This window comes from Perognathus longimembris, chromosome 1 (assembly GCF_023159225.1).
Source record: "Perognathus longimembris pacificus isolate PPM17 chromosome 1, ASM2315922v1, whole genome shotgun sequence".
Classification (NCBI taxonomy): Eukaryota; Metazoa; Chordata; class Mammalia; order Rodentia; family Heteromyidae; genus Perognathus; species Perognathus longimembris.
Genome location: NC_063161.1, coordinates 131,741,291 through 132,018,604, shown reverse-complemented (window position 1 = coordinate 132,018,604; position 277,314 = coordinate 131,741,291). Strand labels below are relative to the sequence as shown.

The following is a 277,314-nucleotide window of genomic DNA, read 5'->3' as shown; positions in this document are numbered from 1 at the left end:
GGGGTTGGTTTTTTTTTTTTTTTTGCCAGTCTTGGGCCTTGAACTCATGGCCTGAGCACTGTCCCTAAGCTTCTTTTACTCAAGACTAGCACTCTACCATTTGAGCCACAGCACCACTTCCGGCTTTTTCTGTTTGTGGTACTGAAGAATTGAAACCAGGGTTTCATACATGCTAGGTGAGTACTTTACCACTAAGCCACATTCCCAGCCCTTTAGGACTTGTCTTTTTACTTCTGTCCTGTTGTGGGGCCCATGTATGGACAGGCTATGAGACACTCAGATTAGAAAAAAAAGATTTTATTGAGTGAGAAAATACTGGTGAGCCAGGAATGCAGGTGGGGAATCTCAAGATGCAGTCCCGGGGGGCTGGGAATATGGCCTAGTGGCAAGAGCGCTTGCCTCCTATACATAAAGCCCTGGGTCCGATTCCCCAGCACCACATATATAGAAAATGGCCAGAAGTGACGCTGTGGCTCAAGTGGCAGAGCACTAGCCTTGAGCAAAAAGAAGCCAGGGACAGTGCTCAGGCCCTGAGTCCAAGCCCCAAGACTGGCAAAAAAAAAAAAAAAAGATGCAGTCCCTGGGCCAGGCCATCGCAGAAGGCTGCTAATAAACACAAAACTGCAGGAATTTTCCCTTTAGCTTAACCATAGCGGCTTGTTACTTCCAAGAGGTGTCAGTCACAACAGGTCAGGGCATCTTGATCTTCACTGGAGACCACCTAACAACCAGGTGGCAAAACAGCATGCAACTGGGGGGGGGGGGGGTGCAACTGTACAGGTGTGATAAATACAGAGCAAAACAAGTTCAAAGCAAGTTGGGTAAATACAACTATATAACTTTACAGCAAGGCCCAGCTTCAGGAAAGTTTTACATTGAACACTACAGAACAGTAAAAGAAAAGTTTTATATATTTTCCAAGCCCCAGGACTGCCCCCCAAAAAAAGAAAAGTTTTATATTGAACACTACAGAACAGTATTAGCAATACTTTGTTGTTGAAAGCTATCATAACAACAGATTATCTTCATCACTTCAGTCTGTTTTAGTGGCTTTCTGTGTTTTGAATCTTTATTACTAGGGGTATTGAAGGACTAACACACATCCTATTACCTCAGACACCTGGCAGAACCTCAATATGTGAACTTGCTTTGATATGCACCTAGGCCCAGTGTAAACTACCCTTTGTGGACCAAAAGGAAAAGCCACCAACTTCCTAGACCTAGTAGCACTTTCAATAACCTCTGCTTCCTTGTTCAGACTCAGACCCCTTATAAGCCTGGTCCCAAATTCACCCCCTGGCACAACCTCCAATCCCATGGGAAGGTCTGTTCCCTTTTCTGTTCCTCAACAGTTCTCGCCTGTTGATTATCCGAGTCCAGCTGGTCTCCTCCATTTTCCTTAACAGGTATGCTCTCATTTAGGCACATTATTTCTTCTTGATGAATTAACCTTTTGAGCATTATAAATGTCTGCCTTTACTTTTTTGTTTCTTCAGTATTGAGGTTTCAACTCAAGGGTTTGCTTTTGCTATGTCAGCAATCTCCCACTTGAACCAAGCCCCTACTCATTCTTCTTTCCCACTTCTAATATGACTTGTCCTGATGCCCATTTACAAATTATTTTAACTTTTTCCACTTTGTAATTGAGATATTTATATTACAGAATTATTATAAGGATCACATGTGCGACAGAATTATCTCATAGTGCCTGGTTAATGATCAGCATTCTATAATGTTTATTTCACTGCTCAATCTCTTGTGTAAACTCCATGCACAAGGGTTATAAAATAACATTGCATGTTAAGTTCTGAAGACATGGGGAGTTCCATTTTTAAAGACTCTGTTCCCCTGATCGACTCCCCGTTCCACCCAGACTGTCTTCCAGCCTAGCTCCGGGACCGCTCCCGCATTAGGGGCCTCTATGTGCTTTCCTGCCTCCTCTTCCGAGTGTTAGGAAACTGGAGAGGAACGGAAAAGTAGGTCTGACTCGAACCACAACAGGCAAGGACTGTTTATTGGGGAACAGCGAGGGGAACAGACCTTCCCCGCCCCCCGACCCCCCATTGGAGGTTGTGTCACGGGGTGAATTTGGGACCAGGCTTATATGGGGTCTGAGCAAGGAGGTAGAAGTTAATGAAGGAGCCACTAGGTCTAGGAAGTTGGGCTTTTCTGTCTGGCCCACAAAGGATTGTTTACAGCTGGGCCTAGGTGAAATGCCCTGCCTGCATATCGAAGCCGGTTCCCTTACTGGGGTTTTGCCTGGTGTCCTTATGGGCCTGAGGCAACAGGGTGGAGGTCAGTCCTTCACTGAGGAAGTTGAGATTCTTCCCAACCAGTATCAGCGGTCCTCCATCAAAGAGGAGGCTCTTCATCGCAGCTCTGGAGCTTCTCCTGTCCGTCCTGGGCCCACAGAAGTAAGACCCCAGTAAGCCTGTGTGCTTGCTGCGATGCTTTGCTTTTCCTTGGATGGCCAGTGATCATAAACTTGGGGTTCTGAAGACTACAAGCTTCCAGGACCTGCGGCACGGACTACAGGGCCTAGTTCTACTTTGGGTTCGAGACCTGTCCGGCCAGGATACCAGGGGGGTCTGGGTGGCGAGGGAGCTGGGGGGGGGCAGGAGGGGGGAGAGGGTGTCGACGTTTCTATTATAGCTACATGCCACTCCGACTGGACGTGGGAGGGGTCCCACCTCATCGTGTCGTTTTGATTCCTAATTTTAAGCCTGGATTTTGACTTCGACATGAGCAGTGTCTTGGAATTTCATTTCTATCTCTTCCACCGTTTAGAAGTTGAATGCAACTTCCGACACGGAGAAGGCAAGGGCTCCGTGATGGTCATTCAGTTCCAAGAGGGAGCTCAGCTCACCACCGGGCCCACGCCGCCGGGCGGGTAGGGAAATCCTTCTCTAACAGCCAATGGCCGGACCAGACTACCGGGTCAGTACAGATTGTGATTGACCCAACTAGGCGGAAAGCCCGCTGGCTTCAAGCCCATTAGGCTTTAATTGGCTGTGGCTCGCAATTACTTTTCAGAGTTGGTGATAAACTCCGCCTTCAAAGGCATTTGATAACAGGGTTACGTTTGGCAAGGCAAACGCTGATTGGCCAGAGCGCTCACGGATTGGGTCGGTAGTAAACACAACCAGGCTCCTGAGGCCGTAGATTGGTCAGTTTTTTAGGGGGCCGAGTAAATTCCTCCGGTTCCGTGAGCGGCTGGCTACAATTCAGCTCAGGCCCCGCCCTCCCCTTTGATGATTGGTGAAAATCCGGCTAGAGGGGCGGAGGAATGAAGCGGGTTTAGGTGATCTCGTATTGCGTCACTTCCGCTTACTGAGGGTTGCCGTAGCCTTGTTCACAGAGAGCCTCGACGAACCGGCTGTAGGAGCCGAGTGACTCGGGGAGGGGTGGGCGGGAGGAAGGCGGGCGGAAGGCAGAGGACGTCCCATTCACCGAAACGCCAGTCTGGACGTTCCCGCCTCCTCCGACAGTGTCAGGTCGGCTCCGAGAAGGGTCACCGCCTCCTCCAGTGAGGAGAAAGGGGGCGGAGCCCGACCCAGGTGAGGCGACCCTGTCAGCTCCAGCCCTGGAAGTGCGCGCGGTTGCGCGCGGCGCGCTCACGTGGAATCGGTTGAGTCCCGGGGGCGCGCCCAGGCGTCCGAGAGCGCGCAGGCACGTACTGATGTCCCTCGTCTACCCTTCCTGTCTTTCTGAGAGGGTATTGTTACCTTTCTGATCGGAGGGCCAGGCGGATGGGAGACGGGCTCTTCTGCGCAGGCGTCCCCCGTGTCCCGACGCCAGGCTGTCTGTCTGCGGGGTGGGGCGGGGGCTCGTGTCCCCGCGGATCTGCAGCTGGGGACGGAGCTTCTTCCGCGATGGGGTAGGAAAGGCCTCCGGACCCTACAGCCTTGCGGGATGAATAGAAGGTCTGTTGCCCTGCGGGACGTTGGCGGGTGGCCGTCTTGCCCCCATCCTGGGTCTTCTGGAGCGACAGGATCTCATTTCATCCGATCAAGGCCACAGACTGTCTGGATGCGGGAGCGGGCCGGGGCTCCGGAGGGGTGGAGTCAGTTTCGGAATGTCTCAACTTGTTAGGAGAGACTAAAGTGTTTAATAGGCGTTTATTGGATGCCTACTACTTTGCAATCACCTTGGGCTTCGTGTTAGGAAGCTGTAGGTGGTGCGGTGGTCCGAGCCGGTCATTTTGTTCATCTCCTTCTGTTTGGTGGACAGGTTTGTATCGAACCACCAGTGTAAAGGCAGTGAATGAAAGGGGACTGAAGATTAGGTTTTTCTTTTTGTTTGTTTTTCCTCCTAAAATGCCAGTCTGTGTTTCGGCATAGTGAAGAATACTGTAGAAGCAAATTCCTAAATAGAAGACAAAAAAGCAAAATATTTAACTTGGAGCAAAACATTTTTGGGAAAAAACGGTAAAATCTTGATTACTTATTGTGCTCCAGATCTGGCTAATAGAAGAAAACACTTCAACTGAAACAAAAAAAATTTTTCAAACCACATCCATGTTTGTTTGTGTGTTTTTTTAAGGTGGATAAGTAGAAGATGTCATATTTATTTGAATTTTTTGGAGATTGGAGAAAATACTGTGCTGTAGTCATGATTGATGACTTGTCTTAGGTCATTTGAAAAGATGAGCGGGGTGTTTTCACTTTTTCTGGAGAATTTGCTTTTCCTTTGCTAAAGTCTTGTGATTCTTGATGAAGCTGTTTGGCAGTAGCCAAAAGAGTGGGGAGGGAAGAGACCAGATGGACAGAGGAGAAAGAATTTCAGAGAAAAGCCCTTAAGCCAAAGGAAGGCCTTCCACTATTTGCTTTAACTCTTCTGGACATTTCAGCAACTTGGGAAGACTGACTTGGTCACTGGCACCATTAGTGACCCTGCCAGGTAAGCTTAACTAGTTAAGGACTTACTATGGCCCTGTAAGTTTCACATTAAATAAAGAGACCAGGACTTTTTGAAGAGTTCTGAAGACAATTTTCTTTGTTGTTTTTGAGATTTGCTCTTTTTTTCTCTAAAATTGTTGCAAATACAACTTTTCCAGCTGGAGGTTTGGCTCAAGTGGTAGCTTACTAGCTGAGTAAGATCAAGGCCTAGAATTTAAACCCCTGTACCTCTAAACAACAACAACAACAACCCACAGTGTAACTTTTAGCTAGCTAGGATGTTAGCAGACTGGACTTGATTAATTGATATGTTTCCAGAAAAATTCTACACATGAGATGAAATTAAGATGAAAGCATTTTAGGGTGGGGATGTTTTCCTAAATTTAGACTTTCCATGTGGAAAGGTTTTAAAAAATGACTTGCAGCAAAATGTATGTACATGTTTTATTCTGTTAGAGACTAAAAAATAATTTGTTTTTACTGAGAGTGATAAAACTGGCTGTAGTCCTGACACAGAATCTTGAGTCTACCTCACATTCTTACTGGGAAAGGAGAAAAAATGCCCAAGGTATTGATTCCATGTTAGCTTTCAACTTAAAAAAAATGCAAATTGTAAATTTTCCCCTTTGTTTTGAGTATATGAAGCTATTTTCCTTATAGTAGCTATTTTCCCTGCAGTAGCAGGTGGGAAGGATTGTAACAGTACACTATACCTTTTGTCTAAGTAGGAAGTGAACTTCTCACATGCTAAGTGACCAGCTGTTTGAGTGACCTCTTGCTCTTTACAGTTATTTTAATCATTTTCATCACTGAACAGTGGCTTTTAATCTCAAGATCATTTTCAGAGTGCCTCTCATTTGATCACTTCTTTGTGTATTCACTAAAATATGTGTTGGAGTATTGATTTTATTGTAGTAAGTAGGAATAGATTCTTAGTATTATCTGTAATTTTCCCTTTCATCTTCTAACAAAATTGATAAATTGTTGACTCATGTATTTTCTAAATTCTAAACCATATTTTGTTCATATTTTCCTTTTCTTGAAGACAGAATGGTATAAGTAAGCATTATGTGTCTTACCTGACAGTTTAGCTGGGCTTGGTGGTCCACACCTGAAATCCCAACAGTAGGTAGTCTGAGATGGGAGGATTTGAGGCCAGCCTGGGCTACAAATCCAACCCTATCTCAAACCAAAAAAGTTTTTAAAAAATGGTTCTTCTAGTAATGAAGTTTAAAATCACTGACATTTGAAAGTAATCTAATTAAGAGATATTTGCACTCAGTAAATTTAATATATCAGTGTATTTTCCAAATTTGCCTTTGTGCTCTTGAGAAAGTTTGTGAGTTCCTAGAAAGTATTTTCTATATAAGTGGACATTCCAAATGTTTATTTTATAAACTTAAATGTATGGTAGTAAATAAGCTTTTTGGAAACTGTACTTGCATAATCTGTTACCTTACATACTTGATAACAAAGGTTTATAGATGCTTTGTTTTATTTTAAAGTGATTAGAGTGAATTGTTGCCTTCTTCTTCCTGTACAAGATATTGTTAACATGGTATAATTTATTTTCTAGTACATCTTAGCTATAATTTAAATTCCATTCAACCATTTTCCTCTAAAATTGCAAGCCTTTCACCTTTGTAATCTTTCTCTTTTAATCTCTACTACAAAGAGAATTGAGGAAGGAGGACTGGGAAGGAAAGCCTACTGCTTGAGGGTTCCGTTGTAACGGGAATCCAGAAATGCTACACAAATCTAAACATATCTAGTAATAATGCACTATATGAATGGAAGCCTAGAGTTGAAACAATCCTTTTTTTTTTTCTTTTAAATCTTTACTGGCAAGGCCCTGTTACCAGAGTTTAGAGATAAAGTCCTGGCTCCAAGGGTCCCACTAAACTACTGCAATACACTAATCAAATAAATGAGCACTGAGGAAGGGCAGAGAATGGAGCTTCATTAGTACAATCACATGGGAAAGATCAGACAGAGAGATTCAGGAATCCCAGGCCTGTCAAGAAGTTGATGGGATCTTTGAGATTTAGAAAGGGAAACAAAGGTAGAGGTTGGGGTTTGCATGGTGACAGCAGGTAACCTTGTCACACCAGTGATCTGGTGGATCTTTGTTTCAATTCTGGCTCTGAAAAGCTGTTATCCTTGTCATCACTTGAGATGATCTGCCGGTCATGAGTGCAGCTTCATTTCCTTCCCATCCTAGGGCAGTTACATTTTGGATAATGTATTCTGCTAGGGTTGCCATTACTCAGTTAATTTTAGTTCCTGGTCACAAAGATGTGTACTAATCAGTCCTGTTTGTGGAATCCAGGATAAGCATATAAGAGAATGACTCAGGAAAGGTCTAAAAAAAAAAAAAAAGAAAAAAAGAAAGAAAACGTAAAGAGGCAAAGTAAAGCCAGAGAGTGAGGCCAGACCAGTGACTGGGCCTTTGGCACTATCAATACTTCCAGTGCTTTGGCATGAATTATAATTTTTTTTCATTAAGAAATAAAAGTTTTTGGGCTGGGAATATGGCCTAGTGGCAAGAGTGCTTGCCTCGTATACATGAAGCCCTGGGTTCAATTCCCCAGCACCACATATGTAGAAAATGGCCAAAAATGGCGCTGTGGCTCAAGTGGCAGAGTGCTAGCCTTGAGCAAAAAGAAGCCAGGGACAGTGCTCAGACACTGAGTCCAAGCCCCAGGAATGCCCCCCCCCCCCAAAAAAAGAAAGTTTTTTGCTTGGTGCCAGTGGCTCATGCATGTAATCTTAGCTACTCAGGAGGCTGAGATCTGAGGCTCACAGTTCAAAGCAGCCTAGGCAAGAAAATCCATTAGACTCTTACCTCCAATTAACCACTAAAAAGCTGGAAGTTGAGCTGTAGCTCTAGTGGTAGAGTGATAGCTAGCCTTGAGTACAAAAGTTCAGGGATAGAGCCCAGGCGCTGAGCCCTCAGGACCAGCACACACGTGCATGCACACACACGAAATAAAGTTCTTAGTCTATGATAAAAACCATGAAAATTATTTTCTTAATTGATGAAAAGGTTTTAGGAGAGGCAATTGTGATGGGTAGCAGGTAGCATCTACTAAATAGAGGAAAAGTATATTTAGACTTCTTCTTTTGTTTTTAGGGTTTTTAAAATGTATTTTGTTAGCAGGTATCAGCAGAGGCCATACCCCTCATTTCTTGGATCCATTGGGCAGGATCCCAATACACAAACAGGGTTGTGAAGATGTTACTTTAGAACCTACCCTCAGACCACAAATGAAAGAATGTAGCATTTAATGAACCTTGTTTTGTACTGCTTCAAGCCACCAGGATACAGGCCCTTCCAACACCCATAATCTCTTTAGCTTTTCTACCGAAGAATTTGGACTTCATGATGACAGGCTGCTTAGGGAGCTTTCCCTTCCCCAGAACTCTGTAGTAGCCTGATCAAAACACATCAACCATGGGAACAACTCCAGTTTTTTCACAGCATTTCCTTGTTTGTGTCTGCTTACTGACCAATGTCTACAGTTCATCAAGGTGGACAGTTGGGCAAAAGCTCTTGTTCCTCTTAAGAGGTAATGCCTCATACCAACTTTCCCAAAGTAACCTAGGTGATGATTTGTCATAGTTAATCCATACCACCAGCATTACTGCTTCCTGTGTTTGCCAATGTGGCCTTGGTAGCCATGGCTCAGGTAGCCCTGAAATGCCTGAGTCTTCCTTAGTCTGGATGGCTATATGTGAAAAGGAGTTCAGTAGTAAGGCCATGTTCATGGCAAAAGAGGCTGCTTAGACTTCTTAACTATTAAATAGAAATTAAATATTAAAATAGACATTGTTTCAGTAAGTTTTGACTTTGAATGAAAACAGTACCTCTTTCTTGATGGTACTAGCTAAATCCCCGGGGCAAACTTTGGTTGGACTGGCTGGTGTCATAGAACTCATTTCTGAAGTGGTCATGGTGATGAATGGCAGTGGGTGCTAAGGTGGTCAGACTTCCCTGGACAATCTACCCAGGCCTAATAGAGCCTGGCAGTCTGATCTTTACTGCATGGCTTAAGAAAGGGTAAGAGCCAGGTACTGATGGCTCATGCGTCTAGCTGCCTGGAGGTCTGAGGATTATGGTTTGAAGCCAGCCAGGAAAGTCCAGGAGACTCATATCTCTAATAAACTACCAAAAAGCTGGAAGTAAGGCGGTGGCTCTAGGGGTAGGGCGCTAGCCTTGAGTACAAAAGTTCAGGGACAGTGCCCAAGCCCTGAGTTCAAGCCCTAGGACTGCCCCCTCCTCCAAAACAAAGGGTAAGAAATTTTATTTTATTTGCAAATACCAAAAAGCTTAAAATAGCTGTGTGATTGGTGACTCAGACCCAGTAATCCTAGCTACTTAGGAGGCTGAAATGGAGCAAGCATGCAGACACAAACATTTAGTAGAACTGGTGTGCTCTCTGCTGAAAACAATTTTGTAACATGGTCAAAATATAAAACATTTACATATTTTGACTTGTAGAATTTTGCTACAGATATATAGGGCATGTTCAAGGATAACTGCAGTTTCTTTATCATTACAATAGAGAAATCAGGATGCGTTACCCCTGTGGTAGATAGTCATTACAGGAAGAACAGTCATGCAGATACTCTATTCTTGTCATCTCTAGAAGAGTATCAAGTGGTGCTGAGGTGTGGGGAATGGAAGGACAGGAGGGAAACTACCATTTACATTTGATTCCATCCCAGTAGTTACTCTCCTGGCATAGCTAAATAGCACAGTACTCTCAGTTGCTACAGTTATGTATTTTTTTATTTGAATCTAGAGTTTATCATTTCAGTTATTTCCAAGATCCTGAACAGCGATGGCTTATTCCATCAGAGCAGGGCATCAGAGCAAGTGGTTGTGTCACTGGAGAATGGGTGAGAGCTTTCCTCTGCTTTCAGTTTCCACACAAAAAAATCACAGGTCCTTGAAATCCAATCATGAAAAGCATTTCAGGGTGTCTCACAAAAAGTAGAGTCTCACAATGTGAAAGTTTTAGCAAGGATTTATTTTAGTATAAAAAGTTAAAATAGGGAGATAGGGGATAAAGAAAACTTTCCTGCTTCCCTGGAAGGACATGGGAGTTAAAGACAACAAATAGGCATCTGTTATCTGCTGTCTTTGTTATACTGAGTTTTTGGATTCCAAGCCCAAAGTCCAGGAGAACCAAATAGGTCCAGCTATAGGCCCTCTTATGCCAAATAAAGAGACATTGTGATGGCTGGAGAAAGGAGATTTATTATTTGGCAACCATGAGAAGACAGCACTTCAGTGCATCTTTATCTATCTTCAGGGGTACAGAATATGACTTCAAGTTAAGTGAGGAGAATGGAGGCAGCGGATGAAAAGGATATGCATAGTTTAAAACATCCCAAGTCTCAGGTGTGGCCTGGTTGACCATTAGCTCAGTCGTCGTCTCTAGGAGAGTTATTTTATCATTGGAATGGCTGGCAGGTGGTGTGAATTTTTGGCTGCTTTCTTTAGGATGATAGAAGGCACTGCCTGGTTGAAGGGCAGTTTGCCTCCACATAAGATGCTTATCAGTGAGTTTTCTCTTTCTTGGAGCCCAAGGTGATTGCAAAATAGCAGCAGCAAAAAATAGCTCAGATCAAAGAGCACGGATACAAAATTGGGGACTTTTAGTTAATTCACAGGGTTCAGCAAAAGTGTTTTTTAAGTTGACTCTTAAATGTATCCTTTCTTAGCTGGGAGAACACATTTCCTGTTACAAGCACACTTTCAATAGACTAAAAGGGGTTCTCTAGTGAGAACCACAGCATTAGCCTTTGGATTTTGAGGATATATTGAGATTGCCCATAGGGAATTCGTCTCTAGATCCAGTCTTCAGGGTTGCAGTACCCAGGAGTTGAGAAGTTCAGGTACATTACAGGTTGCATTTGCTTTTCTCCAGTGCTCATGGCTGATACCTATTCATATGTAAGTAGTCAGTTTGTGTAGAAACCCTAATTTACTTGAAGTATAATATATGTTTTACCAGAAATTAAGTTAACTGTGGGTTCTTGCATTTGGCAAGAGAAGAATTTAGCGAGATGTGAATATAATGAAGGACTGAAGTGCTGTCTTTCTGTGAGAGTCCTATGCCAGATGTTCTTTCTCTGTCTCTCTTTCTCCATCTTATTTCATTTCTAATAAACTATAATTATGATTAGAGTGTTTGTTACTCTCCCCTACTCCCCCAAAACCTCTCTGTCCATTTGCATTCATTTCTTGCCCCAAATAAGCATTAACCTCCTGTCTCTGTGGGATTTCCTTCGCTGTGCCCATGATCTGTTTATTAGTGGTACTGGAGTTTGAACTCAGGTCCTTGTGCTTGCTGGGTAGGCACCGTTCTACTACTTGGGCCACTCCAGCCTTGGGTTTTTTTTTTTTTGTGTGTGTGTGTGTTTTCAATTGCAAACTTTCAGCCAAGCTTTATCTTTATCTCACCTGCACTCCACTTTTCCTGACACCTGAACAACCTGCCTGTTCATGAGCCTGAAGAAGAGGTCCATGTCAGTTCAGGTTGTGTTACCCACTGCCAATTTGGAAGTTAGCATTTTAGCTATGCTTCACTCATTACCTGATCCCAGCTTGCAAACTCTCCCCCTCCCCGCCCCCAGCTTATACTTACAAGGTTTTTTGAGGATTTATGCCTTAAAAAATTATTGTGTATCTTTTTAAAGGTGTGTGTGTGTTGGTTGTTCTTCAGAAATGAGAGGGAACAAATGTGTGATCTAGCACCATCTATATAACTGGAACTCTTCAGGCCACTACTGATGTACCCTTCACTTAAGATTGCTAGGACTGTTAGAATTTCTTGGTATTTATTCACTGAGCTCAAGGATTACAAAGCACCAACAAACTTCTGGGTAGATATGCCTTCACTCCCACTGGATCTTTCCTAATACAGATCCTCTGTTCCAAGCGGGCTACATAAAGGCTGAATGGATGCCTGTAAAGGAGCTGACATGTATGAGTTCTAGCAGTGCCAAGGGCTGAATTGGTGTCTGCTTCTTGACAAGTTCTTATATGTGTGCTCATGATCAGAAGCAAAAGAAGCTTTTAAAGTTCTGCCAGGTGCTAGTGGCTCATGCCTATAATTCTAGCTACTCAGGAAGCTGAGATCTGAGGATCACAGTTCAAAGCCAGTCCATTCAGGAAAGTCCATGAGATTCTTATCTCTAATTAACAAGCAAAAAGCCAGGAGTGGAGCTGTGGTTCAAGTGGTAGAACTAGCCTTGGGCAAGAAAGTTTAGGGATATCTTGGAGGCCTTGAGTTCAAGCCCAGGTCCAGCACTGTCTCTCTTAAAAGTTCTGTTTGCCAGCCACTGGTGGCTCATGACTATAACTACTAGAAAATGGGAAGTGACACTGTGGTGCAAAGTGGTGGAGCAACAGTCTTGAGCAAAAAGACCTCAGGGACAGCCTTCGGGCTGTGAGTTCAAGTCCCCCAACTGACAAAAAGAAGCTCTCAGCTTGGCCACACCCATACCTCTATTTTCATCACAATCTTGGCGTTCTGGCTTTAACTTAAGCTTTTCTAAATCTCGCCCCTTTTCTTCATTTTTTCCTATAGGATAATGGATTTTCCAGGTCACTTTGAACAGATCTTCCAGCAACTCAACTACCAGAGACTCCACAGCCAGCTCTGTGACTGCGTCATTGTGGTGGGGAACAGACACTTCAAAGCCCACCGCTCCGTGCTGGCAGCATGCAGCACGCATTTCCGAGCCTTGTTCTCCGTGGCAGAAGGGGACCAGACCATGAACATGATCCAGCTGGATAGCGAGGTGGTGACGGCCGAGGCCTTCGCCGCACTGATTGACATGATGTACACCTCCACGCTCATGCTGGGGGAGAGCAATGTCATGGATGTCTTACTGGCAGCCTCTCACCTGCACTTGAACTCTGTCGTTAAGGCATGTAAACACTACCTGACGACAAGGACGCTGCCCATGTCCCCCCCCAGCGAGCGCGCGCAGGAGCAGAGCGCCCGCATGCAGCGCTCCTTCATGCTGCAGCAGCTGGGGCTGAGCATCGTGAGCTCGGCCCTCAACTCCAGCCAGGGGGTGGAGGAGCCCCCGGCCCCGCTGAGCTCCTCCCTGCGCGCTAACCTGGACCAGCGCACGCCCTTCCCCATGAGGCGCCTTCATAAGCGCAAGCAGTCGGCCGAAGAGCGGGCCCGGCAGCGGCTCCGCCCGGCCATGGACGAGTCTGCCGTCTCGGACGTCACCCCGGAGAGCGGGCCTTCGGGCGTCCATCCTCGGGAGGAGTTCTTTTCTCCAGACTCCCTGAAAATGGTGGACAACCCTAAGCCCGATGGCATGACCGACAACCAGGAGGACGGCGCTATCCTGTTTGACCAGTCTTTCGGCGCCCAAGAAGATGCGCAGGTGCCCAGCCAATCGGACAACAGCGCCGGCAACATGGCCCAGTTGTCCATGGCCTCTCGCGCCACTCAGGTGGAGACGAGTTTTGAGCCGGAGACCGTTGCCGCCGCCGCCGCTGAGAAAAGCGGTTTCCCGTGCGAAAACCCCGAGGTGGGCCTTGGTGAGAAGGACCACATGCGGGTGGTGGTGAAATCCGAGCCGCTGAGCTCCCCCGAGCCGCAGGACGAGGTGAGCGATGTCACCTCGCAGGCGGAAGGCAGCGAGTCCGTGGAGGTGGAAGGAGTCGCCGTCAGTGCCGAGAAGATCGACCTCAGCCCCGAAAGCAGCGACCGCAGCTTTTCCGATCCGCAGTCCAGCACCGACAGGGTGGGCGACATCCACATTTTGGAAGTCACCAACAACCTTGAACATAAGTCCACTTTTAGTATCTCCAACTTTCTCAACAAGAGCAGAGGAAGTAACTTCAGTACAAGTCAGAACAATGACGACAACATCCCGAACACCACTAGTGACTGCAGGCTGGAGGGGGAGGCCCCTTACTTGTTGAGTCCCGAGGCCGGGCCTGCAAGCGGGCCTTCCTCTGCCCCCGGCTCCCACGTGGAGAATCCATTCAGCGAGCCTGCAGACTCCCACTTCGTCAGACCTATGCAGGAGGTGATGGGCCTTCCCTGTGTGCCGACCTCAGGTTACCAAGGAGAACAGTTTGGGATGGATTTTTCCAGGTCTGGCTTGGGCCTCCACTCCTCCTTTTCCAGGGTAATGATGGGGTCCCCAAGAGGAGGAGCAAGTAACTTTCCTTACTACCGACGCATAGCCCCCAAAATGCCCGTGGTAACTTCTGTCAGGAGCTCACAGATCCCTGAAAATTCTGCCAGTTCCCAGCTGATGATGAACGGGGCCACATCCTCATTTGAAAATGGCCATCCTTCCCAGCCTGGCCCTCCACAGCTGACCAGGGCATCTGCCGATGTCCTGTCAAAGTGCAAAAAGGCCTTATCGGAGCACAATGTCTTGGTGGTAGAAGGAGCTCGCAAGTATGCCTGCAAGATCTGCTGCAAAACCTTCCTGACTCTGACAGATTGCAAGAAGCACATCCGTGTTCACACAGGTGAAAAGCCGTACGCCTGCCTCAAGTGTGGCAAGAGGTTCAGTCAGTCCAGCCACCTGTATAAACATTCCAAAACGACCTGCCTGCGCTGGCAGAGCAGCAACCTGCCCAGCACTTTGCTCTAACTCTCCGTCCTCTTGAGACCATGTCTAGGCCAGTTCTGGGACTCTGTGGGCAGGAAGTGCCATGGGTTGAAGGCTTCGGCTGCCAGTTTTGATGACGCGCAAGCGAAGAGCGGTTCCATGTCACATTTGGGCTGCAGCCTCTCTGGGCGAAGTGTGTACCTTGCGAGAGGGATGCGATATCCGGAATGGGCTCCTTCCTTAAGGTTGAGTAATGCAGTCCTATAGTAGTTTGCAACTGATATTGTTAAAAGAGGCATATTTACAAATTAAAAATGAAAGTGAAAAAATAAATTTTAAAGCAATTTTTTGTAATGCTCTGTGAAGCATTTAAATTTCCTATGTATGCCCTCTGGTGAGAACAGTTCATCCCTGTTCCATGATGCAAAATGCACTTATGTGTAACCAGTGGCAACTTGGGTGCCAGTCTTAAAAGGAAAGCCCTTGAGGACACACCTGTCTGCCACAGATGCTTTAAAGTGTATCCTGAGCCAGTCCTAGGTCTTAGCGTACTGTATTTTTTTAAAAAATGTGTTTGTCTGAGTTGCAGTCACAGACACTGCCCTTTGATGGTGCTGACATTGAGTCCAGGCGAGCGTTCTCTTGGATTAACAGCTGTATATACTTTTGAAAATATCTCTGTTGATTAGATATTTTAACTTTTTTTTCTGGCTTAAAAACAAAGTTGTAAATGGAGTATATAGGGGCTGGGGATATGGCCTAGTGGCAAGAGTGCTTGTCTCACACACATGAAGCCCTGGGTTCAATTCCCCAGCACCACATATACAGAAAACGGCCAGAAGTGGCTCTGTGGCTCAAGGGGTAGAGTGCTAGCCTTGAGCAAAAAAATAAAATAAAATAAATAAGTAAATGGAGTATATACTTGTAGGGAGTGACAAGTAGGGTTTTATTTCTGTATGTGCTATTTTAGCAGTATTTTAACTTGTATTACCAATGTTACAGTTCCTGTTTGAATGTCAGCAAAGAGCTAGTGTTTGTCTTTGTTCTGATGGTGTGAAGTCATGTCTTGTGGGGGTTTTCCTGGCACATTTTTCCTCTGCTCCAACCAGCTGTCAGACACATCTCTCCTGAGGACAAGTCATCTGCCTTGTTTTGTTTCTTCACACTCCTACGCCCCATGTGGCATCTCTCCCACTCCTAGATTACTGTTAACAGTTACAAACTAGCCAAAAAGAATGCCACCCTCCACGGTTTTATTATATACTACATTTTAAAAGCATACACACTAAATTTGTATTGTCGTTGTCCTTCCAACCCAATACTGAGTGCTGCAAAATTATGTGAAGTCCATAGGTAGCAGTATTCATAGACGGATATCTTCCAGGCTTAAGATGTTAGGCAGCCCATAGCATAGAAGTCACTCATTAGCTTTCAAGCCTGAGAGGTATTCTGGACAGTAGCCAGGGCTCCTCTAGGCCCTCCAGGCCGACCTCCCCAGTCTTGCCTTGCTGTCCTCCGACATGAGGCTGTCACCTGTGCAGCCATGGGAACGGCACAGGTTCATGCATCTCTAGCTGTCAGGTTAGTTCTTGCATGAACAGGAGTTTGTTTTTTTCATAGCTCTCAAATATCAAACCACTGTGCATAATTCAGTAAATGAATTCAGTTCTTAAGTTTGGAAAGCCAAGTATTTATGTGTACCCTAAAACAAACAAGTGTGTATCTTCTCAGTCTAGTATGTTCAGTTATACCTCTGTGGATAAACCGCAGTGTTCCCAGAGGGCTTGGCATCTCCTGTGAACTGATTCCCTAGGAGGAACCCCCCTGAGTGGAAACCCATGATTCCTCTTGAGCAGTGTGGAGGATGTAGGATGATCTGTGAAATTCAGTTGTGTGTGGTTCATTGTCAAGTGACGTGAGGGGCTCTAATTCTACCCTCACGATGTAGGGACCAGTGTCCTGTGAGATTAATCTCTGGAGTCAGGTAGGTCAGCATGGAGAACAAGAGAGGTCCTGCCTGGGCCTGGGGCAAGGAGCCTGCCCCCTCTACCTGCTTGGCGCAAGTGGACTTGGCTTTGGGGCCCATGCAACACATGTTGGAGCCCTCTCTCCACTGCTGAATGGAACCTGGAATCTCTCATCTACCTCTTGGTCAATCAGTTTCTACGTGCGAGAAGCAAGCTTGGCGGGCCAGCGTCCTCAGACATGCTGTAGCACTTAAAGAATTCAAAGGTTCTCTGGAGAACCATCTCCCAGAGATCCGGCCTGGATTCTAACTGATATTGGGGACCTGAATTTTGATTGATTAGCCTTAATTATAGCCTGGCATAATCTTGTACAATGTATTCTGGTGATCACATCAAGTTCTATCAGGGCACCTATGTCAGTGGTGCTATACTGGTCAGAGTTGACATTTTGAAATAAAAAATTTGTCATATTCATGCCTCTAAATGTTTTCCCCCATTTGCTTAGGTTAAGGTTCTTTCTCTGCTAACCTCACCTTCTTTTGGGGGGGGGGGGAACACTCACTTGCCTTTGGGAGGGGTAGTCTGAGACAGCAACTCAAACTCACTTGACACATTTGCTCATTGGCTGACACTCTACCAACTGATCCACGCCTCCAACCCCATTAGTATTTTTATTTTGGGTCTTTTCTGGTACTTTTTAAAAACAAAGCCTCCATGAGAGTGCTATCAATAACAGTGACAGATGGTTCCCCTCAACTATTCTGGTTTCCTCATACTCGTTCTGAGCTGTGGACGTGCATGAGGTTTCATCGGTACACACATGGAACTCAACCTGGCGCTGCGCCCTGTGCCGCCTCCTGAGTAGAAAGCTCCTTTACCCTAGGTTGGCTAGACGAAGCATTGAAGCTGATTCCTTCAGCACAGAGCAGGGCTTTGCAAATGGCACTACTGTGGCCTGGTCTTGGGAGAGTGAGGTGATTACAGAGAGCATTCATCCTGTTTAAAGGGTGGCCAACAATATGAGCAAAGGGACCAACGCGTAGATGTGGGGGCTTACTGTTTGAATTATTCTTACCAAACCTGTGTTGACCTTCCCTAGTCCTCCTCTATTCCAGTTCTCCTTTGCTATGTGTCTCCTTAATTTTTCTGATGGTCTAGGTATTGTGATCAAGTTAACTAGGTTAACTAGGCTCTGCTTGTCCCACACTTGATAAAGACTGCAGGGATCTGGACAAGGTCTAAATATTGAAACACCTGGGGTGGGCAGCAGAGCCCAGCACATTAACCAAGCAGGTAAGTCTTATTTATTTATTTATTTATTTTTGGCCGGTCCTGGGCCTTGGACTCAGGGCCTGAGCACTGTTCCTGGCTTCTTTTTGCTCAAGGCTAGCACTCTGCCACTTGAGTCACAGCACCACTTCTGGCCATTTTCTGTATACGTGGTGCTGGGGAATCGAACCTAGGGCTTCATGTATGGGAGGCAAGCACTCTTGCCACTAGGCCATATCCCCAGCCCCAGGTAAGTCTTTTTGTAGCTCACCATAGTAATAGGCTCAGACAATCTCAGAAAATTATTTAATAGTAGTTACAGCCTTTGGGTTGAGATGTGTACAGACATAAACTGGGCAAGCATTCTCCCAGCACTGGTCTTCTGCAGACTACTGATCAGGCTTCCCCTTGGTTTCTAAATCCAGCCTGGAGTCTCTAGCAGAACCCCAGGGCTCTAGGTCTCTTAAGCCTTAGTCCCCTGTTTGGCTACAGCTTGAATTCACTGGGCATTGGTTCCCCTCTCAGGCCAGCCAGCAAGTTGTTAGCTGCCAACAAGGACATGGTGTTGCGAGTTTTGTAGGTGGCACTGCCAATGTGGGGCAGGATCACTAGAAAGGAGAGAGAGGCAGGTGAGAGAATAGTTCAAGACCCTAATCTGGGTTCTTCTCTCACGACTGAGTTTGCCAGTAAGGAAGACAATGGAACTTGCTTTGGTCCTCCTCGGTGTGTTTCCCCTCATCCTGTCTCACCACCTCCAGGACTGGGGCTCAGGGTAACAGTAAAAGGACAGCTGGCTACTGAGACCCTCACAAGTAGAACAAGGGTCCTACACCCTAGAAACAGTTTAGGAGCTAGGCACCAACCACTTGTCACACATTGTATCCCTGAAGTGATGATACCTAGGTCTCCAGAAGATGAAGTACTGGATGGCATGCCCTGCAGAGCAGTGGGGTCAAGCAAGCGGGGTCACTGGTCCCTAAAAAAGGCTTGGGAGATGAAGCATTTTTCCCAGTTGCAGGCAACAGCCCTCACATCACAGCCTGCTTGCTCCAGGCAGTCTGGAGTTGGGCAGGGCAGTGGAGTTGCCAAGGCTGCAATAATAGGCACCTTCACTGGGCAGGCAGCAAAGGACTTGTTTGATTTTTCCATGCCAGAATATAAAAGGGAACACATAGCTCTGACCTATGGTGAGTAGAGGCCGAAACCTTAATATGTAAAGAATTATTAGTCAAGCCAGGTGCTGGTGGCTCATGCCTAGCTACTCAGGAAGCTGAGATCTGAGAATCGTAGCTCAGAACCACATCTCTATCACACACATAAACAGCCATGTAGAGAGCTGTTAAGCAGACAGCTGACGAGGCAGAAAGACAAGTGCTGAGACTGGTCCCAGAGCCAGAAAAACCAGTCACCTGGGAGCCTCGTGGGTGCACAGTCTCAGGTCCAGTCCAGATCTGCTAAAGCAGAATCACAAGGGGTTGGGTCCAGTGACCCGTGTAGCTGTGTCCCTCAAGGACTCAAACAGGAAGTATGAGAGCTAGTACACTGAGTGTCACGGATAGCAATGGCTAGAAGCATCTGACACACTCTTAGGGCATAGGAAGAGGATGAGACTGTTATAGCACAGACAAGAATGAGGGCCACCATAGCTCAAATCCTCACCTCTATGGGGTACTGTCTAGCTAGTGAGTCAAATATTGGAAAACCTACACTGGATTCTTCAGCCACATTAGGAAGAACTGCTGCTGCTAGTGTCAGAGGTGCAGCTCCAGACAGGCAGATGAGCAGTCATGCAGGCAAGAGGGACTAGTCTAGTACCCCACACTGATGAAGCCTAGTGGCTAAGAAAAAGTTGAACAGAGGCCCTGCTCCTATCCACAAGACAGAAGAGGGTTTTATTGCTGAGAAAACCTTCAGAAATACTGGTGGAATCATTAATTCTTTTCTCACACTTACACTGCAATTAGGCATTGATAGTAATGAGGTTTTTCCAACAAATAGTCACAAGGGTAGGACAAGTGGCTAGCCTCCTCTTCTATGATCTACTCCTTTGGGAATAAGCACCCAACTGAACATGCTTAGAAAGGTCACTAATAGCCTAAACAATTCATAGACCTCGTGTGTCCATGTTTAGCCCCACTCACACTGGCTCCACACAGCCCAGGACCACCTCTTGACCCCAGTCCACAAGACAGACATCTATTCTGGGAACACACAGCTCTTACCACAGTTCTTGAGAGTCAGCAGGGGGTGGTTTGTGGGCAGTGGTTCTGGGGTAGTCACATCCAGTCCAGCAGCTGCAATCTGGCCACTGGCTAAGGCCTGGTACAGGTCATCCTGGTTTACGACATCTCCCCTGGAAATGACCATGTAATATGGGTGCCCTCTACCCAGGCTTTTTTTTTGTTTCAGACAACAACCCATCTAGCATTTGGCACTGATTTCTAAAGCAGCAAATCTTAGTGTGCTACAGGAAGTCTGGATAGTCCTATACTCAAGAACCCTAGCCTTGACACTTGCTGGCTGCGTGACTCTTGACAAAGGTCTCAAATTCTCTGGACCTCAGTCTCTCCTGTAACACAGGGAAACTCCTACTGACCTCCCAGGAACGCTAGGAGGAATAAAAGTCTCTAGATACTTCCACCCCCAAATGAGAATCACAACATATGATCAGGGACCTGCTTAACAAGGGCAGAGAGACCAGCAAACACCTATCTTAAGTGTCTAGTAACTTTTAGCCAGCTCCTGGTGGCTCATGCCTATAATCCTAGCTACTCAGGAGGCTGAGATCTGAGGATTACAGTTCTAAGTTAAAAACCATCTTGGGCAAAAAAGTCAGTAAGACTCTAATCTCCATTTAACCACCAAAAAAGCTGGAGGTAGAGGTATGGCTCAAGTGGTAGAGGATTAGCACTGAGCAAGAAATCTAAGTGACAGCATCCAAGCTCTGAGTTCAAGCTTGAGGACTGGCACAAAACAAAACACAGAAAAACCCTGATTTTCCAGAGACTTCATATTGTACACCAAATAAAAAACAAATGTGCAGGGCTGGGAATATGGCCTAGTGGCAAGGATGCTTGCCTCGTATACATGAAGCCCTGGGTTCGATTCCCCAGCACCACATATATACAAAAGGCCAGAAGTGGCCTTTGTGGCTCAAGTGGCAGAGTGCTAGCCTTGAGCAAAAAGAAGCCAGGGACAGTGCTCAGGCCCTGAGTCCAAGGCCCAAGACTGGGAAAAAAAAAAAGTGCAATAAAGAACGTTGCAATGCAGGGCCCGAGTAAATGGAAGCCAGGGCTGCCACCAGCATGAGCCCTATGTTCTTGTAATTTTCACCACCCCTACCCTCAGCATTCCGTTGTAGCTAAACATTGGTAATTGTAGGTGCTCTGGGGAGTACATGAGCTCTCAGGGTGACCACATCCAATCCCCAACTCCAAACTGATTTAAAAGGCTCCAGTGGGGCCAGGTGTGGTGGCCACGTATTTGTAACTCCAATAGTTGGAAAGTAGAGGCAAGAGGATCTCAAGTATAAGGCCAGCCTGCGTGACACAGCAAGCTCAAGACTCCCAGCTAGCTCCCAGACTCCATAGCAAGATCCTGTCTCAACAACAACAAAAAATCTTCAAAGGTGCCAACAGGAAGAGGTTCGAGTGGCAGAGAGGGGAGGTCTGCCCCTGGTGCATGCCCAGTGGCCTGAAGGTACTCAGGGTCTTTGTCTCCCAGAGCACCAGGTTCAAACTATCGCTGAACTCATGCCAGGCTCAGTACTGAGGAAGATGGCCTGGGAAGGGCCATCCAGACCAGTAAATCCAGCCCTTCATGGGTGGAGGACAGTACCTGCCCAAGGTTGCCTGGTGACTTGGTGCACGCACCAGGCCCATACTCCCTGAACCTCAGTACTGTGAACCAGGCTCCGAGGGAGGCTGGGGCTACTGCACAAGGCCTCCTTACTGAGTTGTTGATCCATTGTTGGTTAATGGAAATTTAGCTCAGCCTGAGGTCTCATCAACAACCCACTTTTGATCATAGGAGTGGGGACAGTCCCTCAGGGATATTCAGTGGCCCTAAGCTACCTGCTGATGTTGACAAACACAGCTGTCTTCTTCATCTTCTGGAAGAAGTCCTTGTTGCAGAGCCCCTTGGTGGCAGGTGTCAGGGAGCAGGCCACCACAATAAAGTCAGACTCAGCAGCCAGCTGGGGGGCAGACACTGAAGAAAAGGGCTTCATCAGAGACAGCAATATAGGGGAGACTAACAAAATGCTAGTGGCAATCCTGCCCCTCATAACAGAAACTCCCAAGATGCTTTCTAAAGGCCTGGTTTCTACCTGTATAGTTCCAAAGACTGCACAAAGCTGGCAGCCATTTGTGGGATTCTGGTGTCCCCCATCATCTCCCAGCCCCTTGGTTTAGCAGATGGAGAAACTGAGGTGAGAGAGGGGCAGGAGGTTTTCTTCAAGGATCTATGATCTGGACCATCCATACTTTCTGCTCCTTCAGTGCTGGATGGGCTAATGGGGAGGAACGACAAGATCCAGCCTCCCTCTGCCCTCCATCATGCCATGCAGCTCCCAGGGCCTGGATCCTGGATGAAGGCACATACACAGGCTGCACTCCACTCAGTACGTTCCTAAGCAAATGCCTAGACTCCCTAAGCAGACCTGTGTCCAGAGGTGGGAAGATTAGATGACACCTTATGGGGCACAGCAGATCCCAGTCTCTTGGAGCCCCCACATTCCACCTGCAAACACCACCATTTAAGGCAGACTCCCCAAAAGAACACAGATGAAAATCCAGTGGAAATCAAGGTTTTACCTACCAAACTCTGCCTGGAATTCCGCTGCTTCCTCAGTCTTGGGATGACGTCCCATGTACAGAAACCTCTGGACACCAAATGGTTTCAATCGCCGAGCAATGGCCTGGCCTAGAGGCAAGGAGTCAGAATCATGGCTGGTTCTCAGCCTTTAAAAGATGACAGCAGCATTTGACAGCTCCAGGAGAGTGTTCCCTCAATGGCAGCACTGTCCCTATGAGCTAGTCCTGTCTTATCCAAGTGGAGCTGAGTAACCTGCAGTCCTCAGGGATCTAGAGATAATGCCACTTCTCCTCTGTGGCTGGCCTGGCTCATACTGTCTTCACATGGACCCAACCATCTTGAGGCTCAATTGCTAACCTTCTCCATGGACTGGATGTGGCATCCCTACAGATGCCAAGGGGTCCCCTCCTCCTTCAGGACCCTCTGCTTCTGTTAATGCAATCCCAGACCTGATGATGCCATTGTCCAACTTCCAACTTTCTCCAAACCTGCAAGAGCTTTTCACACTTGGGCAATTGGATTTGCAGACTTAGAACAAGACCCAGAGTCACTCAACTCCTGTAAGCAACTCTCTCCAGTTGACAGGTAGACTGTTGCCTGGCCAGACAGGTTATCCATGCTGCCTGTGCACGGCCCTCAGCCTGCACAGGGAGGATGACAAGAGTATCATGGACAGCTGCTTGGCTGAACACAGGCCTTCCTGGCCAGATTTCTCCAGAGCTGGCCACTGGAAGAGGACTAGCTCTGCTGTGTCGGCAGAATGGTAGGCAGACTGCCCACTGGGCCTCTGTCCATATAAATACTTCACAACTCAGTGTCTTCAAGAAGCCTTACCTGTGAAATTATTGGGCTCTCCACAGTGAGCTGCTCTTCAAGGTCCAGCCCAGTGTCTGTAGCCTTGCTGTTCTGTGTGTATGTGTGTGTGTTTGTCAGTCATAAGACTTAAATTCAGAGCTTGGGCACTGTCTCTGAGTTTCTTTTTGCTCAAAGCAAGTTCCCTACCACTTGACCCACAACTCCACTTCTAACTTTTTGGTGGTTAAGTAGAGATAAGTTTTATCAACTTTCCCGCTCAAACTGGTTTTGGGCCTGATCCTCAGATGTCAGCCTCCTGAGCAGCTAGGATTACAGGCATGAGCCTCCAGCACCAGGCTCTTGTTCTGTACTTTAGAGAGCTGATAGCCTAAGGAACCCAGCTCTCAGCAACTTTCTTGTCATTTAGTGAGTTCTTAGGGACTCCTGCTTTTAATTATTTATTCCTTTGCATGTGTGTTTTACAAAGTGGTTCTTCCCAGACAGCCTATCCAAAGGGAATTTAGCATTCCAGCACACATCACCAGGGATTCAAACCGAGCCAGGAGTACTGAGAGGTGTGGGGGAGGGAGAGCTCACCTATGCGCCCCAGCCCCACAATGCCAACAGTGCTCTGCGTGAGTCCATAGCCACACATCCACATGGGCTTCCATGAGGTCCAGCCACCGCTGTGGGGAAGGGGGGGATGGTAAGCAGCTTTAGAAAAGATGAAGAATCACAGGAGGCCTACATAACCAACACCCCTGGTTGTGATCCAAAGTCTAAGCTCCTGGTCAAAGGGGTAGTGGGTTGATGCCTCCCAGCTACTTTGCTCCACCATTACACAGCAGTGATGCCTCCTTTGAAGTTATGTGGGACACAGAAACAGAGGGCTATAAGGATCTCACACTATTTTACAGATGGGGAAATTGAGTCCAGGAAACGTAACCTGCCTGATGTTGCAGAGCTGGGGAACTGGAAGCCATAGGTTGTAAACTTGGAGCGTGGAAATCTGGAACAATTCTTAGTGCTCCAAAGCAACAACAAAAAGCCACAAGGCCTGCCCATTGCCCTAGGTGAACAGCTTGAGGCTCTGTCAAACAAGGTGCCAACCCTCTAGATGGGATGGTGAACAGGGCATTTACCACTGTAGAGTCTACCTTCGCCCCCCTGCAGAGACCTGGACTCTGGGGCACATCTCATGAGGGCTGTATCTGCCATGGCTACCCCCTGCTTCCAGAGTGCCAGCCCCAACTCTGCATCCCTTGGCCAGACCACACAACTCTTTTTTTTAATACTGGCACTGGCTTGAACTCAGGTCCTGGGTACTGGGCACTGTCCTTGAGCTTTTTCATTCAAGGCTGGCACTCTACCACTTGAACCACAGTCCCACTTGTAGCTTTTTGCTGGCTGATTGAAAATAAGAGTCTCATGGACTTTCTTGCCCAGCCTGTCTTTGAACTGTGATCTTCAGATCTCAGCTTCCTGAGTTGCTAGGAGCAACTTTGCTTCTTTAGGAAAGCAGCATGGTGCTGATGGTGCACCCAGTGCAGGTGTGGCTTTCAAAGCAGCCTGTGGCCTTCAGGGCTTGCTGAGTGAGGCATCATGGATGATGGGCTCAGCATCACCTTTGGTACTAAAAAGCATGCTCCCTGCTACTTCTTCTATGAAGCCACCAGCCAGCAAAATGTGTTCATTCCTCCTCATCTCTCATGAGTTCCCTTCCTGCCCTATTACCACACCTCTGCCTTGTGCTTTATTTTAGCTGTGTCCACTCTTCTCGCTGTGACACACACTAGGGACAGAGAACACACCCAGACCAGGCTGACCCTGGTTCTCAGGAACCACCTGTTGAGCAGAGATGGCTTTCCTGGCAGGTGTTACCCACTTCTTCACTTCCTCTATGGCCTCTGGCAACCGGCGGCAGGTGGTGAGTAGCAGGGAGACAGCAAGTTCTGCAGTGGCGTCGGTCAGGACATCTGGGGTGTAGCCCACCCGGATCCCACTGGGAATCAAATACATAGGGGGTTAACATCGGCCCCCTGCACCATTAGCAATGTCTACTGCTGGTGGTCATTTCCATAATGTGACTTTTGCACTGCCAGCCAGGAAGCTTGGAACTATAAATGGACATCAAGGGGTGGCCAGTCCTCATTCCCTTTTCCATTTCCTCCACTGGGGAAGCACATAATGATGGAAGACCGGGGTTCAAAGTTTTGTGCAAGTAATCACTTATTCTTCCAAAATGTCCTCTTGGGAAAGGGCAATAGTAACATTTGCCTTTTCTATTTCCAGGGGGTGTTGTAGGAATAAGAAAAGGGCAATACTAAATAGAGGGTAGCCACTCTTCTGACTTTCTGGGCTTAAATGGCTTTTGCACACATGGACAAGTTTGACCATCAACCACTTTACCGTTTGCACCAAAAGATAAGCAATGAGAACACACTACCAGTTCCTCTGGCTGCTCTCTGGTAGCCACCCGTAACCCAGGCCCTCCTGTCCAGAGCTCCAGTTGCATTTACCGCTTCTTGATTTCATCCAAAGCCAGGTGGTCGACGCCCACAGACAGGGTGCTGATGACTTTGAGGTCAGCTCCTGTTGTACAGAAAATGCATTGTCTTCCCCCGTAGAATTTGAAGCTATGTACTGGAGACTGTTATGCAGACATCTGCTCATTTGTGTTCACAGACCAAGAGGAAAGGCTGGTATCTCTAGTCCTCAGGTAAAACTCTGATCAACCTCTGCCAGCCACAGCCATGGCGGCTTAGGTAGATTAGGTGCCCTGGAGTCACAGTAGAGTCTCCTTAGAGCCTTAGACACCAAGGTTCCTTCACCCATTGGTGGTCTAGGGTCTCCTCTGATCTTATCTGGGGCCTCCCGATGGACATTACCTTCTCACACCTCCTCTTTCCCCAGAAAGCCTCCATACCAAGTTCAGGGGTTGGAGTGGCTCAACACTGACTTATAAACATTTCTCCCGGGTTGGGAATATGGTCTAGTGGCAAGAGTGCTTGCCTCCTATACATGAAGCCCTGGGTTCGATTCCCCAGCACCACATATATAGAAAACAGCCAGAAGTGGCGCTGTGGCTCAAGTGGCAGAGTACTAGCCTTGAGCAAAAAGAAGCCAGGGACAGTGCTCAGGCCTTGAGTCCAAGCCCAGGCCTGGCCAAAAAAAAAAAAAAAAAAAAAAAAAAAAAAAATTTCTCCCATCCCACAGCTCAAAACCAGAACTTTTCTCCAAACTGTCCCAACACAACTCACAGAGTGATGTTCATTCTACTTCAGAGCCAAGAGCTGTGGGTGGGGCCATGCAAACCCACACTGGGTTCCACACACTGGGTGCCTGCTGTTGTGGGCACTGAGCTAGATCCTCTCTCAGGCGGCACAAGGGGCTCAGAAGGGGCAGTGTTTTGCTTAAAGTCACAGAACAAGGCTGTGGCGGGGCAGGAAGGACACCCAAGGGCATCCTCCCTCCCCTTCCCCCACCCCTGGCCCCTCAATCCACACTGAACTCTGCCCTTCCAGAGTCTCCCCCAGGGACTCACAGCACGAAGGGGCAACTTTCACTAACTGAACCTAACTACTGTCCAGTACTTCAGGGTGTGCCTTCCGAGGGTTCCCAAGGCAAGGAAAGCCCTGCAGTCCCACCCAAGGGTTAAGAGCTCCTCAGAGTCCCACCCAGGCTGCCCAGCACACACCTGCAGCATCCAGAAGCTTTTTGTCCACACGGTCAGAGAGAAGGCAGAGCAGGCCATGGGCTCCTGCCACCCCGCGCTCCAGCTCCTTGCTGGGGATGGGCTCATCTGAATCCCACTGCTCCACCTCACAGCTGAAGGGAAGGAAAGCCACTAAGGGGGTGCAGGGAAGCCCTACAGACACTCAGATCTCTCAGAGCCAGCATTGCCTTCTGCTTGCTGTGACCAGGGAGAGTCAGGCATACAGGTGGTCTCTGTGAACTATCCAGAAACAAATCCTGGATGGTGAAAGCTGTCACAGAGCAGAAGCTGAAAAGGGCTGAGGGGTTCCCAGAGCAAAGCCTAAGTGGAAAGGAGGAAAGTCTGGGGGAGCCACTGCAACATAGCACCACAAAGAACTGTCGGAGTCACAGGGGGCCTCCAAGGGGCCAACTGGAGTGAAGGCCAAGTCGGGAAGGGTCTTGCATCCGACAGGACTTGGGCTTCAACAAGTAGCTCCATTTCTCTCTGTCCTGAGTCCATGAAGCACAAAGCTCTCATCTGTAGGCTTTGCCAGAAAAGATAAACTCTAGGCCAATGGACAAAGGAGTTTAGGGAGAACTTGCTCTGCAGTGGTGGGAACCAGATACTCCTCTCAGCCTTTAGAGACGGCTTAAGGTATTACAGCAGTGGAAGCTCCACATCTTTTTTGTAATGCTTTGGCATTGCTCTCCCATTCTTTAGTCCAAAGCAGGTTCCCCACAGAGGCTGCATTGTGCTGGGCAAAACTAAAAACATACTATGTTCTCTTCTAGAATTGGTTTTTCCCTGACAGATACCACAAGTGCATGCCTGGCAAGATGCCAAGGCTAGACAAGGCTGAGTACAAACCCCTGGTCCACCACTTGCACCTGTGAGATCCTAAGAGAAGTACTTACTTCTTACCCTTTTCTGCTCCGCCCCCTCCCCTTTAAAAAAAAATGTTTGTGCCAGTCCTGGAACTTGAACACAGGGCCAGGACACTGTCCCTTAGCTTTTTTGCTCAAGGCTAGCACTCTACCACTTGAACCACAGCTTCACTTCTGACATTCTGGTAGTGAATTTGAGATAAGAGTGTCATAGAGGGCTAGGAGTGTGGCTTAGTGGTAGAGTGCTTGCCTAGCATGCATGAAGCCCTGAGTTTGACTTCTCAGGACCACATAAACAGAAAAGGCTGGAAGTGGCTCTGAGTTCAAGCCCCAGGACTGGCCAAAAAAAAAAAAAAAAAAAGACCCCATGACTGACAGACAAATAAAAATAAATAGAAATAAAAGAGAGAGAGAGAGAGAGAGAGAGAGAGAGAGAGAGAGAGAGAGAGAGAGAGAGAGAGAGAGTGTCTCATAAACTTTCCTGCCCAGGCTGTCTTTGAACTCCAATCCTCTGAGCTCAGCCTCCTGAGTAGCTAGGCATAAGTCACCAGCATTCACTCTGTCTGATTTGTAGTGAATGACTTAGGAAGTACAATACTGACTTCACGGTGTGGCAAGAGCGGAAAGCTGATGTCTAGGGAGCAGCTGGCCAGGATGGGCCACAGGACGAGATTGAGCTGAGAGCCATCAAAAGCTCCGGCCATCCACCGGCCAGGTCAGTGACATCCCTGCTCTCTGACCCCTCCCGCCCATTGTAGCCAACCTCAGAGGGTAAAGAATTAACAGCCTGAACTTTGCCTCATCGGCAGCCTCCCCTCTCCAATAGCTGGCAACCGCCCCGTGCCAGGTGGCCCCATAGCATTTGCCAGGAGCCTGGCGAGAGTTCGTTTGAGAACGTTCTCTAAGCAACCTCAAAATTCCAAGCACGGCCCGGCTGGGCACAGTGAGCAAGTCTGACCAAGACCAAAGCTCTGGACTCCTTCACCCTTCCTTCTTCCCCACACAACTGGGGCCTGGCAAGTTTGCTCCAGCCAGCCCTGGCGCAGCTCCAGGGGCCCCAGAGTTCCAGGCGTCCCCAAAAGCGCGCGTGGAGAACGCTACGTCACCCAGGGCCGCGGTGTCTGAGTTCTGGGGCCGGCACACTCGCCACGGCGGCCGGGGAGCAAGGTGGTCAAAGGGCTCCGCAGCCGCAGCCCGCTCCGCCCGCTCCGACCCGGCCTGACCTGGAGGGGGGGGGACACGGCGCGCACAGCGGCGGGGACACGGGGCGCTTACTCTGCGGCCTGGGCGAGCGCGGCCCTGCCCTCGGGGGGGATTCTGCGGGTGACGAACACCTTCATGAGGCGCGCTAGCTTCATCCAACCTGCAGCCTGGGGGACACCCACGAATCCTGACGGGGCCGGAGCGACGGAAGTGGGGGCGTGGCCACGGCGCGGACTGGCGCGGGGCGGGGCCTCTGGGGTGCAGGGGCGGGGCCTTCTGCAGGGGCCGAGCCTTGGGGCAGCGGGAGATGGGACCCGGGCTAGGCTTGGGGGGCAGCGTCTAGCGAAGGCAGTGGACCGTGCGGGAGCAGGGAGTGGCCGTGACAGGGTGTCTGTGTGGGGTATGAAGGTAGGGCTCTGAGGGTGCCCTGTGCATCATGAGGAGACAGATGGGGACTTGACGTGACGGAACCGGAACCCTGGCAACTCCAGAAGCTCTGGGCCTGCCAGGCGTGTCTAGGGATTGGTTGGAGTGAATGGAGGGGCATCTAGAGCGGAGTCCTGTGAGCGCGTGGGGGGTGTCTGTGTCCATGTGAATAGGTTGTCAGGGTGGGGGGACCCAGAAAGGAGAATGCCCTTGGCCATTCGTGCCACGCCGAGGCTTCCGGTCACACACAGTGGGCTCTGAGCCTGGTGCGATCTGCGTACTCTCAGGGGAGCTGGACAGCAGGGAATGAGTCTGAATCCAGAAATGATGCCTTCAGGACCTAGGGCAATTCCCAATATGAAACCACAGTGTAGCACCGCACAGCTACCCAGGCTCGTTGGAAAGCTGCTGGCACTGGAGGCAGGGCCCAGCATGAGGTCATGGACGGGCACCCAGGGTTACGGTCAGGTGAGTGGGAACCCAAGTTCTGTCACCCGCAAGCTGTCCAGCCTTGGAATCTAACCGTCTGTGTCTAAATCCCAGTTCTGCCATTAATGAAACATTAAACTTCTGCGGGCCTCAGTTTCCTCCTTGGTAAGATGGAGATTGTAATAGTACCTGCCTCCTGGCTTATGGAGAGATGAATCATACACAGTGCTCATAACAGTGCAACACTACAGCTGGAGCTTAACAACTGTTATTAACACATGCAGGGAAAATAGCACCCTGGGGCACCACATTGCAGTTAATGGAGCTGAAACCAGCTCAGGACAAGTGCTGGACCCCAACCCTGTCCTTCAGTTCCACTTGCCTCCCTTTTGCCTGAGAGTTGTTCAGTTACTCGCTCCCAGAGGACAATAGAGTGATCTCTTCTCCACTGATTAAAAAAAAATCAGAATCCATGTATATCCTAAGTGCCAGTATAGAGGACAGATTTGCACAGAGAGGTGATCTCAGCAACTGGGGCCACACAGCAAGTTCCTGGGCCATCTGGGTCCTTGCCAGAGCTTAGCCCTGCTACCCTCTCTCTGAAGTAACACATTAATAAATGTCGTACTCACTGACCTTTATCTTGGCTGCTGGGCCACTGCAGGGAAAAGTTACAAAATACATTCAGCATTGACATAAAGTGGTGTTTTTCTGTCCACAGGACAGGCACCTGGGTACATCTGGGCGTCTGTGCTGTTACTCATTGAGCCCAACTCCTTCTGATCACCAAGGCCCCAGACAAGCCTGGGGTAGGAGAGGACACAACAGGTTAATGGGTTTGCATCCCCTGGCCACCCCCCAAGGCAAAGTGTAAAGCACAAAGCTGGCACTTGGTAAAAAACCACGAGGCAGTGGGAATGGAGCCAGATCACAGAGCCAGGTAAGGGCTGATGATGCACATCTGTGGAAGAGGTCTGCCCCTGTGGGCTTTGTTGGCTGAAAACTACTCATCCTGGTGAGTAGATAACATTGGTAAAGCAATCTCAGAGTCTTGACCAAGGAGAGGAGACATAATCCTATTCTTGATTGGGTTGGAAGGGATGAAGGAGAATGATACAAAGATGATCAAGATGCTCTGTGTATAAACTGATTTGTGGTGGTAACCCTTTTGTACAACTATTTAAAGATAACAAAATACAATTTTAAAAATAAACCTGTTCCCGTGTGTGTGTGTGTGGGGGGGGGGGGTCCTGGGGATTGAACCTAGAGTCTTTAGCATAATAGGCATGGACTCTATCACTGAGTTACACTCCCAACCTGAACACTCCATTTTTTATATTCAGAGTGTCAAAGAATTTGGAATGATGTTTTAAAATTGTCACACTTAACATATGATTATATAAGATGAGGTTAAGCAAAATAAACTCCAAGAGATGGAAACAGGAGGACTTTATTGTTGTCATTGTGTTTAATGTACTAGATGAATTTCCTTTGGTGTACCCCCTGTGGTCACTGTATATGATTTTGGTACACAGGATATTGTATATATGCTTATCTGAACTAGGGAAGGGGAAAGAAAAATGAGGGAGGGTTTAACAGTTAAGACAAGAAATGTACTCACTACCTTATTATGTAACTGTACCCCCTCTGTACATCACCTTGCCAATAAAATTTAATTAAAAAATTGTCACACTTAAAAAAGCCTTTTCCTCAGTGGGCTGTTGTTGTTGTTGCTTAAAAAAATGATTGTTACTCAATTCTAAGCAGAAAGAACAGTGCTGGAGGAATTACAATACCCAACTTCAAGCTGTATTATAAAGCTATAGTAATAAAAACAGCTTGGTATTGGCACTGGAACAGGCCTGAAGACCAATGGAACAGAATTGAAGACCCAGAAATGAACCCACAGAACTACGCCTACTTAATCTTTGATAAAGGAGCTAAAAAAATTGTCTGGAAGCAAGATAGCCTCTTTAACAAATGGTGCTGGCAAAACTGGTTCAACACATGCAACAAACTAAAACTAGATCCTTATATATCACCCTGCACCAAAATCAATTCCAAATGGATCAAAGACCTCGAAATTAAAACACATACCCTGAAAACACTAAAAGAAGGAGTAGGAGAAACACTTGGGATCCTTGGCACAGGACGGAACTTCCTTAACAAAGACCTAGAAATGCTACAAATCAAAGAAAGGATGGACAAATGGGACTGCATCAAACTGCAGCGCTTCTGCAGGGCAAAGGACATAGCTTGCAAGATAAACAGAACGCCCACAGATTGGGAAAAGATCTTTACCGGCCATACAACGGACAAAGGCTTCATATCTAAAATATATACAGAACTAAAAAAATTACATTCCTCCAAAAAAAAATGCAAAGAACCCCCCCCTCAACAATAGCCCCCTCAACAAGTGGGCTAAAGACTTAAAAAGAGACTTCTCTGATGAGGAAATGAGAATGGCCAAGAGACATATGAAAAAGTGCTCTACATCACTGGCCATAAAAGAAATGCCAATCAAAACTACATTGAGATTCCATCTCACCCCAGTAAGAATGTCCTATATCAAGAAAACTAACAATAACAAATGTTGGAGGGGATGTGGCCAAAAGGGAACCCTACTTCATTGTTGGTGGGAATGTAAACTGGTTCAGCCACTCCAGCACCCGGTATGGAGATTCCTCAGAAGGCTAAACATAGAGCTCCCCTATGACCTAACAACCCCACTTTTGGGTATCTATCCAAAAGACCACAAACAAAATCACAGTAATGCCACCAGCACAACAATGTTCATCGCAGCACAATTTGTCATAGCTAGAATATGAAACCAACCCAGATGCCCCTCAGTAGACGAATGGATCAGGAAAATGTGGTACATATACACAATGGAATTCTATGCCTCTATCAGAAATAATGACATTGCCCCATTCGTAAGGAAATGGAAGGACTTGGAAAAATTATACTAAGTGAAGTGAGCCGGACCCAAAGAAACATGGACTCTATGGTCTCTCTCATAGGGAATAATTAGCACAGGTTTAGGCAAGTCACAGCAGAGGATCACAAGAGCCCAATAGCTATACCCTTATGAACACATAAGAAATGCTAAGTGAAATGAACTCCAGGTTATGGAAATGATTGTTATATCACAGTTGTAACTACTTTCAACATCCCATGTGTATCTGTAGCTTCTATTATTGATGATCTTCTTGTATCCCCTTCCTGTGGTTGTACCTGCACTATCTCTGTATCTTATCTGAGTACATTGGAAACCGTGTATACTGGTATTAGAACTAGGAAACTGAAAGGGAATACTAAAATCAAGAGACACAGGGTAAAAAGGACAAATGACTACATAAGCAATACTCGCAAAACTGGTGTAAATGAACTGAACAAGTCTTGCGGGGGTGGGGGGAAAGTAAAAGGGGGAGGGGGAGGGGGGAATGAGGGAGGAGGTAATAAACAGTAAAAGAAATGTATCCAATGCCTAACGTATGAAACTGTAACCTCTCTGTACATCAGTTTGAAAATAAAAATAAATAAGTAAAATGATTGTTATTAAAAAGGTGATATACAGAGGGGTTACAGTCATATAAGTCAAGTAAAGAATACATTTCTTTTTGGACAGTGTTGCCCTTTTCTCCCTCTCTCCCAGTTTTACCCTCCCATTCCCACCCACAAGGCGTAAAGTTCATTTTCAACATAGTGTCTATTGCTGTATTTTAAAAAACGCTTTGTCCCTCTATTTTTGTTTTTTGCCATTCCTGGGGCTTGAACTCGAGGCCTGAGCACTGTCCCTGGACCCTTTCTGCTCAAGGCTAGCACTCTGCCACTTGAGCCACAGCACCACTTCTGGCTTTTTCTATATATGTGGTGCTAAGGAATTGAACCCAAGGCTTCATGTATGCGAGGCAAGCTCTCTACCATTAGGCCATATTCCCAGCTCCTGTCCCTTAGCCTTTTCCACTCAAAGCTGATGCTCTATCACTTGAACCATACCTTCACTTCTACCTTTTCTGTTTGTTTGTTTTGGTGTTTAATTAGGGATAAAAGTCTCATGGACATTTCCTGCTTGGGTTGGATTCAGTCTGCAATCCTCAGATCTTGGGCTCCTAAGTAGCTAGGAGTAATAGCTCACAAACATGTGTTACTGGTGTCTGACTTATATGGTTTAAGTTTTTAATTTTACATTTTTTAATAGTTCTGGGGATGGCCTCCTACATGCCAAGCCAGTGCTCTACTGCTGAGCTACATCTCTGGCCCTAAGTTTTTCTCTTTCAAAATTTTGTTCTATTGGTACTCAATAGGTAGCTGTAGAGTTATGAAATAACCTTTATAGTATATCTAACTAATATCTTCCAAAATTATTTTTCAATCCTCTGTCCTACCTGCCTGCTCTATCATATCCTATCTCTGCTGATTCTTGACAGTTTTATTTTCTGTTGCCGTCTATTTAATCTACTGCCAGTATCATAATTTTTGTCTTAAAATACATTTTTTTGAAACCAGGTTTCATTGTGTAGTACAAGCAGGCCTCAAACTTGTGATCCCTGTGACCCAGACTTCTTCACGCTATGATTACAGGCTTGTATCACAATGCCTGGCTTAAAATACATTATAAAGTGGAACCGATTCCTAAGGATTCCAAACAAGGACTCTTCCCTTCCTTCTTTAACAAGGTAAATTCCATCTACCCTGCAGGATGCAGTTCTAGCCATTGCCCCAGGGACTCCCTTCTGATACACCTGCCCCTGTTGGGTTTGAAGGACCCCCCTCCTCTGGGCTTCTAGTCCCCTAAGATACCTACAGATTGAAGTTTCATGTCTGTCTCCCATCCAGATGCTTGAGATCCTTGAGGTTGGGGCCTTCCCTTAGTTAACCTCCCCAGGATGCAACCTAGTATCAAGTCAGTAGTAGGAACCCCATAAATGTTTGTTCAAGAGTGAACGATGAGAGTGGCAGTGTGAACTGAGAGGACTTCTCTGAATTCCAGGAATTACTCAAGCTAATTGGAGACAAGAGTCTCAAGGACTTTTCTTCCAGGGCTGGCTTCAAACCACGATCCTCAGATCTCAACCTCCTGAGTAGCTAGGATTACAGGTGTGAGCCACCAGCATTTGATTCAGATTTAACATTATTAAAGCAACTTAGAAAAGAACACAGTTATGGATGCAGTCAGAAATTAATGAAGCCACTAAACCCATGGCTACACATTACACGGCAACCATGATGTAAAACAGCCCAGGGCCTGTGAGATACTGTGGTTCATGTTGTTTCTCAAGCTTGGTGAGAACTGGGCAGCTCAGAGGATCCTCCCCGGGGGCATAAACCAGCCAGGTAACAAAGTGATCAGAAAGAATATAGCAGAGAAAGGAGATTATTGTGTGATATGATGTCACGGGAAGACAGAACTTCATCCTCGGGGTACAGACAGGAGCATTGGGTTTAATTAGAGGAAGGATCGGGGACAAGGAGTAGAAGTATGAGTTATTATAATCTGGGTTAAAAGTGTGGTCTGGGGCTGGGAATATGGCCTAGTGGCAAGAGTGCTTGCCTCATATACATGAAGCCCTAGGTTCGATTCCCCAGCACCACATATATAGAAAATGGCCAGAAGTGGTGCTGTGGCTCAAGTGGCAGAGTGCTAGCCTTGAGCAAAAAGAAGCCAGGGACAGTGCTCAGGCCCTGAGTCCAAGGCCCAGGACTGGCCAAAAAAACAAAAACAAAAAGTGTGGTCTGGCTTGACATCTGTTCAGTTCTACTTTCCTAAAGAGGTTATTCCTGTCATCTCATGTAGGCAGCAATCACATCCTTATGAGACTGGTAGGGAGCGGCTGGCCATGAGCAATAGGAAAATGTAAAGACAGTCTAAAATGTAATTAAGTCTCCCAACTCACAGGGAACTGCAGCTCCATAACTGGACCTGTGGATAGGAATTTCTCACAGGTAATCTCAAAAAGTACCCAGACTCCAAAGGCTAATGCTAGAGACAGTCTGCTTTTAGACTATTGGAAGGGCATTTACAACAGGTACTTGAAACTATTTTTGCTGTCATGCGTCAACTAAAAGTAAGAGAAAAATCCGGGATCTCTGCTGGCATTTTGTGTTTGTCATTGGTTTAAGATGTTTTCTTCTTTGCAATAACTTGGGTTCCAAGAGGAATCCTCTCATGGAAATCAGATTGCTCCCTCAAATGACAGAGGTGACAACTTCTCTGGAACCTAACAAACTAAAATTGAGATAATGACCAACCTGGCTATAGTCGTAACTGGGACTCTTAAACTATGATGCCCTGTGTCAGATGCCTTTAATACTTCCTCTACTTAAACTGAATGCTCATGTCTATGCACTAAAGACAGCTACTCATCTACTCATGCCATGCCTATACCACCTCATCTCCTTTTTCTGTCATATTTCCTTCTTAATAAACTTGCCAATTGATTGTGAAATCACTACATTTGAGACCTGAATTCTTTTCCTGTAGGGTGCTAGGATGGAGGTTGATTAGCTATGCTGGATTTCCTGTAACAAGATGATCTCGCTAGCTCCTAGGTGCAACCTGATCATTATTAGTAGTTATCATCACTTTCTGTGTGTGTGTGTGTGTGTGTGTGTGTGTGTGTGTGTGTGTGTTCTGTCCTGTGCAGCTCTATTCTTTAGGGTAGTCTTAGTCCCTTGTCATAAAGATGTTATGGATCAGTCCTTGCTTTTTTTGGAATGATTGCAAAGTACCTGTGGAGAGACAAAATTAAGACAGAGATGCCAGGCTTTTCCCCTTGGTTTTAGTTAATTTGTGGCAGCAACAACAGTTTAAGTATCTGTTACAAATATACTTGCAACAGACAAAGTAGAGTGTTTTAGCCTTTGGGTTTGGGTACTTAGTAAGACAGTCTACAAGAAATTCCTGTCACTAGGTCCAGCCTACAAGTCTGAGATAACCTGTAAGATAAGTTTAATTATTACATATGTGTTTGTGCATGTGTGTACACACACACACATTTTCCCCCTCAGAAACCTTGTGATCTCATCCTCTGTTTTAGCTACTACCTATCAAATCTTCAGCCATCTTTGGGGATACAGACATTTGCCTTAAGTTAAATAGGGGGAATTAGGGTCAGAGTTCCTAATATAACTAGGTACAGAGTTAAGACAGTCTGAAGTCACAGGCATGTTCAGTAGGGCCAATGGTGGTCCATTGTCTCAGGGCTGGTCATGTAAGGCCTTGCCTGGCGGGTGGTCTGACCCTTCCTGGGTTCCAAGAAGGCTGCAAAGTGATTGCAGGAGACAATGGCTCCGAACAAAGGACATGACAGAAAACAGACAAGATGGGATGCCAAGCCTTTATCCTGCTCCTAGCTGATTGATAGATCCAAGTCAGGAGTTTCTGCTTTTCAGCAAAAAGTAGTTTTTAAAAACCCGCCTCTTCCAACTCTGACCACCTTGGCCAGTCTCTAGGTTCAAAGTGTCACGTTGGCTCCAGATCCTGCTCAGCACAGAAGAAATGCGCACTCAGCAGTCTGGCACACGGGCATACATTTCTGTTATGGTCTTCACCTCTGTCCCCTGTCTCTCCCTTTCCCTCCCCTTCATTTCTGTTCTATTTGGTTTTGAGTCTTGCAGCCCAACCTCCACTGACTAGAACATAAGTTCCTTGACAGCTAGGACATTGCTGCTTTGTTGATGTCTAGTGTCCTACGCTTTGGCACCACACAGAAGCTCTGCAAATATTTGTTAAATAAGTGGCTGGTGCAATTGCCATTCGGTGGGCCTCAGGGACTATTCTTCCATGCTGGGACTTTGTTGTTCTATCATCACCTAGTGGGCACTTTTATGTACTGCCGAGTAGGGGAGAAAAATGCTGACTCTTCCAGGCAGCAGGGAAGGCAATTGCAGTGGGCAGAACAGCCCTCCAGGTGCCCCACATCTGTGGTTTGGGCTGCTGGCTCCAAGCTTCTGGAGGATAGATAGCTTTCCTGGAGGAGGTGACAAGAAAGACAATAAAACTTGGGGTGGTGGGGCACAGGGAGGAAGAAAGGTGTCCTTGTAAGAATAAGTAAGAGTCTGGAAGTTTGGGCAGATGACGGAAGGAAACTCCCACCTAAGGAGTGTTTGATCCGTACCAGCTACTTCACATGCAGGACCCAAAGAAGCCAATGAAGTAGACAGCGCCAGTGGCTCATGCCTGTAATCTCAGCTGTTCAGGAGGCTAAGGATTTCAGTTCAAAGCCAGCTGGGGCAGAAAGCCCATGAGACTCTTATCTCCAATTGGCCAGCAAAAAGCTCGAAGTGGAGCTATGTATCAACCAGTAGAGCACTAGCTTTCAGCCCCAAAGATCAGAGACAGTGCCCAGGACCTGAGTTCAAAATTAAAAAGAAAATGAAGTATACTGTAGAAACCCTGTTTCACAATTAAGAAACTGAAGCATAGACTGGTGAAGCGACTTGCTGAACATCACACTTCTGGTAAGGGGCAGCGTCGGTTGGGAACCATTGTCATCCTCCTGGAAGAGGGTACCTGCTGAATTTATGCTTAGAGATGTCAAGACTGAAGTCCAGAGAGAAAACATTCACATCAACACCCACTAGATGGGCCAGCATGTAGCTTTCGTGCTAGCCTGTGTCTGGGCTCCCTTTTCAAGGACCTTGCTCTTGTGCAAGATCCCAGAGCCCAGGCCACCAGGGGAGCTAGGAACCGGGTTGGGACCCTTGGCTGGCTGTACCTATGGGAACTATGTTTGGGTTTCAGTTCCCAATTAGCTGCATCCCTGGGGGTACGGTGAATGTGAACAGATGCAGGTGAGGCAGGAGTGACCTTTCTCCTTTGGGAGGTGGGGAGGCCAGCAAGACCCTCTGGGGCTGTCAGGAAGCTGACCTCTTCAGGATCTGAGGAGGGGCACCAGGGGGCCCTGTTTCCCTAGCTGGGCAGCAGACCTGGGATGTCTGACTTCAGCCCTCCCACTGTCTTGTTTCCTGCACAGGTCCTTAGGCCTTCTGGGAGCTGAGGGACACAAAGAGACGAGGGACCAACCTGTACTCAGACATGATCAGATTTCAGGCCAGAAGGCCTTATTAGAATCCCTACTTCTGAAATGAGAAAACTGAGGTTCAAAGATCCCCAAGTCTTTCTACCTGAAAGACTTCCTAAGGTTGCTGAGTTTAAGCTACACTGCAAATCCAAGTCAAGGAATCCCAAAATATTGACCACAACCTGATGATTGCTCCTGGCCCAAGCTGCCTCTGTTGCTTGGGCCATTTCATCTCTCTCTCTCTCTCTCTCTCTCTCTCTCTCTCTGTCCCTCTTTCCCTGCCCCTCTCCACCCTCCCTCCCTTCCTTCCTTTCCTTTCTCCTTCCCTTCTTCCTTTCTTCCTTCCTTCCTTCCTTCTTTCCTTTTTTTTTTTTTTTTTGCAGGGGGTCTCACTGTCAGTATTATAATAGCCTTGATCCTTCTGCCCCAGCCTCACCTCCAGAGTGCTGGAATTCCAGTTGTGCATGAATATGCCTGGCGTCCTGGGCCATTTCTGCCCTTGCTGATCCCTCCACAGTCTCAGGGCATTGCCCATGGTACTGCTTCTGCTCAGAGACCAGGGGCAGCCCAGGGAGGAGGTGAGGCGGTTCTTTATTAGTGGCAACTCCCTGAAACTTTTCTTTCCCCTGAGGCCCCCACTGAGCCTCTGATTGCCTCCATCCTTTTTTTCCCCTCCAGTCCAATCTCCTGGAGTTGCCAAAGGGTCTTCTTTAGAGAGCAAGTCTTGTGTCTTTTCCTTGCTTAACACCTTTCAGGGCTTTCTAATGCTCTCAGGAGAAAAACAAAGGCCCCAGCACCTTGCCAAGCCCACCACTGTTTCCCAGATGACAAAAAGGCTTAGACCACAGGGGCTGAGAAGAGCCCTGGTTGCTCAGAGCCTGCAGTGCATTGAGGACCACAGACCAGCTATCCAGAGGAACTACCCACCAACCTGCCTCCAGGCCTCTGACTTTGGCTTTGCCTCTATAATTAATTTATGGAAAGCATTTAAAATGGAAATCAACACAGTCTTGTAAATTATTTAATTATTTAATCTCAGCCTCCACCGGAGGGAGCAGTGCCCTGGACATGGAGCTTTTCTTATAGTGATTATGTTTGGTTTTATTTCAAAAGGAAACACTTAGGGTCTTGTTTCCCACAAGCACCGGTGGAATGCACAGGTTCACAGGCTGTGTCTGGGTAGATACAGAGATCTTTGGTGTGTCATAGTCTCAGGAAGAGTCCTTGGGGACATGTGGGTCCAGCTCACCCCCAGATTCTTTTGGGTCTACCTCTGAGCACACATTGGAGCCCATCCCCGCTCCCCTATGGTGCTTGCACCCAGATCCAAGCCCCCATCACCTCTGCAGTCTCTTTGCAGCCCTGTCTGTTCTCACTCTGCTCCAGGGTCTTCCCATGAGTGTGGCCAGTGGCAGGTTCCTACTCCCCCGAGGAAGTGGTCCAAAGGGCTTGTGTTGTGACTGGGGGGTGAGGGGGCTCTTAAAGGTCTACACACCCTTCTGGCATACCTCCCTGCTCCAACTTCCCTGGTGGGCTACTCTGTCCAGCGCTCTGGCCTCTTGCATTTGCTGTTCACAACCTGGAGTCTTCACCCCTGCTCCCTGCACACTAGCTCTGCACCCTCACTACCTGAAAACTTGGCTCCAAAGCTGGCCCTTCACACACTTCCCCTATGGCAGCACCCTAGCACCACAGTCTTTGAAATCCTCACTCCTCGAAGTGCTCACCTCCAGGTTGACAATGCCTATCTCTTTCTTCATTGTCCACCATCCCTGCTCCCTAGCAGGACCGAAGGTTTTTTGCTCTGTTCACGGCAACCCCTCTAGAACAGAAAAATGCCTCGTACTTCATGGCAAGCACTCAACAAATATTCCTAAAATGAAGAAATGAATGTGTGGTGCCTGTCATTTGACAGAGCAGGGGGCCAGGTCCAGTTGCTCTGAGGGTCTCTTCTGGGCAAGCATGGTCTGAAGCTACCTCCATCTGGAAGTCTTCTGTTCAGATTTTTTTTTTCTGCTCCAGGAAACTCTTCCGAGCCCTTCCCTGCTCCAGCAGAAGTATTTCTACCTGATCCTAGCCTAGGACTTTCTCCCTTGTGGTCTGCATTGGGCATCATGTCTGGGTTAAACAGGAGCCATCCCGGTGGGCACTTGAATCATACCCAGAAAGCACCTGGAGCCCCATTTCAGCTTTGCAGAGCCTCCTGGGCTGGCCTCGTCACGCTCTTCTCCCCATTTCAGCCTCACAACAACCCTCTGAGGTAGTCATCCTCATCCCCACTTTACCGATGAGGAAACTGTGGTCAGAGGCCACAGAAGTGATTCCCCCAAGCTCCCTAACAGCTGCTGCCACAGCAGGGAGTAAAGCCTGCCTGCTTGTTTTGGAGGCCAGCCATGGCCCCTGCCCCTACTTAGAGCTCTTGCTCACTGTTTAGAGGATAATTGAAGGAGTGAACCCCCAGTACTTAGGGCTCATTAGAAGCTCCAAAATAAAACCATAGCATATGCCAGTGGATGGATTGGCAACAGCTCACGGCATGCTCTGTTTGGATCTGAGACTATTAGGAAACTGAGTCATGAGGGTGTCAGAATAAAGAAAAAGCAGAAAGCAAACTCAACAGACCAACAGGACTGATTCAGGAGTGAAGCCTGGAAAGGATGACTGAGTCTCCTTCGACATGGCTGAAGAAAAAAATGGCATCCTTCTCCTTTACAACTAAGGCTCTTTAAATATTAGGCAGAAAGAGTGAAGTTGGGGATGGGACAGATGGAAGTGGAGTGAATGAGCAATGTTATTTTGACTGAGGAGTTTCAGGGTCTCAACAGGTCAGCATCAGATATGGCTTAGTCTCAGGCTCTCTTCTCCCAAACCACAGGGTTCTGTTAGTTCAGGGGAAGGGGAGGGGAGATGATTCTGTGGGGTCTGCAGCAAGCACAGTTCTAAGATATGGCTGCTGGTAAGATATGGCTGGTGAGTGCTTTAGGTTAAGTCACTGTCTATCGACCATGCCTCTGTGTCTCTCTCTCCCTTTGCCATGACCTGTGCCACACAATGGTGCTTCTCCTGGGTCAGACAAGGCCCAGAACTGGAAACTGAGGCCAGAGTCCACCCAAGAGCCCTGCCCCCACACACTTAGTATCTTTAATTCTCTTCCTCACCTCTCTTCTAGTGAAGATGTTTATTGCAGTGTTGTTTACAGTAGAGGAAATAGCAAACACAATCTAGAGTTTGCAACAGATAGGGTTCATCAATTGATGCTTGAATCCTGGATGGTTCTTCAGCGAATACAAACCACAGTCCTGAAGACAGTGTAATACCATAGAAGACAATTGTGTTAACAGTTTTTATATCAAAATAAAAAATTAAACATTGCATTAAGAGTCTGGCCTGTACACTTAGGTTTTTCCCCCTTCTCAATTTGATTCTCACAACAATCCTTTGGTGTACACATTGTTCTCTACAAAGGAGAGTAGAGATAGCTTGAGAAATAAAGTAGAAGTTTCCTCAGGGCTGCTGATTCTGGACTGGGCCAGCTTGGAGGTATCAAGCAGAAGCTGTGTTACAGATGCAGCTGTCTCCATCAGAAGTCGTGGCTGGGGGCAGGGGATATGGACTAAGACAAAATCCTCCCCATATCATCCAGAAATGGCCCCCTGCACTGCCCCTCTTCATTTCCCCAAGGGAGATGTGGAAGGGCCCTAGTTCCCAGGCCCCCCCTTGTTCTGAGCCGGCTCTCAGGAAGGCCCTTCTGACCCAAGAGACCTCGTGGGAAAACCCTGGGAAACCCTAACACCTGCTGCAAATGTCTGCCACTTGTGTCGTGCGGACACTGCCAGAAGTACTATGCCAAGCCCTCAGTGGAGGAAGTCAGCCTTCTTACGGAAGAAGCTCTGGCGAGTGCCTTCCTCTTCCCTTTCCCAGCTTTGTCACCGGGGCTACCCAAAGCAGAATAGTGTTTTCCATAAGTAACAAGTAGCATGTGTTGTGTGCGTGCGTGCGTGCGTGCGTGTGTGTGTGTGTGTGTGTGTGTGCTAGTACTGGGATCTGAATTCACAGCCTCTTACTCTTGCTCAGCTTTTTCACTCATGGCTGTCACTCAGTCACTTGACTCATACCTCAGTCCAGATTTTTTGGTGGTTAGTTGGAGATGAGTCTCTTGACTTTTCTCCCCAGGCTGGCTTCAAAGCGATCCTCAGATCTCTGCTTCTTGAATAGCTAGGATTATAGGCTTGAGATACCAGCACCTGGCTAAGCAACATTTTGAATTTTTGTTTTTGGTGGGTTGTGGAGCTTGAACTTAGGGCCTAGGTGCTGTCCCTGAGCTTTTCTGTTGAAGACTAGCTCTCTACCACGTTGAGCCATAGTAGCACTTCTAGTTTTCTGGTGGTTAATTGGAAATAAGAGTCTCATGGACTTTCTGGCCTGGGCTGATTGTGGTCCTCAGATCTTAGCCTCCTCAGTAGTTAGGATTACAGGCATGAGCCACCAGCGCCTGGCTTGAAACTTTTAATAGTGGTTTCATACTCTCTTCTATTCATTCAACAAATTAAGTGAGCATATATTTGAGCAACTACTGTATGTTAAGCATTATACTGAGCCTTAGAGAACAGCAATGACCAAAATAGACAAAATTACTGTTCTCAGGCATGTACATTTGGGATGACAAAGAGTAAGCAAGACTGTTGACATTTAGATAAGTTATATAATATGCTAGAATTTGAGAAGGGCAGAGGTGGAAAATAAAGAAAGTTGAAGTAATTTAAAATAGGATGGCTTCCTTTAAAAAAAATCTCAACATCATTTCTTCTGTTTTTCTTTTTTTTTTTTTTTTGGTATGAGAAGACCAACTTTAGTTACACTTCTGCTGATAAAAGCATTTAGGACTTTTTTTTTTCAGCCATTATAGATAATCTTACCTTAATTTTTTTTTTTTTTTTGGCCAGTCCTGGAGCTTGAACTCTGGGCCTGAGCACTGTCCCTGGCTTCATTTTTGCTCAAGGCTAGCACCCTACCATTTGAGCTCCACCATTTCACTTGTATCTTAGCATGTACAAAACTCTGGGTTCAAACCCCTACAAATGTTCAGCACCACTTCCGGCTTTTTTCTGTATATGTGGTGCTGAGGAATCGAACCCAGGGCTTCATGCATGCTAGGCAAGCACTCTACCACTAGGCCACATTCCCAGCCCTAAAATTTTTTGTGCACATGTGTCAGATATTTTCTAAGGCATGTGTAGAATTGATAAATTCAGGGCATCTTCAGACTGACTTAGCCAGATGGTACAACAGGTTCACCAAAGTGGTTCTAAGGATTCCCTTGGCAGCAAGCTATGAGGATTCCGGTCCCTCTTTCTCTTCTCCAACACTTGCTATTGTCAGATTTTCAAAGATACTTGTTGTTGGATATGTATAAAATGTTAGAGAATGATAGAAAATGTTAGAAAAATGTTAGAGGTGTTTAAATCTGAACCTGCTAGGTAACTACTAAGAGCATATTTTCACTAAGTTTATTTATATTTGATGTTTCTTCTTTGTTTCTTAGGAATCTCACTGATGTTTGTCTACTGTTCTTTTAAGCTTGAACTCAGGGCTTTATGCTCTCACTTGGCTCTTTTGATATCATCTGGCATTCTACCACTTGAGCCATACCTCCAAGTCTCAGCTTTTTGTTGGTAACTGAGATAGAATCTCTTGGATATTTCTCCCCCAGGGCTGGCTTTGAATCTCAGTCCTCAGCTCTCAGTCTCCTGCATAGCTAGGATTTATTCACCAAAGAACAAAAGCCATATTTATTATGTTTCATATGAAGTAACATTTTGTTTATGGTTTTTTACTTTTGAGTTGTAAGGGCTCCTATAAATAGCAAGCCTGCTCCCTTTCTGTCACACATCTTACAAATTTCCTCCAGTGGGTCTGTCTCCTTATAAGGTTCTTTGTTGAGACAAGGGGCTTTTCACTTTTCTTGTAGTTCAGCCTCTCTTATGTGTTTTTGCCTTTGGGCTCATGTCTGGAAAGCCCTAGCTCACTCCTGGGTTTTACATAGGGTGACTTGCAGTCTCAATCTGTTATTCACAGTGTTCAAAGATGTTCACATTTAAAATCTATGAAATGTGGATAGTTCACAGAAAGCATCAGTGACTTGTAAAAATATATGTATATATAGGTATGTGTAGATAGATGGATAGGTAGTGGTGTGTGTGTGTGTGTGTGTGTGTGTGTGTGTGTGTGTGTCTGTGTGTGCATATGTACGGTGCGCCAGCCCTGGGGCTTGAACTCTGGCCTGAGTGCTGTCCCTGAGCTTTTGCTCAAGGATAGTACTCTATCACTTGAGCCACAGCTCCACTTTTGGCTTTTTTTTGGTGATTATTGGGTATTAAGAGTTTCATGGATTGGGCTGGGAATATGGCCTAGTAGCAAGAGTGCTTGCCTCGTATACATGAAGCCCTGGGTTCGAATCCTTAGCACCACACACATAGAAAAAAGCCAGAAGTGGCACTGTGGCTCAAGTGGCAGAGTGCTAGCCTTGAGCAAAAAGAAGCCAGGGACAGTGCTCAGGCCCTGAGTTCAAGCCCCAGGACTGGCAAAAAAAAAAAGTTTCATGGACTTTCTTGCCTGGGCTGACTTTGAATCCCAGTCCTCAGATCTCAGCCTCCTGAGTAGCTAGGATTATAGGCGTGAGCCACTAGCACCCAGCAAAATAGTGTTTTAAGGAGTGTTCATTTCTCCTCCTGGGCACAAAGTGAGATCATTCCCCAGCTGTTATTCCCCAGTCCCAGTTATACATGGGCCTGTGTCTCATCTAGCCATTGGAGTATTTGTGAGAGCCAGTTGTATCTTCCCTGCTAGCCCCTAAGATCTTTCATGTGACCTTCTATTGTCTTTCTTCCTGAGAGGAGCTGACAGAGGTCCTAGGTAATGGCAGAGCCAGAAGATGGAAGGAACTTAGATCTCTGAACAGCCAGACAGAAGGCAGCTGACTAGCCAGAGATCCTTGCTATTCTTCATGTGAGTAAGTGATGTCTTTTTATTTTGTTAGCCACTGAGGTTTTGTGTTAGCATTGCTGATAACTAATGGATATCATTGTAATTAAAGTCCCATTCTAATCTGAATTTCTCTAGACTGAAGTTTAGTATTTTTATTAGTATACTGTTAGGTTTTTATTTCAGAAAGGAGCTGTATTTTCTTTCTTATTTATTGTCAAAGTGATGTACAGAGAGGTTACAGTTTCATACGTTAGGCCTTGGGTACATTTCTTGTACTGTTTGTTACCTCCTCCCTCATTCCTGTATTTTCTTTTTTTTTTTTTTGTGGCCAGTCCTGGGCCTTGAACTCAGGGCCTGAGCACTGTCCCTGGCTTCCTTTTGCTCAAGGTTAGCACTGCCACTTGAGCCACAGAGCCACTTCTGGCCGTTTTCTATATATGTGGTGCTGGGGAATCGAACCCAGGGCTTCATGTATACGAGGCAAGCACTCTTGCCACTAAGCCATATTCCCAGCCCTGTATTTTCTTTTTCAAGTTAACTTTTGGTATAGGCTAAAGTCTGCTCTCTCCAACATCGTGAAATCCTTATAACCAGAATGATTGTCGAGGGGGTCAAAAAGGGGGCTGTTTGCAAGCCAAGGAGAGAGGTCTTTAGAGAAACACTGTAACACCTTGAATTTGACTTCCAGTCTCTAGAATTGTGAAAACACAGTTTTCTGTTGTTGAAACCATCCTGTCTGTGGCATAAAGTTTTGTTCTATATGCTTTCAAATACCACTCATATTCTAGAGGATGAAAATAATTTTCATATGTATTTTTGTCATGGGGCTTGAACTCTAGGCTTGGGCGCTATCCCTGAGCTCTTTTGCTCAAGGCTAGTGCCCTACCACTTGAGCCACAGCACCACTTCCAGTTTTTGGGTGGCTAATTGGAGATAAGAGTTTCACAGACTTTCTTTCCCAGCATGGCTTTGAACCGTGATCCTCAGATCTCAGCCTCCTGAGTAGCTAGAATAACAGGCATGAGCCACTGGCACCCAGCATTCCATATTTTAAAAAATTGTTATTATAAAGGTGCTGAACAGAGGGGTTAGAGTTAGGTAAAGAGTGCTTTCCTTTTCCTTCCTTCCTTCCTTCCTTCGTTTCCTTTTTTTTTTTTTTTTTGCCAGTCCTGGGGCTTGAACTCAGGGCCTAGGCACTGACCCTGAACTTCTTTTGCTCAAGGCTAGTGCTCTACCACATGAGCCACAGCACCACTTCTGGCACTCAAGCACTTCATCACTAAGCCACATTGTCTGCCCAAGGGTACATTTCTTTTTCAACAATGTCACCCCTCCCCTTGCTTTCTTCCAGTTTTTCCTCCCATTCCCACACACAAGTTATAAGTTCCTTTTCAACATAGTGCCCAGTGAGGGTCGTTTTTCATATGTTCCCATTTGCAATCTATTTTGCATCATTAAAATCATAAATATGGGGGCTGGGGATATAGCCTAGTGGCAAGAGTGCCTGCCTCAGATACACGAGGCCCTAGGTTCGATTCCCCAGCACCACATATACAGAAAACGGCCAGAAGCGGCGCTGTGGCTCAAGTGGCAGAGTGCTAGCCTTGAGCGGGAAGAAGCCAGGGACAGTGCTCAGGCCCTGAGTCCAAGGCCCAGAACTGGCCAAAAAAAAAAAAATTCATAAATATGTTCCATGACACTGTATCGATCTCCAGGCTAGGGAATCATAGACAACCACCTAAGAACTGACACATGGAGCCCTGACCTCTGACTCCTGGCTGCTCCCTCTGCCCATGGGCTTCTCTCCAGCCTCCACAGGTCAAATGCCCAGCAAGGCCAAGAAACAGAATGTCCAAGCTCTCACCCAGCTCTGATGAGCTCTGATGACAATTGGAACAGAAGTATGCGGCTTAAAAGAAAAAAGTAGATAGAGAATTAAAAATGCAATCAAAAATCACAGTCACTATTCCATGATTAAAAACACTCTTTAGAAACTGGGCTTATTAGCAGCCATGCTTCCTGGGGCGTGTGGGAAGGAGGGGCCGGGTCAGCGGGGCTCTCAGTAGGGGGCAAGCAGGTGAAATGATTATGAAATATGTCAAATAAATGGTCCTTTTTTTCTCCCTGGCAGATAAGGAAAGGTAATTTGGTCTGTCAGTCGCGCACACAGAAGACGTCATGGTCAACTGCATTAATACTGAATACTTTGTCCGGAGTCACAGAGCTCAAAGAAATTACAGAATCTTCCTCCTGTGAATTCTGGCATGACTCTCAGCAGACCTTCCCCACCTGAATTCACAAGAGAGTTGAATAATGAAGGCGAGGCCTTGCATGGAACCCAGAATGGCTGTCCTCCCACACTTGGGACACCCTTCCCCAGCCACTTGGGGGGCCGGGAGGGCTCCATCTCTGGCCACGCCCTTTTTGAGTTTAGATACAGCCTGACACAATTCTGGTCTTTTCCTGTGACTTCTTGGGACCACCTATACCTCTTTCCCCACACCTCACTTGGGGGCCCTTCCCTCACCTAGTGGCTCCCCCTTGATGCACACCTGTCAAAGCCCATCTCCTTTTACCACCTCTTTTGAGCCTTGGGTGGCCATCTTTCAGTTCTACATCACCTCTCTTGCCTTCAAGGATAATTGAGCCACTGTTGCTGCCCACAGATGCCACCACCACTACCCCCACCACCACCACCTTACTTCCTCCTCCTCCTCCTCTTCCTCCTCCTCTTCTTCCTCCTCCTTTCTCTTTGTGCCAGTACTGGCTTTGAACTTAGGGCTTAGGTGCTGTCCTTTAGCTTTTTCACTCAAGGCTGGTGCTCTACCACTTGAGCCACTGCTCTACGTTGGCTTTTTGTGGTGGTAGAATGAGAGTCTCATAGGCTTTCATGCCTGGGTTGATTTTAAACCACGATCCTCAGATCTCAGCTTCCTGAATTGCTAGGATTACAGGAGTAGCCCACCAGTGCCTGGCACACTTTTGGCACTTTGGTAGTTGACTGGCGATAAGAGTCTCACAGGCTTTCCTGCTCAGCTTGCTTTAAACTGCAATCCTCAGATCTCAGCCTCCTGAATAGCTAGGATTACAGGTGTGAGCCACTGGTGCCCAGTCTCAGCCTGCTAACTTCTTGCAAGTTGCAATGGATATTTTGGGGTCCTGTCTCCTTTCTGCAACATGGGCTTTCCTTCATTAGCTGCCTCCCCCAGGTCCAGACTTCCTCCTGGATGGAATGCATTAAAATGTCTCTACATGGTTCTTCATCAGTACAACAAAACAGGCGTGTGGTGCTCTTTTACTTTGCTCCTTTTTTTTTAAAAAAAAAGGAGTAGGTGCTCTCTAAAACACTGACCATATGACCAGTGTCTGGTTGTTCATCTGGACCAAGAGGCCCACTTCCCCCTTATTCTCCATCCCCACAGGCTGTTGATGGAGCCCCGCTCCCAGCCCTTATTCAGCTGCTGGATAAAAGCTTTCTGTTTCCACTTTAGGGAACTTGCCAGTCTCTGACACAGTTAAACCTCTTGCAACACAGTTATATTCCCTCATACAATAAGTACTGTCTTATTTTTAAGCTGTTTTACCCAGTTAATTTTATTATCAGTTAATTATGCATTAACATTTTAAGAAAATGAATGTTTGCTCAGTTACTTAAACTGAATCATTAACTATGTATTTATTTATTCCTTTAAAAAAATGGTCATTGGTTATCTCCAGCAGATAGAGAAGTGATGTTTGGAGCCATCTGAGGGTCTGACACAGTTCCTGGTACAGAGGTGCCCTCTCAGCTCTCCAGCAGGGAGCCCTGCCACAGTATAGGGCTGGGAGGCAGTTAGAAGTGAGGCTCACAGCATGTGTCTGAGGCTTAGTCTCCACAAGTGGGGTGGGACATTGTACTAAGGAGCAGCTTTGCAGAATCTGGGGAGAGGGGAGATGGGGGAAGATGTGTGTAGAAGGTTCTGCAGGTCCCAGGCAGTATCCAGGAGACTCTGCTCTCAGACATCAATTTCCTCTGGTCCCTTCAGAGCCATCTTGGACAAAACTCCATAGAGGCCAGTCCCTTTAATCACTAAGGGAATCACTAGGAAGGAATAGCACTGAATCAAGCGTTTGGTGTTTACTGAATACGTTATAGCAAAATCCTGCTACAGCATAGAATTGGAATGTTCTATCCAGTGTGTTAAGAAAAGCCCCCTCGGGCTGGGAATGTGGCTTAGTGGTAGAGTGCTTGCTTAGTATTCATGAAGCCCTGGGTTTGATTTCTCCATACTACATAAACAGAAAAAGCCGGGAAGTGGTACTGTGGCTCAGTTGGTAGAATGATAGCCCAGAGATTAAAAAAAAAAAAAAAAAAAGCTTAGGGACAGAGTCCAGGTGCTTAGTTTAAGTCCTAGCCCCAGTATGCATGTGCGTGCACATGTACACACACACACACACACACACACACACACACACACACACACATACACACACGATTTCTTAGCTCTAAGTCATACATAAATAGGCAGCAGGCTGAATTTGGCCCATAGGTCTTAGTGTACTGGCTGTCGGCAGGGTGGTCCCTCAGGGAATGCTGGGAGACAGTTTACATCTGGCCAACTGTGGGGTGGGGCCTGGGGCTAATGCAGTGGTCACCTGGCATAGTACCTCAGCCCATTCTGCCTCACCACATAGACTGGAGACCTGGAGAAGCTCTGGGTTGTCCACAGGTTTCTGTTGTGTGGGGCCAGGAGGGGCTTTGCTGATCACACAGCTCACCCAGGCTGCTGAGGGAGCTGCTTAGATCTGCCACTGGCCACAGTCACACATTTCGGGCTTTTGTCTCTTCCTCCTCATCTTTTGGTTCTGCTGGTCTTCTTCTCCTCATGAATTAGGCCAGTCAGCTGGTCAACCTCCAGCAAGACAATGTGCTCTAAAGGAACCACTTCTCAGAGGACCAGGGATGGAGGGCCGAGCCGCCATGACTGACCACCTCATGATTGTATGGATGGTTCTCCCAAGGTAAGTCACAATCTAAACCCACAGCCACCTCAGAGAGAGGCTCAGAGAGGGAAAGGCCTCTGAAGACAGATCAGGCAGGAAAAGTCTGGAACTTGGACTATTTTCAGGGTTTCTGTAATGCAGGACCAGTGGGTAGCAGGCCCTAAATTCTGTCCATTTCCAGTTTGTGAGGATGCTTGACCTTTGAACCTCATTGGGGTTCTTCTAGGCTGGTGGCACTCTCGGGGTGCTAGAAGACCATTGATTTGATCCCTGGAGTTCTTTTTCTTTTGGTCAGTTGTGGGGCTTGAATTGAAAGCCTTGGATCTGTCCCTGAGTTGTTTTGCTCAAGACTAGCTAGCACTCTATAACTTTGAGTCACAGCTCCACTTCCAGTTTTCTGGTGGTTAATTAGAAATAAGAGTCTCACAGATTTTCCTGCCCAGGCGGTCTTTGAACTGCCATCCTCAGATCTCAGCTTCCTGAGTAGTTAGGATTAGGTGTGAGCCACCAGCGCCCGGCCCCTGGAGTTCTTCTCAGAATACCAAGCTCTCGTGAGCACCCTTTTAAAAACAAACAAACAAACAAAAAAAACCTACTGGGAATTAAATTTGTGTAGTGGGTTTAACAGATGATGAACAGGGAGCAGGGTCACGAGTACATGTTAGGATTACACGACAAGACACGGAGGAGAGCAGCCATCATGCGCAACCTCGTGACGGCTGCCGGGTGCCAGCTGCCCGTGCCTTGATTCACAGCTCTGACATGGGCCTGCACACGCCACCCAGACAACCCTCACACTTCACCCCGGCTCTGTGTGTGACAGACACGGCTCCAAGGTGAGCACGGCAGAGCAGGTGTGCCCATGTTCCTTCATCTATTTAGAAATAACTTCAGACCATCGCTGGCATGGTTTCAGCATTCTAGCTTCCTACTATGCTCTGAGATAAGGCTGCCCTGGTTTTACACATGGGGAAACTGGGGCCCACAGATGAAAAGCAACTCTTGACATTATGCCAACTGCCAGGACTAAGAGCTGGCCTGAGGCACCTAGCTTAACACATGTGTTTGGCTAGGTGAGGAATTTAGCCAGTCTCCAAATATGGAGTGCTGTTTCTTACTTATTTGTTTGTTTATTTATTCATTCAGTATGTATGTATCCTGGAACAAAGCCAATAATAAAGGGAAAATTATACACAGTGAAATTTGTAAATGATCACTTTTCACCTCCCAGTTTATAAGTAAGGACAAGAGTTGGTATATGAAGGCATCTTAGCCCATTTTCCATCACTGTAACTGAATACCGAACAATGAATGATGTATACAGAAAGAGGTTTCATTGACTTACGATCCTGGTGGCTGGGAAACTCAGTATAATGCAGCTCTGATGAGCCCTCCACTCTCTTCCAGCTGTGTCACAACATGGCCAAGACACAGAAAGGGAAAGGGCAAAGTGGGTGAAGTGTATGGGACGGTCTCACATTACAGTAACCTGCTCCTAGAACAAATTCAGTCACTGTGCTATAACCCACTCCTGAGAGATAGCATGAATACATTCATGACAGAAGTCCAGTGACACAATTAACTCCACTAGCCCCCCCCCCCCTTCACGTTTCTACCACCTCAACAAGACCACCCTGGGGATCAAGCTCCTAGCAGTTGAATCCCTGGAAGACAAATTACCTTCAGACCTTAGCAGGTAGCAAAAAGAGAATTTGAATTCACATCTTTACCAAGTACAGTATTTCTCCTAGCAGATGTTGGTCTTTCTAGCCAGGCTAAGGCCTAGGGTTGGATCTGGATGGGTCCAGCTGGCCCAGGGATGAAGGCGAAGGAGACACTCAAGGATGGAGCCTGACATCTTGTCCTATGCTACCATATGGATGAACTTTGAGGACATTGTGCTGGGACCGGCCACTCACAAAGGACATGTGCTGGATAGTTCCACTCACTTGACACATCTGGAGTAATCAGACTCATCGAAACAGGTGGACTGTGGCTTCCTGGGGCTCTCTGCTCAATGGATGGACAGTGTCTATTTAGGAAAAATGTTCTGGAAGTGGTATGGTGGTAACAGTATTTGTAAATTTGTAAATTTGTGTACTCACAGTGACAAGGTCAGCTTTGGCGTTATCTATATACTACTGCAATAGTGACTGTAATAGCAACATGGCTGATGTGGGAGGTGGTGGCCTGTCCATTAGTGTAGTGTTGGGCAAGCCAGGGTGGGTGCCTTGCTGGATTCCAGGAAGGGACAAGGATGGGACAGGAGGTAGTGAGCACCCCCTTGTGATTTGCATCAGGATTGGAAGAGCCATGTATGGATATTTTTGGAACACTTACTGGGGGACCAGGCCCTGAGTGTAATGCTTCGCTCCAGGCTCTCTGTTTGTGGATTCACAGAGGCAGGGTCAACACTATCCCGAGGGACCAACAGGCCACAGTCTCAAAGAGCACCCATCAATCACTGCTGCCTTCAGGGTGCAGTCCTTCCCCTGCAGTGTGCAGGCCTCAGAGGTCCTTCCCAGAAGCCTGGCTATGGCCATATTCAGGATATCTCTGACAGGCCATTTTAACTTCAGGGTGTCCCTCAAGGGGTCAGCTCCACCTGTTGTTCGCTGCTAGTCTGGTCCCTCTGCCTTGCCCAGGTGTGGATCCCATGACTTTTCTCCACAAACATCATGTCCAGGGCTCAGGAAACCCCACCTGCAGCATTTGTCAATGTCACAGCCGGACAATGGTGGAGTGGTGGGCCAGGGACAAGCAGTTGAAAAGCTCGCTAAGCCTTGAGAGGCTGGCCAGCACTTCCTGGTGACCCTGGTCCCCAGCAGGCAAGCAGTGTGAGGTCCCAGCGGTTATCCCCACAGCCTCTCACATAACATCAGGATCACACAAGCTAAATTCTGCCAGCAGCCGCCTGTTAATGGCCTCTTCTACATTTAAATTGGACATGATCCTCTGGGAACAGTAATTTTATTCATGGAGACTGTGCCATCTAATTTGAATACAGAAATCTGTACTTAAAAGATATGGTGGCCTGGGTGGTTTCTTCTTTCCTTTAGCCTGCCTGGCCTGGCTAACGATGCCATGTGCCTGACAAGTGAAAAGGCATGGATGATGTCGGGTTGGAAAGATCTCATGTGTGAAAGTCATACCAGAGGCAGGCGTAGTGATGTACTCTTGTAATCTTAGCTACTTAAAAGGGAGACAGAGATCTCAGAAGGCAGAGATGGGAAGATTGTGGTTTATGGCCAGGCTGGAAAAAAGTTAATGAGACCCTCCTATCTCAATAAACCACACCGAATGTGGTGGTGAAGACTTGTGATCCTAGGTGCTCAGGAGACAGAGGTAGGAGAACTGCAATCTGAGGCCAGTCCAGGGCAAAAGAAGTGGAAGATCCTATCTGAAAAAGAGCAAAAAGGAACTGGGGGCATGGCTCAGTGGAAGAGTGTTTGCCAATCAAGTGTGAGGCCCTGAGTTCATGCGCCAGTACCACCAAGAAAATAAAAACAAAAGAAATACCAGTCCTGAATTACACTCTGTGTGACTTGAGCAAATTACTTAGCTTGTTAGAGCCTCAGTTTTCTCAACTATAAGTAACGAAAGTACTGAGCTCTCCCGGCTCTAGGAGGACCACACACAGCAAATGTATGGAGGGCATGCACACAGGGAGCACTCCTAGCACCATCTCAAGTACCAAGTATTTGAAGTATGGGGCACAATTCACACCAGTTATTTATTCAGACCACCTCAATCCTCAGTGTTTGTCAATAACAATAGGAAGATGAGCAGAAAGGTGGGGTTTTCTCTTAAGATGGGATTATACAAATTATGGGGCTGGAGGTGGAACCCAGGGTATCCTGCATACTAGATAAGCTCTTGACCATGAGCCAAATCCCAACCCTGAAGAGCAACTTTGGTTTTCACTTACAACACATACCATGGACATCTTTCCATGGATATGGATGTTTATAGGTTAAATCACATCAGTTAGTGCATGCACAAGTACTATGCAGTCCTTTGTCCCCTTCCCAGGGCCTCATGAAGGCATCCTTGTCTTTCCAATAGTCCCCTGGCTCTCCCTGGGGACGTCTAAGGAGGGAGCTGAGGGCATCTGCTGTGGTGGCTACCTGCTTCTGAGGGGGAGATTCCTGAGCAGTAGGCTTTCTGTTGGTAAATCTGTTGTATGAGAACAATTGGGAGTCCATGCCCTATTATTATTATTATTTTTTTTTTTTTGCTGGTCCTGGGGCTTGACCTCAGGACCCGGGCACTGTCCCTGGCTTCTTTTTGCTCAAGGCTAGCACTCTACCAACTTGAGCCACAGTGCCACTTCTGGCCTTTTCTATATATGTGGTGCTGAGGAATCGAACCTAGGGCTTCATGTATATGAGTCTAGCACTCTTGCCACCAGGCTTATATTCCCAGCTCTACTTCTAGCTTTTTCTGAGTACTTTATTGGAGAAAATAGTCTCACAGACTTTTTTGCCTAGGCTGACTTCAAACCATGATCCTCAGATCTCAGCCTCTTGAGTAGCTAGGATGACAGGCATGAGCCACTGGCACCCAGCTTGAGTTCATGCAGTTAGTCTTCATACTGCTTCTCTGTACATCTTTCACGGCCTATGGTGTGTGTGTGTGTGTGTGTGTGTGTGTGTGTGTGTGGTTGTGGGGTGTGTGTAAAGGTGGGGGAGGCATGTGGGGGTGAATCTGTGCCTCAGCAGCACACTGGATACCCAGGAAGTGGGCATACCTGCTGGACAGACTCTCCTATCACAACCTCGCTGCAGATCTAGTTAGCTCTGGATGGCCAGGACAGTCACATGCAAGGTGTGACAGGGGATACTGCGGCCACGGGGAGGGGTGGCTTATCCAGGAACCCAGAACTAGCTCATAACTCACAGGGTCCACTTCTGCTCAGGCCAGAGTCCTCTGCAGCCTGGAAACTGGCAAGAAATGCCTTTTCTTCTTCCAAAGTGGAAAGAGCAGCTGCGGGCCAGAGGGCTAAAGACAAGCCAGATACATGGTTCCACCTCACCCTTAAGCCTGAGTCCCTCCCCTCCCCCCAAAAAGGCTCAGCTGGACCCCCCTCCTGAGGTGGGTGTGATCAGCCTTTGCGCCTGCGCCACCAGCCACCAGCATGCTAAATAGGCCACTTTCTATCACTGCCTCATAGTGTGTTGGATGGGATAAACTGTTTGGCCTTTGGACAAGATTATTTTTGCACGAAACAGGATTGTTATCACTTAATTGAAAATAATTATCCAATGCAAATTGAGTTTAACGTGTCTAGCTGGAAATAAAGAAGTGACTATTTTGGGCAGTTTCATTGTTGCAAAGGCAGGTATTTTAAGAATATGAAAGTAACAAGACAGCTCTTTTCACACCGTGTCCTGGGAAATCTGTGAGGTTTGCAAGTTGCCCCCACCCCCACCCCTTCGCCCCCATGGCTAAGAAGCCTGGTACACCCTCTTTTTCCAAAGCAGGAGTTGTCTGTCCTAAGGAGAAGTTTGAGCTGCACAAGGCCTGGTCTCTGGAAACAAGAAGAAAGGGAAAGTCAGAAGGAATAAGAGCATTGCTGGTATAAGTCATCCATGGGGGGAGGTTTCTCTTCCTCCTCCTGTGTTCTCCATTCCAGGTACTGGCTTCCTTAACCTCTCACATCCCCACGTTCTCTAAGGCTGTCCTTCATCCAGCTAACCACCATCTCCACCTATAAGTGTTTCCTGGGCTTTGTTCATGTCTTTCTATCCCCATGGAATCAATTACTCATTGCTAGAGTGATAACCACTGCGTAACAAACAGCCCCAGCCTCTTAGATGACGACAACAGGAGGCATCTTCCTCGTGGTCTGGCAGCTTTATGGACATCAGCTGGGTCGCAGAAGAGTCTGTAAGCTGGCAGGTAGCTTTGCCTCATCTGGTTAATGGGCAGACCCTTCACAGGGTTGATGGCAGATGTGCTAGAAAGCAAGCAGAGATTCATGAGGCCTTATAAGGTCAAGTCTCTATTCTCAGTCCCTTCTTCTGTTCTATTCCACTGACCAAACTAAGTCCCAAGACAAAGTGCAAGGTCTAGGAATTGAAGAGTCAACATCTATGGGGTGGCATAGGGTCAGTGTCAGAGTGTTGATGCAAGGAATGGGAAGATAGGACTGCTACTTTACACCTTCAGCTACTGCTCTAGTCCCGACCTTCCCACCAGAGTTCCTACCTCTCTCCTCTCTTCTGTTCTGTTCTTTATGGAGTAAGTAGTGTGTTCCTTTAAAAATGTACCTAGAATCCAATGTACAAAACTAAGATGAGTGAGAGAACGAGTGGGCAGGGGAGGGATGGGTGAGAATGTTGAAAGGGGTGACATTGATCAGGATATATCATACTCCTAAATTGCTTTGTTAAATGGCAACCCCTTGTACAGCTAAAGATAATAATAAAAAAAGGAAAAAAATGCATATCTGACCATGTCCCCTTTTAGCTTAAAAATCCTTATGATCCTTTTTTCACTTGGAGGTTTTACTCTTCTCTGGAGACAGCCATATATCCTATAGTGATGACTAAGAAATACATTTAGGACAGGTGTGGGTTGCTTATACCTGTAATCTTAGCTACTCAGGAGGCCAAGATCAGAGGATCACAGTTTGAAGCTTATTTTCAAGTAACCAGAAAAATGCTGGAAGTGCAGCTGTGGTTCAAGTGGTAGAGCATCAGCCTTGGGCAAAAAGAGGCCAAGAGACAGTGTAAAGCCTTGAGTTCAAGTCCCAGTACTGGTATTAAAAATGTGGCCAGGGGTTGGTGGCTAAGGCCTGTAATCATAACCAAGCAGAAGGCTAAGATCTGAAGCCAGCTGGGGCATAAAAGTCCACGAGACTTTATCTCCAATAAAACTACTCAGAAAAGCTGGAAGTGGTGCTGTGGCTCACACTAAGAGACTCAGGGACAGTGCCCAGGCCCTGAGTTCAAGCCCCAGGACTGGCAAAAGAACAAAGAAAAAACAGAAACATGTTAGGTGACTTTATCTTTGTGTTAGTACCATAGAAACATACACACACACACACGATGCTATGTCACTAGGCAATGCAATCTTGGGCCACTATTAAATAAGAGCTTCACTTGGACCAAAAAGTCATGATGTGGTGCACGACTGTAACTAACAGAAAGTCAGCTATAAAATCACTAAGGGTGATATATACTAACAGTACAATTATGTGGTGGCCCCTTCATTGAGATGCTCTGGTTTTCCTTATCATAGGGGAATCCCTGGCTGTTCTTGCTCATACATGGAAACATACAGGAGATCTTCACTCTTTGCGTGAGTCAGTGCCCCCTTAGCAAGAACATGAGGAAACTCTCAGAGTGAGTAGTACTTGGCTTGGGATGGAGCATAGCACAGGGCCAGGCTCATGGTGGGGGCTGCTATTCTCTTTCAAATGCAACTACAAATCACCTGGTTGTGTATTTGCCACAGCTGGAAAGCACCAACTGTGCTTGGTTAAGATGAATAGAAAAGTGCTTCTTGAAGGTGACATTGGTACCTTCTGGGTTATACATCCACAAAGGAGCAAAGAGTTTCCTCCAGACACGTGTCCCCTCACTAAGCACACTGCTCAGTGCTGCTGGCTTCTGTGCATAGCAAGATTTTCTCAGTGAAGGAAGAAGGGCACTGATTTACTGATTTGTGGAGCAAATTCTTTATCTTGTGCCCACTAGTAGCAAAGTTTGTGGCCTAGATACTTTGAGACTGCTCATCTTTCCTCTGGGACATGAACCTGAGGTGCCCAAGCATCTCTGAGTGGTAATCCAAACTATGAAGTCATCAGGAAACAAATCATTAGTCATTCAAAAAGATCAACAAATGCTCTAGTAATAAAAGCCACATCTGTATTACAGGGATAACTGGCTAAATAGGTTATACACATCCCTTTAATGGAGCTGACTACAGTTGCCAAAAAAGAACTTGAGGATGAAAATAAAAGGGCTTAGGATGCAACAGGAAGATTCAATGGGGAAAGAGACACAGGACAAGAGATTGTAGAGATAAATAAAGGGGTGGGGAGGTGAGGGCCTCACCTCTGTGGTGCATCCACAGTGCTGGGATCCCTGACTAAGGGCAATCTCTTTCCTTGTCTTCTTTCCTCATGTCCCACAAGGGCCACAACTTGCCCTTCATTTGCCCAGCACCGTAGAACCATGGTACAGCCCCTTTGGGAGAAGACGAGTCGGTTTGCATTGCAAATGGCTATCAGCCTCCCAGGTCATTATGGAAGCACCTGCTGGAGAGTGGTGGTCATGGACACATTTACACAGTGAGGAGGGATTAATCCAGGAGCAGGTAAAAAGCAGGCGAACCAATGCAACAGCAATACTTACAGAACTATATGCTGTAAACCAACTGTACCACTGGGGTTGGGGAAGGAGAAAGGTGGGAGGAAACTGAGAGAGGAGGTAACAAATTTGGTAAGAAATGTACTCACTGCCTTACGTTTGAAACTGTAACCCTTCTGTACATCACTTTAACAATAAATAAATCAATAATAAAAAAAAAGAAAAAAAAAGTAGGGCTGGGGACTTGGCTGGAGGCCAGCAGTGCAGGCCAGCTACACCTCTACTTCCACTCTGACAGCTGCTCTTATAAAAACCAGAGTCTTTATACATGGGAATTTACCTAATGCTAATATGGATAATTAAAAAACCAAACTAAAATACCCCAGTGAAATTCTGAAGGAACTCTTGCCCATCTGGGTCAACTCTGTGACTTACTCCAGAGGTGACTGGTTTGGAGCTGCGTAGCAGTGGGTGGCATGTGGCCAGAGCCCTGACACTGGCAGCTCTGAAGTGAGCCTAGTACATGCTTTGGTCAACCCACACATGCTTGCCACTTGTAAACTTGGCTCCTGTAGATCTAGTCAGCTCCATCCACCTTCCTTTTTCTGGACTTTAGTGTCTCCCTCTCTTAAGTAGGATGAGGTGGGAGCAACAAAAGTCTAAACAAAATAAAGTGAGGAAAGAATCTCTTAAGAATCCTTGCCAATGTGATTTTATTTAAAAAAACAACAACAGAAACAAACAGCTGTCAAGGATTCACACCTGTAATCTTAGTTACTCAGGAGGCTGAGATCTGAGGATCATGGTTTGAAGCTAGCTTGGGCAGGAAAGTCCATGAGACTCTTAGCCCCAGTTAAGCACCAAAAATGCCACAAGTCTGCTTTTTACTTCCCCAATTAAGCCATCATGGTACTTGAGGCTGTCTCTGAGTGGTAGACTGTTGGAGGGATGAAGGATTTCTCCCACTCGGACCCCATTACTATACCAAACACAAATTTCTCAAGGCTTAGCAGAGGATGCTAGAGGAGATGTATTTCGGTGTCAAGCACACTAATAAGATCATTGTTGGGGCTGAGAATGTGGCCTGGTTGCAGGGAACTTGCCTCGTATGCATGAAGCCTTGTGTTTGATTCCTCATCCCCACATATATAGAAAAAGCCAGAAGTGGCTCTCTGGCTCGGGTGGTAGCCTTGAGCAGAAAGAAGCCAGGGACACTGCTCAGGCCCTGAGTTCAAGCCCTAGGTCTGGCAAAAAATAGAGAAAGGTTTAGATAGGATGTCTTCAAAGTAGGTTTCTAGAATCAGTCAGGGTATTATTTTGGAAAGGTTTTACATTACCATTTATACAAATTTTAATACCTTGTATTATCTAATTCAAAACCAGAGATGTGATGGGAATATGGTCTAGTGGCAAGACCCCTTGCCTAGTATACATGAAGCCCTTGGTTCGATTCCTCAGCCCCACATATATTGAAAAGACCAGAAGAAGCGCTGTGGCTCAAGTGGCAGAGTGCTAGGCTTGAGCACAAAGGAGCCAGGGATAGTGCTCAGGCCCTGAGTTCCAAGTGACACGACTGGCAAAAACAAACAAACAAACAAACAAACAAAAAAACCACAAACAGCTTCCATTGTACTTTATTATAATTGTGTGTGTTGTTTATTGCAATAATAACTGGAGCCTAAATGCTCTAAAATTGTCTTTTGTTTTTGCACAAATAAAACTGCAGATCCTGTTCTCTTAAAAAAAAAAAAAAAGCCAGAAGTGGACTTGTAGCTCAAGTGGTGGTAGATCACTAGTCTTGAGCACAAAAAAACCTCAGGAACAGCACCCAGGCCTTGAGTTTAAGCCCCAGAATCAGCACAACCCCCGCCCCCCCCAAACAACAACAACAAAATAACCAAGCAAGCAAGCTTAAGCAGGAGTGCCAGGACCTGAGTTCAAGCCCTGGTACTGGCACAAAACTAAAGCAAAGCAAACAAAATCAAATCAGAACACCAAGGGGGCAACAAATCACTAAGAATCCCTGAGCTGGCCTTGGTTCAAGGACTCAACTCAAGGCCTGTCCTGACATCACCTTACCCCGTCCCAGGAAACTAGGTCTATGTCTTGTGTCTTTGAAGTAGAAGTCACTTGGTACGAACAACCCTGTTTCATGCACAGGTTCTCCGCCTCAGACCACCAGTTTGTGTCTCCTTTACCCATCAGTGTCCTTAAATACAGTGACTTGGGATCTGACCCATACCTGAACTCTATGTAGTTTTCTCCATGGCTTCCTGACCTCCCTCTGAGGTCATTAACACAGGCCACCTTTAGTCAGCCGTGCTGGGACTGTTCCAGGAATCTGCAATCTGGTGGCTCTGTCCACCTCTTATCCCCACCACACCTCACACCGTACACACAGAGTCTCAGCCTCTTCAACCTGTCTTCCACTGGCCTGCCTCTGAGCCTTTGAACAAATGTGGTGAGATGTCTTCTCATCCATGTTTCATCCTTTGTTCTTAGCTTTAGTTCAGGAAAAACCACGCCCTTGCCATCCATTCTTTTGGCTCAAGTCAGAACTGAGCTCCCAGCCCAACACTGCCAGTTCCCTAGATCCTGTGCAGCCTTGGCTAAGTCATCTGTGAAGAGATTCCGTTAACTTCCAGCCCTTCCCATGGCCTTTTAAAAGACTTAAAAAATAGACATCTAACTTACATGCAGTAAAATGACAGTTCAGCCCACCATATACATATTTATTTATTAATGTACAAATTCAGGATACAAATAGGTAGGGCAAGATACAAACCTGGAAGCCAAATACTCAAATACCTTTCCATATGTGTTGAGGAGGTGGTTCTATCTGCAGGTAACTCAAACACTGGGAGCCAAGCACTGTAGACAAATGGCTAGCATTGTGAGGTAGGTCTCAGAATGATGTTCTTGATGTCCAGGTCGAGATCTAGGGTACTTGCAGCACCCCCAGAAAGCTTCTTTATACCCATTTCCAGTCACAATCTTCCCAAGCAAACTGCTCTCCTGACTGCTAGCACTATGGAGGACTTCTATTTTGAATTTTGCCTAAATGTTTTACTTTCTGTTTAAATCTTTTTCTTAGGGCAAAGCTGGCAAGATTATTCCAAGTAGTTGCAAGTAGTACAGTATTATCCCATTTTGCTGTGTACCATTTCATTTTGTGGATACACCACAAACCATCCCTATTTGAAGGCTATTTTCAACGCATTTCTGTGAGAGATTGTGTTAAACAGGCAGCAACTTTTGGGTGTGTTTTTGTGCGTCTATACTGGGGCTTAATATCAGGGCCTGGGTGCCATTCCTGAGCTTCTTTTGCTCAAGGTTAGTGCTCTATTACTTTAGCCACAGCTCCACATCTGTCTTTTTTTGAGTAGTTTATTGAAGATAAGAGTGTCATGGACTTCCCTGCCTGGGTTGGTTTTGAACCATGATCCTCAGATCTAAGCCTCCTGAATAACTAGGATTCCAAGCATGAGCCACTAGCATTGGCCCAAACAGACAACTTCAAAAAATCTAGGTAACTTTGTGCTGAAATGATTGCTACCATTTACTTCTTCATCCTCTCATGGTTGAACACTTTCAATACTTATAGTTACAGAGAGTATTCTATAAATCCTTGATAGGTGGTTCTTAAGGACATCCTGGTTTTCTTTTTTGGAGACCTATCATTCTATTTTCAGACCAGGCCCAGGGTTGGTCTAGCACTTGTGGCCTACTGACTTAGCCTCCAAGTACTGGAATTACAGATGTGTGCCACCATATCCGATCATCCTGGTTGGTCTTCATGGTTGAGTCCTTGAAGTAAAGACCCTGGACCAAAAGAGCAATCCTTGTAGAACTCATTACACAAATAGCCTAGGTGCTGAAATGGAACCTGTACTGGGTTGCTGGGTTGCCATAGCAACACACCCCAGCTTGGGTGGTTTCAGCCACAGAGGCCTAAGATCAAGGTTTCAGTTGGATGGATTCTTCCTAGGTCCGTCTTATTGGTTTGCAGATGGTCAACCTCTTGCTTCCTCTTTGCATAGTCCTCCCTTGGGTCCCCCTGATGTCTTTGTATGTCATATCCCTCTTTTTATAATGGCACTAGCAGATTGAATTAGGGATCTTTCTGCTGACCAAATTTTAACTAAATCACCTCTTCAAAGGCTCTATCTCCAGATACAGTTATGTGAGGTGCTGGGGATTAGAATTTTGATGCACATATCTTAAGGAACATAGTTCAGTCCAAAGCAGAACAATTCCTTAGTGGCTGAGAATGTCTTTTGGTTGCAGCTCTCTTGACTTCTTCTAAGGTTCAGACAGGCTCAGTGTGAAGACCTCTCTGCCTCTCAGCTTCCCTTATTTCTCTTTCCCAGACTTCCATCCCATCACTGTCAAGCAACCTAGAGAGTCTCAATCTCTGATGCACAGTGAAACTGGCCAAGAGCTTGAGAAAGCTTCGTGGTATCTGAGTGCCGATTTGACAGATCACATTGACATGGATGCTGGGTGTGAAGCACATCCAAGCTCCTTGGTGGGTCTAGTATTTGACCAAAGTGAGTAGCTTCAGCCTCCTGTCTCACTATTGATTTTATTTAATTTTTAAGTTGTTGTTATAAAGGTGATGTACAAAGGGGTTACAATTAGGTAAAGTCAGGTACACTTTGTTTTGGACAATGTTACCCCTTCTCTTTCTCTCTCCCAGTTTTTTCCTCCCATCCCCACCCATCTGTTGATTTCTTTTATAAAGCATGAAGCAAGGCACGGGGGCTGTTTAATGACTTACCATCTTCCAAAGTTAATTAGAACTCCATATTCTAAAGACTGTTTTAAACTCCCCTAAACAAGCTCTTTTTAAAGCTTGGTGGTAATTTGGCTCTTTTGTTAAAATTAAGTTCTTAAAGTAAAAAAAAAAATCAAAAGACAAAATGGAAAACCATTGGGCATAGAAAATCCACTGTAGGTTTAATAGAGCCTCTTAAGTCACGGACTGGAGTGAGATGCTCACTGTTCCTTGGGGGCTGGGAGTTTGCTATACATTGTGGCCTTTAGACTTAGGTTCTGTATAAGCTTTCAAAAGAAGAGGATAAAAGCTAATTTTTATGAGAGCCTTGCTTCTGTGGTGGGGTGATTAGGAAACTATTGTGTTAAGTTTGAGCTCTCCAAGTTTAGTACCCCAACTTTTGGTGTTGAAACATAGCTTTAAAATATTCTACCCATGGGAGAAACCTCACAGACACACTAAGCTGAAAAAGCCTCAAACAGAAGAGTACATAATGGCTGATGCTGTTTCTGTGAAACTCAAGAATAGGTGAAACTCTTTTGCAATGCTTACAGTCTAACAATGGTGGTCTACAGTGTGTGTGTGTGTGTGTGTGTGTGTGTGCGTGCGTGCGTGCGTGCGTGTGTGTGTGTGTGTGTCTGTGTTTGGTCGAAGCAGATCTGGAATAAGTATTTTTTTTTTTACTAAGACCTTGATGAAGGAGAGGGGCAGAAGACCCAGTCAAATCTGCGAGGGATGGCTGTGATGGTGGACTCACTTTTAAATGGTGGCTTCATCACTGGCAGATGAAGTCACAGCCCTGGACTCCAGCACTGATACACCCTGCCCTCTGCACCCCTCTCTTGCTGCTCCTCTACTCTGAACCCTACACCCAACACTAATGCTACTTGTACCTTGGCACAAACTATTCCTCCTGCTGATAAGAGACCTTCCCAACCCTGTTCACCTGGGAAATTCTTTTAATACAGAAGCCATTCCCCATCCTCCTGCATGACATCACCACCTTTCATGTATCACTACTTGCTTAGGGGTTTGTTTTTGGCATTAGACGGTGGTGCTCTCTTGGGAGCACTTCTTTGTGTTTGAAATGCCTTGCACAGTGCTCCCACTGAGTAGGGTCTACAAAATGTATGTGTCCCTGAATTAGGTTAGAGCTGTGACAATATAGCCTGATATAGCCATTCGTTTATTGTAGTAATGTTAGAGACAAGATGGACAAATATGTGATTCCAATGAGTCTAGGAAAGACCTAGAATCTTCAAGGATCATATGGCCTGACCCCAGCTCAAATGAGCAGCAGAATGGCTCCACAAAACAGATGGACAGGGATACTGGGATTGGGGATGAGGGCTGGGAGGGAGTGCTAAAGGGGCAGAAGAAAGAGGAAGAAGACAGAGTTGGTGGAAGGAGCTGTAAGGAGAGCAGGGAACTAAGCCCTCATTGACAGTCCTCAAACTCATGAAAGCTTGGTGGAAGCATATTTGTATGATGATGTGCATGTAAATGGTACTCTTCTTATGTACATATCAGCTTGTGTGATGTGAATGCACTGGTGTGTGAGCCTGTGTGCATGTGTATATATGTGTGTATATGAGTCTGTAACTGAGTTTCTGTTTCTGGCTTGGGTTGTCCAGGGAGTGAGCCGAGACAGCAGGAGGGCATCATGGGAAAGTATACTATGGCATCTCTCACATCACAGGCCCTGAGGTTGGAGCCCAATCTATGAAGGCCAAGGAGCCTCTGTATGACACCTAAGCCATATATTTACTGGGCATCCATTGTATTAGGTTTCAGTAGCAGAGCTAAGTGTGGATGACAGGCAGTGCCAACCTGGAATATTGTGCTGAGAAATCTGAGTCCAGGGGAAAGGTGACAGAGACTGATTAGCAATGTCTGCCCTAGGCTTTGACTGGATGCTGGCCAACCCTGGCCTCCAAAGGGGGCCAACAAAGTGTGCTTGTTTTTGCAGATACAATGATGAATCAAATACCTACCTTGAGGAGTGCCCGGTCTACTGTGAGACTCTGCATGTAAACATTTAGAAATGAGTAGCTAAGGGATAGGGACTTCTGGCAGGGTTGAGATGAGTAGGAGAAAGAAAGCATCTCAAACAAGGGCAGTGGGATGAACAGATCCTCACAGGAGAGGAAAAGCAGGCATGTCTGGAGGCAGACAGAATGGCAGGCGGTGAGAAGGGCAGGAAATAGGGAAAGCCTGAGTGCTGGCTCTAGCTGGATAGCTCACAGTTGAGTCACCTTGGCTAGCGCTGGTGGAGGCTGACATCCTACAGGCGCAGCTTGGGTATCTCAGGGCTATCATATTCCATGGAGGCAGACCTTCACTCTATTCCCTAGCTATGGTTGGTGTTGGCAGCCTGGGCACAGTCCTGCATGGGAATCTGAGCCCGTCTGAGCCTTGGTGTGTATGTTGTCAGCTCCTGCAGGTGCAGACAAAATGCCACAATGATTTGCATGGGATGGAGAACACATTTTCAGTTTCCTCCTCCCACAATGGCCAATTTCGCTTTCACAGACTTTCTTTCTCCATCACTACCACACTCAGCTCTCCTCTGTGCTATTTCTGTTTCAACCGCTTCTGGGCCTCCAAAAGCCCAACACCCAGCCAAGGATGTCTCCCATCCTGTGCTCTGCCTCCCTGCCATGTGAAGAGTCCCATATTGAGCATTAGAGTCTGGTCTTGCTTCTCAGCTCAGTATGGAATGCAAGGCTCTTGCTGGGCCTGTTTCCTGTATGTACCCAGAAGAGTTTGGACTTCATAATCTCTGAAATTCCTCTAAGCTGCAGAATGGGGACTTCTGGTTTTGGCTGTTTCTCTGTCCTGGCACCTCACAATGTGTGGAAAATGTTTGCTCTGGGAACTTGGGGTCTTTTAGGCCTTTCTTACTGGTTCCTTATCCTACTACTTTCTCTCCCTTCCTTCCCCACCTCTCTTTCTCAGGTTTGGTTCCTGGACTTGATGTGTGACCATGGGCAAGTCTCAGTTTCCCCATCTGCAAAGTAGAAGGATGAAGCAGGATCCAGACTACTGAGGCCTGGACCATCTTAGGTCCTTTGCTACTGCCATCTATCAGAACACCATGAATCCTGCCTCAGCCTAGAGCCTTTCCACCCTTGCAAGATGGTGTCATTCCCACAGCCTGGCTTGCTGATGGGAAAAGAAGGCTCAAGAAGCAGCAAGGATCCCTGAGGCATTGACAGGAAGGATTCAGAGGCCAGGTTTGTAGTGGGGATTCCAGAGTGACCCAGAAGGCCAGTGTTCATTGAGGCGATAAAACCAGAAAATTCCCCTGAGAAGCCAAGTGCTGGAGGCTTGTCATGCAAATCACTAGGAAGAGATGATTAATTGCGCATAGGCACACACAGAGAGGTGGCTGGTGAGCCATGACTTGTCCAGCATGTTTGTGGATCCCACAGGCTCCTAAGGCGCCACTGAGGGTAGGTGCCTCTGATGAGGCAAGTGTGACAAGCTCCCCTCCTAGAAAGATTAACCAGCCGAGGCCAGTCAAGTGAAGGGGCTGCTGGGAAGAGCAAGAAAGGGCTGCAGATGATCCATTTCAGGGAGATGGTGCTCTGCCCTGAATCTTTGCCAGCTTATGAGAGCAGTGAGGGTGCAGGAGCTGGAACTTTCCTGAGGGTTGGTTAACAGAGAACAACACTTCCAATAGCCAGTTCTCAGCTCCGGAGCTACCTCTTCCTGGCTCCTGGTGTGTCCCTTTAGTTAGCTGACAAACTGCCCAGCTTTCAGTTGTTCATCTTCAGGGACCAAGAGCTCAGTGTGTCCCTGGTGGCTTGTCTGCCCCACTGCAGAAACTCCAGCCATGAAGTCCTTTTCATCAAGCCGAAGTCTCTGTCTGTACTTGTGAGCCTAATCTGACAGAGTCCCTCCTAACTGCCTATTTAGGGTGGTTTGTACCAGCACACAACACATCAATAGCTGTTCAGTGTTGTTAGGTTTTATGAAGGACATTATGTAAAATGTAGGAGAATATAATTACTGTCGATGTACAAAGGTGAAGGGCCAGGGTTTTGATAGAGGTTTACCATCCTTTTAACTCAGTTTCCATATTGGAGATAAAGAACACTAGTGTGGTTAATTTTTGTTGTTGTTTTTGGTGCCAGTCCTGGGGCTTGGACTTAGGGCCTGGCCACTGTCTCTGAGCTTTTTTTTGCTCAAGGCTAGCACTCTATCACTTGAGCCACAGCTCCACTTCTGGCTTTTTTTGGGTGATTAATTGGCAATAAGAGTCTCATGGACTTTCCTGACAGGGCTAAGTTTGAACTGCAATCCTTAGATCTCAGCCTCCTGAGTTGCTAGGATTACAGGTGTGAGCCATTGGCAGCTGGTGGATAGAGTTAATTGTATGTGTCAATTTAGCTGGGCTAGGGTACCCAGTTGTTTGGAAAAACACTAGCCTAAATATTGCTGGGAAGATATGAGCTCTTCTGGAACAGATGTTGACATCCATTTTGGAGATGCAATTAACATCTATAATCAGTTGACTTTAAGTAAAGGAGTTTAGTCTCCATAATGTAGGTGGGCCTCAGTCAGTTGAAGGTCTTAAAAGCCAGGTCTTAAAGAAACCCAGCCTCAAAACTATGAAAGGGAAATCCTGCCAGTTTCCACTCAGCTGGCCTGCCGTCCAGACTTTGGCCTTGCCAGTTGCCCATAATCAAGTGAGTTTGACAAATCTCTGAGTCCTGCTACTCCAGAGAACCCTGACTGATATAATCACCTGCCATGTGTCTGTATAAAGGCAGATAAAGGACACTTCATTCATTGGATGGAAAAGCAATTTGTAATTACTAATATTAGAAAACTGCTAATTTGTGCTGTGCTGTCAATCTCAGACCTCTCTTCAAGCAGTCTTTCATCTCCCTGTTCAAAATCCTTGACGGTGTGCTACTGCCACTTCTGCTGTTATACCAGCTGCCATTTAGGAAATGTTTCTATCACTGTGCAAGTGGTTTGTAATGTCAATAGAGAGAGAGAGAGAGAGAGACAGACAGACAGACAGAGACAGACAGAGAGAGAACATTTTTACTTTGTAGATTAGGAATATGAAGCAGTAAGAAGTAATGTCAGGAGGACCAACTCCTTAGACTGAAATGAGCCTTCAGTGACCTCATTGCCTCAATGACCCTATGTGACCCAGTTAAGGAAAACTGTACTAAGACCTTATTTAAGTGTGCCCTAGACTATCCGATGCCCACACTTAACTTCTTCCTCAAATGCTTTTCTTCTTATGCTGAGCCCATGGAACAGTTCCAGTGTCATTCATGTGACGTTTTCCTGGGTCACCACCATCCGCACTGTTTTGACTTCTTTCTGGGTCCACAATCCCACACCTGGACCTCTTTATGACTTGAGTTACAGCCAGGTTTCCATGTTTCTTTCCCCCATCTGAAAATGCAAGTTCTCCGAGGGCAAGAAAACAAGTCTGACAGATTCTAAAGCAATCAATTTTGATTAGAACAATTAGCTCTATTGAACCTTTTTTTGGTAGTGCTGAAGATGGAACCCAGGGCCTCACATGTGTGAGGAAGGAAAGTGCTACCTCTGAGCTATACCCTGAACCTGGACTTAACTTCCCTAAGGAAGAATAATGGCTTCCTGAAAAGGTCAGGGTTTTTACTCCAGTATTATTGGCAGATCTCTATTTTCCTTGCTCTTTCGTTTGAATGACAAACTTATGCTGACATGTATCCTGTGTTCACTCTTTCAAACCTTTTCTAGGGAACTACAGCAAACCCTCCCATTTTAAGGTATAAACTCCTAGTCCAAATGGCTAAATTGGTTCACTTCAATCATCTCTATTTTGGTATTATCATGTATAATAGGGTTGGAGGCCAGTGGGTTAAGCTGTGTCAGGCCCTTGCTTTATTCCCCCTTAGGAGGAAGGATAAAGCCTTTCTTTATTCTATCAAGATAACTGAGCCCCTTCCCTATACCAAGAATCACATTCTTCAAAGCACTCAATTTGTATAGTGTCTGTCTTCTCCATGAGCTATAGGCCCCGAAAAGTATCACTGGATCTTGAGTTCAGTGTGATGCCTAGCACATATAAAGTATCCTATGTGTCTGTAGAAGTGAATGGGATTTGCATCTCTTTTGCTTCCTAGTGAAAAAGCAATTGAATGGTAGGTTGGACCTGGCTTAATGAGATGTCTAAGAAGTGCTGACTAGCTGGCAGAGTGGTTCAAGTGGTTGGGTGCCTGCTTATCATGTGCAAGGCTGTGTTCAGAGCTCAGCACTGCCAAAAAAAGAAAAAAAAAGTTGACTTGGTTGAATGGCCCTAGGCTTTATGATGCGTAAGCTGTGAGGTGAACTCAGCTTCTCTGTGGATCTGGCCTCTGCAGTAAAAGCTACTGGCTCTTGCTTCTGTATGCAATTCCTTTTCATTACTTGTGACTTAGGGGAATGAACTGTGAATGATGTGGCTTTGCTTTATTATATGAGGTAAGATCACAGCAGCTGCTTTCATTTCCCTTTTGAAGACAAGGACTTGCTATGTACAGCCTGGCCTGGAACTCATGATCTTCCTGTCTCAGCTTCCCAAAGCTTGGATTACAGGTAAGCAAGACATCAGGTTCAGGTAAAAAAGAAAAAAAAGAACAAAAAAATAGATTCAATCTGCCCCTACACTGCATTGTCATCTTGCTTTTAAATGTGAAGCAGAACCAGACAAAAGTTTAGATCTGGGCGAATTTTCCCTCAAATAGGAGGCAAAACTCTCCCGTGTGCTAGTCTGTGCTTGTGAACCGTGAGTTTTTTTTACTCTGATGAGAAAAAAGTGGTTTCCTCACATGTGGCCACTGACCACTACACAGCTGAAGACTTGAGGGAACCTTCTGCTGGGAACCTTCCTTGTTGTGGGAACAGCTTTCTTCTCACTTGGTGATCTCAGTTCCTCTCACTCTGTCAGACTGCAGTTGTTCTTCCTTTCCTTATTATATTTCTTTACTAAATTTTCTTAGGAACATTTCCTATTATTTTTAAAAGCCATTTGTAAATCATTAAGATGCGTTTGAATACTATTCATTGTTTTCTTTGGATAGAGCAATGAAAGGTTTGGTCCAAATCACACTGAGCTAGCTTTATTGTATGGCTATTTGCACGATACGATTAATAAATCATGTCTTCCAACCATTGGTGCATCTTTGGAAAGCTAAGGCCAACTTGAAAACTAGGCTGGACTTGTGTCCTAGTGATGGCTCCTGCAACCTAATAATCATTCCTCACCCCACCCCAGAAACACTACTTGAACTCAGGACCACATGCTTGTTCAGCTGACACTCTACTACTTGTGCCATGCTTCTAGGCCCCTCACCCCCATGACATTCTAATCCATTCCTATCTGCCTACAGCCCCCAACTCTTCCATTTCTCCCTAAGCAGGCTCACTTCACTCCTTGCTGCTCCACAACTCTATATTTACTTACTACAACCTAGCCTGAGGCTGATGTTTAGGTCTCCCTTCTCCCACATTCTCTGGTAATACTATCAGTTCCCCTCAAGTGGCTGGGTCTCCACTGCTCCCCACAAAGTGGTTTGACAGTTCTTGGGATGGCCTTCATGCCATAAAATTTGTGTTATTTCAAGGACTTGTCCAACTAACATCTCAAACACTGGCAATGGGGCTGGGAATGTGGCTTAGTGGTAGAATGCTGCCTAGCGTGCATGAAATCCTGGGTTCTATTCCTCAGTACCACATAAACAAAAAAGCTGGAAGTGGCATGTGGCTCAAGTGGTAGAGTGCTAGCCTTGAGCAAAAGAAGCTCAGGGACAGTGCCCAGGCTCCGAGTTCAAGCCTCAGGACTGCCCTCCCTCCCCCAAACAAAAACAAACAAAAAAACACTGGCAATGTGATGAAATCCTAAGCCTGGTAGACAAGGCTGCATCTTATCAGATGTAGAAGGCAACTGAGCTTACTTCCTAGTGAACAGAGAAACAGATGGGGGTTTCATAGCTGACAGGCTGGGCTTATAGTATTTGTTGGTTGTGGCTATTTTGTACCTAGTGGAGTGGAATATTCACCAACATCCCTGACCTCTTATCACTAGAAAGTAAAAGCAGCCTCCTAGTTGTGCAAGCAAATTATGTATCAACACCACTAGCAGAGTGGTGAAGTGAAAAAGGAACGATGACGTGACATGTTTATATGGGAGTGAGGAAATGGATGCACAAATAACTGGGAAGTTCTGACTTTTTGTTAAAGTTATTTGGCAATGTGACTAAAACCTTCATGAAATATATGCATGCTCTTGGGAGTCAGTTCCATTTTATCGAACGTATAAATGGAGATTTGACATAGGATAAAAATCAGACACAACCAAAACTGTTCAGAGGGGGCTGACTAGTAAATTATGGTGTGCAAACACACGCATACAAGCCTGGAAGGCTGGACACTAAAATTTTTAACTGTACCTTTAAATGGAAGAACCATGAATATTTTTCAAGTTTTCCACTTGAAATGATTATGTAATCCTTGTATAGGGGGAAAGGAAAGCTAACTATAAGCATGACTATAGGTCCATGCAAGTTAGGTTTTCCACCAAGATATCCAGACACTGGCTTCTCTTTGTTCTGAGAACTCCAAACATGAGCAACAGTGGACCTCATGGAAAGGTGCTAGTTGGGCTGATTCTAATCAAAGTGGACTCAGAAGCAAAGAATGCTTTGTGTCTTCCCATTCTTAGCAATTTTATAGATCCTTCATGTTTTGGACATCTACTTTTCTTCTACTTTATCCAATAAAAGTCTATTATAAAAGTTAATTAACTGCTGAACCTTTCATTATCTTAAAGTCACCACTGTTGCACGGCCATTTAAATCTGACCAGGAACAGAAGGAACACTAGTTCCATCAAATCATAGTAAGCCATGCTTGTCTTAGTCCCACTGATGCACAATGCCAATCATCTCAATGCTTACTGCACTCTTATGAAGCTATTTTTCATGGCTGTCACTTCCAGCAGTGCTAAGAGATTCTGGTTGCTTACCTCTGGATCAAAATACCTTCAGCTGATGCTAGAAAGGCATGCATACCACGCAGTAAACAGCTGAAAGCTACACCACAAAAGGGAGAATGTAGACTAAAGACTGTGGACCTACAATTGACATTAAGGTTGTTTGGGAAGGGGAGAATTCTCCTTTTCCCTAAAGGTAGCGGACGGATCTTATCAGATAAACAGCAGTTTACATACTTCCTAAAGGATAAAATACAAATAGTTTATGGTGGCTTACCAATTACAGTCACTTGTTTAATCCATCTATGTCCTCTGGCACTCAATTTCTCACTGTCTTACATAAAGACACATTAATTCACTGTTTCAGACCTTTATTTCTTTTTAATTTGAACATTAGGCTTTTATAAGTACAAAAGGTTCACAAGTACAAAAAATTCCATACAGCTGTGGAGAAGTTAGAAAAATCTAGGAAAAGACAATTTTCAGAGTTGGATAAAAGTTATCTAAGTGATAGTCTTTTTGATGTGTGGCTGTAGAAATGGTAAAAACTGTTTCATAGTTATTGTAGTACATTTTTTGGTGACTCATTTTTACCTGTTACAAGAAATCTGTCTTACACATTAATTTTGGGTAGATTTCTTGCCTGAATTTTGCTAAAGCCTAACTTTCAGCATTTTCAAAGATGATTATTTTTACCATCAGCCTGTAATGTTCTGTCCAAAGGAAGATCTTCACAACAACTCTAGAAGCAAGAAAAATTGAATCTGAATTCATAGTTATTGTTCTTTTCAATGTTAAGAAAAAAATGCTGAAAAAGAATGATGAATTTCTTTTAGTATTAATTTCTTTTTACAAGTTTAATTTTCCCACATACTGCTGATGAATTACATCTGATTAGCTTTTATTTACTTATTTTTTTCAACATATTTACAAGGAATTTTCTTTTTTTTTTTTTGACCAGTCCTGGGCCTTGGACTCAGGGCCCGAGCACCGTCCCTGGCTTCTTCCCGCTCAAGGCTAGTTCTCTGCCACTTGAGCCACAGCGCCGCTTCTGGCCGTTTTCTGTATATGTGGTGCTGGGGAATCGAACCTAGGGCCTCGTGTATCTGAGGCAGGCACTCTTGCCACTAGGCTATATCCCCAGCCCCAGGAATTTTCTTGAAAGACTGTTTTTTCCCTATCTCAAAGACTCTGGATAAAACTGGTATTAGAAGAGAAGTTTGTCTTCTCATTTTCCTACCTAGTAACCTGTTGTAAGAGAACTGAGAGTTCCATAGCCTTTGTTCAGCAATTCTAGGCATGGCTGAAATTGAATAATGATAACCAAAGCTTCCCTTTAATCAAAGGTAATTAAAAATACTGCTAGAATGCTGTGTTCATGGAGATCAAATAAATATGGAAAGCCAGATCCGTAGCTGTCTCACAGCTTAGATTTTTTTCTCCTTTGCTTAATAAGAAATAAATTATCATCACTATCATCTTCCACGTATCTCTCTTTTTTCTTCTGCTTGCTTCGCTGGCTCTCTTTGGAAAGCTTGTCTTCTCTCAGTTTGTGGTAATGTGATGAGTGGTGGGAGGACTTATGTGATTTCTGGGTTTTAACACTGCTGGAAGAAGATTGAGGTTTTGGGCCGCGAGGGAAGTCCTCTTCCACTTCATGATGCCTGCCATCCCTCCTGTGCTTCTCATGTTCTCTTTTCCTGCTCAGTTCTTTCTGGATTGCTTTATCTTCTTGAAGCTGCCTACTGCTTTTCCTTGAGTCATGGCTCTTCCTCCTATCATGGTGGGGTCTCTTATATGCTGCTTCCATATGTGGTCTCTTGAACTGCCTAGGCAAGTTTCCATTTTTCTGCAGTTCTGAAAAATATAAAAGTGTTTTTTGCATATTGGGCAGTTAAATAGTCCATATTGAAGTTGCATAGGTCTGGAAATAACTTAGCAAAAAGGGATTGCTAAAAAGGGAAAGCATCCAAAAATCCAGTAATTATTTCATTCAACATAGTTTAAAGATGTTAAAAAATAGCAGAAATGACTAAGAACAGTCATCTTAGCTTCTTCTTTTTTTTTTTTTTTGCCAGTCCTGGGCCTTGGACTCAGGGCCTGAGCACTGTCCCTGGCTTCTTCCTGCTCAAGGCTAGCACTCTGCCACTTGAGTCACAGCGTCACTTCTGGCCATTTTCTGTATATGTGGTGCTGGGGAATCGAACCCAGGGCTTCATGTATACGAGCCAAGCGCTCTTGCCACTAGGCTATATCTCCAGCCCCCATCTTAGCTTCTGAAGCAAAGTCTTGTCTGACCATCTCAAGGTTCCTCCAGTGACAGTCAGCCCCTGAATTCAGATAAGGCAAAGTGAGATGTGCAAAATGGCCTTTGGATGGTCTCATGTGATGTTTCTAGCATCCTGTGAATACAAAGACTGGCCTATTACTGAGAGGTGCATACTAAATTAGCCAGGAAAATTTCCTTCTCAGAGTTGACTTGGGAATGTGTGTATGTGTGTGTGTGTGTGTGTGTAAAGGATGAAGGTTATAATCCCTAAACCTTGAAAGAGTATAGCCAATAAGAGTATGGCCAATAAAAACTTTTAGCATACTTTCAGCATAAATTAACAGTTTCAGTGAATCATAGTGAACCTTGTGTTGGAGTTGAGAAAACTCTTTAAAAAAGAAAAAGGTTAATATTTTTCTCAGATTATCAAAGAGCAGCTAGGTATGGTGATTCCTGCTTGTAATTCTAATGACTTGGGAGGCAGAGATCAGACTGATCAAAGTTGAAAGCCAGCTTGGACAAAAAGTTTGAAAGATCCCACCTCAATTAGTAAAAGCTGAGTGTGTTAGCATGTATCTGCTGTCCCAGCTATACAGAGAACATAGGAAGTCTGTGGCCTAGAGGCTGGTTTGGGTATTGATAAGAGACTATTCAAAAAAATTAAAGCAAAAAAGGCTGGTAACATAGCTTGTGTGGTAGTTAGCAAGGATAAGGTCCTGATTTCAAACTCTAGTATGTCCCCCTTCCCTCAAAAAAAAGTTATACTCACTATAAAAATTTAGAAAAAAATGAAAAATAAGAGAAAGCAGTCATAATCCTTTAATTCAGAGATGACATTTTCATACATTTCTTTTATATCTCTTTCTAGTTTGGTTGCCTAGTTACTATCTTCACGTGCTATAATTTCTCTACAACTGAGATAAATTTTATATGAGATCTAACACATAAGCTATGCAGGAGCTTTAGGCAATTTTTCTGCTTTCCTAAGAATTAGTATCTTAATTTTGATAGGACTCAGAGTCTAAAAAAAAGATAACTTCAAAAGGGCAAAAGAGCTAGGCACCAGTGACTCACACCCGTTATCATAGCTGCTCAGGGCACTGAGATCCCAGAGGACTGCAGTTCAAAGCTTGTCCATGCAGAAATGTTTGGGACACTTCATTTCCAAAATAGCCAGCAAAACACCAGGCTGGAGGTGTGGCTAAAGTGGAAGAGTGTCAGCCAAGCATGCAAGCAAACTGAGCAAGCAGGAGGCTCCGAGTTCAAGCCCCAGTTAAAAAGAAACAACAAAAACAACTTTCTGTTAACAAGTCCACAGAATGCACTGAGGTCAGGCTGTGGGCCTGGAGCTCTGCTTGCTAAGAGCAGCAAAACCAAAGGAACGAACTTGGAAGGAAGTTCCATCCATTACCTACCAGGAAAGCCTTTCTTTGCAAGAAAAGTATTAGATACATACAGAAAGGAAGAACTGCTTATCAAATAAAAAAATTTCAAAGGAATCTTTAACATTCTGCCTCCATAGATAGCAGCATTTTCTTGAACATTTTCTCATATGCTTACTCTGGGAAGAAAAAGTTTATTCTGAACAGATTACAATGGGATTTTTGAAGTCAAGACTTGTGTTTTTAGAGATCAAGAAAGGTATAGTTTCTATGGTAATTATAAGTACATTTTTCTATGGTAACCAATCAACTCTTAAGTCAGCAAAGATAGTAAAGTTTAATTCCATACCTTTTGCTTTGCGTTTTATTCTATGTTCTCTTGCCTGAATTTCATATTTGTCATCATAGAAATAGATGAACGGAGATGTTGGAAATGTCTGGTTAAACATTCTTCTTTCTGTACATTCCTACAAATTGTATTAGAAATTGCAAAGTCACAAAGTTTGCACTGTTCAGAGTATCTTCCCGTGGGCTTTGTGGGCCAAGTTAATTAGAGACAAGCCCTACATCACTGGTGCCTCAGAATGTAGCTGATGGAGTAGTCCTTATTGGATGTGGGGGTCACACACGCCAACAACCCTATTTCAGTTTTATGCTATTTGCTGAGGCTTGGGTTTTTTCTCTTCCTTACCTATGAAACTCATCTTTCTCAACCTTCCCTCAGTTTGAGTTAAGAACACTGAGGAGTAGTTGACTGCACTTACCTTGTCCTCTGTTTAGAGGCTGTACTGTACCCAGCCTTGGGCTAACAATCTGTCCTTTCCCTGTCTGTCTCCAATAGCCTTCCATCAACTGCTTCTCCTGTGTCTCTGTCCCATCCTCAAAATATAGGGTATAAATTCTTATTAGCCCTTTCCTCCGCACACAAATGGTTTGTAAGCTCAACATTCACTGTTCACTTGAGTAATGAGTCTGTAGTGAGGAGTGGGGTGGTACTGGGTTATGTCTGCTTTCAAATTACTTAGGTAAGTTTTGAGAGACCCCACCGGAAATTCCTTTCTCGTCTTCCCTCTTCCTTTCTGCTAAGATCACTGCTTTTACTTGCAATTCCTCTACTCTCATGATTCTGGCCTTCCCATGCCTGATAGTCCCCAAATGCACATGCTTTAAGCTGAGCCACTCCCCTGATGGTAGGCTTTTATCATATGTCTATTTAGCAGAATTTCTGAAACCCTTTTTCTTTAAAAAAAATTTCCCTTTTCAACTCTACTATTTTGTCTTCTATCTTGCCTAAATTTATTTATGAATATCCAACATTTTTTGGCCAAATATTGAAGAAAAATACAGAACCTTTTGGAAAGTATGGGAAATATCTACATAGATTAAGCTGATTATTTCCTAACTTTGACTTTATATACTAGCCTTGTATTTCTAAGGTATCTGACCAAGCTGATGGACATACATTTATATCCTTCATTTGCAGAGTAAAGAAAATCACGAATCAGGCTGAGCGTGGTGGCGCACGCCTGCAATCCCAAATACTCAGGAAGTGGAGATAGGTAGATCACGATTTGAGGCCAGCCCAGGCAAAGTTGACAAGACCCTATCTCAAAAACAAGCCGAATATGCTGGCGCATGCCTGTGGTCCCAGCTACTCAGGAGGTGGAGGCAGGAGGATCGTGGTTCGAGGCCAGCCCAGACAAAGTTAGCATGATACTCTATCTGAAAAAAACAAACTAAAAGCAAAAGGACTGGGGGCATGGCTCAAGTGTTACAGCACTTGCCTAGCAAGTGCAAGACCTTGAGTTCAATCCCCAGTCCTTAAAACAAAGCAAAAAAATAAAAAATAAAAACAAAAACAAAAGAAAAAAAAAAGAAAATCATGAGTCATTCCCAAATATATTCTTAAGAACAGAAAGTAATAAAAATCTGTATTTACCATTGATATTGTACTGTAACAGTTTACCTTAATCGACTTCTGTTTTTAGCCCCAAGACAACAGTTTTCATAGAACCAGCGTTTGGGTTTGCAATGCTAAGAAGTAGCTTTCTATTTCCTAATTTGGTCTTTTACCTTTACTATTTTTTTCCTTCTGCCATCTTTAGATTTTGGGACTTCCTATATCATTTTGGGCTATTTGGGATCTTGCAGATTATAAGGCAAGCTTATAGGACAACATAAAGAAATCTTTTCTTTGGTTTTTTTGTTTTTTTTTTTTTGTGTCAATCATGGGCTTGAACTTGGGGCCTGGGAACTATCCTTGAGCTCTTTTTGCTTAAAGCTAGCACTCTATCACTTGGTGCCAGAATGCCACTTCCAGTTTATGGGTAGTTACTTGGAGATAAGAGTCTCCTGGACTTTCCTGCCCAGGCTGGCTTTGAGCCGCAATCCTCAGATCTCAGCCTCCTGAGTTGCTAGGATTACAGGCGTGAGCCACCAGCGTCCAGCTAAGAAATCTTTTCATAACCATGACCTGTGACAAAGTAAATTCCCATTCCCAGGAAAAAAGGTAATCATGAAAGGCTTGGGTTTAAGATTCTAACTATAACACAAATGAAAGTCTACTAATTAATAACAAAATACATGAAGGTACATAACTTATCACACAAGTAGTACAGGAGTAATATTCATATCTAGTACTTTAGGCTACAAAGCAATTTTACCTTCAGTAAGAGTTTTAACCCTACATAATAGAAGCAAGTTATGATTATAAAACAGTTCTAGAAATCTTGGTATAGTCAGCCAATACCCACACCAACAGCATCTTTTACTACTTCTAGCTCCCTCCCATTCACCCTTTCACATTCTCCTTAAGTAGTCTCTTGGTACAGTGTCTTTCTAGCTAGAGAATGAAGAGAATTTGGGCAGGGCAATGTCCTATCCTTCACATGAAGAATCAGTAACATCTGCAGGGTTGAATTTCTAGACATGAAGGGAAGGGGTCTTCAGACATATTTAATGAGCTGCATAGTCTTATTTGGGTCTTGTACAGCTGAGACAAATATAAATACACAGAGCTATATAGTAACTACAATGTTTCCAAAGGTACATATAAGTTATATTTGATTATCCATATTGTTAGTCTTCTCCATTAACACAGACAATTGATAGTGGTGATATAATTTACTTACTACTCTGCAATGGCCACATCACTCATCTTCTTAGTGTTGGCTAATCTAGAACACTCTGTCTATGCTTTATTGCAACTCAGAGTTTACCTAAACCTAGATTTCAATATAAATTCAAATGCTTTAAGCACATTCCTACATTAGCAGCAAGCATCTTACTCTAATTGTTTTTCTTTAACTGAACAAACACCAATGCTAAAATCATACCTTTTTGCTGTGAAGGGCAAGCAAGCATAAATTAAACCATCTCTGATTTGTGTAGCAGTGGATTAATTATGTGAGTATATGAGTATGTCCTGTAAAAGGTCTTGGCAACATCTGAATGCTAGTAACCAGGATGAATGCACAGAGTAAGTAAAAGATCTAGAGATTATAATTCTGTAAAATAAATCTCTAGTTAAGCTGTCAATGTGAGTTCTACAGAAGTTTAGTTGAGTATCCTGTAGGATTTCTCCATCTCTATCCACCATATGATGGGTTTGATCAAAATGGAGACAGCATCCAAATCTTAGTGCTGTATAACGTCTTTGCTTTGGAGATAAAGACTGAGGACCAAAGAAAAAAGTGAATAGTTCAAATCACCTGGTTAAGTCAGTAGCGGAGCAAAAATTAGAACTGAGAGCTGGGCGTGGTGGCACACGCCTGTAATCCCAGCACTTGGGAGGCTGAGGCAGAAGGATCGCGAGTTCCAGACCAACCTGGGCTACATAGCGAGACTCTGTCTTAAAAAAAAACAGAACAACAAAAAAATTAGAACTGAGGATCAGAGCCTCATTCTAGCTATTAAATTCTACCATTTACCCCAACAGTCTTGCTGCCCGAAAATGGAGGAGAAACCTGATCTGCTGGTGAGCTCTGTGTAGCACTATTTCTTCTCCCAGCCTTTTGTCTCTCCCCACATCTGTAGGGCTCCCAAGGTCTGTATTAGTAAAATGTCATGGTTGGAGCTCAAAAGGTGGTTGTAATATTCCCTCTCTCACTCTACCCATTCTGTTGCTCAGTCCTCTATCTACTTTGAAGACTCTAAAGCCTCTGTGTTTTCTGCATCCTGCCACTGAATCTGATTTGATATTAGTTTATTGCAGTTTCTAGACAATAATATGAGATGCCTGCATGGAGAATGAGAATATATTTTTCCATAAGGATTTTCTAATTCCTGTGTCACTGCCTTTCTTCCTTTGTGCCAAGATTCCCACAATCTGCTGGTTCTGAGCCTATTCTTACCTGTATCTTGTCTCTGCATGAGTTACTCCTACTTACACTTAATATGGTGACTGCCTAGGGGACTCATGCCCATCTCAAAGCCAACAGTTTCTTCTTCTCTGATTCCTCAAAGTCTAGAATACAGGTTAGTCCTTTTGGCTGGGCCTGGGAATATGTTGGTTGGGAGCCTGGGCACCTGTAGGTGGGTGAGTCAGTGATGTGCCACCTCTGCCTTTCCACTACTGAAGATCAGGGATTGAATGAGAGTGATGAAGTCTTAATTGAATATGAATATGGTATCATGGAAAATTGGAGAACTAATAAAAAAACTCAAACTTAATGCACCTGTGTCCAAGTAAGGATAAGATCTCATGAGAACTGTTACTATGTTCTTGATGATGACAATTATTTGTCTGATTGACTTTATGAACTATTTTTTTCATGTACACTTAAAACAATTAGTGTTTACTGCTCTGAAAGATACTCTGCCAAAGACAGGAGAATTAGTTAAAATACATTAAATCTTGCCTCTGAATATTAATGTGTAAACAAGTAAACATTCAGGAGTTACATTATTTTTGAGTACATCTTTCAGCAACCACTCCCTAATAACACAATTCTTCATGCCCAAATGCCACTCAAACTTACGTGTCCATAATGGCCTTTTTGTGCACAGTTGTAGCAATACATTAAGGCCGATTGTCCAGAAGGAGTCTTCGGCTTTTTTGGTGGTCCAGGTTTGATCTGTAACATAAATATTTCTTTGGCTTTAGCAAACTTCAGCAGAAAGTTAAAACCTTGTGCTTTCCAAAACAGTTCTTTTCAGGTATGAGATCCCTTGGAATAGTGCTCCTTAAAGATTAGTGTGGAGTGACAGTAGATAGAAGATGGAGCCAGTAACATTTAAGGAACAAGCAGGGGTACTCATAAAAGTGACAGAGAAGGGAAGGCTCATGGATGTTGACACACAGGAGGACACAGAGTTAGTCCTTAACAGAGTATTTCCAGGGCTGGGAATATGGCCTAGTGGTAAAGTGCTCGCCTTGTATACATGAAGCCCTGGGTTCAATTCCTCAGCACCACATATATAGAAAAAAGCCGGAAGTGGCACTGTGGCTCAAGTGGTACTCAAGAGTGCTAGCCTTGAGCAAAAAGAAGCCAGGGACAGTGCTCAGGCCCTGAGTCCACGCCCCAGGACTGGCAACAAAAACAAAACAAATAAACAAGAGACTATTTCCAAGCAAGATAAACTGATCTATAAAGCCAAGTATGGCAGAATGGCCCAAAGACATCGAGACTGAGAAATAACTCAATACTAGAGTAATGACTATACAATGGTAACCATATTTTGAGAATTTGGAACTAGCAGAGAGGTACCAAGAATACAGAAGGCAGCAGTGTAAAGAGTGAAGGGTGTACAAAAATCTAAAGAGAAGAATAAGGAAAGAAATAATTGCCCACAGAAGCTGGGATGTGAGTTGCATTGAGAAACCTTATTACTGGTGTCTATGTATTATTTTCATTAGAAGGTGATCTTCCCAGCATGTATATGAGGACATGTGACTCCTCTAATAGCTTCACCTCATAATCAGGAAAGACTGAGCCCTTACAATGCTTACCATTTTTCTCTTCCACCTGTCTGACCTTTCCACATGCTTTGGAGCATGGCCCAATGTGTCACTAACTTTTTTGTTGTTCTCCGAACACTCTAAACAAACTGGTAGTATACTTTGGAATTGGCAGTTCCATCTGCCTGGATCACTATTCTCCCACATACAACATAGGAATAAGGCCTTTTTGGCCAACCTATTTAAAACTGCTAGCTCCCCTCCATGGTACTCTCTATGCCCCTTCTCTTAGAGCCTCGCCAATCAACTAATCCCCCAAACAAAAAGCCAGAAAAAAGTTAACAATCTCCATGGCTCTTTTCATATCTCACATATTAAATATTTTACTTGTTTTAGCTATCTACCCCCTTCCCACAAGGCAAGGGGAAAGTACATTCTGTGAAGCCAACGATTTTTGCCTGTTTTTGCCCATTGCCATATTCTAGTTCTTGGAACACAGCTAAGCATATAGTACAAGCTCAGTAAGATTAATGGATAATGAGGGACACATATGTAAAGCATATGCCCACAGTAAACATCTGATAGATTTTAGCTACTGTTATTAACAATTGAGTGTATCTCAAGAAACTATTTTATGTCCTTCAGGGAAACTTATAAAATCAAGCTATGACACATTAAAAAGCTTGAATAAATTATTAACAGCTTCCTTAGTGTTTCTTTTACTTCACATTGAGTGCGTGGTACCTTATTAGGAAGGAATTAGTAAAGCAAAGAGTAACAGGGATGAAGTGATCCTTCTTAATCAATCTTGAAAGCATGTTTCACGTTGACATGTTATTTTATTTTGAAAGTAATCTTAAATATAGCCCTTCTTTTCACAGTTATGCTTCTTCCTGAAGTGCAAACATTTGGATGCTCATTCATCTGAATAATGTCACTATTTAAAAACTTCCATTATAACTAATAAAAATAGCATCAGTATTTATATTGTGCTATGAAATTCTAAACTGTTTCACAATAATTAATTAGTAAATGACATGACAAGCACTATCTACACGCTCTCATTTTAATAAACTATCATGTTCTAGGACTTAATAGGAATGAAATCAGCCTAGATCTTACCTAATTAGCGAACATTTCTGTATTAGAATACAGTACTGAAAATTCAATAATGATTTCCAGTGGACAAGTTTTCATACTATAATCTAACAAAAATCTTTAAGCTATTTAAAATGTGAGAAATACAAATCTTGACTCAACACTTCTGCCTTGGAGTATGCCTTTAGTTTTAATTAACAGTAAAGATCCAATTTAAGGCACTATGTGTCAACTGATTAATTCTGGGTTCAGGGTTCTGTCATACGCGCCTGTACTGCTGACAAAAAGTTAATAGCAAAGGAGTGAATATAGTTTTAGAACTTTTTGGAACTCAAAATGTATCTAAAGACTTTGACCCAATGTACACCAAGTGAACTATTTATGAAAAGTTTTTTTTTTTTACAGACATTTAAATAATCTGTATTTGTAGGGTGATATCTTGGAGATTACTTTACTATCAATATATAGAAGTAATAGCCTGGTAGATAGCATTACCTATGAAAGGTCCATCCCATCTGCTATTCTTGCTGAAAGCTTTTCATGCACCAGTAAACTCAGTAAATATCAGAAGATAACACATAAGCCTACCACGCCACGGATTTACTTCTAATGTCTCCTCAAAGTGCAGCCCAATGCAACGATTACAAATGATTTTCTTCTAATGTCATTTTACATAACCCTTTTTTCTGCATGAGTAGTTAGTGCCCAATGAATGAATGAATGCCATTAAAACAGTTAATCATTATCTGGGACACTGGCCTTACTCCCTTTACTACTAGGAATCTCCATGACAAAGGCCAAGAGATCAAAATGCTAGAGCTGCCTCAGTGTCCTATTTCTAACAGTAATTTTTAATGCAAATGAACTTGCTGGGCATCTCCCTCAGTGACCTTGAGCTGCCCTTATCTAAACTGACTTTGATCCAATGAGGGCTTGCATCTAATTGATGCTTATTACTATATAGGATGCAATTAATTTCACTAATTAAAGATTTTTCTACTTTTGTGAACACAAAATAGATTTTTATTTATAATCATATATATTGAGTATAGACTATGTTTTAATCAATCCAGTTTTCATGTGAACATGTATTAAGAGGCATATTAAAAAACAGCAAAAATATTTGCAACAATGTACAGCACTGAGAAAGTAGTGATTACCTCTTTCTGAACAATTGCATTTGCCTATACATCTTAAATCAATGATTTTCATGCTTGAGAAGTCTTGTTCTTTTAAAAATATTTCCAAATCAATGTATTCTTTTAACAAATTAAATAACATAACTCTTTCCCCAATATTTATGTATTAAAAAGATTCAATCCAAGGAATCAAATAAGACTTCTAAAGAAGCTGTTACTCTAAACTGAAAGCTTGCAATCATATTCCAGGTCCCTTAGTTGAAGTGACCTATTCTGTTTTCCTTGCATTGAGAAGAAAAAAGTTTCAATTTAAAATATACTTTTTTTTTTTTTCCTACTTACTGTAGAGCTTAAAAAGTCCAGGGATAGTTTCTAAGTACAGTCTTATAAAGAGTAGGTAGGGAAAAAGAATGGGGGCTTTCTCCTTTCCTTTGGTATACATAAATGCCAGAAGAAATGTACTCAGTAAACTGAAGAAAATTCAACATCATTATTATCAAAGGGAATCAAAGTGAGAAATTTAAGTTGGACAAATAGATTTTTAGTAAAGGGAAATGAGGTCAAATATGTGAGTAGGCAAAAATGATGACTTGCATAACAGTGGTTACAGATGATACTCTTCCCTTGAACTTGGTTCTCTGAGCTAGGTCCTCACACCGGCAACCTGAACTCTGGGCCTCTTTCCACCATGGTTTTGGACAGTCTTCTATTTGTACATAGTTCTGGGAAGTATTCACTCACTTCTTTTGAAGAGTGCTGGGAGAAATTTTCTTCCCAACCTGAAGGTTTGGGATTATTTTAAGGCAATGTTTCCGTTATAAATTTTTAAAGCTTTTAAAACATTATTCTTGGTGAAAAGAGTTTATTTGTATTCTAGTGGGTAATGTCACTAATTCCCCCCACATTCTAAGAATTCAAAGTATTATGTATATATATTTTTATATATTAAAAGTATGTGATATGTCCAACAGACTGCCAATCCATTGGGTAATTCTTTAATTAGGTGGCTATTTGAAACATGTATTATGTACACAACAGACCGGAACATCTCTTTTGGAGCATTTTCTAGTCCATCGGGTGATTACATCATTAAGCCACATGTTACGTAGAAAAATCCTTATGAAAATTCATGAAAAAAATGTATAGCATATCATTAGCATGCAGAATATATGTTTGCTTTTGACATTTTCCTGTTTCAAAAAAACTCCTCCAAGCCCTACATGAAGTAATTAGTGTAGGTCATGAAAATATGAGAAGGGTACCAGATACTGGTGGAAAATGAAAATTACAAAAAATTGCATTACTCATGGTTTAGCCCAGAGTAATTTATTGGAAAATGGGTTCTTAAGCAGTGTTCATTTGATCTGTAGCAGAAAAAAGAATGTTGCTTCCTTGATTTGATAGCTCCATATATCCCTAACATCTCCCCTACCTCTCTTTTTGATACACTAAAGTTTTATAATACAAATGATCAGTAGAGAAGCCATTGATTAACCAAAGCCTATTATATGTTTGTATGTTTATGCTTTCATCTTACATAATTCAGAGTTTAATGGATTGTAAGAGTGTATCTTTATCAATAAACTAAAACTAATATGAATAAATGTGAACTGTTGGTATAAATCTAAATAGTGAAAAGATTACATATTTACAACATTAAGCACTAGGCAAAAACCTACAAGACAATATATTTGAAGACTAACATAAAAGAATCACCAAGTTTTGTAAAAAGGAGCTTTTAAATGAACTAAATTAGGATCTTTCTTTTTGTAAATGAGACACCTGCTCCACCAAAAAATCCCCCACAACAAAAAGGAAATCGTCAGTAAGAAGAGAACAATGAACATATGCAAGACAGTAAGGATCACTGTAATTCACTCCCTGAATGCTCCAAATCTTCCTGGCTTAAAAAGCATCCCAATTTTCTCTAAAGGTAGTGGCATTTATTCACTGGGCCATAGCTAATTTTACATGGAATGCAAAAATGTTAGTTTAAGTTTAATTTACCACTCTATTTAAATATTTCCAATGTAGCTCTCAAACTGCAGAGTTATCCCTCTGTCTATTTTAATTTTAAAGTAAGTTAGCAAAGGCTTCCTTCTTAATCCCCAGAGACTACCTACATAGTGACACAAACGCACAAATTTATGACAGCAACATAAATGCTCTTCTGAAGTAATGTGCAACATTAAGTGAAAATCGTTTCCTGGAAAGATATTATAGGTATCTATATTTTATTTGCCATCTTAAACATATCTGGGTCTTTATGGCCTTATTTTAAAAATGTATTTCCTTTTTATATTTCCTGGTGCAAATGGACTGCATAAATAAGCAATGTGCTATGAGGCTTCAGACCAGCTGATAAAACCTTTCAATTTTCATGCCAGCTTCTTCTTTTGTAATTCAAATCCGCCTGGAAACTGGCAGCTCTGAAAACTGAAACAAGCACTGCCACAAATACCTTGTAATGCTATCGACCTTGTCTGCCCATGCAGTGAGAAAGGGGGATGTGTATGTGTCTGCAGCCATCCAGATAACACAACTCATTTTTTTAGGGGGGTGGGTAGGGTGGGGATAACAGAAGCTAGCCCCAGTCTGTGCACCAAACGCAGTCATTACCAGGCGAGCTGGAGAATAAGTCTCTTCAAAATACACAGTGCATTTAAAAACCATATATGAGGCTGAGCCACTGCTGTCATTACCAATTTTAATTTAGCTCCTTCAGTTTGCCAGCCAGATAAACTCTTTAGTGCTGTTTTTTAATCTATTTGCCACATTTTATGTTTAAGATTATAGTAATATGGACAGTAGAAGGAATCACTTTTAGAGGAAATAAAGAAATAGATCCGCTTATCGGCCTCCATCAGAAAGTTCATTAATCAGCCAGGCTTTGTGCCCTCTAAATTGAAAGGTTAAATAATCCTCTCAGGAATATTTCTCAGCCCTTCCACCAATTGTCCGGAGAGGAGCTGCCATTCATGGCGTGTGGGATCGGTGACAGGGTATCTTACCACTGTTTGGACCCCAAACAATGATGGACAAATGGCCTGGTTTACAAAGAAACCTTTTAGTACACAGATGGAAAAGGACCACAAGCTTTGATGCAGGGTGGAGGGATGAGGAGTGTGAACACAGGGTATAGAGAGAAGAGACAGAAAAGAATACGTGTGAATTCATGGATATTTTATCTGCGTTTTCTGAGGTATACTATAAAGCATGGGAAATACATTTAATATACATCTTTCAATCATCTGAAATATTCAAATCAAATACATTTTACACGTAACTAAAATAAACCTCCATTGAAAAACTATAGAAGAGAATTATAGTTCTATTATATTTATTAGCTAATTCACAGGGGATCCAAATAAACCGAGATTTTCATTTTAACGGTAACTCAGATGATACATTCATGCTCTTCCCCCTCTACACTTATTTTATTGAAATACTGTTAACAATCATTCACAAAGGAGGGAATTCCGTAACTTCAAGGACCTGTTTCAAGGGAGGGGAAAGTAATATTCTTGCTTGCTTTTACAATTTGTCTCATCTTTGCCCTTGCTTGACTTAAAATAAGGAGCAAATGGAGGGTAGGAATGTTCTTCAAAAGAAAACATACTATATTCACTAAGAAAGCATGTAATTTTGTACTGCTTTTTTTTTTTTGCTGGACATACAAACAAATATAGCTAGAGTCTGCAGAACGGACTCCTAACATTTTGCTATGAATTCTGGCTGCTTTAGGGTATCACTCACGGAATTGCAGAGAAGAGTTTTACCTAAAATGCAAAAACCTAACATGCTATTTTGTTTCCCTTCTCATTTGCTTAAAATGAGGAGAAAGTATCAAAGCTGGTATGTATGAATAATTTAATATTATTCTTCTTATATAGGAGGCAAAAATTTATACATTGCACCTGCTTTTGGAAACAATATTTACATGCCATTGAAATTATTGGGTATTCAGTAGCTATACATTACACACCCACCACATACATACATATTTTTTTAAATTTTTGTGTCAGTATTGGCGCTTGAACTCAGACTGCTAGACTTTTTTGCCTTATAGCTGGAGCCACTCACATAAGCCACATATCCAGTCTACCATTTTTTTGGTTAGTTAGTTGGAAACAGTCTCTCAAGACTTTACTGCCTTGGCCAACTGTGATGTGTGTACTTCAGATTTCAGCCTCCTGAGTAGCTAGGTTTAAGGATATGAGACACCAATGCTTGGATTTAATTACATATTTTTAATTGTGATATGACTCTTTTTAAAAAGTTTGTTATTGGGTATTGAACCTAGGGCCCCTTGCATATTAAGTATGGGTTGAATTTTTACATATGGTATGCCTTTTATATAACAGTTTTTGTGATCTAATCATAAATGTCTTTGTGTCCCATTCTCCCCTCTCCCCTCGCCACCGGCCATCAGTCATGGGGCTTGAACTCATGGCCTGGGCATGCTGTCTTTGAGTTGTTCTTGCTCAAAGCTAACACTCTACCACTTTGAGCCACAGCTCCACTTCTGGTTTTCTAGTGGTTATTGGAGATAAGAGTCTCACAGACTTTCCTGCCCAAGCTGGCTTTGAGCCATGCCTTCTGAGTAGCTAGGATTATAGGTGTGAGCCACCAGTTTCTAGCTCTATTCATAATGTCTTTGACAATAATTTTGAAGAAAATCAAATATGGGAGATAATTTGTTTGCTGGGCTTAATTAAAAGTTACTCCCCTAAACTGAATGTGGTGGCCCATACCTGTAATCTCAGCACTCAGGAGGATGATGTAGAAGGACTACAAGTTCCAAGCCAGCCTAGGCTACAAAATGAGATCTCGTCTCTAAAACATATAAATACATCTATATTTTTGGAAAGGAATGACAAATATACATAATTAGAAAATGAAAAAAATATGTATTTGTCCAAGACTGGCAGTTGAACTCAAAGGAAACATTGTTAGGAGGCTGGGAGTAAAAGTTCATTATGGATCTACTTATCATTGGCAAAGACATTACAGTGATTTGTACTTGGGATATCAGTCCAGAGTTCATCTCTACAGGTGCTGAAGGGTCCATGGGCTTGCCACAGTAGAGTTTAATAAAAGGGTGGTAAACATGCTCTGTGTGGCAGATACTGATACTTTATATCTACAATCTCTATATACATACAACAATCCCACTAGGAGTTACCCCTATGCCAGATAAAGGTACAGCTTCTTACAAGTATTTTAAGTCCACTTGCACGTCATACCTGAAAGAATCTGGCACTGAACCAAAGTACATTTCCAAAGATGATATTCTTTTCTCCTGATATACAATACTTATTAGTAATTAATTCAGAAACATTCCTCCCAGTTTTGAGACAAATTTCATAGCACATTTTTCTAAAGACGTCAGTAAAATAAGGAGAAAATGCAGATACCAATAAATAATGGAAATGTCAAAGATGTAAGAAAGACAAAATTGGAGATTTTTGTTTTTTGTTGGCTGTGGGACTTGAACTCAGGGGCCTGAGCTTTTCTGCTCAAGGCTAGTGCTCTATCACTTTGAGTCACAGCTCCACTTCCGGTTTTCTGGTGGCTAATTGGAGGTAAGTCTCTCATGATTTTCTTGCACAGGCTGGCTTCAACCTATGATCCTCAGATCTCAGCCTCCCAAGTAGCTAGGATTACAGGTATGAGCCACTACTACCTGGCTAAAATTGAAATTTTTATCAAACAATGTTAAGACACAACCCCAAATTTTACACTCCTACTGCAAAGAAATGTGGAATAGTCCACAAATATCTATAAAGAATCATATTTATATGAAGTAGATACTTGCAAGCATGGATACTGTATAATGCATCCAGTAAGTCCAGTTCTGTATGATTTTATTTTTTTAAGAGGGTCTGGGAATGTGGCTTAGTGTGATAGAGTACTTGCTTAGCATGCATAAAGCTCAATTCCTCAGTACCAAATAAACAGAAAAAGCTGGAAGTGGTGCTGAGGCTCAAGTGGGAGCTCAAGTCCCAGGACTTGCAAAAAAAAAAAAAAAAAAAAGAAGAAGGAAGGAAGGAAGGAAGGAAGGAGGAAGGAAAGAAACAATCTGTTAAAACTACTTTCATATATATTTTGATAGTTTTTAAAAACCAGAATTGTCGGTCTGAGGATCAGTGCTCTAAGCTCAAAATAGCTGGAAAAAGTAGCTACAAATATAAAGATCCACACATAACTACCATGATCTGACATATGGGGATTCAATGATCCGTTAATTTCAAGGCTAAAATCTGATCAATTTGATTAAGAATTCATTAACTTTTAGTTACTGAATAGACAGTGATTCCAAAATCTTAAGCTCAATTTAACTTAAGTCTACAACCTAACAGAAAATAGATCACCAAGTTCAGAGACATTGTTCTGAATGTTGTACTCTTGGCCAGAAGCCAAGGGGTTCTTTTAAGAATTTCTCTCTTATAGATTATTCAAACAACTGACCTGCACTTAAGTTAAAGGCTTCAGTTTATCATAACCAATTGATTGACCTACAGTATACTTAAGGAATGGCATGTCTCATTCATTTAAGGAACATATGAAAAATAATCACAAATACAGTGACTTTTTCTACATTATACTTGTCTGTTCATTATGTTTGTTATGACAAAAATATGCATTATACATTCCAGATTTAAAAATTTCAATTTATCATATATTCAGGTACTACAGAGTGGTAATCTACATGAATTTTAAAAAATTTAAGATCTTTATATTCACTTTTGTTGTATTGTACTCTGTCAAAGTATTGATTTGTGAGTAAAAAAATTCATTGTTTTTACTGTGGCCCAGTGCGGGTGTCTCATGCCTGTAATCTTAGCTACTCAGGAGGCTGTGATCTGAGGATTGCCATTCAAAGCCAGCAGGGGCAGGAAAGTCCATGAGACTCTCATCTTCAATTATCACCAAAAAAGCTGGAAGTGGAGCTATGGCTCAAGTCGTAGAGTGCTAGTCCTGAGGGGAAAAAATAGCTCAGGGACAGTGCCCAGACCTTGAGTTCAAGCTCCAGGACTGAGGCTTGCATGTGTGTGTGTACTTGTGTGCATGCACACAAACACATTTAGTTTATTTTGAGATTGTATGAATGACATGTTCTTGAAAGAGATGAATGAAAAAAATTTAAAGGATGTCATATCTCTTGCAACTATTACCACTTAAAGATAGAGTTTAATTACCATGTTACTTAGTCAAGAGCAAATTGCCCCTATAATGACCTAAATATAATTCCTTTTTAAGTGAAAGTAAATATATAGGAAGAAGAGAGAAATAGCTAACTAAAAAAGACTAAATGTAACTTCCAAATCTTTCAATCAAGCTCAGGAAAAAAAATTATTAACAAAAAATGGGTAGCCACAAGAACTTCTTTAAAATTCTAAAACAGAAGTAAAACTTGAAGCTGATCTGGTTAATATGTTAAGTCGTAAATGTACTGGTCTTTTCCCAGCCAGGGCAGACAAAAAGTACAGGGACTTTTTCTGTCAAATGAGAAAAGGATGTTATTATGAGTAGAACTGATTCAATTAGTTTGTTACTGAGCAACATGTACTATCTAAAAAATGAACTAAAGCATTATGACTGGTGATTAAGTCATGAAAGATATGAAGTATGACAAAAGCACAGATGATTCTAGGCCAAACATTTACAGTAAGTCTTTCCTAAGTTGTATAAGTATTAAATACTTTTCACCTCTTCATTATCTGAACTATTTAAGTCTAAATTAAGATTATTGTGATAAAGTATTTGCTATTATTTAAACACACTAATGCAAGAAAAAATCTACTGAAAATATGCCATATTGATTTCCTATTTAAACCAACTTAATTTTTGCATTCAAATACTGAAAATCAAGTAAGTTGAAAATTCCTCCTAAAGGAAATGAATACCTTAACATTCCTTTCAAAATAAATATTTTCCATGTTTCAATAAAGAAATTATATTCTTCATTCAAAAACATAAGCATAATTGTAACCCCTCTGTACATCACTTTGACAATAAATAAGTAATTATGAAAAAAACATAGCATGTATTTATGACTTTTTAATGTCTGAGGAAACATGAGAAGAAAAACAGCATGCACTTATAATTCACAGCATTTACTTTTTCTACTTTCCTTTACAGGAGATGCTTTAGAAAACTGCTTTTTGATGATTTGGCAAATTGTATTTATTTTTAAATGAATCTCATTTATTGAGATTGATAATTCCAAGTTTCATTTGCTTTGAAATTACATTTTCCAAATGCTTCCAATGATATGTTCTGGCAAAATCTGGTCCAAGATGCCAGTGAAATAAAGATTTTAAAAAATGAGTTCATTTACTCTGTACAGGTAGTAACTGTCTTTTATACTAAATTTAAAACATGATCAAGACTGAAGTAAAAAATTGGTAGCATAATTTTGACATCAAGTTCCTAAAGAAACATGTAGCTATTTAAAATTAATATAAAACTATAAATTTTCCATCTGATAAAAACTTAAAAAAAATTTTGGTCACTGTCTAAATTCATTTCTTATGCTAGTTATCAGGAGTACTAAGAAGTAAGTTATCAAGAGTTATTAAAAAGAAATTCTAGTTGCCGCTGGAGGTGCAGCCCAGTGGCAAAGTACATGCTTAATATGTAGAAGGTTTTAGGTTTAGTCCCCAACACTGCAGAAAACAAAACAAAACAAATTAAAACCTCTGTTATTATTCAAATACCAAGGAACTTGAAAACTAAAGCAATCTAGTTTGAAGTACTGTAAGAAAAAGATGGTCCTGAAGTACAGCAGACATATACCTTCTGAATTATCAGACCACAATCACATTAATTTTAGTAGTATTTTGGTATTAAAGTCATTTTTAACAAAAATTAAATCTGAAATCTTGGCAGCCAACACTTGGATAACCAAAACATTGAAACAATACTAGGTATGTATAGGAAAAACTCCCTACAATTTATACAAGAGCACTCCTGGTTTAAGTTGGCACAGTAAATGGAACTACCAAAACAGAACTTTTAAAATGACCTTATACAGTGTCAACTTGTGATAATCTGTATTTCAGACCCTCCAAAGTGATATAGTGTATCAAGGACTCCCAAAAATGTATAGAGTGTTTGTTTTGAAAAACCTTCAAAGTACAGTGAGAATATAAGCTTCACCCATCTGGAGTTACTATTTTAAAAAGCAGTATGTTACCAGTTGTATTATTGTGTGCGTGTGTGTGCATGCATGTGTGGGTGTGTACATGCCCTGGTAATCAAACCCATGGACTTGTAGTTCCATTTTCTTAAATATAATCACACATGTACTCATAAACATATACATAAACACAGGAGAGAGATGCCTCTAACCAGATACATACTGGGAAGGCACAGTTTTCTGGCTTTTGCAGTCTGCTTTTGTAGCCAAGGAGCACTCAGTTATTTAAGATTCCCATCACAGAGCCAATTAAGAGAGAGCATTTTGCCTTTCTTGGTAAGAAAAAGATTATGGTGAGGCTGGCTTTTTAAAAGTCTTCACTTCTCATTTTAAGTTATTTTACAATAAAAACATTCTTTTTAAAAGAAAAATTGGTATCTACCATACCTTACATTACAATCCCAGGATAAAGATTTTCTTATTACTTACTTCTGGACTGTAAAACATAGTTCTTAAGTTAAATTCCCATGGACATTTAGGGTGCACACTCTGTGACACATGGCATAGAATTCTTTAGAGGTTAAAATTCTCATCTTAGTGTAGAACTCATACTGTGAAACCCAGAAAATACATTTCTAGATTGGTATTTCCAGGTAAGCAGAGAAAACAAAAGTGGCAAAATGAAATGGAATATTGTTAACTATGGTTCCAAAACATACTCTGCCATTTAACTGGTCCAGAAAAGACTACTATTGATTACCATTAAACTCTGGCCATAGCCTTTTCTGGGTCAGACAGGAAGACAAGGAAACACATTTCTCTACTCTCCCTACTTCTCAGGCAATAAGTATTTTAATTTTCTAAGTGTGATTTCTAAGCAATCCAAACATTATATAAAACATTAAAACGGAATTATTGTAAGAAAAGTTATATTTGCTTCCCCATCCTTATATCTGTAGCTAAAATACATAGTAGCAGAGCTGTCTATAACACATTTTAATAGTATACACAAAAGCCAAATTAAACATAAAAATTACATTATTCCTTTTAGTTTTCATTACATACAGCCTCCATACAGCAAACCCCAAGTTACTTTTTAAAAAAGTAGATTAAAAACAAGATTAACAAAATGTCCAATTCATGACAACTCATAGCCTCTATCAGCTACAAATTTTGTTGGTTGCAACATTACTGATGGCCACATTGGTCCAGATTAAAAAAATTATATATATACATATATATGTATATATATATGGAAATGACAGAGTGAGGGAAGGGACTTTCCTTGAATAGTTAATTTATTTAAAATAGAAAAAAGAATATCCAGTCAGGCTTCACTAAGAATCTGAAAATTAAGCAGAAAGCAGAAATTAAAATGCAAAAATAGAACTGTACTTTAAAAAATTTTTTAAGAGGTAAAATATTAACTACTGGGAAGAAATTAAAAAACTGCAAAATAAATTTTTTTCTTTTTCCCATGGAGGTCTCTAAATCAACAATTTGAAGATATTAAATTATTTGATTTTACAGTCATTAAAATTTGATAAAGAAAAATAGCATAGCTAAATGGCTGTTAGGATATATGTGTGTATTTGAGTTGTATTAGCACAAAATGTTCTGAATGATTTTTGTACTAATTCGATGAAATCAAGTTTGGTTAGAGTTGTTTTAGTCAGATTCAAGCTGTTAAAAAAGAAACTCCATTTTATCTCTTATGAGATTGCTGAAAACAATTGCTGTAAACATTTCTATAACCCTCTTACTTCAAAATGTTTTAAGGAATTTTGATTTGGACCATTTTACAAGTCTATTTATGTTAATAAACTTCATCATCTCATGTATATGGAAACCAATATTCTGCTTAAACTACACTTTTTTTTTTTGGAGAAAGTCATTCCTTATATAGATGTGGATTTGTAGTTGCTAAATTGAAGCTGTTGGGTAAATGACCTTCTTCTAGTCCTATTAGTTGGAAGGCAGATAAAAGTATTGAGAAAATGTAAACATTTCCACCCTCCCCCCACTTCAAACAAAACAGTCTATTGGGGGTAAACAACAGATACTTTTTGGTTTTAAGAACAAATGAACCCATGATTAGGTGTTGCAAGTTCCAGAGTCTAAGTAGATTGGCTTAAATGAATTTAGCAATTTTAGCCTAGTTTATTGGTCACTGCTTTGATTGATGCCATATTCACATGTGAGGGCTACTATGAGTCAATAGATGGCAGTCCATCGCTTAGTAAAAGAACTGAAGCTGACTAAAATCAGCATGCATCTTGCTTTTACTCAACACTGAAAACTGCTTAATTGCATACGTTTAGACATTGCCCAGATACTGATGATAATTTAAATAGTTAATAAAACTATTTTATTTTTGATAGATGAATAAAATATTAATAACACATCTATAAACATACTAGTGTTACGTTTATACTTGCTCAGGAAATTTATCACTCATTAGAACTTGATAATTAGGAACTGGGATGGCAACTTCAATGATAGTTTGAAAATCTATCTAGACTGGAACAAAGTTTTCTGATTTGTTTTATTTTACCTACAAAAAGAATATATATAATATTCCACCAAAGGCAAACTCATTTTGTTATTTATTTTGTCCCAACTATTCTTTTTACAATTTATGTTTCTGTGAAGCTAATATACTAAGTAAACTGTCAAATATTTGTTATAACTGAAAGCAATATTTACCCTTCAAAAAAACAAAGTACAAAGAATAAAAAAAAGTAGTTTTAGCATAGTGCTTCCCATACTTCAGATTTTTAAAATGGGAATTCTTGAATTAGAGAAAAAAAAACAACTAAAAAGAAATGAATACAATGTCAAATCTATTAGGATATTACTTAATAAAGATAATGAAAAATACTGCTAATAAAAATGCTGATAAGCACAAAATATGATTAGTCAAGTTTAGGCTATCATGAGGTGATTAGGATATAAAAAATTACATAAACATACTTTGTTCATATATATTACATGTCACATGTATGTGTAACACATATGGGTGTAAATGTATCTTTTAGTATAATACTGAAGCTTTTACCCTTATATAGCTTTCTACTGAAAAGCTTCAAATAAGCGGCAATAACAAAATGTGAAAACATCTGATAGTATGCCTGCCTTTGGGCCTATGACAGACAGGATGGGAAATGGGTCTACTACTTGGCTGACTTTTTGTTAGAGGAAAGCAGAAAGAAGACCTGTTTCATAAAAACTCTGTCTTTTTACAATCATTTTTAAAGCATTCTTTTAAAATATGCTAAACTTTTAACAACTATCACCTATATAACTATACAGTTTAAATTGTTTCTTATGTTGCACAACTTGTTTAATTAAAAATAGCTAGTAGGGCTATAGTCTTTCTGAAATTAAGTTGAATAGCAAGAGTAAACCTGACAATGTTATAAGTATTAGCTAACTGGATACTATAGCAATTATGTTTCTGCTTTTACTTAGACAAAAATCATAATAAAAACAAATTACAGAAGTGAATAATTTGAATATTAAGTAGATACTTATGCAATTCAAATAAGTCATGAAAGGTTTAAGGACATTTGAATTGTGCTATAATATGAAGGATACACTATATGCCTTTTCTAGCTCCATTTGAAAATGTATAAATGATTCAGCAAAGGCATAAAAAGGACAATGGAAGATACATTCTTACGGAGTACTGCAATACAATATTTTAAAGATACATGATCATTACATTTCTTCTTGTGTCTAACATTTTTTTTCCCTTCAAGTTAATGAACATAGTCTAGGAAGAGAGATAACATGATGCAATTATTAAATGTGAGTGATAAAAACAATCCAAGTCTTTCAGGAAGAGAAAGATAAAGGATAGGTTAGTGGGCAGGGTAGAAAAGAAAAAGTATATTATTGCTGCTTCAGTACAAAAACTCTCCAGATGTTTATTATCTTCCAGCAGAAGATGCTTGTCTATATTTTATGGTCAGCAGTTCAGAGAAGGGTAAATAGGCTGGATCTTGGGGAAAATAAAAAGGTGCTTCTACTCACCGTTAGGTGATACTGCCTCCAGATTTCTGGGCAAGCCTGGAAAATAAAAATATTGATCATCTGGGAGCATGAAACAAGGTACTTTACAGCCTGTTGGTTTTGGCATAACCCAGCATCCACCGGTGTCGGTCACAGGAAAATAAGAAGCTTAACAGAAAGGGTCTGCATTTCAGCTTCAAAAACCTGGCTAGACAGTTTAATTGAATTTTACACTGGTTTAACACACTCCCTGCCATTGTCAGAAAGCCAGTAACAAAGTTTTCTCTCTCTCTTTTTTTTCTTCTCAGGTTAGAAGTTTGGGGCACTAAGATGTGATAAAGAGCTATTACTCAGTTAAACTGGTAAATGAACAGCAGTGGTCAAAATCAGTAAGACTCGCCAAGAATGTCTTTTAAAAGAACATTTTGAACTTTGGTAGTATGGTAGAAAACAATTTAACAGCAACTGCTTTTAAAATGATTTCACTGCAATTATATATTTCTGATATGTTATCATCTGCTATCTAGTCACTTGGTGCTAACTTTTAGTACTCTGTGAAAAAAAAGAGAATTAAAAAATGAAAAACAAAAACCAAGCTGAAAGTCCATGCCTTATTAAGCATTAAATCTCTGCAAACTCACATTTGTAGAAAAATAACTTGAAAGACTCAATAAAACCTCAACCATTTTGTAAAAGATGGGCTGAAATCAGAATAGGTAGCAACAAAACAAACATACATTTATTAGCAGCAACAACAAAAACTAGTGATTAGGAGATATTTTCTTATGAATACACACATAAATCTTGCACCCAAATTATGGTTAGGAGATGCTGCTTCTAATGATGTTCTTTAGGTGGTCAAGTTACCATCTTCTCAGAAAAAGAACTGTTGATAGCAGAAAGCTTGCTTTTTTTAAAAAATAACTACACCTCCAACATTAAAGCAAGTAAATTTCAATTTTTAAAGTCAATGTAAATTTATAGCATTGTTTGAAATTTTCATTTTTTTAGAGTTGTGATACATTCTGATTAGCAAGTCTCTTCTAAAAATACATTTAGTAATTAGACAAAAAACGAAAAGTAAATAGCATGTCACAATTGTACTAAAAACTGACCTATTATGTTTTTTAGTTAACCTATGTAATTTTCTAACTAAATGAGTTTGATCATGATCACCTTTCCAGTTTTAATGTCATATTCATTTTCCAAAGAGTCTCTCACTAGAAAAAACACACTAATACAAATGAGACTTTAGGATGAACTACAATGACAAAAAGAAATTACTTAGGAAGCATATCTAGTGTCAGAGGAAAAGATCATTTCAGTACCAATTGATAGTCACAAAGTTGTAGGTTATAAAAGTTAAGAATATATATGTATTTATAAACAGTCACACAGAAAGATCTGATCTACAACATATCTTTAAATATTCATTTCCTACCTTCTATCACAAGCTTTTTGCTATGTATATATAATTTGAGTTGGATTACTGTAGAGATAAGCAAGCAGTTATTTATACATTAGTTATGGATAGTTCTTGATTACCACAATGTCCTCAGAATAATACGGTTGAAAAATCGCAATCACTGAGTAGTCATAGACTGGCAGAATGCCACTCTACCATGTGACCTTTTCTTATGTTGCAGCAATTTAGTAATAAAAAAGAATTTCTTGGTTTTTGAAGAATCATTTGATTGCTGTGTACATGAAGATGATGCCTGATAGAGAAAACTAGCAGTGAGAGACATGTAACTTGTTTTCTCTTATGATAATAGTGTTATAGTTAAAAAGTCCTACCTGGCTATCTCATAAATACTTTTATTCAACATTCCTATGCACAATTTCATTTGACTATTTTCTATGCATTTCTATGTAAAATTAAAAAAGTAGTCTTCAAAAACAGGTGCCAATATAGCGCATATACACTTATCTCTAAGTGTAACCTACAACTGTGATCATTAATGTAATTTTTTAGATTTTTCTCCCCCTCGGGTTTTGACTTCTTTTTACTACCACTCCTTAGTTTCTTCTTTCCAAACAGAATTCTGTAGTACCCATTTTTATATATCTATTAGATGAAAAGTTTAGATGGAATAATTTCTAAAGCAAGAAGCTTAGTACCCTGAAACATTAATCTAGTTCATCTAAGATGAAAATATATCAAATTATTAAAATACAACTGTTTTATTGGTTGCCTTGGTGATCTCACCTTACTGGTGCTTAGGGTGGAAGGCAATCCAGAGGGCCTCCTCAAGTCACATAACTGAAAACATAGGAAGTGTACTTGTACATCTGTTTTAGCAATGTGCTACATTGTTTGCCAACTTTTGCCCAACTAGTTTTCCTGTCTATTGTATAATAAACCATACATGAATAACTAAGTGTTATTATTCATAAAATTCAAAGACGAATCAACACAGTTTGCCACACCAGATGAATTGAGAGTTTATATTGTGCATTTCAACCCATATTGAATTTTATCAGGTGCTAATTATTGTTTTACGAGAACAACGGCTTAGTGCATCTGTTGTTTAATTCCCACTTCCCTATTCTCAAATGTGAACATCAAAGAAAATAAAACACTCAATCTTAAACAGCCCCTGACAGCAGACCAAGACTCAAGTGCTCAATAGACAAGGCCCTTGCCACCAGTTCTCATATTTCCACAACAATGAACAAACACAAAAACAGCACTAAGCGGCCTTTCCTCCTCCTCAGCTCCCCTTGGCCAGTTGTCTGCCTTGTACTAGAGAGAGCCCTTGAACGCAGCCCTGCTGGGAACACAGCACAGGAGAAAGGATTAGCCTTACTAACATGCTAGCATTTGCAAAAGGGAAGAAAAAAACCCTCAGTACTGTATTTGGTATATGAATAACCAAAATGTATGAGCTGACAAGAGACCAGGACAGGCCTGTGGCTCCCCGGGAGAAAATGTAGCTGTGATGAGTGACAGGGCTTTCAGGAAATATGTTCACAATCACAGACAGTGAAGGCCATGACCTAGATCGTTTAAGAGCTTGTCTTGTCAAATTATCAAAAGCTTCTTCCTCTCTGAATAAAGAGTGACATAAGTGAGTGTCAGAAAGCTGCAGGCTGACAAGCCAAGCATACAATAACAGAATGCACGTCACATACATGCTGAACACCGCCACTGCTAGCGGCAAATCTTAATGAGAGCGCGGCCAGCCCAGGAGACTTGGGTCCCTGCTGGCACAGCTACTCATCTCACAAAAATCCTTCAGCTCCAAGTCAGTTAGGCTCTGACACGACAACTACAATTACGAAACACAACTTTTTAACAGAATCCTCTGGTGCTTTGTCAAAGCCTCTGTTGTTAGGAGCTGCCCCCCTCAAGTCACTGCAGCAAAACAAAAGATTTAATAAAACAAGCAATACTCATTGGTGGCGAAGAACAAAAATATAAAAGAGAATAATTTAGTCTAAAATTTGTTGAATGAAAACATATGGTAAGAAAAGCACTTCAGTTTCTGGATCCAACAATCAGCTTAACTGTCCCATGTACAGAAGGCTATTTTAGGTGTCTTCATTTCAAAGATATTTTCTTCATATACATCTAGCTACCAAGTCATCAGACTGTCCAAATACTTTGGTGATCATTGTAGATATACACTATTTCCCCAAAACACAACATTCTCATGTTGCCTACTCTATATATACCCTGAGTATAGGAGAAATAAAATTTATCTTGGAAAGAAAATGTTAACATCCTAGCATTTTCCTTTAATTAAAAGTCCACATAAAGACTGCTCTAGATCTGAAATCACAGAAATATACAATTAAAATTCAAGATGGTACTGTTTTTAAGACTATATTTCTATTCTGTATAAAATAGACATTCTTGATAAAAAGGGCCTATAACTATACAATAGAAATATGCAGAAATGTGTGCAGAATCCACATTATATTTTTCCCCACCAATCAGTATGGAAAGCCATGCATTGGTCTCTATCTCTAAGCTGTCTTCAAAATGAATCAGACTTCATAAAATCATCTTTTCATCCAAGGTCAAATTTTAATCAATTCCTATACTCTTAATCCTCTGTAATCAGGGAAAGCAACAAGCCTAAATTTTTGCTCAAAGATATTCTTCTTTGATATTCTTCCAAGTTCAGTTTATGAGGGTATAAAGTTTGTCAGAGGTAGATTACATTTCCATTTTATTTGAAAATATAATAGTTTGTTTTATAGAAAGTTATATTAAAATAATCAACCAAAACCTAAAACAAATAACAAACATATTATAATCACTTACTTACATATTATTTCTTTTCCTTGATTTTTTTCATATCAGAGAGTCACAAGTATTTCTGGAGATTTCTTGACTGTGATTCTATATGACAAGTTAATTTTATACATAGTTGGTAATGTTTCTGGTATGCATGCTGGTTATTAGCTTAAGTAAAACAATGTAAAAAGTGAGCAAAATGAAGCATGTATTATAGTAGCTAAAACAACAGGCTCCACAGCCAAAATGGAAGAATTCAAATCTTGGCTTCGCTATTTACTATCTTGGGCAAATTATACATCGTTATGTAGCTCCTTTTCTCACTAATGAAATGAGAACAATCCAACTCTTTCAAAAGGTTGAAATAGAATTGATAAGTACCAAGTCCTCGGAATGATGTCTAAGACATAGTAAGTGTTCAGCTGTCATTAACTACTGGAACGAAGATAGATTTGTTGCTTTCCATACGTCTAAAGAACACACTGTTAATGGGGAAATTGAGAGCTGATACTCTAATATACCGTAGTCAATTCCTTCTGGTGGTCAAACTCAAAAGAAAGGCCAGGCCATTATAGCTCACACTTCTAATCTCAGTACTCAAAAGGTGATCAGGAGGGTGTCAAGGCCAGCACTGCATGGAAAAAAACAAAAAAGGTCGAGACTTCTCCATCTCAATCAATAAGCAGAGTGGCATATGCCTGTGGTATCAGATATATATATGAGAGGCCATAGATAGGAGAATTGTGGTATGCAGCTGGACCCTGGCAAAAACTTGAATCTTTAACTGAACAATAACTAAAGCATAAAAGGTCTAGGGATATGGTTCAAGTGGTAGAATACCAGCCTAGCAACTGTGAAGCCGTGTTCAAACTCCAGTACTACTACAGCCAAAACATAAAATAAAACATTTTATTTAGTTTGTGGCCACTTCTTTCATAGAAAGAAAATTCAGAAAGATCAGTGAATACCTACTAAAAGTAATGTACTTAGTTTCACATTCAGTTGAAGCATACTTTTAATGTTTTTAGTGGTTTGAAATGCACAGAAAATAATACTGGATCAGGTAATATGAATATAATTTTACAGTTATATTCACCATACCATTCTCAAAGTGGAGACATTCTTCTTTAACTACTCTGACATACTTGATTCCCTCTTTTTCTACAATGTTATCATAATCCCGGCTTTCTTAGTAGCCTTCTTTTTTTTTTTTTGTCCAGTCCTGTGGCTGGGCACTGTCCCTGGGCTTCTTTGAGAAGGCCCAAGGCTTGCATTATACCACTTGAGCCAGTGCCACTTCTGGCTTTTTCTGTTTATGTACTACTGAGGAATTGAAGCCAGGGCTTCATGCATGCTAGGCAAGCACTACCACTAAGCCACATTCCCAGCCCTTGTAGCTTCATTTCTTAAGCAGTAACCAAAGATCTACCCCTTCTAAGTAGAAACTAGGAAGAAGAAATTTGGAAGGACTCTATCTGGATGGTTTGGTCGTAATTACATAATCAAGTGCACAGGGAAAGAGATTTCTTACTTCTTGCCCCTAACATCTAAACCCTGTTTTGAGACAGTGATTCACTGTGTAACCTAAGCTGACTTAGAACTCATGTCACGGTCTTCCTTCGAGTGTCTCAATAATAGAAATAAGCCTGGAGAGAACCATCTTTCTTGGAAAAGCAGACAACCCTTCCCATCATGAATACCCATAAAAACTTATGTTGATGCTGTTCCTCAATAATAACTATAATGAGACCACTAGAAGATAGTGGCAAATTTTAAACTAGATTCATAGAATATGCCACAGGGAAAACAATTTTTAAAAAAACTTTAAAACCGTATATGTGTGTTTGTATAGTGTCTATCATAAATGACAAATATCTAGTAAATTGTTTAGAACTACCAAAAGCAATCCTAATTCTCCTATTAACTACATTAAACTCTTTTCAATTTAACTACATTTAACATCTTTTATTTATAATCATACTCCATTTATAATCAGGGAATGATTATAAACAAAAGAAATAGGATTACACTTCACATAGTTTGTAACTTGCAAACAATAATGTACTAGCAACTTCTTTATATTTCAGTATTTCTACATTTTTTAAATGAGGGAATTTCATAGACATATTTTAATCATGTCCTTTGTTAAATATTTGGAGTTTTAAGTTTCTCTTATCAAAAGCTCTGAGATACACTTTTTTTTTCTTTTGCCAGTCCCAGGGCTTGGACAGTTGCCTTTCTTCACATTAATGTGTGAGAACTTAATATATTACAGATGGTTATTCTATCATATATAAAAATCCTTCCCAAACCTCTGTCTGTTGGTCTGTCTGTCTAGCTAGCTACCTGCCTGCCTACCTATCTCTGTTAGTATAGGGTTTGATCTCAAGGCACCTTGAGCTTGGCTAGGCAAGCACTCTACCACTTTAGGCTCCAGAGTGATTTTGTTTTTGTTTGTGTTTTGTTTTTGTGTAGCCCAGGCTGACCTTACTTTTTGTAATTTTGGTAGTTAATTCTAGTCAAGAGTGGGCGTTTTGTGTGTGTGTGTGCGTGCACATACACACACACACATATTGGGTGTATATTCTTTTGTTTAGAATTTCCATTTATCATTCATGAAGAATAAGTTAGAGCTTTCTCATTTTCTATATGCTATAGTAAATTTATTATTTTTTTATCTTCCAGTTCTTCATATATACCTACACCTCTTTTTCATTTGTTAAAAAAAGAGTTTTCTGTGAATCTAGCTCATGTTTGGAGGGTTTTATATGTTTCTCATAAACTCATACATGAAAAGATTTAGACAAAATTTAATTTTTGACTGTGGAAAACAGGACAGGACTTAAAATTGAAGATTAAGTGCATACTACACAAACTAAAAATTCTCAATGAAAAATCACTACTTTGTAATTGAGAACTTTTAAGTTTGTAGACCATAAAGGGACAATCTTTCCCTTATTTTGGTACAAGTTAAGGTTGTAGAGAAAGGGGAACCATTCCTGTCTTTTACATACTTCTTCTTCTTTTTTTTTCTTCCCCTGGAGTGTCCTTTTTGCCAGTCCTGGGGCTTGAACTGAGGGCTTGAACACTGTTCCTGGCTTCTTCTTCTTTTTTTTGCTCAAGGCTAGCGCTCTACCACTTGAGCCATAGTACCACTTCCAGCCTTTTCTGTTTATGTGGTGCTGAGGAATCCAACCCAAGGCTTCCTACATGCTAGGCAAGCAATCTACCGCTAAATCACATTCCCAGCTCCCAGACTATACTTAAGCAGTCTTATAATTTATTTTGCTTTATCATTTTATTTTTTGCCAGTCCTGGGGCTTGGACTCAGGGCCTGAACACCGTCCTTGGGCTTCCTTTTTGCTCAAAGCTAGCATTCTACCACTTGAGCCGCAGCACCACTTCCAGCTTTTACTGTTTATGTGGTGCTGAGGAATTGAACCCAAGGGCTTCATGCATACAAGGCAAGCATTCTACCACTAAGCCATATTCCCAGCCCTTGTAATTTATTTTATAATAGTATTTATAAAGAAAAATGTCCAAGTAAGCTGCTAGGCTCACTGTCAACGACTAGGTAATGAGGCATGTACTATAGGGAGAGTTGGAGTGAATGATAATTCTTCAGGTTAGAGATGAAGAAAAAGAAAACCTTTGAGCAGAATTTTAAAATAAGGACTGATTTCTCCATCAAACTTTAAATGTGCTAAATCACATACCTTTGTTTTAAAAGGTAGTACTGTTTACAAAATTACATATAAATTCAATTGCAAAAAAACTTCAGATACTCATTTTTAAGTGGCTTGTGAAGAATTTAAATAAATTACTAATTCTTGCGTTTGGAATTTCGCTCCCGGAACAATAACTACACAAGCATTTTCATTACTATTATCAGAGTTTTGTATACATCTACCAAAAGGACAGGAGGAAACCTCTAAACACAGAAATCCACTTAACTTTCTTGGGAGTATCCCAGTCTCTCATCTACATAAGCATTTTATAAGCCTATTTGATAGTTATCTTTAATTAAGCAAGCGAAACAATATTATCCATAGTCCCCTGTTCTGATATTAAGGTTTAATAACAATAAAACTTTGACAGAAACAAAGTATATTTAATCCAAGTCTGATTTGCTTCTTTATCTCCAAAGGCAGAGTGATGCTCAACTGTCAGAAGTACACATCTATCTGAAGGTGCATATTTTTCCATAACAAAGCTGGCAGTTGATAGGTCAAAAACACAGGACTGCAAAAATAGCTATAGGATTCATTTAAAACAGAGACATTTGAAATTGTTTTCTAGCAATGAAAATTTTTTCAAAACAAGAGTTGATTACTAAAGATCATGAAAAAGAAAAAAAGGAATACTTGGTTTAAGTAATTTCATTTTTATATTGAATATGCTATAGATATTCTGATTTTTGGAAAGTCTATTGAATTATGATCTTTTTAGCTCACATGTCATTTACAGTGTAGCTTGTAAATAGAGGAAATCAGTGAACAAATCCGCCCATAATAGCGAAGAAAAATAATAATTACTTATTTATTGTCAAAGTGATGTACAGAGGGGTTACAGTTTTATATGTTAGGCCATGGGTACATTTCGTGCACTATTTGTTACCTCCTCCCTCTTTCCCCCCTCTTCCCTTCCCTTTTCCTTCTCCCTCCATGAGTTGTTCAGTTGGTTTACACCAAATGGTTTTGCAAGTATTGCTTTTGGAGTCATTTGTCTTTTTTAGCCTTTGTTTCTCAATTTTGATATTCCCTTTCACTTTCCTAGTTCTAATACCAGTATATACAGTATGCAGGGTACTCAGATGAGATACAATGATAGCGTGGGGACAACCACAGGAAGGGGATATAAGATCACTTGAGGCAAGACTCTGGTGGCTCATGCCTGTTGAGACTGAGATCTGAGGATTGCAGTTTGAAGTTAGCCAAGGGCAGAAAAGTCCTTAAGACTTATCTTTAATCAGTAAAAAGGCAAAAGTAGAGCTATGGAAACTCATTTCAACAAAAGCTGTATTAAATTTTGGAGCATTAAAAGCTGAAAGTTGTATTTCACTATTAAGAAAACTTTAAGAGTTTACACTTTTCTATCTCATCTTTGGAAAGTACATATTAAAGGAGAAATATTTCTACAAAAATTTAATGTAATGTAATGTTTGAAAAAAGAGCTAAAAGATGATGCTTACTGATTAACAGTTAATAATAAAGAACTCATATATTGCTATATAGTAAGAGATGCAATTAAGAGCTAAAATGACAGATCCTTAATGAGACATTTATTAGGGGTTACAAGTAAACTGAAAGTAGGAAAGTATATATTCTACCTCAAAGTCTGACTTCAACAGCCATTCCTTGTGATTAGAAATAGCAACTCTACTCATAAACATTTACAAGGTACAAACGATTCCCAATGGCATTTTTTAATGTACTGCAAATAACTGAAATGACTATTAAATTACTTTTGCTTTTTACTTTATTTTTTAAACTTCTTGGTTTAGTTATGTTGCCAAGGCTGGCCTGATCTCCTGATCCTTCCGCCTTAGCCTTTTCAGTACTGGGATTACATGTCTTTTCAACATGCCTGATATGCTTTTGTTTTTTAAATCTAAATACAGTTAGTAAGAAAAGCATATGTGATTGTATCATGTGACTTGTTCTTATTGCCTAAGACTATTTATTTTACCTACCAGCAAAAATTGTCAACACCAAGCCAGGCTTCACATGGACATTTATATAAAACTGCAAAATGTGCATATCTTTTCACTTGAACGTGCCTGGATATGTACATAAATTATTTACATGTTATTATATAAGCCTTGATATCAATCTTTATTGATAAGCAAATCAATCAAATGGCTGAGCATAAGCCTGACAACTATTCAGTAGGATCCTAATTCTAAGATTTAGGGCACTTCTTCACATGATTAGTGACCAAAAGGACATGATTGTCATTGTCTTCTGAGTAAATATTCCTTTTGGTAGGGTGACTAATAGTAACAAACTGGCATTGTCTCCAAAGCCTGACAAATTAGCTATATGTGGGATACTTACATCAGCATAGTGGCCTATCATATCACATCGGTCACATCGTTTTCTCCAGGAAGATCTTTCAAGACATCTGTGAGTGGAAGACAGGGGCAAAGAACAGTCTAAGCAAAAGCGGGCCGGACAGGCATATTGGAAGTGTCCTCTTTCCGAGCAGAGGCAGCAAGGTCGGACTTTCTGTGTGGCAGACAAATGGAAGAACTCTTTAGAAAATACTTCAGTCCAAAATGGTGGAACATTATTATTTCATTTTTATCTACATAAATCTAAAACAAGGTATGTCTAATTTGAGACCCACTGAAGGTACAATCTTGAGCATAACTGTAACATCAAACAAGTGTCTGAACTTCAAGCTCTAACATGAGCTATCTGTATGTTGTGATTGCTATGAAGTCTTGGTATGAATGTACTGTTGGCAAACATTTATTTCTTTATTTGTTTTGTTTTTGTTGCCAGTCCTGGGGCATAGACTCAGGGCCTGAGCACTGTCCCTGGCTTCTTTTGCTCAAGGCTAGCACTCTACCACTTGAGTCATAGTGCCACTCCTGGCTTTTATCTGTATATGTGGTGCTGAGGAATCGAACCCAGAGCTTCATGTATACGAGGCGAGCACTCTACCACTAGGCCATATTCCCAGCCCGCAAACATTTATTTCTTTTGTCTCATCAGACAGACTGTTCACAAAGTAAAAGGTGGTCTAGCTAAAGAAAGAGGATGGTGAGAGTATTCTGAAGTTAAGTCATAGGAAGAGCAGATATAGAAGAGACTGCTTTGTTTGGAAAGCAAATACAAAGAGGAAACATGAGCACTGTCTCACTGTTCAATGGTGGTCATTTAGCAGAGAGAATGGGGGTGGAAGGAATGTTTAGAGCTAATTAATTGTATGTCAGGGGATAGCTCAGAGCTAGACTGTGTTGTTTCAAAGGTTGATACATCTGATTGACAAAAATTTACCTAAACAAACATTTATAAATGACTAAAGTTACAATTCTCTAAAAATGAAAACTACCCTACAATAAAATAAGCTGTGTCAAAAAACTGCCAAGTATACACATAGGTTTAGAGGATAAAGGGGTCTTGGGAATCACCTTATTTTCATTTTTGTCATTTTACAGAAAAGAAAATTGAGACATGGAGCTAACAAGTTGGATAAGAAATGTACGCACTGCCCTACGTATGAAACTGTAACCCCTGTGTACATTACTCTGACAATAAAGAAATAAAAAAGAAAATTGAGTCATAGAACATGAAATGGTATGTCTCAAGTCATACAACTAATAATGGGAAAATGAAACTGATTCAGGGTGTGTGTGTGCGCGTGTGCACATGCACGTATGCTGTGACTGGAGCTTGAATTTAGGATCTCATGCTCTAAGCTGTCTTTTTTCTCTATCACTTAAGTCATGTCTGCAGTTCTGATTTTTTTGCTAGTTAATTGGTGGTAAGAGTCTCTGAGATATGTCTGCCCAGACTGGCTTTGAACTTCAATCTGCAAATCTTAGCCTGCATATCTCAACCTTGAGTAGCTAGGATTTGAAGTATGAGCCACTGAGACCAAGCTGATCCCAGGTTTCTTCTGATTCCTTCCCTATTCCCAGGCTCACACATACATGAAATTTAACATACATTTACAAAAAAAATTTGAATTCTAAGGCTGTATTAGTTCCAACCTTAATATTTTGATTTTAGCAATAAGAAAAGAAGTATTATAAAGTTCACGTACTTGGGGTAAGGGACAATTTTTTGACAAATGCCCACATTTGTCACAATTTCTACAGGTAACATTTTTGTCCGCTGTGTAGTATCGGCGAGTCCATCTTCCAGATGATCTGTTATTACCTATCTTAGCCTAAGGGTGGAAACAAAAAAAGTTTCATTTTGTTTAATAAAAATCATCTATCTGTCTTTTTAAAGATATCTATCAATTTCAAATTTCAAGTCAGTCCAATTACTTTGAGAAGGCAAAGGAACAGCCAAATATATTCAATTTCAAACACAGTAACAGAATTTCACAATCTCATTATAAAAAGAGAACGACATTAAGAAGTGGAGGCATAAACATAGCCCTGCTCCTTTTACATATGTTCACATGATTCACTCTTTTTCTCCTTCTAGAGTTTGGGTCTAACAAGTACACTGGTATACTTCACTTCGACATCCTGGTGGTATTCACAGTCAAACTCATTGCTTACTTCTGTGTTTAACATCTGCCCCTCCTTCTTTCTCCTTCCTTTCCTTTCTTCTTTCCTTTTTTGGGGGCTTGAACTCAGGGCCTGGGCACTGAGCTTCTCTTGCCCAAGGCTAGTACTCTACCACTTGAACCACAGTGCCACTTCCAGCTTTTTCTGTTTATGTGGTACTGAGGAATTGAACCCAAGGCTTCATGCATGCTAGGCAAGCACTCTATCACTAAGCCATATTCCCATCCCATTCTAAGTGAAAGTCTTGCTTTAATTTTTCATGAGGATACGGTGGGTTTAAAAAAATCATTTTGTCTTTTATAAAGATATAAAGCCAAATAGATACTATGTATGTCCATTCTTGTACAGAACACAGTATTACTGTTACTGCCTCTAAGCCTAGATTATAATTTCTAAAAGGTAGTAAGATGTATTTTCCACTGATTTCCTTTTGCTACATATTGGCTCAATTCCAGCTGTCTCAGATTCTACTCAATTTCTAACAGCTTCAAGGGAATATTAGCAAAGCATATCACATGGCATATTAAATATGAGTATGTAAATACCAACTATGCATTTATCTCATCTAGTAGAATTCCAGGTACAATGGTTCATGTCTGTAATCCTAGCACTTGGGAGGGTGAGGCAGAAAGGTTCAGAGTTTGAAGCTAGTCTGAGTTATGAAGGAAATTCTGTCTCAAAAAGTTAACAAAGAAAATTGCATCTATAAAAAAGCTTTATCTTTTTTTGGGGGGTCGGTCCTGGCTTGAACTCAGGGCCTAGAGGCTATTCCTAAGCCTCTTTGTGCTCAAGGCTGGCCCTCTAGCACTTGAGCCACAGTGCCACTTCTGGCCTTTTCTGTTTATGTGGTACTAAGGAATTGAACCCAGGGCTTCATGCATGCAAGGCAAGCACTCTATCACTAAGCCACATTCCTAGCCCCAAAAGCTTTATCTTTTACTTGTGATTCTGCTGAACTAAGTGGGCAATAATCATTAATCTAGCTATTTCTTAAATCTTCTAATAAGTTGTAAAATTATTCTCTCTTTTTTTTTTTTACTGTCACAATAAAGCTAATAATTGACAAGGGCAAACACCTGCCACATTCTAAATATAGACTAACCATTTCCTTACAAAGAAGAAGTAGTTATTTCCGGTGTTGATCTTTTAGTGGAACCAGGCTGTATGAGCCAATAGGACTCATCAAGGCAGAGAAGTAAGAGGGAAAAGTAACAATCATTATGGCTACTAGTCAGCTAACCAGAAGTCAGAGCTGAACCTAATTTCTGAAAAGTTAAATCACCCACTACAGGAAAGATCAATGCTACTTATGTTTCTCTCTTTTCCAAAAGTTATTGCAGTGAAACAAAAGTAACTTAAGAGTCAAAGGAAAATATTAACATATTCAGAACTTTAAAAAACAAATTGATTTTACCTCAACATCTTTGTCACTGATGAACCAGTTTACATCATCTTCTCCTACAAAATAAACAAACTGTGATTAGATCTTAGTACCTTTGAAACACTCACAGACTAACAATAGATCATCCCATTTGCTAAGGCCCTAAAGTTATTGTGAGAAGTACTTATATTTTCAACTCTCACGCAACTTTTAAACAATAACAAAAACATCTGTGGTACAGAGACTGAACACATGGCCTTGCATATGCTAGGCAAGCACTCTTCTCACTGAGCTATAAACCACATACTACTTTTCTTCTTTTTGCCTGTCCTGGGGCTTGAACTCAGTCAGAGCATGGGCTCTGTCCTTGAGCCTCTCTGTGCTCAAGGCTAGTGCTCTACCACTTGAGCCACAGCGTCACTTCCGGCTTTTTTCTGTTCACTTGGTTCTGAGCAATCAAACCCTGGGCTTCATGCATACTAGCCGAGCACTCTAAAACTAAGCCCCAGCCCCACATAAACTACTAATTAGCTCCTTTATCAGCAGTATTTCCTTTGTCTACCTTAAAATCCTAGTGAGAATAGAATGAAAAATGAAAATGTTTGAAAGTTGTGAAACTATAAACAAATACAGAAAAATCAAAGACGAGATCAAATACTCAACAGCAGATGCAGAAAGAAATATTTGAAGTTCCAGCTCTGACCAAAGCAAAGCTTAACAATGCAGAGCCACAATGCTCCCACCTCCTTAAAGAGGTCTCCTGACTCTAGGTGGTGACCACCTCCCATGCCCCCTCAAATAATGTGAAAATGAGTTTCAGAGTACTGTCTATCCTCCCTCTGTTGATATATGATATACACCACTGTAGTTTTCTACACTCCACACCAAGTTAAACATTACTGACAGTTCCACGCAGTATGAATAAACTATATTTTCTTCTCCAGCTATTCTGCTTACCATAGGTTCCTGAATCAGATCTAAGATGGTAAAAAGGTCTCTGCCCCCCATATCAGCATTAACTGTGTCCACCTTTCCACTGAAGGTGACTCATTACATTGTTAAAAATTTGAACTTGGAACACTAGTTCATTATTGAGTTAGTAATTTTGACAAGATTATTTAACAACAAAAATAGTGAAATAAAGCAGAAAAAAAGATATCCAGAAATCATTGGTTATTAATCTACAAATATAACTATAAAACATACAGGGAGGAAAATGATATATTTTTTCTGTATCAGATGGTTTCTTCTCTCTGTACCGTCCTTTAAAAAACTGCAACTGGCTTCTATTCCTTCTATTTCTTCGATGGCCAAGGAGGCAAATAACTCTAACACAAAAGCTAACATGTCAACAAAGGACTGAAAGATTTTTCTTCCCACAAACCAAAGTTAAGATATTCTTCTTTTTCCTCCCTTATACTTTATCACAAGAACAGAAATCAAGCTTGTCTTGTTTATTAAAAAGAAATTCTGAAGAGACACGAAATAATCTACATTTCCCCAGGCCTACCAGGAGTGTCTAGAAATATGTTTTAAAATAAAATACTTTTAACTATGAAAACCAAGAGGCTGCTTTATAAAAAGACCAATCCATAGGAAAGTGGAGATGTTGTGCTGATCATTATTTTCTTTGTGACATTCAGAGGGTACATCAAATACTGAGTGGAGAATACATTAAATAGCAGCAGCTTCTATTCCTTCATCACCACCATGTTATTATTCTTTCATTCAAAAGATCCAGGGTAAAGAGCACGCTTTGCCATAACTTTCAAAGCTGTTTTTTTGTATCTCATTGCTCCTCCTCATTAACATTCAAAGTAACCATCCCAATGATTTGAAGTGACTTAATATTATTCTTAAAAATGAAATGAAAATTAGCAACTGGGACCACCCAAAACCCTAGTAAGTACACACATGAGTAGAGAATAGTAAAAAAAAATTTGAAAGGAGATGGACTTTATTTATGGTTTTAGATACTCTTGTGGAATTCAGTAATATTCTAGGTTATATATTAACTACTTTTCAAAACGTTGTAATATATATAAACAAACTGTATATCTATGTGTGCATGTATATATACACATGTATGTATGTATGTATGTATGTATGTATGTATGTATGTATGTATGTATTTAATGCAAGTACTGGGGCTTTAACTCAGGGCCTGGGCCCTCGTCCTTCAGCTTTTGTGCTCAAGGCTAGTGCTCTACCACTTGAGCCTGAGCCACAGCTCCACTTTCGATAGTTAATTGGAGATAAAGAATCTCAAAGACTTTCTTGCTTGGGCCGGCTTTGAACCTTGATCCTCAGATCTCAGCCTCTTGAGTAGCTAGGATTACAGGCAGCAGCCTCTGAAGCTTAAGAGTTGTAATATTTTTACTGTTAGAAAATCATAACCAGGTATTCAAAATAGGTTCCAATTATAAGTATGCAATACTAGGATCACATAGCCAGTTCTAGACCATTCTCCAAGGTTCCAATTTTGGCTTAATCTTGGTAATGACAGCTGTAGGCCCCTTTCCCTGCTACTGCAATACTGAGATTGAATTCAGGGCCTTGAATTTGCTTGACAATTGCTCTACCACAAGTCATGTCCCAGCCCTTTTTCATTATAGTTTTTCAGGTAGACTCATGCTTTTGCAGGGCCCAGTCTTGGACCATAATACTCCTACTCCCATAGAGTAGTGAGGATTACCAGTGTGTTCCTTCACACCCAGCCTGGCCTTTCTGCTTTACTGACCCTCTTCATATCTAAACTTCAAATAGTGGAACTCATTAGAACTTTCCACAAGCAATCAATTCCCAGTTTATAAAATTTTGGGTATAGGACTTGATAGAAACCTGGAGATTTGTACATGGTGTGGTTTTAGGCAGGCTACTTACTTTCTTTAGGCTTAATCAGTTGGATTAAATGGCATCCATGTTAACTTCTAGCACTGTTTCTCTAATTCTGATTTTCTTTCATTGAGAGAATCAAATATATTATTAGTTCTAAGAGTTCTAGCCCCTTCAAAATGAGCACATGTCGCCTTGTCTTAAATACAACTCCCCAAAGCATCAAGGTCACTCACTTTCCATGTATCTACTATCTAATGCTACAGAATATAAAACAATGATATCTAAAGTTTAAAATTAAGACAGCTCAGGATGTATATAATTATTCACTGCTAGCTCTGATATTTGTGAAATTATGATAAAAGCAATAGGTGATAATTCTTTGCCTTAAATCAACTCAGTTTCATTAACATCTATCAAAAGATTACAATGAGCAAGGTTTTGAAGGGCAAACTGAGTGAAGAAAGTAAAAGGCAAGAAGATGAATGAAAGGAAAAGTAAGGAATAAGAGAAGGCCAAACACAAACTATGCCAAATTTAGAAGAATAGATAATATTTGAATTTAAGAGACAGAAAGGGAAAATGGTCACAGAAGGCAAAGCCTAGAGGAAACTATTGAGGTATATAATAAGATGTGTCCATGTAAAAATATGCATAAAGCATTTTGAAAAATGCATATACTTGTAACCACTCTAAAAATCAAACATAAAATATTTCCAGCATTCTGAATGTTATTTTGTTCATATTTGCAGTTAATTGCCCAACCCTGGCAACAACTGATTTCCTTTCTAAAACAAGGCATCCATTTTGCCTGTTCTAGGTCCTCACATAAATGAAATCCTACATAATATGCCATCTTATTTGACCTCTACTGAATATTTTAGAGACTCAAATATGGTGTAGAACCATAGTAAGCCTTCTCTTTCTATCACAGAGCAAAATCCCATTGCATGGATGAAACATTTTGTTTAGCTATTCACCTGCTGACAAATGCTTAGGTAGTTCTGAATTTTTGGAAATGTAAATAATGCAGAACAATAAACACTGCAGTAAATTTTATAATTGACTTTAGCTCTTCATTTCTTCAAGAAAATATCTAAAAATAGGACTGTTGGATATTATAAGCATAGACCTTTATCTTTACCTTTTAAAGAAATTGGCAAATTATTTTTCAAAGTGGATGTGCCATTTATATTCTTATCTACAATGCATAAGTATTCCATCAGCTTCCTAAGTTCCCCAATACCTGGAATTGTCAGTCTTATAAATGTAGCCTTCAAAGCGATATGGAGTAATTAAGTTAGGATTTTAATAGGCATTTCTCTGAAGATTAGTCATGCTGAGTATCTTTTCATTTATGTAACATTCATGTATCTTCTTTCAAAAACCGTATCTACAAATTTGCTGCCTATTTTAAAATTTAGTTATTTCTTTTTCATTGGATTGGTTACTTACTAATTCTAAAAATTCCTTATAAATTCTGAAAACAAGTCTTTTATCAGATAAATGATTTGCAAGTATTTTCTTCCAAGTTGTAACATACCTTTTAAGTATTTTTAGGAGAATATTTTATTACAATTTAAAGCCTGACATCTTCTTTCTACAGAATGAGGCTTGAACTCTGGATCTGGGCCTCTGTCCCTGAGCTTATTTTGCTCAAGGCTAGCATTCTACCACATAAGCCACAGCACCACTTCCATCTTTTTCTGAGTAGCTTATTGGAGATAATAGTCTGAAAGTCTTTCCTGCCTGGGCTAGCTCGACCCCAATTCCTCAGATTTCAGTCTCCTGAGTAGCTAGAATTACAAGCTTCAGCCACCGATGCCTGGCTTTACAGCTTTTTCTAATGTCCAAGGAAATATGTTTGTGTATGGACATAAACATTTCACTTCCTTTTTGGAAATTCTAGTTTTAGCCTTTTATATTTAGGTCTATTACCAATTTTGTCCTATATGCATATCCACAATAACACTGAACATTACCATTCAAGAATACCACATTTATTTTGGTGTTCATTTTCTATGGCAATACCTTTATCAACTTTTGGTTATATAACTGATGGTTATTTAGTTGCATAGTGCCTATCTTTTTCCCCCCTTATCTCACTGAATTATATAGAGCCCCAAATATAATTGAATAGAAGAAGTGACAGCAGGGAATCTGCCTGTTCCCAATCTTAGAGAAAAAGATATCCAATCTCTCATAATAAAGTTTAATGTCTGCTATATATTTTTTATAGTAAGTTGAAGAAATTTATGTCTATTCCCAACTTTCTCAGTTTTTATTATGACTGGTCTATCAACTGAGATAGTCCAGTGGTATTTTCTATTCCAGTCTCGATACGGTTAGTAACAGTGGATTATTTTCAAATTTTAAACAAGTCTGTATTTTGGGATTAACCTCATGTAAGATGTTTTATCTTTTGAAAATATATCAAGATGGATATGATTGAAAGATTATTTCAAGCAATGACAACAGAACAACAATCTTTTAAAGTTGTTTTGGCAAGTAAATGTGTGAGAATGCTGAACTATGAAATCCTCTTGGCATAATTAATGTAAGCAAATAAAAACATTGTTTCTTTCTTTTTTTTTTGGTTGGTAGTGGGGCTTGAACTCTGGGCATGGGTGCTGTCCCTGAGCTCTTCAGCTCAAGGCTAGCATTCTACCACTAGAGCCATAGCTCCACTTCTGGTTTTCTGGGGGGTTAACTGGAGATAAGAGTCTTATGGACTTAACTGCTCCAGCTGGCTTTGAAAAGTGATCCTCAGATCTCAGACTCCTGAGTAGCTAGGATTACAGGCATGAGCCACCAGCACCAGGCTAATTGTTGATATTTTATTAAGACTCTTACGTGTGGGCTGGGAATATGGCCTAGTGCCAAGAGTGTTTGCCTTGTATACATGAAGCCCTAGGTTCAATTCCCCAGCACCACATATATAGAAAATGGCCAGAAGTGGCGCTGTGGCTCAAGTGGCAGAGCAAAAAGAAGCCAGAGACAGTGGTGAGGCCCTGAGTCCAAGCCCAGGACTGGCCAAAAGAAAAAAAAAAATTAAAAAAAAGAATCTCAAAGAATCTTACGTGTTTAGGAGGAGTGTTGATGGATAGTTTTCTTACAATGTTGTATGGTTTTGACAGTGGGACGAACCTGGTCTCATAAGAGTTGAGGAACATTGGGGAAAATCTGTAAGAGTGGTATTACTGCTTCCTTAAATTTGCAAAAGAATTTACTAAGTTACCATTTAGGCTAGAGCTTACTTTGTAAATCAGAATTTTACTTGTAGAAAAGTGTTAAAATGGGAATTTTATCTTTTTAGTAGATATGGGTAGATATGGATCCCTCTGACTTTCCTGTTTCTTATCAACCTTTGAAGTTTCTTCATTTCTCATTAGTCAGTTGGTATGCTCCATTCTTTGCTTTCTCTTTATTCCATATTTTTTCTTCCAGTTATGCCAAACATACCCACAACGAAAAGTACTAAGTTTCTTCTTGTACATCTCACAAGTTATTCGGACTTAAAATGACTGAAACTGAACTTCTTTCTTTGGATAAGGTTTGGTCAGTACTGGGGTTTGAACTCAGGGAGACATACCTCCAGCTAAAAGTGAATTCTTTATTTTCTACTCATTTCTTGAGTCTTAAAAACATAAAAGCAAGCACTATAGTTTTCCTCCTTTTATCTTGTACCTTGATGACTTGTACCATTACTGTTTTCCAATCAGAAGCCTGAAGTCTTCCTTCTCAATTTTCATACAATTACATCAAATTCTCTACCTGAAATAGCCTAATGGCATTTTATTTCTTATAGACTATTAAAATATATTGTATCTTTATTAAAATTTGCTTTTCATTCTATTATTATTAAAGCACAGTAGAAATATAAATACATTTATATGTATATAGACCTCTTGCTGCCTATAGGACAAATGGTAAAACAGTATGCCATGCTAAGTACTTTACCTATTTCATCCTCTTTGTTCCAATGTTACAACAATACCTAGTAATTTCCCTGGTATCTTGCTATTATTCCCTATAACTGCCTATATATGTATTCTCCACAACAACTGAATGTACCCACTATTCATTTGCTTGGTAGGTACTGAGACTTGGCCTTTAAATTCCTAACCACCTCCACTGAAATCTTACCTGTTACTTCTTCAAAACAGAAATGATCCTTCACAACTCTGTAACACCCTAGACTTAAACATTCATGTCCATTTCTTTGTATCTTCCGAACACCAAAGCATGATAGCTTAGTTATAGATACTGATATCTATTAATGAGTTGATTACATAAAATTTCCATCTCTTGATTTCCCTCTGGGAGAAGTAGTTTCTCCCTCAATCACAGTCTTTTAGATTTCTAATAACCCTTATATTAAGGGTTATATTATTATTTTATTCCCCTGTCTATGCCAGCATACTTTGTGGACTAAGATAATACTTGTTTTATCTATCTGTCCAGTTATCAGCACATCTTGCAAATTTTGATATTCAAAAGGAAAAAAGAAACATATGTACACTGTGTGAATAAGCACCATTCTATATTGAGGCATATCAGCCAGTACATAACTTAATGGACTGTAACTATAATAAGCATCCAGCAAGACAGTATTCTACTGTTATGGAAAACTGCAATTTTTGTAGCAAGCAACTCAAAGAACAAAAAGAACCTTTAAAGCCAAACACGGTTGTTACAACTAGTATTCCTTGTTACTTGGGAGACAGAGACAAGGGGACCAGTTTTAAAGGGCATAGATTCCATTTCTACCAATAACTGGGCATGGTGATATTCCTGTTAACCTAGATACAGGGGAAGCACAATGGCTTGGCCTGTAAGCTCAGTGAAAGGAGAATCACAAGTAGTAGGTATCAAGTAAGACCCTACTTTGAGAGTAATACAGGCACAAAAGGGTGGAGGTATGATTGATGTGATAGTACCTGCCTAGCAAGCATAAGGCTCTGGAGTATTGCTCTTCTCCCAAGAATCTCTAAAACAAAATCATCATTATTCAATAATAAACGTGGTAGATAAAGACAAGATCTTCAAAAACTACAAGACAAGTGCACATTTATAGATAACCAGGGCTGTACTTAAAAGTGTTTAGGGATTAAAGATCAGAAAGACAAAGCTTCAGGATATTTATGTCATATACTTTAGTGAGCCTAACTCCACTATACCAGATTTCCCTCTGGGACTCTCTCACTTCTAATGAGCAACTGAACCAGCCACAAATGAAGTTACTATTCCCAACTTCATCAGCAGCATCTGTTATTTCAACGGAAACTTTTGAAATACACACAATGCCATGTTCAAATCCCCTGAGGGTTTAGCCACTTTGTTCACTTCCATTCTTCTCAAACTGCTCTTTTTTTTCCTGTCTTTTTTCCCTCATATTTATATTTTTATTATAAGATTGGGTATAAAACCATTTTAGTCGTTATAATTTTTTACTGCATAACTGGTAATAGTTTAAGTAAATTTTAATAGAATTTTCAAGTATAGCATCAAAATGTTCATCTTTTAAATACATTAAATTTACCAGAAATAACTTGTATTTTAAAAATATGTAGAAGATACATGAGGATTTGACTTCTCTTTTTTTAGAGGCTGAGGAGGAAGAAGAAAGAGGAAATAAACACAGGTGCTTAGCACAGGGTTATAAAGAACTCTTGCAGAGTTACAGACATATAAAGGCCTTTGTCTATCCCCAGAGGGAGACAGAGACAGTTATCTCTTACTTTCCAATCCTTAGTCCCCCAAGGGTTCCATCAGTGAGGTGGTTAACCTGGTTAAGATATTCTTATTTAAAAGTTTAAAGTACTATCAAATTATACTAAGTAACAAGAACAGACTGTGAAAAATTATCAAGAATTACCAATACAGTGAGATTGTGGGAATCAACCATTTTTCTTCTTTTAAAAGATACAAAGATACCAAAGGCAAACAAGAAAATATACCACATGGATAATTACAACAATTGTAAAGTGACAGAGAACAAATTTAAATGTAATCAAGAGGCTACTTTAAAACATGTTTCTAAACAACTTACATGTATATAGGTCTTGCAGTGAGTGAAGTGGCTGCGGTTTTTTTTTCATTTGGGTTTTTTTGGGGGGGCGGTGTTTTTGTAGAGGAGAATGAGATGGTACTCTATTCTAATCAAAAATAAAATTTTGGCTGGGAATATGGCCTAGTGGCAAAAGTGCTTGCCTCCTACACATGAAGCTCTCAGTTCGATTCCCCAGCACCACATATATGGAAAATGGCCAGAAGGGGCGCTGTGGCTCAGGTGGCAGAGTGCTAGCCTTGAGTGGGAAGAAGCCAGGGACAGTGCTCAGGCCCTGAGTCCAAGGCCCAGGACTGTCCCCCCCCCCCAAAAAAAAGAAAAATTTTGTAGTGGGACCAGAAATTACTTACCCAATGCTCCACCCGCCCACTTGTGCTGGGTCGGAGTTCCTGGCCTGCTGTGGAGGCCTTCTGCCTGTCAGAACCTCTGGTGTCCTGTGAACACAGCCATGAGCCGGAGCAGGACCCAAGGAGCCCCTCCCACCCCCCCCCCCCGGCCACCCCCGCCAGCCGTGGCCTGCTTCCTCCCTCACCAGTAGGGACCAGTTCTCTTAACTGCTCGCCTCCAGGCCAGGGCTCCTGCCCGCCCTGAGCCCAGGTAAATGTGAATAGAGACAGGTATGAGAAATGGCCCTTGTCCTCGATCACCCACCCTGGACTTCACCACGGTGCTACCTAAGAAAGTCTTCCCCCCACCCCGCTAGCCTGGTCAGTGGTCATCAGACTAGAGGAGGATCCGATGAGGGTGTGTAAATGTGAGATGAAATGGCTTGGTTGTACCCATTTGTGGTTTAGCTTTGTACTTAAGCAAACAAAAAAGGAAATAAAACTTGAAAATTATTTGTCATCATAAAAATGAAAAAAATTAAAATACTTATTGCCAGGCTGAAAAACAAACAAACAAACAAACATGTTTCTAGAGAGTATCTAAAGGCTAAATAAAATTTGCTATCTATCTGCAGGCAGCTAGCTGTCTCAGAGCTATATTCTTTCAGCCATTCTTTTTCTTGTAACACTTCCTTGTCATCCTCTTCCTCTCTCCCCACCTCCCCAAGTCAGATTTTCCCACTTTCTCTTTGGTGAAGTAAGTCACTCCAGAACACTTTGCTTTTATTATCATTTCTTTGGGGTCAGATTCACTTCAAAAATCTCTCTTTAGATCTCAGATCAAATATATTGAGGCTGACATTTATAAAAGCTCATTGGATATATTACAAATGCTTATATTAGTTATTATTACCCTAACATATCAAAAGCAAAATTCATCTTTACAACTTCATTTCTTGTTACTAATTGTTCAAACTGTAAATTTATTTTCATTTTAACCCAATGCTTCATATACTTCTTATCCAAATAGCCTAGGTGTCACCAATTCTTTAAAACTCTTTAAAATGTCTCCCTGGAGCAATTCTTCGTTTTCCTTCGGGTCATCAGAATTTATCATCTCAGAGCTAAGATTATTATGTCCCTGAGCAATCAACTTCATATGATATATCCTAGGCAAATTTTAAAAAAATTAATTATTTTGTCAAGACTGGGCTTTGAACTCAGGGCCTGAGCACTGTCCCTGAGCCTCTTTTGCTCTCAAGGCTAGCATTCTACCACCTGAGTGACAGCTCCACTTCTGGCTTTTTCTGTGTATGTGGTACTGAGGAATTGAACTCAGGGCTTCGTGCATGCTAGGCAAACACTCTACCACTAAGCCACATTCCCAGCCCTATACTTTATTTTTAATCAAAGTATTGAATGCATATGGCTTAACCACTGTAACTATGCTAGAACACTATATAAGGAAAAATAGCAACTCTACCCATTTGCATTCCCCAGAGGCACTTATTTTTAACTCTTTAGCTACTAGTTTTGGTATTTATCTGCATAGTTCTACATAATATTTAGTCTGCTATGTACATATTTATCTACTTTGAACATTAACATCTAAATTATTAATAAAAAAGAATTTAGTCCTCTTATCACATTCTATATGAATTTCTTCTATCCTCTTCTCTCAGGTTAAATTAATATTCTATCTTGTTACTGTGCAATAGTATACTATTTCTCTTTTGTAAGACATTTAAATTTTTCTGAATTTAATGTAGTCCAGTTGTTTCATTTACCTGGTATTAAAACTCGAATTCGTATAATGCCAGCCACACAGTACCTCATCTGCCTAAAAGATCAAGTTCTAATCATTTCTCTAGTGTCTTTACCACTGGGAAACACATTTGCCACTAGTAGTTAGTTATCTAGGTCCAACAGGCCTTTTACTAATACCAGTCATTCCATAAAAATTATAGAAGAATACAGCAATAGTGGAAAACATTTTTATCCAAATTCTTGGGCTAGGATGTAGTTCAATGGTAGAATACTTGCCCAGTGTGCATAAAGCCTCCTCCTGCCCCTGGCACCTCACTTTAAAAACAAACAAACAAACAAAAAGAAAATCTTTAATATTTTCAACAGCATACTCAAAAAATTTAATCTATGGTTTTGAAGGTAATATACATGAAATGAGCTTCATTGGAGAATACAGCTAAGTGTTTATCAATTGTCATATATGAATTTGGACTCTATTTTGTAAATACTACCATGATATTTTAAATACCTCTTCTTTGCTCCAAAACTATAAAACATCTTCACTTTCAGATTTATAAACACCAATGAAATCAATGAAAATTATTTCTCACTTTTGTACAATCTATTTCCTTCTAACCACCCCTGCATATATAACTGTCTTCAGCATTTGTCTGCTTGATATAAACCATATCAACCTAATTTGGGTGAACAAATGTCTTAAAGTATGAAAGAATACAGCTATGAAAGAAAACAGTCATATGTCCTAAATTTATCAAAGCAGGATGATTCTGATTCTTGTCATAATTCTGTGTAATGAAGAACTTTTTTTGAATGCCTGATAAGATGTGAGTACCCCACTCCCTTTTCTACTTAGACATATATTGCTTGCTTACTTATCAGTTCTTCAGTTTGAGAAAATTCACCTACTAGATCTAATGAAAAAGAGTCTAAGCACACTGATCAAGACGTACTGTATTCATAACCTGACTTGTTGAATTGAAACCCCTTTGTACAACTATTTAGAGATAATAAAAATAAAGAATTGCTTAGACTGAGTTCATCATATCATTTGAAGGTAAAGTCTAGATATTATTACCTCATATTCCAATTCATCTAATAACTGTAAAAACATCTTGCCAGTTTTGTTTGCCATTTTGGGTGGAAAACATAATACTCTTAATTGTTAACTGTATTCAGTAAAAGCTAGAAAATGAGAAAAAACCGGGTCACCAAGATTTCTTTAATACATTCTTGAAAAACAGTGCAATACTTTTAAGCAAAACAATGAAGACAGAAGGATGATTATTTTACTACTGTATTATCCTTGTAGGCAATTCCACCATTCTTCTCATTTCCCATTAGATTTTAAAAATCACATTTAGAAATGGAAAAATGCCAATGAGATTACTTTTAGGATGACGAGATAGTAAACTGTCTCAAGATATGGCAAAGCCATACCCAAGCTCCTGATGGATCTTAAGACTTCTAGAGAGATTCAATAGACCCCATATAGTTAGCGCTGAAGGAATTTTCCCCCTCTGTTCTTCGGAAGACCTCCAAGAAAGAATAAAAGCAACATAGCAATTCAGACAATTAGAAATGCTCAAAAAAGAAAATAAAACTAAAATTGGATTCAATGAACATAAAGGCATGTTTTAAACTAAAATGTGATGATTATTCATAATTCCTGCCATTTATTCATTGAACAAGTATTTATTGAGGTACTTCCATTTTCCAAGGGTTGTTCAGGTACTTGAGACTTGTCAGCTAACAAAATAGAGATTTTTGTTTTCATAGAATGTAAATTTGAGTACGGAAACAATAAATGAATATAAGAAATGACATATGTTGAGAGAGCTGTGTTTTAAAAAAAGGAAAAGCAGAGTAGGGTAACAGAAATTAGGTCTGTTGGGTGTGGGTTACAGTTTTTTATAAGGTGGAAAGTAGTCTTCACTACCATTTAAGCAAAAACTTATAGGACATGGAGAGAAAAGAGCCATCCAATTGTTGGTAAGAGTGTTCTAGGCAGTAGGAGTAGCCAAATTCCTGTTTAATTTAAGGATATTCCTGACGTGTTTAAGGAACATGAGAGTAGCAGTGTGGTTAGAGTCAATGAAGAGGATGTAAAGTCAAAGAGAAACAGGGCATAAATTTGTGAAGGGCTGTGTAGGACATTAAACAGAGTTTGGCTTTTATTGTTAGTGAAATGAGATGTCACTGGAATACTGTGAGCAGAAGGACACTACAATTTACTTGACATATACTGAAAATAATTACTTTGTTGAGAAGAAAAACTGAATGAGGTGGGCAAGTATGTATGCCAGGAGACAATTGCAATTCAGTTAAAAAAAAAAGATAGTATCACTAACCAAGGTGAAAAATTCATGTGCCGATAAATTGAACAGTTCTAAATACAATCTGAGAGTAAACTACTAAAGCCTGTTTGTTACTGGATATAAATGCAAAATAAGGACATAATAAAGCTCTGTACAACACTTTGACAAAAAATAAGTAATTACTCAGAAAAAAAAGAACATGATAAAGGATGAACCCCCCCACCAAATGAGCAACTAGTAACTCAAAGCTGTAAAGTAATGTTTGAGAAAGATGAATGTAGTTTTGGATAGGTTAAATTTGAAACATAAATTTGCCAATTGCAGCATGGAGATAATATTTAAAATAAGACTGGGTGAGATGACCAAGAAGGAAGTACAGTGATCCTTCACCTATTGTGGGAGTTACATTCCAGATTTTCACCTGTCATGGGTGTCTCTGGAAACCTAACTCTCGCAGTAGATAAGGAATCGCTATTTACATGTGGTTTTAAAAAACCATTGATACAGTGAAGCCACAATAAGTGAACTGTGATATAAGGCGGGACAACTTCAAGTGAGTACAATGGGAGAAAGCAGCCAGGTGTTGGTGGCTTACATCTGTAATCCTAGCTACTCAGAAGGCTGAGGTATGAGGATCCCAGTTTGAAGCCAGCCCAGGCAGGAAGTCCATTACACTCTTACCTACAATTAACTACCAGAAAAACACAAGTGGTGCTGTGGCTCAAAGTAGTAGAGTGCTAACCTTGAAAGAAAAAGCTCAGGGACACTGCCCAGGCCCCGAGTTCAAGATCACCCCCCAACCTCGCAAAAAAAAACAAACAAAAAAAGATGAGAAAAAACCTGCAGAAGTGATGAGTCAACGTGCTTTGAGTTGACTGAAGATAATTTATCAAAGAAATGCTATCAATATGGCAAACATCATGGATAGGTCAGGTAAAATAAAGGCTGAGAATTGACTCTTATTAGCAAAGTCACAAGAGAAGTTTGGACAGAGTAGTAATATAAATGGATTGAACTAAAGGACAGAAGTCTGAGTCAGTGAAGACAGACAACTGTCTGGAGTCTGACCACAAAAGAGATGTTTATCATGTATAAATTGGTACCTAGCACTTACACTTTCAACTTTTGATATGGAGCCAGATGATTCACTTAAGTGGGGGAGGATTTAGGTACTACTTGGGACAACAAGCTCCACAAGCTACTCAGGTTTAAATTTACCCCTAAGAAGAGTATTATTGAACAAATTATCTTTAAGCTCGAGCACATGATCAAGTTACCTACCATAACCATTATTCACTTCAATTAAGATTGCTAGAAAGCAAGCAGACATGAGGCCCTGAGTTCAAACTCTACTACTCTAATACAAAAAAGGTATTACATAAAGTTTTGTGTTGTAAGAAAATTGAAAAAACAACCCCCTCCACAAAAAAACCCTCATTTGGATGTAAAATACTTCAAAGAAAGTATTCATCAGACATAATGTCCCCTCTCAAATCCCCACTTACATATACTTTTGCAGGAAGAAAACTCACAATTTAAAAAGGATACAGGACATTAAAAAAGTTAAATTATTTCCATCAGTATAGTAATCTCATTTTATTATATAGCACTTAACAACTGCTAATATGAAAACAACTTAAAACAGTACTTTCCCACTTTCAGTACAGAACTATATTTTGATATGGATATGAAAATATGGCATTATGGAACAATGTTGGTCATCTGTTTAGAGAGAACCTTGATTCTGCCTTTATACAAATAATGTCTCAACTTTTCAGTTGACGCTGTTGTATGAAGACAAGAATTAGACCTATCTTAATCTGCATTATATCTTCATCACCATATCTGGTGTCTAGCACATGGTGGGTGCTCAACAAATTATTTAATGCATGAATTTTTTTTTTTTTGCTTTTTTTTTTTTTTTTTTTTTGGCCAGTCCTGGGCCTTGGACTCTGGGCCTGAGCACTGTCCCTGGCTTCTTCCCACTCAAGGCTAGCACTCCGCCACTTGAGCCACAGCGCCGCTTCTGGCCGTTTTCTGTATATGTGGTGCTGGGGAATCGAACCTAGGGCCTCGTGTATCCGAGGCAGGCACTCTTGCCACTAGGCTATATCCCCAGCCCTAATGCATGAATTTTTAAGAATAAAGTTGGAATTTTTTAAAACTGATCTTTACAGGTCAATTATTATCTATCTATGGCATTGGTTAAATCTTCAATTTGTGGAATTAATTACTATTTGATCATTCTGCAGCTTACTAAACTAGTAGGGTCACTAAAAGTTTAGTTTTTGAACAATGACTTGAAAAAGGACGATATAGCTTCTTATAGGCCTGTGGAATCTTGAACAAATCCATTCCCTAAAAGCCCGTCGTTAACACATAATGCTACATCCATTTTCAGTAGGATCAATATGGAAAAATAAGATAGGAAAGAGAAAGGACAAAAAAACAGAAGAAGAAAAATGAAAAAAAAACAACCAAGAAAGTAGAAGAAAAGGACAAAGAAAAAAATCATTGTAAAAATGTTTCAGAATAAAGAGAAGCAAGTAAACATGATGATGCACTAAACATTTTCTTTCTCTCTTGACTTCAATTTCTTATTTATGGTCATGAATGTACCCTCTACATAATCTCTTAAGATAAATTTCTAGAATTTGCCTTCAGAAACCGATTTAAAAAATACCTACTTCTTCAAAGTTCCAGGACAAAAATCAGTAATTTCATATCCAGATTATTTTTCTATTAATTCTAGTAATTTCAAAATCTCCAAATTCTCATTTGCACTAGAGCAAAAGATACACTTAAGAAACTTTTGACAACAGAAGCTTCCAATAACAAAAGGGATATTTGTACATAGACGTATGTGTGAAACATTAAGAGAAGTAAACAGTTCATGCCTCCTGGGGAATACACACTAACCTCCACCTCAAAAAAAGATTATGACTCTGTAATTTTTGTGCAGCATGTTTTATTGAGGCCTATTAGGCAGAGTTTAAGGCTGGATTTTTAAACAAGGCTCACAAGTCCTGAGGTTAAATACACATGAATTAAGGGTGTTTAATCCAACTCAGATAACATCTTTTCATATTTAAAGCAGTTCCCCTGAAACAAGAAAAATACAAAATACATGAGGTGCCCCTAAAAATAAAGCTTCAGAGAGGTAATATAAAGGACCATTTGGAAAAAAAAAGGATTTAAACTTATATTTACTCTCATTTCTAATATATACGTGTGTGTGTGTGTGTGTGTGTGTGTGTGTGTATCCTGTTAAAAATAAATTTAGAGAACTTTTATGGAGCAGAAAGCTGTACAAACTGAACAAAAAGACTCCTCTTATATATGTCATACACTGAAAAAAATTAACATCACTGCTTAGTTATTATTAGGGCTAGCTACATAAAAGGTGAAAAAACTAGTGTGTGTATGTGTGTGTGTGTGTGTGTCAGAGAGAGAGAGAGAGAGACTAAACATACATAAATATGTATCTACACAGAGAAATAAAACTTAAACAGTTTCTACCTGTTTTTGTGTACTCCCTTTCAGATTATTGTTCCCCTAGAGTCTTGGCCTCTGTTGCTGTCTAACTTGAATTCACAAAACTCAATGGCTCATGGTTTTCAAAGCTTAGGGCAACGTTTGCAGAACAAAGTCGCTTTCTCTTCCTCCCTCTCTCTTTTTTGGTTGGTACAAGTATGGGGACCACAGGAACAGTTAAATTCATGGCATGGCTGGTCTACCACACAGTCGGGGGAATTCTTTAATAGAGCCTGTCACTCTCTTGGCCCATCAATGGGATTTCCTTCTCAAACTGCTGATTCGTTCAGGTATACAACAGAGGAAATTTCAGTTAACCTTTGTTTCACCCCAGGGAAAAATCTGTCTGAAAGTATAAAATGAATAGATTAAAAAAAAAAAAAAAGCAGCTCAGCCTTGTGAGGTCATTCTCTTAGTGTTCACTGCAGCTTAAGTTAAATAGTAAAAGGGGACAGTGGAATGTTTCCCTCCCAATGGAAAATTCTAACGCTTGGGAATCTAGTTGGTTAAAATTTATTTTGATGATTAAACCAAACCAAATGTTTCTCTCTATTAAATAAACTTGAAAACTCTCCTGATGATTTTAAGAGTCAGAATTGCTTCTCTTTTATATCACAACTAGAATCTAGTTGTGGCAATTATAATCAAACTTTTTAATAAGAACTTTTTAATAAGAACCCTTACTTTTCTTACAAAAAAAGTGGCTTTCAGGAATATTTTTAAATAAAATGAAATAATTAGATTAAGGTAGCAATGGGGAAGCAACTAAGCATAGAGCCTGTTACAATTTTCCTTCATTATTCTCTACAGAACTAAAATTCAAATGAGAAGCAAAAAGGACGAATCTACTTCTTCATTATAAAGTGTTTTTTTTTGTTTTCAAATAATGCAAATACTTGGAGCGGCTATAGTTATAAATCTAGGAATCTTTGAAAACGAAGGGTTAAAAACAAAATAAGTTAATCTAAAATTCATTTTTCTTTATAATATAAATTAGAATCTAACACTCATTTTAATCTCAGGGTACAGTGAACATACATTGGGTGGCTAACTGTACTTCTCTCTATTTCTGTATTCTATAAAACAGAAATGATTATGTTGTCAATACTATTTTTATTTTATTTATCTATTTATTTATCTATCTATTTATCTATCTATCTATTTATTTATTTATTTATTTATTTATTTTGGCCAGCCCTGGGCCTTGGACTCAGGGCCTGAGCACTGTCCCTGGCTTCCTTTTTTTTTTTGCTCAAGGCTAGCACTCTGCCACTTGAGCCACAGCGCCACTTCTGGCCGTTTTCTGTATATGTGGTGCTGGGGAATCGAACCCAGGGCCTCATGTATACGAGGCAAACTCTCTTGCCACTAGGCCATATCCCCAGCCCCACTATTTTTATTTTAAAGAAGTTTTTTTTATTAGCACCAATACCCTTTATACATAATTACATACTTATTATATGTTAACAAGTAGGGAAGCTCTTAAAGTCAACAGTAAAATGTATTTTTTCTGAAATATTCTTAGCAAAATTCAAACATTTCTTGTTTTGTGGGTTGGAGGACTGGAGTTTCAATTCAGGGTCTCTTGCTCCCTACTAGGCTGATGCAATACCAACAAGCCATACCTCCAGTCCCCCTTTTATTTTTTTAAATGTTGGTTAGGTTTTGGACAGGGTCTAGCTTTTTGTCTGATCCCGTCAAGAGTGCCTGAGCCATGATCTACCCCATTTTCAGCTTCCCCTGGTTGCTGGGGTCACAGCCCTGGACCACGACTATCAACTTTCCTCTGGTGCAGGTGGAAGCCTTGTAAAGACTTTCCATCTATTTATGAGGTACAATGTGATGACTTGATATGTGTCTACAATACACATACTCAAATCAGGATAGTTACTATTTCTTTGTTTGGAACTTGTGAAATCTTCTCTAGACATATATGATAAATTGTTGGACGCTACTACATTACAAAACATTAGAAATTACATCTTTTTTTTTTTTTTTTTTTTGCCAGTCCTGGGCCTTGGACTCAGGGCCTGAGCACTATCCCTGGCTTCTTCCCGCTCAAGGCTAGCACTCTGCCGCTTGAGCCACAGCGCCGCTTCTGGCCGTTTTCTGTATATGTGGTGCTGGGGAATCGAACCTAGGGCCTCGTGTATCTGAGGCAGGCACTCTTGCCACTAGGCCATATCCCCAGCCCCAGAAATTACATCTTCTAACCACTTATATTTTAGTTCTTATTAAACCTCTATCCCTTCATTTCGATCCTTCCTAGCCATTATCATCCTCCTTTCTTCCTCCTCCTCCTGCTGCTGTTGTTGATGCTGCTGCTTCTTCTTCTGTGGTCATGGAGCTTGAACTCAGGGCCTAGGCACTGTCTCTTAGCTCTTTTTGCTCAGGGGTAGGATGTAACACTTAAGCCATAGTGCTACTTTAGGTTTTCTGGTGGTTAACTGGAGATGAGAGTCTCATGGACTTTCCTGCCTGGTTGGCTTCCAACCATGATCCTTATATCTCAGCCTCCTGAATAGCTAGGATTACAGGTAGGAACCACCAGCACCCAGCTCTCCTCTACTTCTATAAAATCAACTTTTATGGCTTTTATTTACAAGCACATACACTGCATCATCTTTTTGTGTCTGGCTTATTTCAAACTTAGTATCTAATTTCATCCTTGTTACTACAAATGACAAGATTTCATTTGCAGTATGAATATGTATTATATATACCATAGTATATATAGAGACCATATTGTCTTTATCCATTTATATGTCAATGGATACCTTGATTATGATTATTACTGTGAATTGTGCTATAATAAACCCAAGTATTAAAGTTCTTATCACTTTGACATACTGAAATTATTTCCTTGGATATATACTCAGTAGTAGGTCTTAGAAGTAGTGCTAGTTTTTAGTTTTTTGAGTAATCGCCACACACTGTGCTCTACAATGCCTATGATAACTTACATATCCCATTAACACTACATAAGAGTTCCCAGGATTTTTGTTTGTTTTTCTGGTATGGGCAAAGACTTTCTAAGTTTATAAGAAGAAAGGCAACAAAAGAAATAGTAGACAAATGGGATTATACCAATTTAAGATACTACTTTGTTGAAGAGAACAGAACAAAGAAACAATTAGTACAATATCTGCAAACTACTCACCTGAAAAGGGTATCATATCAAGAATACATAATGAAATCTAGCAACTCAACAGTAAAAGAAAACAGTGTGATTTTTTAAATGGGCAAATGTAGCCAGGTACTGGGGCATATGCCTATGATCTTAGCTACTCAAGCAGCTGAGATCTAAAAGTATCTCAGTTTGAAGCCAGCCCAGCATAAAGGTCTGTGAGACTCCATCTCCAAAACAAGCACCAAACAACAACCAAAAAACCCTATACTAGAGGCATGGCCCAATTGGTAAAGTTCCAGCCAAGCAAGCAGAAGGCACTGAGTTCAAATCCCAGCACAGGCAGAAAAAAAGAGAAAGGGGGATGAAGAGAAGGAGAGAGGGTGGAAGAGGGAGAAGGAGAGAGAGGGAGAGAGGGACAGGAAGAAATGGAGAGAGTAGGGGGGAGTGCAAATTACCTAAAAAGACATTTCACAAAAGAAGATATACAAAAGGACAAGAAGTATATGGAAAAAAAGTACATCACTAATCATCAAAGAAATACAAACCCAAGTTAGAGTGAAATAACATCTTATCCTTCTATAATAGTTATCAAAAGGCGCCCCCCACCCTTGCAGTGCTAGGGTCTGGTGCAGTAAGCAAGTACTCTACCATTGAGCTATAGTATTTCCAGATTGGACAAAAATCCAATTGAGCTGTGATTGGTCGGAACTCATAGGAGAAATAAAGTTACCAAAAATTATCCACATATAAGACAATAATGAATTCTGTAGTTGAACTGTATAAGTCATTACTTACACATTCAGGTAGTCTAGATCATCAACATCAAAACCAATCAAGTGATTAAAATCCAATATAGGACACACAATATATTCCTACAATGGGAGTGGAAAAGGGTAAAATGCGGGAAGTAGTAGAAATGATATGGTGATGAAAGGTGGATGATATGGTGATGAAAGAATTTCACAAAAGAAACTGCAGGTGGCTCATGCCTGTAATCCTAGCTACTCCGGAGGCTGGGATCTGAGATCTGAGGTTCAAAGCCAGCTTGGGCAGGGAAGTCCGTGAGACTCTTATCTCCAATTAACCAACAGAAAACCGGAAATGGTGCTGTGGCTCAAAGTGGTAGAGTGCTAGCCTTGCTCAGGGACAGTGCCCAAGCCCAGAGTTCAGGCCCCATGACTGACAAAAGCAAACAACCGTACCCCCAAAACCCCCTCTAAAGTAATATTTAGAAATATTATTCCCACAAAGACCATGCCAAAAATAAGACATTAAAGAGATTATAAATAAGTGCTTTAGACCTGTACATTCTTCTAAATATGGAAGGGGAAAACCTAGATAAAGAAAATTTACCTCTACATAATAGTTTCTTCCACTTAAGATTTTTCTCAATAATAAATGACAAAACCAAAGATGTCTAGATAATAAAATATAGCAACTATCTAAACAGCAGTAGTAACTGTGATTTGAAAATAATTAATTCTATTGCTATTTTATCACTTTACATTTTTAATTTTAGTAGTCATTAACTGGAACTGAGTCTTGAAGAATATTTCTACTAAATGAATATAGAATTCTGGTTGACAGCTCTCTCTTTAAATATTCTTCCACTTCTCCCTTTCCCCAAGTAATCTGAAGATGCAGTATATATTTGGCCTCCACTGTATCTAATAAAGTAACCATCATTTTTATTGCTGTTCATTTTTCTTGATCTATGTAAGACTTTTTCTGTTTTTACTTTTAGCCAATTTGACTACAAGTCTTTTGAATACTTCCAATTGTACCCATGTCTTTCACTAAATTTAGTGTTCTCTTTCTCTCATTCTGCTGAGGGCCAAACTCAGAGCTCTTCTGGTTGGTCTCTCATGAGTATTTTCTTTAAAAGTACTAAAGTATACTTTGAAGTGATGTGTGTACAAACACTTGTATTTTATGTGCTGAACATTTATAGTATAATATCTCAAAATTATAATTATAAAGGTGATGTATAAAGGTGTTACAATAACATGTTAGGTAAAGAGCACATTTTTTTGGATGATGTCATACCTTCCCTCACTCTCTCCCAGTTTTTCCTTTCCATCCCTATTTACAAGTTGTATAGTTCATTTTCCACATCATGTCTAGTGACTTCCACTGTTGCATATGTTCACCCTTTGTCATTGTACTTCTGTGAATATAGCACAATATTTTGCCTACTGTATAGATACCTGTGGGAAGGCTAGTCTTATTAGCAATGCTTTTATTTTCAAAATTTTTTGGCATGGTGCTATAATGTTATCCTAATATTCTACTTTAGCTCCATTCAGGCTAGCACAGGATGTGGTAAATGGTAATAAGTGTTCTAATAAATTATTGTTAAATAATGAATTATGTAACAGGGGAAGTGACAATCATCAAAAAGCACCAAGAAGTAACAGGAGTTGAAGAAGTTGCTTTGGACTGCAGTGTTAAGCTATTTCTCATTATTTAAGAAAGCTTGCTTTTTTCCTGGGGCAAAGAGATCTACCTTTAGTTCAAAATATGATGCATTATGTATAGGATTTAGATTGTTTTAAACTATTACTTCTCATTTTCTGAATAATATACTCCAGTTTTATTATTCAAGGATCCTATATTGAGTATGAGTTCTTTTCATCAGAGAAAACATTACATTTTAGTTCTCTGGGCAAATTAATTATCATTTACTATTTTAGGCCACCTTCTAAATTCCTAGGATAATTGTATGAGATTCTAATTTCCAAAACATTCATTTGCAAATAGCTCATGAATACTACCCAATTTCCCAAAAGGCAAAATTAAAATGAGCACCCTAAATGATGGGGAAGGCAATTAACATCTATTGAGGGACTGCTAGGTGAATAGTTCTATAATAAGTGCTTTATCTTATTTAGTCTCCTCAATTATTCTACTACAAGGATATTATTACCACCTATTTACAGATAAGTAAACTAAAGTTCAAAGCTGGCCAAGGTCACACAGGAGTAAGTGCAGAGTAAGAATTCAAATTTGATGACTTTTAACTACATTGAAATTAAGTACTTCTGCTCATCAAAAACAAAACAAAACAATGTGCCATGGAGGGAGTGAAAAAGCAAGACACTCAATGGGAAGAAATATTTTCCCAACATATAAAGGACTCAACGTGTTGAATATATAAAGAATTCCTACAAGCTATTAAGATAAATAAGTAGAAAAAGTACTTAGAGACTTAAATAGTCTTTAACACAAAAGGCATCGAAATGACCAATAAACTGAAAGATACCTAATTTCATTTAATTATGTGGTAATTGCAAACTAAGGCCACAATAAAATACTCCTGCTCACCTATCAAAATAAAACCAAGAGCATTAACTATATAAAGTATTGACAAGGGAATTCTTATGCATTGTTGGATTGTTGCTTCTAATATAAACTGACACACTACTTGGGAAAAGACATTTGTCATACTAAAAGTGAAGGACAGGCATACTATGCCATAGAACAAAGGAATTCTATTCCTAAGTATATCTCTGGAAAAACATAAAGCATGCATGTTAAGAGAAACATTGTTAGCAATACTCAAAATATTCATTTAAGCACAAAAAGTTTGTATAGTCACAAAACGAAATCCTACCTTACTAAAAAGCAAACCAACAAAAAATTATATAACAAATAAAGGAACATGCACATATATACATATCCCATTATGAATCTATGAATACAAACACAGGAAAAGTAGATAATATAACTAAGGTAAGGTATGGGCAATAAAAGTATATCAAAATTTGAGATTAATATTAAGAGTTTGAAGAAAAAGAACAGAAAATAAAAGAGGAGGGGAATTGTAAGAAAAACTGTCTTTTCTATCCAAGTGTATTGCTTAGAAGTTCCTGCTATGGCCTCGTGGGCTTGAATCTTAAGGCTCTGGAATAAGCAAGGATTTGTAAAACGTAAGGTTTTGTTTTAAACTGCTTAAGAAATAGCAGAAGGTGTGGGTATATTCTGAGATTACTTGTGAACTGTTAAAACTTATTTCAAAATCATCTTATGTAAATACATTTTATCCTATTCAAACTAGCTTATTTCGACAAGATTGTGAACCTGAACTCAACCAGTCTGAGCAGAGGGGCAGGGCCTGGCTGAGAGGGGCAGAGTCTGTGTGGGCTGACACTTGCTTGCCAGAATTTGGCTGATGGTGCACCCATCTGCACAGAAGTAAATTTTGCCTCACTGAGACAATTCTTTATTTTTGTGTCTATTGTTGTAACTCCAAAGGTTCTTAAGAGAGCCTATTTGTAACATTTAGTAGAGAGAAAGCTGTTCATTCCGGTATAATCACTTCTTATAGAATTATGTAAATTAGTGGGCAGAAATAATTTTCTTGTTGAGAAATAGTACGAGGTTTAGATATAGGTTGCTGATGGTCCAGTAAAACTAATCACCTAAATAAGGACAGGTTGTCATTTTCAGAGGTTGTACCAGAACTTTTTTTTTTAATTTTAAAAGAAAGACTTCAGAGCAGTTAATTACATCCAAGGTTCCTTTAGGAAGAACTCTTAAGTTCTAACAAGTGGCATTTAGTGAATCCTTTCTGTAAGTTAAGCACTTTGCTAAGCATTTAATTCATAAAAGAGCCCTATGAAAGGAAAAAAAACCACAAAAAATTAAGGAAGCTACCATCACAAAAATCAAGATGATGGCCAATTCTTCAGAGGAGAAGACTATAGTATAGTACAGGGAGTGTTTCAGTACAGTGGAAATGTCATGTATTTTAACTAGGTAATTAGTGATTTGTTTGCCATGTAACCATTTAGAGTAGATGTCAAATTTGCAAAGAGGGCTTGGGGGTACCAATCTAGTGTTGGACCAACAGATGAGCAAGTGCTAGTAGGCTCTGAGTTCAAACCCCAGTACCACAGGAAAACAGAGAGTATGCTGGAGAGACTTGTCTGGCCAGATATTACAAAATAATTAAGACAGTGTAATACATATATATGAACTGACTTGTAGCCCAAAGAAAAGTTTGCATTCATGAACTTGACACTTGACATATGACTTGGATGCCAAGGTAGATCAAAGGGAACAAATGATTTATTTAATAAATGATGCTGGGACAAAGGGGAAAATAAAACTAGAACTCACTTATCACTATAGACAAAAATATGTCCAAATGAATTAAAGACTTAAATATGGAAAGTAAGAAATTTTAGCTTATGAAGGAAACAATATATTCTAAAACCTTTTTTTTCTTTTCTTTTTGGCCAGTCCTGGGGCTTGAACTCAAGGCCTGGGCTTTTGCTCAAGGCTAACACTCTACCACTTGAGCCACACTGCCACTTCCAGCTTTTTCTGTTCATGTGGTACTTAGGAATTGAACCCAGGACTTACTGCACTAAGGCAAGCAATCTACCCCTAAGCCTAAAATTGTAAACTTTTATAAATCAAGGAATCATTAGGAAATTAGTTATAGCTAGTAGCCTACATATAATTTCATTGATACAAATTCATAAAGTTGACAATCATTAACTATGGCTTTCTTTATCCACAGGGAATAAAATAGAACATTTAAGGCAAAAGAGTGTGCAATATATATATATGTATATGTATATACATATATATCTTATAAACAGTTCCAAATGTTTTGTGTATATGGGTATACACAGATGCCCCCCATATATACACACACATAGTGAGCAAGCATACAGATGATTAATAAAGCAAATGGAATAAAAAATAATAGGATAAGTGGTACACAGATATTTCTTTTTTTTTTATTGTAAAGGTGATGGGCAGAGGGGTTAGTTACATAAGTCAGGTAGTGAGTACGTTTCTTTTTGAATAGTGTCTGCTCGCCCCTCATTTTCTCCTCGTTTTCCCCTTCCAACCCCCCCTCAAGTTGTATAGTTCATTTTCAACATAGTGTCTAGTAAGTATCACTGCTGCATTTGTTCAATCTTTGTCCCAACATTTGTGTTCCCCCTTACCCTCTCCCAAACAGATAAACTTACATACAAGACAAAAGGTAGAGGGGGGAAAAAAAAGCAACAAAGGAAAGAAAAAAAAAAAAGCTAAGAAGCAATATAACAAAACTTTTTGTGTCAGGTATTTCTTGTGCTATTTTTACTTTGTAAATATTTAAAAGTTGAAATTACCTCCAAATAGAAGACATTTGAGCTTGATGTGGTAATTTTCCTTCTAGGTGCATATCCAAAAAGATAGAACAGAGAATTCAAAAAGAAATGTATCTGGACACTCATTCATAACAACATAACTTCCAATAGACAAAAGGTATAAACAACCCAAGTGACCCGCATGGCTGGATGGCTAAACCAATCATGGTCTAGATATACCTCATTTGTAGTACTTCACTCAGTAGTGATTCATATACACTGTATCTTTTACAAACTGAAGGTACCTGGTAACCTTTCATTAAACAAGTCTATTGGTGTCATTTTTCTAACAGCTCAGGTGACCGTTGGCACATTTTAGCAATAAAGTATTTTTAGTTGGGTATTCTTAGGATATCTTTTAAGAAAATTTAGAAGACAAAGTACAGATTGGGAGGAAATACTGGAAAGATATACAATAAAAATATCATTTATAAGCAATACAGATAAAATGTGTCCATTAAGAAAAGAAGGAAATTGGGCAAAATACACAAACTAGCAATTAACACATGTAAAAATTAATGCAAGACTTAATAAACATCTGAAATGATGTTCAATCTCATTAATAATCTAGAAATGGTAACAAATGGTAAAATATGACTGCAAAATTTTTTTGGCAACACTATTCAGCAGGTAATAGATAAATGAGAACTTATACGATAGATTCTAGAGAATACTAAAATCTATTTAAGTTGAAGAGTACTCTAGTTTCCAATAATGCTACTCCTAGCAATACATTCTAGAACCAGGAGTCAGTACACTTTTCCTTAAAGAATCAGGTATTAAACATTTGAGGCTTGTCATATTGTTGCCAACTACAAAATCTTGGCACTGTAGGCTGAAAGCTGTCACAGATAATACATACACAAATGGGCATGGCTATGTTTCATTGAAGTTTTACTTATACAATGGGAGCAGTTATTTTGATCCACAGCTTACTAATCTCTAATGTAGAGAAACTCTCACATATATATATATATATATATACATACATACACCAAGAGACATGTACATAAACAATCATAGTAGCTTTGTTCATAACTGCCAAAACCCTCCAACAGTCTATCAACAATATACATTTAGTAATAATTGGGTCATATAATAGAATGCAGTTATGTAATAAGAAGTGATTTCATTGTAGTGTCAACATCACAGAGTAGTTATACAAATATACATTGCATAAGGCAATTAGTTAATGTGGTCTTTTGATGTAAAGTCAAAATTAATGAGGCTGCCACTAATATACCAACATAGTTGTTGGGTTTTTGTGTTTTTAATAGTAAACATTCCTCCTCCCCTAAAGTGCTGGAGAATGAAACCAGGGCTCTGTGCATTCTAAGTTTTTACTCTAACACGGATCTATACTCAGCCCCTAAACCGTTTTTCCAAAACTAAGTATGAGTGCAGTTTAAAATGTATAAAGTAGTAACAGTCACTTGTTACCATTACCAAGTATTACTTATTGCACATAATTAGATGTGTTATACCTTCATATTACTGGTAGTTCAGTATGTTTGTCTATATTATTATGATTAGAAATACATCAAGTACATGTTGTAGTATAAGAGCTACAACATGATGAATAGGAATTTCTTAGCTTAACTGTAATTTTATGAATGACAGTTGTGTATATGGTCGATTATTAATTTAAACATTATGTCATCATGACTATATTACATAGTTTAAATGAATAAGAGTTAATAATATCAACACTAATGAGTCAGCTTCATTCATGACTGGGATAAAAAAGGGATAAAGACTAAAGAGGGTCTCAAATATACAGGGCCAATTACAGAAAGTTTGAAAGCATGAAAAATAATATTCCTATATAAATATATAAGCCAAATATAAACAATACATGAGGATAAAGACAAGTATATTTTGAGATAAGTAAGAAAAAAGGCAAGGAAGTGATTTCTATATAATGGACACATATACTAGATATGGGACAGAGGAAAAGTTTAATTTTAGGGCTACTGTAAAGTCCTATTTCTGGGTCTACTTAGTAGTTACACATGAAGGTGTTTATGCCATAATTTTCCTTATATGTTCTATGTATATGTATATATCTACATGTATATAAAACTTCTTAAAAATTCATAGTGATAAACACTAAGTTCACATCGTTTACAAGATAATACTAAATGAGGACATGATTAAAAAGTCAATTTGTTGTCTATATAAAAATAAATCCTATTTACTAGTCAAAACACCAGACTCAGTAGATACTCATGAAAGTGTAGGGATTAGTCAGGAGAATAAACTTTAAAAATTCTGTTTCCCTCTCCCTACCACACATCACTGAGAATTTCTGATACAAAGATGTATTTTCCCTCTGCATAGCATCTCCTGAATAATGCGTTTGCTCTCCAGTCATTTCACTATTTTGGTAAATTGCAAACACACTACCATTAAGCTTCAGCCCTAACCTCTGCTTTTTTACTTATGTGTGTAGAGAGTACTAAGAGTCTGAACCATGGCCCCTCGACTTTTTTTTTTAAAGTTACTTTTCAGATAGGGTCTTGCGCTTTTGCTCAGGGCTACAGAGTGACTTGGATCCTGCTACATACTCTTCCTGCCTAGCTGGACCATCAGGTCCAGCTTATTTGTTGAGATGGAGGAAGGAGAGCCTTGTAAACTTTTTGCTGGAATTGGCCTTAATGATTGATTTCTGCTTTCCAAGTACCTGGATTTATATGTATGAACTAACTGGCCTGCCTTGGCTTCAGACACAGAATCTAAATGTAGGCTGGCCTTGAATTCACTATGCAGTCCAGGCTGACCTAGAACTTAGGATCTTCCTGTCTTCATCTCTCAAGTACTAAGATTACAAGTGTGTGTCACCACTGTTTAACAGAAATACACAGATCATAAATATGAGGTTTTAAGTTTTCTAACAGCCTAAGTAAACAAATACAAAATTAAAGTTCAATAGAGACAGGATTAAAGTTAACACATACTCAAAGGAATAAGCCAGACACTGTGGTACATTCCTGTAATTCCAGCTCTGTAGGAGAGTTAGAAGATTGTGGGGAGAGGTAAGAGGATTGTGATCTGAGGCTGACCCTGGAAAAAAGACAGACCCTATCTAAAAAATAACTAATAGGCTAGAGGTACAGCTGTCATGGTAGAATGCTCAAGGCCCTTAGTTCAAACTTCAGTATTACTATTTTTGGGGGCCTGGGAGTCAGTTGTGGGCTTGAGTTCAGGGCCTGGGTGCTGTCCCTAAGCTTTTTCACTCAAGGCTAGTGCTCTACCACTTTGAGCCACAGCCCCACTCCTGGTTTTCTGGTTGCTAATTGGAGATAAAGAATCTCAGGTAGTTTTCTGCCTGGTCTGGCTTCAGACTATGATCTCAGACTCCTGAGTAGCTAGGAAGACAGGCATGAGCCACCCACGCCAGGTTAAAAAAAAAGTTAATATATTTCAGTGAGCACAACATATAAAATATTCTTTGTAAAACTCTTTTTTCTATCAGTACTGGTGGAACTCTGCCTCATGTGTTCACTTGGCTTTTTCAATGAAGTCTGGCACTCTACCACCTGGAGTCCTATTTTTACTTCCAGCTTTCTGCTGGTTAATTGGAGATAAGAGTCTTAGGCATTTTCTTGCTCAGGCTGGCTGCAAATTGTGATCCTCAGACCTCAGCATCCTATAGCTAGGATTATAAGCATGAGCCACCAGCACACAATAACATTCTTTATATTATCTTTTCACACTGAGCTTAAATTACTGCACATCACAACTGGAACGAGAAACAATCCATGTGCTCGAATGAATCACATGTAGCTTAAGGCTACACTATGAGACAATATAGCTATATACAGTTGCTTGATAACTGAAAGCCTAAATGAGTCTGTAATTACAATTAACAGAAAAAATTCTCTTGACTTAACTACTTCTATATGGTCAAGTTAAGAGAGGTAACCTCAAGCTAAGTATTTTCACAATTAAGTTCATCTTCCTAAAATTGGCTTCCTCTTATTGTTTCCTTGGTAGATGGCAAGTCCAGATGTGTGGTACACTATCAGAAACCCTAGGAGCTGTTGTTTTATTCTTCTTCCCCTTGTATAGAATTATTTATCAAGTCCTACTGATTTAACTTTAAGAAATTAATACAAATTCTCTTATTTTACTGTTACCTATCCTATGACAAAAGTGACAACACTGTAAATGTTCCAATAGCCCCATAATTATCTTATTGCATTACCTAAAGGCCCTCTGACTACTTTCTACCCCAGAGCTCAGTCATTTAAAAAAAAATGCAAACTTGATCTTATAATCACTGCTTTATACACTTCAATAACTTCCAACTGCTCTAAAACTGAAGATCAAACACCTTAACATGAGCTACACGTCTCCAATTTCTGACCTTCACTTGCTTTTCCAGCCTCACTCATTGTATGTGCTTTTATCCACTTTATTTTCAAACTACCCTGGCCAGCCTTCATGACACCAAACATGTCACTGTCTCTTCCATCAGAGGGCACTGGAACATATGATTTTCTTAGTCTAAAACATTCTTTATGTCACCATTTCAACTAGCTAATTTTTGTTCATCTTTTGTATTTCAGCTTAAATAGCAAGTCCTTATTTCTAACTAAATGCCTCAAGTGATAATATTCTTTTCTAGGTTAAGACAACAGGATCAGCTTTGGAAACAATAGAAATTATTATTGTTTTTTGTTTGTTTGTTTTTGTTTTTTTGCTAGTCCTGGGCCTTGGACTCAGGGCCTGAACACTGTCACTGGCTTCTTTTTGCTCAAGGTTAGTAGTACTCTGCCACTTGAGCCACAGTGCCATTTCTGGCCATTTTCTATATATGTGGTGCTGGGGAACTGAACCCAGGGCTTCATGTATACGAGGCAAGCACTCTTGCCACTAGGCCATATACCCAGCCCCTATTATTGTTTTTTAATTTAAGTAGGACATGGCACAAGAGGGCATTTCATAACTACATTCTGTTTCTTTACAAATATTCTTAATAGATCTGCAACCCCCACATATTTTCCTTCTTGGGCAAGTCTCAGAGAATCAATGTGAAAGAATGAAGTTTTATTATCTTACAATAACACTTTTTCTGAAAGCACATCAGAGATATCAAAGGCTTCCAGAAAAGATTCACATAGTTTGGTACATATTGAGTTTTAAGCTAGAAACCATAGGGAACACAATTCTAAAATATAACTCCTATTTTGAAAAATCTACAATTGAGTTAGGGGAGAAAATGATATACAGAAAAGGAAAAATATAAAACCAGTACATAAAGAAAGTTAAATGAATGATACTATTAGAATAGTTAACAGAGTCAGACAAAGAAAATGAGTCCATGTGGTCTGAGATGAAATCTCTATTTTCAACATAATGCAATTTGATTAACAGGAATCAGAAACTAGGAGTAAGAACACATCCAGTAGGTGGAAATGCTAAACTCAAAGGTTAGAGAAATGGAAGAGAAAGTTTTGTGTAAATTATTTTGGCTAGTTAGGTAGAAAGATTCATCTCACCTTAATCATAGTGCTGTTTCTAAAGCTCAAATTAGTCATCAAACTAGATAATCATCATAGTCTTTTATGGCATACTAATAATCAGAGCCATGAAATGTTGGTAATTAATTCCCTCTGACCCATCTCCTAAAGCCTTTGAAATTGGGTTTGAATGGATAAATAAAATCCAGAACTGTATTCTGATTAGAATACTGTCACTTCACAGTCAGTACCAACCAACATGTTTAGTACCATAAAGAGACTGCTACAAATACAATCATGTTAAGCTTCATTGTATTTATTATCTTTTATTGCCCAGGGCATTATTATACCTGATGATTCATAACCTTCTAGTTCACAAATATATAACTGTACTACTAGCACCTCTGGGTTTCATAGTTTGCCTCAAAAGGTTTACTTTCTCTTTGACCATTTTGGATACATCATCATTTCTTGATATGCAAGTAGCATGGTAGGCAGAATATTTTTAAATACGGTAATAGAACTTTATGTAATACACATCTGTATTTAGGAAGGCCATTTCTATTTCTTAGGTGAACTATAAAAACAAAGCAAGTTATGTTTTAAAAAAAAAGTATTAAAGTATTTTTAAACTAACTGCTGTAGAAAGTACAATTCCTACCCCTAAATCTGATTTTTTATGAAACAGAGGCAAAATTATAGGAAATTTTTCAGAGGGCTAAGATTTCAGTATGAAGGGTCTGAGGAGAAGACGGAAGACAGGTACTTGCCCCAAACAAAAAACTAGAGACTAAATCTGAGGATAAGTAAATAGGCAGTGAAGGACAGAAGATTAGATCACCCTGTATGGCTCAGAAGGATAAGTGCTATGGCATAAAGGCTTGAGAATAAGATGAAAGTCAGCTCACCCTTATTCTTAGAGGCAGTGGTCAAGTGTTTGGAAAAAGAAAAGCCATGACAAGACCTTTTTTTTAAGGCAATTCAAAAGCAATGCAAAAAGAACTGAGGTAAGATAACAGACTACTGCTGTTGTATGTAGCCTAGGTAAGAGACTATAGTGGGAGGAAGAGGAAGGACAGAGATGCAAGGTAGTATTTAAACAGACGACAGGGATTTGATTTTTTTTAATCTTTTTTTTTTTCACAGAAACATACATGAGGTTTAGATATTATTTTAGTCAAAACAATTAAGTCAGAAACTAGCATATAAGAACATGGCTAGAAACAACTGATTGAACTAGGGATGAAGAAAATGGAGAAATACTTTCATGATCTTTGACAACATCTTCACTGGTTCCAATAAGAAAACATGTTAGTTCTATAGGGTATAATTCAAACTGGAATCTCTACCTATTTTCAAAATATTTAATTAACTAATTAATTAATAACTGAAGGCATGGAAATCGGCAAGACAGGAAAAATAGGATTCCATCTCATACAGTTTTTTTAAGTCATGTGACTCTTGTTCATGCCAATGAAAGACTCCTGTCTCAAGAGTATTATCTAGGCAAGAGATTCATAATTGCTAAATGGATAGCTGCAGTTCCTTACCAGGAGGAAGAACATCTGTTTTCTCTCCTGATGGGATACAGGTTTCCTAGGCTACCGAATTTATCTTCACTTCCACTGCCACATAAATACATAAATTCAGAAATACAATCTTTAATGCAGGATTACACAGATCAAAGCTTATTTGTCATGAGGTAACTCCTAAATATTAGAAGAGTCTGGTGTTACCCTTCAAACATATAGCTTTTAGCATCTCTTTTGACAGAAAATTTTTTCCTCTCTGATGAGAGTTAAATCTAACTGCTAAAAGGAAGACTGGAGAAAACAGCATAAAACTGAAGAGTTCCTAATCAGTGCATTACCAAGTAAGACAAAGATCTGATTACTCCTTGAAATTCTGGTGCTAATTGTACTTATGAGGAAAACACACCAAGAACTATCAGGTAAGAAAACTGGTAAGAACTAATATACTAATGCCCACTTTTGTTTTTTAAAGAGCTTTGTAGCCTGCAATAAATCAGGAAAAAAATTTAATGAGGCAAGTATTTAAATTTTGTTTTTGTAAGTAGTATACAATAGAAAATGCAATGGGTTGGGCTGAGAATGTGGCTTAGTGGTAGAGTGCTAATGAGCAAAATCATCAGGTACTGAATTCAAGTCCAAGTTTAAGGAAAGAAAAAAGAATGAAGTTATACTGAGTTATTAAAATGTAAACGGGGGCTAGGCACTGATGGCTCATGCCTGTAATCCTAACTATTCAGGAAGCTGAGATCTGACAATCACGGTTCAGACAAACCTGGAGACTTACTGCCAATTAGCCAGTAAAAAGCTTGAAGTGTAGTCAGGGCTCAAGTGGTAGAATGACAGCTGTAGGAGGAATAAAGCCAGGTGTTGGGAGGCACATATGCATACACATATGCAATGTATTAAACTACAGAAATGGTCCATATATGTAAAATGCACAAATCTTAATAGAAATATTAACCAGTATTAAGTTACAAATTTTATTGGAGCATAAAATGTTTTTTCTTTCCATTTAAAAATGTAAATATGAGTATGCAGAAAGATCTGCAAAAAACAAAAAAGCTAGAGAGCATCCTACCTGTAACAACTAAACTATTAAAAGGAATTCCAGTTATTCAGGCATTAATATTTTCTTAAGCACTACAGCAATTCTAATCTCGTAGATCCAAAAGTCTAGAGTAAGTGAAGGAAGGGATTAGAAGAAGATATTAGAAGCTAGAAGCTGGTGGATCATGTCTGTAATCCTAGCAACTTAAGACAAAAGTTCATGAGAATCCATCTCAATCAGTAGTTGGTACCGTAATACATGACTATCATCACAACTATGGGAGGCTGAGATCAGGAGGATAACAGTTCTAGGCCAGCCCTGGCAAACAGTTCTAGGCCAGCCCTGGCAAAAAGGGTCATGAGATTCCATTTCAATAAAGATAGCTAAGTGTGGTGGTATACACTTTTACGTCCACTGTGGTAGACAGTTAAATAGAAAGATCCCAGTTCAGATGGATCTGGACAAAAAGTGAGACACTATCTCAAAAATAACCAGAACAAAAAGGGCTGGAGGGGTGACTCAAGCAGCAGAGCACCTTCCTAGCCATGATGCAACATTGAGTTCAAACCCCAGAACAACCAAATAGAAAAGAAACAAGGCATTAGGAATCTAGAATAAAAGATAAAAACATAAACACTGAAATAGTCAACTCATGTCCAACATGAAATTAATGAGAAAAAGTTGGTGCTTATTTTAAAGAAAGTAGGAAATACTTTTCATGAAAAGATAATCTTGAGTAATTCCCCTATTTTAAGGTAGTTTTAAAATTTCTATTTCCTTCTAAGAAACAAAAACATAAGGAATACCTTCAAAGTAAATTTCAAAAATTTGGTAACCAAAATATAGCACAATTGTGCCCAGGGCAAAATCTCAGGTGAAAGGAATGATGACAAGAACAAAAGTGGGGGAAGAAAAAAAAATGGGAGAGAAAAAAGATGGCTTTTCAGTCAAGGTCTTCTTGAAAGAAGTGAAAAGTAATGTTATGCCAGATTGAAAAAACAGGATAATCAAGAACAATTAAAACATTTGCTTAGTTGACAAAATGTCTTACTTTCCTTAGGACCCACTGGGATTTCGACATGGCACAGATGACCAGGAGAGGGCAGCTTACCACTACAGCTGTGAGTGAATGCTAAAGACTCAAATTCCTTTTAAGATACTACCACTAAAATTCTACGCCACCAAGTATAAGTCATTGCACCAAGTAACTAGTAAGAAATATTTTTGATGTGTAAACTGATTCTCAGAAAATAAACCCAGCCTCTCTCACAAACAAATGTACAGAGATAGCAATTATAGTCTTTATGAATAATATATATTTAATCCAGTGTATTTTTGTATAAATAATTTGTTTAATAATTTATCTAATTTCCAGTTATCCAAAATCTTTTCCAAAATAAATTCACAAGAAATGCATATCAATCCTATATCAATCCATCAGGGGAATTGGAAGACAGCCTTCTCCTATTAATCAATTTCAAATTTATTATTCTTGGATTACACTTACCTTTGGGAAATATTCTGCTTATATTCTGTGCTGTTGATGTAAACAACAGTTTCTACCATAAACCACAATAATGAAATAGAGCTGCTTTATCAACAACAACAAAAAATAGTTAAACAGGTCCTAATCAAGAGGATGAGCTCTGAAGACTGAAGTTTGAAACCATCTGATGAACTTCCAAAAAGTTGGAAGTGGAGTTGTGACTCAAGCAAAAATGCTCAGGAACAGCTCCCAGGCCCTGAATCCAAGCCCCAGGACTGGCACATACACATAAAAATAGAAATAGTTGAAACTTTTCTAATCGTTGTAGGGTATACACAATTTTCTCTTATGCTGACTCCAGTGTGGGAGTAAAATAACCTGAGTGCCCAGTTTAACAATTTCAATTTAGCTGTTTATTTATTTATTTTGTACTGGTACCAAGGTTTGAACTCAGTTTGTGCTTTCTTTTCCTTTTTTTTTTTGCTCTCTGCTGGCATCTACCACTTGCTAGCTAACTGCAGATAGAATATCTAGAACTTTTCTGTATGGGCTAGCTTTGAACCTTGATGCTCAAATCTCAGTGCCTTTTTGAGTAGCTAGGACTATAGGGTGAGTCACAAGTTCCTGGTTTCCATCTTTTCTTTTAGACAGGGTTTTGCTATGTACATCAGATTGTCCTCCAACTTTGGATTCTCCTTTATTTCTTTATGAGTCTTCTTTTGATAGTGTGGGGGTTTAAACTTAAGAGACGGTGCTTGCTAATAAGCTAGTGCTTGCCTACTGACTCCCAGGTCAGGCCACTGTTTCTTTTTTTGCTGCTGATTTTAAAAACAGGGTTTTTTTTTTTTTTTTTTGGCCAGTCCTGGGCCTTGGACTCAGGGCCTGAGCACTGTCCCTGGCTTCTTCCCGCTCAAGGCTAGCACTCTGCCTCTTGAGCCACAGCGCCGCTTCTGGCCGTTTTCTGTATATGTGGTGCTGGGGAATCGAACCTAGGGCCTCGGGTATACCAAGGCAGGCACTCTTGCCACTAGGCTATATCCCCAGCCCTAAAAACAGGGTTTTGCTTCCTGCCTGGGCATGCAACTGGCCTACGATCTGCTTACTTTAGGCTTCCTGTATTTGCTTGTATTACAGGTACATACCACTGTGTCCCCTCTGGAGATGTACTCTTGCAGACTCTTCTACCCAAGCTGGCCTGAAACCATGATCTTCCCAATCTCTGGCTCACATATAGCTTGAGATAAGAGTGTGTGCCACTGTGCTCAGCTATGGATTAGAGAAGAGGTCTTGCAAACATTTTTCTTTGGGCTGCCCTTGACTGTGATCCTCCCAAGTAGCTAGGATTACATTCAAGCTGAGGTGCAAAACAGTACTTTCAAAACTTTTTCATGTTCAAAGAAAAGTGGTGTTTGCACAGTACATTACGATAAATGGCTGAGGTCACCTTCATGATGGTTTCCATGTCTTTGCTATAATTTTCTCTTAGGTCCTGTATGGACTTCTTTACTTCATCAGTTTGGTTCTGAGTGCTGTCTCTCAAATCTCTCAGCTGGGTAGCTATCTTTTCATTGGATTCTTTAAGTTCATTTATCTTTCTATTTGTGGAGGGCATGAAATCCCCTATTACTTTATGGACGGATTGATGGATTGATTTAAACTTTTCATTTAACATTTTTTTTTTTTTTTTTTTTTGGCCAGTCCTGGGCCTTGGACTCAGGGCCTGAGCACTGTCCCTGGCTTCTTCCGGCTCAAGGCTAGCACTCTGCCACTTGAGCCACAGCGCCGCTTCTGGCCGTTTTCTGTATATGTGGTGCTGGGGAATCGAACCTAGGGCCTCGTGTATCCGAGGCAGGCACTCTCGCCACTAGGCTATATCCCCAGCCCCGCATTTAACATTTTTATCAGTAGAGTTTGTAGAGCATTTTGAGGGTTCTCTTCTAGGTCTTTGATCGACTGCTCTGCTTCCTACTTGTTTTGTGTGGGAGATGAGATTCCCTGGCTTGCCATCTTTCTTGTGCTTCTTCTGCCCATTTAGACTGGAAATGGCAATCTACAAGCACCTGTGAGCACCGTTTAAGACCCAAAGCAGACCTTACCAAGCACTGTTGCATAAATCTTAGAAGTTCAAAATTATATACAGAAACCTTCCCTCTCTTTTTCGTATATAAAATCAGGTTTGGTGCTCCCAAAGAATACAAGAGTACAATTTTAATATAACAACCAACCCTGAGCCCTGTATTCAGTAGTTACTTATTAACTGTTATAATCCTATGAGCAATTTTTGTTCTTATATTAAGTTCTTTTTGGACTGGTGGGATTTCTCTATGAACCCTTTCAATTCACTTGGATTGAACAGGGACACCCTCTATCCGATAACCAGGGGTCAATGGAGTCTGGAGGTCCTGTAAGTAAATTTAGAAGGGTAAATTAGGGGTAGTGAAGAGACTAGAGTAAAATGAATGGGGGGGTGGTGGTGATGGTTTTGGTTTAGTTTCAGTGAAGTGGAAAGGTGGAGAAGAGTAGAATTGGTAGAAAGAGCGAGGTTAAAATGATAGACAATGGAGAGTCTGCAGAAAAGAGTAAAGGTGTTAGTCAAAGGAAAGCAATTTTAAAGAAAGAAAATGTGAAAAGAGAAACAAAGAAAAAAATACAGGAAAACAAACACACAAAACACACACACAAAAAAATTGAGGTCACCTTCAGTCAGTCCCATAGCTCTTGAATGCTTCTAATCTACTTGGAAGAGAGAAGCAATCATTATGCTGTTCACCTGACAAAGCACAGGATCATATCATTTAGAGTTCGGATGTTAGTGTCTCTGTCCAAGGGTAAACAGATAATGGGAAGATGAAAACAAGGGGAGGATGAAAGTAGCTGAAATCCTAGTTCACTGATATACACGTATTTTTGGAAGTGCTAAGGTTTTGAACTCAGGATCTAATGCTATGTAGGCACTCTACCACCTGAGCCATTTCCCTACCCATCTTTTGCTTGTTATTTTTGAACAGGGTCTTGAATTTATGGCCATACAGGACTATGAGATTCTCTTATGTATACCTTCTGTGTAGCTGAGATTATCATACCCATAAGATAGACAGGCCTCAAACCCCAATCCTTTTGATCTCTGCCTTCTGAGCATGTAGGATTATAGGTCAGAGCATTGTACCTAGTTTAATGATATGACCAAAATGTAGGTTTGTGTAAACTGGGGTATGTACGTTAACCACGAGTCCTCTTACTTTGTATATATGTTGTTTCGTTGAACTCTGTCAACTTTAACAAGGGCAAAATGAATTCAGTTAGAGAAAATTTCTCTAAAAACAATGTTAAGATTTTAAAGAAAATAAATGAGAGTATAGGGGACATTGTTTTATTTAATTTTCTTTAAGAAATATCCCTCATACACAGACACAGACTAAGTGGGAAATACTGTAACAACAAATGCCAAAAGACTGGTGGCACTGAGAACCAGTTGGCTAGCTACGAGTATGTAGTCAAGTAGTTAGGAGGAGTTAGAGCAAGACAATTGTGATACTCATGGTCTCTTTCCTTTAAACAAAAAAGGACTCAAAATAAAATTCAAGTATAATTTAAATAAAAGATAAATAAAACACCACAAACCAAGTCAACAGTATTTTGGGTGAACAGTGTGAACCATTTCAAAAAGCTTGCCTCTTATCATCACAGCCTGATTAAAAGCTACTTCTGTAACACTCCTGGAGGTACAGCAGGTCTCCACTAGGATAGTACTTTAAAAACTATCATGTGTACCCCTAATTACATACTGAGGTCCAATGAAGGTCAAATAGCTCATCTTATGATCTTGTACTAGTTAATATAGAAGCAACCAGATAGGGATAAAGTAGGAAGAACTTTTTTCAAAAAGATGAAGCTGGTAGACAACTTACTAGGATGAGTAATTAAGGTAATTAAAGAAGAATTATGGACTATGTACATCACCTTTACAATAAAAAAACTAAAAATTAAAAAAGAATTATAGGCCGAACTAAGTAATCAAAAAGTTGGACACAGGGAGATAGAAACAGTTTAATAGAAAATTCATAAATATCTGTACAATTCAGTTATTTAACATTTACATATTTATAACAATATAGACATTGACTACTAATTTAAACATTATTATAATATGGGTAGGATGGGAAGGGAGAATGAATGACTGTAAAAAGAATAAAGAGAGGTATTAAAAGATAAAATTTTATGTTATATAATGAGAAGTTCATAGGAAATTCTAAAATGGAAAACTCAAGACGTAGCAATAAAAGTATGTAAATAGTAGTGGCAAGCACCAAAAGAATCAGCTAAAATAGTAAAGCTATGTGAAAGCATAATGTGATAAACATTAAAATGTAACCCACTGAGGGCTTTTATTAATAGAGATATGGTTAAGTGCTATGGCAGCGATCTATTTGGATATATCTACAGTGGTACTTGTTACAGTGGCTTCATATTTCTATCATTTGTGTACAAGCTACGCAAAGACATTTACCATGTCTGATTCACTTTTCTTTTTTTTGCCAATGTTTGTGTTCTTTTTTTTTTTGCCTGTCCTGGAGCTTGGGACTCAGGGCCTGAGCACTGTCCCTGGCTTCTTTTTGCTCTACCACTTGAGCCACAATGCCATTTCCGGCTTTTTCTATATATGTGGTGCTGAAGAATCAAACCCAGGGCTTCATGTATACAAGGCGAGCACTTTACCACTAGGCCATATCCCCAGCCCCTGATTCACTTTTCTTAACTGATCTTGGCATACTGACTTACACATAGTAGCTACTAAAAAATTAATTTGCTAAATAAAAAAAAAACCAAATATGATTTCGTTTCGAAGTCCAAAAGTAAGTTTATGGATTTTCAACTGCCCAGAAACTTCTTTTTAAGCTTGGCAATGCTCTTGCCTTATGAAGCATTCCTTGTACATAGACTGAATTACTAGGAAGCTGGTAATGGGATGCATCATAGAAGATCTAGAATTGCTTTTGGAGATGGTCAGTGTCATCACTTTCAGGTTCTAACAGCAACATCAGGCATCTTGCATAGATGGTATTGTTTACCATGTCAGCAATACCAAATTATTGCTTATAGGTAATGGTAGTAATGTTTTCAATGCACAAGCTCTGCAAAGTGATTTATGTTGTTCTAGGATAGGTGTTCTCCAAGCCTGTTTACCCACACTATCAGAAATTTGTTGACCAATCCATATTTTCTTAAATAAATAAAAAGTGGTTTGAATTACTGAATTGCAACCATAAACCTTATTTGGATAGACAGCTCTATTGACAATTCAGTGCCTGGCCCATTTTACCAGTTACTGCTTGGCAAACCCTTCAATAATTTCAGTTTTATAATCTTTTTCAATGATCTATGCGCAACTTGTCCAGTATTAAAACTAATGAAAAATTTTATTATTTCTACTAAATGACTATACTAAAATTTGCAAATAGCAGGAGCTATAGCGATAGCCCAGAAATAGTGTACTTGCTTAGTATATATGAGGCCCTGAGATAACAACCTCTTAAAAAACGAATAAACAAGTAAATAAATAAGCGTATGGATGAATAAATGAAATATGCAAGCAGTGAAGAGTAGTTACAGATATTAACTGGCAGGAAGTAACAAAGGTATTCAGGACTTAAATGTTCATTTTGTAGTTATTAGTTGATTATAGTTTTGTCAATCGTGGGACTTGAATTCAGGGTTCAGGTACCATACTTTGTTCAAGGTTTGCACTCTACCACTTTGAGCCACAGCTCCACTTCTGGTTTTCTAGTGGTTAAATGGAGATAAGAGTCTCATGGACTTCCTTGCCTGGGCTGGCTTTGAACCATGATTCTCAGACTTCTCAGTAGCTAGGATTATAGGCATGAGTCACCAGCACCTGGCAGTTGTATGATAGTAATTATTAAAAATTCTGGTCTTAGAACTTACAAAGTTTGACAGTACTGTGGTTTGAACTTAGTGCTTTGCGCTCATTAGACATCTGTACAACTTGAACCATGCCTACTTTTAAAAAAAACATCCTGAAGTTTGAGATTTAATAATTTTTTTTATTGCTTCATCAAGAATATTCCCAAGTTAAACTATCTACTTTTTCTTTTTAAACTGAAATGTAGAGATTATGATGACAATGATTATTACTAGTAAGAGTTGATTTGGCTTGATTCATACTAAGGAGCCAGTAATTTTAATCATTATTGCTTTTGGAGGGAAAGGGAGGATACTGGTCCTGGGGATTGAACTCAGTGCCTAAGTTCTGTCCTACTGAGCTTTTATTTGCTCAAGGCTAGTACTATACCACTTGGGCCACAGTTTCACTTTTGGCTGTTTTGATGTTTAATGAGAGGTAAGAATTTCATGGAAATTCCTGCCAGGGAGGGGTTTTGAACCTCTATCCTCAGATCTCAGCCTCCCAAGTAGCTAGGATTATATGCTTGAGTTACCAGTGCCCAGCCACTACTGCTTTTGGATGTTCATTGTTTGAAGTCATCTTGGGGCTAAAAATCTGTGAGACTCTATCTCCATCAAAAAATGTGGCTCAAGGGGCTGGGAATATGGCATAGTGGTAGAGTGCTCGCCTCATATACATGAAGCTCTGGGTTCGATTCCTTAGTACCACATATACAGATAAAAGCCAGAAGTGACACTGTGGTTCAAGTGGTAGAGTGCTAGCCTTGAGCAAAAATAAGCCAGGGACAGTGCTCAGGCCCTGAGTCTATGCCCCAGGATGGGCAACAAAAATAAAACAAACAAACAAAAAATGTGGCTCAAGCCAGGAGCTGGTGGCTCACACCTGTAATCCTAGCTACTCAGGAGGCTGAAATCTGAGGATTGTGGTACAAAGGCAGCCTGAGCAGAAAAGTCCCTGAATAAATTACTCAAATAAGCCAGAAGTGGCACTGTGGCTCAAGCGGTAGAACACTAGCCTTGAGAACAAAGAGGCTCAGGGACAGTGCCCAGGCCCTCCCTGAGTTCAAGCCCCAGGAGCGGAAAGCATGGCTCAAGTGGTAGGGCAACAGCCATGCTGGGGGCTTGAGGGTAGGAGGGCAAAGAAGTTAACACATCTGCTTTTCTTTTCTATTACTTGTATTCTAGAACCTACTATACAATACCTAGTATCATTTTAAAGAAATGGATCAAAACAAAGTGCTAAAAACACATGATAGGTAACTAAAGGACTCATACGGGTTGAATAAAGTACTTATCCATCAATATTTACTCAATCATTCATAATCTTGTTTCCCAAAATAACTGCATTCAAATGACTAACGCTGAAATCCTCAAAAGTCCGGAGTCTGATTTTTGCTAAGATTCAAAGCAACAAGAAAAAGCTAACAATGTTTTAATTTTCACATATACATGGAAATTTATTTTAAAAAACCCACTTATTAATGATATACTGTATGATTTGTGTGTATGTGTGTGCGCACGCATGTGTTTATACTGGTACTGAGGCTTGAAGTGGGGGGGTGCTATGCCTTAGCGTTCTTGCTCAAGGCTGCTCTCTACTAAAGACAGAGCTCTACTTTCTATGTAATTTTTAATACATGTAAATGTTGTATGATTGAGTTAAACTATCTCCTCAAATATTTATCTCTTCTTTATGGCAAAAAAACCATCCAAAATCCTTTGTTTTACCTTTAGATATATATTATTCACATATTCACTATCTGCAGCTATCCCACTATTAATAGCATTTCAAAATTTAATTCCTTGTAACTCAGCAATAAAGCAATAAATATTGCCATCTGTTTCCTTTAAAACCTAGAATTCCTTTTGAGTGTGATTATCAACATTTTTGTTTTAAATTATGCCAAATTCATTCTTCTGTGATGGGACCTTTACCTTAACTATGTCAATCAATTTGTCCTAAGCCAAAGGTACTATATATTTAGCATAGTACATGCTATGTATGTTAGTTGTATGAATACTGACTCTGAATAAACTTGCTAGTAGTGGTGTAACAGCATTTAACAAATCAAAATTATTCTGGTTGTGCTTTTTCCTCTTATCTCCCACATACCTAATATAAAAGGATAGACATTTGTATTTACACCATTGTTAGTGAGTTGTCATAAACACTCCAATTATTAATGTTTCACTAAGTTATATATTACTGTTACATAAAAAAGTAATAAAAGAAAAACAAGTTTGGCTCGCATTTTAGCAAAATTTAAATCATCAACAAAATTCAAGTTAGCTTTCTGGCTCTTGATTTATAGTTTAAAGTTAGAGATGGCCATATAATAACTCAACTTACATTTTAAAAAATGAGTTGATTTCATAAGTTGACTACCATTAAAAGTCAGTCTTAAGCTATATAAAAACTGTGATATTTATATCTATGCTTATGAATCTTAGAAGTAATTTTTATTTTAATTTGTTTTAATTTTTATTCAACTGACTGCCAATACATAGGCTATATATCCATGCCATATTCATGTAGTGATTCAACAACCAAATTGATAAGAAATCTCTCCTAGAGTTTAATAGAAGATTTTCTATCAACTATCCTGGTCCTACTACACATAGGTGTTCACATCACATAGGTAATTTAACTGAAAATACAAGATATGTACATTTTATATTTGTTTTCTTTTCTTCAAGTTCAGTTTACCATGCATCCAATCAAATCTGTCATGTACATAAAAAATAGGTAAGTCACCAGAATAAAAATGATGAAGGGCCAATATTAATGTCTGACTTACCAAAGTTCATTAAAGAAGCAACTTAATTAAAATTTGCTTTGACACTGCTATCTTTAGCCACAAATTCTGGAAAGCCAATCTCTACTATGGCGAACAAACAAAAGAACCAACTTTTTTTTTTTTTAATAAGTCTTATAAAAAGCCACACTGTAATTTCCTTCCTTTTTTTTTTTTCTTTTGTCAGTCCTGGGGCTTGAACTCAGGCCCTAGGCACTATCCCTGAGCTTCTTTTGCTCAAGGCTGGCACTCCACTATTTGAGCCACAGCATAGCTTCAAGCCTTTTTCTGTTTATGTGTTACTGAGGGCTTCATGCATGCTAGGCAAGCACTCTACCACTAAGCCACAATCCCGGCCCTCTAATTTTCCTTAAGAGAAAAAACAACAACAACTGAGTTGTTACTCTTCATTTGTTTTTAAGAAATAAAGGAGAAATCACATTGTGTTGATTTGTAGTAATATTAAAGGTGATTTTTCTAATGAAATGCCTTGTCACTATATATGCAGAACTAGTAAGCAGAACTAGAACTTTTATGATCATGGACACTAGCATGCTCATTCTAAAGTTCATCAAACTCATTCCTTTTTTTGACAAATGCTTTTACTTATAGCAGTGATTAGGAGTGTTTAAGTAAGAATGATTCATTAGAATCTGATCTCTTAAAAATCTTTAAAACTCTGACTCTATTGGTAATGTATTAATTTAAAAATGTTACTTTGACCAAAAAAAAATTCTATTAGTGACTATTAGCTCTCAAAACACTGATGATGTCTGATAATATGGTGTTATGTTATTATCATTCAATGTTATACAAATCAGAGTTAAATAGAGTTATTAAGCCCCAAATGGACTCTGGCTGGCATAAAAGCAACTTAAGTTGGGGTGAATAGTAATTTAGTTAAAACTAGTATTTGTAAGGATCTTATGACTTCAATCTGATTTTTGGTATCCTTGAAATTTTTCCCTGCTATGCTAATTAGGACTCTAAGCATATGAGTTTACAACTTACAGGTAACTTAAAAAAACACAAACATCAGAAATAAATTAAAGAACTCCAAAACTGGCTACTAAAATTCTTATTCAAAGTATATTAAATTAAGACCAATGATTGCCATGCTAGTTGGCTTTAGCTCATTTGGGAAACATATTTTTACTTTTGCTTTAGGTAAAAAATAGAAGACAGATTTCATAAATATTGTGAGTTCTTAGTCATAAATTTTCACTGTTACACATTGATTTCAGATAAATATTAATATGTTGTTCTATAAGTTACTTATTGTCATAAAGAGAAACAAACTGTTCAACTTGGGATATACTGGGCATTTTCAGAGGAATGAGAAAATCAACCTTAGGTTCTTCAAATGAGAAACAGTAGTTACAATTTTGATAAATCAAAGTTTCATGAAAATTTGGTATAGCTTATAACAAACTATTATACTTTACTATAATTACATGCTTTCGAAAACAAGTTTCTATAAAAATTAGGAATATAAATAAATCTGAGTTCTATGTACTAAGAAAAGGCAGGGCAAGAATAAAGAGTAGAAAGTAGAAAAATTAAATTAAAAACACTAATGTAAGCGAATACTGTTTCCATATGAACATCAAGATGCCAAGGGACCCAATACAATCCTCAGTCTAACATTTTCAATGGCACAGCCTAGTGATCACACGATACTGGTGATACTCTCTAGTTACCCCTGGCAACCTTTCTCAACTGTAACGATGCTACCCTACAATAGCTTTCACTGGCCAGCTTTCTCTTCACTTAGCTGAATGCTCTGGGACCATCTGCGTCGGCAAGCATAAAAGGCCAGCCTGCCTGTGGGCCCGTCACTCTGAACACCACCTCTCTGACCCTGATTAAATACAACTTTCAATCCTTTTTGTCCTCCCTGTTGACTTCTCCTATTAAGGGAGCCCTTTGACAAAGAAAGCGGAAGAGTGGACTAACTGCCCCCAAGAAAGGTGATGTCTGATACTGCTCAACACAAGGATTAGCAAGCCAATACATAACAAAAGCAAGTTTAGGGGGAGGGGAGAGGTAAAGAAAAAAATGGTTTTAGCTAGAGCTTTGACTAATTCAGTAGGTACACAATCCAACAAATAGCTATACAAGAGGCCTTCTTTGAGAGAAATAACTATAGCAGAATAATTTGGAGAGATACCTTCAACATCTTGACATAAGGCCATGACATTGAAAAAATACCAGATATTTGTTTTTATACTTGAAAGAGAAACTTATAACTTACGACAGAAAATATGAGGTGAAAATGAGATGCAAAGAAATTATAATCATAACTTACTGTTCTACTAATAGACATGATACCCTGGTTTATTAACATTAAACTGGTAACATTTAACTATTTAAATAGGGTGGAAAAATAATCTACCACTCAGGAAAGAATCATTTGCAACTCCTCATGACACAAAGAGTTATAAGAACTTCATTTGGAAGGATGAGCTGGTTTTAATATCACTCTGATAGAGGCTTGTAAACATGACCCCAAAGTTCTTCAAAGTACTCAGAATCCACCAATACAGCAGATCAAGATTATCACCTTTAATAATATCATCACTTTACAAGAAACCGATAAAACTTTTCTGCCACCATTACAGATCAGCTGATAAATGAAGGTCTGACTTATTCAACCAACAAATGAATAATGTAACCTCATAAAACCTTGAAATAAATATAACAACAATAATAAAGCAATAGCCACCACTGAAGGGACTCTATTCACGTTTACTTAAAAGTCTAGCCTATAACCTTGAGGATGTGGCACAGGAGCAGAGCACAGGTCCTGGGACAATACTTCAGTACCTCAAAAAAAAAAAATAAACAAAAAACAACAAAAAAAATAAACTAAGAGAAATCTCTTCAGCATATCTTCTTCTTCAAAGAATGTCCATTAAGCATTGAGAAGTCAAGAGAGGTATGTAGAAAAAGGAAAAGGAGATTCCCAGGATGTGTATGAATTTCAATACGAAAACTAGAAAAATCCTGAATAAATGAGGACAAACTGGTCAAGCCAGGGAGGAAGGATACATACATATAAGAAAATATTGAAAGTTGATAAACAGCATGCCAGATTCTTTCACGTAATTTAATTCATTTAATCTTCACCATTTTTACAACGCTGAACTGAAGCTCATTATGAGGTTTGAGGATAATCTCAACAAGGCTGCTCTGTTACAAGAAAAGTTAGAATCTGTTTGCTTGCCTCCAAAGCCTTTGATTCTACCTACCATAATATTATGCTGCCTCTCTAGGAGTAAAGTAGTAAGACGTTCCGAAGATGCAGGGCTTAAGCAAACCCAGTAGGCCCATAATCCACACATCCCTGTCAGCACATTTCAACAGAGCTACAGAAAAACAGAGCAATGCTTGTTTAATCCTATGAATCATGGTGGCATCTGAGCTGATAGTGTTGAATCCTGTAGAAAAATCTATGAACAAAAACATTCAGACAATTCTGCAAAGAATTCCTTATTGCTGGATTTCCTGAGGCTTGAACTGATTCCTACAGGGAATGAGGTAGAAAAATGTTTGGTACAGAATCTGGGACTGGATGTACAGAATGAAGAACTGTGCTCCGAAGTAGCATCTGATATAATACTGGAAGGAGATCAGTATTTCCCTTTTCTGTGGTTAATGTTCTTAGAGGTTCTCTCTACCAAAATACTCAACATAATTATGCTACAACCAATAGGAACTAATATCTACTCTTAGTTGGAAAGTCCAAGGATTATTCTCCTCTCTAACAAGAAGCTATCAATCAAATATGTCATAGTATGTTTTAGTAATGAATCAAAGTGACCCAGGCTACTTTGGTGTTCTAATGGTGTTGTTAAATTATAAGTATTGAGATAAGCAGCAAAAACGAATCATCAGTCACTATTGTTATTAGCTCTTTATAAACACATGCCTTCTAGATGCCATGTTAACAGGTCCTAGAAAGAAAGGTTAATGCCTCTATCTTTTGGAGGGGGCAGTAGACCACGAACATAAAAAGGCAAAAACAATGTAGAAAAGCATGTACTTAAATCTAACAAACATTACAAAAACTCGGTGAAATGAAAAATCAAATGAGGTCTTTTATAGAACAAGATAGAACTCAGAAAATCATGAAGGAAATGTGGAGAATGATAGAGGTTGGTAGAAAGTAGAAGGGTGATTAGTTTCATCAGAGTACAAGGAAGTAATGAGGGATTAAACATAATAGGGCAAATTTTTAGTTTTAGGAAATAACAAGGGGGAAATATATTCAAGCAATATTTTAAAACATTAACTTGGCTCTATTAAGTATAAAGATAGAATAGTAGAATAAATAACAGACTATGTCCTCACAAAAATTATTTCTTTTAAATTTATTTTTGCATCTTTGATTCTTATACTCCATTATAAACATCCGTAGAATTACCTCAGGTAAACACACTGAGGGTAAAATGGTTATCTATTTATTATCTATCTATAGGAACAAAAGATCAGAGAATAATTTGAACTGAAATACTAATAACTTTTTCATTATTCCAAAAAAAAAAATAACGTCCTAATTTTAAGACATTTTGAGAGGCAAAAATATGGTTGGCTTAACAATCTTGCTGCCTTTCTTACCCTCCAATTAAAAAGTATATATATATATAGGAGACTGGGCATTAAGAACTCTGGCAGACAGAATGAAAAGACCAAGAGACCTAAGGGAAATTACCATATTCAGGAGTATGAGCAGATAGAGTTCCATTAAAAATAAGAAAGAAAGAAGAAAAAAGAGAAAGAAGGGAGGAAGAGGGGAGTGGGGGAGGAGGGGGGGAGGAGGAAGCAAAGAAATTAATATATGTGTGGGTCCATCATTACTAGTTGGAGTAAGTAGAGTAAACTTTACAAAAGAAGCAGTTGACCTGGCTTTGAAAGTTGCATGAATTCTGGAAGACTAAAAAGAAACAAAGCACTACAGGTAGGTAGGTATGAGGAACAAAAAAGGTAGTAAAATTCAAAGTATTTTGTACATGGCTATAATCTAACATTCACAATAACAGGTTCTTACTTTTATCATGACATGCCTCTTGATTCTATCATGACATTTAGATGGAGTCACATGATATACTTTGACAGTATCTAGCTATATGTTATCCAAGTACCTTCTAAGAACTTAGAAGGGGTCCTCAAACCAGAAATCTCTGGCTCTTAAATAATGACAATGGGTATGAAATCTGGATTAACCATTGTTGCAAAATGACAGTTAATAACAGCATCTGAAGGAATATTTAATCTCCTAAACAATACAAAATTCCCTACCTAAAAAAACCTGCAAGAAATATTACTTTAACTTTCAAATTATTTTAATTTGTAAGTATAATTTACATATCTAGAAACTGGGTAGTATGATAATAAAAGCATTACATTTGAAACAAGTGACTTCACTTCCTGAACTTATTTCTTCAAACATAAAATTAGATTAATACATGTTCTATCTACCTCCTAAAACCGTGAAGATTATATAAAACATGTGAAAGTGTTAAATCTCATAGTATAAAGACACAAATATATTCTACTATTATTTGTTGGCTTATATGTATATCGTGTCAGTGAAAACTAATTTTAATAGATACATATAGAGAAAAGAGTTGGGAAACAGATTTTTATGAAAATGTAGTATTCTTCAGGCTTGTGATTCATCTTACTACAGCTACTACTTCCAACTTCATTTTTCTATCAAAATTGAGACCATGGCTTTAAAGTCTAATGCACAATTACTATTTGGAAATAAAACATTTTTAGGAATAGGAAAATAATCACTGGCACTGATATCACTACATCTACACAGATACATAACAGGCATTAAAGTTTTCAATAAGCTGAATTAATTAAAAATGGTTTGATGGGAAGTAGAGCACAGTGGTAGCATTTGCCTAGTTTTGTGAGAGGCTTGGGGTTTGATCCCCAGCACTGCAAAACAAAACAAGTTTAAGTACAGTAAACTTAAATGCAGTTAATGTAACCAGTCCTTCACTGAAACACACACACACACAGACACACACACACACAGACACACACACACACACACTTCATTTCTCTCTACTATGATAACTCTTCAAAATTTTAATTTGAAACTCAATTAATGAGCAATGACAATCTAGGGAAGTTACTGATGTCAATAATTTTCTTAGAAAATTAGAAAACATCATTAACAATATATCATTCTTAGAAAGTTAGAAAACATCATTAACAATACTTGGGGAAGGGCTAAGTGAACTAAGGAACATATAATATTGAACTCACAAAGTTGAGAGTATAATGGTGTTTTTCAGGGATTATGGTTGAGGTGATACTGGTCAAAGAACACAAATTTTGTTACATAGGAAAATAACCTCAAGCCACCTACTGTACAACATGGTGACTATAGTTAATAACTACGTATTGTATAAGCAAATCTTAAGTGTTTTCATCAAAAAGTACACTGTGAAATAATGCATGCTAATTAGCTTGATTGATTTAATCCATTCACAATGTATATATATTTTAAAAAATATTACACATGAAAAATAGATTTTTCGCAGTTGAGATAAAAAGTACGTATTTATAAGATACATTAAAAATTTATGTAAGCTGGGGGTATGGCCTAGTGGCAAGAGCACTTGCCTCGTATACATGAAGCCCTCAGTTCGATTCCCCAGCACCACATATACAGAAAATGGCCAGAAGTGGAGCTGAGGCTCAAGTGGCAGAGTGCTAGCCTTGAGCAAAAAGAAGCCAGGGACAGTGCTCAGGCCCTGAGTCCAAGGCCCAGGACTGGCAAAAAAAAATTAAAAAAATTAAAAAAAATAAAATATAAAAATTTATGTAAAATATGACCACTTGTACAGAGAAAGTCTTTTTTCATCTTTGTAAGAGTATATTCTTAAATTACTAACAGAATTCAGGTCAAATTTAATAAATTTATTAATAAAATATGTTATAACAAAAGATTTATTGGGGAAGTGGGAGCTATGGCTCAAATGGTAGAGTGCTAGCTTTGAGCTGAAGAGGTCAGGGACAGCGCCCAGGCCCAGAGTTCAAGTCCCATGACTGACAAAAAAAAAAAAAAAAAAAAATACTGGAACAAGTTATTTCTCTCCCTCAGAGGATGGTTCAGTTTACCATGCCAGTCTTCTAACACTATGGCATATTACTTCATATCTACAATTCATTAAATACTTAACAATACATTCACACATATTGCTAGATATAGCCATACAAACATAATGAATTGGGTAAGACCATTATGTTATTACTGAAGACTTGTGGTTTTCTGTGATTTCAGTTAGCTTTCTCATGGTCATATACTGGTACATCTGTGCCATCTAGCCAGCCTGATTCTTTCTTGAGCTTTTTTCTATCTTCATATATCTAGTTCCTTCTGAATATCTCTAATTACATAGTCTACAGACACTTCTTATTAAATGTTAAAAATTAGAGTCTCCTCTAATATTCACCATTTGCAAGAATGGTAGCATTACTGTTTGTCTAGTTTCAAAAGTAATTGACTCTTTAAGTTTGACCTTCCCTTACTGATCCACTGGTATTCTCTACTCTTCTACCAAAGTTGACTCCCACATTGTGAACTGGCCATGTCATCATCCTACATAAATCTCTTCTAGAAACTCTTAAATTTTCTGATGATATAAAGTCTTTTATAACTTAGTCCCGGACTACCACCCCAACTTTTCTGTACTACCTCTATTCTCCATATTCTAGCCACTTCTTATATCTTTGAAAAAACAACCACTATCAGGCTATATACCTGCTATCCCCTGAATATACAACATGGCTCCCTGCTCGTTCACATAGCTTACTAGCATGTATCTCATAGGTTTCACTTTAGTTTTCCTCCATGAAGGTTACTCTTTCTAAATTTCCTATATGCATCACAATATCCGGCCCTTATATCTACCAATCTGTTTGTATTCTAAGTATTAATTAGTTGTCTGACCCATGTTAAGTTATGAGATAGCATCTTGAAGGCAGTATTACATTTCTATTGCTTAACATTGTCTACTGCACTGATGGATATTAAACAATAATTTGGGTTTCAACAATAACTTACTGAGCTGAATCTGGCTGACTGTTAAAACTCTGCTGAGAAATTCATATGTAGTCTTCAATCTGAAAACAAAACAGCTAGTTCTCTAAAACAGGGAAAGAATATTAAGTATTAAAGAAGGGTACATATTCTATTGGAGCATATCAAGAAGTGTGTAAGAATTTGGAAACCATTTACTTTTAACTACATTATATATATTTATATTTGTTATTCAAGAAATATACAACCATATGAATTTACATATTATAGATATTTAAACATGATTCTTTTAAAATATTTGATAAGGCCTTATCAAATTTTATTTTCTTACTGAATTTGCAGTATAAAATTGGGAATAATTAGTACAGGTTTAGGCTAGTCATAGCAGAAGATCACAATAGCCTAATAGCTATGCCTTTATGAACAAATAAGATGATGCTAACTAAATGAAATGAACTCCATGTTATGGAAACAAGTGTTATATCACTGTTGTAATAATTTTCAACATGCCATGTAAAACCGTAACTTTTTTTGGGTTTCTCTTGTATTCCCTTCTTGTGGTTTATCACTGTATACCGCTATCACTGTATCTCATCTGAGTGCCCTGTATACTGTACATATGCGTATTAGAACTAGGGGAGGGAGAGGGAATATTAAAATCGAGAGGCAAAGGATAAAATGACAAACAATTCCAAAAGCAATACTTACAAAACATTTGGTGTAAACCAACTGTACAAGTCATTGGGGGGAGAGGGAAAGGGACAGGGAGGGGTGGGGGGAAAAATGAGGGAGGAGGTAACAAGTTGAACAAGAAATGTATTCACTGCCTTACATATGAAACTGTAACTCCTCTGTACATCACTTTGAAAATAAATAAGTAAATTTTTTTTAATGGAGCTTGAGTCATTTTATAGACAACTTTTCTGCTGAGATATAGCCATCATGTTATGGGGCTTCTTACAGGGAAATTAACTATTACAAATTATTCAATGGAACAAATGCTTGCCCCTATTCCTTGCTACTCACTAGAAAAAAAAATTCAACATTGGATTCTATTTCACAGTGAATGTATAGGAAAACACAGTAGCCTTCCCATACCAATCATGGTAGAACTCATATTGTATAGCCATAGCTAGAAGCAGAGCAAAGCATCTACCAACCAACTTATAAAGACAGAATAAAATTTTCAAATGTTAGATTTTAGCTGTTTTTTTTTTGGTTAAAGAAAACAATCTTGGTAAAATCCACTATCATTCATTCCTTATAAATACATAAAGATTAAAGCCTCCCTCATTTTCCAAGCTTAATATATAGTATTTAAAACACTAAGAGTTGTCTTTCAAAGAACTCATGGATATTTTGTTTTAAAGGTAATCATTTTGCTAAATAAATTAATGCATATTTATGTAATAAACTGAATTAAGAAACCATTTTGTCTAAATAAGATGTAGCTGTTATTATACTATGGCATATATTTTAGAAAGCCCAAGTTATTCTAAATAAGAAGTGTTTCTACTGAAAAGGGGTTGGGGGGCAGTTATATTTTTAAAAAAATTCCAGCACAATGGGTGTTCATTTGCTAATACTTTGTTCCATTAGTACTTGACCCATAAAACAAAGAAGCAGGATTATTTTTGCAAAATGGCTAATGAAAGAAGTAAAAAGATTGTAAATCAAGCTGAGAAATAATCATATGGGACTATAAAGCACATGGAGGAGACAATAGGAATACCTAAAAAATGCCTAATTTAAGGCAAATTCTTGTTAGTGGAATATAAAATGAATAGAATCAGTCACATTGTACTGGATAGTTTGGAGACACAGCAGACAACTCCACATAATGTTCCAAATTTTACAGCAGTGTTAATGACACACAAAAATCTACTCTTTGAGTAGTAACTAAGGAAAACATAAGAAGCCAAGCTAGACTAGTTAGTGTTTGGATATGAACTCTGGTCAACATTTTGCTGATAGTGTTCTTATGTAAAGATTGAAAAGGTTTCTGTAGATAATTTGCTGCTGTTTTCAAATCAACCATGTCCTTAGAGAAGCAGGCTAATGCCCTTGTAGTATACATTTCAATTTAAACAGCTGTTCCACAGATTTATATGTATGTATGTATATAAACTTAGCTTTAACCCTGAATGCATGGGTCTTCAGCAGTGTTTTCTGTAGTCCTTTTAGTTTACTAATAAACTGCAGAATGTAGTTTCAAAAACAAAGGAAAGAGGAAGCAATTTTGGTGCTCTTTCTGAACCAAGCTCTTTCAAAAGGTATTTTACACACACAAAAAAAGTTTGAATAAAAAGCTTCAAAACACTTGTAGGAAACAATATAGAATGTTGAAAAAATTCCATAGTATTGGCCTAATCAGATGGATCTACTGTCAGTTTTATTCCAAAGATTTAGAATTTTCCATGCAGGCCCTTACTAGTTAGTCTGCTTTCAAATTATATTAAACTTTATAAGATGCATCCTATGACATCAAGATAAGCCAATATGCATACAATTAAAATTTAAATAAATTGCTCATTAATTCCTTTAAAAGCCAAGCTACATGTATGTTCCTAACTTTGCTAATGACTGTAAATTTCCAACCATAATTCTTTTCTGTTTTAGCTAAAAAGTTTAATATAATAATTTGAGAGTTTTCTCTCAAGAAATGTGCTTTGTTCCTCTGAAAGAAATGTGCTTTTAACAAAATAGATGTGTGTGTGTGTGTGCGTGTGTGCGTGTGTTGTGTATACATACATGACTCCCATGACTGCTGTTCTTTAATGGTATTTCCAAATGTGAGGGTCAAACATGTCATTGAATCTGGTTTTCCTCAATCCAAAAACATTCGGTGGGCTGAATGAATTGATTTCTGAGGTTCAAATGTAAGTTCATACTTTTGTTTAAGCATATGTAAATATTTTAATTTGAAAGCAATTCTTAATAGGTAAATTAATATGGAAATATAAGCTGTAAATATAAAATACACAATTTAAAATAACTTAAGGCAGAAAGCTCTAGACTTCCATTAGTATCTCTTGAAACAATTACAACCTGTTTTTAATAAGAGCTTCTTCACTCTGTCATCCTGGCTTTCTTGTATTTATATCAGAAAATGTGCTATGAGGAAGAAATTTAAATGCTCTATATAGACCACAAAAGTTGATGTAAGTACAGCATTAGCTATACAAATAATAACAGAAGGACTTATCATGTCCAGGATTGCATGAGCATACATTTGAGAGCATGTCCCAAGTACTGTGAAAAGCAAGGAAATGGGCCATACATACAGTACAGAAATTACTTAACTGAAACACAAGGGACCTATTTGTAACTCTTAATTCAAAAGCTAAACATCACATATATATTTCCATTTACCACAGAAACATTTAATTTACTTAGATCATTTGGCAAAAACCCACGTAATATAGAATTTGACCTTTGTTTGGAAATTTTAATGGAGTATATATACATTATACTCCAAATATCTTTGAACTGCTAATAATTTTGTTTAATGCTAATTAAAAAATAAGCAGTTATGTTTTCCATACTTGCTGCCAAATATTTGGAATGTAGTTGGATGCTCTATGTGCCTACCTTAAAGCAAAAAGCAAGTTTATTCCTTATTCAGTTTTTCATCAGCACTTGATATGTGAAAGCATAAAAAACAGTAAGGAAAGACCTGAGAAAATATAGGAACCAATAAGATACTCCAATACCTATTTTAAGAGAAAGAATAGAAGAATGTTTTAAATACTGCAATTATGTATTCTGAATGGTCTGAAGCTGATGAGCCTCTGGCTTAGGAAAGAACTCTATTGATATTAACCTTCATTAGGTAGTCAGCATCTTATTTATCTAACCCTGGGGTTAAACATTTTATTGCAGTAGTCAATTTAGAAGTTATAAAATTCTTCTGTTGGGGGTTGTTATTTGAGGTGTTGGAGTAAGGATGCAGCTAAGAAAATCAATGACATCTCCAGAATGAACAGCCTGGCACTTTAGTATCTCACTGGGCACTCAGGAAAGCAATACTATAGAAAGCAGGTTACCGTTTGTGGTAGTTGTATTTTCTGTGTTATCTAGAGAAAAACAGGTTCATCCATGCAAAATGGACTGTTTTAGAAGATACTGCTGCTAAAATGAAAGACTTTTCTAAAAGAAAAAGTGATTATTCCAGATGAAATGAGAAGCTCCAATGTCAACCTTACTTCCTGAATCAGCAAAAATCAAAGCTATACTCAGAATAGGAAATTGGAGATTTTCTTTTAATTTACATATCTTTTTTGCTGAGTATGTTTTAGCTGAAATATGAGAGAACTTCTAAGAGACAGCACTTCTCATTTCAAACTGTGCTTTCTATGGTATTATAATATACTAGTACTTGGAACGAAGAATACATCAATTTTACTAGCATTGCTGTAGAAGAATTAAGAGTTTAAGTTAGAAATAGCTTTCCATTTGTAGCATTTTGTTATATACTCATTAGCCAAGTTAATATCACACTATAGGCTCAGCTGCAAAATAAAAATTAGCTAACACTGGCACATATCTAAATAGCTTAAGATTTGGCATATTGTATACCAAATCCCTAAATGAGCCTTAAAATCAAAAACAAGAAAAACATCTTTGATTCCTATATCTAATTTCACATACACATGCTTATAATAAGTATGAACCCTTTGATAAAATGAAAGAGAAGCCCAAATGTATTAAAAAGCTTAGATAATTTTTGGAAATTATTCTGTTAAATGAACTGGCTATTTTTAAATGTGAAATTTTATTAATACATTATAATTATGATATCTCTGTAGTTGTATTATTAAAAATCTGAAAATGTATCTAAATTGTGAGCAAATGTATGTCTGGGGCACCCACATTTTATTTTTTATTAAAATGGTTTTAATCTTAGTTGGGTGGCATTTTCTTAATAAAAAATGACAAATAATACTTGTTGGTTAGAAAAACAAATTTTGCTTAATTCTACCTATTCTGAAAGCAGTAATGTTGCTTGCCCATGCCAGCTCTAGCCTCTGCTGTTTCTATGGCTTTTCCCATTCATTCTACAAGTTTCCCAAGTGTGGAATGTACAGGGTTTTCCCCCTGTAAAGAATGATTTAAATGAACTTAATAATTAAGTGTAAGAGATTATCTTTTGGTTTATTCTTGAGTAACATGAAAATAATTATAAAAAGTTTCTTTTTCATAAACTTTAAAAACGTCAATAAATGACTTTCTCTGGCCTTTATGTAACAGTTAACCAGAATTTTCCTTGCAATCATTATTAGTATTATATATAACTTACTTATCTGCCTTCTAATATAACTAACCAAACATAGTAATCAGGTTAACACAGAATGGAAATAAGTCTTAATTTTAGCCTCTATGCAACAAATTCTCTGCAGTACTTAAATGGCAAATAAAAATTAATATGTATTTAATATTTTAAAAAACTAGTTTAAATTTGTAACTATGTAAAACAAAAAATACATTTAATTACAATGGTAGGACAAACCGGACCTATAAAAATCTTCAAAAACAAAACCTGATTGGGGGGGGGGGAAGTTGGTAAATAGAGTTTTTAAATAACTGCCTATGTTCATTGTCTTTACACAATTAGGTTACCAAAACATTTGCAAATTCAACTGTATAATGAAACATAACGGCCAGTTTTAGACCCCCAAAACCTCCATAGCAACTTATCTTCTAGTGATGTGTAAATTAAAACTCAGGTTTTACCTTTATTGCCATTCTAATAATTGACTTTTAATATATATTACTTCACTAAATTAGTATCTAGACTGCTTATATTTTTAAATTCATTCAAATTTACTACTTCCTGCAATCTTAAAAAAGGAGCTGAAAGACTATCACTACAAAGTGCTGGTAACACAGGTATGATAATGCTTCTTCCTACTTTGATAACTACAGAAATTTTTCCTCTTAAAAGTCTTCAGAACCACGTGATATTAAAGAAGGAGTAAAAAGTCTTTACTTAAAAGGTTTGCAAATAAATCTCGAAACTAAACATACAGATGAAACAGTTAAAAAACAGAATGTCCCCAGATGCATATACCTAATAGACAACATGGTTATATGATGTAGGAAGCTAATTTCCCCAACTTTACAGGATGTGAACAGGTAATTCTTTGAAAATTCTTCAAGGAAACCTAATTTTCCCACAATGTACAGGTAAAAGAATGGCACATAAGACTGACAGTGCAGTGACCTAGTCTTATAGAAGCTGGCATTCATAAACAGAGCTCAAAGGTATCTGCTGTTTTCAACACCAGTATCCTATGCTTTAAAATCCTTCCTGCCTTTTTTCAGTTCTTTTGCTAGCAACCAAATGCTTTCTTTTGGTTCAGCCTAGTAAAAAGTCAAAGAACATGAGGGTCATCAAGGCTACAAGGTAGATGAACAAACCAACAAAGCAACATGACAGGGCAAAGATCAAAGGAAATACAATACAAATCCAATTTTTAAAAAAGAAGTCTATATAAAACCTGTAATTATTAGTAGTAAAAATGGGCTATGTCCAGAATGATAGCTTTTGCTTTATGTAAATATGTAGATGATACTGGCTTTAAAAATGGAAACACCACTAATTCTCAAATTGAAGTGAAATATATTCTGCAATACACAATGACACATGATCTATTATCCAGGAAACATTGTCTAAATGTACATGTGAATGAGGGCATTTTGCAAGTTCTTTGACTTTTTGAGACTACTAAATTTCTTTTAGTCTAAACAGAACACTGACTTCTCTGATTTATTATGTTGTTACTAAGATTTAAAAGCAAAATTAACTATAACTATAAACCTCAACAATCAACATGTAAAATAACCACATAATTTTTTCCAAACATATAGAAAAGAAATGAAAATAATTTCATAATTACTTACAAAATGAATGGTTCCTAGTTTGTTTTCCCCACTACCATTTTATATTATTGAGGTGACTTAAACTGTGGACAAAGAAGTGCTAGGCATGAAAGATGCTACAATATTTTTGCCATTATTGCAATTTTTTACAGTGATGCTAATTGCTGCCATTTTATTCCATTCACATGCCAGCACTACAGTCAAGCAAACTTAAAGCATTGAGAAAACAGTTAAAATGATTAACCAGGTGAATCATGGGCTTCTGATAATACCAAAAAAATAAAATTTGATTTTAACAAAATCAAAACAAAATTTGCCTTCATTAAGTCATTTTAAATATAAATGGATGGTGGTAGTTGAGTAAGTTTATTATTATTAATTTTCTGATAATAAAAAATTATTTCACCAAGATTTCTTCTTCCATTTCCCTTTCTCAAAGATTATGTGAACACAATAAAACATCCACCAGTTAAAACATAATTGTTTTAAAGGAGAGAAAAAATTATTTATCAAGAAAATTCAATTCACATATTAGCAAATATACTGTTCAAAAAAACCAATCACCTGAGAAACAGATGTAAAAGAGAAATATTTAGGAATACTTCAAAATAACAAAATTCTTACTCCATTTTGGGGGAACAGGGGTGCAAAGGGAATGTGGCATAAGGTCATTAACAAATCTGGTCAAGCAGGATAGCATCAATACTGACTTGTCAGAGCAGATGCTAGAAACAAGAAATCTCTCCTTTCTTCTACAATGTTAATCTCTACACAAAAGACTGGTAGAGAAGTCAAGACTGATAATTCTGTTTTCTGATCATCGAGGCAATCAGAAAACAAAACAAAACTCTGAAAGCTACAGCGGAGATTTTTACATGTCCATAGTAAATACAATATTGATTCTTAGGGTTAAGAAGTAAAAATGAGATAAAAGTATAAGAATTTTGTAAATCACCAAGAATTATAAGAGGAACTATGATCACTACTATCTCCCTTTAAATGTCTCTTCTACAATGCTGAGATTCTGTACATTGACAATTAAAATAGCCCAATAATCTAAGGGTATTAAGGCCTCAAATAATGTCTTCTTCCTGAAACCTTCTGTGTTTTCTTGAGAAACTGATTTTTGTCTCCTCTTATGATTCTTTTATATTACACATGAATGTTACATATCTTGTCTAAGATTAGAAACTCTTTGAAGGCAGAAACTCTTATTTTTCTATTTCTTTCCTTATTTATTTTAACAAAGGGGTTAAAATTCAACATGTCTATGTCTTATTTTCTTTGTGTTGTTCATGATACTAGACACTAAAAATTTATGAATTATTTCAACAAATTATCTTAATAAGAACACTTATTTAGTTTGTGTGAAAATACAAAAATAATAGAATGCAGAGTTCCAGATTCTTGAGAAGTTTGTGGTATATTAAGGATGTGGATTACATAAACAAAAGGCAACATATATTCTAAAAAGCTGATATAGTTAAGGGGAAAGAAACTAAGAGAAAAGAAGAAAAACATAATCCGAAAAAGAATTCTAAACATGTAGTCAGGTGTTAACTACCTACTCAGGAAAACTTAAATTGTACTAGAATAACTGAGTGCAATTTTAACTGGAGATTCAGAGTTGAAAAGGAATATGGCTAAATGACCTATTTTGCATAATTACTTTCATGTAAAACTAAAAGCACATTCTTCTAGTGAGATATGTTTATTCAACACATAAAAACTGGGGTTAAATTCACCACTTTAAGGGCAAAAGAGTATTTTGGACCAACCTATTGTGATTTGTTATTGTATCTTTATGGAACTCCAGGTTGGGTGTTTAGTTGCCATAAAGCAGTTGTACTCCTTGATCAGCACTGGTTTCCAAATGAAATGTCTTTAGTTTGAGGACTTTCATCAATGGCTATGGTGGGAGGAGCTGAAATAACAGCTACAAAATAGTCCCTAGAGGCAACTTCTAGGAGAAAAGCACCCCTCTTGAAGTTCAAATTGAAAGTGTTTGAGTGAAAGCATGTCTATGAAACAACCTCAAAGGCAAGAGATTATGAGACTCAGGAGATGAAGGATGTTTCCAAAGCAAAAACGTAACAACTGAAGTGGAACTGATAAATGATTTTTCAACTTAGCCTTTCATCCTTCCAGGTAGATAAATTGAGTAGCTTGCCCTGTTGCAGTGCATGGGTCTAGATGAGGCTTACTAGTTGCTTTGTGCAGGCATTTAAAAATTCCATAGCCTTTTAGATAAACAGAAAGTAGGGAGATACACTGTGAGTCTTGGTTAAAATATGTTTTAAAATAAAACTTGGTGTTCCTTAACTTGCTAAATCCTTTAGAATGGTTGACAAATCAAAACTACCTTGATATTTTACTTCTAAATTATCTTGCAATGTTACCCTAAACATAGAAGTTATTTAAAAAATTATCCAGTTGTTGGGTGGTATATGCTTATAATTCTAGTAACTCAGGAAGTTGAGATCTGAGGATCTTGGTTTGAAGCCAGCCAGGTCAACAAAGTCTATGAGACTCTTATCTCCAATTAAACACCAAAACAACAGCAACAACAAAAAAACCCCAAAAGGCTCAAAGTGGAGCTGTGGGTCAAGTGGTAGAGCACTAGCTTTGAGCAAAAGTGCTCAGGAACAGCACCCAATCCCTGAGTTCAAGCCCCCATACTTATACTCACTTATACTATACACTATACTTATACTATACACTTATACTATACACTATACACTTATACTCACACATACATACACAAAAGTGAAATATATAGTATGAATATGGCCTTTACACTGAAAACTATAAATGCAGTAAAGAAAAACATCACATGTTCATAGATTAGAAGAATTTTTCCCCCCAGTTCTTTCCAGACTTATCTATACCTTTAATGCAATACCAGTCAGAAGCTCAGCAGGCATTTTTTGTTTGTTTTTAATTTGGTAGGATTTTCTAAATTGAGGATAAAATGGATTTGGGAATGCAAAAGGATTTAGAATATATTAATCAAAACAGTTTGATGTTATATAGCCACACAGTTATGGGACAGTAAACAGTCTAGAAATAGGTTGACACAGAAGTGCCAAACATTCCAATCAGAAAAGAACAAGCTTTGCAACACATGGGTATTAATGCAAGTGGGTAGGTAGTATACTGAAGGTCAACAATATTTCTTCCTTCATATGATCTGTAATAACTGACAACATTTCATAGGTTGTATTGTATTTCACAATGTATTTGTTGACAGATTACTAAGTACATTTTAAATATATATTTTAACTTTTGAGGCTAGGTATGGTAGTAGCTCACACCTATAATATCAACTCCTTAGAATGGAGATATAGGAGTTTCTTGTTTTTTGGTTCAAAATCAGACTTTGCAAAAAGTTAAGAAACTGCCCCAACCCCAAAGCAAGCAAGCAAGCCAGGGTGGTCAAACATACATGTAATCCCAGCTACTCAGAAAGGGAAGGTTGGAGACTCACCCAGAAATTCTCCCATCAGAAAGTGTGAGAACTCTCCCTTATTAGGAATAATAAGCACAGGTTTAGGCAAGTCACAGCAGAGGATCACAAGAGCCCAATAGCTATACCCTTATGATCACATAAGATGATGCTAAGTGAAATGAACTCCATGTTATGGAAACGATTGTTCTATCACAGTTGTAACTACTTTCAATGTCCCATGTGTATCTGTAGCTTCTACTATTGATGATGTTCTTGTATCACCTTCCTGTGGTTGTATCTACACTATCTCTGTAATCTTATCTGAGTATATTGGAAACCGTGTATACTGGTATTAGAACTAGGAAATTGAAAGGGAATACCAAAATCGAGAGACACAGGGTACAAAAGCCATACTTGCAAAACTGTTTGGTGTAAGTGAACTGAACACCTCATGGGGGGAAAGGGAAAGGGGGAGAAGGGAGGGGGGAATGAGGGACGAGGTAACAAACAGTACGAGAAATGTATCCAATGCCTAACTATGAAACTAACCTCTCTGTACATCAGTTTGATAATAAAAATTTGAAAAAAAAAAAAGAAAAGAAAAGAAAGTGTGAGAACTATCTGAAAATGAAGAGGTACATTTCCCCTTGTGGCCTCTGGGAAGATACTTTGAAATGGCATGAAGACGCTGTTTTCCAACCACCTTTAAACAAATGAGTTTAACATCCATTAAAGATTACCATCTGATTCAGTTAATACTGCTGTGGTTTATCAAATGTTACATACAATTGTTAAGAATCTCTATGTGCATACAGAAATATAGCATAACATAAGTTTTTAATTAGAGTTAACTAAAAAATAGTGATATTATATTCCACTACCTGCTGTCTCAAATTAACAAAGTTGGATGGTTTCTTTCACAAGTCCTGAGGCCAGAATTCCAAAATCAATCTCCTGGACAAAAATCAAAGTGTGAGGGAATGATAAGGAAGACTCTTACGGAGAATCTGTTCCTTACTCTGATGGCTGCCATTATTCCTTGGCTTGCAGCCATCTCATTCTAGAATGTCCTTTATGTGCAACATCATGAAATCTCTGTTCTATCTTCATAATGCCTTCTCCTTTTTGTTTTAAATCTTCTCTGCCTACCTATTAGAAGAATACATGTAATATAATGTGATAAACTTGTGTATTTATTCCAAATGCTGGGTGAGTTTCATCTAAAACATATAAAAAGTTCTTTAAGCCTTGTATATTCTTGTTTGGATTGTCTCACTTTACCTTAACTTCTAAGGATAGAAAAAATATAATTCCAAATGCTATCATTGTCCTCAGCAGATTTTAAGCACACGATCTGGGATAAATGTCAATACTGCCTGTTGGGGTTAGTGATTTTATATATCTAGAAGGGTTTTTTTTTTTTTTAAGTATTAGACCCCTTAGTGAAAGACTTTCTAATTTTTTTATTATTTACTTTATTGTTATTACAGAGAGCTTACAATTATATGACTCTAGTAATGAGTACATTTCCTGTGGTACACTGTCTTCTGTTCCCTCACTCTCACAGTCCCTCCCTCCTGTCTCCACCCATGAGTTGTATAGTTCACTTTCATCAGTGTCCAGTGAGCTCCGCTGTTGTACTTTTTCATCCTTTTCCCTCGAGTTCAGTACCCTCCCCCCGCCCTAAGATGTACACTTGAATACACCATATATCATATAAGCAAAGAAGACATAATCATCAAAAACTAAAAAAGAAAAAGATGTCTCTTGTTCCCATATCTTGGAATTTGTTTCAGTATGTATATTGTTTTATATAAATATGAAGCGGCACTTAGGAGAGAGCCTAAGAATAAATATCCTCTTTTGGTCTTACTGTATCTAGAATCCTGTATAATTTAACATATCCCAGTGTATTTTAGGTCTAACCTCCACATATCACAGAGAACATGGGCTGTTTTGTCTTTCTAGGCTTGACTTACACCTTACTTAACATGATTTGTTCTGGTTCCATCCATTGCCCTGCAAATGACATTATTTTAGTCTTTCTAATGTCTCTAAAATTTTATTGTGTATAGATAGCACTTTTTGGATCCACTTATTGTGGGGCATCTGGACTGTTTCTATATCTTGGCTATTGTGAATAGTGTAACAATAAACATGGATGTGCAGGTGTCCTTATCATATCTTGGCTCATAATGTTCAGGATAAATGCCCAGGAGTGAGTGGTATGGCTGGGTTGTAGGGAATGTTTTTTGAGGAACTCCCAGACTGCTGTCCAGAGTGGTTGTACTAGTTTACATTCCCACCAACTGTGCAGAAGGGTTCCTTTCTCCCCACCCCCATCCCTACCAAAATTTGTTGCTGTTCAAATTCACAATGTTGGTCAATATAACTGGGGTGAGATGGAATCTCAGAATTGTTTTGATTTGCATTTCCTTTATGGCCAGGGATGATAAGCATTTCCTGGAGTTTCTTTGACATTCTTACCTCTTCTGAGACGTCTCTGCTTAGCTCCCTTTCCCATTCAGTGATTGGTTTGTTAGGTTTGGGAGTGGTTAGTTTCTTGAGCTGCTTGTTTATATTGGCTATTAGGCCTTTGTCTGATATACTGCAGGTAAAGTTCTCCCAGTTTGTTGATTATCTTTCTAGTTTAGTAACTATGTCCTTAACTATGCAGAACCTTTTTATTTTGATGTAGTCCTACTTGTCAAGTCTCTCTCCTATCTGAAATGTTTTTCTTAACTGAAGTCAAGTGTTATGAATGAAACTTTATCAGTGATTGTGATCTCCTAAAAGACTTAAGAGATCCCATAGTCTCTAAGTCCTGTTTCACATGTTGTTTAGTTACAAGATCAGATAACAATAAAGTTGACTAAATATCCCCAACTCAGATATTTGTCCACTATCTTCACTAATGCAGAGCCAGGGAATTACTGAGTGTAGCTGAGAGTGGTACTATAAAAGCGAATGTGACAAGACTCAAGATCAAGAAAGGTTAATCTGTAGTAAGGAGATCATATTTTGCCAGTGCCATCATTGGCATCTGTCTTGATGGGTGTGTCTGAATTCCTAGAGGAAGGGAAGTCCCATCTCCAGGTTATGGCTATTCCTGAATCCCTGGAGACAGGGGTGGGCCCTTGGCCTATAGGTTACTAAACCTGTCAAGTGCCTGGGACAGGGAGCTTCCTGTGACCCTGTCCCCTTACCTGACCCTACGTAGGGTCAAGCCAGCTAAGGTGTCATTATGCCATGCCACATGCCTCCATGTTCATGTCCTATGTCCTGTCTCTTGGCTCGTCTCCAGTCACCATAGCGTCCCAAGTCACCTCTCCATTGGAACTGAATTGGTTTGTTGGTATTGTTTTTGTTCTTTCCTCTCTGGTCTGGTCTGGGCTGCAGGTATTTGTAACAACTGGCTGCGTGCAGACTGCTAATGTTCTAATAAAAACTCCAAGATTCGATCCTTTACAATGTGGCTTCTCGGATAATTTACCATATAACAAGTCATAGTGGCTCTTAGTAATTTGGAATCTTACATGCAAATAAGAGAAATCGGATAAAAGAAGAAGAAAATGAGGGCAAAGGAATTATAGGTTTATGTAATTGGAAAATCTAGGCATTTATGTGTCTTCAACCTAGCTTGTTCATTCTAGAAGCTGAAGCATACATAACTCCTTCTTTTCTCAATTCTACCTTCTGTGCTGACTGGCTTTGTTCTGAGGCTGGCCAGATTTGAAAAAAACATGAATTTTACCAGATTTAAACCTTAAATAGTCCCCAAACCCGTATCTTAGAAACAATCGTGTGTGTGTGTGTGTGTGTGTGTGTGTGTGTGTGTTAAATTTCTTGTAAGAGTTCTAAGAAGTTCTTTCATTGACTAAATTGCGTCACTCCTTTCCATTCAGATCTGGAGAATGAATTGGGCAGATTTGAATAGTGTGCCCACTTCTTAAATACAGGTGCAGCAGAGTCTAGGGTAATGATAAGAAATCATCATCACTCATCATCACCATCCAAATTCCTATTATTCTTATGGAATAATTTTCCAGTCAGAAATCTATTCTGTTGACAGGAGGAGTAAACAGTAAAGAGGAAAAATGTTTTACAAAACCCAGTACATGTATAATATGTAATACAAATCCTATATACATTGTAGGACACCATGTTTTAAAAATAAAATAGCATTTTGAAGGTTTGGAGATTCAGGCTCTTATATTTCTCATTTAAGTTCTCAGTATAACTGTATGTTCTTTCAACAGTACACTGAATGTTATTACACTGATTTGCTTGCAATATCATTTAACCTTTCAGAGGCTAATAATGTGTGTGTATATGCCAGTCTTGGGGCTTGAACTCAGCCTGGGCACTATCCCTGAATTGTTTTTTGCTCAAGGTTACCACTTGAGCCACAGTTCTACTTCTAGCTTTTTGTTGTTGTTTAACTGGAGGTAAGAGTCTAACAGACTTTGTTGCCTGGACTATCTCAAACCACAGTGCTCAGAGCTTAGCCTCCAGAGTTGGCTAGGATTACAGGTGTGAGCCACTACTGAAGTAGTTATTTTGTAAATGGATTTTTGTTGTTGTTGGTGGCGGTGGTGGTCATGGGGCTTGAACTTGGCCTGGGTGCTGTCTATCCCTGAGCACTTCTGTTCAAGGCTATTTGAGCCTTAGTACCACTTTGGTTTTCTGCCTGTGCTGGCTTTGAATCTTGATCCTCAGATCTCAGCCTCTTAAGTAGCTAGGATTACAGATATGAGCCATTGTACAAATGGACTTTAATTATTAGATTTTCTATGATCTTCTAAGTAGATTAAAGGCTACTTTAATCTTTCTTATCCTTTTGTGTGTCTTACTACACTGGTATCATAATACAGAGAGAGTAGAAGTATGAAGAACAACTTTGTCTTATTCCCAATGAAAATTAGAAATAATGAAAGCATTCATCTTTAGTTGTATGTTTTAGAAAAAGATCCCATTTTTTTAGACAGACAAGCACCCCATTTAACTACTAGTTTGCTACACATACACATAACCTATAAATACTGTTTTGCCTTATCATGACTGGGTGCTAAATTCTGTGAAATGCTTATTTCATAGAAGTTCAAACCCTAGTACTACCAAAAAGAAAGTATTTTAAACTCTGATTAAATTACTGTCTTTAGAATAAACTCAACTTCACTTAGTAAATCTAGGTAAGAGTTACTGCTAAAAATTTGAAATATATAGCAAAAATTAGGAACTAAGAAATAGTAACATGCACATATCATAAATAGAATATTTTAATGTATATTATTCTAATATACATAATATATAATCAACGACTCACTAGTCATTGATTTTATTTTCCTCAAAGATTGTAGCTAGGTAGGGAACATGTATTACATAAATTCTAAAAGGTGTCCATTTTAATTTAATAGGAAAACAACAAAGTGTTATGATGTGTTAAGGTACTATAGTTCTTATCTTTACATTGTGTTACATAGGTCTATGTTTCATTACATGTGGTTTGAATTCCTACATTATTTATTTATTTATTTATTTATTTATTTATTTATTTATTTATTTATTTATTTGCCAGTCCTGGCGCTTGGACTCAGGGCCTGAGCACTGTCCCTGGCTTCTTTTTGCTCAAGGCTAGCACTCTACCTGCCACTTCTGGCTATATATGTGGTGCTAAGGAACTGAACCCAGGGCTTCATGTATGGGAGGCAAGCACTTTACCACAAGGCCATATTCTCAGCCCTGAACTCCTAAATATTTTTATTAATTAGATTGAAGAAAAAAAGACTCCCTCCCTCCAAACCACTGGGAAATTTTATAGACTCATTGTCTGACAACACAATGCCTATCACTTTTTGGAAAAATACAAATGATGAACTGCTGAAACTTATTTAAGTGTTGCAAGTATTATTAAGGATTAGAAATAAGATCATTATGTAAATGAGTTATATCAACATTAAGAAAAATGATTCATCTTTGTTTTCCATAGCAAGATTTTCTGACTTTAAAACAGAACCTTCAAAATTCTTCTTCATTTCTTTAGTAGTGGCTAAAAGATAGATATACTTGTAGCAAATTGAAGGAGGAGGAGGAGAAGGGGAGGAGGAAAAGAAGAAGGAGGAGGAGGAGAGAGGAGGAGGAGGAGGAGGAGGAGGAGGAGGAGGAGGAGGAGGAGGAGGAGGAGGAGGAGGAGGAGGATGAAGGAAGGAGAAGAAGAAAGAAAAAGAAAGCAGTCTGGTACTTTGGAAACAGGGGATGCTGTTGGAAACTTAAATAGTAATAAATGAAGTATCAATATTAGTAACAGTCAGATAGGGTCTGAGGTTATAGCTCAGTGGTTAAGAACTTGCCCAGCATGCCCAAGGCCCTGGATTCAATCCTCAGCACTAAGGAAAGGAGAGAGGAAGAGGGAAAAAGAAAGAGAGAGAGAGAGACAGAGACAGTGAGGGAGGGAGGAAGGAAAAGAGGGAGAAAGAGAGGAAGGGAAATTTGATTCAGATTCAATAATTTAAAATTACTTCATTAGAAGTGAAAATTACTCCTAAAGAATCAAAATTACTTAAATAAGCAAGATCATCTTAAAAAATAGACTTCCCCAATAGATAAGATAAAATCATAGCAATAATTACAAAGAATTCTGTTCATGACAGTCCTCAACAAAAAGCTTCACACCAAAATTATGCTAGAGGTAATTCAGCACACTGCTGTCCCTGAGCTAAAGTATGCATTCTCTAACCAGTTAGAGCACATTTTCCCCATAGCAAAAATGGGGAAAATAGGATCTTGAAGTGATATGTCATTTCTAAAGAATGTTAGAACACACTTATTTCCAATGGCTGCTGGTCAAAAAAAATTTTTTTTTCTGCAGCTCAGAAATATAACCAATATATAGGGAAGCCATGTATTATCTAATAAGACAAGAATAAAAATTACAGGAAATGTTATGGCATCATTAATAAAGAAATAATACCATCTGAGCAAGCATATTTTAAAGTCTCTATGATCAAGTAATATTATCTGTGCCACTACTTTTGCTTCTGTAGGACTATAGCTAATCCTTTAACTGTGAATAACAATTTATTGGACAATTCCTACATAAATTTTAACTGTGACCACAAAAATTATATTCAAAGACCAGGATATTTTATTTTCTTCTTAGGTAACAAAATTAAAATGTTAAAAAATATATACACATACAATTAAATCATATTATAAACTGGGCATCTAATTTTCATTTATAATCTTAATTAAACAAGTCTATGTGTGGTCCTCCCAATTACATATTAATTAAAAGTGAGAAAAATTTCAAAATACTTTTCAAATAGTTGAGTTTAAGTCAGAGAAATAAAGAAATAAGATATTAGACTGAAGTTAAGTGCATCTTCTGTCAATAGGTGTGTTGTTCCCTTAGGCCTCATAAACAAGCTGCTCCTTTTGAATAGAGCAGACCTCCAATTTAAATTTATGGAAAGACTAAAGCAGGAGAGCCTGCACTCACAATTTTAATAACCTATTAAGTTGCGACTTCAGATTCATTTTATAATCATGCTCCTCAGGGAGCTATGCTATCTGGATAAAGATAAAATTTTTTTCCTTTAAAGATAAATAGCATCATTAATCTGCAACATTCCTTTTCTATTATCTTTCGAAATGAGGAGTTATTTTGTTCTGATCTTGAGGTAATTAGCCTTCATTCACAAGCCTGAAAATGTCTGTGTTCTGAAAATTAAAAATGTGTCATTAAGTGGAATTTACCATAATGTCATTTATCTTTATATAGTTCATCAGTGACAGCAATGGGCCTGGGAATCCATCAGCTTTTACCAAGGAAGCATTAAAACAAATTGAAAAACAGAATAATCCCAGGCACTCTTTAACACAGTCAAAGCCATTTGGGTAATTAAATAGTGGTATTTAAAGTTTTAATTTAGATTTTCCCCTCTGTTCATCAGTAGTCAAATGAGATGTTCATATTCATAACTGTTTGTAATAAAGGGTTTCATAAAGCAAGCAGAATACCAATGTCATTAAAATTTAATAGATTGGCAGTTTTAATTTACAAAATAAAGTTTTTATTTGCCTGAACCCTGATTTCTAAGATCACATCAGAAATACCCTTTACTTCAACTGCCTAGATTGCAATATGAGCTTCACAAAACCTACTAACTCAACCTCTAATTCCAAAAGTGGTATAAGCCTTGAAATTGAGCTTCATTACTGATAATATTGGGAAAGAACGCCTTCTACACCTTAAATATGTTTTCACTAACTACATATCTCCAACAATCAGTGTATAGAATTATCAGGTATAATTATCAAAAACAAAACAATCCACTGAAATAAGGGCAGAAGTTAAACCAAAAATTTTGTAGTGACCTAAGAGTTGGAAGGCATTCTAATTAATTCTATTTATATGTTATTGGTCAGGGAAATAGAACATGACTTAAAGACAAAAATGATGATTCTTAAAGACAAAATTGTTCTAAATACATTCTGAAAGCTACGACAAAATCAGCTGAAAAGGCCATAAAAGTGTTTCAAAGATCTAACAAACTGTACAGCTCATTCAACAAAACATAAAAGTATTATCTCCCACTTTGTACAAGTGGGAATAATATCACCTTTGAAAATGTTTTCTTTTTTTTGGGGGGGGGGCGCCAGTCCTGGGGCTTGGACTCAGGGCCTGAGCACTGTCCCTGGCTTCTTTTTGCTCAAGGCTAGCACTCTGCCTCTTGAGCCACAGCGCCACTTCTGGCCATTTTCTGTATATGTGGTGCTGGGGAATCGAACCCAGGGCCTCATGTATATGAGGCAGGCACTCTTGCCACTAGGCCATATCCCCAGCCCCCTGAAAATGTTTTCTTAACAACAATCCAACAGTACAAAGATTAACTTAATGCAGTAGGTAATTCATATTCTTAACTTATATAGTATACTCAAATGTGTTAATAAATGTGGCGGTATGATATTATGTTAAACTACTGAATAATTGAAGTTTAGAGCTTTGCCACTTAGATAAGCAAATTCTTGGGGGAGCTAAACTGAGAATAAATGATCCTTTATTAAATATCTGATAGTAATTTCTTGGCTGATGATTTCTAAGACAGACAGACAGACACACACATACAATTAATATTGTGCAAATATATCACACCAAATACTGGTTAAGGACCTAAAGAACTCCTTTTCTCTCTCCTCTCTTCCTTCCCCCCTCCCTCCTTCTCTCTTTCTGTGCTAGTCCTGGGGCTTGAACTCAGGACCTGGGTGCTGTCCCTGAGGTTGTTAGCTTAAAGTTAGCACTCTACTCACAACTTTACTACTGGCTTTTTGGTGTTTAATTGGAGATAAAGAGTGTGGGTATTCCTCTCTGGGGCAGTGTCAAACCTCAACCCTGTATCTAAGCCTTCTGAGTAGGATTACTGGCATGAGCTTGCCCTGTTGGACCTAAAAACCTTAAAAATCTTTTCCATCGCTAATGCCCCCACCACCCTGGGCTTTTGAAAATGGATTATCTACCATGCAATGACTTACGGAAATATGAAGATAGCATTACCAAATGAATGTATGGTTATACTATTTTTCTTTAAAGGAATATGCAGGTTACAATGAAATGAAAGATGCCAGGAGGTAAAAACTTGTTTTGTTTATACAACTGGTCAATAGCATAGCTAGTACTATAATCTATCGATCTATACATATTTTATACTGTCTTGATGATTAATCACTCTAACATTTACTCAATGTTTAAAGGCACACAATCATCTTATAAACAGACTGTCAACAATAAAAAGCACATGTGAAGCCAGGGGTGGTGGCTCACCCCTATAATCCTATCTACTCACAGGCTGACACCTGAGGATCACAGTTAGAAGCCAGTCTAGGCAGAAAATCCTTGTGAGAACCCTGTCTCCTTATCACCAATTAACGTCTCAAAAAACCCAGAAGTGGTACTGTGGCTCAAAATGGTAGAGCACTAGCCTTGAGCAAAAGAGCTCAGGAACACTCTGGCCCTGGGTTCAAGCTTGGACCCACAAAACAAAAACAACAACAAAAAAAAAAAACAAGCGTGAAATTAAAGATAGCTACAGGTTTTCAGATAGCTTTCAGATCCTTTTGTCAATAAGGCATTAACAAATTATTTTGTTAATTGTTTTCTTTAAATTACCTTTTTGAAATTTAAATTTTCTTTTTTTTTTGGCCAGTCCTGGGGCTTGGACTCAGGGCCTGAGCACTGTCCCTGGCTTCTTCTTGCTCAAGGCTAGCACTCTGCCACTTGAGCCACAGCACCACTTCTGGCCATTTTCTGTATATGTGGTGCTGGGGAACTGAACCCAGGGCATCCTGTATACGAGGCAAGCACTCTCGCCACTAGGCCATATCCCCAGCCCATAAATTTTCTTTTTCTCAGTACTGGGGATTAAACCCAGGGCCTCAGTACTCTACCACCTCACCTATACTCTCAACTTCTTTACTTATTTGTTTATAGAAAGACCCAGAGGGTCTCCTTAACTTTTATCCTTAATTGGACTCAACTGACAATCTATACAGCTGGGATCATAGGTGTATGGGCCCTTACATCTGGCTTAACAAAAATATTTATATGAATAATTTCTAAGCACTTTTTTACATTCTATGTCCCATTGGACTTTTGACACATTTTGTCATTTTAGCTAAAATTGTTTATCTTACTTAATCAAGGAAAATTCATTGGTAAATAATCTTCAAATTTATCTTTTATAGCATTACTAAAATCACCACAGTTTGAAATGCAATGTTAGCTAAATACAAATTCCAGAAAAAGTTAAGCTCACATAAAAAATTTCTGACTACCTTCATTACTCTGTCCTGGCACACTAAACATTACCAAACCAACTTTGTTTTTAGAAAAATTTAGGTGGCCCACACTTACAATACTAGCTATTCAAGAGGCTGAGATCTGAGGATTGAGGTTCCAAGTCCTTGAGACTTATTTCTTCAGTTAACGAGCAAAATGCCAGAACTGGAGTCATGACTCAAGTGGTAGACAGGCAGCCTTGAGAAGAAAAAGCTGAGCATGAGGCTTTAGGTTCGCGCGCGCATGTGTGTGTGTGTGTGTGTGTGTGTGTGTGTGTGAGTGTGTGTGTATGAACATATATATGTGTGTGTACTTGTAATATTAGGTAACATGGTTAAAAAACTGAAACCAACAAAGTATTTAATAGATCAGTTTATTAAACTCTGAAATATCCTACACACACACACACACACACATACACACACAATAGTGTAACTATTACAAAGAAAAAATCTCTCTAACCAATAGCATGATAAGAGTATGTTTCAGAGAAGTATATGCAAAGACTTCCCAAACTACACTCTGTATTTCAATGTTATTTATATAGGCATGAAGAAAGATATAGGAGCTGTTAATAAGTGTAAAGATAGAGAAAATGTTAACACTGTGTTTAGGGACCAAAGAGGCAAGAAAAGAGCAGAAGGGGGAGGCTACTAAGCCCCCTCTGTCTTTAAAAAGATAAAGCAATTCTTCCAGTAAACTAACATCTGTGTTTGAACTCCACTGTTTGCAGGAATACTTACACAGGCAAATTTTCATTTCATCTCAATGATATATACAGGTAATAGACATGTGCACACATATAGATAGCTATTTCACCTTTGTAGCCTTTTTATTTTGTGCTAATATTGCCAATGTTTAACTTGAGGCCTTGAGCTTTTACTTGACTTTGCTCAAAGCTAGTGTTCTTCCACATGAGGCACACCTCCATTTCCAGCTTTTTGGTGGTTAACTGAAAAGACAGGTGTTTTTTGTTTGTTTTTGTCAGACATGGGGCTTGAACTCTGGACCTGGGAACTGTTCCTGAGCTCTTCAGCTCAAGGCTGGTGCTCTACCAGTTGAACCATAGTGCCACTTCCAGTGGTTAATTGGTGATAGAGTATCAAGGGAATTTTATGCTTGGGGAGGCTTCAAACTTTATCCTCAGATTTCGGCCTGCTGAGTAGCTAGAATTACAAGTGCCAGACAGCACCCAGATAATATATTTTTATTTTATATTTAATGTTTTATATTATATTTTTTCTGTTTTTAAAAATCCATAATTTTCTAAAGTAGAAAAAGTTTCTTTCCAAGAAATGTTTTAAAAGGAAGGGAACCATAAGGATTATGGTTGACTAATCTGTATGATCATACAGAAAGATAAAAATAGCTCTAAGCAAAGTAAGTATTTTGGTTTTTGTTTTTAGGTTAGGTGAAAGAGTGACATTTGTCCCTACTTCAAGTTTCTGAAATCTAGTACTGATATTTTTGGCTAGAAAATTGTTTGTCGTAGGTAGTTGTCTTGAACATCATAGCATGTTTCCTAGCATCCCAGCTCTCTACGGAGTAGATGCTAGTACTATGTCTACCACTGGATATCAAGTAAAAATGTGTAAACATTACCAAAATGACCTAGAAGAAGGGAACATAAGGTATAAAGTAAGAACTACTTTTTTAGCTACAGGTTTTCTGTGAAATGACTAATATTTCATACTAACAACTATTACCCTTCAGAGACTACTTGGCAATTTTTACCTATTAGTATTCTGCAGGGGAAAACATCAAATATACAGCATCATATCATTGATATCCTACGTCTAAGACATAAAAACTGAACTTTAATGAAAGTAATGAAAGATGTCATTATGAAATATACTTCTTACCTACTCTACTGGCAATCAAAACATACTTAGAAACTCAGCATTTCATCACTAAGATGAAATTCTTTTAAACTGTTGCAATTGAGTTTTTTTTCAGTAATAGTTACAAAAAAGTGGTTTCAAGGAACACTTTATCCAGAAGCTAAGAAAAAGCAACAGCCTTGAAGGACTAAAACTCTTCTGTAAAACAAAACCCAGGGGGAAAAAAGGAAATTGATTCTTAGACTCAAGATCTAGTTTATACTATTTTTTTAATACTGAAATAAAAGAAAACCATCTATTGTTCAAATAATTGTATGTATGCTCAATCACATTATACTATAAACTTAAATCAGTATTATAGAAGACATATTTATTGAAAATATTTCCCCCCAACTCAAGACTATTTGTAACATTTAATATTCAAATATTTCTTTGTCCTTCATGGAGACAAGGTCATAAATTAACAAAATTTGTTAACCTGTAAGGATTCTGACCATAGAGACTTGTTAACTCTTAAGATGATTCAGAAATAAAAGGTTAAAATATTGTCACATCCCTCCAAGAAATCAGAAGAGTTCACTACATGAATGATTAAAGACATCAACATTCTCTTGGCTGAGTGGAAGTACAGAAAAAAGGCAAAGCCACAACAGTGAAGTATAAGCACAAATTTCTAGGGACTATGTGAGCAGGCAGACAAATGAAAGAGAGGTATACACAGATAGACACACTTACTTGACCGAACATAAAGTAACTCTAAAATACTCAGCTATAGAACCAAATAAAAGTATGACAAACATAAGAGTTATTAAAACCTAAAGGATAACTGAGTTAGGTAGAGAGACAAAGCTACTTGAACCTCACCTTTACAAGGGAGAAACTACAGAGGAAAACCAATGAAACAGAGCAGGAGGCATGTGAGAAGGAACAAAGAAATAAGATTTTAAAAGGGAGGTTGGGCCAAGTTTGGTGGCTCACACTCAGTTATTCTAGCTACTACAGAGCTGAGATTGAGAGAATTTTAGTTCAAGGCCAGCCAGGGCAAAAAGTCTTCAAGATTTTTATTGTTAGGATATTCAACAATAAAAGGTTGAGTGTGGTGGTATATGTCTGTCACTCCAACTATGAAGGAAAGCATAACTAAGAGGAAAGCCACCCAAACAAGCCTATGCAAAAAGCAGGACCCCATTTGAAAACTAGAAAGCTTTTAAAAAAGGCTACCAGAGTGTGGTAGAATATCTGTCTAGTAAGGCAGTTTGAACTCCCTTAGGCTATGAATTGGAGATCAATGAGGTGATATACATAAAGATGAACGAAATAAATCTTGTTCATTATTAGACATGGCCTTCAAAATTCTTGGTCTAAGAATTCTTATTCACCATAAGAAAAAGGTCTGATATGAAAGTAGCACAGATAGTTTATAGAGAAAGGACACATTTTAATATCAAAAATACTAGATGTCCATCAGTAACATTATTTCTACTTGATAAAGCACAGTCTCTTACATGGGTCTTTTGAAGGCCACAGCAGCAAATGAAGACTTTTAGGTGTCGTTCTCCGTGTCAAGTGGCAACCAATAGTCAACACTATCTGTCAGTTTGACAAGTACTTTCTTAGCATTCAAGGACAAAGTACACATATAAAACACCCATCCTGACAAAAATGAAACCAGAGGGAAGAGAGCCAGTTACTAGAGGAAATACAATCAAGTTAGCAGAAAAAGACTAGAAAATGGCCAAGCAATAATCTAGAAAGCCAGGAAGGGTAGAGGCAAGCTTGTTCACTCTAATCCCCCACCCCAAAAGAGCTAATCATACATCATGAGGGCAAATAGGCAAATGGAGAGAGAGAACAATTTGTTCTTGATAAAGAAAAAATAGAGATCAATAAAACAGAAAGCTTCTGACTTTATGTATTGTTACCTGCTCAAGTAATCAGAACATCAAGTAAGTAATCCTCCTAATCAGCCTGCCTACTGTCTGTAAGAGTTATTTAAGTAGGTAGAACACCACACAGTATTCAGGCAGGAGAGAAAAGTTTATTCCTGAACTACTGGCCTGTGGCAGAGATGATGCAGGGCTGGAGAAAAGGGGTGAAACACCAAAGCGACATGCCTTATCTAGGGCAGGGACAGTAGGTATGGCCAGGTGGATTGGGTGTGACCTGAGAGAAGGGGGAGGTAACTAACTCCAGGTGTGCCAGTTACCTAGGTAATACAAGTACTGGGCACAGACTTAAACAGGTGGGAGGGGGCAATGTGTATGGAGTCCTCCTGGAGTGGCTCTTATACCATCTAGGGCCTTCTTTCTTGAAGACATTCTAACCACCTTTCCTCTACACTTCTTCAGAACCCTAATGCTATTATAAGGTAGGTAATTTCCCTTGTCAAAACAATTTCTTGTCCTTCCCACTGGATTTTTTCAAATATGCATTCAAATATAAGTAGTGGGGGAAAGGAAGAGAACTTTCTGAGTACCCAGTCAGGTTCTAAACATGTATGTACACACATACACATACACACACACACACACTGCATATACACAAATGCATGTAAAATATATAAAGTGGTGATAAGTATATGAAGAAAATATTGGGAAAGGCAAATAAAAGATAAGGTCAGGGTAACCTGCTGTCTCATATAGGACAATAAAAGAAATTCTCTAATGACATTTGATCAGAAATCTAAAGGTAAAAAAGAAAGTCATATAATTATTAAGGGGAAAGCACAGCCAACAGAGAGCATAAGTTCCAAAGCTCTAAGCTGGAATGTACTTGAAAAGTTGAAGAACAGGTTAGTACTCACTGTAGCTGAAGCATAATATTATGAGGGAGCATTAGAGAAAGGTTAAGAAGAACCAGATCACACACAACTTTTTTTTTTTTGGCTGTGGGGCTTGAACTCAGGGCCTGAGTGCTGTCCCTGAGCTCTTTTTGCTCAAGGCTAGTTTTCAACTTTGAGTCACAGGGCCAGTGGTTAATTGGAGATAAGAGTCTCATGGATTTGCCAGGAGCCAGTGGCGCACACCTGTAATTCCTAGCAACTCAGGAGGCTTAGATCTGAGAATTATAGTTTAAAGCCAGCCCCAGGAAAGATCCTGAGACTCTTATCTCCAATTAACCACTGGAAAACTAAAAGTAGCGCTGTGGCTCAAAGTGGTAGAGTGCTAGCCTTGAGCACAAAAGCTCAGGGACATCATCTAGGCCCTGAGTTCAAAACTCATGATCAGGGCTGGGAATATGGCCTAGTGGCAAGAGTGCTTGCCTCGAATAACATGAAGTCCCAGGTTCGATTCCCCAGCACCACATATGTAGAAAACAGCCAGAAGTGGCACTATGGCTCAAGTGGCAGAGTGCTGCCTTGAGCAAAAAGAAGCTAGGGACAGTGCTCAGGCCCTGAGTTCAAGGCCCAGGACTGGCCAAAAATTAAAAAAACAAAAACAAAAAACTCATGATCAACCAAAAAGTCTCATAGACTTTATTTCCTGGGCTGGCCTCAAACTGTGATCCTCAAATCTCAGCCTCCTGGGTAGCTAGGATTACAGGTATGGGCCACCAGTGTGCGGCCACATACAAGCTTTTATGCCACAGAATATACAACAAGTATGATTCTAAGTGAGAAGAGGACCACTGAAGAATTCTGTGTATAGGAATAGTCATTCCTTCATCTGACTTGTTGTTTAAAAGGATTTAACTACTGAGACAAAGGAGATGATTGCAATAATCCACACTATAACAGGAGATGAGACTAGATTCTGACATACTCAAAAGATCTATAATCACAGATTCAAGATTACAGGATTTGCTGTTGGTTTAGACTTAAGCACCAGAAAGAAGTTCAACAAAGTCTACTGCCAACTCCAGCTCATATTTATCAACCAATACAACATGTTACACATTCATTCACCATTGCCACTGCCTCATTTCACATAGCTACATCTATTATTACAGTACCTTATCCTGTGCTAGTCACAATCTTTCAGTTTTTAGAAACAAACTTAGGCTAATCCTTACAACATTAAGGTATGGGTTGTTGTTGTTTTTTAATCGTTCTAATGATACAAGCTACTCCAATAGATCAGCTTTGAAAAAAAACTATACTGTGTTTTTATAATAAAGTTTTAAAAGCAAGCATTGTAGTTCTAAAATACAAGTTCTAAGCCTCAGATTAAGTCTTACAAATCACAGGGTCTTTCTCTAGCCCAAGCTGCTTTTGAACTCATGAGGTAGTCCAGGCTGGCCTAAACCCCATCTAGACACTCCTGCCTTACCCTCCCATGTGCTAATATTAATAGCATATGCTGCTATACCTACCCCTGACATACACTCTTATTTTAGGTAAATTAAGAGTTCCTCTGTAAGTAACTTAAAATATATATGAAAGAAAAGCCTGTAGAGTTTAGCAAAAGCAATTAGAAATGAAAATTGAGCTGGGCACAGGAGGCTCAGTCTATAACTAGCTATAACCCAAGCAACTTAGAAAGCTGAGATCTGAGAATCTCAGTTCAGATCCAACATAGGCAGAAAAGTCCCAGAGACTCATCTCCAACAAAAGTCTAGAACTGAAGGCATCTTTACAAAAGCATTGAAGCATTCAGTCTCTAAGCAAACAACCAAATTAGTAGACATGATAGAAACAGAAAGTTTATCTGTGTTTAATAATGACCAACATCAGAGGCTGCACATCAAATGGTCAAAATGTTGTGGTTAGCAGCCAGGACTAACCTATATATGTACTCTCAAAGTAAACAAAAATATACTTGTAGATATGTCTGTTTTCCAGTTCTATATATAAGGAGCCTAAAAGTCACCACTCTACCTGGAAGACAAGTTAAAACCTAAACATACAAACAAATAAAAAGCAACAATCCTATTACACTGTCACAGAAATTGGAGCAATGAACAGGCAGACAGAATCAAACTTCAAAGCAAAAACTTACAAGCAGAAATCTCTAAAGAAACAACACCAGGGTGGGAAAGTATAAGCTGGAACTGAAATTACTTAATGTAGACAAAGATGAGCTAAGAAATCTAGTCACCCACTCAAAAGAGGACTCCCACACACTTTGGTAGAGTTTTTGTTTTTTGTTTTTTATCATCTCCAGGAACTCTAGCAGGTTCTCATAGTTAATGTAAGAAAAATTTCCTCCCGCTTTGACCAGCAAGGGGAAAGGAACCATTCTGAAATAAATTAAAGCATTTGTTCTTACAAAGACCTTGTCCTTGGAGAAACTATTTTACCAGAGCCTTAACTGCGAGAGTATTGTCAGAATAATTTATCTCTAGAAAAGACACCACGCAATTCCAGTTCTCTCTAGACATCTGCTCTCACCTCAAATAGGTAAGCTCAGAGTACAGGTTCACCAAAAGACTGAGAAGTTAATCACAGACCAAAGATGGCTTCCTTTTATTCTCATGTCTTACCATTCTATTAATAAAAACTTATTTGCTTTAACTCCTTTTGTATAGTGTAAAATTTCCACAACAACAAATTACCAGACATCATCATCATTATCACCACCAGCCCACCACTACCACCACCACCACAAAATAATAACAAGAATAATAACAAGTTTAAAGAGACTGAACAAGAATCAGGACCAGAGTCTTATATGTTGAAAGTATCAGACCAGAATTCTTTGAAACTATGGTTACTATTCTAAGGGCTTTGGTTGGGGGGCAGGGGGAGGAAAGGGAATGGGAAGAGTTGGGCAAGAACAGACAAATAAGCAGAGATGGAGATTCTAAGAAAATGAAGGTTTTGTATAGACTCCTTAGAAAAACGAAAAACAATGAAGAATGTCTTGAGTTTATAGATATGACAATACAAACTTCCAAAATTGAAAAAACAAAGGGAAAGACTGAAAAATAAGAACAAAATATCCAAGAACTGTAGACAATTCACAAAAGTTATAGCAAATATACGGTGGAGGTTAAACTATATCCATCCCCTTTACTCAGGACTAAGGATGATACACCTAAGTTGTAAAATGTTATAATTACTTATAAACACTTACAATATGACCCTATTTTAAGCAACACTGTCCCCCGAAACCAAGTGCATGCATGAATGTTTATATGGATGCATGATTCAAACCAATTATAGCTCTCCATGAAAATATCATATTATGGCATGAATAATAATGACTATAGTGGGTACTTAATAATAATTCATTGCTTTATATTAGATTTTAATTAATTGCACTACTTATCTTAAATGTACAAAGTAACTAGTGCAGTGTCAATAGCAAAACCCAAGGTCTGTTTACCTGAGAATCTAAGCTTGTGTAGAAAATGTATTCTCTAGAAAGAAACAAATTATTGAATAGTTATCTGGATTACTTCACTTAATCAAACCAAAATCTCTTTGAGAAAGGTCTTACTAGTCCAATTTTTAAAATGAGAAAACCATAAAGATCAGTAAGTTACACAGCATCCAGGGTCACAGAGCCCAAAGCAGATCTAGGACTATACTTGGGCCCACCTGACTCATTACTTCTTCAACATAACACTCTCTCTTCCTGAATTATCACCTGAGACTTTTCTGTGTTCAACATAAGCAAGGTACAAAACTTGGCTGATAGTCATCTATAATTTGCACCATTCACTGTTTCCTTCATAAGTCAAATGACAAATTTTCTCCTAGATTTCCTTCCAAAGTAAGTTATTTCCTTAAAAGAAATCATATTAAACAATTGGTTACTTTTGCTGAACTGTAATGAGAAATATGAATCTTTATGGTTCTTCTCTAAGAATTTATAGATATACTGTATAATACATGAATAAACAGGAATGGCATAAGGTTTAAAAATGTTGCATAACTTTTTAATTAAATAATAACAAACATAATTCTTTACGTTTCTCCTTATTTAGCTGCCAATACTAAGGAATAAAATTAATGTACAGTGAATATCTCATCTTCAGTTCCTGGAGGAGATAACTATATCTAATTTTTTCATAACTCTTCAGCTTTATTTCTAACTTTTTATTGTATCTCTCAAGCTATCTCAAATCCTTTTGTAGAAGCAGGTAGAATATATAAAACAAAATTTAGAAGTCTAGGTTAGTAATACAAAATGAATCTATTGACTACAAACCATTTCTGGGGACAGCAATTAATTTCATCTTTACATAGCACACCAAGAGATATTCTGGGTTGGTTGGGAGATCAAATTATGCAATATATCAACAGAAATCTGAAAACTGGGCTTGTAGAAACACTTGTGAATGGAAGCCCCAATTCTCTTCATTTTCCACAGACATTATACAGCATTTTAAAACCCACACTGGATTTATATTTAGAATGCATAAGTTTGGGAAATGACAAAGGAAAATAGAATATGGCTGGGCAAATGGTGTTTTCAAAGGCCAATGCAAAGCAAATAATGTGAGTTTTGTATAGTGTCTTTGTTTCTGTAGCTTTAGGGGGAGGTGGTGAAGAGCACTAGACTAACAAAGGTGGTAGCTTAGAAGCACTACTATTACTCTGTCCTTTTCACATCCTGTGCATGGTAATTTTCTAGCGCCTCTGCAATAATATCTGCCAGATCTTTAAGTGCCCTATGATGCATGTCATTGGACCCTGCTGACTTAAATATATTCAACTTTTTAAAGTAATGCAGACCACTTGGTTCCTCAGTCAGTTTTGGCTTCCCTCTCACTCATTCAGACTTTCCTACATAAAAAATGATCTTGTTATCCCAGAAGTTGTGTTTCCTAAGAATATAAAACACAGACTTTAAATCATAACTAGTATTATTTTTCAATTTGATGAATATTTATTATTTTGTTTCCTTTATTGGAAAGTCAACTGATTCTTAGTCATTTCAGTGGTATTTATTCAAAGATGGAAACAGAACATTATGATGTGCTAACAATAAATGGAATAAATGGAAAGTAATGAGAAAGTAGAAGACCACAAATACATACTACTTTTTATCCCTTTTCCCCTTTGATCCTGCTTCTTCTACTTCGTATCAAGGACAGCCTAGTGAGCCACTGCAGTATAAAACTAATTCAGTGCTAGAAGAGAACAATGGATAGATCTGACCTGTTTTAATTACTAACAAACCGTAAAACCTGAACAAGTTAATCTCTCCAGATCTTTTTGGTTTGTGCTTCACTTATAAAGATAGTAAGTTTCACCTCCTTCACCTAAAAACATAAAAATAAAAAAATAAAAATAAAAAACTAGCTGGGTGCGGGTAGGTCACACCTCTAGCCCTAGCTACTCAGGAGGCTGAGATCTGACAATTTAGGTTCAAAGTCAGCCTGGGCAGAAAAGTTCAAAACTCTCTCTCTAAATAATCAGTAAAATGCCAGATTGGAAGTGTGGTATAAGTGGTAGAAAGAGTCACAGTTATAAGATGCAAATGATACCATAATACTTTGAGAAAGCGCTTCCCAAGACCCTACACTTCTGGCTTTCACTTCTTGTTGGTTCGCTACAATTCAAACTTAAATTTCCATAAAGCAAAGCTTATAAACTGCTATAAACACCCCCCAAATTCTCACTAAGACTCTTTATTCTCTCCTTTGGGAAAAGCTCCTGCTTCTATCCTCATAACTTGGGTTTGGAAAACATAGCTAGTATTTCAGGACTCAGAACTAGCTATACACCCTCCATACCTTCCTCATCTTACAGCCTTAATAAATACACACATATGAAATAACTGGAAAGGTAATGGAAGGAGGAAGGACATGGAACAGGAAATGGAAATTACACAGAGTTGCTGGAGTAACTGCTTTGTAAAAGTTGTGATTAAGAAAAGATTATGGGGCCGGGAATATGGCCTAGAGGCAAGAGTGCTTGCCTCGTATACATGAAGCCCTGGGTTCAATTCCTCAGCACCACATATATAGAAAAGGCCACAAGTGGTGCTGTGGCTCAAGTGGTAGAGTGCTAGCCTTGAGCAAAAAGAAGCCAGGGACAGTACTCAGGCCCTGAGTCTTAAGCTCCAGGACTGGCCAAAAAAAAAAAAAAAAAAAAAAAAGATTATGGGGAAGGAATTTGAGGGAAGAGAAAATAAGGAAAAGAACTAAAAGTAAGCATGGAGTTTAAGAAAGAAAAGTACTCATTACCTGACTTATGATAACTCTTCTGCACAACCCCTTAATAGTAACAATAAAATTATATTTTTTAAAAAGCAAAAAGAGTGCCAGGTGCTGGTGGTTCACACCTGTTATCATTGCTACTCAAGAGGCCGAGATCTGAGGATCACGATTCAAGGCCAGCATGGCCAAGAAAGTCTGTGAGACTCTCTCCAACAAACCACAGAAGGGAAAAAAAAAAAAAGCTAGAATTAGAGCTGTGACTTAAGTGGTAGAGTGCCAGCCTTGAGCAAAAAAAACCTCCCAGGTCCTGAGTTCAAGTGCCACAATCACACACACACACAGACACACACAGACACACACAGACACACACACACACACACACACACACACAAAAGATGGAAGAGGAGGAATATAGACTTGGAGGAAAACATAATTGCAAGTCATTCATTGATGGAGTAGCCAAGAAGAAAGAGAAAGGAAATGAGTTTGGGCTAAAACATGAAACCAGCCAAATACAGAGACAACTAAGTTTCATATGAAATGTTAATATGTCCACAAGAATAACAAAATCAAATCTGTGTATTTTTCAATGAAAATTTTAAATCAAATTATTTTGGCTGTGCTGTAGTGCCTTGTGCGTAAGCAATCATTCTCCACTAAGCTATATCCTGAGCCCTTAATTTTTTTTGAGACAGGTTTGGCTGGGTTAGTAACCCAGGCTGGTCCCAAACTTGTACTCATCATCTACACCAGTCAGGACATTGACAGCTTAGAAAGATTCCTGTCACTATAAAATTCCAAGACAAAATAAAATAAAATTATGCAGCCTGAGTACGATTTCACAAAAGAAGGGGTATTTTGATGAAGAGAAGTCTCCTCAAGAATAGCTTATAGGAAAATAAAATCAAATGACAAGTGGTATGAAAATACAATGTGCATCAAATACTCTTAAGAAATAGTGTGTGAAGTCTATGGAAGCTGAAGAACAAAGTATTTAAATGAAAGAAATATAAGATTTCAAAGATATACTTAGGCTGCTTTGCAATGAGAGATAGTATAAAATTTGATTACAAATTTTGTAATTTTAAAATAATAGAAATCCCCTCTTATTGACTATATAGTTGTGATTTCAAGTAATGGATGACTAACCAAATTCTCAGTTTAGATATCCCTGTTGACATATTAAATGAAACACTGTATAAAGCAGGTACTATCTATAATCACACTTCAGAATATTTGATTTCTATGTTAAAGAGACAACTACTTATTAGGTGACACTAACCAAATCTCAGATCAAATTCCTGTGATTTTTGAACAAAATATGACGTCCAAAATATAACTATTTTGACTTTCAAAACAGAGATTGACCATGAAAAAAGGGCAGAAAGTTGTTTTACAAGATGGATTGTTTAAGATTGTTAGATAACAGTGAATTCTTCTAGGCATAAATAAATCTTTGAATTCATGATACTGGAAAGAATGGCATTTTTGTTTCTGGAAAAAAAAATACTCATTTGTGCCTTTCCTCCCAAGTACACATCATCACTCATCACAAGCTCACATCAAGTGCTTTAAACAACAATACTTTCAATAATGTGAATTCTGTTCTTGTTATACTTTGCTATAACTTCCTGTGTCTTTGACATATTCAAGAAGTGAAACTCATGCATAGCATGTTTATATTATTCCCTCCTTAGCAAAAGCTCACAGACAATGTCAGGTCTGGAGAGATAAGAGCTGCTTCCAGGACATGAATTCTCATGAGGATTAGGCAACCACCATCTGGGGCTCCAGAGTTTATCTGCAGCAGCTGCCTTCAAAGTATCACGTCTGAAGGGGGAGGGAGAGTCTAATTCTAAAGTGTTTAACAAGTTGCTCTACCTTGGCTTTGATTAAACAATCCAATTTGAGAACTGTTTTTTGTTCTTTCTTATAAGAATAAAAAACAGTGACCTCTTCCTTTTTAATAAAACACGATCAATGTAAAGGAAAAATCTTTATGTATTCAAATAAGCACACCATTCACACAAAGGTTAGTAACACTCAATATGAACATTTAATATAACAAAAATTTTAATACTTATTTTAATTACCCAATAATTTTAAAATGTCTTCAGCTGACATTAGACACTAAATTTCGTTAACAAAAACCTTTTAATTAATTATATTGAAGAATAGGGAAGCTTGAAAATGAACTGCTGAAAGAAGTTAATTTTAAATTCTCAATTTTAGATAGTACTCTAATTTATATATATAAAACCTTTCTAGTGCCAAGAAAGGGTCATAATATAACAAAGAGCTAGATATTAAAAGAAAAATACAAAATATTTTCTATAGGATATGAGCCTCAAAAATAACTATGCTGCTAAAAATACGTTCATTTTTAAAATTAGATCCCCTAAGTTTCAAATATTCTTCTTTTATCTATTTTAGTCATAAATTAATCTGTTCATCTGAACAACCCTTGACAGAAGATATTAAATTTAAATACACAATATTATTGCCAAAGCCATCTGAGATCAAAGTTGTTGCATTTATAAATAAAACCCCACCATAATACATAACTTTGTAAAGAATAAATTATTCAGGCCAGGTACCAGTGGCTCACACCTGTAATCCTAGCTACTTAGAAGGCAGAGATCTTATATCATAGTTCAAAGCCAGCTGGAGAAGGAAAGTCTATGAGTCTCCTATCTCCAATTAACCACCAAAAAAAGCCAGAAGAGGAGCTGTGGTTTAAGTAGTAGAACGTTAACCTTGGGTAGAAAAGTTCAGAGACAGTGTCCAGGCCCTGAGTTCACTGCCCCAGGACAGGCCCAAAAACATAAAAACATAAAAGAATAGTTGTTCATTCTTTCATTATTCATTCAAAATATGTAACCTATATCTGTAGTGGACAGTATGGCCCAGAGAAATAGAAGGCACAGATTTGTTTGTGCCACAATCATAAAATTGGTGGATGATTTTGAAAATTTTTTCCATGTCAAGAAAACCAACCTATTTTTATATCAAGGCTTAAAACATCCTACTCTTGATTGTTGTAGCACCCTCATAATTCCTCCACTGAAATCAAATAGAGATAATAAACTCAATATATATATATATATTTTTTTTCTTTTTTTAACCAGTCCTGGGCCTTGGACTCAGGGCCTGAGCACTGTCCCTGGCTTCTTTTTTTTGTTTTTGCTCAAGGCTAGCACTCTGCCACTTGAGCCACAGCGCCACTTCTGGCCGTTTCCTGTATATGTGGTGCTGGGGAATCGAACCCAGGGCCTCATGTATACGAGGCAAGCACTCTTGCCACTAGGCCATATCCCCAGCCCCTAAACGCAATATTTTAAAACTAAACTACACTAGCTTTTCTCTCAACTTCCCTTTATCTGCAGTGGTAGATTCATTTTTTTTTTTTTAGTCACAAATTTATAATCTCAAAACCCTTTCACTTCTCTATGAATCTTTCTATCAAATTGTCAATTCCTGGTGTCTTTTATTTCAAAATTATTCTAGTAATATTTTATCTACTTTTAGTACCACCATTACTAATCCAGTATAAATAATCTCTTAAATTTCTGACTGAAAGTTTTGTATGTAGTTTCTACCAGCTAATTTGCAGTAATGACATTAAATTACCACTTCATTAAGTGACTATCATATTATTTATGGCCCCCAAAGCATTTTATTTTTTACTATTCTATCTGCTTAAAAGGCCATTCTTCTTCCACACAAAATTTCCTCATATCAAAACTCTTTAGGGTTCAAACTCAATTGTTTTCTTTCCCGATACAACATGCCATATTTAGACAAAAACAGTTGTCTTTTCCCTCATTAAAGTGCTACTTTAGAGATAAGACACATGGGCTTGCAAAATCATGTCACAAATAATTTTAGTAATACTTTTCATATGTATGAAAGAAAGAAGATCATAAATACAACAACAAAAACTACATTTTTTTCTCTAATTCCTACAGTGGCTGTAACATAATTTTTCAATAAAATCGCTTAGGCATTTAGGTGTGCAATCAGTGTACTTATAAGAGCTTTACCTTTATAGCAAAGATATAAGAATCAAGAGATCTGAATGCCAATCATGCCACAACTGAGGGCAAGTAGCTACAATACAATGGTCTCCTCTGGATACAGAATTTGTCTACTTAATAACTGCATGTAATAAATCTTAGGTATTATCTTATAAATGGGATTCTTCTCTTAAATTATTGTATTTATAGATATTTGTTACCCAAGCTGTGGATATATGGGATTTACATCCTTAAAACCAATCCAGCATAATTTCACATGTAAGCTTTTCAAAAGTTAACCAGAACACCCAAAATAAATCTTCCATTTGAGAAGAATAAATGCTGCATGAAAATAATGAATACACCACTTAAACTTAAAGCAAGATATCTATGAATGCCAAATTCTAGTTCCATCCTCCATATGTCTCTGAAGTCTGTATTACTCTTGTTTTGTTCCTTGGTTTTTTGTTGTTTTTATTTTGCCAGTCCTGGGGCTTGAACTCAGGACCTGAGCACTGTCCCTGGCTTCTTTTTGCTGAAGGCTAGCACTCTGCCATTTGAGCTACAGAGCCACTTTTGGCTTTTTCTATATATGTGGTGCTGAGAAATCGAACCCAGGGTTTCATGTATACGAGACGAGCACTTTACCACTAGGCCATATTCCCAGCACCTGAAGTCTGTATTACTCTATCCCTCATACTTCTCTATTACTTTTTCAGATGAAGTCTCCCAGTACCACTACTTCAAATAATTCAATTCCCTATACTAAATCCTGTTTTTTATCCTGCTGAGTTCTACAGCTATAAGACTCTTGCTCTTGAACTGTAAGGCTTTTTCTATATAACACTCAACTCTAAACTGCCCTACCCACTACTTATTACAAGCTCCTATAGGATCTCTTGAACTACCTACTGAGTTAATTCACAACCAATTAGCTACACCAATCTGTACATCATTATTCAATTTTCTATTAAAAGCATCATCCCAGAAAACTGAAAGAGCATTCCTTAATATACTCAAATGTCACTATGGCATAAATGCAGATAGAGAACTATCTGCCCAATTTTTCAGAACTCATCCTGATTCCAGTTAACAAACAGAAAAACAGTTAATTAAGGAATTGTGGACTGTTTAACTTGTAGATGGTAGGATAAACTGATAAACCAAACCCTGCCTAACAACATTATGGGGGAGAGCTCTCGGTTACAAAGAATGAAGAAGAAAGAGAAAAAATGAGTAAATAAGGACAGACAGTAAGTCTTACAAAAAACAGAAAGGAGACCCACCAATCAGAAAGCTATCTTAAAGGATTCCAATCCTCATTATTTAACCAAAGGGTCAAGGTTTATAAGAAAGAAGGCAGTACAAAATGGCCGACTTGCACTGTCTTCCTGTGGCATATGTATGTATGCTACATGCTTCTGTGTTAGCCAGTACTTGGGTTTGACCTCAGGGTTTCTCACTTGCTCAACTTGCTTGCTTGGCTGGGTGCCTACCACTTGCGCCATGCCTTTAGCCTTATCTCTTTCTGGACAACAGGACTGGTATCAGCTTAGATGCCCTAAACTTTCTGGTATTACAATTGACATGTTGGCTAAGAAGTTAGTGATTTTAAGTATGTCTTTTTCTGACTTGGACTTACCAAAAGGTAACAACATATGCAGTATCAACACCTGAGTGTGGGCCTGAGCCAGACCCAGAGACTCAAAATGATGTGCAGAAAGGGGTGATATTCAATTCAAATCCACATTTTTAAGAGGATATCAAGTAAAAGGAAAAGCTTTTTTAAAGGAGATGAAGTTTTAGATGAGCTTGCATGGAACTGGAATGATGAGGTGGGTAGAAGAAATTCCTGAAAACAAAGATAAAACAAAGGCATGAAAGCAACTAGATTTCATAACTACTCCTGGAAAAATTTTACATATGACTTCTATGTGCCAAGAATTGTGCTATTTTTCATTGACTTGCATTCACTCTTAATATTCCACAGCCTTTATAGTATCATTTCTACTTTATGAAGTAGAAAACTGAGATTCAGTGTAAAAATTAAAACAGGGAGCCCTGGTTTATCTGACTGCCAAGTGTATTCTTCCTACATTAATTCTACTAAAGCATATTTCCCAACTTTCTACCTATATACTATCTGTATTTTTCCCAGGGTTTTGTTTTTATCTTTCTGGTGATGGTGCTGGAGTTTTTTTTCACCTTTAACTTTATTCAACTGCTTCTAGTACCTTGGAAATGTTTCAAGTTTCAGGCTCTATCATTATCATTCTTGATATGGGAGTCTGCTTTGTTCTCATAACTCAATATTGCTCTCAAGGCTTGGCCCACTGACTACCTTTCCCCCAGGGGATCTTCCCCCAAATTCTCCAACCCCAAACCTAATCTAAATGTGAAATTCCATTTCTCCACCCCCACCTCCAGGTGATAGGAGAAGTATATGGGGCAGGGGACTTACACTATAGGTTCCCAGACCTGTACCATAAACTCTCTTTGAGATTCTTTGAATCCTTGAGATCCCTGTGACCCTGCTCCCTAATTGTGATTCTACTTAAGTCCCTCCATCCCTTGCCACCATTACCCTAAGCCTAGTGTCTCCTGAGTCTCAAGTCACCATGGCATCCCTCTTCAATTTCCCATTAAAGTTGATATGGTCTGTTGAAGCTGTTTTCTGTACTTTCTTTATTCTAATACACTCATGCAATTCTCCTAAATTAAGGGCGGGGGGAAACTAGTGAATGTAAATATGAGCTATCTACTCAAGATACATTATCTTTGACCCTTTAACTTTTTTCCCCCTGGTTCTTTGGTGGTACTGGGTTTGAATTCAGAGCCTCAGACTTGCTAAAGAAGCTATTTCCCCAGCCCAATTTTGATAGTTTGACATAGAAGTACATAAAACCATCAGTCTCTTTTTTTAAAAAAGATTGGTTTTACTGTCACACTGTCATTTACTTTTATTGGATTTGACTACTTAGCTAATATTGCTTCTGTCAAAAAGGTTTTTTAAAAAACTTCTTTTTTTTTTTTTCCGGCCAGTCCTGGGGCTTGGACTCAGGGCCTGAGCACTGTCCCTGGCTTCTTTTTGCTCAAGACTAACACTCTGGCACTTGAGCCACAGCGCCACTTCTAGCCATTTTCTGTATATGTGGTGCTGGGGAATCGAACCCAGGGCCTCATGTATACGAGGCAGGCACTCTTGCCACTAGGCCATATCCCCAGCCCTTAAAAAAACTTTTGAAACAGCTTCTCAATATGATGCCCAGGCTAGCCTCTACCTCAATAGCCTCCAGAGTGCTGGGACTACAGGTGTGAACCACCATGTAGGGCTGAAAATGTATTCATAAACTGCCATAAATCAATGTATGCCCTCCAGCAAAGTAGAAATCCAGTATGACATGCCCAGGAAACATCTGACATTAAAAGGCATTAAGTTATTATAGGGAGGTTTTGGTAATTCAGATGACTGTCCTCCACAAATTAACTCATCCATGGACTGTCCTCAGCAAAGAACAAGATCCGTATCCTATCTACTATTATCAGAAAGCAGAGCACACAACTACCCAAGGAAAAGAAGGGCTCTTAACAGGAACTTTTTCTTAAGCATGATTCACAAAGAAGGGAGAAGGGAACTTGGAAAACTAGTGACTGTGTAAATATACTTTTTCATTGTTGTTTTTATTGCCAGTCCTGGGGCTTGGATGTAGGGCCTGAGCACTATGCCTGGCTTCTTTTTGCTCAATGCTAGTACTCTACCTCTTGAGCCACAGTGCCACTTCTGGCTTCTTCTGTTTATGTGGTACAGAGGAATCGAACCCAGGGCTTCAAGCATTCATGCAAGGCGAGCACTCTACCACTAAGCCACATTCCCAACCCGTAAATATACTTTTTTAGTAAGTCCAACCTACAAGCAACAAAATAAGTACATTAGTCTAAATTTTAGGCTGACCTTAGGAATATAGGTAAAAATTCTAAACTATCATTTAGGATTATGTCCAATGGCTTGATACACAAATGGCTTGGAGGATAAGAAGTCAAGATAAGGCAGAATGGAAATGGGACATTCTATACAAAGGGGAAAACAAGAAAAAATTAAGAGGCTATAAAGCACAAAGTAACTGGAAAAAAATGTCCTAAATATCAGTTTGAAAAAGAGAGAAATTAACAGTGTATAGGATGCAATTATTTATACTATAAGTAAACTAGGCAACAAGGCTGCAAAAGTTAATCCAAGAAACCAAGTGTTATGAGCCAGGCATTTTGCTATATACAACAACAAAATTTGAGAATTCAAAATATTGTGAGACTTATAAGCAATGAGTCAGATGCTAAAAATCAGTAAAAAAAACTACATGATGGGTAGGACTAACCAAGATCTTTTAAAAGAGAGCAAATGGGGAGCTGGGAATATGGCCTAGTGGCAAGAGTGCTTGCCTCCTACACATGAAGCTCTCGGTTCGATTCCCCAGCACAACATATATGGAAAAATGGCCAGAAGGGGCGCTGTGGCTCAGGTGGCAGAGTGCTGGCCTTGAGCGGGAAGAAGCCAGGGACAGTGCTTGGGCCCTGAGTCCAAGGCCCAGGACTGGCCAAAAAAAAGAAGCCCAGGGCCCTGAGTCCTAAGCCCCAGGACTGATAAAAGAGAGCAAATGAACCATAGTCTTGAAAGATAAATAAAATTTACTCAGGTAATGACAAGGGACTAAGACTTGATTTGGAGAGATTTAGAGAATGGAAGGGAGAAAAAAAAAAAAAGGTGAGAACCAGCAATTCTACTCCTTGGATATATGACCAAGAAAATTAGAAATACATGTCCATGAAAAGTTTGTACATAAATGTTCACAGCAACATTATTCCAATTAGCCAAAACTGAGAAATAACTCAAATGCCCACTGACTAATGAAAAAGTACTATCTATACAAAACTGAATATTACTCAGACCATACATAAAAAGGGAATTAAGTTCTAATAGATACTCCAATGTGGCCGAATCTGAAAAACACCGGAAGTGAAAGAAGTCAGTTACATGAACCACATTCTATATGTCCTTCTATGACTGGTCCACATTTGGCAAGTTTATAAAGAAAATGAGCTGGACTTTTTTCTTTTTCTGTCTTATTACATTTGTCCTTCTCAGTACAACTCACCCATGTACTGGGGACACAGTGAATGTTCAATGACAATTTATTCAACGATAGACACATAAAAGTGCATATGAAATGGAAAATTTAACAACACGTGTAAGCTATGAAAGCACAAAGTTTTTCCTCAGATTATAGATCTTGATAGATTGTACTACTGTACAGATTGCATATATGCAACTACTATCACTAAAAATATTCTTTTGTCTAATCATTTAAGCTAACAAAGGAATTCATTTTATATAAAATATGGGATAATTACTTTTCTGAGGTGGAAATACAACTTTCTGAATATTAATTTGGCCTGTTAGATGTCAAAATGCAGCAAATTTTCCACTGTAGGAGACTAGGTATTCTTGATAAAAATAATTTTATCATAATCACCAAAAAAATTTAAAGTTACAATTCTTCCTTGAAGTTATTACTTTATTATACTATTTCTCTGCTAATTCTTTCCTGAATTAAAGGTAACTACTTTTTGAAAATTATTAATATAAAGATGTAGCTTTCAATTAAGTTACTAATAAAATACGTACTGTAAACTATGAAAAAATTTCATTTTCATTAAAGCCAAATCAATACATCATCAATACAGACTTTCATTTCTAAAAGTTCTTATTTGATGCTAAAATCCTAAAATAACTCCTACGTTGCACCACAATTCAGCTACTAAGAAAAAGCTAAGTAATGCTTCCCATGACTAAATGGATTAATTCTTTAGCCCAAACACAATTACTGTTCTCCACACTGTTCCATTGAACATCTAAATAAGCATCCCAAAGCTTATTTCATTCAAAGAAAAGATCCAGACTAAAGAATAATCCCAATGTATGAAGTTTACATTTTGTGTAGTTTTTTTTAAGGGAAAAATCTATAAGTAGTAATCAGGAAAAGAAATGAGTCATTTTAGACAGGTGTTTGGGATGACATCTATTGACTAAAAGATATCTTTGTTGAAAGTGCCTTCCAGATTCCAGTGAACATTTTTTTTTCACAAACCAACTCTTAGTTATTGAAACTTTTCCATAGGGGACACATACACGCATTAGCATTGAAAAGGAGTAATTCTTTGAGAAACAACATTTTAGGTAGTAAGAAACATACATTTCATTTGGTTGTTCCTCTTCTTACTTTAAAAATTTCAACTTCAATGTCTGAAGAGTGCTACTTGTGAGCAAATCTGAACATTTTACTCTACAGTATATTTCTAAAATTCAAAAACTGCTATAATGCACATCTGTTCTAAAAAAGACATATTAAGAAGAGGAAAGGGGAAGTACTGAAAAGTTCTCTATATCTCCAAGGGTAAAAATGAAAGAAAACAAAGTTTATTAATTTGCTAATTTCAGATATACTTCCCTAACAATGACCAAGTCATCTGATTATGAGATGGGCTACCTTTTTAATACTTAGTGTTACTGAAATGTTTACTATAGAAACTAGGTTACCAGAACACTGTGTTGGAGAGAAAATATCTCTCCAGCATGCAGGACTCTAGATTAGATAACCTACAGGGCTTCTTCTTACTTCTAAGACTGGTCACTTAATTTCCACTCTTCTTTATACTTGTGAAATTATAATTGTACTGCCATTTACATAATGTCCCTTGGGAGATAGCTACTGTCACATTATTATTGCAACTGGTTGTCAAGAAGTAAATTTTAGTTCTTTATAAATTTTTTGCATTTACTAAAGGATTATCCAGTGTTATGTGGTCTCCTACATCTCTGCCTCAAAAGACTTTCACAAGCCATAAATGATGCAAATGTATTTTTATAAGGCCAAGCTATTTAGCTTTGTCTTCTAATGAAGGTTGTATTAGTGACAAGACTTCCTTGCATTGTTGGAAACTAGATTGTTGCAAGAAAACTGGTAAATGCTTTTTTTCCCCCTTCAGGCAGAAATGAAAATAAAATGTAAAATGTAAAATTCCTTCCAGTTTGATTCATGTTTGTGTTCATTAAGAGGGGGTTAAACAGCCTGAACCTCACCTTTAGCAATTGCAGGTATAATCGGATTAATTTAAATGGCTATTAATGCCCTTTGGAATTCTAATTAGCCAGAGGGACAGCTGATGCAGACAGCCTTTGGTGAGAGGGGTAGGACTGTTCACTCAATCAGAGTTTAAACTACTTTCACAGCAGTACCCAACAAATTCCTATCCACCAGCTTGGCAGTAGCACAAGGAGTAGGGAAAGAGGGTTCTGGTGAAGAACCTGAAAAAATACAAAGCACAGAAAGCCAAGAACAAAGAAAAAAAGAAGGAAAAATTCTCAATATACTTATTAAAAAGTTACAGGTTATATAAACAAGATTTAATGCGCTTCTAATTTGTAAAATAAATGAAAAGGTCTTTCTAGAATTTAAGTGCCATGCATTTGGACTGCAATCTTAGAACAAATTAGAGATATAAAAATAATAATTTGCATTCAGGTAAAGATTTCTTTACCCTTGTATCTGAAAAGGCAAATGTTACAATAGCCCAACTGTTTTTCATTTGCAAATTTAATGTACTCACAAATAGGCCTGTTTCCTTGTGTGGGTTTGTACTCAAGTAAAATGAAATGTGATCAAAGAGAAAGAAAAACCTCAGACCTGAAATTACATCACTTGCTTTAAACTTTTCAGTGATAAAAATAGATATCTATATCTATATCTATATAGATATAGATCTGCAGTTCCAATCCAGGTAAGATGGTGTAACAACACTCTATCCTGTCACAACAATCTATCCTGTCCTTCCTGCTGAATGATTCATGTTTGCGTTCCATAACAAAAAGTTAAACAGCTTGAAGGTGGATAGAATGGTAGGAGACATGAGTCAAGCAGTACAGTGTCTGCACAAAGCCCTGAGTTCTAACATGTGAAAACTTGCAAAGAATGCATAAAGCAGCTAAAGCAGGCTAGCGAAGATCAGATTTTGTGCTCCCACCAAACTGGTAATAAGTTTACCATTTTCCCTTCAGTATCTCCTGGCTAGACTCAATAAAACCAACATCTGAAAGTGAGCACTTAAAGGTAGACAGAGAGAGATGTCCAGAAGCCCTCTTGGCTGGCAGAACAGGAGGAAATTCTCCTTCCCCGCACCCCTACCACCGCTCGCTTCTTCTTTTCATAATTCTCTTATAATCATGAACTCTGTGACAGCAGCAGTAATAAATGTGGTCCATGAAAACCTAAATCTTTGAGGGAGAAACCATTCCTCTTCAACTGGATGGTATGAACTTCTGTTTATTTTTCTCTGTTTCTGTTACTTGGCATCAAAAGCTTCAGCTCTGTGCTAAAAGAAAGACCAAAATAGAAAAGCCCAGGGATCGATAATGTGCCAAACAGATAATGAAGGAAAGCACAGGAAAGTGGCTCATATTTTATAAACAGTTTGGGCTCTGTCTTCTTCCCTAGTTCTATATCTCCAAACTATGCATGCTTAAAGCTGATGCTAAAATAACATATCACAGATTCTGTAAACTGAAGTATTTATGACTCAGTTCTCAAGCAGGCCAGTATTTGACATACATAAGAACAGATCTGAATAATACTGCAAAAGTGTAAAAGTAACTATAATTAAAGTATAATTCACAAAATTCTGGTTGGAACTTGCCATATATAAACTCAACCATCTTGATTGTCTAGTAAAACAAAACATTCACCACTGACATCATGAGACAGCCTCATAATATACAGTATCCAAAATAAAGTTCAAATTAACTTGACACATGATGAACCAAAAAGAGCTCAACTTATGAAAACCCCAAATTATGAAAAAAGACAAACAAGTTACCAAAACAAAAATAAGAAAATTATCTCACAAAGCCTTAAGAGCTTTCAGAGTAACTAGAAAATTTCTAACAAAACAAATAAAAAAATGGAAGATAAAAAGAACCAAATGGAAAACTCATAATAACCAAATGAAAATCTCACTGGATAGACTCAGTAACTGGATGTATATGCTTAAAGAAAACATTAGTAAACTTGAAGATAGACTAATAGAAAGTATCTAATTCTAACCAATTTTTTTTAAGATGAAAGAAAGAAGAGGGGCTGAGAATATGGCCTAGTGACAAGTGTGCTTGCCTCCTACACATAAAGCTCTCAGTTCGATTCCCCAGCACCACATATATGGAAAACGGCCAGAAGGGGCGCTGTGGCTCAGGTGGCAGAGTGCTAGCCTTGAGCGGGAAAAAGCCAGGCTGACCCTGAGTCCAAGGCCCAGGACTGGCCAAAAAAAAAAAAAAAGAAAGAAGAGTAAAATCTCAAGATCTTCTGAGGCAGTAACAAGAGGGCTAATATTCATTTTCTTCACATACCAGAAATAAAGAGGAAAGTATAAATGGAGAAATAAAAAACTATTTGTGGAAATAATAGTTGAAATTTTCAAAAAGTTGCAGCTGCATTATTTATAAGGGAACAAAACTGAAATAACTAAAATTTCTCACCAGAGACCACAGAAGTGGCATCATTTTTAGGTGTTTCAAAAAAAAATCCAAACAGCTAGCCTAGAATACATATTCATGGAAAAATATTCTTCAGGAATGAATGTTAAAGATAAACCTACATGATGGGAAAAAAAAAGTAACAGAATCCATTGACAGATGACCTAATCTAAAAGAACTACCTAAAAAAAGTCCTTCAGAATAAATACAGTACCAGAAAAAAATAGGATATCAGGAATAAGGGAAGAGCAACAGAAATGAAAAGTCTTTTTGACTTATTTAAAAACGTTTTCCATGTAAATACAGTATAACACATAACAGTGTCTGTCAGAGTTTTCATTGTAGATAAATATGTTACACACAAAGAAGTTATCAAACAAATGGTAACGGATGGCAAAGACTTCATAAACAGTCCCTTGAAACTCCTAAAGAAGGGCAACTGTGAAAACTCAAATATCCATACACCTTTAACAGCGAAGCCATTTTCCTCATTTCTTCCATGGATCCTCCCTTCTCCCTCAGTGAAAATAAACACCATCAAACAGCTTCTAAAGTAAGCGTATTTGCATCACAAACTCAAAAGACATATTTTTTTAATTTTATTTTTTGGTCAGCATGGGTCTTGAACTTAGGGCTTGTGCATTGTTCCTGAGTTCTTTCACTCAAGGCTATGTTCTACCATTTTAAGCCACAGCTCCACTTCAGGTTTTCTGGTGGTTAGTTGGGGGTAAGAGTCTCACAGAGTTTCCTGCCCCGGCTGGCTTTGAACCACAATTGTCAGATCTCAACCTCCTGAACAGCTTAGATTACATGCATGAGCTATCAGTGCCTGACTTTCAAAATATTTATTTCTATCCTTTAAAAAACTAAAATCTGTACCCAAGCTCCTCTTCATGTGTATATAAAATAATATACATACTGAAACGAACTTCAAAGATAGGGAAACAAAGGACCTCTCCTTAATTTGTCTTTTCATTTTCTGATGTCTCTGCATTCTTTACCTCATACATGGTGTATACACATGCACATCTAAAGGAGGTGGGGGAAGAGCACAGAATCAGTGGGAATCAGTGGGAAAAGTGCAGCAGCAGAGCCCACTAGCTGTACTGGACACTGATGAAAGTGAAACATACAACTCCTGGGCAGAAATGGAAGGGAGGGAATGGGAGACAATGAGAGAACAGATGGTACTATGCAAAAGGAAGAAAATGTACTTATTACTTGACATATAAAAGTAATCTCACTGTGTAGCACCACTAAAACAACAATAATTTTTAATGCAAATACCCTTAAAAGATTAAAATCTGAACTATTCGATTACAACAGAAAAATAATAATAGATTAAAAAAACTAAAATAACACTGATTAATGATCTAAAGACTCAAATAAAATACACTTAAATGCCAGTCAAACATTAATACATTTGTCTACATGAAGATAAAGCACAGAGGAAGGTTTACTGGACTGTTATTATTTATGTCACTTTAGAATGGTAAGCTATTCCTGACAGAAAAATACACTTACCATTTGAAAATCAGAACTCCCTTTTGAGTGCCACATTAGACAGAATTCCATTTTATAAATCCCAGGTTACTGAGTAGGTGAAAATTCAAATACACTGAAACAAATACTGTGAAAAAAAAGCCAATATCATCCCCCATGCATTAGCTAAAACCTAACCTTAGAAATAAATCATTTCATCTTTAATTCAGCTTGTTAGTCCTAAAATATTTTATTCTTAGCCCAAAGAAAAGCATACCTTTGGATATGTAAACATTTTAATGGTATAAATTTTGTTTGCTTTTAACCACAATGTACAATCTTAGGTAATATAAATACATTCTTAAAATGCAGGCAAGCCTCAGTTACTGCCAACTGTCCTCAATGTGTTTGTAACACCCTAAAGATTAAACAGTATAATGTCATAAATCCTATTACAGTATATAATCTCTAAATTACATTCAAGAGGATAAAAACATACAGCATATTAATGAAGTTCACTTTTTTATGACATCCTTTATACTGAAGGTAAGAACCTAGTTATTTTGGATAAAAGTTTATGAAAATCCATCTCTTATAGTTATTAAATAAAATATATTCTGCTCATCCTTGGAATTAGTTACTCTGAAAATGATCCCAGCCTTAGAAGTAGATTAACCTCTTCCATTTCTCCTGTCTCAAATTTCCAAATTATCTGTATGTGGGATGGAAAATGTAAAGGAGGTAAAAACCTAAAACTAAGCAAATAATAAACTATACCTTTATACACTCATGTTTAAAACTTTTCATTTTTGAATTCAAAGCCTCTTGTGCACTAGGCAAGTGTTCAATCACTGAGCTACATCAATAGTCTTAGAACATGGCTTGTAAATTTATTTTTTATAATAGTTGGACAACGAGGCTTCAATTCAACATGTTAATTATACATATCTGAAAAAATTATAGCAAGGTAGATTTGGTAAGATTCTTCTCTTCAAAACAACCTCACCATAAAAGACAAAAAGTCCGTTTTTATTGGGCAGTTTTGGATGTATACTGCAACCTCCAAAATATTATTAAATGTCATAAGAAATATAAGCCAGGTCTTATGGCCCACATGGGTAATCCTAAGCTACTCTCAGGAGCTGAGATCTGAAGATCGTGGTTTGAAGCCAAGCAAGGCAGAAAAGTCTGTGAGATTCTTATCTCCAATTAACCACCAAAAAGCTGAAAGCAGAGCTGTGGCTCAAGCACTAGCCCTGAACAGAAAAGCTCAGATAGCTCCCAGTCTCTGAGTTCAAGCATGTGCATGCATATGCACATGCGCATGCATACACACACAAACACACAAACACACACACACAAATAAATAAATAAAATTAATGAGTGGATACTTAGTCCTTGTAGTACACCATAGTATCCCATTCCCCCAAAGAAAATACTTACAAGTACCTACTAACTAACCCCAGTAGCTGTGAATAGAATCTTATTTGGAAATAAGGCTCTTTTCAGATATAACTAAGGTTCTTGAGATGGATTATCTTGAATTTAGGATGGATCCTAAAAGCAAAGACAGACGTCCTTACAAAAGAAAAGAGAGGTAACTATAAAACCACATTTCATAAAAATAGAGGCAAAAACAGTAATGTCAAGGAAAGTCAAGGCTGATCAGCAGTCACCAGAGGTATGGACTTAATTCCCTTAGAGTCTCCAGAAGGAACCGGTCCTACCAAAAGACTTCTGGTCTCTAGAAGTGTGAGTGTGTGTGTGTGTGCATGCAGGCCTAACAACAGACTTCTGACCTCTAAGAGTGTATGTGTGTGTATATGTATGTGCATGCATTTGTGTGCATGTACGTACTGGGGCTCAAACTCAAAAGCCTAAGCACTGTCCCTAGCTCTTTTACTCAAGGTTAGCACTTTAGCATTTGAGCCAGGGTTCTACTTCTGGGTGTTTTGGGTTTGTCTGTTTGTTTGTTTTTGCTAGCCAATTAAAGATGAGAATGTCACAGTTTTCTGCCACAGCTGGCTTCAAACAGGATCCTCAAATCTTGGACTCCTGAGTAGCAAAGATAACAGGCATAGCAACCAGTGCTCAGTGATGACCTCTAAAATTTTGAGTGAGTAGTTTTGGCTGTTTTATTCCACATATTTGTAGCAATGTATTGCAATAACTATAGGAAAAAATATATATCTTAGGGAAAAGTAGGAAACAAGAAATATTTATACTTATATGCAAAATAATGTATTGATTATAAAACATAAACTGACATTTATATTATCATTTGGCATCACAGTAAATGAAATAGCCAGAATGGGAGATTTTTGTCAATGAGCTGCAAATGATAGTGAAAGATTACAACTTCTAGATGATACAAGCCTGAACATATAGATCTTCCTAGGACTTGAAGACATAGTAAAGATTCTTGACATGCTGTTTTGTAGAATTCGTCTTGGAAATCTACATACTTAGACCAAATTTTGCTAACTATACACTAAAACATAAAAGGTTAGTATTTTATGGGCTGGGAATGTATGTGGCTTAGTGGTAGAGTGCTTGCCTAGCATACATGAAGCCCTGGGTTCCATTCCTCAGTACCATATAAACAGAAAAGGCTGGAAGTAGCCTTGTGGCTCAAGTAGTAGAACACTAACTAGCCTTGAGCACAGAAAGGCTCAGGGACAGTGCCCAAGCCCCGAGTTCAAGCCCGAGGACCGACAAAAAAAAAAAAAAAAGTAAAATTTTTATGTCATTTGCAGGGAAATGAACAGATCTACAACAAATCATGTTAAATGAGGTAAGTCAAGCTCAGGAGGATAAAAAGTACATGTTTTCTCTCATATGGGGAAGCCAGATCTAAAATACAACTTGACATATTATCTTTCACAGCACTCTACGCATTTACATACAGTCAAGTCTAAAGGAGGATACTCTTAGGGGAGGAATACAAAGGCATAACTTCTCTGAATATTCAAACTACTACTTATTTAAACAAATTCCAGGAAATAGAAACATTTCTTGTTGTTGGTGGTGGTATTTTTTTTCTTTTTAGGAGAGGCAAAGGAGGGTGCACAAATGAAGAAGAGTGAACAAATATAACCACTGTTTTAAGTATATATGTGGAAAGTGAACTATGAATCTCATGGGCACAGATGGGGGAGGGGAACTGGGGTGACATTATCCGAAAAGAATTGTACTCATTACTTGGCTTACAAAATGGTAATTCCTCTGTACAAAGCCTTAGTAATGACAATGGAATTATATTTTTAAAAAGAAACTAAATTTTTCCTAAATTTATTTTTTGGACTAGGGCTTCAATTCAGCATCTCACATTCGGCTTTTTCCTTCCACTTCAGCTATAATGTCACTTCTGGCATTTTGCTGGTTAATTGAAGATAAGAGTATCAGGGACTATTTTGCCCAGTCTGGTGTAGAACTATTATCTTCATGCAGATCTTGGCCTCCTGAGTAGCTAAAATTACAGCACCTGGCAATTTTTGCTACATTTTAAAGTCTGGGTCCAAGAGTCAACCCATGTTATTTAAAAAAAAAAAAAAAAGTGGAGGAGAAAGGTATTGAAGTGTCTCAATAAACAAAGGAAAAACTACTGAACTACTGAAGTAATAATTCAAATATGATTTCTAAACACCCACAGTACTGAGAATAAATACCTGAGAAAATCAACTTGAAAGAGAAGGAATATTTACTTTGGCTCATTGTTTATTTCAGGGATTCCAGTTCAACGTTGACTTGTTCTTTTGTTTCTGGGCTTATAGTAAGGCTGAACTTCATAAGCAGAGAGAGGAAGAGGGAAACATGTAGTAGAGCAAAAAAGATCTCAGGGTGGAGAGAAAGCAGTAAAGACAGAAAGGGGCAGGAGACAGATATACCAGTCAGAGGCCTGTCCCAGTAGCTTACTTCTTCAAACCAGACCCTACCTCCTAACACTTCTAAAACCTAAATTATGAGTCTATCCACGGACTTATCCACTGATTAGGTCTGAGTCCTCATGATCCAATCACTTCCTCAAATCCCCACATTCTGAACACTGCTTCTATCAGGGATCAAGTCTTCCATACCTAAGGTTCTTGTTGTTTTTTGGGGGGGAGGAAGATCGGGGGTAGGGGTATACTTCATAACCAAACCATAATGCCCTCTAAGAATACAAAAGGCAGATCTGACAGAATCTAGAATAGTCCTAAGGGAATTGCCATCCCAAAATGTGAGTCTATTTTCATGACCACTTAAATTTTAGAACATTCTGTTTGAAAAAATGCCTTTCAAAAGTTCACTTACATTTCCACATAATTTATTCTATCCCTCCCCTAAAAAATCATTTCTTTTTAGGCAGTATGCCTGAGCAAAGTAACTTTTTATGATAATGTAGATAGTAGGTTTAACCTAATGTTTGAACAGACACACACACACAGGTTAAAACTCAGGTAATAAAATTGCCTTTTTAAATGCCTGTAATTCCAGTACTTAATAAGTTAAGGCAGAATCATCACTAATTTCAGGCCAGACTAGACTCTACAGTGAGATCTATCTTAAAAAACAAATAGACAAAAACAAAAACAAATTCACAAAGAACACTATACTTGGAAGACAATGAAAGGTCCAATGACAACTGAACTCTCTCAATGTATAGCTCAAAGACAGCATCAATATTCCTTGAACTGTGCAGTGCTTCTCACTACCAACAATGAAAACACATATAACCCAATGGATCTTCTTTTCCTTCTTTCCTTTCCTTTACCTCCCTCCCTCCCATTTTTCCTCCCTCCCTCTCTGCCTTCCTTCCTTCTCTTCTTTTTTGGGCTAGAAATTCAATCCAAGGCATCAGGCATCCTACATACACATTACACTCAGATATATCCACAGTCTCTCAATATGTATACTTGTGTGTTAATGAGGATGTCAACTGGGTGTTTGCTATAGTCAAGTGCTCTATCACTTAAGCCATATCCTTTTGCTTTAGTCATTTCTCAGAGGTCTTGACCTTTTTGCCTGGGGTGGGCATTTGCCCACATCCTCTACTTCCACCTCTCATGTAGCTGGAACCATAGGCATAGGACACCACGCTCAGCCTTGACTTCACTCCCTGTCCTCCTTCCTGAAAATAAATAAAAACAAAAATAAAATATCCTGGACAACGCTACTCAATCAGAACTCTTATACTATCCAGATTCTTTCCCAGTTTACTGGAAACAGGAGACAAAGGAAGTATTAAACATCATCATCAAGGTACAAATCCAGTTTAACAAAGTCTAAAACAAGAATAGTAGATAGTTTATATTAAGATGCCAATTACAATGTATACTTAATTTGAATCCTTATAATTACAAATAAATATAATTAACTATATAACATGGTTGCTTTGTAAGCATCTAGCATAGAAAAAAAAAGAACTCTTACATCTCAATAATCAACCTCTTACATGAAAGTACTGATTATGCTACATTAGACAGGTTTATTATATACTAAACAGGTAATTTCCTATGCTACTAATTATTTACAATCAATATAGTACAATTTTATTCTCAAACTCAAAATCTGCTCAAAGTACTTGGCCTCAGACTTCCCGTATTTTAAAATGAAACTAAGCTTTAGACTGATTTTCAGGTTATTTCGGGCGACTCAATGCCAGGAACTCAGATTTTTATCAGTTGCTGGGCTGGGAATTAAAAAAAAGAAGAAGAAGAAGAAGAAAAAATCGGTTGCTTATAAATGCAGTAAATATCAAATTTCCCCCTTTCACAAATCAGATTCATAGACCACTGTAACAAACTACAACTTTAGATATGAACACACCAAAGTGATTTAAATAATAATATCCAACCAAACTTTCTTTAGGTTAATGCTACTATTCTCCCTACTGATACCAAGTACAGGATAGAAGAGTAATTTAAAAAACAGAGGGGCAGAGGGTTCAATGAACTACTAGAAGAGCAAGAACAAGATTTTGCCAGGCTATATTAGTAAAAAGTAGAGCACATTTTGCTCTTCCAGGTCTGGTGTTAAATGCTGTTCCCTTAATACAAGCCAATACTATTAAGGGCTGAATAAAACAATTATTTACTTCCACAAGTGATCCCAAACACTTGACCAGAGGTGGGTATTGGTGGCTCTCACCTGTAATCCTAGCCACAGAAGAGGCTGAGATCTGAACATTACAGTTCGGTTCAAAGGTAGCCTGGGCAAGATAATCTGTGAAACTCTTATCTCCAACTAACCACCAAAAAGCTGGAAGTGGAACTGTGTCTCAAGTAGTGGTAGTATTGAGCAAAAATGCTCAAAGACAGTGCCTATACTCTGAATTCAAGTTCTGGAAAGAGCAAGCATGCATATGCACACACACACCTCAATCAAAATCTTCAGATGACACACATTAAATTGATTCTTAGGTCAACTCAGATATTACATTTATTAAGTTGTTACATAAGGCCTAACACAAAAGCATTCATTAGATGTCACTTTAATAATATTAACAGCAGAAAGCTTCTAAATTTTTCAAAATAACACACAATAATATTATTTAAATCACTTTGTTGTGTTCATATCTAAAGTTGTAGTTTGTTACAGTGGTCTATGAATCTGATTTATGGAAGGAGGAATTTGATATGTGTGTCAACCTCACAAATTAGTTTCACTAATATGAATGCTCCTGTTGACAATATCTGGAAAAACACACAATTACAACATACATACAGTATGATACAGCTCAATTTCTCACTAGGGCTCCAGATCTGAGGATCTGAAAGGAATCTGGAAGAAGAAAAAGAATTGGGCTTGAAATTGCAGAACTACCATATGGTTGAAGAGACCAGATCAAGAGAAGAAAGCAACAATACATTAAGTGTATGAACTCTGAAGTAATACTTCACTTTTAATACTGAGTCTCCCAATTACTTGGGCATATTATTTTTCCTTCATCTATAAATGAGATAGTAGTACAATTCACTGGACTGTCATAAGGATGAAATCAGTTAATACAAGTGAAGCACTCAGCAAAGTACCAATAAATAAATTTTTGTTATTAGTATTGCCATTCTTGCCTGGTAAGCTAAAACTAATTACCATTAGTTTAAACCATATAAAAATCACTATTTTTGTAGGTGAAAATACTCTGAATACCAATAAGAGGTTTATGGTTCAAGTGAACTAAAACAAATACCAGCAAAAACAACTTCTAAGAAGGCTTACAGGGCCCAAGGAACTAAAAAGCTAGAGTTAACCCATGAATGTAATCACACAGGTCTGAAATGTCTGAAATATACTGAAAGTAGAGGATTTCTAAAGCAGGTTGAAACCAAACCACATTTTAAATAATAAAGCATACAATTCCATTATGACTAACCTTCAAAGCAACCAATATTGTATACCAGAGTGATTTTGAAAGCTGAACTAATATTTTATATTCAAGTATCTAGTCTCTCAAGTCACAAATGTCTTTTCAAAAGGTTCCCACATACTGTTATTAACCAACAAGAAGACTAAATATACAAAACTTTATAAAAATGAATGCTGATTTATAAGAATATAAACCTGTTAAATTTTTTATTCAACTGAAGGCATTACATTTCTTTACTATCTTGCTTTTATATAAAATTACTCTTTTTTTTTTTAAAAACTCCCAGGATAAGTTTCTCTGATCTAACAACATCTTTATAGGCCATCTTTCAGCCTATAAAAGCTATCAATCTCAAAAACAGAAATAAGTATAATGAAATACCAAAAAGTACAGTGAAATTTCCATATAGTCTGCTTTCCTTAAGGCTACCTTAAAAATGTCTTTTAAGTTTACAAGATAATTGTGGACTTCAAGATATGTTAAAACATATGGGAAAAACATAATAATCACTTTCCATAAAAATAAGATCAGCTTGGCACCAGTGGCTCACATCTGTAATCCTAACTACTCAGGAGGCTGGGATCTGAGTTTGAAGCCAGTCTAGGCAGAAAAGTCCCTGTAAGATCTTATTTCCAATTAGTCACTCAAAAACTGGAAGTGGAGTTCATTTCACTTAGCATCATCTTATGTGTTCATAGGGGCATAGCTATTAGGCTCTTGTGATCCTCTGCTGTGACTAGCCTAAACCTGTTGCTAATTATTCCCTATGAGGAAAACCATACAGTCCATGTTTCTTTGGGTCTCGCTCATTTTACTTAGTATAATTTTTTCCAAGTTCTTCCATTTCCTTACCAATGGGGCAATGTCATTCTTTCTGATAGAGGCATAAAATTCCAATGTGTATATGTACCACATTTTCCTGATCCATTCGTCTACTGAGGGGCATCTGGGTTGGTTCCATATTTTAGCTATGACAAATTGTGCTGCAATGAACCTTGTTGTGCTGGTGGCTTTCTCCATGTTATGGAAACGAGTGTTATATCACTGTTGTAATTACTTTCAACATGCGATGTGTAGCTTCTTTTCTTGATGATCCTCTTGTATTCCCTTCCTGTGGTTGTCCCCGCGCTATCACTGTATCTCATCTGAGTATACTGGATACTGTATATACTAGCATTAGAACTAGGGAAGTGAAAGGGAATATCAAAATCAAGAGACAAAGGATAAAAAGACAAATGACTCCAAAAGCAATACTTGCAAAACCATTTGGTGTAAACCAACTGAACAACTCATAGGAGGGAGAAGGAAAGGGGGAGGGGGGGAATAAGGAAGGAGGCAACAAACAGTTCAAGAAATGTACCCAAGGTCTAACGAATGAAACTGTAACCTCTGTGTACATCACTTTGACAATAAATAAGTACTAAAAAAAAACAACACCACCAAAACTGGAAGTGGTGCTGTGGCTCAAAGTGGTAGAGCACTAGCCTTGAGCAGAAGAGCTCGGGGACAGTGTCCAGGCCCTGAGTTTAAGCCTCACAAATAAGAGACATTTAAAAAAAGATTATTATAAACCTGTATAACTGACAAAAAAGATGCTTTACTAAAGACTGATAACTATAATTTTCTAAGGTTTTAAAAGCTCATAAAGAATGACCCAAATCCCCTCAAGCTTTATCCCTTGTCAAAGGTTTCAGTCCTCTCAGCACCAAGTGAAAGCCTTAAACATCAAAGAGAAATGAACAATGACAAGACAAACTCATCTAGTAATAATTTCGCTACAAATCAACAACTCACATATTTCTCAGCCCCCACTTTTTTTTTTTTTTTTTTTTTTTTTTTGGCCAGTCCTGGGCCTTGGACTCAGGGCCTGAGCACTGTCCCTGGCTTCTTCCCGCTCAAGGCTAGAACTCTGCCACTTGAGCCACAGCGGCGCTTCTGGCCGTTTTCTATATATGTGGTGCTGGGGAATCGAACCTACGGCCTCGTGTATCCGAGGCAGGCACTCTTGCCACTAGGCTATATCCCCAGCCCAGCCCCCACTTTTAATTAGCATAACTCATTTTGATAATCTACCTGTGTGTGGCTTAAACCTGTAATCCTAGCTACTCAGGAGGCTGAGACTGAAGGTTGCAGCTGGAAGCCAGCCTGGGCTTTCAGGAAAGTCCAGGAGACTTTTATTTCCAATTAACAACTCAAAAAGAAAGAAAAAGAAAAGAAAGCTGGAAATGGAGCTGTGGCTCAAGTGACAGAGCACTAGCCTTGAACAAATTAATCTCAGAGACAGGTCCTGAGTTCAAGCCCCAGGACTCACACACACACACACACACATACAGATTACCTGTGTGAAATGTACAACCCAGTTAAGTTTTAGTATATATATGACTTAAAACATTTATTTATTGTATACTCAATAAAACATACCCATTTCTACCACTTATAAGTCCCTGGAAATCACTAATTTATACTGTCTCTACAGATTTGTGTACTTGGAACTTTTCACATACACAAAACAAGACTATGTGACCTTTTGTGTCTAGTTTATTTCATTCTTTTCTTTTCCTTCAAGGTCTATCCATATTGTAGCACATATAACACAATCACTTTCCACAGTATTTCACTGTAAAGATATTCCACATTTGTTTACACATTCATTATACATTGAAGTATTCATTATACTTCAAGTCTCTGAAGACCCTAAAGTCAAAGTAAATGATGATAAAAAATTTGAATAATACACATTGAGAATTCTTTAACAGAAATGTTCTGAAACAAAAATGTTTCAGATTTCAGGGTTTTCTTTTTTCCAGATTTTGCGAAATTTGCTCATATACAAAGAGTATCTTGAGAATGAGGCCCAAGCCTTAAAATGAACACACATACACTTTATACACAGAGCTCAAAGGTAAGTTTATGAAAACCTAGTGTGTCTGCGTTTAGGCTAATCAACACTATCACATGAGGTCAGATGTAATATTTCCTATGCTGTATTCTAAGTTTCACATTTTGGAATATTCCAGATTTAGGGATTTGGGATTTTTGAGATAAGGAATTCAATGCCTATAGTACTTTCTTCCTTAGATAGCACCTTGCTCTTCTGAGATCACTCATTCTATATGTGCTATCTAGTCAAGTAAAGTAGAAAACAAATCCCTCTACCTTTTTCAAATCATAAATAAGCGTGAAGGAAAAGGTATTAACAAGGAAATCTACAAAATATAATGCTGTTTTCTTTTGACATGGGTTTTGCTATGCTACACAGGCTGTCCTAGAATAACCCTTGCTTCAATCTCTAAATAGTATTCTCAGTTCCTCTGATCTTTAAAAAAAAAAGGAAAACACAAAAACAAAAAGCCTATACATTTTATGTAAATAGGATTAAACCATTAGAATTATAAAATTACAATTTTGTAATTGAAGAAAAGGCCAAATATATTTACATATTTGTATGTTTTTAAAATGTCTAAATTTAAATGTTTCCTAAATCCGTATGACAAAAATTTCTGCTAAATATTCAGGACTAAATGACCAATTATTTAATATCCCAAGAAAAGATTCAAAATTTATATTTTGTACTCCTCTGTACATCACCTTTATAACAATAAATTACTTTTAAATTTATGTTTTGAAATTTAAACAACAAAATCATCTAAAATATACAAACCAACAAAACAAATTAGAGGTTAAATACATGTTTGGAAGCAAAAACTAATTAATTTTCCTGATTAGTGATTAAAATCATTTAGACAGAAAGTAAATGTCCTGACATATCTGTGTAAAAAATAATTTTAATCCTAATTATATCTAATGTGGCCAAAAAACAGTTACTATTGAAACAAGAGCTTTCAGTTTATCAATTTAATAACTTCAAAGCCAATATTTATATTTTCAGTATGACAAATAACAACAAAGATATTATCAAAATAATACTCTATAAATAAGTAGAAAGTTAAAATATTCTACTAACATAAACAACACATTAAAGAGAACACCATTAATATGATCAATTTATACTTTGGTTTATCAGTTTACAAGTATTTTTAAAAACAAAAATTTTAGGATACTACTTTTTGATTCTGTGGATGTAGTTTTACTACATCCAAAATATACTAAAAATTTCTGAACTGTTCTACTGTCTCTAGTGTTCTTTACATCTACTTTTTAAAACTCACAGCACAGCTTTAGGTATCAGTTAGGAAAACTTGCAGTGAACAATGCTATTTGCCCTTATAGAATTCTGTATACAGAAATCTTTTAATCAGTTCTAAAGAAAACTTTTCATTAAAAGAAAAAAGACAAATGAATAGCGTTGGCTTTTCTTATTATGGTTTTAAAACGATATACTTAAAAACAATTAAATCTAGCTACGTTCATAAAATACCAAATATATTCTGGACCTAATTTAATTCAAGTTCAATAAATATTTATTGAGTGGTCTAGTACATCCCTAACACTATTCTAAGCACTGGGGAAAAAATAAGCAGTCTGGTTTTCCCTATCTTTCTCCTTCCTTGTCCTTATGGCCTATACATATAATCATTTGATGAAAGACACCCAGGGGAATACTTCCCTCATTTACTACACACTTGACTTAAATTTATACCTATGGACTCTAAACTCAAATAAATTCAAATAAATACCAACTATAAAAAGAAATTCACAAGAATTCATTTTTCTGTAGGGCACTCATCACTGAGGGGTAAAATTTTTCTCGTATGCATCATGAAGGAAGATCCTTTTTCCATGTTGTTGGCAAAACTGTCAATCATCTTGATGAGCAGCAAATAAATGAATGCCCAATGATGGGATTCTGTATTATCCTTAAAAAAGAAATCCATCAACTAAACATCAACAGGTAAATGTTTATACTCGACAGCCATCAATTTCAACTATCCATGCAAAGAGACAGGTGAGCTGGACTGGTAAACCTCGAAATTAGAGAGGTATTAATCGTCTGCTTCCAGCCAATATAAACAGATGTTATTTTTAAACAGGCAAAATCATCTCTTCCACTGAAATTTATTTGCAGCAGATAATGTTCTGTTACATTTTTAATCAAGCAGATGAAGTTACATTTAAATTGAAAATCTGCTTCACTCAACTAATCAGGCAAGTAAAATTCAGAGATGATTGAATGGCATTACACAGCACACTATTACAGCAGGTAAATTGGGAAATTTACCTGTCACACCACATAGCATATTGTTCAGCCACTGCATCTGCAACTTAGAAGCAAAGCACTAAGACAAAAAGGGAAAGGCATGTTAAGCAGACTTATAAATCGATCATATTTTATGAAAACATTATTAAGGCTGCCATCAAAATAAATAATTTTTAAAGGGAAAGGGAAAAACACACACTACCTCTCAGGGACTTGATGAAAATTTACATGGGTTATGCTTATCTACTTCATGTAAATATCATGCCTAGTTATTTTGAAGATCAAGATACAAGTCAGGCTAAGGAAAAGCAACAAATATGACATTCTGACAAACAGCAAAGAAACAATGACCACATAATGTTAAAATAAGGTACTGAAACCCAGAAAAGGTAAATAAGACACTTTAACAAGAATAAAAACAATCACACTGACTTGCAAAATAAAACTATTATTCTTTACAGATCATTAATTTCATATACTCTAAGAACTCTACATCAAAAAACTTGCTAATTCATCCTATTTATAAAACATCTATTCTACCTTAGTCATTTCAACAGGTAAAATGCTTATGCATGACAGCCATCAATTTCAACTCACAGTTCCCTGTATCGTTGAGAAATGAGCATTTCTAAAAATTTTTCTAAATTTTCTTTAAAATTTATGGTCACAATTATCCACAAAAAGCACATAACTATTTTATTTTATTTTATTCCTTCAACAGACACCCAAAACCTATTTTCACCACTTAGTATCTAAACTCAAATAATTTTGCACAACTGGTAAAGTGGCTAGTAACACTAACAATAATGTACCACTACCATGTTACATCTGTACATTCTAATTGTTTTATGCTCACAATTCTTGAAATACGTTGAATTATGTTCAAACCACTGGCTTTTCTTTTTTTTTTTCTGCTTTCAATCATCACTACTTTCCTTCCTTTAGTTTTAGTTCCTTCTTTTAGTTTTTCTTCCCCTCCTCCTTCCTTCCCCCCGGCCCCCCACCGCGGTCATCTCATTTATTTTTTTGGAGGAAGGCTACTATGGAGACTAAAAATAGCAAAATACTGGAATGTACTCTAACTTATAAAAACAAATAATGTTACTGCTCTGCTCCTAATATGGGGTGAACTACCTTGATTTTCCATCAGGAGGGACACTATCCACACCCTGTCATGGGGATAATAAATGAAACTAGCTAGAAATCATACACGCATCAGCAATTTTTTAACTATCAAAGCTTCATTTACAGTAAATTGCTGGTTAGGGTTGTCTTGGTTCATTTTGTGGTACCCTAACAGAATGCTGCAAGTGGGTAATTTATAACAAAATTTATTTCTTACAGTTCTGGATGGTGGCAAATCCCAAGTTGAGAGGTCATACCTCACAACTGTTAAAGAGTCTTCTTACTGAATCCTACTATGACAGAACAATTACATAGCCAAATAGAGTGAGTGAGCACACAGGCTTTGATTTCTCTAACTCATCTTTTTTTTTTACCAGTCCTGGGGCTTGAACTCAGGGCCTGGGTACTGTCCCTGGCTTCTTTTTGCTCAAGGCTAGCACTCTGTCCCTTGAGCCACAGTGCCACTTCAGCTTTTTCTGTTTATGTGGTGCTGAGGAATTGAACCCAGGGCTTATGCATGCTAGGCCAACATTCTACAGCTTAGCCACATTCCCATGCCCTCTAATCCTTCTTAAAGTCACCAATTTCCTAACAAGGAACCTGCCCTCATTTCATCTAATCCTTATTAACATAAATGTTTCCACTTCCAAATCCCATTAGCCACATTTTTGGGATTTATACATTTTATGATTCCAACACATAAACTTTTGGAGGGCACATTCAAGTCATAGTTTAGGTGTTTCTGGTTTACAGAAAAACTGTGAAGGTGCTATAGAGTTCTCATGTCTCAAACAGTATTCTCTACTAGTTACACTGAATTGCCAGACTTTGAAGTCAGGCCCCACTTTACCACGCGAACCCCACTTTACCACGCGAACCTGAGATAAGCAGCAGGCCCTGTGAGCAAACCCAGGACAAGCTTATTAGGGCCCAGTCGGTCAAGAACTCTAACCACTGGGAATGCTTAACTCTAACTGCCCCCAGAATGCCTCGAGCCCTGAGCCAACCTAGGAGATCTCAGACTCATAGCTTTTCTTATTCTCAGGCCTGTGTGTTGTATTGTTTGTTGGGTTGTTTTTTTTGTAGCCTTTTGAACCAAACACCTGATCAGAGCTATGGGTAACGTTCTATCTTGGGGACCTCCATCTAGCCCCCTAGATTTGACCCTAGCTCACTGGAGGGAGGTCAAGGAGATGGCAAAGGACGGCACCTGGTTTCAGAATGCCTGTGAGCTTCAGTTTTTCCAATGCAGATAAAAGCTAAAGTGTTGTGTTAGTGTTAAAAAGGCTTTGGAAATCAAGAATACATTTCTAGATAAGAAATTTGGAAGTAAAATTGTCCTAAATAATTATTGCAAAGTGAGAAAAGGAGAATTATGGCTACCAAAATGTTTAATTGCCATTCCAGCTTCTTTATAGATTTTTGTAACAGTTTCCAGCAGGCCCACAGAGAAGCACAGGTGATTCCTACAAGTTTGTCAAGATCTAATACTGGCCCTTAATAAGTTCCAGGTAAGAGCATGCTTAAAAACTACTTCTGTGTGGACCACCTTGTTGCTTCTAATTGGAGTAAAGTGGCCCCTTGTAAGACTCACTGATCTGAAATCTGCGGTTCGAAGCCAGCCCGGGCAGAGAACTGGATGTCACTCCTCCTTTTCCTCTGCTTAGAGGAAGAAATTCTTTCTCCCTATCAGCTTGGCTTTACTCCCACCGCCCTACTGTGGTGGAACATGGGAGGTCTCCAAGCACCCAACTCAGCCGCTTCCCCTTCGCCTCAAGAAAAGAAAGTTAGACTGAATATTGTTATAATTTTCTTTTTGCCTTCTTTCCTTGCTACCCTGGCTAATGTTGACATTAACCCTCACCAGCCTTTCCAATTATTTTGGCAGCTCACTCCAAAGTGGGTGACCCCCTTATTTTAGCAACTAAGAAAGCCCCCTTAGGAACCTGGTGGCCAGACTTAGTAGTAGACTTATGTGATCTGGCCACAGGCAACTGGGTTATGCCAGATCACTTGGACCCAAACCTGAATAAGCGACTTCCTGAGTGTGATAAGCAGGAGTCCTGTCCAGTTTGATGTGTGCAGTGCCTTGGTAAAGTAGACTAAGGTTATAGGTTCCTGGCTAGGTAAGGTCAACGCTCCTGAGTCAGCCTGAAGAAGTTACAGAAGATGGATCATCTTCACCCATCAGCCCCCCTTTAAAACCGAGGGACCAGAGTTGTTTTGGGGAAGATGAGGCAGGATAAACTAGAAGCATGCAAAACAGAGGTACAGAGACTGTACTTGTGAGAAATGGTGACAGGCCCTTTGGTTACTACTTTGGGCCCTATTGGCCCATGCCTTATCTCTATATCATCCCCTAGACATGCAAGCCATTGAAATGGACAGAATGGAGCCATGATTGGCTCCCAAGGTACCAAAGAAAAAAAGGGGAAATGAAGTGCCAGACTTTGAAGTCAGGCCCCACTTTACCACGCGAATCCCATTTTACCACATGAACATGAGATAAGCAGGCCCTGTAAGCAAACCCAGGACAAGCTTATTAGGGTCCAGCCAGTCTAGAACTCTAACCACTGGGAATGCTTAACTCTGACTGCCCCCAGAATGCCTCGAGCCCTGAGCCAATCAGATTTGTACCTGTGTCCTAATCTTGCTTGCTTGAACACCTGATTGCTGTAACTTTGTTTTTGCCTTTATAAGCCCTGTGTAATCGCAGCTTGAGGCTCCCTCCTAACCTCCGCTGTGTCGGTGAGTAGGACGAGGCCCGAGTTGCAGCTCACTTGAATAAAGCCTTGCCTTGCTTTTGCATTTCGGAATGTCTGAGTCTCGGTGGCCTTCTTGGTGGTCGTCTCGCGACTTGGCACAACAACATCAATATGGGATATTTGTCTAAATTAACAAAAAATGTATCAAAGTTTATTACAATTTCCTAGTTACTTAAGATTATTTTTTTCTGTTCTACCCTATCAAAACACTGAATTAGGTCATTCAGTTGGCATGCTTCTATATGTTCCTCTTGGCTGTGACAGTATCTCAGTTAACTGTAATGATTGTCAGCCTTGAGAAATGCTACTCAGGTATTTTATATCATGTCCTGGGATATGCCTATTGCTTTCTGTCATGGCTAGACTGTATGCTATAGTTTTGGGAGGAATAAGACTTGAGTGATGATATTTTCACCACATCAAGTATAAACACTATTATTTAGAATAATATCACTGATAGTTGTCTTGACTGCCTGTCTACTGGGTACTACCTTATCTCTGGCATTAACAAAAACTGAATTTGCTTTTTTGGTTTTTGAGGCAGAGTCTCCCTGTGTAGTCCAAGCTAAACATGAAATCAGGATCCTTCTGCTCCAGCAAAAGTACAGAATTGTAGATCACCACCAGTATGCCTGGCACATTTATTTCTTTTCTAAACCAAAGCATTTCTACAGTAACATTGCTATGCATTATTGTTGACAATTTTAAGTTATTCTCTTTTAGGTGTAGCTACAGGGGGCAAGAAAAATCAAGAAACAATACAGCTGGTCAATCCATTCGGCACAAAGATTAGCCTTTGTGTCATTACTTTCGAAGATTATTCCAAGTCCAAGGCTTTGGTTCTATGTTGACTGCTACATTATGAGCTGATTTGTGATACCATTTACAGCATCCACAGCTATGATACATTGTTTTGGGGTTTGTATTTCTTGTGTTTCCTCGGGTATTCTCTAAATTGCTCTGACATAAATGAGCCCCATATGAAATAAATAGCAGGGCAATGTAATCCTATTTAAACAATGGTATATCAAAGCATACTATTTCTTTGGAGCTGTGATTCCAAATGAGATATGATTCAGACACATTTTTTTATGTTAAAGAAGACAATAACATTAGATAATGTGGTCACTTATATATGTTGGCTGTTAAGATGATAAGAAAACTAAGTGAAATCAGGTATCTTTACATTCAGTAAGCCACAGAATCAGGTTTTTCTTTTTTAATGGTTGGTCATGGAACTTGAACTTGGGGTCTGGGTGCTGTTGCTGAGCTTTTCTGCTCAAGGCTAATTTTCTACCATTTGGGCCCACTTCTGGTTTTCAGGTGGTTAATTAGAGATAAAGAGTCTCATTAGGCTGGGAATGTGGCTTAGTGTTAAGAGTGCTTGCCAAGCATGCATGAGGTCCTGGGTTTGATTACTCAGTACCACATAAACAAAACAAAACAAAAAAGCCAGAAGTGGCACTATGGATCAAGTGGTAGAGTGCTAGCCTTGAGCAAAAGAAGCTCAGGGACAGTGCCCAGACCCTGAGTTCAAGCCCAGGACTGGGGGGGGGGGGGGGAGAGGAGGGAGGGGAAGAAGGGGGAAGAGGGAGGAGAGAGGGGGACACAGGAGAGAGAGGAGAGACAGGAAGGGGAAAAGGGGGGGAAATGTGGGGGAGGAGGAGACTGACTCATGGACTTTTCTGCCTAGACAAACTTTGAACCACCATCCTCAGCTCTCAGCTCTCAGTAATTTAGGATTGTAGACATGAGCCAACAGCACCTGGCTTAGAATCAGGTATTTTTAAGGCTGTTATATTGAGTTCCCTGAAACACTAAATGTAAATGTAATTCATTTTCCTAGATAGTGACTCTTCTAACCCTTCAAAAGTTCTATAAACAAAGGTTAGGGAAGAATATACCCTTATCCTCCTTTTTTCAAAAGGAGATCAACCTTTAGCTGCTAGGAATGCCTAAAAATCAAGCCAAATATACATATCTTTCAACATGAATATTTGTGTTCAGATTATGAACGATGAATCATTTCTTTACTCCATGTGCACTTATGACTTCAGATAGTGTTTTGGGTTCTACTTTCTCCTCAACATAACGATTTTCTCCTATTAGCAAAAACAATGTATAAACATTTCTGATGACCCAAAGTGTTCTATGATAAATGTATACTCAATGGTTATGCTTTTTCCTTATTAAAAATGATAAACACATCCTTTAAACTCATACAGTACTGAAGAAGATAAATATGCTCTGGAAAAGTTTAGCCATTTCTTTTTTTCTTTTTGATGCCAGTCCTGAGAATGAACTCAAGGCTGGGCTCTGCCCTGAACTCTTTTGCTCAGAGCTAGCACTCTACCACTTAAGCCAGTTCTACTTTTGGCTTTTTAGTGGTTAATTGGAGGTAAGAGTCTTGAGCTAGGGGTAGCTAGCTCACACTTGTAATCCTAGCTACTCAGGAGGCTGAGATCTGAGGATCTTGGTTTGAAGCCAGCCAGGGCCAAATAGCTCAAGTAGTACAATCCCAGTCTTAAGTGTAAAAGTTAAGGGATAGTACCCTGACTCCGAGTTCAAGCTCTATACTGGAACCCTCAAAAAAAAAAGAAAAAGTACCTCGGGCTTTCCTTTTTCTCTATACTATGCACTTAAGTAAGGACATTCTTCTGTATTTCATAGCATCCTATGTATGCTGTGCTTAGAAACCACAGTGCTTATTATTCAGTTTCACAACTGAATAATACACAAAGTGATTATAAATTCCAATGAACTTGTTACATTCCTTATCCAGATACCTCTAATTCCTATCATACAGTACTTCAAGAAATGTTTACCAGATGAATAAATGCTACTAAAATATTCTCATTAGTAAATGCTAAACTACTATTAGCTTAAAAGGAAATCAGAAAAATACATTTTAAATCTTCAAATTGAGCAATTAGACACCCACTGAAATAGTACTTACATTAGAATATTCCCATTTATGATATTATTTACATAAAAATTGATGGTAAAATTACAATACTGGTGTCAACAGTACTTACAAATCATTACAATGTGGCCACTCTTTTAATTTGCTAAAAGGAAATGTTTTTTGAAATAACTTAGTAAGCATTAGGAATAAGCATATTAATATACTAGTGACATTTTTTTCTATAAAAACAAAAGCCTGAAAGTCCATCTATAATGACAAAATTCAGAAAATCATCCAAAGTCAAGCAACAGAAGATGTTTAAAAATGATATAGACAACTGTAGAAAACATTAGATTGAAAAGAGTAAAAATCTATAATATTAATGGATTTCCCTAGCTGCTGTAGCTGCCTAGCAAACTTGAAAACCTAAATCAAGATCTTTATAAAGAACTTTAATAACAACTATATAAAATCCCTTTTGTATTTTGCCTCTAAACTTCATTTTGTTTTTGAAATGACACTTCGGTAGCTATAGAAGGCCCACTAAAACTTGAAGAGGCACAAGTCCCAGAAAAACTCAAGTGTTATCAGCCAGGTCAACATCACTTATGAACTGAGTTCTTTCCATGGTGTTGTTTTCAATATTTATTAGCCATCTGTTGCTGTGTGTGTGTGTGTGTGTGTGTGTTGTGTGTGTGTAATGATCAATGAAAAACTAAATAATAAAAATGTTAACTCTATTTTCCTTCAGAGTTCTTTTCAAGGTGTTGTGTTCCAATATTTTATTAGCCAAGTAATATCTAAGTTCATTCAAAAATACCAAAGTGTATTTATAAATCTACTGTCAACCATCCTACTGCAGTTGGTTCAACCCAGAATAAATATAAATACTATAGCTCTGCAAACTATTTTATTCTCCTAGAAAATTAAAAAAAAATTAGCAGATATGTTCCATACACTAGATGAAGCCTCAAAATGGTGGAAGTCAAATAACCACATCTACCCAAAAATTAATCTAAGTTTCCCAACACAAGATAAAAGATCAAACTGGGCACTGGTGGATGGCGCCTGTAATCCTAGCTACTTCGAAAACAGATCTGAGGATAGTAGTTCCTGAGGTCTGAGGATATCAGTTCAAAGCCAGGGCAGGAAAGTCATGAGACACTTATTTCTAATAAACCACTCAGAAAAGGCTGTGGCGCTGTGACTCATGTGGCAGATGGCTAGCCTTGAGCAAAAGAAGCTCAAGGACAATGACCAGGCCCCTAGTTCAAGTCCTAGTACTGGGGAAAAAAACAAAAAGGTAAAAGATCTTTAATTCTTGCTGGGCTCCAGTGGCTCATGCCTGTAATCCTAGTTACTCAGGAGGCTGAGATCTGAGGATTGCAATTTGAAGCCATCCTGGATAGAAAAGTCCCTGTGAGACTTTTATCTCCAATTAATGACTCAAAAAACAGAAGTGGAGCTGTGGCCCAAAGTGGGTAGAGCTCTAGACTTGAGCAAAAGAGTTCAGGGAAGTCACCCAACCCCACAACCGACCCCCCAAAAAAGATTAAGAAAAGTACTACTACTAACATTGCTTTAAAGGCTTGGGACAATAAAGACCAACTATGATCAAATATTTGTAGATTAGAAGTACAAATTGTGTGACAATGAGATCCATCCAAAAGGCAAAGTAAGTGTTAAGTGCATCTGAATAAAAAACATTAAAATGTTTTGGTTATTCACAATAGCCAAAATATGGAAACAACCCAGATGCCCCTCTACAGATGAATGGATCCAAAAAATGTGGTACCTATACACAATGGAATACTATATAGCGATTAGAAATGATAAAATATTGGTATTTGCAGGGAAATGGTCAGAACTTGAACAAATAATGTTGAGCAAGATAAGCCTAGAACACAGAGTATGGTCTCCTTGATATTTGACTGTTAGGGTGGGGGGGACAGTAGAGACCAGGTCTGCGAAACAAAACACTTCTTTTCAAATGGTATTTCCACAGGTTTGGGTCAGCAACCTTACATTATGTATCTAAAACCAAACAACTACTAAACATAAAAAGGTCTAGAATAGATCTATCAGTGGATCACAATAGCTCAACAGCTATGTACATATGATCATATAAGACGAGGATAAGCAAAAACAACTCCAAGAGAAGGACACAGGAGGACCCTATTGTTGACGTTACTTTTAAAGTTCTAGATGAATTTCCTTTGGCGTACGCCACGTGGTTACTGTATATGATTTTGGTACACTGGGTACTGCGTATATGCCTACCTGATCTAGGGAAGGGAAAGAAAAACAAAGGTGTAAGATATCACAAGAAATGTACTCACTGCCTTATTATGTAACTGTACCCCTTTTGCACAACACCTTGTCAACAAAATTTAATTAATAAAAAAAAAAAGGTTTGGTTTATCCAGGTTTGGTGATGCATGCCTGTAATTCCATCACTCAGCACATGAAAAGCGAAAAGTTCACTGGTTCTAAACTACCTTCAGTTGTTGTGGAACCCTGTCAATGGTAGTAGTCATAGCAGTAATAATAATAATAATAAATATTACTTTCATAGTGCACAAAAATGGACTAAACTCCCATTTAATACTCCAAATAACAAATTCGCGTGATAGTCCCCCATCACTGTACCTCTATTCTTAAACACACAGGCAATTCTGGGTGATACTGTCTTAAGTTTTCATCACTGAGTCCCAACACTCTCAGAATTCTTTCCAATACTGTTTCAACAGTCTGGAGTTAATATGTGAAACTATTTGCAAATACAATTTTTAAAACTCCACAGGTTTAGCAATTTTAGAAACATTTCATTTAAGGAAACTTTTCTCATTTATGTTGGTAGCCTTTTAAAGTCACATTTCATCTATGTCACCAAACAATGGCCAATATTAACAAAGTTAATCCATACAACATCAGGAAAACATCCATATGTCTTTTTAAGACAGTGTCTGAAAATTACTCCCAGGAAAGTAAGTTAAACTATTTAAAAAGTAAAGATATCTCAAAAAGAAGGTTTCTCTTAAATATAATATGATATACTTTGTTTCTCAAAATATGTATGTGTGTTCACATGAACATGCATGAGCACACACAAGTACTGAGGTTTAAACTGAAGGCCTGTAAAAGGTGCTTTGGTTTTTTTGCTCAAGGCTGGTGCTCCACCACCAGAGGCAAAACTCTACTTCCACCTTTTTGGTAGTCAACTGAAGATGATAATCTCACAGAACTGCCTGCCCAAGCTGGCTTCAAACTGTGATCCTCAGATCTCAGTATACTGAGTAGCTATCATTCATTACAGGCATGACCCACCAGTGCAGTTATTTCCCAAATTTTATGATAAACGTTTTTGAATGTTTCATTCAAATGTCTAAGGGTAGAATAAAGATTGTTCCCCACTACAATAAGCAGTCATTAAAATACAATAAAGAAAACAAATAGACAATATACAAAACAATAGACAATATAAAAAGGTTCTTATACTGTCACCTTATCCCTTTTCCTTTTGCAATAAGTACAAAATAACATTATTTTTTGAAGTACTAAAGTTAAAATTATCATTTTCTCCTTGCCAAACTGACTGCTTTTATTACTTGATATATTAAATGAGTCCTTTAAAAATGTTTTATAATATGTAATCATATTAGGTAACCATATTTTTAAATATTTGCTTAAATATTCTAAAGATAGATTAAAATGTTTTCATTGCTAGTAGCACTGAGTTACTATAGCTGAATCCTGAATTTGGTCTTTATCCTAGAATATTATTAAAACCTATTCCTCTGGACATAACAGCAATTGAAAAACTGTTTCAAAAGGGATTATATCTATCAGGGAGAAATAGAAAAATATACCTGGGAAAATTTGAATAAATGTGAACAATATCCAAATTGGCTTTTATCTCTAAACTTTTTTTCTGATTGTGCCCCAAATAGACAAGCCAATGATTTAATACCTTTAGTATTTTTTGTGCCACCAGGCAAAGAAACCTAATTCTTTTAATTCCTGAAACTGGCTGCTGTTCCAAAACTAGGAAGACTGCACTGAAAGCAGCTATGGCATACTACAATACAATCAATATGCTAGAGAAAGAAAAAAAGGCTTAATTTTATTCAGCAGACAAACTAATATATTTTGTCACCATTTGCAAAGCACATACTAAACAAATGTTGGCTGTCTCCTCCTGTTCCTTGATCATCACATTCTATACACAACATTCTTAGAATTAGATGCTAAGGAGAATTATAAGATAAAAAGGGCTACCACAGTTATTTTGTAATCGACACATCTTTTAAATAAACATGTTAGCTCCCCCAGAAAGAGAAAGCATGTTTCCACATTAGCCCAGTATATGCACTTTTAATGTCATTAACAGTCAAATTAAAAGATACAAATCTCAATTTCTCAAACCCATTCAACACAATTATTCCCCTCCACAGTCCCTCCAGAATACTCCTTACAGATTACCACCACATTAATCAAATTCGATTTTGGGATTTGTTTCTCCCTATTGTCTTATTCCTCAAATTTGTCCTGCCTACAAGTTCTTATTTAGCTTGCTGTTAAGTATTGAAAACTAAATAATTTCCTTGAGACTCATAAACTCTTAGCCATTTGGGGACATAAGAAAGGAAAAGAAACTACATAGAATGTATGTATCCATTCCTTGAAGCATTTTAATTGATTTCTACTCAGGGTCTCTGCCTACTCTCAAAATGTTAGCAAATCTTTATCTCATTGACTTAAACGACCAGCAGTCTCCGTTTCATAAAATATATTGATGATATAGAATGCTAAATCATGAGGAGCAGGCCACTTTCAAGTTCACACATTCACTTCTATTTCAACCAGGTGAAGTACAGGCGAACCAAAAATAAATTGCATATATTCCAAAGAACATGGGTTTCCAAACAGATTTCACTTCATTTGAAGGTATTCTCAAAAGTAAAGATTCTTAGCTATATGGCTCAATTTCTTTTTAGCAGAAGTAATAAGAGAGATCACCAAAATAATTGATCATGTTCTGTTGATCTTATTGTTTAGGAAAATTGAGTCTTACTGAGTCAAAATTCATTTGTGTTTGTTATGTCTAGATCTTTTTAAATGGCTACCTTATAAATAAGGTCAGATATATAGAGCTGTAATGCTAATAATTGCTAGCTCCCTTGCATGTTTGCTGCATTTTAGTTTTCCAAATATATAAATAAATCTTCTAGATACAAGTTTAGGAAGACATTTTACCAAGGAGGTGCCCTCTAAATTAATGACATTAGCCCTTTACAGGCTTATGTCCAAGTGTTCCTAATTGTAACAAGGAAAGCTTAATGGTCCTAACAATGCTGTCAATCTTAATTACTGTCTTAAAATGCTGTATGCAATGGAAATAATTAGATTGTTCTGTCAATTGCTAAAGTGTTTTAAAAATTTAACCATGGCTATTCCACATTTTTTCTCATTGTAGATTTGGTCCTCCTTGGAGCATCTGTAGTCAAGGCCACAGAGATGGCTCTTACAAGTACTTACTTGTCAAACAAAATTAGATTTTTGGGAGAGGGGGAAGGATAGTCCTGGATTTCAAACACATTCAGTTGCATCCTTTATTCTGTGCACAAGTTTGTAACACTGCATTTGTCATATAGAAAAATACTGTTTACTGAATTATAAAGATCTTCCAAATGTTGACATATTTCATTATATGCTATTCAAAAATAATCACCTTTTAAAATATTACATCTGATATCAGAAAAGGCATTAGGAATTAATAAGTTTTTGGTTCTGGAGGCATGTCTCAGGTGGTAGAACATCAACCTGTGAACAAAAGCATCAGATCCCTCAGTTCAAGTCCCTGTCTCAGAGAAAGGGATTAGTAAAAGGTAGGTACAAATTTTCCAAACTTCTAAATTTTGATTGCAAATTGAATCATTGGCAGCAAATGCTGTAAATGTTTTCTTTGATTTGTGGCAAGGCTACTTTGTTAATTTCAAGAAAAATTTGTCTACAAAATGCCCAATTTGGGGGGCAGGGGGAGTGGTCCATGTGAAAGAATCAAATTCAGCTCATATAATTCAATGGAACAAGTTCTTTTCCTTTAGGCAGCAGTGCTTCAGTTTATAGTATAAATGTTTTAAATATATCTCCCACATTATATGGAATGTTGAAAATGGTCATTATAAGGGTAAGGATTTAATAAACTTAACTTTTTCCTGACTTTTCTTGCTGAGGTACCAGCAGTTTTACCTACTATACTTCTATACTATCAGAACAAATATCAACACAGTGAAAAAGGAAAATACTATGTTAGGATAAATATATTTTGGGCCTTGCAAGACACATCCACACTCACAGACATATCTAAAGAAACACAGTTCTCTATTACAAGCTCCTTGAGGCAAGAGAATAATTTACTTATGAAAACAACACTCTACAATAAGGATGATATACTGAAAAAATAGATGCCTTCATGAGAGAATGTCAATGAAGTGGATAAATACCAACTAATTTGTAGGGTAGAGTGATAACAATTACTATTTTAACAAATGCAGGGAACAAAAAACTAACAGTGAAGTCATGTCTACCTAAACATTCCCACTAACTAGCTACAAAGCTCATAAAAAACATAGCTTAGATCACAGTATACTTGTGGCCATCTTTTTTTATACAATGTTCAGTCAAAAGTCAAAAACAGGGCTGGGGATATGGCCTAGTGGCAAGAGCGCTTGCCTCCTATACTTGAAGCCCTGGGTTCAATTCCCCAGCACCACATACACAGAAAATGGCCAAAGTGGCACTGTGACTCAAGTGGCAGAGTGCTAGCCTTGAGCAAAAAGAAGCCAGGGACAGTGCTCAGGCCTGAGTCCAAGGCCCAGGACTGGAAAAAAAAAAGTAAAAAACAGCTGGGCACCAGTACCTCATGCCTGTAATCCTAACTACTCAGGAGGCTGAGATCTAAAAGATCTCCATTCTGGGACACGAAAGTCTGTGAGACCCTTATATCCAATTAACAACCAGAAAACAAGAAGTGGTACTATGGCTCAAAGTGGTAGAATGCCAATCTTGAGTTAAGAGCTCAGGGACAGTGCCCAGGCCCAGAGTTCAAACCCCATGACTGACAAAAAAAAAGGTGAAAAACTGCATACCGTTAACCATTTGTGTTTATGATCATTTGGTTTATTCATTCTGCTATGGGAGGGACTTTTTAAAAATTCACCCATTAAACATGCATTGAAGATTCACTTTGGGATTTTAATAGAGGGATAAAACATGCTATCTCCCATTGGAAAAAAAAAATGTAAGGGTTTTTTTCCTGAGGCATGGTTCAAGGAGTAGAGTTTTGCCAAACAAGTACAAAGAACTAAAATTCGATGCCCATTCCCATATCAGTAAAGAGAGAGAAAATAATAATAAAGAAATGTTCAAAATAAGGCTAAGGCAGGAGAACTTGGAATCCAAAACCAGCTTGGGATGCATAAAAAAAGTTCCAGGCTAGCCTGGGCTAGATGGCAAGACACTGCCTGAAAACTAAATTTAAAAAGCAAAACAAAAAAGCTAAAGCTGTCTCCAACAGCTAAGCATATTCTAAGGGTAATGTATGTATTTAGAGAAGAATCAGGCCAAAAGTAAATTTATTTAAATAAATACTCAGAAACATCCAGGTGAGAAGGAAGGAAAGAAAAGGAAGAGGGAGGGAGGGATAGAACAGGGGAGAGAGGGAGGGAGGGATAGATCAGGGAAGAGAGGGAGGGAGGGAGAACAGGGGAGAGAGGGAGGAAAAGGAGGGAGGGAGCAAACAAAGGGAAATCTTTAAGCCAATGAGCTACCATCAAGAAATCTGAAGATATCAGGTGTGGGGCTCAAGCCTGTAATCCTAGCTACTTTGAGGTGAAGATCAGGGGACTGTGGTTTAAGGCCAGTCTGAGTAGTTCATGAGACTATATCTCAACCAATAGCTGGACAGTGTGTTGTCCCAAGCTACAGAGGAAACACAATGGCTAGGAACGATAATATCCCAGTAACAAAGGGAATAGGAGGATCACAGTCTTGTCTGGCCTGGTCATAAAGTGATACCCTATCCTGAAAACAATGAATGTAAAAAGGACCTTGCAGAATAGTTCAAGAAGTTAGCAAGCTACTCCCAAAAACTAAAATAGAGATGTGTGTGCCCTATGTAAAAATTTTAGAAACTTTCACCAAATAAGACAAAAATAAAAAATATATGTAAACTATTAAGGTCACACTCCATTAATGAACTCTCAACCCAGGTAAGTTGGGGTTACTTTGCTATAGATGTATGGGAGACCAGATGTTGATCTTCGCAATTCAGAAACTTTAGTCTTACTCACCTCTGTAAGTATATCTAGTGCCTGACAACAAAAATGCACTCAATAAACTGATGAGACACCAACACATGACAAGCAGTATCAAAATGAAATATGTGAAATATTCCTACTAACAAGTTAATAGAAGAAGAGAACAAAGATTTAGTATATTTTATTAGGTCGCTAACCAGATTGTTATCTGTGAACAAGGACTTTTTTAAAATGAAAAATCTCTGGCCAGGTGCTGGTGGCTCACACCTGTAATCTTAGCTACTCAGGAGTCTGAGGTCTGAGGATTGCAGTTCAAAGACAGTCTGGGCAGGAAAGTCCATGAGACTCTAATCTCCAATTAATCACCAGAAAAACCAGAAGTGGAGCTATGGCTCAAGTGATAAGAGTGCTAGCCTTGAACAAAAAAGCTCCCAGACAGCACCCTGGCCCTAAGTTCAAGTCTAAAAACAAGCACCAAGAAAAAAGAAAGAAAGAAATCTCTATATGGTTCAACTTCCCAAAATACCAACAGCTAGTTTATAAATACTGGATGTTCTTAATTGAAACAATGTATCTATTCACTGAACTTGAACTTATTGTATTATTTTTATGAAAGAATTATTTTAACAGACAAATGAGAATTCCATCATTTATTAGAATACAACGGATAAAACCATACCAAAACTAGCAATGATAATTTATTTTTATAGTAAACTAATAAAATAAATTTGGCTGAGTAGGTTATTGCTAAGTGAATGGTGTCATCCTACTTACTATCTTTCATGAATTTTCTAATATTCAATGTAGCTATAACGTTCAAAATGCAGAGCAATAGAACATTAAATATCATGTATCTGTGTCATAAAATTATGGATATTTATAGAAATCAAACATACTACACTAATTTTTTAAAATTCTAAACTGCTGCCAAGTGCAAGGCCCTAATTTCCAACCCCAGTACTGCCATTTTTTTTAATCTAAATTTTTTACAGTTTAATACAATTTAAGCTGAGCACCAAGTGGTACCTATAGTCCTAGCTACAAGGAGGCTGAGATGGTGAGGATCATCAACATTTGAGGCCAGCTCCACTTAATGCAAAAAGTCCATGAGACTCAAGCTGAACTGAGGAAAAAGTCCATGTGTCTCAAGCTGAACTGAGGAAAGTTGAACATGGTGCCATGTGTCTCTCATGCAAGCAATGACAGGAAACCTAAAACAGGCAGATGGAACTGGAAACACACAACAGAGCAGAAGTTGATTATCTTAAAAATTTGCAACAAAATAACAGGGCCAGAGGTGTAGCTCAAGGATAGTGCACTTGCCACATAATCCCAGTTCCCATGCATAGTCTTGATATCTCCAAATACCAAAAGGCTGTAAGCAAGTCTGTGGCTCAATGATAGAGTGCTAGCCTTGAGCAAAAAAGCTCAGAAACAGTGTCCAGGCCCTGAGTTCAAGGCCCTGGACAGGCAGACACACACACAAAAATATTTAAGTTAAAGCTATGCAGAAACCAAAAGAAAAAAAGTATATACAGTTCGAGTCCAGAGAAGTGAAACAAGTTCACTAAATTAATAAAGAATTTAGTACCTAAACACTGAGTTATGATGATATAATACATTTAAGAAACTTACAGAATACATTTTCTTAAAAGCAAAATATGAATTTTGAAAGGGCTTTGGAAAGAACTAAGATCAAAATAAAAACAAAGGATCCTCTCCCTTGGTGTTGGGACTCAAATTCAGGATATTATGCATGTGAGGCAAACAATCTACCACTGAGTTATATATCCTCAACCCATCTAGCAGTTTCTCTCATATTTCAACTGGAAAAAGAAGCAAAGGAATAGATAAGTCATGTTTCTATAAATTTCAGTGCTGCAGAAATTCACAGGAAAGAAAACACCTGCTCAAAAATGCTGTTATGACTTACTAAACAGGAAAAATATTTTTCAACTTCTCAAGCATAGTCTACACACTGGAATCTCAAAAATATCATTAACTACCTCATAGATGTTAAATGCTATTCATTAAATTCAAATGTTAAAGTAGCAAATCTTCAATGAGTACATACAAATAACTCCCTTTTCTTACCCTTTACTCACTATAAAAGATCTGCATTAATGTGATGCAATGTCTTCTGGATATTATTTCAATGTCTGATGCAAAATTATGCTTTTCTGTTTTTGTACTAAGACATAGCTATTTCTGGCACACATTTATTATTTGTCCTCTTTTGTGATACAGTCTGATTGACCTGCAGAATACATCAAGGGCAATTACTGTCACCACAGAAAAGAACAATAGGTTAAAACAATATCCTTAGAGCAGAAGTGAAATTACAATTTAAATGAAATTTCAGATTTAATATATCCAAACAGTTTAAGGTAAATGCAAAAAAAAAAAAAGAATTATGTGCTTCAAAATGTAAATTTGGTTTACCTTTTCACATTAGACCCTACAAATTTTCAGCATAGAGATCAGTGAAATATACTGGTGTACAGGTGTCCCAAAGCTCTTCCCATCCCCTTCCTCTCCATCCCCCTTCTGCAACCTGATTAAAAAAATGAAAAAGAGCCCAACTGAGAATCCCACGGCCACATACTGGGCATCATTGTAGTCCTAGTGATCCTCCTTTCCTCAGGAGCATTCATTTCTAAAACCTTAATGACACTCTGTCACATTCTCTGAAAAGAAGAGGAAAAACTGCCATTAAAGGCTGCGTTCATTATAATCAGTGACTTTTTAAAAAATGTTTGCAGTCAAGCAGTGATGTATCTTTGGGACTTCTTTCAGAGCCTGAGTCTTTTAGCAGCTTCTTAATGTTTCAGGCATTTCTATACATAGGAAATTATGAGAAATTCTGCAATCAGAGCTTTTTTTTAAAGACCAAAGAGTACATGGCAATACACTATTTTTCTGTTTCTTATTTGCTAAAGTCTGTCAAAGCAATTTAAATATGTTTTCATGTAAAGGGAAACTGACACAAGAACTATTAAAAACCCCAAATGGTAATAAGATATTCTCTTCAAAGCAGCATGTATTATTCCATGCAAAATATATAAGAAAATAAGACTACAGATAAACCAAAATTATTCTACTCTATGTGTGACGTAAGTAAATAATGTCAACCTAATTTCCTCTTCTTGATCAAAATAGTCTTTCCCACTTGGTAGAAATAGTAGTTTGCCACAAAATTCCCCATTCTAAAAGCCTGGATAGATTTCAAAAAATACAAATCTGCCACAAATCCTAAACTAGAAGCCATCATCTAATCCTTAACCTAGTCCATTTTTTTATTTAGTTGTTTGGAGAGGTGCATTTTTGTCCTTAAAAATATTTTTATAAAGGAAAGAAGAGGAAATTCCCCAGAGTTGTGCAACATCTGGGATATCCACTAAAAATACTCATATTTACCAAATTTAATTCAGACAATACAAAACACAAATCTCTTCACATAATAAATTAGAAGTTAAAGTACTTGTTTTATTCCTTATGAGTTTAGCACAATTTAGCAAACAAAATCCTATACCATACTCTTCCTTAAAAAAAAAAATTTAGCTTCTAATTTATTCAAAACTATAGACATAAGGTAAAACAGTTTTAATCTCAGTTGTACACCTTGCTATTCATATACTTCTGGATCATTTACTATCCTACCATAAATTTGAATGTTGTTCAGAAAGAACAAACTAATTTAAAATACCAACTTATGCTTCTTTTTCTCAATTTAAAAAAAAAAGGTATAAATTATGTTTAGGAAACAAAAATTCTCTTAAATATCAGTCCTATCTGTCAACAAATCCCAAACTGAGAAATACTGGCTTAAGAAACAAGTTTGAGTCTGTAACAAATGTCATTCTACTGAAAATATCAAGCAAAATGTTATCTTAATAACAGACAAGAAACTTTCCAACACTAAAATAAAAACACAAATTCTAAAATTCATTTGAAACTCTAAAATCTTCCCCTGTAAATGGACAAGAAGAATTTTAGAAATCCAGTCTGAGAAACACTGCCCTACTGGAAATAGAATTGACAAGTCTGCTGTCTTAGCAATCATTCATTCATTCTATCTCTTATGGACACAGTACTTTTGTGAGCCTGTACCTCGAAAACTCTTCTGTCACTCATTTCTTGTCTTCTCTACTAAACTACAGGATCTATAAATCCAGATCTATAATTGATTCATTTCCAAAGGTGTCAGCTTACTTACCTGCATAGTGACACAGAGGAGGCTCTCAATTATTTGCTGACAAAATGAATGGTTAGGAAACATATTTAGGGGTATTATTTTAGGTAACATTTTTCTATCAGATTATCTCTATCTTTATTCCTAACCAGCACCACAGATTACCAAGTTTACAGACTTTTCAACTAGATACATACAGTATGCCAATAAGGGCAAAAAAAGAGGTAACTACAGTTTTATTTTTTCCTCCCCTGTATGAAAAAACTACAGATAATTTAGATTAACAGGTAAAAGTGTCATTGAAATATACAGATCTAAACATCATTACAATCAGTGCTCTTAGAATCTTTATTAAATAACTGGAAGTCAAAATTTCTAGTCAAACTCCATTATGTCCCCACATGGATATCTGTAATATCCAATAGTAATAAAAATTAGTTGACATACATTCATGTGCTTAAAAGTTAAACATTTAAGTGGTCAGCAAGCCTGTTGAACCAATAAAAATTACAGTGTATGAAAATCTGTATCAAGTACTTTTCTAGTAAAGTACTTAAAAATTAAATAAGGGAATCAACCAAATACGTTATTTTACATAAAATAATACTTTTTCTTTTTGTCTTGTTCAAAAGCCACAAAATGTTTGGTTTGCATTAAAAACTATAGAAACTTCACTTTTCTCTCAAATGAAAACACTTTCTCATTTGATGAAAAACAAATCACAAGAGGAAGTAACTTACTTCCTATTACTTGTACTTTAGGAGGGTTATTTTGGAGGATATATTTTTCAAAATACAATAAAAAAGAAAAATAACATGTATTAATTTTGTAGAAATATCTTTCTTAGAAAACTGGATAAATAGCACATAGCAAGGTCTATTCTAGAACTATTTTGGAAATCAACTGTGGAGGTTGCAAAAAGGCGATAATTTCATACTTCTCTAGATCATAAAATCTTCAATAGCTAATTCCATAATAAAGCAATTTGACTGAAAAAAATGTAAACAGTAAGAAAACAGTGTAAGGGTATAATATAAATATGGTATATCAAACAAGGCAAAACAATTCTTAAAATAAATTAAAATACCCATTTCACACAAATTACTGTTTCTAATATTTTCTTGAAACCTCAATGTAAAGCTTGAATAAGGCTACAGACATGCTGATTTTGAATGAATGCATATAAAAATGTGTGTTCTACACATTTCAGGAAAATCTAAAACCTAAGTATCTCAAGTAATTACTAGCAAAATAACTTTTAACCTTAGGTTTTATTTCTTGTTTGTAGCCCAAATCCACACATTCATTCAAATTATAATCATTTTGTTCAAATTTTTACTGAGATCATGATATACTAAGTGAGAATACCTTACTAAGAATTATTTTAATCAAGGTTATAAAAGCAATATCAATTTCATAAGCAATTCACTTAAAAGTGATGTATGCATCTCTTTTTTGAACTTGAAAAACTTGGCTTTTTACTTTTTTTTTTAATAATAGTATCTAGAGTCAACTTCCACGCTCCTTCCTTTTAAATTAAGGTGCATTTATAGGTAACAAGTATATTTATTCCATAACTAGACTAGCTCAATCTATATTTCTAATGTTGAAACTTGAAGGTATTTTAAAGCTTGGAGCTTTGTGGTTCATGTCCTTCCTGAACAAGTATAACACATTCACAACAAAAATGAACAGTTATGAAGAAATTTCAGAAGAATCTGAAATAGATTTCTAAAAACATATAAGTATTACTTAACATATTAAAGGCAGCCTATTTTGAAAAACAATAAAAGGGAAAAAATTTTAACAATTAACTTCATCATTTCCCATCCCAATTTTTTATATGGTTCCTTTTTAAATCAAGGTCTACATATCTGAAAAGTTGACTGCTTATTAAAATTCGTAATGAATTTAAAAGCACTGTTATAAAACTTTTTTTAGTCTATTCAGCCCCTCAACTAATCAATGAAACAAATATTACAAGAACAAAGCTGACAAAAAATCATAATGAACCTCTCAGATGAGAAACTAATTGGTACTAAGTACACAATGGCTTACATTTAATCCTGTTAATAACCACACAAAAAAAGAAATAAAAGACTCACTTTTCAGTCATCTCTCTGGACCACTGGGCTAAAATAACAGCATGACTAAATCTGACATTGACCCTGTGGCCCTGCTAGGAGTTAAAAGAATTCCTTTGAGTCTTCAGAGGCCTGTTTTCAACTGCTCCAGAAGGGGTGGGCTAGTCATACACACTTGTTAGCCTTCTTTACAGTTAACAGGTCAAATTAGAAATGGTCATATATACTGTAATATATACCAGCTCTTACTTTACACTTGAAATCTGTACCTCATAACAAAAGCACAAGAATGACAAAATAATTACAGCTAGCTGATAAATGTCTTCGATGGGATAAATTAGAACAATGAGAATCTATCCAAGCAATAACATATTACTGGAAATAAATTTAAAGCAAAAAATAAGAATATGTTAATTAACAAAAAAGATTAAAATTAAGATCAAGAGAAATCACTAAACTTTAAAACACAAAACATGTAATTTTTCCTACATTATTTATCAGGTTTTCAGCAAGCCTGCTAGATTGAAATACTTAATTCTACTGTTAAGTTTTGCAAACTTTTGTGACATAAACTAGCAAATAACATAGTGTTGATATGACATAAATCTGCTTAAAACCATTTTCCTTTTCACCGCTTTTCAAAATACAATTTACTACTTGCAACAAAGAAGTTACAGCAACTTACACCTTTACCTCTAGTGACTAAAAATAATTTATAGATACAAATTTGCTATAGTTGACAAGGATTTACGATTTTACTATTAATATTTTTAATTCACTAGATTTCTAAAATAAAATTCCAGGCTTTTAAGCACTAAAAAATTCTCAAAGCGAACTACTTGCTATATACTGTTTCAAGTTACTACAATTTAAAAAAATATAGCTCCCATTAACATCAATATTATAGTGAAAGGGTCAAATTTTCTGTATACTAAATACCAATAAATGTCATAATGACATTAGTTAAGTTATTACACAAAGGTATACCTTAATTCTAAGGTGTTTGTGGCAAAATATCAAAATTAGTTTTATGTAATTAAATTTCTGCACTTACAGACCTTTTATAATAAGTACAACAGTCAAGGCAATATTTAACAAAATATTTAACTTAATTGATTAGTCTCAAGGCATTGTTTTGATCATTTATAAAGGCTCAATTTAGGATAAAGGGTGAAGGTAATATTTTAATACTTATGATAGTCATAAAATACGTAAACAGTTAAGTAAACTCTTTAAAAAAAAAAAAAGAATTCAAGCATTCTGTTTTCAAAATTGCTGACAGTACAGGTATTCCTAACAGTGTTAATGTTTTAAGAGGGAAGTTTTGCGTTTCTTCCAATTCTTATTTTGTTTTCATCTCTTTTCTCTTATTAACATTTAATCGTTTTTCAGGAAACACTAATGTTCAGCTACAACAATGAAATAAATACGAAGCTGTGAGAACTGTAAAATATTTCACAAGCAAACCAAATTCAAAGTCTAATTCAGAGACGACTTTTCTGAACAGAAAACTTAAAATCTAAACAGTTCCTATACCACACAAAGTAAGATTACCCTCAACTGGCATACATTGACAGCAGTTTTTTGCCTAAAAAAATATCATGAGCAAAAGCACTTCTATTATACTTCAATAGTTACTATACATGTTTAGTCATTCAGTTTTAAAAGAATCTTCCACTCACTGCCAAAAGAAAAAAGAACAAAACAAAACAAAGCCACCAAACAAGAACTTCAAATAAAGACTGGAAAAGGCATCAAGCAACATGACCTTAAAAAAAAAAAAAAAAAGAAGAAAGTTGTCTGACAACTGCCTATGAAGTTTTTAAAACTATATACTTTTATAGTTGTATCACTTTTCATACCAAAGATTATACAGCTTTGAAATGCTAAATACTAGAAATACATCTTAGCCATTAAAAACTAAAAATATCTTTTAAAGTACTGATCAGATTTAAAGGATAAAAATAATTTTACAAACTTGTGAAGATTATACAATTATGGTCACAAAGTAGAAATTCAAAAATTTTTTATGAATAAACAGCTAATTAGACATCAGGATTTTTAATATCTTAAAACAGACTGATTTTAAAAGCAATTCTTTTCATAAGAAGTCATTTGATAGAAACCAAAATACTAGTATGAAATCAAAATATTGTATATAAAACAGAGTAACTAAGGTATGGTAGAAGTGAAAAAAATAGTGCTAGTTATTTCTTGGTCATCACAAATTCTATAAATCTGTTTCCTATACAAGGAGCACTAAAATATACATTTAAAAAAACTAAAATTCACACAGAGAAAGAAGGGTTTCCTTTATCCCCAATTACCAAAGAACTCATAACCGGAAATATTATTTTAGATAATTCACTGTGTGATAAATAATAAAAAGATAAATCATCAAAATTACTCTTTTCCTTCATAATTACCAGCATTAGAATGACTTTTAAGATCATTAATAGTATATTACAACATTATTTTTCCTGGTAGAATAGGAAATTATTATAATTTTTTAAATAGTAAAAAAAGGATCTTCTTATTATATTTGTTTAAATGAACACAAATTCAGTTAATTTGCTAGTATACACTATCCTTAAAAATCAATTATAAGAAATAGAAATGGTTTTGATCACATTAACTTGATATTTTAAAGCTTTCATATAATAGTGAAAAGTATTATGAAGAGCTGCTGGAACTATAGAACCAACTTTTGCTCTGTAAATTAATCAATATCTAAACTGACACAACACTTAAGGATTCAACATGCCAAAGCATGAAGTTGTGTTTCATAAAAAATTCTACCCATCATAAATATGCATTTTTACAAGAAGTAGTAAATTTGTAAAAGATCTAGTTGGGGTAAAATGTTATGTCCCTTATCCAATGTATATTCATGTCTACTTGAATACATACCATGAACAAACCAAAGTTCAATGTAAAAGAACTCACTTATCAGACTACATATGTTTTTAATATACACTAGCAAATTAAATTTGTAATAGTACTAGTTACTACTTAATATTTTAATATTAACTTAATTCAACTATGAAGCCATCTCAAAAGTAAAATGACCATAAGCAGAAACTTTAATGATTAGTAATTTTCCATCAATTTCAAGCATAAAGCTTAACATATCTTTTGAACTTTTCAACAGCTCAAGAACTAAACTGCTACTGTTACTAAGAAAACAAAACCAAGAACAAAATTAGTTTTTCCTTGCTAGTCCCTATGGATCTAAGTACCACACAATAATACTTCCCAATCTGCAAAACAAAACTAAACATCACAGGAAAAGATGGGTTAAGGAAAAGAGATCGAAACAAAGGAACAAGTTTTGTGTTTTTTTTAAAATCCTCTTTCTTCTTAGCAATCAACAAAATAACAAAAAAGAAAAAGTGGAAAAGTCACCCAGAATATATGACCATGTAAGCATGGGCACTCTTGCAGAAAACCAAGTCTGCAACCCAAAGCCATGGGAAATTTAAATTAGAGCAAGCAGCCACAAAAGGAAGGGAAATCTGTATAGATAAAAAGAGACTGCTGAAGTTGCAGGTATACCACTAAAGATCTTTTGAGATTTCTAAACAAACTTCATTGGTTTTTATTAATTTTAAAAAATAAAAATAATAATTCTATTTACATTATACTATAAAGTTTCCTTTTTTAATTGAAATACATATGTATGTGATAAACCTAATGAAAGAGAAAAAAAGAATTCCCATTGTTTATATATTGTTTCAGAAATATGCCTCACAAATTTAACTCTATGTTTGAATAATTTAAAGGAATAAAAAATTTTAACAAAATGAAGACACTCCACTCCTACTACTAAGTGGTGGTACAATCAAGAAAGCTGAACAAAACTCCTCTGACTCTCCTACCATTAGTTTAACTAACCAGTATTATTTGAAAATTAGATGACCATTCAGTTGTAATGATAAATCCATTATAATTCCTTTTGCTAAATCTGATAATGGTAATTTTCCAAACGTGAAAATCCCTAACAGGAGAATATGGGGTTAAAATAATCATTACCCCAAAAAATTACATCATTTAGGTTATATTTATGTTACTACAAAATGTCAATCATTTCTAAAGCAAACCAAAGGAGTTGAGGTAGCTATGGAGTTGTGTGATGAGCAAAACATTGAAATACATGGAAGTTGATCTGTCATGTCTTTACTGGCACAAAGAAATGTTACTGGCAATTAAAATAAGGGAAACAATGTTGTTTCCAAACACCATTGGCAACAGTTCATTTATCTGAAATTCGACCTTTTAACACCAAAAAATGAGCATAAGGTCTAACCTAAGATTAATATAGATGCAAAACTTTTTAAATACCATCTTACTTCAGTTAAATTTATTTTGCTATGATCCTGAATTCCTCACCTATTTAAAGTATAATTTATATTATTTTAGCAATTGTATTTATCAGCCATAATCAGATAGATTACCTCCTACATTTTTACAATTTCTCATTAACTGCAAATACGGAAAGATTGAAAAGTTTTCTAGAGAAGGTTTCCCTGCCTAGAGTAGATAATTCTATTACAATCACTATTTAGTTACAAAGCAAAATCAAAAGTGAACTACACACTTCAAGGGAATTGCCAATAAAAACACTTTTCCCTTAATAAGTAGCTCTTAAGCTACTTAACAGCCATTCTTTCACCTTGAGGCAGTGATAAGTCAACTATTTAAGTATAAGCAAAGGGTAGGGAGTACAAACGATTTTGCCACCAGATGTATGCTACAATGCCTTAAAATGTGTTTGCAAAAGACAGAAGAACAAATGCTCTTAAGTCTACCATAAACTAAGACAAAAACTCAAAATTCTAAGGTAAGAATTTGTTATAGAAATCAACTACACTTTTAGCAAACAGAACCCACTTTATAATAACTTTTTTTCTTTTTTTTTCAACTATTTTGAATCCAAAACTCTATTACAAAACTAAATTTTATCCTTAGAATTACATCTAGGAATATCAGTGCCAAAAATATTAGATCCAAGATTTAAATGAAAAACCAAGGCAAATCTATTCTATTAAGATATTTTTATGTACATTTGTAAAAAATTTTGTTTAAGTATGACCCTACATTTAGTGGATGACCAATTAAAATATTTACCTCTTCATTATTCGCAGACTTAATAACAATTTGCCAAGTAACTCAAAATGCCAAAACCTTAACCACGATAATACCTTTAATTTAAAACAAAACAATGAACAAGATATTAAGTTTTCAGACTAAAAAACTTCTATTAAATCAATACTTTTCCTACAGCATTAAATACGAAGCACAAAAGGGAACATTTAAGCAATTAAAATTATTTTGAAATTGAATACAAATTTAGTAAGACCTTAAAAATCAAGTTCTTCTACTTGAAGAATGAATTATAGAAAAAGGATTGGAAATTCTTTTATATGTCCTTAGAAAAAGTTTCACAATCCAATGTAATATGCATATCAAGTCTATCCTCTGACCATAAAAACATACTGTTTATAAGTTTACTTAACCTTAGACTAATGATCATTACATACAATATATTACTTTTATAACAAATAGCTACATGAAAATTACATTTAAACACTTTATCCAGAAAGTTCATCAGGATTCAAGCTCCACTAATAAGAATGAAAATGTTGCCCGTTTAATTTTAGGTTTCTCCATTCCAAAAATATATGCAATCCTATAGATAAGGTATTGTTCTGATGGCAAGTGTACTATGTAATTTACTTAGTTCAATAAATATACACCATAGCATTTTCATCTAAGCAGTTTCTAAGGAACTCAGTATATCTCATATAAAAATCAAATCAGTTACCAAAAGAAACGTAAGAAAATAAACGCTCTTCCTAGGTACTTAATAATGTTGAAAAGAAAAGCTACTATAAATGCATTTAGATTAAAAGCCATAAATTGACTTTGGGAGAATGCATACTGATGTTGATGATCTACAATTAAATCACAGAAATTAGGGACATACAATATCAACATTCCAAAATGTTATTAAAATCCAACCCAAAGCTGCCTTGACATTTCTGGTGTTTCTAATAAGATTTTCTGACTGCTGAACAATGACCATGAAAGGCTTTCAAACTTCACTCCATTCACAAGTAAAGTTGAAATTGAACATTTTTATTTCTTCCCTTCCTATGACAACTTTACCATGGAACACTGAATAACACAGCTCAAGTCATTATGCTAATTAGAAATTAAATAAAAAGATGTCCTCACAATAGTTAAGTGTAAGGTGACATGCTACAACTGGAGACATAGCTGGAAAGCAGCTTTAGGAATTGTGTAGTCCAGGCTTACAAAATCTGCACACATCAGGGAGGGAGCTCCTTGATACTCTTAGCCACTGAAACTTTAGCATCTGGGCCACTTTTTAACTATGACAGATATTGTACACCAATGAGAGAAGTATCTCAAAAAACAGTCCAATCTTATGACCTCTAGGCCTATGATGTCTCAAGAACTATACTGAAATCGAGTTGATGAATGAATGAAAAAGAAAACAAACATCCTCCCAAAGATTTAGAGAGTAAAAGTAAACTTTAATTTATTAATGCTTCCAAACTAATTGGGCTCCTTTCCTATGCTGAGACTATAAGGAAGAACATATCTTTGAAGAGTCAAAGTCATATTTCAAAACATGCTCTACTTTAAGAAGTCCCGCATAAAATATGCTTTAAACAACTGGTTATGTCGTTTGACTAACAAACAGGACCTGGTCCAATTGTTCTATGTTCCCTAAAGATATACAAAATTACATTTTTTTCCTCAACTTCAAATGGTGCACAAGGGGTTTACAATTTAACATGTTCTCTTAAGTGTCTAGTGCTTCTTTATCAGTCATCCTTCCCTCATACACCATCAGCCTATCAGTCCCTTCTCCTGATTCATTCCACATTTCCCACTTCTATTATTACATATATACATCGAGTATTCTAACTGCATTTGTTCACTGTTCCCTTTTTCTCTGATTATGCATTAAAAGAAAAGAAAAAGGAGATACATAAGCAACAGGCAGAAATCAATGTAACAAAAAATACAAGCAGAAAGTCTTCTAACATCATATATGAAAAACATAAATACATCTGGGCACTAGTGGCTCACATCTGTAATCCTAGCTACTCAGGAGTCTGAGATCTGAGTACTGAAGTTCAAAGCCAGCTGGGGCAGGAAAGTCTATAAGACTCTTATCTCCAATTAAATCACAGAAAAAGCCAAAAGCAGTGCTGTGGCCAAGTGGTATAGTGCTAACCTTGAGCAACAGGTGCTCAGGGACCACCACCCAAGCCCTAACTTCAAGCAACAAGACCAGGAAAGAAAGACAGAGAAAGAGGGGGAGGGGAATGGAGGGGAGGGACAGAAAAAGGGAAAGGAAGGGAGAGAGGGGGAGAGGGAGAGAGATAAAGTAAGCGGAAAAGAAAACAATAAATGCCCTTTCTCATTTAATTGGAGATGTCTTCTGAAAAAAACATGCTATTAAAATTCTTAGTCAGGGGGCTGGGAATGTGGCTTAGAGGTAAAGTGCTTGTCTAGCATGCATGAAGCCCTGGGTTCCATTACTCAGCACCACATAAACAGAAAAAGTCAGTAGTGGTGCTGTGGCTCAAATGGTAGAGCACTAGTCTTGAGCAGAAAGAAGCCAGGGACAGAGCTCAAACTCTGGGTTCAAGCCCCAGGCCAGGCCAAAAAAAAAAAAAATCATATCTAGACATGAATAAACATTAATACCACCAAACTGTTACGAGTTTCTACTAAGAATTTCACCAAAATCTTAATTCACCAAATTCACCTTCCAGAGGCTCAGCAAATGAAAGAAAGAATTAGCAAATGGGACTGCATCAAACTAAGAAGTTTCTGCATGGAAAAGGATATAGTTAAAAAGACCATCCTACGGAATGGGAGTTCAACTTTGCAAGCTAAATGTCAAATAACAGCCTAACATCCAGAATGCAACGAACTAAATCCTAAAAGAATCAACAATATAATTAATAAATGGGCAAATAAGCTAAACAGACTTCTCAGAAGTAAAAAGCGCCAATAGACACATGAAGAAATGCTCAACATCTCTAGTCATAAAGGAAATGTAAATTAAAACAACACTAAGATTCCATCTTACCCCAGTTAGAATGACCATCATCAAGAATACAAAAAGGGGGCTGGGGATATGGCCTAGTGGCAAGAGTGCTTGCCTCGCATACATGAGGCCCTGGGTTCAATTCCCCAGCACCACAAATACAGAAAACGGCCAGAAGTGGCGCTGTGGCTCAAGTGGCAGAGTGCTAGCCTTGAGCACAAAGAAGCCAGGGACAGTGCTCAGGCCCTGAGTCCAAGCCCCAGGACTGGCCAAAAAAAAAAAAAAAAAGAATACAAACAGGGGCTGGGAATATGGCCTAGTGGCATGAATGTTTGCCTTGTATACATGAAGCCCTGGGTTTGATTCCCCAGCACCACATATATAGAAAACGGCCAGAAGTGGCACTGTGGCTCAAGTGGCAGAGTGCTAGCCTTGAGCAAAAAGAAGCCAGGGACAGTGCTCAGGCCCTGAGTCCAAGGCCCAGGACTGGAAAAAAAAAGAAGAAAAAAAAGAATACAAACAACAACAGATGCTGGCATGGATGTGGAGGACCCCTTAATACACTGTTATGGGAATGTGAATTTGTTCAATCTCTCTGGAAAGTAGTTTGGAGATTCTAAACTAAACACAGAATTACCCTATGATACAGAAATACCAATCTTGGGCATTTATCCAAAAGATCACAAATCAGGATATGGTAAAGCCACTTGCACAACCATGTTCATTGCAATACTATTTCCCACTGTCCATGTAGGAAACAGCCCAAACTCCCCACAATGGATGGATCAATCAAGAAAATGTGGCATTTTTTTCATCCATTAGGAAGACTAATATTGCATCATTTATTTAAAAAAAAATGGAAACAGAAAAAACTATGGTAAATGAAGTACGTTAGGCCCAAAGAAACAAAGGACATGTTTTCTCTTATACATGGAAGGTAGAACTAATTTATAAATGTACAAGTAAACATACATTCAGAATTGTATGCAAGTATATACAAATGTATCAGCCAAGTACAGTACTTACAGGGAAAAATTCCAATGGTGTAAATCTTTGGAAAGACAAACTTACAGCCCAACAAAATAAATACCAGAAAACTAGCACTTGGCAGGTCAAAGGGAGGGGAGTAGACAAATGAAGACAGTAAGAAGTAAAACAGTCAAAATATTCAATATTAAAATATCCTAAGAAAATTGAGTTGGGTTTGGGTTGGAAGGAACGTGGGAGATAAAGGGGCTGACATTGATCAAGATGCATTATACTTACAAACTTTTGTTTGTAACAAACTTTTGTCTTGGTAACTCCTTTGTGCAACTGCTTAAAGATAATAAAAAATATAAAAAGCAGAAAAGAATTTCACCATCTATTCTATACTGTATTTACCCTGAACTTCAAGATAGAAGTTCAACAAGGTTCTTTCCTTCTCTCCCTCCCTTCCTTCTTTCCTTTCCTTCCTTCCTTGTGCTGTTCCTTGTGCTTGCCTTTAGGGCCTTGGAGCTGTCCCAAAGCTATCATTTGAGCCATACCTCCACACTTCCAGCCTTTTGGTGGTGTTAATGGAGGTAAGAGCCTCTCAGCTTTGTCTGCTAGGCTGACTTCCAAAGATGATCTTCAGATCTCAGCATCCTAAGATTACAGGATTACAGATGCGTGCATAGGAGCACAGAAAAGTGGTTCTTCTTAATACAGTGTTTGTGCATTTGTGTGTGCATGCATATGCTGGTCCTAAGGCTTAAACTCAGGGCCTGAGTTCTGAGCCATACCCCAACTTCTGACTTTTTGGTAGTCTTACTGGAGATAAGAGTCTCATGGACTTTCCTACCTGGGCTGGCTTAGAACCTCAACCCTCAAATCTCAGCCTCCTCTGAGTAGCCAGCATTACAGGCCGTGGCACCTGGCTTAATTCAGGATTTTATCTACCCTTGGCCACCTTTTCAAAAAAGTGTTATTACATTCCTCTAGAATGATTACATATTATGCTGGGGCATCTCTTGTATTTGTAGAAATGTATTTAGCTCTGGTATTACAGTAAACTCTCCACTGACATGCATTTCAATGTGTCTAAAGGCCTAAATAGCAATTCTTACATCTCAATACCTTTATGGTAGAGTAGCTTCCACATTTTTGGACCACTTTTAGGAATTCAGAATTAAGACTGTCATAAGGAAATATATCAGAAAATGTCATCAAATCAAACATAACTATATTTTTAAAAAGTATCATACTGGAGACCTGCTCAAAAACCATGAGCTGTAAGCCTGTATTTGTCACAATGGTCATGAAACTATCCCTGTAGTTTTTGTTTTGCCAAAATATTTTCCGATTAAGTCCCATTTTAGCTTTATAACTTTAGTGAAACAAAATATATTATGTAACCAGTAAAAAAATTAAGCTACTCGGGGCTGGGAATATGGCCTAGTGGCAAGAGTGCTTGCTTCGTATATATGAAACCCTGGGTTCAATTCCTCAGCACCACATATATAGAAAAGGCCAGAAGGGGCGCTGTGGCTCAAGTGGCAGAGTGCTAGCCTTGAGCAAAAAGAAGCCAGGGACAGTGCTCAGGCCCTGAGTCCAAGCGCCACTACTGGCAAAAAAAAAAAAAAAAAATTAAGCTACTCAAAGTTTACAATTAGAAAACTTCAGCTGTTAACTCCTAATGACTACCACTAGTTGATAATGTAGTCAGACAATGGTGGCTCACACCTGTATTCTTAGCTACTAAGGAGAATCATGGTTCAAGGCCAGCCTGGGAAAATTTTGGGAGAATTCATCTCAATAGAAAAAACTTGACATAACAGCACATACCTCTATTCCAGCTACAAAGGAAGCATAAATAGGAGATCAAAAACAAGATTCTGTCTCAAAAATAACCAGAGCCAAGAAGGAAGTGGGGAAGGGCATGTCTCAAGTGCTATGGAACTTGCTGTCTCTCAAGTATGAAAGCTCTGAGTTCAAATCACAATACTGATCAAAAAAGAATCTATAACTAACCATTACCTCATTCAAAAGTGAACTTTAAACTGAAATCTGAAGGGTAAGTATTAAATAGCCAAGCAATGTAGAAACTGATCCAAGCAAAATCTAAGAGAATATTTAAAGACACTGATCAACAAGATATTGATATAGTTGAAAAAAACAGAAATTCAAATATGTAACCTATTCTACTCAAATTTTAGTAAATATTAGTTTGGTAGCAGGTGCTAGGTATAAACAATTGCCTCTTAATTAGTTGCTCACCCCTGAAATCACATCTAAAAGCATTTTAGGGAGGAAAAATGGAATTTTATACAAAAATAGTTGGAAGAATGCCCTACATTGTTAAAAGCCATTGATTTTTACCTCATTTTAAAAAGCCATGATTTTTTTTTAAGCAAACCACAATTTCACTGTAACTCCAAATAATACTATATAAAGAACATTATTCTACATACAAAGATGGAACTGCAATTAAGTTCACCTAAGATTAGGTATCCACTATGTAGGGCAAACTTTGACAAACTGAAAGAGCAATATGCCCAAGTACTAGTGGATCCAGCCTATAATCCTAGCTATTTTGGATCCTGAGATTTGACAATCATGGTTCAAAATCAGCCTGAGTAGTAACTATCACCAGCTAACCAGCAAAAAGCTGGAAGTAAAGTTGTAGCTGAAGTGGTAGAGTTCCAACCTTGAGAAAAAGAAATCTAAGGGACAGGGGTCAGGCCCTGAGTTCAAGCCCTTGTACCAACACAATAAACAAACAAACAAATAAAAAACGTACAAAATCATACATTCTGAGGGAGGTCTATATAATGCAGGCCTCTATACCATCGTAGTCCCATGCAAAAAGCGCAGCTTCTTCAACTCTTAAAAATGCTGTATCCTATATACTTTATAGATGTTTTCTTTATAAATGCCAAATCTATTTAATTTTTTCTGTCTAAACCTTTCAAACTATCAAATACAAAAGAAATATTAAGATTAAAAAGTAGATTAAAACACGTTTCTGCAAGTGTAATTAGATTACTACTCATTAGTGTTAAATAAATTTTAAGACTTTAAGAAAATAGATGCTAAGTAAATGGATGGACCCAGAATAAATCATGTTAACTGTCTGGGCTGGCTTCAAACCCAAATCCTCAGATCTCAGCCTCCTGAGTAGCTAGGATAACAGGGGTGAGTCACCAGTATTTAGCTACCCTTTCTCTTTCCAAAAAAACAAGTTGTTGATTATTTCTCTATAATTTCTAAAGCACAAAGTATCTCTTCTCATCATCTGATTCTCTTATGAAAGTGAATCCTTAATATTAACTTCACAAATCAAAAACCATGACCATTTCCTTTGGTAATCTCTTCTTCAAACAGGAAAGTGCTTTGCTAATGGAACAGTCTCCCCCTCCCCAGCCCTCATCAATCTAGTTTTGCTTTCTAGGGTTTCTTATCTGTAGCCAGTCAGCCCAAAAATATAAAAGAAAAAATTCCAGAATGAACAGTTCACGTGTATCAAATGATATGCCATCCTAGTAGCAGAGCAAATCTTAAACTATTCTGCTTTGTCATCTTAGAATGTTAACCATCTCTTTGTCTAGCATATCCACACTGTATGTATGTATACATTATCTACCATCTCAGTCATCACAGTTTTCAAATCAACTGTCTCAGTACCACAGTGCTTGTGTTGAAATAAACTTCATTTTCCTTAATAATGACCCCAAGGCACAAGATAGTGAAACTAGGATATGTCACAGAGAAAAAATAAAGTGCTTCCTTTAAGGAAAAATGTACAAGTTCTTGATCTAATTTGGTGAGAAAAATCATATAAGGTTGCAAAGATCTATGGTTAAAAAAATCTATAAATGATATTACAAAAAAAGGAAAAATACTCATGATAGTTTGCTGCTGCATTTCAAATCGCAAAATGTATAGCTACAACATGAACTAAGTGCTTAAAGATTCAAATAGGCACTAAATTTGTGGGAGTTAGACATTATAACATTGTCATATTATGTTATTAGTGCCTAAATTATAAAATAAATGTACAATACAGGTACAGGAGAAAAACAGTAGGTCTGGTACTATCCTCAATTTCAGGCATCTGCTAAAGGTCTTAGGATGTGTTTTCTGAAGATAGGAATAGCAAAGCACTCTTACTAAGGAGAATAAAAGAAAGGCTACAAGTTTTAAAAGAAACAATTGACAAACCAAGCATAGATAGTTCTTACAAGAAGCCTTAGGAGCACTTCTTTAGGATACACAAGGTACTGGTTCAATTCCCAACCTGGAAGATGGAAGAAAGCCTTAAGAATTAAAGGAAACGAGGCCTAAACCTTAGAAATAATTTCCTACATATACCAGAAGAAAAAAAAGCCATTAAGTATATGGGCATTAAGAACCTATGATTTGGCAGAAATGTATTATAACCAGAGCCACCTTTATATGACTGTATATAAAGAGAAGATGAGTGTCACATCCTGTGGTCTAAATGAAAACTCAAAAACTTAGTAAATAACTTCAAATTATAAAATGAGAAGCGTTGAACATTAGATAAATAATGCCCCCAACTGTAAAATATTCACCAACAAAGCAAATTAAATGTTAAAGCACTTCACTAAAATTGAATAGGGGAAAGTCTAAGGTTTGCATAAAAGAGGGACTATTACTCTCATTTAGTAATATCAAGCACAAAATATGCATGTATTTATACAGTCTTCCATAAGTTACTAGTATCTCAACTCCACAAACAGTATAGTATTATTTGTTCATAGGGTGCAAGTTTTCAATTACATCTCAACATCGGGAGAGGGGTGTTAGGCCTGGGGCTTTTTTTATGTGCTGGTCCTGAGCTTTGAACTCAGGACCTAGCCTGGACCTGGATGCTGTCCCTGATCTTATCTGCTTAAGGCTAGCACTCTACCACTAGACTAACAGCTCTACTTCTGGCTTTTTTTAGTAGTTAACTAGAGATGAGAATATCATGGATTTTCCTGCCCAGGTTAGCTTCAAACCATGATCCTAAGATTTCAGGCCTCCTGACTACCTAGGATTACAGGCATGAGCCACCAGCACAACTATCTTCATCAAGATTTTAAGAGACTTAACTCAATCGTTGAAACTTCTACAAAACTACTACTTCTTACTACGTTTTGTCTCTTCAATGAACAACAAAGTCACTTAGACTAAAACAGTGTCTTTCCAACACATAACAGAATTTCCACATACTAACATGAAAAAAAGTCCTCTGTAAAAATTATTTTATGAATCAGATCTACTTAGAAAGGGGATAAAAATAATTAGAAAGTAATAACACACTTAAATAGGCATCATTACCAAACATATTACTTATTGAAAAGAGGATTATACTAGATCAACTAAGGGGGGAAAAAGGGAAGGATTTGTATTTATATATACACACACACATACATACACACACACACATTTTTTTTTAATTTTTTTTTGGTCAGTTGTGGGGCTTGAACTTGTCCCTGAGCTCTTCAGCTTAGGGCCAATGCTCTACTACTTGACTCATAGTGCCACTTCCGGTTTTCTGGTCGTTAATTGGAGATCAGAGGTCTCACTGATTTTCCTGCCCAGGCTGGCTTTGAACTGTGTTCCTCAGATCTCAGCCTCCTGAGTAGCTAGGATTACAGGTGTGGGCCACGGATGCCCAGCTTGAAAATCTGTTTTTAAGAATCAAGTTAAATTATAAAACTACCAACATTGTCTTGACCGCAGAATTTGACTAGAACAGAAAAACGAATCTTAGAATTAAAAAAGAGGGAAATATGGATATACAAATAAAAGCAACATACACAGAATGTTGGATTTACTTACAATCCTATTTTATGTTGCAGAAAAGGTAGTATATAAACACTAACATTTAAATGAATGTATACCTGTAAGGATGAAATAGATTTTTATAAAACCATAAATGCACGGAAAATATAAGGAAATTTCTCTCTCCTCTCTCTCTCTGTCCCTGTCTCTTCCTCTTCCTCCCCCTCCTGGGGCTTGAACTCCCTTCCCCCCACCCCCCCACCCCACCCCCCCGCAGCTTTTTTGCTCAAGGCTAGTGCTCTGCCACTTAAGCCACAGCTCCACTTTCAGCTTAGCATAGATTTTAATATGCTAGAAAGTGCAAATCATCATAAACTATTCCCATAAAAGACAAAATGCTTTATATCAAAGTGCCTGTTGGTAAATCAAACAGAAATTTGCAACATGGCAAGTTACAGTTAAAATGAAATGCAGCTAATTGACAGTAATATAAAATGCAGTCACTATAACATCCAGTTTTGAGAGTGCCTTGAGAAATTAAACATTACTAATAAATCCATTCTTAGGTATGTACTTCAAAGAACTAAAAGCAGGTTTTCAAGTTAACACAACCAGGCACATTCACAGCAGAACTATTCATAATAATCAAAAGTCCAATCTCCATTAGCAGATGAATGGATAATCAAAATACAGTACACTCATATAATGGAATATTATTCAGCCTTGAAAAGTAGTGAAATACTGACAGCTACAATCATAACAGATACTTATAAACAGCTTTTGCTAAAAAGCACCGACTCCTCACTTAAACTTGCAAATGTCCAAAGATTAATTGAATGAAAGATACAAGCTTAGTAGCATCCTTGCCTCCATTTTACATCTACCTCTTTACTCTGGCTGTCTCTCCTCTGCAATCATCTTGGGTTGCAAAAAAGACAAGACTGATGAATAATGTCTTCACAATGAAAGCTACTCCCAATGAAAAAAAACAGCAGACCCTCACAGGACAGACCTAAATGAAGAGAATTATTTATAATGATGCAGCTACAACCTGGAGCAAAAGTAACCAATGTATAGGAACCAGACTGCTCTCCTCAAGTAAGGACAGCAGTAATTGCTCCAGAATCCCTAGAAGAATCAGAACTGAGATAATAATCAACCAGGCCACACTTTGCCAGTCTGTTTAATTATGTATACAACATCTTTTTTTTCTGGCCAAATCTTCCTCTTTAAATCTAAAGCTCTTGTCAGTACCCTACAGATGGGCTGAAGTATGTTCTTTTTGCCACTTTCTATGGCATGTCCAAGCCACATAAGATATGTCTCTGTTCTTCACTACTACCAGACTCTTTATTTCATGAACTGTCAAGTGACTGGACTTTACATTTTCACTTGGCTTTCTTGCTCAGGGCTAAGGCTCTACTACTTGAGCCATACTTCCAATTAGGCACTTTGCTGGTTAATTAAAAATGGAGTCTCTTGAACTTTTCTGCCCTGGCTAACTTCAAACTTAGATCTTCCAGGTTTTAGCTTCCTGAGTTGCTAAGTTTATAGGCACCTGATTAAACAAGGTAATTTGATAAGTGAAACTCTTTCATATACCTCCTTTAGCTAAAACCTATCTTCTGCCAATAGAGCCATGCAAGCAGTAACTCTCAGGGAAACCTGTCAACTGGCTCTCCTCCTGAGTCAATCAAAAGGAGAATGTCCATTCCTGCCTCCCCTCTACATTCTTAATCCAGTGCTATCCTCTATCATCATACTACTTCCTCTTTATTCCAACCCATGGGTCTCAGACGTCTGGAGTCCTTTACAATTAGTTACTATGTTGGTTACGCAGATGCATTCATTAATAATATAAAGACCATCTCTCACTCAGATGCATTAATTAATGTAAAGACCATCTCTCACATGTCTCAATGTTGTGAATTTTGCTATAGTAGAATCAAGTGATGTAGCTAGTATAACAGCTTTAACACTATTCTTTTTACTGAGAAATTCTTAGGATCAGCAAACTACAGCTATGACAGCTACTTATTATATCTAAATAAGATTAATAGAATCAATTGATAAAGTCCCCATTTCTTTAGGTACTATGTGAAGCTGCTTTTCCCTAAAGGCAAAAGTTGAATAGTTAAAGAGATTATTTGGCACAGAAGCCTAAAATATCTCCTGATTCTGCAAAAAAAAAAAAAATAGCTAGTCTCTGGGCATCCAAGCATCATCTGTAAAGACACTTTCTTCAGAGGACAACAATGTCACTAAAACTTTTGAAGCAGTAATACAGAACATAAATAAAGGAGCATCTCAAGACAACTAGTATGTGAGGAAGATACAAAAGGCTATTTGCAAGAAATGTGGCATTAGGCATAAAGAAAGAAAAAGACTTAAAAAAATAAGACTACAAGGTGACTACATGTGACAGAAGAGACAAAGTTAACATCAAAATCTTAATCCTCAGTAATATGGCTTAAAATGTGCATTTTCTCCTACAATTCTTGAGAATTTTAGCTTTTCATATTTTTTCTTGTCTTGCTTGTTATGCAATTTCTGAAGTACTAATTTCACCCTTCTTTTTTTCTACAGCATTTTTTTTTTTTTTTAGAGGAAGGAGGGTTTGAACTCAGGGTCTTGCACTTGCTAGACAGGTGCTCTACCACTTGGGCCATGGCCCCAGCCCTTACTCTTCATCTTCTACATTCCAGGCATTCCTCATGCTGTCTGGCTAGCTCCTGAGTAAGCAAATCACTTATGAAGAGGCAGTCCCAACAGAGTTAGCCAAATGTCAGACACAGATGAAGTACTCACCTGTGGTACCAAATAAAAGATGAGAACTTAAGTTTCCAGGTCTAGAACTTGATCCAGCCAAACAGGAAAAACCAGTTAAGATATGCTTACAGCAGAAGTGTCTTTGATATATTCTTTCTAATATTTAGAGACCATTAGAGTACTCTACTGACAGTATCATGAGATCAACATTAAAAATGAGCAAATAAAAGGCACTAACCCTGCTGGTCTTCTGTGTAGGAAAAAACAACCCTCCTGGGCTGGGACTATGGCTTTATGGTAGAGTACTTACTTAGCATGCATGAAGCCCTGGGTTCGATTCCTCAGCACCACATATATAGAAAAAGCCAGAAGTGGCACTGTGGTTCAAGTGGTAGAGTACTAGCCTTGAGCAAAAAGAAGCCAGGGGCTGGGGATATGGCCTAGTGGCAAGAGTGCTTGCCTCTTATACATGAGGCCCTGGGTTCAATTCCCCAGCACCACATATACAGAAAATGGCCAGAAGTGGCGCTGTGGCTCAAGTGGCAGAGTGCTAGCCTTGAGTAAAAAGAAGCCAGGGACAGTTCTCAGGCACTGAGTCCAGGCCCTAGGACTGGCCAAAAAAAAAAAAAAAAAAAAAGAAGCCAGGACAGTGCTCAGGCCTTGAGTCTAAGCCCCAGGACTGGCAAAAAATAATCTTCCTTATTAAAGATAATAGTACTTTTCAAAATAGCCAGTATACTAACCTTCAGTAACAGAGTTTTCGCATCCCACAAGATTGAGAAGGATATCATCATCTTTATCATCTTCTTCACATCCCAGTAGCATCCAGCTTTCAATATTTTCATTTTCTGAAGTGGTGCTCTCTTGTTCTTCACTTGAACTGACCTCTATAATCATGACCTCTCGGATAACACCAGATTTCTCTTCAGATTTAGGCTTTTCAATATCCCTCTTATCAGCCAATTCATTAGAATGATGAGAAGCAGGAAGATCTTGAGTCTTTTCATGTTCTTGATCTCTAAATTTTTTTCTTTTACATCTATAAATACTATCTTCATCAGACAAAGTGATAATCTCTGACTCATCTGATAACTGGATGACCTCACTATCTGAAAGAACAATTAAGTTCTGATTTGGTTTACTATCAGATGATTCTGAATTCTCGGAGTTGTCTTCTTCATGTCCTTCCTCCCTGATGGCATTACCAAGATCTTGGGCATAGTGAACTTGGCTGTAAAGTTGGAATTCCACTTCACTATCAACACTCAGTTCACTAGATGACTCTTCCCGATAAAGGTCATCTTCATATGCTTCTATAGTCTCATAGCCGCCAAACATTATGAAAAGTTGGTTATCTAAGGGCTGTAAAAGAAAGTTATACAAAGAATATATTTTAAAAGCTTAGATCTTGTCTAGTTATCATCCAAGAACCAATTTCTATGTAGAGGCCCATCATTTTTCTCCAATATATTAAAATACTTTTTCCTCTTACTTTTAATTTTTTTTTTTTTTTTTTTTTTTTTTTTTTTTTTTTTTGCCAGTCCTGGGCCTTGGACTCAGGGCTTGAGCACTGTCCCTGGCTTCTTTTTGCTCAAGGCTAGCACTCTGCCACTTGAGCCGCAGCGCCACTTCTGGCCATTTTCTGTATATGTGGTGCTGGGGAATCGAACCGAGGGCTTCATGTACACGAGGCAAGCATTCTTGCCACTAGGCCATATCCCCAGCCCCTACTTTTAATTTTTAACAGGTCTAAATCCTATTATGACCCACTGTAATAATATCCACCCCTTTCAAATGAGAATTACTACCAACAAATTAAGTTATAGCTATTCACAAAAATCTATTTCTAAGGTATACTGGAAAAGAAAAACAGATGGAGACCCACTGCTTCACAACACTTATTCTTCAAAATGTTTAAAATTACAAAAGAAGATTCTAAGTATCTCTCACTGTATCATGCATTTTTCATCTCTTCCTTTATTCTGGCCCTCTATTTCCACCTTTCAGGTATGTGGTCTCATGCCAGAATATTACTTTCACTATTACTAAAAGCTGAAACAGAATGTCATTATATGTACTGTTCACAGTGCAGTTAATTATTCTCAACTAAAAACAATCTCAATGAATGGAGGTATAGGTCAATGTTAGACTGACTGCATGCTTTGCAAGTAAAAGGAAGTTTTAATCTCTAGCACTAGTAATAACAATAACCCCATGGCCTTCTGATCCTTGGCACAAAGAATACCTTGAAAATATTTAATGAATTTGTATACTTTCCTGCTAGTTATAAAAATGTATATGAGGGGCTGGGAATATGGCCTAGTGGCAAGAGTGCTCATCTTGTATACATGAAGCCCTGGGTCCGATTCCCCGGCACCACATATATAGAAAATGGCCAGAAGTGGCGCTGTGGCTCAAGCGGCAGAGGCTAGCCTTGAGCAAAAAGAAGCCAGAGACAGTGCTCAGGCCCTGAGTCCAAACCCAGGACTGGCAAAAAAATAATAAATAAATAAATAAAAATAAATAAAAATGTATATGAAATACGAACTTTACTAAAGACATAAAATTGAGGCAAATCTCTCAGCTCTAGGATAAAATGCATAAACACTTTATTTTCCTACTGCATGTATATTAAATACTACACATCCTCAACTTAGCTTTAACATCTCTTTCCACCAAACTAAATTAATTGTCCCTTTTACAGTTATCCATAGCACTTTGTATTTCAAAACCCTTACCATATTTCTAATTATCTAGTCCCAGTAACAATGTCAGTTTATCCTTTCTTCCACTTTTAGCTATACAGATACAGCAATACAAAAATAAGTTTCCTTAGATTTCCAATTCTCTGATCAAAAGGTCAGAGTTTGTGATGGTAGTTTTGATTTAAAAACAACAACGAAACAGCTCAAGAATCACATGAACCAAAGCCCAAAATGCACTAAACTTAAGCTGGACTATTTTGTTTACCAAAATAAAGAAACTAACTTTTAGTGCCTTTTTCCTCCTAAGTACAATATACTTGTTCCCTGTCTCACTGTCTTTCAGGTTGCTCTGCTGTTATTGTCATACAAGTTAAATGTTGCTGTCTGAATAATAATGCTCATGGCACTTATCAGTTTATATTGAAATGTTAGCCTCAGAGGAATTCAAATAAAAGATGAATCCTTTCCTTTTTATTTAATAGGTAAATTAATTCTAAAAGAAGTCAAAGGAATTATGCTTCCTTCAAAATCCTCACTGGATCCATCCTGAGGATCCAGTGTGGACTTAAGATAAAACCTAATTCCAGTGCAGCACAGAAAAAAATTAAAGAGCTAAATTACAGAGTTATAAATTTGTACTACTCTTGGAGGCATCCCAAAGGAAAAGGATTAAGAGTAGAGCCATCGGCACACCTGTGAATATATGCCAAAAATAAACTACAGAACCATAATAAAAACTGACTTCCTTGGGTCTAAGGATTTATCTTTTCCTCTGTAATGTAGAAAAATGAATTGAACAATTTAGCCCCTATGGCCTTTAAGAGGATTTTGTATCTTCTCTACTTGAAAATTGTGCTCAGGGATAGCATGCTCTCTTCTATTTATGTAGCTTATGTATGCCAGGGTTAACGTTTGCCTCAGGCTGCTTTTGGTTTATGTTACCCTTTTAATTACATCCAAATGCATATATTTTTAAAAAGTAAATGCAGAAAAAAATGTATACTTGTTGAGCAATACACATCATGTATACATACACATCCCTTAACTGGGAAGGCTTTCTCAACATTTGGGTCATTGTAAACAACTTCTAAGCACACTTAAATAAGTTACACAAGGTCTTTATGACAGCACAAACCTTTAATCTAGAAGAGACCTGTTGGATTATTTCACATAGCCTCCTCAATCTATATAGAAGGAAACTGAAATCCAAGAGATAATGAGACCCAAAGAGATAATGAGGCCTATCCAAGGTTAGGCAGCTAGTTAAGACCATAGTGGAATATATTTACATTTTCATGAGTCTCAGCCAAGTGCTAAGACTTTTTTTTAATTTCAAAATAAATGATTTCAAATAAAAGTTGGTACATGTGCATCAGATCTAAAACTAAATTTACCTCATACATATATATCCATTTTACTTTCAACTGTAGCGCAAAACCTATGAGGGGCAATTAATTAGAAAGAAAAGCACACATTCAAATTCCAGTTTACTATCCACAAATCTCTCAAACTGGTACTCAAAAACTTTACCAGTCCTACAACTATATCATGGAAATGGGAATGAAATTTATCTTAAAAATTAATATGGCTTAACAAACATAGTAATAGCTATAGCCAATAAATTACCACAACAGTCCTTACCATTATAAAAAGGAGCAGTGATTTACTGATTTTTTTTAACAATATAAGGCTTAATTTTTAAGCTTTCAAAAATTTACTCAATCTTTAAAGCCAATATTTTCATTCTAACAGTCTATCTACTGGTCACTCTGAATATTTTCCTCTTATTTCCTTCCAAACCACTTAAGCCATATGTCCTCTGCATCCATTGCAGACAAAGTTAAATAAAACCTACAGCTTTTATTTTATTTTCATTTATTTTACATGCTGGGGGATTAAACCAATAGCCTCAAACCTGGCCTTTAAACAAACAGTTTTAATCAGAATTTGATTAATACATTTCTTATTCTCAACTAAAAATTTCTGACTCTTTAGATTCTACCCTGACCAGAGATAGTGATATACAAATAAGTTAAAAAGGTGACTGCCACTTTGAATCAAATGTCTGCAGACATGTATATATCCTAAAGTGTAAAACAATGGTCACATAAGAGACAGAAATGCCTTGAAGGAAGAAAAGTAGGCTAAATTTATTGTGGTAAAATCCCAACTGTTCTTGGGAGTCTTTTTTATAAGAACAAACTCTGTCTACAAACAGTTCCCTTCCTTTACCTTTCTCTCAGCTGTTCTCCTTTGCCCTACAGACTGTTATCCTGACAATCCTCCCTTCCAATTCATTTCCCGGTCTTCCGATTTTCTAGCTAACAGCTGCACTAAACTGTTGTTAAACAATGTTGTTAAATACAATTCACCTCTTTAAAGTCTTCTTTATGTGACGGCCTAAATATTCAAAACAAAGTCTAGAGCTTGGGAAGGGAGCTGAATAATAACTAATTATAAGGCTCTGATTTTATACTTGAGGAAAGTGGGCTAGGGGAAAATTTTCAGTGAGCTAAAAAAAGACTTTTTTTTTTCCTAATTCAACCCGGAACTCTGCAACAACCGTTAATTCTGCCTAAAGAGATTCCAAAAGTCGCCAAGGTAAATCAGTGGTGGCGCCGAGGCTAGGATCCAGGCCTAACTCCCAGCCTGTTTGTCAAATGCACTGGCAACTTTCCCTAAAGCTGAAGGCAACTACTACCGGCCAGCTGGATGTGAGGGGTGACGCGAATCTTGGCTATAGTTAGGTCATCTTGCTTCATATGAGGGGGAAAAGGCATGGCTCCCCCAAATTTCTGTGGTCTAGCAATACCGAAGTTGGCCCAGGACTGCAAAGTCCTCAAAAGCCAGGCTCCCCCTAGGTGCAGCCGGGTCTCCGCATTTAACTAGGGAAGCTTGCGGGGCACATAGGTAAAACAGGCTGAAAGGCCACCCCCTCTTAGACGCATCCAGGGCCAGCCTTTCTTGAACTCCGGTCTCAGGGCAATGGAGGGTCAGGGAGACGCGGGAAGCCCGGCCCCGCCAGGCCTGGTAGCCGCGTGGGAAAGCGCGCGGCTGACGGGCCATTCGTCGAGGCCGCGCCGCACCTCCTCGCACCACGAGTGAAGAGCGAGCGGGCCGCGGAGGCCTGTGAGCGGCACGCGCGAGTTCCAGTCTCACGGGCAAGGCAGAGTGGGGCAGGGGTCCCGCGGCCGCGGGCGGCACGGGGTCCGTCACACACATACTCACTGCCGCAGCTGCGACCAGGAAGCACCAACCAGGAACCAAAACGCGTAGAGGGACGGGGAGGGGCGAGGACAAATGAGGTAAGGAAGTCGCGTCCGCGAGAACTCCGGAGGAGGGAAGACACTTCCGGGGAAAACAGAACCCACCGCAGACGTCCTTCCGTCCCTGCCCAACCCTCAGGCCCTTCCTGCGCATGCGTGTCAACTGTTAACTCTTTCCTGCTTATAACTTTTTGGTTCCGCTTGTGTTGCTCCTTTCCCTTCATCCGTTCTTCCTCAAATACCCAGGCTTCATTTTTGGTAGCACTTATTTTGTTTGAATGAGTTGCACAAAAGAATAACTACATATAGAGCAAACAGACGGAGCTGGGTCCACTCGTGACCTAGAGAAAACTACAACTCCCATGATGCCTTAGGAGACAGCGAACAGGCTCTGCCTACTCCCGCGTTCTTCTGCTCTCCCTCACGATGCCCACGTGGTTGGGAGCCGACCCGAGGCCTCTTAGCTCCAGGGCAGGCTCAGCTGGCCACTTCAGCGGATGTCAAGCGGAACCCCTGTGAAAGGAAAGGCCTTTTCGAGAATGTCTGCCTTCTAGATTCATCAATCCTGCGCAGGATGACCTCAACTGGCCCCTTACACCCATAGGTTGAAATGAGTTTAATTCACACTAGAGTGCTCTCACTCTGCCGTCCCCAACAGATTTAACCCTTTGTGAACCTTGTAAGACCTGCACTCCTGCTAAAGTTTGGCCTCAATGCTGGTCGTTTGGAACCTTCTGAATGCTATAAGATAGTATTGGGAGTTTCTGGCTTTAGTTCCCAAGTTCACCCTTAAAAAAAAAAAATTATTTAGAAAGTGGTGCTGTGGCTCACGTGGTAGAGTGCTCCCTTGAGCACAAAGACGCTTAGAGACTGCATCCAGGCCCTGAGTTCAAGCATAGGATGGGCCAAATATATATATATGAGGTGCCAGACTTTGAAGTCAGGCCCCACCACGTGAACCCCATTTTAGAATCGAACCCTGAGCCAATCAGATTTGTACCTGTGTTCTAATCTTGCTTGCACAGCTGATTGTTGTAACCTTGTTCTTTGCCTTTATAAGCCCTGTGTAATCACAGCTCGAGGCTTCCTCCTAACCTCCACTGTGTCGGTGGGTAGGACGAGGCCCGAGTTGGCAGCTCGTTAAATAAAGCCTTGCCTTGCTTTTGCATTTCGGAGTGTCTGAATCTCGGTGGTCTTCTTGGGGGTGGTCTTGCGTCTTGGCACAACATTTGGGGGCTCGTCCGGGATAGCCCCAGAGACCCCGAGATCCCAGACTCCGAAGGTAAGAAAACAGCACTGTTCATTTGTCTTGTCCTGTAATTTGTCTGTTTTGCTTTTGCTTGTAGGGCGCGAGTCAGTTTGGTTTTTGGCCGGAACTGACCAGGAGGACCTCCTAAACGAGACTCAACCCGCCCACCTTGTACTTGGGTCTGCTCCTTCTGCTTATCTGGCAGGAGGTTGTGGGCCAACTTGGGTCCACTCCTCCCGTACCCTGGCAGGAGGTTGTGGGCCAACTTGGGAGATCTCCAACTCGTAACTCGGGTCCACTCCTTCTGCACCCTTGCAGGAGGTTGTGGGCCAACTCGGGTCCACTCCTTCTTACAGGAGGTTGTGGGCCAACTCGGGTCCATTCCTTCTGCACCCTTGTAGGAGGTTGTGGGCCAGCTTGGGAGATCTCCAACTCGTAACTTTTCTTAGGCCTGTGTGTTTTCCTCCTTTTGTATTAATTGTTTTGTTTTTGTAGCCTTTTGGAAGAAATTTGGAAGTAAAATTGTCCTAAATAATTATTGCAAAGTGAGAAAAGGAGAATTATGGCTACCAAAATGTTTAATTGCCATTCCAGCTTCTTTGTAGGTTTTTTTGTAACAGTTTCCAGCAGGCCCACAGAGAAGCACAGGTGATTCCTACAAGTTTGTCAAGATCTAATACTGACCCTTAATAAGTTCCAGGTAAGAGAGCATGCTTAAAAACTACTTCTGTGTGGACCACCTTGTTGCTTATAATTGGAGTAAAGTGGCCCCTTATAAGACTCATTGATCTGAATCTGCGGTTCGAAGCCAGCCCGGGCAAAGAAAGGTCCCTGTGAGAGACTTGTCTGTAATCAGCCAGCAGAGTGCTGGGAACGGAGTGGTGTGGAGCTCAAAAGTGGTACGGTGCTAGTCTTGAGCTGGAGAGCTGAGGGACAGCACTCAGGCCCTGAGTCCAAGTCGAAAGTCACTCCTCCTGGGACAAAAGTGATGGAGCATCCAGAGGCAGTAAGCCACTGCTTGGATGGCAGAGATGGTGTCAGATCCTAGAGTCACTACTGTTGGCCTTTCAAAAGTTAAAGCTGGGAAGTCCTAGAAGAATAGTTCGTAAGCATGCCTTTCCAATGCCCATGTCTGTCTACTGGGCAGGAATTTGCCAGTCATCTGTGATAGTGGTTAGTAAGGGTAAGTTTGTCAAATGAGAGGATAGATTAAAATCTCACCCCCCGCATTTACTCAAAGCCCTGACTGGCAGTGAGAATTTTAAGCTCATACATCTGTTTAGTAAAGAAAGCTTGTAGACCTGAGATTGTGTCCTTATTGAGATCTGTTAAAGGCCTGTCAGCTTGCCAATGCCCCCAATCAACAGATTACTAAAGGAGCTCGCCTCTGTGGGAATAGGCCAGGTGTGTATTGGGAAGTAGATTTCACAGAAATTACAAATATTTGCTAGTTTTTGTAGACACATTTTCAGGATGGGTTGAAGCCTATCCAACAAAGCATGAGACTGCGAATGTAGTGGCTAAGAAGATCTGGAAGAAATCCTACCCAGGTATGGCTTCCCATCCACCATTGGGTCAGACAACGGACAGGCTTTCGTCTCAAAAGTAAGTCAGGGAATAGCTGCAGCACTGGGGACGGATTGGAAATTGCATTGTGCTTATAGACCCCAGAGTGCAGGACAGGTAGAGAAAATGAATTGGACTCTAAAAGATATGATTCTGCTTCTGTCCCTACCCCCCATTTATTCAGACCAGGGGACTGAAATCCTAAGAACCACGGTGGAAGGAACCCTAGACGGCATCGCCACTTGGGTTCATTGCTTCTACGCCAGGCCAGCTGACCCCTTTGCCCTGGATGACAACTACCGTGGTGGAACATGGGAGGTCTCCAAGCACCCAACTCAGCCGCTTCGCCTTCGCCTCAAGAAAAGAAAGTTAGACTGAATATTGTTATAATTTTCTTTTTGCCTTCTTTCCTTACTACCCTGGCTAGTGTTGATGTTATTTTGGCAGCTCACTCCAAAGTGAGGTGAATCCTGCAGTCCCTTGGTAAAGTAGACTAAGGTTATAGGTTCCTGGCTAGGTAAGGTCAACGCCCCTGAGTCAGCCTGAAGAAATTACAGAAGATAGATGATCTTCACCCATCAGCCCCCCTTTAAAACCGAGGGACCAGAGTTATTTTCGGATACTACTTTTGGCCCTACTGGCCCATGCCTTACCTCTATATCATCCCCTAGATATGCAAGCCATTGAAATGGACAGAATGGAGCCATGATTGGCTCCCAAGGTACCAAAAAGAAAAAGGGGGAAATGAGGTGCCAGACTTTGAAGTCAGGCCCCACCACGTGAACCCCATTTTAGAATCGAACCCTGAGCCAATCAGATTTGTACCTGTGTTCTAATCTTGCTTGCACAGCTGATTGTTGTAACCTTGTTCTTTGCCTTTATAAGCCCTGTGTAATCACAGCTCGAGGCTTCCTCCTAACTTCCACTGTGTCGGTGGGTAGGACGAGGCCCGAGTTGGCAGCTCGTTAAATAAAGCCTTGCCTTGCTTTTGCATTTCGGAGTGTCTGAATCTCGGTGGTCTTCTTGGGGGTGGTCTTGCGTCTTGGCACAACATATATATATATATTTTTTTTTTAGTTGATTATGCCAGAGGGGGACTGGGAATATGGCGTAGTGGTAGAGTGCTTGCCTGGTATACTTGAGGCCCTCTGGGTTAGATCCTCAGCTCCACATATATAGAAAAAGCCACAAGTGGTACTGTGGGTCGAGTGGTAGAGTGCTAGCTTTGAGCAAAAAGAAGCCAGGGACAGTGCTCAGGCCCTGAGTTCAAGCCCCAGGACTGGCAGAAAAAAAAAGTCTTAATTGTTTTTGCCGGGCTTCTGTGGCTGTTGCCTGTAATCCTAGCTACTCAGGAGGCTGAAATCTGAGGATCGCCATTCAAAGCCAGCCCAAACAGGAAAGTCCCTGATACTCTTATCTCCAATTAACTACCAGAAAACCGGAAGTGGTGCTGTGGCTCAAAGTGGTAGAGCTCAGAACAGCGCTCAGGCCTAGAGTTCAAGTCCCACAACTGACAAAAATAAATAGATAAAAATAAATACTTGCCTATAGTAAAACCATCTATACAACATTACAAATACATTTTACCAACTGGTCTCTCACAAAGACCTTGAAAGATAATCTTGACTTTTATTCTTTTTGCCAACACTTCCTGAGCATCTGTTAAGATCCAAGCTTTGCTAGAAAGTGCTGATAGATCAAATATCTGTATCAAATCATATACAGCAGAGAGGGGAAAAAGAATATAGTTTGGCTGTAGTCTGATGGAAAGACAGCCATGGTCAGTGGCCATGGGGGTGAAAAAGCTGCAACCTGTAGTTTTATGACCTTACAACAATTATGAGTTTGACAGGAACTACAATTAGAAAATTTGCATTATGGTAAATGCTGGGAAGAAAAAGGACAAGATACTATGAAAATTTTTTAAATTCCTTTTGAAGAAAAGGAAACAGGCACATAAGTGGGTCCCAGTACTCAGGAAGCAGAGACAGAATTCTAGGCCAGCAAAACAACTATATGGGAAAGGCAAAGAGGAAGGAATAGATTGAGAGATTGAGGGAAAAACCAAGAACTGAACCCACCAATCATCAATTCATGACCTCAAGCAACTGGAATACAGCATGGTGCTACTTGGCCTGAAGATGAATTTAAAAAACTGCAGGAGTCCAAGTCACAGAGATGTATGACAATAATAACATATAAAGCGTGTGCGGCACGTGCACATATTAGGTATTGTTTAGGAGCTCTTTAGAAATTATGAGATAGTCTCTTTTTCTTCAGAAAAACAGAATCTGTTAGCTTAGATTGGTAGGCCGGCCAAAATAGGGTAAAGGAAATATTCCCCCTATAGATTTCATTTCACACTCTGATCATAAGATTAAGATAACAACTCTAGGGCTGGGGATATAGCCTAGTGGCAAGAGTGCCTGCCTCGGATACACGAGGCCCTAGGTTCGATTCCCCAGCACCACATATATAGAAAACGGCCAGAAGCGGTGCTGTGGCTCAAGTGGCAGAGTGCTAGCCTTGAGCGGGAAGAAGCCAGGGACAGTGCTCAGGCCCTGAGTCCAACGCCCAGGACTGGCCAAAAAAAAAAAAAAAGATAACAACTCTACCTCTTTATATAGTACACTCCTTTATTTAAAGGTTAAACTGGGAAAGGCAAGAGGACCATCTGCACAGAATTCTCATGCCTTAGCAGTGTTTATGCAGAAGACAAACCTTATAGGTGGACCACAAAAGACAAGCCCTAGTTATGTACCGATACACACACACACACACACACACACACACACACACACACACAGAGCACTTTTCATTCCACTTCCATACAACTTCTGACACTCACTGTAAAATCGTGAATGCAGCATGTTCAAGTATTCCTGAAGACTGTCTTACAGCAAATGTACTAAAGAAACCCTTTATTTGAGTTAGGAAACAGCTGCCCTCCCTCTGAGCAGTAGTGGCTTTATGTTAACAGTGAACTACTGAATTGGGATAAGGGGCCAAGACCAACTAGAAACTTGCTGCATAGGGCATACAAAATGGGAGGAACATAGTAGTTATAATGCAAAAAGATAATCTATCCCCTCCCCACCTTCCCCTGAGCACTTAGAACTAATCACTTTGCCCTCTTAAGACTTTCAATTACTATTCATTCACTGAAATTCTACTACATAACAGGCCCTAGCTAGCCACCTGTGGTATATTATCTACAATCCAATCTCAAAATAACTTTAGCAGAGGTATTAATCTCATTTCATTAATATGGAAACAGAGACTTGAAGAGGTAAATGAATTTGCTCTAAGTAACACAGCTGGAAGTATTGGATTTGGTATTCAAATCCAAATCTTGGCTGAATCTAAATCTTATGTTTCTTTGTATGCCCTAAAGTACATTCAAATCTAAACAACTTGATCAGGAGGTTATAATGACCTGCCTCAGTATCCCCAACCAACATGTGGCCAAAGGGCAGGAACATAGTGGACTCAACTCTGAACACTTCTGGAATAAGTGAATTTAATATGCAATAGTTGGTAAATGAAGACCTAGACACAGTATAAGAAGTATTAGAGACAGCAAAGAAGGGCACAGGAAAATGGGGAAGTCTTCACAGAGAAGGACAATTGAATTGGCCCTACACAAACAATGAGTCAGAAAAAGACAAACATTCCAACAGCAGAAAACACTGACAGTTCACAGAACTAGAAATTCAAAAAGCCATGAATGGGGCTGGGAAGATGGCCTAGTGGTAAAATGCTCACCTCGTATACATGAAGCCCTGGGTTCGATTCCTCAGCACTACATATATAGATAAAAGCCAGAAGTGGCGCTGTGGCTCAAGAGGTAGAGTGCTAGCCTTGAGCAAAAAGAAGCCAGGGACAGTGCTCAGGCCCTGAGTCCAAGGCCCAGGACTGGCAACAGAAACAAAACAAACAAAAAGCCATGAATTACGATGTGTTCAACATTTCTAACAATCAGACAATGCAAATTGTCACATACACAATGGATGGGAATACAAGTTCTAAGTGTTTTTGGGAAAGCTATCTGATGATATCTATCCAAATTATAAATTGATTATGTTCTTAAGTGTATATTTTTGTGTTTCTATCACAGAGATTGTGATAGAAATAAATAAATAATAGTAAATAAAGCCAGGCCCCAGTAGTTCACCCCTGTAATCCTAGCTACTCAGGAGGCTGAGATCTGAGAATCTCAGTTCAAAGCCAGCCTGGGCAGAAAAATCCCTAAGAGACTCTTATCTCCAGTTAATCAGTAAAAAGGTGGAAGTAGAGTCATGGCCCAAGTATTATAACATCAGCCTTGAGCAAAAAAGCTAAGCAGTAGTAGGAGGCCCTATGTTCAAGCCCCAGTATCAGAACACACACATACACACACACACACACACACACACACACACACACACACTCTCCCCCCCCCCCCCAGAATTTAATCAAGAGTATTTTGCCATGTAGAATAACATATTCACAGATTCTAGATATTAGATTGTAGACATCTTGGAGAAGGGCATTATTCTGCATATCACACTCCCTAGGGGCTGATATAAGTCCCTTAGTCCACTGGGGAGCCACTATCGCTGAGGGGGGCCACCTGCTCCCCACTATTTCTGCCAGCACCAGTTGGTTTTCACTCTGGCTCCTTTATCTATGTGATATGTTACGGCCTCCCCAGGTACCCAGAGACATGGGACTTGGGAATATTGGTGCTGGATGAGCTCTTAACTATCATCTTGTGCAACTTTCATTGAACAGATGGGGGACACTGAGGCCTGACAACTCAAGTACTCCCAAAGTGGCATAGATCTGGAGCCCCCATCTCTTGACATGCTAATTTATGCCTGTAATTCTAGCTACTCAGGAGGCTGAGATCTGAGGATGGTGGTTCAAAGCCAGCCCAGGCAGAAAAGTCCGGGAGACTCTTATCTCCAATTAACGACCAGAAAACTGAAGTGAGAGTATTATCCCCAACTAACTATAAAAATCCAGGAAATGTAATTGTGGCTTAAGTGGTAGAGCACTTAAATAAAAATAAACAAACAATCAGAGCCAATGGCTTCTGTAATTGTAGCTATTCATAAGGCTGCTAGCCTGGGCAGGAAAGGCTGAGAAACTCTAACCTTCAATTAGTCAGCCAAAAGCTGAAAGTTAATGTGTGGCTCAAATGGTAAAGCACTAGCCTTAAGCACAAAAAGGTTAAGGGATGGCTCTCAGATCCAGAGTTCCAGCCTTACTGCTGGCACAAAAACAAAATACTGTGCTGCTTTTAAAAGAGTAAGATGAACCTACATCAGACTATGGGATGACTTCTAAGATATAAGGCTAAATGGGGAGGGGAGAGGCAAATTGCAAAAGATAGGTGTATTACATACTATTTTTGTTGGATTTTTAAGAATGCACTAAAAGTAGCTATTATATAAATGCATATATAATTGTATAAAAAGAAAACTTAATGGATACTAGTGGTTAACAGAGGTTAATTGCCTCTTAGGAGAAGAATGAGAGCAAAGGATGAAAGTTCTACATTTTTAAAAGTGAAATA

The 277,314-nt window shown here is 38.6% G+C and overlaps 3 protein-coding genes, 1 long non-coding RNA gene and 1 pseudogene across 15 annotated transcripts; 1 reads left to right on the top strand and 4 right to left on the bottom strand.

Moving 5' to 3' along the window:
- Positions 1–2,145: 2,145 nt before the first annotated feature.
- Positions 2,146–15,234, top strand: Zbtb5 (zinc finger and BTB domain containing 5). 8 transcript variants are annotated; one of them, XM_048335208.1, is made up of 5 exons: positions 2,146–2,586; positions 2,622–3,557; positions 4,850–4,899; positions 8,059–8,175; positions 12,500–15,234. In XM_048335208.1, coding segments are annotated over exons 4-5 (2,049 nt in total). In that variant the 5' UTR covers positions 2,146–2,586; positions 2,622–3,557; positions 4,850–4,899; positions 8,059–8,173; the 3' UTR covers positions 14,547–15,234. The 8 variants fall into 8 exon arrangements, with proteins under 8 accessions (XP_048191165.1, XP_048191092.1, XP_048191292.1 ...); XM_048335135.1 differs by having other exon boundaries at positions 4,543–4,899; XM_048335335.1 differs by lacking the exon at positions 8,059–8,175.
- LOC125356621 lies at positions 8,186–8,852 on the bottom strand (annotated as a pseudogene).
- A 2,800-nt stretch (positions 15,235–18,034) lies between the features above and the next one.
- On the bottom strand, positions 18,035–29,361 carry Grhpr (glyoxylate and hydroxypyruvate reductase). Its single transcript, XM_048336404.1, has 9 exons — positions 29,207–29,361; positions 27,048–27,178; positions 25,870–25,942; positions 25,236–25,352; positions 23,948–24,036; positions 22,559–22,663; positions 21,814–21,949; positions 19,963–20,093; positions 18,035–18,348 (listed from the first exon to the last, which is right to left on the bottom strand). The coding sequence occupies exons 1-9, from the start codon at positions 29,287–29,289 to the stop codon at positions 18,227–18,229; spliced, it is 987 nt and encodes a 328-aa protein (XP_048192361.1). The 5' UTR covers positions 29,290–29,361; the 3' UTR covers positions 18,035–18,226.
- Positions 29,362–74,186: 44,825 nt separating this feature from the next.
- Zcchc7 (zinc finger CCHC-type containing 7) lies at positions 74,187–269,015 on the bottom strand. Of its 5 annotated transcripts, XM_048336012.1 has the most exons (10): positions 264,700–264,894; positions 263,712–264,453; positions 111,920–111,963; positions 110,028–110,153; positions 108,311–108,481; positions 98,030–98,065; positions 81,693–81,788; positions 80,424–80,563; positions 77,063–77,180; positions 74,784–74,919 (listed from the first exon to the last, which is right to left on the bottom strand). In XM_048336012.1, exons 2-9 carry the CDS (start codon positions 264,304–264,306, stop codon positions 77,078–77,080), a joined length of 1,311 nt encoding a protein of 436 aa, XP_048191969.1. In that variant the 5' UTR covers positions 264,307–264,453; positions 264,700–264,894; the 3' UTR covers positions 74,784–74,919; positions 77,063–77,077. The 5 variants fall into 5 exon arrangements, with proteins under 5 accessions (XP_048191750.1, XP_048191821.1, XP_048191904.1 ...); XM_048335793.1 differs by lacking the exons at positions 80,424–80,563; positions 264,700–264,894 and adding an exon at positions 268,902–269,015 and having other exon boundaries at positions 74,187–74,919; positions 263,712–264,330; XM_048335864.1 differs by lacking the exons at positions 80,424–80,563; positions 264,700–264,894 and adding an exon at positions 268,898–268,961 and having other exon boundaries at positions 74,187–74,919; positions 263,712–264,330.
- LOC125345146 lies at positions 148,593–150,362 on the bottom strand. Its single transcript, XR_007209712.1, has 2 exons — positions 150,241–150,362; positions 148,593–148,987 (listed from the first exon to the last, which is right to left on the bottom strand). It is a non-coding gene; the product is annotated as an uncharacterized LOC125345146 (long non-coding RNA).
- Positions 269,016–277,314: the final 8,299 nt, after the last annotated feature.

What these genes read in the sequence shown, in the direction of transcription:
- Grhpr (XM_048336404.1), bottom strand. Translation starts at nt 29,289, where the DNA reads ATGAAGCTAGCGCGCCTCATGAAGGTGTTCGTCACCCGCAGAATCCCC. An exon ending in TTGGATGAAATCAAGAAGCG is followed by an intron (nt 25,353 to 25,869) that starts GTAAATGCAACT and finishes TTTGATTCCCAG; the next exon opens with TGGGATCCGGGTGGGCTACA. An exon ending in GTGTTTGTCAACATCAGCAG is followed by an intron (nt 20,094 to 21,813) that starts GTAGCTTAGGGC and finishes GGTCATTTCCAG; the next exon opens with GGGAGATGTCGTAAACCAGG.
- Zcchc7 (XM_048335793.1), bottom strand. Translation starts at nt 264,306, where the DNA reads ATGTTTGGCGGCTATGAGACTATAGAAGCATATGAAGATGACCTTTAT. An exon ending in GGAGGCAGTATCACCTAACG is followed by an intron (nt 81,789 to 98,029) that starts GTGAGTAGAAGC and finishes TTTATGTTACAG; the next exon opens with ATCAAACCTGGACCACCAAA. An exon ending in AAAAAGGCCATTATGGACAC is followed by an intron (nt 77,181 to 81,692) that starts GTAAGTTTGAGT and finishes TACAATTTGTAG; the next exon opens with GAATGTACAGAAAGAAGAAT.